This window comes from Dipodomys spectabilis, unplaced genomic scaffold, assembly GCF_019054845.1.
Source record: "Dipodomys spectabilis isolate Male_0828 unplaced genomic scaffold, ASM1905484v1 ptg000043l, whole genome shotgun sequence".
Classification (NCBI taxonomy): domain Eukaryota; kingdom Metazoa; phylum Chordata; class Mammalia; order Rodentia; family Heteromyidae; genus Dipodomys; species Dipodomys spectabilis.
The window spans coordinates 15812415-16100772 of record NW_024870720.1 but is presented as its reverse complement, the minus strand read 5'-3'; the positions used below and the strand labels follow the sequence as shown (position 1 = coordinate 16100772).

Sequence of the window (288358 nt, the reverse complement as noted above, 5' to 3'; positions counted from 1 at the left end):
GTGGCTCAGTGGTAGAGTGCTTGTCTTGCATGCATGAGGCCCTGGGTTCAATTCCTCAGCACCACATAAGCAAAAAGCAAAAAGCCGGAAGTGGCGCTGTGGCTCAAGTGGTAGAGCGCTAGCCTTGAGCTGAAGAGCTGAGGGACAGTGCTCAGGCCCAGAGTTCAGGCCCCACAACTGGACCCCCCCCCAAAAAAAGTTATATATATTAACAGTATAGACTCACATATTAGAAAAGACAAATTATATATAGGCAGTTATATAAGGCAGTTTTTATATACTAACTTTAAGAGCCATCATAAAGATACTTATGCCGAGAGAGGGGGAAAGAGAGAGAGAGAATGTTTTTTATTAATAATTTTTTGTGAAAATACTGTACAGAGGGGTTACAATTACACGAGCAAGGCAATGAGTACATTTCTTATCAAGCATTGTTGCCTCCCCCTTACCATCCCTGCCCTCCCATCTCCCCCCCCCCACCGAGAGAATGTTTTAAATTAAGAATACCAAGACTGAAGTATACCTTTAAAAAGTTTAAAAGTGAGAATCAGCTACACTAATGAGTCAGTTGTTTTGTGGGAATTCTAGGGTTAAATGGAGTTTTTGTCTAATGTTTGATAGACAAATATACCCATAAGCAAATAGATTCATTTGGAGTCCCCCCAGGTCATAGGTTAATTACAATTCTCTCTAAAGGGTAACAAGATGGTGAGGGGGTGGTGTCCGACATCCTCATATCATTGTGATTTCTTAGCACGCTCATGGCAGAGTTGGTCTCTGTGGAACCTGGCCATTGTGTTTTTCTAAAGGACTTTCAGATGGAATATAAAGGATTGTTATACACAACATGTAAGCACAAACTCAATACAGAATACAAACTAACACACGTGATCCAGTCACTCTCAATGATGGGGACCAAGCCTTCAATACATGAGCTGTTTGGGGACCACTTCATATATGACTCTAGCTCATAGTCTTGTGTCTCAGGAACTTGACTTCATCATTCTATTTTTTTAAAAAGCTGTTGTACTTAAGCAAATGACACTTGCCAAATGGTCACTTTAAAATGATCTGTGCTCTACAGCGATACTCACCAGATACTATGTTGGAAATGAACTTTACAATTTGTGTGGGAGGTAAGTTGGATGGGGAGGGGGGTGAAGCAGGAGAAAATGAGGGAGGGGGGTAACACTGTTCAAAAAGAAATGTACTCACCTTGTTTATGTACTGTAACCCCTCTGTACATCATCTTTACAATTAAAAATGCTAAAAAAATACAATAAAAAATAAACTTAAAAAGTCCTAAATTTACTAGGGATGTAACTCAATAATGGAGTAGTTGTCTAAGAAATAATAATCTATGCTTTTTTTCTCAGTATCAGACACAGTCATGTCTGCTCTCCAGCAAGCACTTCATGGTTTCAAATATCTTAAAGCCTATATGGTAAATCAATTCATTGTTTTGTGAGCACTCAGGACCTACAGAGGCGAAGGGTCAGGATGTCTCAGGAGGCTAAGTGAATCACGATTCTCACTGAGCAGGTTACACAGAGCTCATCAGTAAATGCAGTGATTTGCTTTGGCTCAGGGATTTCTCCTATGGACAGGTTATCTGGATGGGCATTCCTGACTTTAGTTCCTCATTTCTATATTTTCATATAGATCACCTCTCACATTGCAACCTTCTTTATGAAGAGATCTTACGGGCTAGATGTGTAGCTCAGTTGTATAGCACTTAGCCAAGGATCCATCAGCCCTGCTTCGCCCCAATACCGCACAAAGAAAGAGATACTAGAAATACTCATATACATTTTTCACTTCTTTGCTTTTAGGCTGGAACCCTGTGAGCCCTCTACCTTTTTTTGTTTTGTTTATAACCTTCACCACCTTCCTTTTGCATATGAGTTGATTTTTTTTTCAATTGTCAGTTCTTTGCTTTTTTCCCCTCAAATTGAGCAATGCTGCCTGCACAGGTGTAGCTGGCTTTTGATTGGCTAAATAAGTCAGCTCCATGCAAGACAGTATTTTGTAAACTTGTATCTTCTATACTAAAATAGCTGTAAAAACCCTTCAGGGGAAAATTAATAACATAGCTCTTTGTTTTGCCATGAGCTCTTGTGAGTCCCAGACATTTCTATTCCCCCCGCACCTTGGTTTGTTCACATTTTCTTTGGGGTGTGCTCTTTCAGATCCCATTGGCAGAGTCCCTTATTAACTGGAGCTGTAATGGTCTTTATGTTTCATTTGGCTTTTACTCATGAGTAATGTCCATGCTATTTATAGTGTGTACTTGCTTTTGTTGTGACTAAAACTTTAAAAAAAATCTTAATTTATAGTTGGTTTGAGCAATTATAGAGTGCATTCACTATGCTTGGCAGCTCTAACCTCAACTGTAATGCTACGGAATACCAATACTAATTTATATTAGATTTTATTCATAACATCAATTTATATTAGGTTTGCTCCATTGATTCAGTCTCAGATGGCTTTGGGCTTCCAGCAATCTACGTTCTTTACCAAAGATGGAGCTTATAGGTGTCCTAGGACTTAAGCACTGTTACCAAATGAAAATGATGGAAGCCTTCCAAAATTCTGACCTCCTCCACCCACCCACCCCCACCCTCGCCCCCCGCCACCACCACATCCCTGGGGAGTTCAGAGTGGCATATAGCAGATGCTGCCCATACTTGATCTAGATACTTTCTCTAACATCTTCAGCACACAGCTGCTAGTATCCACATCCATTTGTCTGAGGGTATTTCTGGAGCTATGTGCTCTGTCCAGACTCAAAGTTTCAGACTAGAATGAAAGAATGAAGAACTTAACATCTCTTATATAGCCTTCCATCAGATAATGGGACTTGATGAATTCATATCCAACAACCATTTCTATGGGATAAGTTTGAGAGCATATCACACCAGTCTCCCAAATTCCCAGCAGCACTGAGCTACAGTTGTCCATGTTCATGTGTGTAATGATAAAAATCTTTTACTGCTTCCTCACCTGCATTCTTGTCTCACTCTTTGCCTCTGATCCGTGCCTCTTGGACCTACCTCACCAACAAATCACTTCCACTTTGAATGCTTATCTGGAGATCCATTCTGGGAACCCAAAGTGAGATCGTGTGAGATCGTGGGGAACAAGAAGAGCCAATAGAACCCATCAATCATATAGCCAGTAGTACCATATGATTGTGCCTAACACAATAGTGCCTAACACATAATAATAACAACTGTCTTCCAAATGTTTTTCAAATAACTATTACTTACAATCTTCCAGTATGAGACATATAAACTATGAGACTTCCATACTGTGTACTTAGTGCTGTAGGGAAGGCTCACGGAGATTGAAATTTCACAGAGGTTAGAGACTCCACTGGGGCTGGAGGAAGGGTTTCAGAGAAAGTTTTATTGATGGGCTGGTTGGTATTAGGCAGGGCAGTTGGAAAAGAACATTTCAAAAAGAAGGACATATACAGAGAGAGAAGGACAGACACACAGACTGACAGATGGAAACACCCAGGAGGGCTTACATGGCAAGGAGAACAACGGGGCTAGAACATGGGTGACTAGGAAGCAATGGCTTGGGTGAGGTGGTGAGGGGTCTCCAGCACAATGTTAAGGAAAGCTGGCTTCATCCTTCAGGTGATAGACAAACATCAGATATTGTTAAACGAAAGAGAAAACGATCACATCTTTGCACTAGAGTACCTTGCTTCTAGCTATATCTGGAATAACTATGAAGTACTTAAAACTATTATTTGAGCTGGGCTTAATGGTGCATGTCTATAATACCAGCCCTCAGAAGGTAGAGCTTGAAGATTGCGAGTTTATGGCTAGTCTGGGTTGTATAGCAAGGCCCTGTCATCAAGGGGGAAAATGACATTCTTCTAGCCCAATTTAGGTAGATGGGAAGTAGAAGGCAGTGGGTATGTATGTGAGCTGCCTTGATTTGAATCTCAGTCCAACTGTTCATTGTGTGACAATAATAATATTTTTTGATTCAGCTACATGTCCAACACTGAAGAGCTTTATAAGTACTAAATCATTAAATCCTTTTTCCTTCAGATTCTTCATCTGTACAATGGAAATAACACTTTTCTATTAAAATATTATTTCATTAAAATATTATTGTGTAACAATATTTTGTTGTTGTTTATGGGGCCTGAACTCTGGGTCTAGTCACTGTCCTTGAGCTCTTCACTTCAAGACTAGTGCTCTACCACTTGAGCCACAGTACCACTTCCAGCTTTTTCTGCTTATGTGGTACTGAGGAATCGAACCCAGGGCCTCAGGCATGCAAGGCAAGCACTCTACCACTGAGCCACCTTCCCAAAAAATAAAAAGGATTTGATATCCTTATCTAGAGATCTGTTCTGGGGAACCCAAACTAAAGACTGTATTCTATCTAAACTAGGATCTTAGAGAGCTGTCCTTTAGAAGAAGTGCTGAAGGAGCAATCAAAGCACTAAGTAGTGTTCTAGGTCTTTGAAGCCTGGGCTCATGTCTACAAATTCTAGCTACTCAGGAAGCTGAGATCTGAAGATCTCAATTGGAAGCCAATCTAGGCATTAAAGTGTGTCTCTCATCTCTAATTGACTAAAAAAAAGGTGGAAATTGTGATGTAACTCAAGTGGTAGAGTACCACCCCGCCTTGAACAAAAAAGCTAAGAGACAGTGCCCAAGCCCTGAGTTCAAGTCCCAGTGATGGTTAACACATGCGCGCGCATGCGTGTGCGCGCACACACACACACACAAAATTTTAATGAGTGCCAAAATCAGGCTTTACAACAACAAATTTTGGCATGACTGCCTCCAAAGAAGTTCTTCTCTACTAATCTATCTGTGAGTCCTCCATTGAACAATCCAGAAGTGGTCCTGCCCAGAAGGAATGTCTACATGGCTTTGTCTGTAAGAGGGCTTCCAAGGTTCTTTCTAGAAGGACTTTACAGACTTACAGTTTTGATTTTGAGTGTCCTGAGCTTCCAATGTCTCAAGAGACAGTGAGGCCTTGCTTACATTGAGAAACAATAAATGCTAGGTCATAAGATTGACAGTAAAGGATCCTTAAAATTTTGAAGTGGGGAAATTGAAGTCGAACTCTTAATAAACTGAAGGGGACAGGTACATGGTATTTTAATCTTCATACTTTGCTCATCCTATTTGCAAAACCTAAAGTTCAACATCTTTTCAAAATAATATAAACATAACATTTTTATTGTTTGCTTGCCTTATAACAGAGAGCAATGAGAGCAAATTCACTTGTGTGCCCACAGCCTGGAACTGGAATGACTATTTTATGATACCTGTTTGATTATTTTTTTATTGTGTTAGGTAAAAGCTGAAGCATCAAGCAATTAAGTATCAACCAAGGAAATGTTAGCAACAGTTATGATCATGAGAGTTTTTAAAAGATGCTTTAGGATGCATCCTTGCTAAAAATACCAGTAATGCCAACATTGCAAGGAAAAAAAATTAAATTCTCACCACCTAGCTTCAAAAATCACCTACCTCTCCATTTTATCCATCTGGGGAGTACTTCTAAATTCTACAAACAATTAGACAGGAGCAGAACCACACGCCTCTAGGAATGAAATACTCATAAAAAAACAAACCTACTTAACAAGAGCTGAGCCCATGAGTTGAGACATAAAAAATACATTCATCTCGTGGCCTTGCTAGCCAGAGCACAACACCTGTGAGCTTTTGGGGGGTACAGAATCTTGGGCACACTTTGAATCAAAATCTGTTTTATCAAGGTCCCTGGTCATTTATTTATTAAGATTTGAAAGGCACTGATAAGGAGATTAAATATATAATTAAAGGCAAGTCTTCAAGCTGAAACACAATCTCTTTAACAGGATAGGAACAATTCTGCATACTGACCAAGCTTTGGAGGTATCCAACTTGATGGACCCCTGTTGCTTTGGAAAGGCTCTTTATGCTCACTTGTCCATATTGATTCTCCAGACGTTGAGTTCTATTGCCTGATTTTAGGGGTCTGAAACTTGCCTCTATCATTTGCATAACCTCTAAGTACCTTAAATTCTCCATGTGTAAGAAGGATAATAATATCCCAAACAACTGTGAGAATTAAATGCATATATTTATAAAGCTCTTAGAACAGTGCTTATGTATTTAAATACTCAAAAAATTCATTATCATCATCATTATCAAGGTAGCCATTACACTTCTTTACCTTCCTTTCTTTTCTTTTTTCAGTTCAGAAATATAAACACGGCCCTCATACCTGCTGGACAAGTGCTTTTCGCTTCAGCTATGCTTTCTCAACCCTTTTTATTTTAGTTTGTTTTTCAGATAAGGCTTTGTTCTTTTTTTCTTTTCTTGCCCGTCGTGGGGCCTGAACTCTGGGTCTGGGCGCTGTCCCTCAGCTCTTCAGCTCATGGCAAGCACTCTACCACTTGAGCCACAGCACCACTTCTGGCTTTTTCTGCTTATGTGGTGATGAGGAATCGAACCCAGGGCCTCATGCATGCAAGACAAGCACTCTACCACTGAGTTACCTTCCTAGCCCCAAGGTCTTCTTCTTTTACGTAGGTTCTTTGGACTACGATCCTCCTACTTCTACCTCCTGCATAGTTTGATTATAGGTGTGAATCATTAAGCCTAGTTTGTTTGTTTGAGATAGGGTGAAACTAACACCCCAACCACCAAGCTGACCTTTAACCATGATTCTTCTATCTTTCCCTCCTGAATAGCTGAGATTACCAGCAAGTGCCACTATAAGCCATTATCTTAAGACCACAAATCCTACTCTAAGGCTACTGGTGCCCAATGGTCTAAAGACAAGGCTGTTCATAGAATCTTGCATGGACAGATTTGTCTCCAATTCCTCTAGTGAGGTCTAAGTCTGGCATTGACCTGCCACTTAGTGGCTTGATGCTCAAGTGCAGTGATTATGGGTTATTAACTTCCAACTGCTCTGTTCCTAGAAGATAGTTGGCCAATTCTTTGAAAACACAATTGTTTTTGTTGGTTTTTTTAAAGTTTTGTACTAGGGGTATGGTTCAAATTCTATAGGGTCTGCTTAGCATGCTTCAGACATTGAGTTCAACCCCCAATACCGTTAAAGAATCAAAAATGATATTCCTTACCTAAGAGTATTGCTCAAGTGGAGAATAGCAATCTGTCTAGCAACAGTGAGGCCCGGAGTCCAATCCCCAGTGCTATCAAAGGAAAAATAATCTTATTTATATGTGCATAATAAAATCTACTCTAAAAACTGTATATATCCTTCTTATGTAAATGGACATCATTGGTGGAATGAATTCTGGCACCTCGCCACTCCCCACCACCCATCTTTATCCCCTAAAAATAGCCAAAAATAGTGAAGCTGAATGAAATGGAAAAAGTCAGAGCCTGATTCATGCTCCCTCTACCACCTGCAAGACACAAATGTTCCACCCAGAAGTGCTATCCTAATAGCTAGGAGATTTGGGTTCTTAACCCTTGTTAAGAGCCTTGTTGCCCTTGTCACTGCTTTTGAAACAGATACTTATTTAGGGGAAACTTTATAAATATATGATCCTGTTCTTTGAGTACTTTCCATTCTATTGAAGGTGACAAAACCACATTCATGTATATAGTGAAAGGCTCTCTCATCAGGTACAGGCCACTGAAATCTTGCACAGGCCAAAGAAAGCTATCTTCATAGGCTCTCTACATGGCTCTTAGAAGGTAAACTGAGTCCTAGGGGCACTGACTGAGGAAAATGATCTTGTATTTCTTGAGGGTCCTGGCTAAATGTCTCTATTTGACTTGTGGTGGCTGAAGTCTGAGTAATTGAGTCACGCCTACATGACTGACTTGCGTGCCATACAGCACTAGATACTGGGATCAGCTTCCCTGAATGGAGCACTTAACACTTACCACCTACAGAACTAAGATGCATTCTCACCCAACTATACAAGGAGAGGACTTCAAGAAGCTTCTACCTGATTCTCCTCTGCTTTGTCCCATGTGCCTTTCCTATCTACTGATTTGAATCTCAATTTTCTCTTTGTAATAGAAACTGAGCTATAGTTGTGAGTATAACCCCTCCTCTGAGTTCTCTGAGTTCTTGCAAATCACCAAATCTCAGGGGGGTCTTAGGGGCTCCCTACGAAATATATAACTGGCAAGCTAAGCTTGGGTCTCCCCATGAGATAGTTTATGTAGGAGGTCACTCCAGAAATAGAAGAGAGAAAGGACATGGTATTATGTTGATCAAGCAGAAGCTTGATTTCTTTCAGGAAGTAAGAATCAGAACTGGCTTCCTGAATGGGACGCAGGACCCTTTACCCACCCACCATCTCCACTATCCTCTTTGTCAAGGATTTCTTCCCCCAAAAGTGCTTTCCTTTAACTTTAGAGCCTTTAGACTCCATGTGCCTCGGTGAGACACTCACTGAAGCAGGAATCAAGGAAGTGTTTGGTAGAGCCTCGGTCAGGTGTTTCAGCTTACAAGTGTGCGAATCTGGTTGCCATTGTCATGGTAGTAGCAAAAGATGGTTGAGATAGTGTGAGGCTGACCATAAAAATATTGTTGTGATCTACCTTTTGTCCCACAAGATCATGTGTGTCCTACACTAAGTCCAATCCAAAGACTTCAACATAGTTCAAGGCAGGCCACCAATCTCAATAATTAAGTCTCCACTGCCTCAAATGGTCCCAAAGCTGTTATTCTATTTAGTCTCTGCCTCCCCTCTCATCTGTCCTAGATTTGCATCACCCTAGCACTGCACCAGGGCCGGCAAACTGCACGTCAGGAACTGAACATCCTGACCATGTGATAAGAATCATATGAAATGAGTTAGGATTTTATTAAAAGTCAAGCTGATCTATTATCTTTCTGTAGGACTCAGGCATGGAAATGATTGCTAGTTGTATAAACAAGACTTATCTTGTTCGTCACCATTACTGAAGGAAATCTGTACACCCCACATGTTTTGAATAAGGGAAAACCAAGGTTTAGAACCGTATTTATAAACAATAGCTCATGATATATTTGAAAACACAATTCAAATATAAGTTATTTTCTGGAGAGTGAAGTAAATATCTTGATTAGTTATATATAGCTATTATATATAGCTACTCGTGCAGTATTTTAGACAATTTTTTTACAAAAATTCTTTGTAATCACATAGACTCTTGTTTATTATAGGTCACTAAAACTCTTAATTTATTTCAGTGATCTAATTACATTAGGAAAACTAAATAAAATATTTAATCTCTGAAGCAATTTGTATTTGAGAAAAATCTCAGGAAAAAGAAACACATTCACTAAATTAGTATCTTAGTAAGAAAGTTAAAACACAGTTTGAGATCAGGTCTATATTTGATTTTCCTCCTTCTAAACAATCAAAACAAATCTATCCAGAGAATTTAGGAGATGTTCATATTATGATGTGAAGATTTACTTGAAAATATTTTGTTAAATAATATAAAGATGAGGGGCTGGGAAGGTGGTAGAGTACTCGCCTTGCGTACTTGAGGCCCTGGATTTGATTCCTCAGCACCACATAAGCAGAAATAAAAAGCTGGAAGTGGCGCTGTGGCTCAAGTGGCGGAGTGCTAGCCTTGAGCTGAAGAGCTGAGGGACAGCGCTCAGACCCAGAGTTTAGGCCCCAAGACCAGATCCCCCAAAACAGATAGATAGATAGATAGATAGATAGATAGATAGATAGATGAGATCAACCTGTATAAGGTTAACTAACGTTGTTATTCTTTTTTAGATCTAGTTTTGTATTTAAAGCTTTGAGGTCATGGATGTTGCAAAGTTTAGAAGTTTTTTGTTACTATATAAATAACACCATACATTTACAATGTACTACATAAAACCCACCCATCTCTTCAGAAGAAAAACCCTGCTAATGAACATATTAAGAATTATCCCTACCTGGGATAAATAGGAGTGCTGAATAGTCTATATTTCTGGTCATGGATGAATTCAAGTCAGGTTAGATTTCACTCCCAAATGTGTTATGACAGTTACATTGAAGCTTTTTTTAATTTCAAGGTTGCACATATTGTTTTACAGGGGCAGTATCTGAAATAGGATTGCTCTCACAAAACGTAGGAAGGTTCTTGAGCTCAGTTGTTCTTCTATGGGTGAATCTGCTGTCACTTTCAAGGAGTAAGCGCAGTCTAGATGATAAACTGATGAAAAACAATTGATTGACCAGCTCAAGTGAAAATGAGGGTGGATGGCTTGTTTTTCAAATTATGATCTCTTGATTTCTTAAAGAGAGACACAAATTTCATTAGTATATGTGCAGCTAAATCTTGCATTGAGCATGACGCATTCATGGGAAGATCCAAACATGAGAAGAAAATTGAGGCTTAGCATGGAGTTTGGATGTATTTCTCCAAGAAAGTGAAGAAAAGTAGTAAATGACTCTCTAGATTTTGGCTATCAATATTTTAAGCTGGCACTGGTGGCTCATGCCTGTAGTCCTAGCTACTCAGGAGGCTGAGATCTGAGGATCACAGTTCAAAACCAGCCTAGGGCTGGGAAGGTGGCTCAGTGGTAGAGCGCTTGCCTTGCGTGCATGAGGCCCTGGGTTTGATTCCTCAGCACCACATAAGCAGAAAAAAAAAAAAGCCAGAAGTGGTGCTATGGCTCAAGTGGTAGCGCGCTAACCTTGAGCTGAAGAGCTGAGGGACAGCGCCCAGGCCCAGAGTTCAGGCCCCACGACCGGATCCGCCCCCCCCCCCCCAAAAAAAACCAGCCCAGACAGGAAAGTCTGTGAGACTTACTATGTCCAATTAACCACCAGAACACTGGAAGTGGCTCTGTGGCTCAAAGTGGAAGAGCACTAGCCTTGAGTAAAAAAACCTCAGGGACAATACCCAATTCCTGAGTTCAAGCCCCATGCCAACAGAAAGGAAGGAAGGAAGGAAGGAAGGAAGGAAGGAAGGAAGGAAGGAAGGAAGGAAGGAAGGAAGGAAGAAAGGAAGAAAGGAAGGAAGGAAGGAGAGAATGAAGGAAAGAAGGAAAGAAGGAAGAAAGGGAGAGAGAGAAAGAGAGAAAAAAGGAAAGTTTTAAATAATTAAATATGCCAAACATTCATTCATGAAGCAAACTTTATAAGCTGTGTTATTTCACTTTTAAGTTATGTGTAGTCCTGTACAAAAGGGGCATTTAAAAGAGCATTCTATGATTTTTTTAAATTTTATTTTATTGTAAAGATATTGTACAGAGGGGTTTCAGTTACATGAGTAAGGTAAATGAGTACATTTCTTGTCAGAGTTCTTCGTTTGGGGAGATCCTGGACTTGGGGACTGTCTAGAGCTATTTACACTTACCATAATCACTTACAATCCAGCTGAGTTTCAGTTAAGAGCAGTTCATGAATCTTGAATTGGATACTAATGTAACTCAGATGCTAAGAGTGTATTCTTTTGGAGGGATGTAAGATTTGAAAGTGAGTCAAAAATCTAAGATTTAACAATTAATAATCAAAAAGTAACACTTCACTTCTACTTGAGAGCTGGAGAAGTAAAATGACTCTCATGAAATCATATCTTCACAAAGTAGAAGACTACAGAATGAACTCATCAATCAAACCATGGGAAGAAAGGGGATATTATCCACTTGATGTCTTTGTAAGTTTTAAATGAGTACTATGTGTGCTTGGAAATGAAAATCTGTGATAGAAAAAAGTGATAAAACAGGGAAAGTAAGCCTTCCCTTCTCTGTCCTAAGAGGATGTTAAGAAATTCTTAGGGATGATGTTTAGAATGAACACCACTATTCTCTGGACTGTCCTCCATCTCAATTAACTGGCCTGAATAATGCCCACATTGTGGTGTTACCACAATGGTAATGATTATCACATGAGGATGATCGTATTTAACAGGGAGGCTAGATCTAATATTAATATAAAAATAGTTTCCAAAGCAAGAAAACCTAGTACACGAGAAGTTTATTTCCCAAGATAATATTCATACAGATGTGCTTTAGGGAAATTGCAGGTATGCATTTCCTAAAGATATTGAAAATAATACTAATGAGTCAATAAGATTTGATTACAACGGGTTTAAGGAATTGGCTGTGGTCCTAGTGTATCAAGATGTTGGGTGGAGGAGGGAGGAACCAGAATACTTGAATGGGAACATGGTGCCTGATGATGATGCTGACATTCCACTGTAGTTAATTCAGAATTTGAAACTGTCCTGGCATGAAAGTGCCATTCTGATGACCTCTTGAAACAAGCACTAGGATTTTTTTTAAAGATTGTTTTTCTCTTAAAAGGAGTATACTGTTTTTAAAGGTACATATAGAGGAGCTGGGAATGTGAGTTAGTGGTAGAGTGCTTGCCTACGGTACATGAAGCCCTGGTTTCAATTCTTCAGTACCACATAAACAGAAAAAGCTGGAAGTGGCACTGTGGCTCAAGTAGTAGAGCACTAGCCTTGAGCAAAAGAAGTTCAGGGACAGTACCCAGGCCCTGAGTTCAAGCCTGGGACAGGCAAAAAAAAAGTTACATATAGAAGTATATGACTTAGATTCAATTATAATATCAAATCAACATAACTGTACAGCCAAATATAGACCCACAGGCTTTTCTTTGTGTCTTTTTTAAGATTTTGTTAATGTGATTCCATTGTGTAGTACAAATAGCTTGTTGACTGCAAAATGAACTGGTCAATTCCCTAAGTTACTTTTGGTCTTTGATTCTATTCAAATCTCATCATGATGAGATTTACTTTTTCTCTAAAAGTTTATCAGATACTGTGAATGGGGAAATCAAGAGGGACTTGGCTATTTATACCTCTGAAGTTATTCTGTGATTGTTTTGGTTAAGGCTTCATTTATATTTGTATTTTCTTCACAAACATCTCAGTTTTTAATGAATAATGGTTGGGGTTGTTTTTTTTTTTTTTTACTGTTATTAAGGAATTGTACAATGGAGTTTCAATTCCATAAGTCGGGCAATGAGTATAATGCTTATTGGACAATGTCATCCTTCCCTTCATTCTCCCACATTTTACCCTTCCATCCCTGCCCATGAGTTGTTTAGAATGATAAACTTTCTAACAAATATTTTACGATCAGAGAAAACCTGGAACTTCTCCTGGGATGTGGGGAAGAAGGAAATTGAACTCAAGGGCCATCTAACCAATGATTAGCTGCCAAATTCCTACCCAGATCCCTTCTAGTAGGGTTATGTGTACTCAGCTGGCTTCTAATGAATGGATTTACTTCACAGACCTGCTCAAACTATAAAGGTATTTGTGTTGGATTTCTATTTAGACCCATATTTGTACTCCAGTATAGTTTGTTCATGGTTAGAAGGATTGCTTCCATTTTTTTCCTTTAACATTTTCAAATTCTCAACTGTTCCTTGAAGATGAAATTACCAGCAGGTGTTTTTTATCAACATTTCATGCAAACTGGCTTACCCTATACATAGGCTTGTTGAAAACAGTGTCCATTTAACACACCTAGACCCTGATTTTTCTATAACTTCATTAACTTTCACATAAATGTCAAATTTTGTCAGAGAAAAAGAAACTATGTTAAATGATGGGAGCTTTGGGACATTTTCCCCCCCAGTTTGGAAAAGTTCACAGCATTCAGAGGATCGGCCCTCCGTCTCTGAGCTGTAATGAGATGCAGTTGATCTGTCAGCAGAGCAGTTTTCCAAGAATGCACACATAGTCACATCAAAGCAAAGTAAACAAGTAGCTGGCCTAAACACTCTTCAAAATGATTTGTGAATAAAATGTAATTTTCCCACTTAATTAAAGACTTGAGAAAAATGCTGAAAGAATGAACTACCCAAGACAATCTCATGTTCTTAAATGTTTGAGACTTTAAAATAAACGGGGCAAGCGACCATCCACGGACCAAAATGAGCTGACTCCGCCTACATCTCATGCTTCATGTAGAAATTCACTTAAAAGTCAACCCTAGACTATATAAACATAAAACTATATTTTTTTAGGAAATGCAAAGGAGGAAAAAAATCTTCAGAATTTAAGCCTAAATAAAAAGGTTTTGAACTGGATTCCAAAAGTGTGATCCATAAAAGAAAAGGTTTGACAAGACCTCATCAAAGTTCAAAAACAAAAATTGTGATGATACTGAGGCTTCAACTCAGGGCCTGTCCCTTAACTTTTTCTCACAAGGATAATGTCCTGCTACTTGAGCCACAGTCCTACTTCTGGCTTTTGGGTAGTTAATTGGAAAGAAGAGTCTCACAGACGTTCCTGCCCAGGCTGGCTTTGGTCCCTGAATTGTATGAGCTTATGGCAGAAAGGGGAAAAGTTGGATTTCCAGAGGAATGAATATTGTGCAAGCAAGATAAAATTATGCACCCACATTTATAAGTAACAAAAGCTGTAGTTTTCAGAGGTCAATAAATATCCCAAGGTCTTCTAGTAAAATCAGGCTGTCCTGCCGAAGCCGATAAAGTGACTAGGAGGTGGCCATATCTCCAGGAATCTCTGCTCTCCAGGTTAGATAATTCCCAACAGCACTTCATGTATTTTTCTTTCCATTATGCATGCATGGACTCTCTTTATCAATGATTGGTTCTCCTTTCTCTCAGATGACTAAAATAGAATAGGAAATAGAACCCAGGAAGATTCTGAGCAATGGTTTGTTTGCAGAGTGAACCTTGAATACTTTTCCCAAAATTGAATTGACTCATTTTGTCTGAAGAGGTCTGTGAGATAGAACAATAATGATTGATAGGCTGCAAAGGCTTAAGAGGTGTAGGCAATGTCTTGACTTTTCTTTTTAGAAAGGATAGAAGGAATGAAGGGTGAGAACCAGGAAGTTCAAGTTGATTTTAACTGGTCAACAATCATTACAAATCTATTGTCAACTATTGAGTCAATATACTTAAGACTCCTTTCTCAGAGAAGGGCCCAAGTGCCTTATCTTGACTTTTCATTTTCCTGTTAGGAGTAAGTACATTCTTGTCTGTTCTTTTTAAGTTGTGTATAAATCTTTTTTGGGGGGCAGGGGGAGGTCCGGTCGTGGGGCCTGAACTCTGGGCCTGGGCACTGTCCCTCAGCTCTTCAGCTCAAGGCTAGCGCTCTACCACTTGAGCCATAGCGCCACTTCCAGCTTTTTTCTTTCTGCTTATGTAATGCTGAGGAATTGAATCCAGGGCCTCATGCATGCAAGGCAAGCGCTCTACCACTGAGCCACCTTCCCAGCCCAAGCTGTGTATAAATCTTTAAATTAAGAGTTGGATTCAGAGGCTGGGAAGGTGGCTCAGTGGTAGAGTGCTTGCTTTGCGTGCATGAGAGACCCTAGGTTCCATACCTTAGCACCACATAAACAGAAAAAGCTGAAAGTGGCGCTGTGGCTCAAGTGGTACAGTGCTCACCTTGAGCTGAAGAGCTGGAGGGCAGCGCCCAGGCACAGAGTTCAAACCCCATGACCGACACACACACACACACACACACACACACACACACAGAGTTGGGATTCAGTAAGACTGAATGTAGCTTACATCAGAAATCACACTAATGGATAAAAATAGAAGTAAAAAAAAGGACCTCAGCTGATTTCTCTTTCTTTTAAGACAAGTCTCTCTATGTAGCCCAGGCTGGCCTCAAACTCTGTTTCTTCTGCCTTATTCTCCTGAGTGCTGGGATTACAGGTGAGTACCACCATGCCCGCTTTTTGTAAGTAGTTTATTGGCGATAAGAGTCTCACAGACTTTCCTTCCTGGGTTGGCTTTGAACTGTGATCCTCAGGTCTCAGCCTCCTGAGTAGCTAGGATTGCAGGTGTGAGTCACTAGTGCCTGGCTAAGAAACCAGTCTTAACAATAAAATAGTGATTTAAAAAAAAAAGTCACTGTGTAGAAACAACAATAATGATTTCTATCTGTTCTTGTATTTTTATAACTATCATTTAATTCTGGGTTCCATTTCTAAAACCTCATAAATGTAGAAGTCTATTTTGTTAACAGCTTTGTCCAGATGTGAATCATAACTATGTCAAGAAAAAAAATCTAATGAATCTTTTATTAGATATGTATTAATATTTTAATTGTAATTTATGGGACAAAGGCAAGAGCCTGTCTTGAACAGATTGGAATTTTTTAATGCCATCTTTCAAATGAGCAATAACATTGCTGCTCTTTGCGCTGGCTTTGCTCTCGGTTCATCTATCATGTGGGCACCTAGCCTTGTGGGCATTGTTGCAAATGGAGAAAGTTACTGACTGCATTTTGTAAAAAGAAGTTCTCTTACTGCATTTCTTGAAAGGAATTTCTATAACAGGGCTGTCTTTGAGGCAAACCCAGGCTGTTTTGAAACCGCATCTCTACCTTCCGTGGCCTGTGTTAACAGGATACAGCAGTGAGAGCCCTGCACAGTGCCTCCTCACCTCAAGACATGGAGAAATGAAACAAGTCCCTCCTGAAAAAAAAAACAACAATGCCAGAATGGCATGCTCTCTCTCACTCTCGCTCTACTTTTTTCTTTTTCCTTCCTCTCTCCCTCTCTCCCTCCCTCCTTCCCTCCTTCCCTCCCTGCCTCCCTCCCTCCCTTCCTTCCTCCCTCCCTTCCTTCTTCCCTCCCTCCCTCCCTCCCTCCCTCCCTCCCTCCCTCCCTCCCTTCCTTCCTTCCTCCCTTATTTTTTGTGTTCTAGTCTTGAATTCAGGGACTCATACTCTTGCTTAGCTTTTTTTATTTGTTCAAGGCTGATTCTCTACCACTTGAACCAACCTCTACTTCTGGCTTTTTGCTGGTTCATTAGAAATGAGTCTCCTTTTTCTTCTTGGGCTGGCTTTGAACCGCAACCCTCTGATCTCAGCCTCCGAAGTAGCTAGGATTAAAGGAGTGAGCCGCTGCTACCCAGCTCTGCTCTGTTCTTGGATCTTCTTACAGATCTCTTCCTTGCCATCAGTCCACGTGGCACTTGCCCCGTGCACTCGAAGGACTTTGCGTAATGTTGCTTAGTCTTTTTGTAAGATGCTTCAAGTAATTAGTGAAAACAAGCGGAGCTTCTCTTCCTTGTGAAGCTACGTTTCTCCTCCATTTCTCACAATGATGTGACTGTCCCTGTGTTATTCTCAGGACTTATTCTGTAACAGAAAATATGAAGCAACATAGATGTGGTGTTATAGTCTTCTAGAGCTTGTTTTTTAAAATTTACTATCTTTTCATCATCTTTCTAAACTTATGTATAATTAATTTGGGGGAATATGGCTTTAAACTCATGATCCCACTGCTCTGCCTTTCAAGTTCTGAATTTTATATAGCTCTTTTATTGTCTTTTGACAAATATTTCTGCCAGGGTGATTTCTGGTATGGTATACTTCATCTGAAAGTTTTTCCAAGTCAAAACTTTGACTTTTGAGGAACCTCCATAGTGCTTTCCAAAGTGGTTGAACAAGTTTACATTCCCACCAACAATGAAGTAAGGTTCCCTTCTGTCCACATCCCCTCCAGGATCTGTTGTTATTAGAGTTCTTGATTTTTGCCATTCTAACTGGAGTGAGGTGGTATCTCAATGTTGTTTTGATTTGCATTTCTTTTATGGCTAGGGAGGTTGAGCATTTCTTCATGTGTCTATTGGCCATCCTTCTTTCTTCTTCAGAGAAGTTTCTCTTTAAGTCTTTAGCCCACTTATTTATTGGGCAGTTATTTCTTTGAGGATTTGTTGTTGGGGGATTTAATTTTTTGAGTTCCAGGTATATTTTAGATATGAGACCCTTGTCTGTTGTATGGCTAGGGAAGATCTTCTCCCAATTTGTGGGCTTTCTATTGATCTTGCTAGCTATGTCCTTTGCCATGCAGAAGCTCTGCAACTTCATGCAATCCCATTTGTCCAACCTTTCTTTGATTTGTTGTGTTTCCGGGTCTCTATTCAGAAAATTTCAGCCTGAGTCTGCATTGACTTCGAGGTCTTTGATCCATTTGGAGTTGATTCTAGTGCAGGGTGATATATAAGGATCTAGCTTTAGTTTTCTATAAGTAGTTAACCAGTTTTGCCAGCACCATTTACTGAAGAGGCTGTCTTTCTTCCATTCTATTGTTTTAGCTCCCTTATCAAAGATTAGATGGCTATAGGTCTGTAGGTTCATTTCTGGGTTTTCAATTCTATCCCATTGGTTCTGAGGTCTGTTCTTATGCCAATACCAAGCTGTTTTGATTACTATGGCTTTATAGTAGAGTTTGAAATTTGGTATTGATATTCCTCCAGCAGTGTTCTTTCTGTTGAGGAGCGTTTTTGCTATTTGGAGTCTTTTATTGTTCCATATGAATTTTTGGATTGCCTCTTCTACTTCACATAGAGCTCCCCTATGACCCAGCAATCCCACTTTTGGGCATTTACCCAAATGTTTACAAACAAGACCACACTAAAGCTACCAGCACAACTATGTTTATTGCAGCATTATTTACCATAGCTAAGATATGGAACCAACCCAGATGCCCCTCAGTAGATGAATGGATCAAGAAAATGTGGTATATATACACAGTGGAATTCTATGCCTCCATCAGAAAGAATGACATTTCCCCATTTGTTAGGAAATGGAAAGGCTTGGAAAAAATTATATTAAGTGAAGTTAGCCAAGCCCAAAGAAACATAGGTCCCATGGTTTCCCTTATTTGCAATATCCAGTATATGTTTGAGTCAAGCAGAAAAGGTCAGATAATGTGATGTTAGGAAAATGAACCCTTAGATATGTATTTTAATTTTTTTTCTTTCATGCATTTGTTTCTAACGCATTTATAAGATTATCTCTTTGTTGCATTGTATGTCCCTCCCCCACCCCTGCTTTCACTATATTTGATGTCAGTATAACTTGTGGAGGAGATGGGGAAAAACAAGTCATTTAAGGATACAGGTAGACCTGTTGCAACAATGAGAAGTACAAGTTGTCATGTCGAAAACAAGCTTTACAATGTTGGTGCGGTGTGGGGGAGGAGAATTAGGTAGGGAGGGGTGGGGGAAGGCTGGGAAGGGATGTGAAGGGTAAACAAAGGAGGAGGCTGCAATGCTTGATAAGAAATGTACACATTATCCTGCCCATGTAATTATAACCCCTCTGTACAGTATGTTCACAAAAAAAATTAAATTAAATTTAAAAAAAACTTTGACTTTTGGAAACAGGAAAGTTGATAGCATCCTAGGTTTTTAGATAAGTGGGGGAAAATAATATGATAGAGAAAATGGATTTCTCATGCCAAAAAAATAGACCCATTTTGCTTGTGCTAAAGAGCAAAGATTACACCGCGCAATCCATCTGTCATTATCATGTGTGACCAGAACTTCTTTTTATTTCACTTGAGCTATAATTCACATAGCATAGCATTCACCCTTCCAAGAAGGTCAATAGTGATTTCTCTACTCACAAGACTAGGCAGCCATCATTGCTGCCTAATTCCAGAACCTTCTGTCCCTTAAAACTATTATCCTCACTTGCTGCCAGTCTCCTGAGCTTCTAGCAACCACTTGTCTCTTTTCTGCCCTGTATAGTCACTTATTCTGGATACTGAAGTGGAATTACACAATATTTGGCCTTTTGGTTCTGCTGGTGGTTCTTCTTTCCTCCTCCTCCTCCTCCTCCTCCTCCTCCTCCTCCTCCTCCTCCTCCTCCTCCTCCTCCTCCTCCTCCTCCTCCTCCTCCTCCTCCTCCTCCTCCTCCTCCTCCTCCTCCTCCTCCTCCTCCTCCTCCTCCTCCTCCTCCTCCTCCTCCTTTTTCTTCTTTTTTGTTTCAGGGCCAGGGCACTATCCCTGAACTCTTTTTCTCAAGGCTAACACTCTACCACTTTCAGCCACAGTTCCACTTCCAGTTTTCTGGTAGCTAATTGGAGTCTCACAGATTATTATGTCTCACAGACTGGGCTGGCCTTGAACAGTGATCCTCAGATTTCAGACTCATGAGTAGCTCAGATTACAGGTTTGAGCCACCAGCACCCAGTGGCTCTGCTTCTTTTACTCATGATTGTGTTCTCGAGGCACATCCGTGCTATACTGTGCCTCATGGCAAATCTATCATGGACCCCACACTTACCTCTCACCTAATCTCCTATTTCTCCTGGGGTCCCCAAATACCTGCTTCCTCAGAAGCCCAAATGGTGTTTCTCAATGCAAACCAGATCATCACACTTCTTAAAACCATCTCTAGGCTTCCTTTTACTTAGGAATAAGTTGGATTCCTTATCATAGCTTCCAAAAGCCATGTATGATCAGGACCCAACCTGTGCTGCTTCTCTGACCTTAACTCCCTCCCTGCATTCCACTCACTCACTCACTGACTCTGTGCTCACTCACTGACTCACTGACTTCCTTCCCCTTGAGTCTTTCTTTCTAGCTTGTTTCTACCTCAGGACTTTGGTGCTTGACAGCCTTCTGTATGCAGCTTTTATTTCTAGGCTCTGTATTTGATTGATTCCTTCTCGTCTTTCAGGCCTCCCACATCACACCTCAGAGAGATACCAACAGTCCTGTCTTGAGAAGCTATCTCTCAACTCCATGTTGCCTAGTATGAGCCATTACTCTGCTATAATTGCTTGATAGCATTAACACTACCCATGGTTAGTATTTACTCATATATTATCTGACTCACCTTGAAAGACTGCCAACTCCATCAATGGAGAGAATTTAACTGAAAGCATCACTTCTTGTAGAGCAATCTTGTAGGTCCTCAAAGTGTACGTGAAGGACTACTAGAACTACCAGAACTCCTAAGTCTTCCAAATCTTGTCTCTGCCCTCAGTACTGAAGCTGGTTCTCTGCCTATTACTAGCTTCCTTGTTGCCAACTACTGCCTGGATGGATTTCTACCTATTACCAACATCTCCATTCTCTTTATGCTCCACTCTTCTACCCTTCTTATACTTACATGATACTCTCCAGGACAAACGAGGAGGTTTTGCTAATCTGCAGTCTCCTACGATACTTGAGCCTTCTTTCTTACAGGTTGTCCACAAAGCAACATTCTGTTGCCAACTGGTAGTCAAGAACACGAGAGACACTCAAGGAGAAGACTCAGCATGATGCTAGGAGTCAGATGCTCGTTCTGGAGCAGAGTACCCAGAAACACTTGAGCCATGCTGGAGCTATGCTGGAAGCAGATGCAGATGCGAACTCAGTCCAGATTGAGATGCTAATAATTAAGTTACCCAGCCTTTGTTGGGAGATTGGGGATTGAGCTTGTTTGGAATGCTGGGACACTCAGCTTCCATCTAGTCATGTGTCCCTGGCCTTTCTCCAGGGAAATAAAGTGTCTATATGCCCCATGCCCCAATCCCTCCAACTACTCTCAATATCCAGTGCCTGAGGTCATTTACAAGCTTTGCACTTCACTTATTCATTTCTTAGGAACAGAGAATCAAAGTGCATCAATCTTTAATTAAATATGTTTTTGCTCATCCATGATCTTGGACCAGATCTTAAAATCTGACCTTTCGCACATGTTTCCTGCATATATACTTGAAAATGATACTTACCATGATTATTATTTTACTTAATCTGTCACAGAGCCCTATCCCAATGTGCCTGGGGCTCCAGCTATTTGTGCATGAGTTTGGGGTCCTTTATCAAATTCTAATTTCCTTTAGGAAAGTCCTACTGTTATTAATTGTATCTTCAAAGGGCGTGTGTTGCTTGTAGTAGAGTGCACATACTGTCTGAACACTGAAACCCCTGATTTTGTTAGCAGAGTAGAATGGCATGATTCTCTTACATGTTCACATCCTTGCAAAGACTGTACAATCTTTCTCTAAATGAAAATTGTTTGACAGATACCTGTGTGTTCCAACAACTATCCTCAGATCTCAACTTCCTGAGTAGCTAGGATTATAGGCATGAGCCACTGGCAACTGGCGCAAATGATACTTTTGCCACTCATTGAACAAAAACTGGGATGGAGGAGACTGGAATTAAAGCAATCCATGTGAGTTCCCAGCTTTGGAAGGGCTGTGGGAAAGGGGGCAAAAAGAAGGACCCAAACCAGACTGTCCCAAAAGTCTGGGATCCCCGAATTTAAATTGACAATGGTGACCCTCCATCTTTTACAATGTAGTTTTCCGATACTTTTAAGAATCATTTTTTCCCACAATACTTTTACATCTCAGAAATGTTATGAATATTAATTGATATAGCATGCATATGATTGACTGTCAGGAAAATGCCCTTTAAGAATGTTATTCTACTTCCTGCCCTTTCCTTGGCGTTTCTGGCCTTTCAAAGGAAGCCAAATAAGGCTGGTTTTCCTTTTTCGTGTGGAAGGAAATTTAGAACTGCCTCAATTGTCCTAGAGGAGGCTGCTTCCAGACGTTTCCTCCAAGGAAGGAATGCAAATCGGGAAAGCGGGGTCCTTCTGGGAATGGGAGCGCAGACTAGGCAGAAGCGCGTGGCTTAGGCGTCTGCTCCTTTGCGCACGGGGCCAGCGCACCTGTACACCTGCTAGAAATGGGCGTGGTCGGCCCAGCTGTCCTCCCATCCTGACCCCTCATTAGCAGTCAGCTGATTTCCCCTCAGTAAATGCCTTTGCACTTGGCAGGGATTTGGAGACCCGGGATCATGGTTCGTTCCCACCCGGGAAAGCTAGAGATTGAGATCAGCGACTTGGCAGAGGGGGTACCCCACACACTGGTGGATGGGGCACTGGCTTCCAGGGAGGGTGGAGAGAGAGGATACCCCGGCAGACGCTAGACGGGTGGTCGCTGCTGCCAGTGTAAATCCGGGGACGCCCTGGTTTGCTTCCCCTTCCTGCTCCCACCCCAGTCCTTGCAAAGCTGGGAGAGGACGAGTGTTCTCCTCCACCCCACAGCGCGTGGGGAGCAGGTCTCGCTGCAGCGGGGTGGGGCCCGCAGAGAGTCGGGGTGACGCGGGGAGGCCGGGGCGGGAGGGGGGCGGCGCGCGGGGGACCACGCCGTCCCAGCCCACGTGTGCGCAAGATTTAAAAGTTGGTGGCGCTCAGGGCGATCGGTTCGGTGGCCAGGGCACCGGGTGGAGCCCAGGGTCCCACGTCCCGAATCCGGAGATGTCCGCAGGCGCGGAGATGCCAGGAGCCGTGAGCCGTCGTCGGGGGCCACCGGCGGGACAGGGGGTGGCCGCCGCGCCCCGCTTCCTGCTCCCGCTGCTGCTGCTGCTGCTCGCCTGCTGCGCGGGCACCTGCCGAGGTAAGAAAGCCCACCACGGTCGAGCCCTGCTGCCCCTCCGCGGCTCCTCCGCCCCGATTCCCCGCGCGCACGCGCCGCGGCCTCCAGGCTGTCACCCGCGATTGCAGGACGCAGGTGGCCCACGCTGGGCAGCCAGCCATGGAGGTGCGGGTGGTCGGTGCTGCACCAGCGCGTGCCCGGTCCCCATGGAGAGCCTCGAGTGTGGGCCAGGCTGAGGGGAGGTTGCACACACCTAGGATTTTCAGCCCATTGGGGAAGGGAAGGGGAATCCAAGTAGAGAAAACTGAAAAGCATCCACCGCCCCACCTTCCCCTCCACCCCCTGTCCTGCGCCAACCCCATTCACTGCAGTCATTGGAAGATGGATGACTGGAGCAAAGCCTTTACCTAAACCTATTTTGAGATCATTGTGGTGTTGAGATTGGACATGATTAGAATATTTGCTCATAATGATTACCCTTTGCTATTCTGACATTATTGTGTGCATATATGTACACATGCACAATGAATGCATAAATGTAGAGACACACATACATTCTTCTGTATGTACCGGTCATTGTGTACCTGGGATTCCCTTTCTCCAAAAGGGAATCTATTATCTATTATTTTCCTGCTCAAGCCTGAACTAGCTCCTGGCATATGGATGTTTTCAGGTATCTGGGTAGCGCAGAAGAATGGACTGGAGGTAGATTTTTGTGAATGGCATTGGTTTTCTCCAGTCCAGTGGCTTTGACTTTATGCCGCTCAGAACACATTTCTCTGGTTTCCTTCTTGGGTTAGAAATAAATAATCTATTTCTATCATGAAATAAATGAGGTAGGAGCATTTGAAAACTATTTTAGAGATAATTTCCTTATTATTATCTTCAACAAACTTTAAAAATGCAGGGAAGCCGGGTGCCCTTGGTTCACGCCTGTAATCCTAGCTACTCAGGAGGCTGAGATCTTGGTTCAAAGCCAGCCCGGGCAGGAAAGTCCGCAAGACTCTTATCTCCAATAAACAACTAAAAAACCGGAAGTGGTGTTGTGGCTCAAGCGGTAGAGCGCTCACCTTGAGTTGAAGAGCTGAGGGACAGTGCCGAAGACCAGAGTTCAAGTGCCACAACCGACCCCCCCCCCCGACCCCCCCCCCAAAAATGCAGGGAAATAAATGAGGATAAAAAGGAAAAGTAAGTTTGACATTGTACTCTCTGTGGTGGAGGTAAACCTGGGGTGCACTCAGGCTCTGTGGGGAATGACCTGACATATTGTCCTGCTCTGATTGTCCTGAGCAGAGAAAAACCCCATCCCAGGAGACAGTGCAGATTCTTTAGGCACCAGATTTGGAAGAAGAGAGGCTTTCTCATTAAATGCAGGTAGAGGAGGAGCCAGTGTGCAAGCTACACTCTGGTAACATGAGGGGTTTCTGAGATTGGCTTAGAGGAAAGAAGTAGGAAAGGCAAGGTCTGGGAGCGGAGTCCGACCTTCTGGGGATGTAGCAGAGTGCAAATGTGGCAAATGAGAAAACATCACCCCGGTTCTCTAAAGGTTCAGTTGCCAGGTAACTTGGGAGGATTCTCATTTGACCCTGAGCTCCAGGGGCTGCCCCAGTGTGAATTCTCTAGGTTGATTCTCTGCTTCCCTGTGCTATTCGGTACTGCAGACCGTTCAATGATTTTCTTTTTCATCAAAACGGTGGGGATTTAAAATCACAACTCCAAAGTCTTACAGAGGTTAGAGCGCAGCCTTCAATCAGAGATGGGTAAATGGAGGCTAGCATTCGTTTCCTAATCTATTGCTTTTGATTGCCCTCATTTCATTGTTTTGAACTCTTTTTCTGAGACGCTGGGGGATTGGGTGCCTGGGGACCTGAGGGGACTTCCTTACTCGATAAGCAAGGCTTTAAATCTATGTAACCAGAATCTAACCAACGACTTATATGTGTATAGCCACTAGGGATGCAGAATGACTCACAAGTAAATATAAATATCCATTCTTTTTTATATATTTTAAGCTTTTTCTTTTACTGGAAAATTTAGGAATGATTGTCTTCATCTGCCTTCTTAGGGAGGCAGGTAATTAGAGAGGTAATGGGAAGTTGTTTTGTTATGTAAAGCCACGCTGCCTCCAGGGCAGTTACATATTACAGATTTGCAATGGTTTTGTAACTGTACAAGGTAACTGTCTTGGGAGGCAGCAGTTTCCTTAAAAAAGATGTCTTAGGGGTTTTTATCTTTTCTTTTCCAAAAAGAGCATATCTGCTGCCAACCAGTCACCCCAAAAATTGCCTCAGTGGTTTTCTTTCTTTTCTTTTGTTTTTTTTTGTCCATTGTGGGGCTTGAACTCTGGGCCTGGGTGCTGTCCCTCAGCTCTTCAGCTCAAGGCTAGCGCTCTACCACTTGAGCCACAGAGCCACTTCTGTCTCAGTGGTTTTCAAGCAGAGATGGTGTGGCCACTCGCAGCCCAGGGCACCTTTGACTGCCTTTTTCAGCTTCATTTCTCTTTCAAATCTGGGCCTTTGCTTTTGTTTATGTGCAAGTATTGTGGCTTGGATTGTGGGCCTCCATCTAGATACTCTAGTTTGCTCATGGTTGGCGTTCTACTGCTTGAACCATACCTCCAGTACAGCCTTTTGCTGGTTATTTTGGAGATGGAGTCTCATACGCTTCTTTTTTTTCCAGACTGGCTTTGAATTGTGATCCTCCAAAGAGCTGCTCTTAATACTGAAAAATGAATTTTATGTCACTAAATCTATGGTGGGGAGACAGAGTGTGACTATATGGTGTGATTTGCCCAAAGATGGCAGTGGTAGAGGATGCATGACATCCATAAGCAAAGCTAAGAGATGATCTACCAAGATCATTCATTTTGCACATGTAACTGGAGGTTTCTAACACCCTAACAAATGCCACAAAGCCAGAAGGAAATAAATGTCAATGAATGCAGCCTTCTTAGCAAAACTGAATTAACAGATCATGCAGTAGCAATGAGAAGGTAAAGGGCCAGCCACAGATTTAGGATAGGGAAACAGTTTATTCAGAGAATATTACCAAGAGAAGAAAATTTCCTCTAAGAGGAACATAGTTTATATATTTGCAGTACACAATCACGTGGTTATGCCTCTGATAAGAAGTGATCAAATGCCCAAGCCTAAATTAAAGAGCACTCAGGCCCCAGCTTATTGGATAATTCTTAATCTTCAGTCAGCTGTAACAGTTTTTCATTCCCTAGCTCTACTCTAAAATGCAAGCGAGGAAGAAAAGAAAATTGGTACCATGTTTAGAAAAATCAGATCTGTTTTACTATGCAGTGCTGAAGTCTATACATCTTGCTCATCAAGTACATGATGCAGAAGATAACCACCTTAGAAAATATAGAAACAGATCTAATTACTACTGTCAGTACTGTATAAAGCATTCATTGTGAAGGGATTTGAGTCTGTCCCTCAAAGTCTGGAATCTTGGCCTCCACTGTATGTAGCAATATAGAGAGATGATGAATCTTAAAGGGGTAAAGTCCAATGAGGAGGTGGTGAGGTCATTTATAGAGCTGACCTTAGAAGGGATTTAGTTGGTTCCCAAAAGAATGAGTTGTTATGAAAAGAATAGGGGTAGTTCCTTCCTAGATTGCTGACCTCTTCTCTAACCAGAGGTAAATCTGATCCATCTAATCTTAGACTTTCAGTTTCCCAAACTTTGGGCTAAATAAATGTCTTTTCTTTGCAAATTACTCAGCCTCCAGTATTTTATTATAGCAACGGGAAAACAGACTAATACCTCAGGGAGGTAAATCACATGAGTCCTACTTAACAAGTAGACAAAGGGTTCAGTCATATGGTCTTAGTGGGTTTTCTCTTAAATTATGGATTCAAAAATTTAGACCCAAAATACCCTGATATGATTTATGTAAATTGGGCAATGTTAGGCATAATGGCAATATCTAAGTGAAGCTTGAGACTTGGAGGAGGCAAATTGCCAATGGTCTTGGTGAAGCTGTGTAGCTGAATACAAAGAAACTGAGCTGGAAGCTTCAACATTCATGATCAGAAGTATAAGAATATAAGGGGGGGCAGGGAAGGTGGCTCAGTGGAAGAGCGCTTGCCTTGCATGTCTGAGGCCATGGGTTCGATTCCTCAGCACCACATAAGCAAAAAGAAAAAAAAGCTGGAAGTGGTACTGTGGCTCAAATGGTAGAGCACTAGCCTTGAGCTGAAGAGCTGAGGGACAGCACTCAGGCCCAGAGTTCAGGCCCACAACTGAACCCCCCTCCTCCGCAAAAAAGAATATAAGTCATGTCAAGCAGAATCTTGCATTGTATGCTCTCCGGTTACTTTATATGAAACTTGAGAAGCCCAGCATTAGCACTTCCTGAAAATGTAATGAAGTCAGAGTGTGACTCATCAGACAAGTGTGCCTTTGGTGCCCAGGTTGAGATATCTGGAACTGAGAAAGGTGAAAGTTCATTTATCCACTTGGACTGTGAATGGGATTTCAGTCAGTTCTGAATTTAAACAACACTCTCTATGTGTGACTTCCATTAATTACTTGTAATAGTACCACAGAAAAGGGGTGGGGGGAGGGACATAGCTAGTAGTAGAGTCCCTGACTAGTATGCATAATGCCCTGGGTTTGAGCCCCAGCACCAAATAATTAAATCAATATCACAGAAAAGGTTGTTAATTATTGTTATTAATACCATTAGAACTTTAATAGTAAAAATGTGTTAGGACTCAAGGCAAGACAAGTACAAAGTGGGTAGAGCTAGGAGAAAATGAAGTTTGTTAGGATTTGGAGTCAACTGGACTTAGTTTGAAATCTGCCTCTGAGGTTGGGTGAATGCCTGCATTCCCAGCACCTAGGAGGCTGAGGCAGGAAGGATCTAAGTTTGAGGTCAGCCTATCTCAAGGGAAAAGAAGTCTTCCTCTACTATTTATCTATTTAAATAGTATTACATCAGGCAAAAGAGTCAAGCTTTCTTCCTTCAGTTTCCTTATCTTAAAGTGAAAATTAATAATAATAATAAGTAGTAATAATTATTAATAGTAATAATTATTAGTAGTAATAATTACATTGGATATTTGTCACCAGAATTAAAGACAATACAATTGGAATGGTTATCATAATGCCTGACAGTCAATGCTTGGAAAATATTAAAAAGTGCTATCTTAACTAACTTTAAACTTCTCTATTTTAAGGTATTATTTTTTATATTTTCCCTCATTTTTTAAAGAGTTTTAAAACATGTTAAAATTAGGGCCTTTTACTACAGGATGCTTTTCTTTAGTAAAGATAACTATATACTTACAATAAGTACAATTTGATTTAAATATTTAAGTGTTTATTTAAATATCAATAAAACCCCAAGATATTATTAATCATTTGTATAGTATGAATTAGAAAATTAACCCTGTGGAGCAAAATAGTGGTTTAGAAAATATAAACTAGGTAAATTTAGAGACTATAAACTAGGTAAACTTTAGAGAATATTAACTAAGGTAAAGCCCTCACATAGAAATCTTTTTAAACAGGCCTTTGCTCAGATAAAACTTACATACAATAAGATTCACCTGTTTATCTATACAGTTGATACTTTAGCGGATTTTTTTTAAGTTGTGCTTCTATAACAGCAAGCTATTTTAGAATTGTCCAGCCCCAAAGGATCTGCCATTTGTGCTCAATCCTCATTCCTACTCTTAGATGCAGGCAGCCACTCAATATAATTGTGGATTTTCCTTTTTTGGACATTTTATATAATGGAATCATACAATATTTCTTTCATCTTTCACACATAGCTTTCTTGATAATACTTCTGAGACTCATCTACATCTATCATAGTGTATATTACTAATTCATTCTTTATATGGCCAAGAAATACTGCATTGTACTAGTTAGATGTATTGTGTTTTGTTTATTTGTTCCCCAATGGAAAGACACTTGGATTGTTTCTACTTTTAGGTTAGTATAAGTAAGGCTATTATAACATTTAAGTAGAATTGTTTACAAAGACCTATAGGTAATGCATTTGTAAGAGTAGTATTTTCATGAAATTATTAAGGTGTACTAGATAGTTATATCTTCATATATGAAGTAACATGATGAAAATTTTAGTTAAATTATGTGAATAGAGATTTACAATAAAAAGTGATAACTAGCATTTGAAAAGAAATTATATATGGATTTTTAATTTTTAAAAGAAATACTGGGGCTGGGAATGTGGCTTAGTGAAAGTCCTTGCTTAACATGCATGAAGCCCTGGGTTCAATTCCTCAGTACCATATAAACAGGAAAAAAGCCAGAAATGACACTGTGTCTCAAGTGATAGAGTACTAGACTTGAGCAAAAGAAGCTCAGGGACAGTGCCCAAGCCCTGAGTTCAAGCCCCAGGACTGGCAAAAATAAAAGAAAATATTAAAAAATTAACATGTGGATATAATTTTACTTTTAGTTGCTCCAATATTACCACAAGGATCACTGCCTGAACAAGAACTACACTTGTGGAATAAGGTAAAGAATTCTTCTCACCCATCATATTGAAATTATTGTGGTAAGATGAAAAAACGTAATTGAACCCTGGGACGATGAATTTACCACCATCCAGACATCATAATATTCTGAACTATTATGTTCATTAAGGTAAAAGAGAGGGAAAGTCAAAAAGAAAGAAAAATCAATAAATGCTAATATAACACAAAAAAATGTAAGGAGAGAGTAATTACAGTAAGTGTAAAACAGTACTACTTAAAAGACAAGGATTCTCAAGATTGGATTTTTGTTGTTGTTAAAGAACCAGAAATACTTACATATATGAGATAAGGTTGGAGATATAATTCCATGGTAGAGTGCTTGTCTAATAAGTGAACTCCAGCAACACACACACACACACACACACACACACACACACACACACACACACACACACAGAGCTACTTCAAACTACAGTAATAAAAAAGCTAAAAGAGGTGAAAAAGGAAATTTACCGATTGAGCAGAAGGTTAATACAGCAGACACTATCAGTGACCTGTCATGGGCCTTTTACATTCACCACCTTGGAAATTTCTAATTGCAAGCCTCTGTGGCTCTGCTTGCCATCCAGAAGTGATCCCACCGCTGAGAGCAGCCCTCAGATGGTGACAGAGGAAGTTGGGGGTAAATATCTTAGGTGCCTTCTTCAAGTAGATGATGCTAAGACACACTCTACCCTGTCTCCCAGAGTCCCCAGGTTGACCCTTTTCCCCAACAGTGGAAATCTCCTAAACAGCATGCCCTTTACTGGATTCCTGTGTCTTCCTTGTTTTGCTTTTGCTTTTCTACCAGGTTCCCAAGGCCCACTTCCTCTTTGTTCTGCTTGCATTCACATCTTTATCTAAAAGTCTATTTCTAAGGGAATCTGACCCAAAACAGACATGTACACACACTTAAGCTTAACCTTCAACAAAAGTAACAATACAACTCAGTAAAGAACAGATTGTTCTGTTTAATGAGGTTAACAGATTATCTCACTGCATAGAGAAAATGAAAACTAATACCTTGTGCAGAGATAACACCTGGACAAAAACAAAATCACAGAGTTAATAGGAGATTATGTATATTTGTGAGCTAGGGTCAATGAAAGACTGCTTAAATGAAGCTTCAAAAATAAGTCATAAGGCCAAAACCCCAATGAACTGAAATACCTTAAGAGGAAAAGTTACATCTAGGCATCAGTGGTTCATGCCTTGTAATCCTTGCTACACAGGAGGATGAGATCCAGGATCAAAGTTTCCAATCTGCCCTGGGAGAAAAGTCTGTAAGACTCCATCTCCAATATAACCAGCAAAAAGCAGGGCTGGAGGTGTGACTTAAATGGTATAACACAAGCGAAACAGAGCAAGCAAAAGGCCATGAGTATAAATCTTAGTTCCACAAAAAAAAAAAAAAAAAGAGGAAAGGTAAAGATTTCTTTCAATGAAAAGCTCTAGGACAAGAGTCTTTTATCAACAATATCTAAAATTGATAAGGGATTGCTTTCCTAAGGTATCTAAGAATCTCCATCAAATTCAAGCCAGGCACTGGTAGCATAAACCTGCAATCTTAGCTACTCAGGAGGCTGAGATCTGAGGAGCCCAGTTTAAAGCCAGCCTTGGCAGCAGTCTATGAGATTCTTATTTCCAATTAACCATCAAAAAGAAAAGAAAAAAGAAGTCAGAAATGTGGCTCAAGTGATAAAGCACTAGCCTCGAAGAAAAAAGCTGAGGGACAGTGCCTAGGCCTTGAGTTCAAGCCCCAGCACTAGCACAAAAAAAAAGGATAGGAATGCAAAAAAAAAAAAAAAGAAGCAAAGAATAAGAAAAAAATTTAGACAGGAGCTCTAACAGCTCCACAATCTTCTAACGAATACTCTCATTCATTAGTAACAATCAAATGAAAATTGAAACAACAACTCTCCACCCATTATACTGACAAGGCCCAGAAATCTAATGATGGCCAATGGTAGCAGGAATATGAGTGATGGAGAACTCCTGTGCATTGCTAGTGAGTGCCAACCGGTAGAACCATCTTCAAAGCAACCTAGACATCCCATGTTCCAATATATTCTCTTCTGGATATAAAGTCCACACATATTCTCTACATGTGGAGGATATAACCACTGTCCACAGGTGTGGATTACAGCTTTGTTTGTACTGAAAAGAGTTGGAGAAAATCTAATTACCACTGTCCATTACTAGGCGGTGAGCAGGCAATGTGTTACTGTACACATTCTAGAGCAGTTAAGAGACAATAGACCAGGTATATATACTCAGCACCATGGATAGATCTCAAAGTATAATGTACAGTTTAAAGAAAAATGCAGATAAAACAGATTTTACAAGAACATATACAAATAAAGAATACACATCCAAAACACACTGGAAGAGTTGCCTATGGAAGAATAGATTGAAATAGAAAATGGAAATATTAAACCTAACAAATAAACAGTAAGTCCAATGATGATAGTATGCTGCAAATTAAAGGAAGCATCCTTTTTTTTAGGCTACCTCCAACAAAATATGCAAAAGAAGAAGCAAGCTAGAAAGTAAGTGCTGGTACTAAACAGCATTTAACAGCATAGAAATCCATTGGCCATTGAAAGGGTCTCTGCCTTTGGAGAATGTCAAAGGACTGGGGTGAAACAGGAAACAGGACGGAGAATCATTGAGGCAACAGACACTGGTGCATAATATTAAAGCATTTATTTTCTCTTGAAATCCTCTGTTTTTAAGAAGAGTCCTTGGAAAAATATTTCAGATGATAATACTAAAAGGGAACTCAAATAGAGTTGTGAAAACATCCATTCTTTCAGAGAAAAAAAAAATTAGCCAAGCACTCATGCCTTAATCCTAGCTCCTTGTGAAATTGAGAAAAGGAGAATTATGGTTTGAGTCTAGCATGGATATAAAAGTCCCAAAGGCTTCTTCTTGGCCAACAGCTGGGCTTCACCAACATCTGTCCTTCCAGCTATGTCAGGAAGCAAAAATATAGGAGCACTGTGATTCAGGCATATGCTCAGGCAAGAAGTGAGATCCAATCTCAAAATTAACCAGTGCAAAAAAAAGGTCTGGAGGTGTGATTCAGTAGTAGAGTACCTGCCTAGCAAGCAGGGGACCCTGGATTCAAACCCCAACGAAAGAGAGAAGGAAAGCGAGACAGAGAATGAAACACATAGAAAAACATAATTTTCTAATGATATGCAGAAACCTTACCACTTCCAAATAAATAGAAGTTCCCTAAAACACTTTAGTGGCACTCAAAACCATTAGAACTATACGTCAAATGAACAAATGCTTTCTCAATCGGAAAGGGTCATGCTGTGTTGCTGGACCTTCCAAAGAAATGAGAACAAAGATTGGGAATTTCACAGTGATCTCCTAAAAAGATTAATTCACCTTTTATAAATTCTGATGCTCTTATTCCAACAGCACGATGACTGAGCTGTCAGCCTAGAAGTTCAAGAGTTATGTTCTTGGCCACAGGCCACTCACATAGATGGGTGGCCTGACTGTGAGTGGGTGACACCCCTACAGCATTCAATGACTTCAGATAAACATTTCAGGAGATACTCCTCAGCCCACAAAAGCATCTAGTTGGAGGTGATGGATGAAACATTGGTACAAAGGACATCTTGTGGCTTTCCCTCTCAACTGATTTCTCTTTTCGTATATTTTTTCACAAATTTGAATCAACTTAAAGAACTTCCATTGAACACATACAACATAGTCTTTTCCTCAAGAAGTGTGTGCTGGGTGGAGGGGGAGTCCTGTATCCATGATTCTGGTTCATCTGGAAGAAGGAGGGAGCAGGGAGGTGAGTTGGCAGGAGGGATGAGAATATACACATATTTCCCAAACATTCGTGACATGCAGATAAGATGGCAAGATCTATGAGGATAAAGAGGAAGGAAAGTTAAGCTCTTGCTTTTCTGCAATATATGAGATCTTTGTTACTCTCAAAATCGAAGAGTTGTGTATTTTAAAACACTGCCAACATGGAAGCAATATGGAGCTGGAGAAATTACCACTGAAAAGCAAAATTAATGTGCAAATATAAATTAAATCAAGTGGATTGATAAGGAATTCTGAGATGTTATAGAAGGGGCCTCTGCAATAGAACACCATAAACAGGCCTTAACCCAAATCACTCCAGAACCACAAGCATCAGAGCCATTTTCCCTAATCCCACCCCTGTCTTCTCTGTATTTGATTCCAGTACCCTGCATCTTGTATATACATTTTTTAATTTGGAGAGGGGAAGGGAAATAAAATAACACAATGCTGAAACAGTGATACAGGCTGACCCATGGTAACAATGGTACAAGACACTAGGTTAAAAAGCGAACTGTACAACGTGTGGGGGGAGGAGTTGGGAAGGTGGGAGGGAAGGAATGGTAGGGGAAAAACAAAGGAGGAGGTAACAATGCTCAATAGGAAATGTACTCATTACCTTCCTCATGTAACTGTAACCCCTCTGTACAGTATCTTTACAATAAATATATTTTTAAAAGCTGCCAAAGAAATGAATGTTATAAACACCTCCAAATACCAGGTTCATTCGTTACTTCCCAGCAGAGTTGGGGGTTTTGTGATTAATATCTGTCTCTGTGTCTCTCTTTATCTGTGTCTCTCAGTTTGTCTCTGTGTCTGCTGCCCACCTTTCTGTCTGCCAGCTTCTGCCTGCTTGCCCCCGCCCCCATATATCTTTGGGTAGCCTAGGCTACACATAATCCTCCTTCCTTAGACTCCCATATCTGAGATTACAAACATCTACCACCCTGGTTCATAAATCTCATACTAGATGAGAAGTATTCTCTTTAGGATAAAGGCTGAGAACAGGTAGTTGCAGACTATAGTTTAAAACACATTTGTTTGAAAAACAGAACTCTTTTCTAGTGCTAGTTTCATGGTAGTAATCTAGTAGGTTACTAACATTGTCTTAACAGTTTTTTCCTGCTTGTAATTATGTTGTTAGGTGACATCAAAGTCATGTCTAGTAAGGAAATGTACAGCAACCTAGGGTTCCTTTTCTTTTTGAGGCTACTTTTTTGTAACTCCTCACATCTGAATAGTACCTGATGTTTGAGGCATTTTATATACTCGAACGATTTCTACCAACTATTTGGGGAGGTCTGCCCCCATTGTTGGGAGTACATCTTGGGCATGTTCCAATTCCATGATTTCTTATAAATGTTTAGAAGCTCCTTTCTTCCAAATCTGGGAATTCCAAGCTGTCAGAGGATTTTGATCACCATTATGTAGGTAACTTACATTGTGACATCTACTCTGTGTTTTTCTCTGTCTTCTGTCTGTTTCCAGGGTGTTAACTGACCCTTTTGTTTCCTATAGGTGGGCGAAGCTTGCTCATCATTTCTGTCCAGTGATTCTCAGCCTCAGGTAATTTTGCTAGAAGGTGTTTTGAAATCATGTAGGCGCTTCCTAATGTTTCCAAGTCTCCATTTCTCCTTTTATGGACCTTTATGGACTCATTGAAATGTCCACTCATCTGCAGTAATAATCAGACTGTGGCTTGTGTTTAAAAACATACCAGGGCTTTTATCTCTAAATAAAAATACCCTCACAGATTGTACACATGTATTTTGGAAACTATGAGATGTTGAGTTAAAATACTAATTTCCAAGTCATATTCAGTGTTAAATTAAAAACACTATATTTAGTGCTGTATGAAGAGGTAATGTCCTGTCCCACAAGTGAACCTGCAACCTATTGACAAACTTGTGAGTCAGGCCTGTGGAACCCAAAACATCCTCATAGTAGAAATATCCAAGTGAATGTGGCTCTAAACCCAGTGCCAAGTATGTTAGCTCCCAAGAACTGACCTGGCCTGAAAGCCTCACCTGGTGGCACTGGGCCTCTTACCACAGCACAGCTGAGCAGCATGCTGATCCCGGAGACATAAGCCAGACTGCCAAACTGCACATGCCCAGTTTCCTCTCCCAAGATCACCCCAGACAGCTCGCTCCCCTTCCCATTGGAGCAGCAGAGTGCGAGGCTGGCCCCAGTCACACAGAGATTCGTGGCCTCACCTGCAAATCTGAGAACTGGCAAGCAGAGTTAGTCTTATCATCTTGATAGTCAGTACCTCCAGGCTCCTGGGCAAGGATGCGTGTGAGTCTGGTACACACTCCCTTCGCAGTGCATCCACGCCCCAGCTGCCATGTGCATAGTCTTTTTAGACCTTGGTTCTGGCTGGTGGAAACGCAGCCCAATGTAGGGCTGTGTTTCATCAGCTTGCTTCGCTCTGGCCCTGCAGGGAGTGAGAGGTATTCACTGGCAAAGCAAAAGCAGAATCCCCTTGACATTTAGGGACAATATTTCAAATTATTTGAGCTGACAGACAAATACCATGTGCTAGATATTAGCATGTAAGTTTTGTATGACATCTTTAAAATTCAAGAATATCTCCAGAATTATTTTCCATATCTGTGGTACCAGCTAGATGGATTTTTAAAGCACTTGATTTTAGAGGGTAGGGTGGAGATGGGAAGGGATAGGAAGGGGAAACAAAGAAGGAGGCAACAACGCTTGATAAGAAATGTTCTCATTACCTTGCCCATGTAATTGTAACCCCTCTGTATGGTATTTTTACAATAGAAGATAAAAAATAAAATAAAATAAAAAATGCTTGATTTTAAACCTACCAAATAAACTAACCCGTAATTGGACTTGAGTTCTGTGTACTTAAGAAGAGCTTGGTAAATTTACAATTCCAGTCTTTTACACGAAATTTAATTTTAAATTTAATACACTTTGATAAATTAAAACATGATTAATTTGTACATGCACTATTTATTATTATTATATATTATTTACTTTCCCAAATAATGCTTCAAATCATTTCTAGCAAGTAGAAAATAAAGGATATTTAAGGCACATAAGTATAAGGTAAAAAACCCTGTGAGTGTACACGCGCACACACACACACACACACACATAACATATTGGAGCTTGACCTAACTAAATACTTCCTTTTATATTTATATTTTGTAATGTTTCTACATGGGCTATAAAAGGAGCTCTCCTGATTTTTTCCCCTAGATATTTATGAACCTAAAGAGCAACAAATGAGAAAGAATGAGTCAGTGTTTACACTTTACTCTTTCTCTCATTCAGCTCCCAATACCATGGGCTAGTAGCTTAGCTCTGAAATAGATCAGTGCATTTATCTAGCAATGGGGAGAAAAGAGCTCCCAACCACGGGCTTGACAGGCAAAACCAATGCAACACAGTAGGAGCCATAAGACTGAGCTTCTAGACCACACTCTCCCAACTAGTAACCTGTATAGTACAAACTAGAGAAATGCTTAAAGCCTTACTTCCTCTCTGCGAGAGAATAACAATCACTCATCCTCCTGTTGGAATGCCAGAATGCTATGTACCTGACACATTTTGTAATGTATTAGACTAGATATACACAAACCATTTCATGTTATCATAGACCCCAACAATTTGCATAGCAGCCACACGACTGAAAAAAACAGAAGCAGACCTGGAAGAGTGTGTGGAGACACTGTGCCATGACTCCAGAAGTGTCACCAACTACAGCCTGATGTGCCCTGCTGTCCAGAGGATGAAAAGATTGATGGTTCTGTACAATCTTTTGACGTAGTTGAGAAATTAGAGTACTAAACAAAACCCAAAAATGCCTGCTTTGGCAACCCAAACCTAAGAACTTTACCTACTTTTTATCCCTCTAAGCACTTCCTGCAGTCATTGTCATCTAATTGTTGATTGGAGAAACTGGAGTTTAGAGAGATTAGGTAGCAAACCCACAATAACACAGCTAATGAAGCGTACAAAATGGAATTATGTTGCTATACAGTTGCAAGCTGCTTTGTGTCTCTGAGCCTTTGTGTGTGTGTGCACGCAAACTTGTGCATGCAAATGCACGTGTGGCAATACTGGGGCTTGAACTCAGAGCCTGGACACTATCTTTTAACTTTTTAGCTCAAGACTTATGCTCTACCACTTGACCCATACCTTTACTTCTGCCATTTTGCTAGTTAATTGTAACTAAGAGTCTCACAGACTTTCCTGCCCAGAGTAGGCTTGGAACTGTGATCCTGTGATCAGCCTGTGGAACTGTAATCAGCCTGAGTAGCTAGGATTATAGGCATGAGCCACCATGACTGGCTTAGTCCATAATTTTAACAATTAAATTAGATTGCCCTTTAATGCCTCAGCTCTTCATTACTTCCAAAATGCATTTATGAAGTCGTCAAATGTTCATGGTACTACTGTGCTAGAGCCTGCGCAATTTAGGTTTGCCTCTGCTTGTCCATTTGTGCTGTTCTTTACCACACCCAGCTGGCTGCTAACCACAAGAAACCCTGCCCTACTTCTGTGCTCAAAGGTTTTGACAAACCTGATTCTGGGGTGTGCAGTCAGCAACCTAGTAGGGTGGTACTCAGATTGAAGTGCACCATGCATGGCTTTTGGTCCTCCAATTCCCATTGTTTTGGAGCAATTGTAGGATTTTTGAATTAGCCAATAATGAGTAATAATCAGTGAGGCTCATAGCTTTGGCATGCATATGTACTTTGCTGCAAGCTGGGAAGCTAATCCCCAGTTGGCACTGCCCTGGTTACTCTTAGTCATAGGGCTTCGTGGTTCCTAGCAAATCCTGAGAACTATGTAACTGGACCACAGTGAAATTCTTTATCAGCGTATGTATGCAGTCTGTAGTTCCTTTTCCCTACCTTACCTCTGGTTATAAGGAAAGATTTACTTTAACAGTCAAATCTTTGTTATGAGAGAACTCAAGAAGCTCCAACAGAGTGGTCCACAGCCAGACTTCCGGGTAGCTTGGAAAATCCTTGCACTCCTGACACCCTAAGTTCCAAGTTCTGTGCAGATACCATGCAAGCTGAAACACAGCCCTGTGTCTTCTTCCCATTAGGCATCTGCTGCACTGAATGAATTTTGCTCTGTGGTGATGCATATTCTACTAAAACTTCAGGTAAGGCTGAAGTAGTGTTTTGCTTGTAATTTTTTTAATGAAAATAAAGACATGTCTAGCCAGTGAGTGGTGGCTCATACTTCTAATCCTAGCTAATCAAGAGGCTGAAAGCTGAGGATCATGGTTCAAAGCCAGCCCGAGCAGGAAAATCCATGAGACTTTTATCTCAAATTAACAACCAAAATGCCAGAAGTGGAGCTATGGTTCAAGTGATAGCGTACCAGGCTTGAGCAAAAAAGCTAAACAACAATGTTTAGGCCCTGTGTTCAAATGCCAGTACCAACACACACCACACACACACACCCAACACACACCACAGACACACACACACACACTCCTTAAAAATGTCTTGAAATTTATCATGGAAGAAAATATGTCCAATTTATGAAGCATGGAAAGAGGATATATTGAGTTTTGATACAAACTAAATATTTCACTTTGCCTAATAGCTGATGATTTAGGTCACAGTAACAAAGTCTATAACCATCTGATTAGTAAATTGTGTCTCTTTCAATTGTGATGGGAGAGATTTGTGGTCATATTGGCTCTGTTTTTCTCCCTGATTCATAGATTCTTTCTAAAGCTGTGAACTACAACTTGTGGTTGGAGGTTAAGACTTGTACTTCATTAAAGAGTAGGACACTAAGAATAGCTCTATGATAGATACTTTCCTAGTATATGAAACCTGGATTTGACCCCTAGCAACACACATGTACATGTATACACGTGCATGTGCACACACACCAAAGAAGCGAACTATTGTCAATATAAGTCTAGGAATTATATTCTTGCTTTCATGTCTTCATTTCTTATTTTATTCTTGGAGAATGTTTTTATGCTAAGTCAGCTGGCAACTTGAATAATCACATGAGTACTATACTTCATTTCCTCTCATGTATCTTATAAGCAAACTTATTGCAATTTGTGGCAATACTGGGGTTTAAACTCAGGACTTCTGCACTTGCTAGACAGATGCTTTTCTGCTGAGCCATGCCTTTAGTCTATTTTAGTACTGGTTAGACAGGGTCTCGATTTTTTCCTGGGCCCATGACTGGACCTGGATTTTCCTATATTATGTGTCTTACCATAGTTTGGATGACAGGCTCTCACCACAGTGCCTAGGTTCTTCTATTGAGAAGTGGTCTTGTGAACTTTTTTACCTCCACTTAACTAGAACAAAGATCTTCCGCTTAGCTAGGATAACAGGTATATGCCATCATGCCCAGCTATTGGTTGAGAAGGAATCTTGTGACCTTTTTGTCTGGGCTGATCTTGAATTACCCTATAAATGATTGGAGACTTGGGTTTTGAATTATGCTTTCATTAGCAATTAATTTAGATTTAATCTGTGACCTTTGATGTACTCTAGCCTTAGTATCTTCCATATACAATAATTTAAAGAAAGAAACATTAGTAGTTTGAAAAGCATAAGTGTTTAGATTCAACTGTATATTTACCTGTTGTTTCTAATGGTGATATTTTCCAAAAAACTTTGGCTTTTAAAAATTGAGTATTTTTCCTAAATAAGGTTAAAGAAATGACAATGGTGTTTTTCTGTCATTAGTACGGTTTAAAAATTTGTACATCTAGCTGGGTGGTGGCTCATTGTGAGAAAGGCCATCTTTTCTACCAAAGTGGGTTGCTTAAAAATTCTTACTTTGGCTTGTTGGCTTGGCTCTTGTTGACTTTTCTGCCAATATAATATCAGCAAGTGAAAGAAAGGAAAAAGGAAGTGCTTTGGGATAAAGAAGGATTTTGAAAATGTAAGGTTTTTGTCTTGGTTGTTCCAAAATGGAAGAAGAATTAAGATATGTCGAGATTGTTCAAGAAAATAGCAGAGGGTGTATATTCTCAGATTGCTTATGTACTATTTAATCTAATCTCAAAGTCTTTTAATAGTCACTTTATAACTTAAGTATTTAAAACTGTATATTGGATACATCTTACTCTCCTCAGATTAGGTAGCCATGAGTAGATTGTGACCTGAGTTCAACCTTTTTGAGCAGAGGGGCAGGGCCTGCTGTATGAGGAATAAAAAGGGAACATCCCGCCTACTTTGTGTACTTGCTTGCCCAATTTTTGGCTGATGGTGTATCCTTCTGCAGAAGCAAACTTTGCCTTGCCCAGTTCCTTTCAAGGTGGTTTCCTTATTCCTACATGACACCCCAACTTCCCAAGCCATTTCTAACATCATGCTTGTAATTCTAGCCACTCGGGTTGCTGAGATCAGAAGTTTGAGAATTCTCCAATATCAAAACAAATGAGAACAAGAAAGAAAAACAAAAGAACAATATAACCTTTGAAAACAGATTTTTCACAGGTAGAAAGGATATAGAAAAGTTCATGAAAGAAAGCAAAAATAACTCATTAATATTATTTGGTGATAATAATTACATTTTTATGTAAATCTACCAGAATTTCCTGTTTCACCACTTTTGTTTTTTGTTTTTTGGTCATGGGCTTGAACTCTGGGCCAGGGCACTGTCTCTCAGCTCTTCAGCTCAAGGCTAGTGCTCTACCACTTGAGCCACAGCACCACTTCCTTTTTTCTGGTGGTTTATTGGAGAGGAGTCTCATGTCTTTTCCTGCGGGGGCTGGCTTTGAACCACGATCCTCAGATCTCAGCTTCCTGAATAGCTAGGATTACAGGTGTGAACCACCAGCACCCAGCTGTTTCATCACTTTTCAACACTGAAATACTTCTAAATTTTTACTCTTCTAAACAATGTTGTAATAAGGATCATTGTTCACTTCTATTTATTTTTATAAGTATTCCATAATTTGTTCACCTATATAGGTAGTCAAATCTCTTCCAGTTTTGGCCATAATATATACCGTATAATATATACTGTAAGTTAAAAGTTTTATGTATAAGTTCTTTCCATTTTAAGCAATAACTATTAACTTAAAATTTTTACATTTTAGGATATGTCATGAGATTGAATATGAAAATTGCTAAAAAAAATTTATCATTTGTATTATCTGTTTATAAATAGTATTTAATTAATTTACCATTTATTTTTAGAGCAATAGATGTTAATCCATATCAGTTTTATATTTTATATGTAGTGTATATATCGTGTGTATACTATTGACATACTGTATACCTATATTTTCAATAGGAACAAGATGAAAAAGATAATACTAAAAGGGTAAGCCAATTTTTATATTTACATTTAAAAGTAGTAAAGCACACAACAAATCTTTTCAAAATAATTGATTTTTTTTGTTTTTTAACAGTTTTTATTTCATTATTCAAAGACACAAAAGTTGGACAATTCAAATGTTGTGGTAAGTTGTAGAACTACTTATTAACTCATTTTATATGCCAGTAACTATCTGTACATTAAATTCATCCATCTATCAAGCTATCTACCTGAGTAGGTACAATTCTAAGTATTTAAAAATATAGAAGTAAATAAAATAATTTTTGGGGGGGGGTCCAGTCGTGGGGCCTGAACTCTGGGCCTGGGCGCTGTCCCTCAGCTCTTCAGCTCAAGGCTAGCGCTCTACCACTTGAGCCACAGCACCACTTCCGGCTTTTTTCTTTTTTCTTATGTGGTGCTGAGGAATCGAACCCAGGGCCTCTGGCATGCAAGGCAAATGCTTTACCACTGAGCTATCATCCCAGACCACCAAATAAAATAATTTTTAAGAAATACTTGTTCTTATGCAGTTCTAAGGGAAAAAGAAAAGTTAAAAAAATGGAAAGGGAAAATATTCCAGGAAATATATTAGTAAAACACATTACTTTTGATGACAATTAGTACAAGGGAAAAATATCCTTATCTAATTGCTTTTCAATAATCATTTTTAAAGATGATTATAAAAAGAAACTAAATGGAACTAGAAATATTATTTTCTATTTCTACAGTCCTTAACTCTTATCAGTAATTAGATGTGAGAATTAATGTAAATATTTATTCTCCAGGGTTAGTGAGAAGCCATTATCTTGAATACAGTTCAATAAAATGCTTGTGGCTTATTGGTAATTTTATGTGTATGGATTTTAAAAAATGCTAAGTTAGGCAGAGTCTTATCTGTCATGGAAGCAAGGCCCAGGGGTTGACTTCCCCACCCCAGTCATGCAAAAGAAAAACAAAAGGAAACTTAATATTTGTATTTTAATTTACAATATTTAGTAAATAGCTGATTTTTTCTAAGTTTGTAATTCACAACCAATTTAGGGAATGTGAGAGAGAGCATATTTTAAACTTGTACACCTGTAGAAAAGTAATTGTAAACTCCATTCTAATTGTTTATCATATGTACCGTTCATATATATGAGGAGTTGAGAATTCAGTTAGATTGGCTCTACACCCAACATGACTTGAGTGCTTGATCAGATAACCATTATCTAGGGCTACAAGTAATACACTTGGTAAGTGAATTCAATATTATTAAGAGTGTTCTGTCCAATTTCTATGCTTGAAAAAAACGTAGCTGTATCAAATGACACCTGTCTCTTGTGATCTTTCATTTTCTTCTGCATAACATCTTTACATGGGGAGAAAATATATCTTATTCTCATTTTCACAATCACAAGACATTGACATTTTTATGTCCCCTCTGCCTCATTCATATTTGTTTTAAATATGTAACTTAGGAAGAAGATGACTAAATGTACATACATGAAATATACTCCTCAAGATAAATTTTGTTGGAAAGGAAAACTGATCTTGACAATCTGGTCATCTGGATCAGATTGTTTTCAGTAAGAGCAGAAACAAGCAGATGGCTTTTTACCGCCCAAAGAGGCAGTGAAGCGCTTTTGCTTGCTGTCAGCTGATGCCTTAGAGCCTGGGCAAATCTTCTTCAGATCATAACAACATTGTAATGTAGGGTACCATGTTCTCGCCAGCTCTTGGCTTACTCACCGCAGGTCTTCTGAGGATCTCACAAAGGGCTGACTTAGATAACGTCTTTAATTTCCTTTTCAGGGGGGAGGGGGTTAAAGAGGGTTGGGGGGAGGAAAAAGGTTGGCAAGTAGAGTGGGTCAAAACCAAGCAAGAAGCAGTGTCCACACCCGAGGCGGAGAAGCCCTTGCGCTCACAGTGTGTGTTTATGTCCTTTCAGTCTTCTGTAGTGCATCCGCTGCTGCAGCTGGTGCCACGACTGCACGAGAGGAGGATGAAAAGATTCAAAGTGGACGTATGTAACCATCTGCATGCCGGCCTTACCACGCTCCATGGGGACAGTCCTTCCCACCCATTCCCAACTGGGCTCGTTGATTACAAACTCTTCAGGATGAGCCTCACTCAGTTTTCCATCCCTGAGACAAAATACTTGGCTCATGGCTTTAGAGGTTTCAATGCATGGCTGCTTGGCCCCATGGCTTTGGGACCTGGGATGAGGCAGGCCCCAAGGCTGGGAGCAAGGCGTGGAGCCAAGCTTAGAGGCAAAGGTTGAGAGGAGAAGGTACTATCTACTTTCCACTAAGGCCCCACTTCCTCCCAATGATACCACAGGCTTCTAACTCTTTGCCTTTAGCACATTGTCTCTGGAGGTCATTTCAAATATAAATTCTAACACACTCGACCAGTGTCAGAGCGTTCCCCATGCAGGTGTTTTTACCCTTGGAAAGGACAGAGTTGTTCTGATCTTTACCTACCCTATTTTCTGTCCCTTTTTGCTCAAGCTCTAACAGTGAGCCCGGAAACCTGTTCTTGATTTAAACAAGGGCGCTGCTGGGTGCCTACACTTTAGATAGGAATAGGATAGAAAATAACGGACAAGTTACTTCGTTTTGTATCCACGTTGGTAAGGAGTTAGGCATGTTTTAGTTGGCACATTTTAGTCTAACTATTAAAATGGTAAGAGTAAAGATATGACATAAAACAATTGTGTCTATTTTTTCCAAAGTTAGCAAAAAAAAATCTACCCTAAATCTAGTATCTATGTATAAGGTAAATATAACTGAGTGAACACAAACTGAATTTTTAATGATCATTTAAGAATTCCAGTACTTCCAATGCTGGAAGTCTAGATAACATTTTAAAGCAGTGCCTTAAGTTTCTGGAAGACATTATCTCTTTTTTTCTTCTATTGGTTACTTATATAAACACAATTATCCAGAGCTTACAGAACAGAAAACAACTCAAAATAATTAATTGAAAGTTTCCCAAGATCAGACTAGTAAGAGATTACAACAGCCTCCTGCCTATTAGTCTATGCAAATGATTTTTCACTGTGAAGTTTCCTTTATAGTCTAATTTTTCTTATTTTATTGTTTTATGTTACATTAAAATGTGGATTCGGGTCAGTTTTTTTCCATTAATTTAAATGCCATATCTTACTCTTCTTAAAGTGCTACCCAAATTCTTCAAATATTAAAAAAATGTATACAGTTTAGGTAAATGTCTCAAAAGTTGTGTGATCACTATTTCCTCCCTAAATTCTTCACACTTTTTAATTAGGCTCCCTTCAATGTCTGTTGCCACCGTTAAAAAAAAAAAAAAAAAAAAAAGGCAATGTAGTAGCCTGACAAACTAGAATTTTCAAAGTGAAAAAAGAAAGTTATCACCAAACTTTCTAGAAATGATATACTTTTTGAATTAACTTCTGTGTTTGCCTGATTTATGAAGAGTATGCAATTTCAACTTAAATATACTATTTCTTATAACACATCAACCATTTTTAGTTTGAATACAATATTCCAGTCTCATTATTTGCACAACTGAAGATAAAAATTCAGTGTGTCCAGTTTAGCACTTTGAATTTCTCTTATGAGTGAAACCATAATAAGTGCTGATTTAGTTGTATATCTTATCAGGTAAAGGGTAAATCCTAAAAGATTTTTATAGCCAAATTTCCTAGGAACCTATGTGAGAGAAACACGAAGAGCTAATTACAGCAGAATATTAGTTATGCTAGACTAAGTCACCTAATTTTAAAATACTTTGAATTCTCAAAGGAATAGATTTTGGAGTCTCTGCATTCAAATATTTTTCTTGAATTTTGTTTAAAAGATATCTTCTACTCAGTCCCTGCAACATTATCTTCTTTTGTTCTCTCTCTCTCAATTCGTTGTTCTCTCTCCCAGTCACTGTGTTGTTCAGAAGACTTTGCAATTTGTTCTTTCATCCCATAGAAAGTCTCTTTTAAAGGCACCTAAACATACAGCTTATATATATGTATCTAAATATATATTTTTTGGTCGGTTGTGGGGCTTGAACTCTAGGCCTAGGCACTGTCCCTCAGCTCTTCAGCTTAAGGCGAGTGCTCTACCACTTGACCACAGCACCACTTCCAGTTTTCTTGCGGTTAATTGGAGATAAGAGTCATGGATTTTCCTACCTGGGCGGGTTTTGAACCATGATCCTCAGATCTCAGCCTCCTGAGCAGCTAGGATTACAAGCATGAGCTTATAGCGCCTGGCCTATCTATATATTTCTAAAGGCTAATTTTTTAATCTTAAGTAATTTTCAGGATTATAATAAAGATGAGAACTACATCCAATATTGAGAATTTGATGTAAATCAAGTACGTAAGAATTTAGTATAGAGCCATTTCTTTAAAATGTGACTGAACTTATAGAATAACTGAAACATGTTATACATGCTATCATCATGACAGATAATTAATGAAATCAGGAAGCTACAATTCAATCTTATAGAATCTTTAAAATGTCTAATATTATTTGAATGAAATCCAAAGTGGCATGTTTTGAAGAAACACTACATATTGTTCCTGTTATGAATAATTTGTTTGCTCCAATATTTTTGGTATTTTAATTTCTACTCTTCTGTATATTTAATTATATTAGAACATGTCTTCTAAGTCTTCAAGCATATATTGCCAAAGCTAGCTTTCAATTTCCATAGACATTCTTATGGAAAAAAAAATTTGGGGGGGGGGGGGTCGGGTCATGGGGCCTGAACTCTGGGCTTGGGCGCTGTCCTTCAGCTTTCAGCTCAAGGCTAGCCCTCTACCACTTGAGCCACAGCACAGCTTCCAACTTTCTTCTTTTTGCTTATGTGGTGCTGAAGAATCAAACCCAGGGCCTCAGGCATGCAAGGCAAGCTCTCTACCACTGAACCACCTTCCCAGCACTCTTATGGAAATTTATGACAATACATTTGTATACAATTGTATGGTATTTTTATTTTATTTTATTTATTTGCTTATTTATTTTTTGTTGGTCATGGGGCTTGTGCTCGGGCCTGGGCACTGTCCCTGTGTTCTTCAGCTCAAGGCAAGGGCTGTACCAATTGAACCACAGCACCACTTCCAGTTTTCTGGTGGTTAATTGGAGATAAGAGTCTCATGGACTTTCCTGCCCAGACTGGCTTTGAACAGTGATCCTCAGATCTCTCCTGAGTAGCTAAGATTACAGGCATGCCACTGGTGCCCAGCTGAACGCAGATTTTAATGTCTGGTTAACAATGATGTGTCTGCTATTTATCTTTTTGTTTTTACACATACACCTAAAAAAATTCCTGAAAAGTTAAGTTTATCATATGATGAAACTTTTAAAATATATTATTCCGATGGTATTTCTAGCTGTCAAAAGTGTCAGGTATGAGTATAGACATCTCTACTGATAAGAGTTATTAAATCAAGTTCTTTGTGTCATTATAATAGTTGAAAGTATTTTTGAGCTTTATGGTGTATTTAAGAAGAATTTGCACTTTAGTCTTATTTCATTTGTAATCCCTTCCTTTCCTCTTCCAGGAAGCATTCCAAAATGTTTTACCAAGTCCAAGGAGAGGATACTTTTTATTCAGGGTATGCATACAATGTATTTTTAATCACAATATCAAAACTGAAAAGTATTTTCACTGTACACTCAGTTAATATATAAGTTAAAATTAACTCCTGACATTTATATATAGGTACATGACATCAGCTGTCATGCTAATATAACAGTTGTTGTAATAGCAACTCTGTTGCTACCATATTCCTTTTAATATCCCAGCATCCCAATTTTTTCTAATTTGCCACTCATGTTTGTAAATACCCTAAACAATACTCACCTACTTGACCATAATTCATTGCATGATATTTTTGTGCAGGAAATAAATGATTCCTTAATTTCCAAAAAAATGACTATATTTTTAATTCAGTAGATGTGAAGAATTTTTATTTTTTACAAATTCTTAAAATTATCAACTACAATAAATGCTATAATAAAAATAACTATAATTATGTCTCTGATTTTCTATATGAGCAAATTATGTATGAAATGTGGCTCTTTTTTCTCTTCCTCTTCCTCCTCTCTTTTTTTTCCCCCAGTACTAGGCTCAAACTCAAGGACTCAGGTTTTCATTCCACTTTCTTTCACACCCTGGTGCTCCACCATTTGAGCCACGATGATGCCATCCCAGCTTTCTAGTGATTAATTGGAGATTGTGGCTCAAAGTTTTTGTTTTGTTTTGGTTTTCTGTACAACCTGGCTTCAGACTATGATCCTCCAAGGCTCTGCCTCCTGATAACTAGAATTTATAGACATGAGCCACTGGCATCCAGCCTTGAAAAGTTTCTTTCTAAAAAGCCATGATTCTGAGATATTTGCATCCATAACACCAGAAACTTACTTCACCTCACAATTTATTTATTACACTTCTAATGGATGAAGGACAATGAACCAATGAATGGGAATAAAATACAAGATTCAAGTCCTAGGAGTTTATACTCCAATGGATGGAATAGATAAGTGAGCAAATGCAAATGTGGACATTCTTTAGTATCCATGAAGATTGTTCTTCTGGTATCTTCAGGGATATCAGAATCTGAGGATGCTCAAGTCCCTTATATAGAATGGTGTAGTGTCTGCATCTAATCTGCTACACCCCCCCACACACACACACACAAATTACAAGAATCATCTCTAGATTCCTTGTAATACTAATATAATGTAGATGCCATATCAACATTTGTTATAATGTGTTGTTTAGGGAATATGACAAGAAAAACAAGTCTGTATATGTCCAATAAAGACACATGCATTCATATATATACACACATATATATACATATATAGTCAGTCGTGGGTCTTGAACTCTGGGCCTGGGTGCTGTCCCTCAGCATTCTGGCTCAAGGCTAGGGCTCTACCACTGTAGCCACAGCACCACTTCCAGTTTTCTGGTGGTTAACTGGAGATAAGAGTCTCATGGACTTTCTTACCCTAGTTGGCTTTGAACCATGATCCTCAGATCTCAGCCTCCTGAGTAGCTAGGATTACAGGTGTGAGCCACGGGCACCTGGCTTCTTCAAAATATTTTGTATTCAGAACCTGTGATCTGTGAATACACAGGGCTGACTGTATGTAATGTGTTACATATCTTCAGTTGGTAGTTGTGGATTTCAAAGGGGAAAAATACTTACGTTGGAAAATAGAGGAAGTACAGGGTTGCCATTAAGGACTGAGTTCTGAAGAATCAAGAAGAATTGGTTAATATGTAGCTGAAAATTTTCAACTTTGCATTAAAGGAATGGAGTAGGGTATAGGATAAGATTTGCGTTCTGGAGAGGAATTCCAGCAGCGAATTAGAGAACAGGTTGGAGGCAGGAACTGATTGATGGCAGGAAGAAGTAATGCTACACCTGAGACTTCAGAAAGTTAATCCTGGTCATGTCAAATTAAATTTGAGAACATTTCTCTTAAACATTCAGTATCCCCTGGGTACTGGTACCTAGCTACTCAGGAGACTGAGATGTAAGGATCACAGTTCAAAGCAATGTGGGGCAGGAAAGTCCCTGAGATCTTTATCTCTAATAAACTACTTAGAAAAATCCAGAACTGTTACTGCAGCTCAAGTGGTACAGCTCTAGCCTTTAGGAAAAGAACCTTAGACAGTGCTCAGGCCTTGAATTCAAGCCCTAGGACTGGCGCTCAAACACACACACGCACACACACACACGCACGCACACTTGATACTAGATAAACAAAATTGAATGCAGTTACAATGCTTGATAAGAAATGTACTCATTATCTTGCCCATGTAATTGTAACCCCTCTGTACAGTATTTTCACAATAAAAAATAAATAAAAATTTAAAAAAATAATTGTAAAAGAAAAAAATTGAATGTAGTATCTAACTTGTGGTCCTCAGTAGCTTAGCTAGACTCAAAAACTTGTTAGGCATGCAAAATTCCAGGCTACATATCAAACTTAATCAGAATCTCCAATTATACGATCCACCAGTGCATTACTGTTCTGTCAAAACCCCACTAGGTAATTTCAATGTATCTTAAAGAATTACTCCTATCATAAAGCTGCTTTCAGTAACTATTGTTTTTCATCCTGTTACATTGTTTTATTTTTAACTTCTTTTTCAGCCCCGCAATGGATGAAGTTAGCCAATTTCATTTTAAATGGTATGTTTTTTAAAAGTTAAATAAATCCATAAGTCAGTATGAAATGGAATGTCTTTCACAAGTCAGCCTGATTTGGAATTTTCTCTTGATTTGAAATATTCAAAAATCATACTGATCATATTTCAAATAGTTGTGTGCATAATGTTGTATGTAAATGCTACAATTACAGGGTAAGAAAGTGCAAAATACCAGTATTTTAAGGCCCTAAAATTTGCTTTTCCCCTAGTATTCCTGACTATACACAACAGTAGTCATCATAATTGATTTTGGAGAGAATGACCTCATCATCATTTATTGTGCCAGTAAGAATACGTCAGAGACGGCACTCCTACTGTGGCAGTCAGTAGCTACGGTGGTCAGCCAGGGCTGAATGTACTTTTGTCTTCCAAATAACTCATAATGGCTGTGATTTAACAAATTTTAGGGAATTAAGAAAATGTGGAAAGATGTGACATGGTTTCTACTTCCAGACTCCTAGAATTTCTATGTCAGTGCTGAACATATAGTAGACATTTAGTAGCCAATAGCTGTTGCAGATAATACATTTAATAATCATGTAGTGCCAGCGGCTATTGACAGGTCCCTTATGCTCAATACATATGTTAATTTCAATATTTTATTAGACTATGAATTTTGAAATCAAACTGAAATGTAGTCTGATTTATAGCATAAAAACAACAATGTCTCTGACTAAAATGTAATACTAAATTCAGATTCTGTCAGGTACTTATTTTTGCAAATATTTCATTCATTTTACTTATCATAGCCTTTTATTTAGCTTAAGAATGTGAAAATTTAATCTTTTTTCAAAGAAACAAAAGCAATATGCACCATCACAAGCCTGAAGAACAAGGCCAAAACCATATTTAGAATAAAGGAAAAGCACTGTAAAATTACCAACACATATGAATTATAAAAAGCAACGGTTTTCACTGCAAACACGCATGTATTATGCGATGCTCATGTTCACCCACCCTCTGCTCCTCACACCTCATTCATGGTTGTTTATAGTCTCCTTTCTGCACTCAGGTCATCTTTTGTTTTTGTTGTGGTTGCTATTTGTAGTTTCTACATATGACAGAAAGCATGTAATATGATACCCAGCTTTCTATGTCTGACTTATTTTACTCAGTATGATATCTTGCAGTACCATCTGTTGTCCTGAAAATGACAAGATTTTACTTTTTTGTAATGGCTAACTACTATCACAATGTGTGTGTGTATGTGTGTGTGTGTGTGTGTGTGTGGTTGCGCGCGTGCCGTATTTTCTTTATTCATTCACCTGTTATGGGAACAAAACTAGGATGATTCTACACCTTCGCTATTCTTCAAAGTGCCATTACAAACATCAGTATGAAGATGTGTTTTTTATATGCTGACTTCACTTCCTAGCATAGAATACACAAAGGAATGGGATAGCTGGATCAGTTGTTAGGTTCATTTTTAGATATTGAGGAACTCCATAGTGACCATGCCAGTTTACATTCTCACCAATATCGTTACATCTTCATCAGCATTTTTTTTGTTTTCTTACTGATAGTCATTCTTGGAGAAAGCCAGAACCTCAATGTCGTTTTTTTTTTAATTGTCTTTAAGTAGTTGTGCAAAGGTGGTGTCATTTAAGAAAGCAGTTTATGAATACAAGGCATTTTGATCAGTGTGACTACCTTCAACATTCTCACTTCCCCATTTGACTCCACCCCTTCCCTACTGTTCTTCATTTTATGGCATATATAATAAATTCTTTGCTGCATTGTCTCTCTAGTCTTCTCTCCCCTTGGCTCCACCCTCCCCACTGCAAGTACCCATTTCCTTGCTTATCTGATTAGACTTGGACTTAATCTTCCTAATAAACTCTCTAATAGACTCTCCATAAAGTCTATTCTACTTCAGTTAATTCATTTGTTACCACTTGCATACCATCCTACATAATTACTTACAGATTTATAGGCACGTTCCATCTACTACAAATGAGGGAAAACGTAACCTTTGTTTCTCTGGGTCTGGCTTACTTCACTTAATACAATTTTATCCAAGTCTTTGCATTTCCTTATGAATGGCAGCCCAGATGCCCCTCAGTTGATGAACGAATCAAGAAATGTGGTATAAATATACAATGGAGTTTTACTTGTCCATTAAAAAGAATGATATCGTACCATCCAATGTAGTTTTGATTTGCATTTCCCTCATGGCTGAAAACATTGAACATTTTTCATGTACTTATTGGCCATTTGTACTCCTTCTTTTGGTAAATGTCTATTCAGGGTCTTTGTCCATTTTTTATTGAATTGTTTTATTTTTATTTTTTAGTTCTTTATGTATTCTGGATATTAATTTTCTGTTAGATGAATATCTGCCTCACTACTGGCACAAAATTTTTAAAAAATAACATTATTTTGTTCATGACATTAATGTGAATACCCCAAAGTGTTTTACTATCAAGCCTCATGTACTCTCCCTCAATGTATTGCTTATGGCTAGCATTCTACCAATTGAGCCAGGCCTCCAGTTCAACATTTTGCTGGTTAATTGGATATACAGTTGTGGACTTTTCTGCCAGGTCTGGCTTCAAACTTGATCCTTCTGGTCTCGGTCTCTTGAGTAGCTATGCTTACAGGTGTGAACCACTGTCACCTGGCTTAGTTTAGCCAATTGAACTAAAAGATATTAAAATGCAGGGGCTGGGAAGGTGGCTCAGTGGTAGAGCGCTTGCCTTGCATGCATGAAGCCCTCAGCACCACATAAGCAAAAAGAAAAAAGCTGGAAGTGGTGCTGTGGCTCAAGTGGTAGAGTGCTAGCCTTGAGCTGAAGAGCTGAGGGATAGTGCCCATGCCCAGAGTTCAGGCCCCATGACTGGATCCTCTCCCAAAAAAATGCAAAATTATATGTGAGCATGTGATCATTGGCCATGATCAGGAAGCTGAATTTTCAAATTATGTCTAGGTAACTCCTGTTTCAGAAGAGGCTTGAGGAATTATATCTAATTTTCCTTGTTTTTTGTTATTGGACACCTTTTTTTTTTTGGTCGGTTGTGGGGCTTGAACTCTAGGCTTGGGTGCTGTCCTTGCGCTCTTCAGCTCAAGGCGAGCGCTCTACCACTTGAGCCACAGCACCACTTCTGCTTTCCTAGTGGTTTATTGGAGATAAGAGTTTCACAGACTTTCCTGCCCGGGCTGGCTTTGAACTGCGGTCCTCAGATCTCAGCCTCCTGAGTAGCTAGGATTATAGGCGTGAGCCACCAGTACCTGGCTTGAACACCTTTCTTTTTCTTTTTTCCAAATTTTTTTTGTGATTAAGTGGTTAAATAATTTCCCAAATTTCACAGTATTGTGGGATAGTGATGCTCAGTTAAAATCACAAACACATTCTAATATTCCTGGAGCAAATTGTCTATCACAGTCTATAACATTTATGAGTTCTATGAGCTTTTCCATACAGTTATTTCTTCCACATTGGGTGGTATGTACATTTCTTTTGTTTTGCATAGCATCAGCTGTTCCCTCTTTCCCACTTGTTCCCTCCCTCCCATCGCTGCCATTGAGTTGATTAGTTCATTTTGGTCAGTGTCCAGTGCAGCTGATGGGTTACACTGTTGTGTGTTTTTCCCTGATTCCCTCTAGTTCTGTGTCCTCTTCCTGGTTCCCCTCCGGTGTACACATATATACCATACATGTGATCAGCAGCATGGGGTTATTTAGTAGTGATTCGACCAGATGAGTGGAAGTCCTTTGTTTCTTAAGTCCTGTTAATTTTGTTGTATCACCTAACATTTTGGATTTAACATCCACTTATCAGGGAGAGCATGTACTGTTTGTCTCTTTGCTCTTGGCTTACCTTGCTCAACATGATTTCTTCTAGCTTCATCCATTTCCCTGCAAATGTCATTATTTTGTCCTTTCTAATGGCTACATAATATTCCATTGTGTATAGATACGCCATTTTTGGATCCATTCATCTGAGTTGTTTCCATATCCTGGCTATTGTGAACAGTGCTGCAATAAACATGGAGGTGCATGTGTCCTTGTATACTGGTTTCTATTGTTCAGGATAGATGCCTAGAAGTGGTATGACTGGGTCATAAGGGAGGTCAATATTTAGCTTTCTGAGGACCTTTCAGACTGCTTTCCAAAGTGGTTGTATAAGTGTACATTCCCACCAGCAGTGTAATAGGGTTCCTCTTTCTCCGCATCCCCTCCAGCATTTGTCGTTGGCTGACTTGAGAATGTGGGACATCCTGACTGGGGTAAGGTGGTATCTCAGGGTTGTCTTTATTTGCATTTCCTTCACAACCAGGGACGGTGAACATTTCCTCATGTGTTTCTTTGCCATTTTTATCTCTTCATCTGAGAAGTTTCTCTTTAGTTCCCTTGCCCATTTAGTAATTGGTTTGTTAGGTTTGGGAGGGATTAGTTTCTTGAGTTCCCTGTATATACTGGATATTAACTCGTTGTCTGATATATTGCTGGTAAATATTTTTCCCAATTAGTTGGTTGTCTTTCTATCTTGGTTGCTATAGCTTTAACTGTGCAGAAGCTTTTTATTTTAAGGTAGTCCCATTTGTCCAGTCTCTCTCCAATTTGTTGTGACCCTGGGACTCTGTTCAGGAAGTTCCTTCCTGTGCCTAAAAGTTCAAGTGTATCTCCTACTCTGTCCTGCAGTAGTTTCAGAAATTCAGGTTTAATGTTAAGGTCTTTAATCCATTTTGAGTTGATGTTGGTGCATAGTGATAGGCTTCTGCATGTGGCCGCACAGTTTTCCCAGCACCAGTGGTTGAAGAGGCTGTGTTTCTTCCATTGTATGTCTTTGGCTCCTTTGTCAAATATCAGCTGACTGTAGGCATGTGGATTTATTTCTGGATCTTCAATTCTATTCCATTGGTCTTCGGGTCTGTTTTTGTGCCAGTACCACGCTGTCTTTGTTATTATGGCTCTATAGCAGAGTTTGAAGTTCGGCATGGATATCCCTCCCATGTTGTCTTTATCCCCTAGAATTGTTTTGGCTATTCTAGGTCTTTTGTTGTTCCATATGAATTTTTGGACTGTTTTCTGTATTTCAGTGATGTACGTCATTGGGATTTTAATAGGAATTGCATTGAATTTGTATATTAATTTCGGAAGTATTACCATTTTTACTATATTAAGTCGGCCTATCCAAGAGCATGGGAGGTCTTTCCATTTCCTAGCGTCTTCTGCAATTTCTTTCTTTAACTTTTTATAGTTTTCATTAAATAGTTCTTTTACATCTTTGGTTAGGTTAATTCCTAAATATTTTATTTTTTGGGAGGTTATTGTGAATGGGGTTGCTCCCTTTATTTCCCTCTCTTCCTGTACGTTATCAGTGTATAGGAAGGCAACTGATTTTTGTGGGTTTATTTTGTATCCTGCTACTTTGCTGAAGTGATTTATGATTTCTAAGAGTTTGGGGATGGAGTTTTTGGGATCGTGAAGGTATACTATCATGTCATCTACAAAAAGGGATAGTTTAACTTCTTCTTTCCCTATGCGGATCCCTTTAATGTCTTTTTCTTACCTTATTGCCCTGGCTAAGGGTTCCAGGACTATATTGAAGAGGAGTGGAGACAGTGGGCATCCTTGCCTTGTTCCTGATTTTAGGAGAATTGGTTGTAGCTTTTCCCCATTAAGTATAATATTGGCTATTGGTCTGTCATAAATGTCTTTTATTGTTTAAAGAAATGTTCCTTCTATTCCTATTTTCTCCAGAGCTTCTAGCATGAATGATTGTTGAATTTTACCAAGGCCTTTTCTGCATCTGTGGAGATAATCATGTGATTCTTGACCTTGGCTCTGTTGATACGTTGGATTACATTTATTGACTTACGTATGTTAAACCATCCTTGCATCTCTGGGATGAAGCCTACCTGGTCATAGTGTATGATTTTTTTTATGTGTTTCTGGATTCTGTTAGCTAGAATTTTGTTAAGGATCTTTGCATCTGTGTTCATCAAGGAAATTGGCCTGTAATTCTCTCTTTTGGTTGGGTCTTTGCCTGGTTTGGGGATGAGTGTGATATTGGCTTCGTAGAATGAGTTTGGGATAGCTCCCTCCTTTTCTGTTTCTCTGAAGAGCTTGAGGAATAAGGGTATTAGTTCTTCTTTAAAGGTCTTATAGAATTCTGTTGTGAATCCATCTGGTCCTGGGCTTTTCTTTGCTGGAAGACTTCTGATTGTTTCCTGTATCTCGTTGTAAGATATTGGTTTATTTAATTGATTGACTTCTTCTTTGCTCAGTTTGGGCAACTTGTATTTTTCTAAAAATGCATCCATTTCTGCCAGGTTTTCTTTCTTTAGAGAATATAATTTTTGAAAGTAGTCCATTAAAATTGTTTGGATATCTTGGGTACTTGTGATTTTTCCCATGGCATCACTAATTTTGTTAACATGGGTTTTCTCTCTTCTTTTCGTTATTAATTTTGCCAATGGTCCATCAATTTTATTTATTTTTTTAAAGAACCAGCTTTTTGTTTTGTTAATTTTCGCTATGATTCTCCTATTCTCTATTTCATTACTCTTCACTCTTAGTTTGGTTATCTGGCTCCGTCTAGTAACTTTAGGCTCCATTTTTTCATGTTTTTCTAGTTGTTTTAATTGCAACATGAGATTATTTACTTGGTTTGTCTCTATTTTCTTGATGTGGGCACTGAGGGAAATAAATTTGCCCCTCAGGACTGCTTTTGCTGTGTCCCACAGTTTCTTTGTGATGTGGATACCTTTCTTGAATTGCCACTTCCTCTACTGTAGAGGTTGGTGCCTAATCAGAGAAGGGTTTCACCTTAAATAGATGAGATTAAGGCTATGTATTAACTAGAGAAAAGTAGATATTATATATAATATGCTTAATATATTATACATATATAATGATTCAATTGCAGATGTGTCAAGAAATAGTAACTGTGACAATTTTGAGATGCTCACAAATCATATGAGCATTGGTATGGCTGAGATTTTAGAAACTACTTTCTTATGATGATACACTGTAAATTTTTGGAAAACAGAAAAATTCCAATTGTGAAAATGTAAAGACCAAATAACAGCTAGGAACTATTTCAGATGCTCATATTATTATACGTTGACAAAGAACATTCAGGAATGTCCATATGTAAATAAAATATACACATATTCACATACAATTTACATGAATCTAATTCACTATTTCTTTCTTTTTTTATAGGATAACAACAATTTTCCACAGGAACAGCACTATGAAATACAAAATGTGCTCATGTTTTGCTTTCTTCTTTAAAATAATCCTTCATAAATTTACTCTGTTTAAAACACCTTTGTTTAATCATTCTCAGTGAGTTAGTTGAGATTGTAAAAGCTTAATGTATTGAAAATAAAAAAGCATCTAAAATACTTTTACTGCTATAAGGATTAATAGTGTTTAATAAAGCTGTAAATAATGATGTACTTATATGCCTGTAGCTTTTGAGTATTACTACATATGATTTTTATTTTACTCAAAATATTAAACTCTTACAGAGTTGAGTGTATAATTCTTTTGTATTATTACAATAGCTCATTCAGTCATTCATTGGAGGATTGCAATCTGAAACATAAACATGAGACACTATCCCAAAATAAATAAGACAAAAAAAGGCTGGAGGAAAAATAAGGACTGGGACTCAATTGGTAAAGCATCTAGTGCAATGACCTGAATTCAAACCCCAGTACTGCAAAAAAAAACAAAACCTGTCCCTCTCCTGCAACATCCGAAAGGTAATCAGTCTTATGCTTTATTAGGAAGAAATTAATCTTACTAATACAGCATCATAAACATACCTAGGGAACTTTTTATATCAAATTCTCGTTTAGTGGATGCAGAACTAACTTCAGATGGAAAATGAGTTTAACATTCCCTCTGACTTTCCTTGTGTTTTCTTAGACACAACTCTTGGTTCCCACCTCCTTTCCTGTGGAGGTTGCTGTCAGATTAGAGAAGGGTGGCACCTTAATGGAATTAGGTGTATGCATGATTTAGGGAAGACTAGATAACAAAACTTTGCCTTTCTATTGTTGACTTATGAACAATAGAAAGTATACGTGTCACTAAAACGTTTCTGAATTTCACTTCTTGTCAACTGAGCAAAAAACATAGGAAAGGGGCAAACAGAAGAGGACAAAAATTGCATTCTTTTTATAGAATTGATTGCCTTAGTAGGATACAGTCTTGGGGGCCCAGAGAATTAATTATATGCACAGTAATTCAACTCACCAGGACTTTTTTTTTTTGGTCAAAATAAGAGTTGAACATTGAGCCAAAGTTCCTTTTTAGGAATTTAGAAATGCACAGGTTGCCTACTTACAGAGGAGAGAAATTGTAGCACGTGGTTACAAAAATATTTGTACTTAAAAATTATCCTCTCATGGAATAGGAGAATCCCTAGGTCTCCTTGGCACAGGCCAAAAGTTTCTTAATAGAGACCCAGAAACACAACAAATCAAAGAAAGGTTGGACAAATGGGATTGCATGAAAGTGCAGAGCTTCTGCATGGCAAAGGACATAACTAGCAAGATCAATTGAAAGCCCACGGATTGGGAGAAGATCTTTATTAGCTATACAACGGAAAGGGTCTCATATCTAAAATATACCTAGAACTCAAAAAATTAAATCCCCCAACAACAAATCCTCAAAGAAACAACTGCCCAATAAATAAGTGGGCTAAAGTCTTAAAGAGAAACTTCTCTGAAGAGGAAAGAAGGATGGCCAACAGACACATGAAGAAATGCTCAACCTCCCTAGCCATAAAAGAAATGCAAATCAAAACAACATTGAGATACCACCTCACCCCAGTTAGAATGGCTATAATCAAGAACTCTAATAACAACAGATGCTGGAGGGGATGTGGACAGAAGGTAACCTTACTGCATTGTTGGTGGGAGTGTAAACTTCTTCAACCACTTTGAAAGTAGTATGGAGGTTTCTCAAAAGACTCCACATAGAGCTCCCCTATGACCCAGCAATCCCACTTTTGGGCATTTACCCAAATGTTCACAAACAAGACCACATTAAAGCTACCAGCACAACTATGTTTATTGCAGCATTATTTACCATAGCTAAGATATGGAACCAACCCAGATGCCCCTCAGTAGATGAGTGGATCAAGAAAATGTGGTATATATACACAATGGAATTCTATGCCTCCATCAGAAAGAATGACATTGCCCCATTTGTTAGGAAATGGAAAGACTTGGAAAAAATTATATTAAGTGAAGTAAGCCAGGCCCAAAGAAACATAGGCCCCATGGTTTCCCTTATTCGCAATAACTAGTATATGTCTGAGTCAAGCAGAACAGGTCAGTTAAGTTGATGTTAGGGAAATGAACCCTAAGACATGTATTCAAATGTTTTTTTTTCTTTCATGTGATTGTTTCTAATACATTTATAAGATTATTTCTTTGTTGCTTTGTTTGTCCCTCCCCCACGGTATAACCCCTGCTTTCACTGTATTTGATGTTGTTATAATTTGTGGAGGGGTAGGGAAAAACAAATCATTTAAATAGGGACATAGGTGGACCCATTGCAACAATGAGACGTACAAGTCGTTATGTAGAAAATGAACTTTACAACTTTGGTGGGGGCGGGGAGGAGGGCTGAGTGAAGGGGTGGGGGGAGGATGGGATGAGAAGGGGAAACAAAGGAGGAGGTTACAATGCTTGATAAGAAATGCACTCATTATCTTGCCCATGTAATTGTAACCCCTCTGTACAGTACTTTCACAATAAAAAATAAATTAAAAAATTATCCTCACAGACACAAACCCAAATGAATATGTTAACTACTAGCAACATAGAATTTGTCTTAAGGACTAATTGAGCACTGTAGATGAAGTTGGCACTGCCGACCACAAGTTTTGAGTTGTGTAATAAAAAACAATTTTTTTGTTTTTGTTTCCTAAATCTTGTTGAGTATATTCTTGGGATTATATAAATGACACCACGTGTTTTCTCCAAGTTCCTAATAAATAGCTCCCTTCTGTTAAACAGCAAGGTTGGCAAGAGTTTAGATTTCCCAACAGAGCCTCCACCTCCTGAGGCCAAGATGATGTCTGCATATATATTCACATCTCACTTGAAAAATCTGATGAAAGCTCTCCATAGTTAACTCTAGAAATGATTTGTCCACTGAGGGTTAGGTATTTCTTAAATCTCTCTAAACACAGGCTATGGGTTTCTGATTAAGAATTCCTTTGAAAGCTTCTCCACTCCAGGAGTTTGTTATTTCCACGAAGACAGGTCCAGCACCAGCCCTACCCAGCCAACAGGAGGGGAGATGCTCCACCAAGATGGTCCAGCAGCTACTGCTTCCGTAGCCAAAGCCACGCCTCTGTGTTGCCTGGCAACAGGAGTCCTCAGCGAAATCCTTGTTCTAATTGCCCTCCCTGCTGGGCGTTGGAAACCGCTGGGCCTGGAGCTGGTTGTCCCCCATTCTTGGGGGGGCGGGGCTTCAGGTCTAGGTCCCCAGTCCCCCGTGAGGGGCTTGTCAGAACATCATGCAGGTGAGGAGTCCACATACATGGAAGGGGCAGCCTACAGTGTTACAGGGGCGAGGGGAGGGGACTAACACTTGTTCTTGGTGAGTTTTGCATGTGTCTCTGGATATTTTGGGGTTATAGCCCTAAGAGAATGTCATTTCTTACATTTTTCAAGACTTCCCGTTTGTCATTGGAGGAAACTTCCTGTGTTTAGAATTGCCTTTCACATCTGAATCCTCGAAAACCTACAGCTATACTATTTCCAACTTGAGAAAGCATAATTTTATTTCAGTGCCCTCTTTCACTGTCTGAGACTCAGAGATGATCCCCTAAAACGTTGAGTGTGACTTAGAAGGGCCAACTCTCCCTGGAGTTCCTCCTTCCTGCCTTAGCACAAAAACTGTTAGATACCCTATTTATTGCTCTCCTGGCTCTAAAGCATCCTCCTTGAGCAGAACCTTTGTCTTGATTCACTTTTCTCTCATTGTCTGTTCTTTTGTTTTAAGCAGAATAAAATTCTCAATTTGTAATTTACAGAAACAGCTTTTGCCCTTCTGCTCTTCCAAATCAAAAGAACTGGGATTTTTTTTTTCATACTTAATTCTCATAGTTGTGTATACCATACAATTTAATAGGATATTTTAAACAAATTATTTACCACTATGGTGGTAATCTTTTCATGTTAATAGACTCCTTGCAAGCATATTTTATACAGTGTATAAAATTCTACAGCTCTGTAGAATTGTCCTGGTTTGCAGCTGCTTGTGAAGAGTTCGGCAGAAATGTAATTGAGAGTGAAGGCAACATCACACTAACCTTTCTTTCTGCCTTGGTTTGTTAATTGACGTACTCAACAGCCTGTTACACAGTTCTTGTATTTTAGATATGACCCTGTCCAAAGAGTTGACAGAGAGGGAATAATGAAATAAAGCTATGGCATGTAAAATACCATGATCATTTGAGGAATGGATTTTTTTTTTTTTTTTGGTCGGTCGTGGGCTCTGAACTCTGGGCCTGGGCGCTGTCCCTCAGTTCTTCAGCTCAAGGCTAGGACTCTACCATTTGAGCCACAGTGCCACTTCCAGCTTTATCTGCTTATGTGATGCTGAGGAATCAAACCTAGGGCCTCATGCATTCAAGGCAAGCACTCTACCACTGAGCCACCTTCCCAGCCCTTGAGGAATGGATTTTTAAGTAAAATTCCATAACTATTATAAAAACAAAGAACAGTAGAATACAGAGTTTTGACTGTACAATTTGTTCCATTGTTCCCAAGGAATATCAAGAAAGAATGTTTAAACAGGAAAAAAGTGACCATAGATAGAATTCAGGGAAGGTTGTCTCACTGCTTAGTGGACAGGAATAAAACCTGACCCCAAAAACTTTTGGCTCAAGACAGCTTTCATAGCATTGTACAACTGACAACTTCCCATTGTTGGAAGGTCTAGCAAACTTCAGACTGAATTGGATATAAATTATATTCTATAGTGCTCCAGTACCTGGAAGAAATAAGCAGAAATCCCTTGTGGAGAAAGATATCTTTATCTCAGATCTTCAGGTATTTCTATCAAGCAAGAGGAATTCAATCAAAAGTAACCCCCAATTACATAAAGAAAACTAGCAGACTTTGCCACAGATTTCTCTCATATAATTAAGTTCTATCTTTCTCCGAAAGCATCAGAGAATAGACAGCAGGCTAGAGAAACATTAGTTGAAAGATGGTCAGTAACTTGTGGGAAAACTATAAATAAAAGACAATGACTATTCTTAAGGCTAACCTTCAGAGAAAGGAAGTTATGGTTAGGACAGCAAATGAAGAGTAGAAATACTACTAGGCTCTTCTAAGACTTACTCCCTGAGTGAGACTCCTGTGAATCTATATAGCTAAACATAGTCCAAAGATCATCAAACCATATTTGTGAATGATGTTTATTTATTTTGCCCTCTGTAGATCAGTGAATTGTCCATGACTTATAAACTTCTTGATATTTGTTAAGTATGTTCTAGATTTATCTTTTATTAAATTTCTCAGTGTGACATCAAGGGCAGATGTGCCCTTGATGACGTGCAGTTATACAAATACACATTAAAGTGCACAGATATGCCAATAGGTTTGCTTTCTCTTTGTGCAGGATCCAAATGAAGATACAGAATGGAATGAGATTCTAAGAGATTTTGGCATTCTTCCTCCAAAAGAAGAACCAAAAGATGAAATTGAAGAAATGGTTTTACGTTTACAAAAAGAAGCAATGGGTATATTTATGTATTTGTGGGGCTGGATGAAGGTGACAATACTATTAAGGTAGCATGTACTATGAAAGAGGCATTCAAAATTATTTAATATAAATCTTACCTCTACCTTCAAAATTAGCCTAAAACGGCTAATTACATGTTGAAATCATATATTAATTAATAAAGGAGCTGAAATATTATGCTTGTAAGTTAGTAAAATTTCTTCTTCCACCATATCTCTCTACCTGTAATTGTCTTTCCTTTTCTTTCTTCTTTTTCTTGAACTCTGGGCCTGGGTGCTGTTGCTCACAGCTCAAGGCTATCACTCTACCACTTGACCCACAGTGCCACTTCTGGCTTTCTGGAGGTTAATTGGAGGTGAGTCTCATGGACTTGCCTGCCCAAGCTGGCTTTGAACCTTGATCCTCAGATCTCAGCCTCTTGAGTGTTAGGATTACAGGCATCAGCCACTGATGCCCAGCCTGTAATTGTCTTAAAAAAAAAACCACATTCTATATAGTGTGTATGATTGGTCAAGATTTCTAGGTACTAATGGGGTCTGATTGATTTTTGCATTCCACCTGTGACCTGTCAGGCCTGTAAACTTTGAGGGAGTAATAAAACCTTAATGTTGTAGTTTCTATAATATGTAAATTATTTTGTGGTTGACTGCTACAGGTTTGTTTTAAAATATTCTGGCTATCATTAAGTATTTTTTTCTTTATACTTTGGAGAGTAAAAATAGTTGTAAACAATTTGACTACAATTTGTGTTGTTTCAGTTAAACCATATGAAAAGATGACACTTTCAGAATTGAAAGAAGCTGAAGATGATTTTGATGAAGAAGATATGAGAGCTATTGAAATATACAGGTACCGTGCTTTGTTACTTATGAATTGCTGAGTAAGAAATTGAGTGGTAATCTTATTAAGGATCTCTTGTAGGTAATGACTTGCTTCTCTTTTTGCTTTTTCACCATTTATGATATAACACAATGTAGGTATTATTGAATTTATCCTTCTTGGATTTTTTGATTCATGTCTTTAATCAACTATGGCAAGTTATCAGGCTATTAGTTCTGAAAATATTCCTTCTTGCCCTCCCCTCTGCTTCTGGGGTTACCATGATAAGTGTGTTTACCTGATTAATAGTATCCCGTAGGTCCTTCAGGCTCTGTTCACTTTTCTTCATTTTCTTTCAGTGTGTATGTGTGTGTGTGTGCATGTGTGTGTGTGTGTGTGTGTGTGTGTGTGTGTGCTGGTACTTGGGCTTGAACTAGGCTTGGCCACTGTCTCTTAGCTTTTTTTTTGATGAAGGCTACCACTTGAGCCACAGCTTCACTTCTAGCTTTTTGGTGATTAACTGGAGATAAGAGTCCATGGATTTTCCTGTTTGGGCTGGCTTTAAACCAAGATCCTATGATCTCAGCCTCCCAAATACAATTAATTTCAGGTGTGAGCCACCAGCACCCAGCTCTTCATTTTTCTTCTGTTATCCCAGACTTAAATATTTGGAAAAATCCTATCTTCAAGTATGCTGATTCTTTCTTTTGTTTGCTCACATCTGTGACATTCCAGAATATTTTCATAGCAGTTTTAAGTTCCAGTAGTATATTTTTACTTGTACCATTTTTTACATAAAATGAGTACTATTTTTATCTCCCACAAATTTTCAGTTTTCTAGATATGAGATTGCTATCTTGAAATTCAATTCCATTCTGACATTAATAAACACATTTAGGGAAGACCCTGAGAGATCACTTCATACCCACTGGAGTAATAATTCAAAAGACAGACAAACATAGTTGTGAGAAGATGGAGAAATTAGAACTCTTGTAATAGCTAGTGAGAACGCAAAATTGTACAGCTTGAACAGACATTCTGGAAGATCCTCAAAATGCAGTTATTATATGATCCAGCAATTCTATTCTTATGTACCCACGAGGTTTAAAAACACAAAGGATGTATAGGAAGTTTCATCGCAACATTATTTACAATAGCAAGAAAGCACAAAGTCCATCTAGGAGTAGAAAGTGAAAAGTAGAAAATGAATAGAATAGTAGAAAGTGAATGTCAATCAACTGATAAATAACTAAAAAATGCCATACATCTTCAGTGGAATATTACTTGGCTATAAAAGGACATGATGTACTATGACTATGTTCTACAATATGGTTGAACTTTGAAAACAAGAAAAGCAACAGTCACTAAAGATGTATTTTTTTTTTTAAGTAGATTCTTGGATACCAAATCCTGGGAGTGATTAATATGCTTTTTAACTTTTACAATTATATTTTCTTTAAGTAATTTCTCAACTTTTTGATCCACATACTACAGTTTTATTTTTCAGGCAATGGCTATGGCCTGAGTACTTCTCATTGAAGATTTCATTATTTTAGAACCCTTTACTTCCGGTTATGTGACTCTGGGATAGAGAGGATTACGCAGGACTTTTTAGGAAGGAGCCATCAAAATGGATGAATCACTTTCATATCTCTTCCTTTGCCTGTAATTTACTCCTATAATCCTCTGCAAAGGAAGTTGGCACATGTGTTCTTCTGTGAGCCTCAGTTAGAGGAAGTTACAATCACACTCTAGGTCCTGACCAAGCTCAGGACTAGATAAACAAAAAGTAATATTAAAGAAAACCCAAGCTGACTGCCGGGGGCTCACGCCTGTAATCCTAGCTACTCAGGAGGCTGAGATCTGAAGCATTGTGGTTCAAAGCCAGCCCAGGCAGGAAAGTCTATGAAATTTTTATCTTCAATTAACCACCAGAAAAAGCAGAAGTGGTACTGTGGCTCAAGTGGTAAAGTGCTCACCTTGAACTGAATTGCTTAGGGACAGCACCCAGGCCCAGAGTTCAAGACCCACAACTGACCAAAAAAAAAAAAGAAAAGAAAAGAAAACTCCCAAACCGAAATTCTTTTCGTGTTGATCATTTGCTATTGATAAGAGCCAGTAGCTCTTATAGCTAAATGACGTAGAAAAATCAATGTAGCCATAAACATATTTACAGTCTATATTTTGTGGTGACTATACTAAATTGACTTCCTTGACCTATGTTCCTCTTCCTCCTGGTGTGGCACAATACTGCTGAAGCTAAAAAGTGGTCCTAGTGGAGCTGTGGGTCAAGTAGTAGCGTACCAACCTTGAGCAGAAATTCAGGACCCTTATCACTTAGACTATATTGAAGCAAGGACCATGTTTTGGATTCTGTTGAACATTCACAGGATATTTAATTTAGCACTGAGTTAAGTGGAGAAAGAAGTAGTAACACAAAGCAACCATGTAGGTGGTATTAGTCTAGAATTTGCTTCATGGTTTTCGAGACATTGTTCTGGCAGAAGTCTTTTATCCTTGGATTGTTGCTAGGGAGATAAGTTTCTAGAATCAACATTTGTTCCTGTGATTTTCTCAGTGTCATAGTAATTTAATACTTGGGCGAACAAGTAGCAGAGCAATTCCAGTTTCTGCATTGCAGCAAATGAAGCCTGGACCGACCAGTTTTGCAATGATGGCTTGGAAGTAATTCCTGGTTGCCCAGCCTAGAGCCTATTCCTGTCTGTCCTATGAATCTGCAAAGCACTTAATTCCCATATTAAGCTCTTTTCTACTTAAAAAATAGCCAGAAGGCTATGTGTTTATGCCACTGAATCTTAACTGTTAGTGATTGTTTGGTAAAAAAAAATAGAGGCTTGTGAACACTGTGTGACTTCCTGCTGGCAAAATGAACCCATGTGTTTATATCTGTCCCCTGCCCAATTCCAATGAAATGACAAAGAGAAATGAGGAGAAGGAGGTGATGGGAGGAGCAAGAGAAAAGTAGTTGATGGTTACACCATTAAGTAGGGCATGTTGTCATCTTTGGAACAAGAATATCTTTAAGTTTCTGAGTGATGGTAACCTAGGGTAACCTAATCAATCAAATTGAGGAAAATTAAGGATAGTAACTGTAAATATGCAGTACAAGGTAGGGAAAAAATACTGAAGGCCCTCAGTTTGAAAACTCTGAGAAAGCCTACCCTGTATTTTTTCTCAGTGTTCTCTTTTAGGCTCTATTTTACGTGAATCAATTGTCACATAAAGAGAGGTGTTTCTAATATGGCATGTTTCCGACACGTAAAACAAGGTCAGAGTGTTTGTTTTGTTTATTGTTTTTGTGCTGGGCCTACGTCTTGAATTCAGGACCTGGGTGCTGTCTATGAGATTCTTTTTCTTTTTTTGGATTTTTTCTTTAATTGTGAAAATACCATACAGAGGAGTTACAATTACATGGGCAAGATAATGAGTACATTTCTTATCAAACATTGTTGTCTCCTTGTTGTTTCCTCTTCCCATCCCTTCCCATACTCCTCTCCTCCCTCCACCTGATCCTCCACCAAAGTTGTTAAGTTCGTTTTTCGACACAACAATTTGTACATCTTATTGTTGCAATGGGTCTACCTGTATCCCTAGTTAAACAATTTGTCTTTTTTTCCCATCCCCTCCACAAATTATACCAACATCAAATACAGTGAAAGTATGGGGAGGGACATACAAAGCAGCATAGAAATCATCTTATAAATATGATGGAAACAATTGCATGAAAGGAAAAAAAACATTTGAATACTTATTGCAAATAAGGGAAACCATGGGACCTATGTTTCTTTGGGCCTGGCTTACTTCACTTAATATAATTTTTTCCAAGTCTTTCCATTTCCTAACAAATGGGGCAATGTCATTCTTTCTGATGGAGGCATAGAATTCCATTGTGTATATATACTACATTTTCTTGATCCATTCATCTACTTAGGGGCATCTGGGTTGGGTCCATATCTTAGCTATGGTAAATAATGCTGCAGTAAACATAGTTGTGCTGGTAGCTTTAATGTAGTCTTGTTTGTGATCATTTGGGTAAAGGCCCAAAAGTGGGATTGCTGAGTCATAGGGGAGCTCTATGTGGAGTCTTTTGAGGAACCTCCATACTGCTTTCCAAAGTGGTTGAAGAAGTATACACTCCCACCAACAATGCAGTAAGGTTCCCTTCTGTCTGCATCCCCTCCAGCATCTGTTGTTATGAGAGTTCTTGATTATAGCTCACAGATTGGGAGAAGATCTTCACTAGCCATACAACAGACAAGAGTCTCATATCTAAAATATACCTAGAACTTAAAAAATTAAATCCCCCCAAAAACAAATCTTCAAAGAAACAAACGCCCAATAAATAAGTGGGCTAAAGACTTAAAGAGAAAGTTCTCTGAAGAGGAAAGAAAGATGGCCAATAGACACATGAAGAAATGCTCAACCTCTCAAGCCATAAAAGAAATGCAAATCAAAACAACCACCTCACCTCAGTTAGAATGGCTATAATCGAGATTCTTTTTCTTAAGGCTAGTGTGCTACCACTTGAACCACAGCTCGCTTCTAGCTTTTTTGGTAGTTTATTAGTGATAAGAGTCTCATGGACTTTCCTGCCCAGGCTGGCTTCAAACTTTAATCCTTAGAACTCAGACTCTTTTTTGGGGGGTTGGGGGGGTCTGGTCGTGGGGCCTGAACTCTGGGCCTGGGCACTGTCCCTCAGCTCTTCAGCTCAAGGCTAGCACTCTACCACTTTAGCCACAGCGCCACTTCTGGCTTTTTTTTTTCTGCTTGTGCGGTGCTGAGGAATCGGACCCAGGGCCTCAAGCATGCAAGGCAAGCGCTCTACCACTGAGCCACCTTCCCAGCCTGAGAACTCAGACTCTTAAGTAGCTAGGATTACAGTCATGAGCCACTAGCACCTGGCAATGTCAGAGGGTTTAAAATATACCCAGGATTTTGTTTTTATTCAACTATGAGTGAGATATGATTGCCATTGCAAACTGTGAGTTTGTTACTCACAGTTCCCAAGAGGAGGAGCTTCATCTTGCCACATACACAGGGCCACACAGGAACTGTTGAGGCATCAGAAGGAATAAGAGGAAATCATGAGTATAAACCTTCATTATGGTAGGACTATGCAAGGTAGAGTAGGCTCTGGGCTACCTAAAGAAGTAGCCCATAGGTTAAAATCACAAAAAAGCATTTCATTGCTCTTTATAGACCTTTTCTTTATAACTTAGAAAGTTTATAACTGTAAGTGCCTACATTAAAAAATCAGAACGAGGAAGTGGCGCTGTGGCTCAAGCAGTAGAATGTTCACCTTGAGCTGAAGAGCACAGGGACAGCGCCCAAGCCCAGAGTTCAAGCCCCACAACTGACCAAAAAAAAAAAAAGAGAATGATCTCAAATAAATAACCTAATAATTCACCCAAGTTCTTACTAAAGAAGAATGAGCCAAACCCAAAAGCAGTAGGTAGAAAGAAATTGAGGTAGAAATTAATTAAATGAACACTAAAAGAAAAAGAAAAATAGTCAATGAAAACAAAAGTCAGCTATTTGAAAAGAAAATGAAATTGACATACCCTTAGCCAAACTAATGAAAAGAAAGACTCAGTAAGATTACAGAGAGACTATTACAGCAAATGCCAATGAAATTCCAATCATTGGGGAATACTTTGGAGACTTATATTCAAATACACTAGAAATTCTAGAATAGATAAATTTCTACATGTATATGACCTATAAAAGTTGAGCCAAGGGCTGGGAAGGTAGTTCAGTGGTAGAGTGCTTGCCTTGCATGCATGAGGCCCTGGGTTTGATTCCTCAGAACCACATAAGTAGAAAAAGCCAGAAGTGGCGCTGTGGCTCAAGTGGTAAAGCGTTCACCTTGAACCGAAGAGCTGAGGGACAGGGCCCAGGCCCAGAGTTCAGGCCCCACAACCAACAAAAAAAAAAAAAATTGAGCCAAGCTGAGCCCAGGTGGCTCACACCTGTAATCCTAGCTACTCAGGAAGCTGAGATAGGATGCAGTTCAAAACCAGCCCAGGCAGGAAAGTCTGTGAGACTCTTATTTCCAATTAACTACCAAAACTGGAAGTGGTACTGTGGCTCAAATGGTAGAGCTCAGGGACAGCACCCAGGCCCAGAGGAAACATTACAACTGAAAATAGCTGAGTAGCCAATAGCTACTCAGGAAGCTGAGATCTGAGTATTGTGGTTCAAAGCCAGCCTGGGCAGAAAAATAGTCCACAGGAGACTCTTATCTCTAATTAACTTCTCAAAAAACAGAAGTGGCCCTGTGGCTCAAGTGGTATAGTGCTTGTCTTGAGCACAAAGAGGCTCAGGGAGAGCGCCTACGCCCTGAGTTCAAGGCTCCCCCCTTCCCCCCCCCCCCAAAAAAGAAAGTTGAGCAAAGAAGATCTAAACTACCTAAAAAGACCTAAACAAAGGAACAAAACTGAAGCAGTAATAGACTTCCAACAGAAAAGCCTAAGACAGGATCATAGATTCACTGATGAACTACTAGACCTTTAAAGAACTAACACAAATCATCCTCACACTTTTCTATAAAAGAGAAAGGAAAACAATGCTACCGAACCATTCTATGAAGCCAGTACTACCCTAATACCAAAATTTGGTGAGGACATAACAACAACAACAAAGTATAGACCTATTTCCTTGATCATCATAGATGTAAAAATTCTTAATAAAATACCTGCAAATAATTCAACAACATATTCAAAGGATTATACACTCTGATCCTGTGATCCAGTTGGTTTCCTTCCAAGGTACAAGACATTTCATCATATGTAAATCAATAAATGCAATACAGAACACAATAGAATAAAGGCCCCAATCACATATTCATCCTGTAGATGCAGGAAATAAAAGTCTTTGACAAAATTCAACTCTGAGATAAAAGCGTAGAAGAAATCAGGAACAGAAATAATGACCTTAACATAATAAAAGCTATATACAATAAAGCTATATCCAACATCATGCTTTTTAATGGGGAAAAACAAATCATTTCCTTTAAAGTTAGGAACAAAAAACAAGGATATTCACTCTCTCCATTCTTATTCTATGTAGTGCTAGAATTCTTAACCTCAGCAACAAGGTAAGATAAAAGGAATGCAAATAGAACAAGAAGAAGTTATCTCTACCTGCAAATATGATCCTGCACTTAAAAGACAATAAAGATTCCACTAAAAACCTCTTAGATCTGATAAATGTGTTCAGCAAAGGAGTAGCATACAAAATCAACATGCAAAACAAAAATCAGTTTTTTCAAAAACAAATAGGCTGAGAAAGAAATCAGGAAAAATCCTATTCATAACAGGCTTAAGCATAAATGTAAAACTTAGGAATAGACCTAAGAAGGCAAAAATCATCTCCAATGTGATTCCTTAAAAAATAAAAATAGGATTGGGAATGTAGCTTAGTGGTAGAGTGCTCACCTAGCATGTATGAAGCCATGGGTTTGATTCCTCAGTACCACATAAACAGAAAAAGCTGGAAGTGGCACTGTGGCTCAAGTGGTAGAGTGCTAGTCTTGAACAAAAGAAGCTCAGGGACAGTGCCCAGACCCTGAGTCCAAGACCCAGTACTGGCCAAAAAAAGAAAACTAAAAATAGAACTATTATATGATTCTGCTATTATACCACTCTTGTTTATATATGTAATGAGTCTAAGTCTGCATATACTAGTGATACTTACATACCTATGTTTATGCAGTGCTATTCATAGTAGCCAAAGTAATCTGCTTCATTAGCTCAACTGATGAATGGATTAAAAAACTTATGTATATGATATATATTCACAATGGAGTATTATTTACCCATAAAGAAAAATGAAGTTGTCATCCAGCAAAAAATGGATGGACCTGGAGATCATTATGTTAAATGAAATAAAGTCAGACTGAGAAAGACAAATGCCACATATTCTCTCACATATGTATGTAGAATCTCCACCTCTTTTTTTTTTTTTTAAGATGACACTGTGTAAAATAGGGAGGAGTCTTTGGGGAAGGGTACCACCAGAAAGGGGAAGGTGAAAGGAGAGGTAATGGGGGGTTATATAAATATTATTAGCATACTTTATATATGCATAAATATAGAATAATGCAACCTCTTTAAATTATTTAGAAGCAGGGAAGGAGGATATTCAAAGACTAATTGATTGGGTGAATTTAAGTTGGTGAATTTGATCAAAGTACATTATGTGCATATATAGAAATATGACAATGAAACTCCTCTGTATGATCAATATACACTATTTAAAAATATTAAAAATAGTAGCAATATAGCAGGTGATCAATAGTTAGTTATTATTACTACATATTCTCTCCTGAGGTTTTAACTGTGCATGATGCTTTGTCAGCCCAATGTCTAAATAACCTAAGTCTTACATAAAAGTCAAAGCAAATTTCTTTTACTTTGCTATACCGATGATACCATAAAGATTACATTTAAAAAGCAAAATGACTTGGTTATCTCATTAATGATTATCTTCTCATTTAAGTTGTTTAATGTATAAGGACATTAGTTATTGTTCCAAACTCTTACTGTATTCTCAATGATCTTATGAAAATAACATTTTTAATGTACCTTTTTTTTTTAATTAGAAAAAAGCGTTTACAGGAATGGAATGCACTTAAGAAAAAACAAAAGTTTGGGGAATTAAGAGAAATTTCTGGAAATCAATATGTGAATGAAGTCACAAATGCAGAAAAAGATTTATGGGTTATAATTCACCTATACCGATCAAGGTAATTACCAGTGTTTAAAAATTTAACGCAATATTTTATTATAAAAGTAATTTGAATACTAAATATGTATATAAGAAATATGGACAAGTAAATGAACGATGAAGGCAACTTTCTGTTCACTGATACAAAGTGTCAGTGAGAAAGCCCGATTCTTCTTATCTTTTTCAAGAAATGGCACGTAATGTCCTAAATTGATATATTAACATAGAATAGTGTAAAGTAGCCTAAAAATAAGAAAGAACATAGTAGGAAAAAATATTAATGTACTAATGTTTTAAACAATCTTTTATGGCTTTAAGGTTCTATTCTACATATAACAGAGTATTTAAGAAAATAGTATGCTATCGTATTATTTATGGGTCATATATAACCAAGTCTATAGTTTTACTTAGTCATTGGCTTTAGATTAAATTAGGTATTTTAAAATATATTCATTTGTCATTTGAAGAGCTTATCACATTAAATTAGAAAAGTAATCACTCTGATAGTTGAGTAAAATCTTTTATTAGGAAAATTTTTTAATTTATAGAAAAATAGAACAGGAAGACAAACATCCTAAATATCCATCTCCATCATGTAGATTCAACAGTAAACATTTTGCACTATGTACTGTCATTGTTTCTGTGTATGGATGTGTTTTTGCATTTTCAGAATGATTTCAAAGTAAATTATACACCAGTATGATAATTAACTACTAAGCATACATACTAAGTACTTCAGTCTACATTTTAAAAACATAGGGACAAAGATTCTTAGGTAAAAGTTTTCTATACCTGTCTGACTGAGAAAAGAGAGATTGATGAACAAAACAAACACAAGTCTATTAATGGGAAGAACTTGGTGAGATGTATGTGGAAGAGATGTGAAAATGGGCTTATGTAGTATCTTACCATTTTTAGACATCTAACATTTTAGACAAGACAAAAGAGAGTGTGCTTTTGGGGCTGGCTAACTATGGAAAAGTAAGTTTATAAGTAAATGAGTGGGACATAAAGGTTGTTTTAGGAAAGTTTCTCTCTCTCTCTCTCTCTCTCCCTCTCTAATACTATTTTTTCTCCTCTGGTATTTCTCTGGGCTGAGTTGAGTGACTTAAAGTCATTCTGCCATTCTTGCTATGGAGATGCAAGGCAGAAAGGTTGTCTTTTGTGTTTGTTCTTAGTTGCTTCCAACCCACAGTAGACCTTGTGTCAGAGTGGCATATTTAGGGATGGTATATTCCCCTTCAAGATGTTCTTCTACCTAACTGCAGTAGCATTTCCTCATCTAACAAAGTTAACAGTAATTCCTAACAATTTCTAATACCTATTCCTCACTCAAGTTTTCCCAAGTATCTCCAGATTTAATAAATACATATATTTTGTTTGTTTGTTGTGGGTAAGGCTTAAACTCAGGGCCTGAGCTCTGTCCCTTAACTTTTTTTGCTCAAAGCTGGTATTCTACCACTTGAGTCAAAGCTCCACTTCCAACTTTTTGGCAATTAATTGGAGATAAGCTTCAGACTTCCTGTACTGCGTAGCTAGGATCACAGATGTGAGCCACTAGCACCAGGCAATAAAATACACATACTTTGAATAGTTAATCAAGGATCAGGCAGTACCTATAGCTATTTAATGTCTCTTTAGGTTCCATTAGTAGGAAATTCCCCTGCACTTTCCCATTCCCCGAACAGTTAATTTTAAAGTGCCAGTTTACTAATTACAATTAGTCAAACATTTCTAGGACTCACTGACCTAGTACAGAAGTAACTGAGAAGTAGACTTTTCCCCCAAATTTATTCAAATTGTCCCTCTGGACAGTTCCTCAGAGCTGCAGACCATGAACAGAAACTATGACAGTAGCCTTGTTGCCACAAGTCCTTGTCATTAATCTCTCTTCAGGTTCTTTGAGAAATTCAGAGCAATTTATTCAAATTTTAGCACTAAGATTTACTAATTCATCAGTTTTGCAGTCAAATTTCATTGAGAACTTCCAGAATGATTTTCTTTTCTTCCTTTTTTGTGCTGACCCTGGGGCTTGAACTCAGGGCCTAAGTCCCTGAGCATTTTTACTCAATGTTAGCATTCTATCACTTATGTCACAGCTCAACTTCTGGCTTTTGTGGTGGCTAATTAGAGACAGGAGTCTCACAGGCTTTCCTGCCTGCACTGGTTTTGCGCCATGACCCTCATTCTGTAGCTATAAGCTTCTGACACCTGGCTAGTTTTTGTTTTTTGTTTTTTTTTTGATGAAGGTAAGAAATAAAATTTGGCATTGGGCGGGATTGTCTTGTTTTAACATGTGCAAATTCCTGGAGTTGATCCTTAGCACCACAAAAAAAAAAAAAAGGAAGAAAATACATCAGATTAGGGTAATCTAATATAGGTCAGATAAAAAAAGAGTACAGCAATAGAAAAACAAAACAAAGAAGAGAACAGATACGAAACAGGGAGATGAAATCAGTATGACTTGATTGATTAACTATTAGATACTGTAGAAGAAAACGTTTAGCCCAAAAACCAACCTAATAAAATATAGGAGAAAGATTAGGTTTTTTTTGGAGGGGTGAAAGAGGAGGAAATTCATCTACTACTGGTAGTTTAGAGTTCTTTGGGGGATGTATCTGCACTAAGAAAAATAGCTGTAAGGGGATTCATATTTGTGGCAGAGAAAACAGAAGGAAATTAGAAAGGTTAAAAGAAAATCAATAGCCAGGCACTGGTTGGTGGCTTGTGCCTAATCCTAGCTTTCCAGGAGGCTGAGATTTGAGGATCGTGGTTCTAAGCTAGCTGGGCAGCAAAGCCCATGAGACTCTTATCTCCAATTAACCACCAAAAACGGGAAGTGGTGCTGTGGCTTAAAGTGGTAGAGCACTAGCCTTGAGCAGAAAAAGCTCAGGGACAGCGCCCAAGCTCTGAGTTCAAGCCCCGGAAAGAAAAAGGAAAAAAGATAAATCAATAGTAAGTCTCACCACAGAGGTCAAACAGGAAGGTCATTTCAAGAATGGAAGTGAGCAAAACATACAGACTGCTAGGTTTATCACCTGGGCTGTGACTAGAGGAAAGAATGGTTATTAGAAAAGGACTCAGTTGTAAGGTATTAAGATTTTGTGAATTGAACAGAGAGAGGGAGGGAGGGGGGAAAGGAGGGAGAGAGGGAGAAAGAGCAAGAGGGGGGGAGGAAGAATGGGGGGAGGGGAGCTGGGAAGGTGGCTCAGTGGTAGAGTGCTTGCCTTGCATGCATGAGGTCCTGGGTTTGATTCCTCAGCACCACATAAGCAGAAAAAGCTGGAAGTGGCTCTGTGGCTCAAGAGCGCTAGCCTTGAGCTGAAGAGCTGAGGGACAACGCCCAGGCCCAGAGTTCAGGCCCCATACCCCACAACCAACAAGAGAAGGCAGGGTGGGGAATCAGAAGAAGAAAACAGAACAAAGAAAGTGCCTTATGAAAGGGAAGAGAATAAGGTACAGGAGGCAGGATTAGCCCTAAAACTATTTGGTAAGGCTGTTATAGATTAGAAGTAAGGGGCTAGTTGAAAAATAGGTATCACAGGAAGAATTGGAAGTTTTGATCACACTTCCAAACAATTTTAACTTTCTTATGAGATAATTCTGTATGAGGACAGCTATGTAGATGTCTGAGTTGAGGAGCGTTGGGTATGAACTCATCATGTTAAGTTAATACATGATGGTAATGAGTAGGGCCTCTTTATTTCAACTAGAAGAGCCAAACATTGTCTGGACCTCAGTTGTTTTTGTATTTCCCCTACCCCCATGACCTACTGACCAGAGTTGAATGTAGTTTGACTATATTAGGTGCCAGACTTTCACAGTAGTTATTTCCTTCTGAGGCCATAGTGGCACTTCCAATAAAAACTCGAGGACTCTACACATAGTTTTAGCTTTGCTAAAATTGACAGTGGAAGATAAGGCTACACTTTTATGAGAAACTAAAGATATATTTTTGTCATAAAGATGTTTTTATCCATTTTATTACATTGAGGTGAATAGTTTGTTCTTAAATATATTATGTGTACTGTTTCTCTTTTCAGCATCCCAATGTGTTTGTTGGTTAACCATCAGCTTAGTCTCCTAGCAAAAAAGTTTCCAGAAACTAAATTTGTTAAAGCCATCGTGAATAGCTGCATTCAACACTACCATGATAACTGCTTACCAACAATTTTTGTTTATAAAAATGGTCAGATAGAAGGCAAATTCATTGGTATTATAGAATGTGGAGGGATAAATCTCAAGCTAGAAGGTAATGATGTTATTTTTGGTTTATTTATAAAAATAGCTGGTATAGCGTATCAAGAAAGTTTATTTCCTTAAACCATAGTGTTTGCCTTGCCTCCAGATCAGTTTCCAGCAATAATACTCTTATCCTAACACCCTTTGCAGAAAACCTTTAATGGTTTCCTGCCTAAAATAAGTTTACAAATTAGTCTTTCAGCCTACGTCTCCAGTTGAACTTCTCAGTGTATTTTAATGCTTGCTGCCAGCCGGCTGCTCTTCAGCCCTACCCCTAGACATACTCATCTGGGCCATTTTATTATTCTCCCATTTTATTTTTCAAACACAGCACAGTACTATTGCTTTTGCTGTTTTCTCAATATATCATTCTACTTTCCTTAGGTTTTTCCCCCTTTTCTTCTTGATATGAAGGTGTAAGCCATTTATTTTCATTTTTTGACAGTAGTGGAGTTTGAACTCAGAGCCTCATGTAGTTAGGCAAGTATTCTACAAATTGAGCCAGGCCTTCACCTAATATTTTAGTTAATGGGGTTTTAAATATATCCTCATTTAGACATTAATTTTTATTCGAGTCACCTATAGATTTATAGTTACCAGTACAGATGAGTAATTTCATGTTTCTTTTTTTCCAAACTTTTTATCCAGTTTAATGATGGGTTATTTATTTCAGAACTTGAGTGGAAGCTAGCTGAAGTTGGAGCAATAGAGACTGATTTAGAAGAAAATCCCAAAAAAGGCATTGCAGATATGATGGTATCTTCAATTAGAAGCACTTCTATTTATGATGATGGTGACAGCTCAAACAGTGATAATGATACCAAATAGAAATATTTAATAAATTGTGTTAAAGTGCACATATGCTGAATACTTTATCTTTCATAATCTATCGTTCATAGAGATCAGAAAGTTCATACATAGATCTATTTTTCATTTTATATTAAAATTATAGTTCTTACAGCACTTCAAAAAATTCCAGGTGTATCAGAAAATTCATTGTCTTTGACAAACTAAAACTTCTGTTTACTCCTTAATACTTTTCTGTGGTGTGTCCTTTTTCTCAAGTTGGACAAAAACACAAATATCACAAGTCCCTATGATGCCTACTCACTTCCAAAGCGATTTTCCAAAGAAAATAATAAAAAAGACTCAAAAAATTTCAGAAATTTCAGCAAACACATTTTAAGTCTATTATTTATGGATCTTCAAGTAAGTTCTTATTTTTATAACCATATACTTTTTCCTTAAAGTCCCTTACTTATTAAAAAAAACAACTTAATAGCATATTACAACTTAATGATTCTGAAAAGTGCTAAAGAAATATCCTTATTCATTATTGCTTTAATTAGCTATATTATTGTCACGAAATTACTAAGTAGTTAATTATAGGATAATTAGAACAGTATGCTATGCAAATTTCTAAATCCTTAAGGCAAGGTGATAAAAAATACATTGTGGGACTAACCTTTGTTTTAATATTCATCACAGAACTTATGAAGAAACACAGTAGGACACTACAGAAGATCTGTAGGATGTTGTATCTTGGGAAAAATAATGAACATGACTTATAGAGGAAAGGTTGGTAAACCCAAAAACACCTTCAGTTCGGAAACATTTTATTCTCCTCCTTGGTGTTTATTGACAATACATAATTGTAATCAGCAATGCTCAATGATATTTGTGAGAGCATCTATACAAGCTTAAATGGCTAATATCAGAAATAAATTGGTGAAAATGGAGGTAATTTAACTAACAGTAAAAAAAGGGCCTTCTATTCCTATTGGCAGGAGGGTGTCTTAATAGATAAAAGTATTGATTATTTTGTCAGCTAAGGTAAAATCATGTCAGAGACCTTAAGATATTGGAGGTAAATTCCTATTTAGGACACAATAGTAGTGGAAACAAAAGAGCTATCTTATCGTAAAGGCACAATGTAATGTTAGTGTCTTCTAATTCACTTAAGTATCAACACAATTTCCCTGCCAGTTGAAACCAATTGTGAGAGATCCCCCTCACACATAATCTTTTTCTTTTAAAAACAGTTGTCATTTTCAAGTTAAATAGGCTAGCTTAAGTGAAAGTATTTTCCCCTTAACTCAGATCTATCAAGGGGCAATTAAGTTTTTATGACTTTAGTATTTGTAAAACATAAAATTATAACATGTCATAACTGACTGGTTGTAATTCCACCTTCACTCTTCAGCAATACACGCATATCCTTCTAGAAAGGACTCAAACTTACCAATACAGGTTACTACTACTTGCATACATATTCTCACTTAAGTAAAATTCCCACTTTATTGAGAATGAACTGTTACTTTATGATTAGAAGTTTATGATTAGGTATTTTGTTGTTGGTCTGAGAAAGTCTCACTTATCTGGCCCAGGCTGGCCTCAAACTTAAGATCCTTCTGTATCAGTCTCCCAGAGTGCTGGGATTATTAGCATGAACTTATCATACCCAGCTAAGAGTTATTAATAGCTGATATTCAACCTACAAAATAGATATTTCCTACATTTTTTAATCTACTGTGCTCTACTGAAACTCCTCTATTTTATAGCATCTTGTTTGTCAGAGTGTGATCCTTGCACCAGACCCATGCTCAGGAAACTTGTTAGAACCATAACTGGCCCTATCATAGAGTTGGAATTTTCATTTTCATGAGATCCTAGGCAATCGGTGTGCACATGAAACTTAGAGATGCACCAGGCAGCAAGTCTGATTGTGTTCCTTAACTCTTCCACTCTAGGTTATTCAATCTATCTAGTATGAAACTCTAATCTCAAGCCAAAAATTCTAGGGATGAACTTATGACTCCAAGAACTCTGAAAATGGAAGGTGCTTTCCTTAGGTTTGTTAGTTCTTTTTTTTCCCCTTGTGGTCAGGGTTTTGCAGTGTAGCTCAGACTAGCTTTGAAGGAGGTTTGTTTTCAACTGGTACTTTTTCTTTCCTTTCTCAGTCCATCCCTTTGGTATTGGAGACTGAGAGGAAGAATAGTAACAAATTTCTTTTAACTGGAGAATCCATATTTAATAAAAGACACAGCCTCCTGCTGCACAGCTCTTTTCTCAGCAGAAGATATGGTCATTCATCCCCCTCTTTCTGCTACACTCCTAGCTCCTCCTTTGAGAAATATATTCAGATGCCCAATTCTTTTATTCTTGGAGAGAATATGAGACAACAAAAAGTATATTAACAGGTCTTGGTAAATAATTAAACACATAATGTGAGAGAGGAAGGAGTCAGAGGTGAACACAGTTCTATCCGGTGACTCAAAGGGCAGTGGAACCAATAAAAGAAGGGCAAAGGTATTTCTCAAAATATGTTCTAGAGCCTGGGAATATGAGAATGGGTCACTTTTCCTCTAGTAAAACTCCATCCTAGGAAAAGTATTCAAACTCTTGGTCGGCTAGAACCTACTTTATCAGTATTAGTAACTTCTCACCTCATCTCTTGCTACCTTACCAGTATCAGAACTCTTAATTGCGGTAACAGGAAACTTCTAATTTAGACAATAAAACAAACACATCCAACTTACTGATTAGTGTAATATTCCAGAGGAATCTACTTCACACTGGTTTGGGGGCATCAAAAAGTGTGTAAACCGAATCTCCATCTTTGAATATGATTATTTTTTCATAGCACTTTATCATTATTCATGCATGCAAAGATGGCTTTCAGACTCAAATTGGAAAAGAGATAATACCCATTTTGGTAAGCGCAGCTTAAGACAGAAGACGGACTCAAATATGAATCGGAAATGGAAACACTCGGAAACGTTCACTAAAATCCCTTCTGCCATATGATGGGGCAATGAACAAATCTTGTTTTCCCACTCGATGGAAACATCCTCAGGGGAACAGTAAGGGTTGGGATTCAGGGGTGCAACCACCATGCCGGGTTAAGCTAGCCTTTTTCTCTGATTACAGCAAGACTTGGAAGGATTTACTGAGGTTAAAGTTGCCTTGGGGGAGAGGATTTTAGAGCCACCTGAGCAAACTGTATTTTTAGAAAATACAAGTTCAAATCAAAACAGAAACCTCTAGGAACTAGGACTACAAGAGATTTCCTTTCCAAGCGTTTAGACGCGCTAACCAGGGCGTCAGGGCAGGTTTGGTACGAGCTCGGGTTCCTCCCCATCGCGCCACCTCCATCTTCCTTGACCGGGTCCCTGGGCTTGTCATTCAAGGCCGTAAGGGAGCGCGCCAAGGAGCGAATGCCCCGGCCTCTCCGCGTCCTCCCCGCGGCCGCGCTGGCCCCCGGTCCTTCGGTACCGGAGGGAAGTACGGCGGGAAGCGGCCCGATCGCGCTCCTCCCGAGACCCGAGGTGCCTCGGCCGGCCGTCCCCGCACGCCGCAACCTCCACCCGGGAGACCAGGGCCAAGTGCTTGCTCCACGCGGGGGAGAAGCGCCCTTTCCGGGCCTCGGGACCCCTGGCCCAGCAGGGAGCTCCTGGGATCCCGGGTGAGGAGCCCAAGTCACCAGAACCCACAGTCTCCGCTCCGCGGCGCGGTCGCACCCTCAGCCCGGCCAGGCCGCGCCTCCTCGGCTTTTCTCCGGGCAGACGCGGGCCGAGGTTTTCCTCGGCAGCCCCGGAGCGCGCGGACGATGGCCCGCGGGCGCGGAGTCTCCCCGGGCGCCCGGGATCCTCTGGCCCGGGTCCGCGCCGCCTAACGGGGCAAGTCGCATGCGCACCGCGGCGCGCCCGGGAAGGCCGTGAGGGGAGGGGCGATCGCCGGGTTCGGCCGGCCGCGGAGCCCGGGGTCACCGACGACGCATGCGCCGGGAGGGAGCGCAATCACGGACTCGGCTGGCGGCGACCGACTCGAAAGTGGAAACCCCGGCCGGCGAGCGCGCGAAGGAAATCTGGCCGCCGCCACGCGCGCGCTCCCGGTGAGCGGCATCGCCCCCCCCCCCCGGGTGGGCCTCGGTCTGACGTCCGCCGGCCGCTGGCCGGGGCGGCGCATGCGCGCTCCCGGCGCCGGTGGAGGGAGGGGGAAGGGCCGGGAGGGGGAGGAGGAGCGGGCGCCGCCGCAGAGAGTATTTTGGGGGTGGGCGGGGGGCGTCACTCGCAGCCCAGGGTGCAGCCGGCGCTGGCGTCGCGCCGGCTCCGGGACGTGGCCGGCCGTGGCCCCGAGTTGCCGCAGCCCGCGTCCCAGGTAGGGGAGGAGGAAGCCGGAGCGGCCGCCAGCCACACGGTGAGGGCGCGGGCGCGGGGGGCGGCGTGTCGCGCCGGGGGCGGCGGCCCGGGGAGAGGGCGCCCGCCCTAGTTGGGCTCGGGCTCGGAGCTGCCCCAGGAGTTGGGTGGAGGCCCGGGGGACCGAAGGGCCCTGCGGGGCAGCTGAGGTTACCTGCGGGGCAGGGGCGGGATTGGGGTGCCACGGCGGGGCCTCGCAGCCGAGGGGCGCCCAGGCGGCACCCGGTGCCAGCGGCGGGATAGCGGGGAGGGGCGGAATCGGTGCCCAGAGGGGCTTTCGCCCGGGACCCGCTAGGCCTTGTGACCCACTTTATTCCTGTCACCGCCCGGGCACGTTTGGAGCGGCGCCCAATGGGGCGCTGGGGCGGCCAGCGCCTCCGGGGAGCCCCGCCCTCCCGGCGCCCGGCCCGCGCGCCGCGCTCCGCCGTCCGAGCGGCGGCCGCCGCCGCCCGCGGGCTGGTTCCGTTAGTGGTCGTGGTTCCGTCTGGCCGCCCGCGCTGCGCTCCGCCCGCGCCCCGGCCTGGCGGCTTGGTCCGGGGCGCAGCGCCGCAGACTTTGCGTTCTGGGGAGTGTTTTTTTTTGGGGGGGGGGGGGGAGGGACTGGTGCAGATGTCAATCCAGTGGAGGACACTCAGCCACCGCCTCGACCTCTGACCCGGCAGATGACAGGTCACCTCAGGTTGTGCTTTCTCGAGATTAGAAACGTGCCACGCGGACTTTCTAGCTGCCGTCTTGAAAATACAGAATCGATGTCTTCCTTTCACAGTGAAAGAAAAGCACAAGAAGCAAAGAAACTTTCACAGTCTTTGTTGATTGGGCTAGTACACGTCGAACCCTGAAATCAAAGTAAAGGTAATTTCATGCCAAGATTCTTCTGATTGTGTGTGTGTGGGGGGGGGGGGGGCTTTCAGGGATTAGAGCAGAAACTGTTCCGAGGTGGACCATCCTGTCCCCCTGTATGGGGGTGGAGGAGATACCTGTTTGGAAATAAAACATTCTTGTAATGAAGAAATTTAATGAGTTACTTTCTTCTGAAAAATACCTTGGGACGCCCCAAAACTTTTTCTTCTTTGAAATCTTGTGGGAAGGAAAGTAATCCATGTGTTCAGTAGCTGACCGAATCAGAATGTCATTCAAGGTTAGCCCGAAGAAGGGACTGAAAATGTGGTAGAACTAATTGTGATGAGCCGTGAAAAAAGAATGAGGAAGCGTTCGTCTGTATCCCCATGGAAAACTTCAAAAATTTGTCATAAAACAAACAAACAAAAAAAAGGCCAGGTGTAGGAGAGTGTGAGAGTAGTGTACATCTTTGTGTTAAGGGGGGGTGTAACAGCATAGAATTTGTGTTTTTTTAACTAATGAAACTTTGGAGAACTAATGAGGAAGCAGTCTGAAGACAAAAGGATGGGAAATGCATATACAATATAAATACATTGTATATATAAAAATTTTGTGACTTTTAGGTTCAAAGAACAGATTAAAGATCTACTCTTAATGTATCTCATAGTTGGTATTTAATTTGTGGTGATTTTTAGTCATTTTCAATGTGACTTAAAAATCTAAGCAGAAAAGCTGAAATGTTGAAGATAAATTTAATGATTATTTACACCTTAATTTTTACAATGTTGAGGTCACAGACAAATTCAGGGTTTTTTTTTTTTTTTAAGATACTATGTATCCCCAGCTGGTTTGGAGCTCAAATCCTCCTGCCTCAGTCTCCCAAGTAGTGGGATTACAGATCTGTAACAAAACACCAGAAATTCAATTTTAAAGATTATTATTTGAGTTGCTAAAATAGTCAATGATACTGTTTACATTTGGCATAATAGCTGGATTATCCTACTTTGATAATATTGTTTGTGTCTCCCTTTATATTATTCAAAAGTTTTACTTGTATACACTTTTGCTTCTTTGACATCCTGCCCTCCCTCCAAAGGTCCACTCACCCCACCAAAGCCCATTACTGTGATGCTTCATTACAGTGATAATAAACTTGGTTGTCTAGGTTAATGTGCTTTGGGGAGTGGAAAGCTTTTCTTTTCCTTAAGTAAATTAGATATATTAATCTGTGTGTGTGTGTGTGTGTGTGTGTGTAGTTTATTTCTTACAAAAAAATAAAAAGGGCAACTATGGCTCACGCTTATAATCCTAGCTACTCAGGAGGCTGAGATTTGAGGATTGCATTTTCAAGCCAGTCTGGGCAGAAAAGTCTGTAAGACTCTTTATCCCCAATTAACCAGCAAGAAGCTGGAAGTAGAGTTGTAACTCACGTGGTAGAATGCTAGCTCTACCAAGTGAGGGTATGAGCCACTGAGTACAAGTGCAAAAGCAAAAGAAGAGTTGCATGCCAGTGATGGCTCACACCTGTAATCCTAGTTACTAAGGAGTCTGAGTTTTGAGGGTCATGATTCAAAGCCAACTGGACAGGAAGTCCGTAAGACTCATATCTCCAATTAAACACCAGAAAGCCAGAAGCAGAGCTGTGGTTCAAGTGGTAAAAGCTAGCCTTGAGTTCAAAAGCTTAGGGACAGCACCCAGGCCCCACAACAGGCACCTCTTCCCCCATGACCCCCCCCCCCAAAAAAAAAAAAAAAGAGAAAAGAAAGGAAAAAAAAAGAAAACAGGCAGTGTTTTCTTGGTTTAAAAAAATCTTTAACATTTTTATGACCATGGTTGTTGTAAATATAATGATTTTTTTAGTTCTGCCAACCTAACCTTTTCATTGAGGTTAAGACTGAAAAGGGATATTCTTTAGGGAGATCATAGGCAAACTCCTGGTGTCTAATACAGTATAATCAGAATAGGTAATAGTGGGTAACAGATAGATGCTGTAGGCATTTTTGTTGATATTACCAGTGTTCTTTATTGTATTCCTTTTTGATATGAGGTGTATAGTAACCACTGTAGTGCAAAATGGTACATAGTTTTTCTTTGAATTCCATGTATGTAGATTTATATAGCCTTTCTAACAAATGGGATTATACTTCAAAATATTACTGTAAATTGTATTTTTATTACAGAAATAAAGTGATGCTCATGGAAAGTAATAGCTATATAGTCTGTATACTAAGGAAAAACCCTCTTTATATGAAAAACCACTACTTCTATCTCACATTTTTTCCCAGAGATAACTACTATTAACACTTGAGTATATCATTCTAGATCTTTGTACATTTACAAATACATATTATTCAGTCTTGAAAACTGAATTGTTCCTTTAGTTTGGAGACAAGTGTATTACCATGTATCCCAGGCTGGCCTCCAGATCTTTCTACCTCCATCAGCTGAGATTATAGTTATATACTACCACACCTGGCTTACTGTTGTGTTCTTCAATGATTGTCTTCCTGCCAGTTTAGTCTCTCTTTATTTCTTACAGGACAGGGAAATGATCTGGAGTATGTCAGAAAGTTTAAAGTGGTATAAACCTTAAGAAATACTTTTTTTTTTCTACTGGGGAGCCAGTTGGTGTGGAGGAATTTATAGTTTGTACAGAGGTTAAACTGATGTGAGATATATCTTATATTTAGATGGATCTCATAATTTTTAAGTAGGACTCTTTGGAGCTAGTTTTAGGGTCTTGTTTGGTTAAGGGCCTTTGATTGACTATATATTGAGCTAACAACAGATAGTGTACATCCATCTGATTCACCCAGGACTGTACTTTTTGTATACTTCCAGAGGATTTGTTGTTTTGTTTTTTCCTCCAGGTTAGTACTGTACCACTTGAGCCACAGTTATACTTCCTGCTCTTTGATAGCTTTCTGGAGTTAAGAGTATAGATTTTCCTGCTCTGGCTGGCTTCAAACCATGATTTTCAGATCTCAGGATCCTGAGTGTGAGCCACTGGCTCTCAGCAAGCAGCAATTTCCAGTCTTAATTCTTTAGAGGTGATAGAGTTTGCAGAAAATTCAAAGTTTTAAGACTGTTTACAATTAGATGAAGTGTATATAAAGATGTAGACTGGAGATGCTCCTCAGTGGAACATCGCTTGCCTATCATGTTCAAAACCCTGTGTTCCAATTCCTATCCAACACTACACACATAAAAGCCTGGAAATTTTTTACATGAATATGTGCATGCATACCTGTATGCAAAGTCTATATCAATAAAAATTTTAAACATTAGGTAACTGCACAACAATCCTTTTTAAAAATGCAGTACTATTGACTGCTGTACAATTGAGGTCAGTAGGTTTGTACTTTGATATGGTTAAAAGTGCATGTGCATTTATAATAATTACAAGATAGGAAATGATAGATTTTTAAAAGAAACATAAAATTGAAGGGGTGAGATTATTTGCAACATTTCATTTTGGTAGTTGTACAGTTTTGAGGAAAAATATGTATTTCAATCTTAAAGAATATAAAAAAATCAGCTGTGTGTGTTTGTGTGTGTGCATATGCATGAAACTCAGGGCTTAGACACTTTTTCAGCTTTTATGTTGAAGGCTAGCACTCTACCACCTGAGCCAGAGCTCCATTTCTGGCTTGTTGGTGTTTAATTGGAGGTAAGACTCTTAGGAACTTCTCTTCCCTGGCCTGCTTCAAACTTCAGTCCTCAGAACTCCTTCTTCAAACTGCATTCCTTAGAACTCAGCCTCCTGAATAGCTAGGATTACAGGCCAGATATATCCATGCCAGCTGGCTACATCTTACTTAGCTTTGGATGTTTAGGAGTTGTAGGTATAATATATGAGATGAATATATATCTTTTCCAAAGAACAAAGCTATTTGCTGTTTTGCTCATTACTGCCTGTAACTTTTAGATTTCAGTATTATTAGAAATCTTAAACTAGGATGTTTAAGTGGGTTTTGTTTTTGGTTCTGTTTATGGCCAACAATTCCACTAGTTGAGCCATTCCTCACATCTAGCACTTTTGTTGATTCATTCATTGCCTGGCCTCAAACAGGAGCTTTGTCTCCTTAGAAGCTAGGATTACAGGCATAAGTCCCCTAACCCCATCAGGTTTAATTTTATCAGTTAACTATTGTCTAGAATCAAGTGTGTCAAGTACAAAGTGTTAGTGTTAAAAAGAAATTATTTCTTCCCCTCATTCTCCAAGTGACATCTTTACTCTCATCTTTCCATCACATTTTTACTTCTGATGCTAAGTCAAATGAAATATTTACTCAGAACATTTTAATAAAACTTCATTGTGGAGAGAAAATTACTCAGTTTAATACTATAGTAAAACTTCAGTTTTTTTTGTATTTACTTCCTTATAGTACTTTATGCAGATGCATAAATAAATTATTTTGTGTAGTTTTTTGACAAACATTACATCAGTGGACATTACATCCTTTCCTTTTCTGAGTCTAAAATCTTGGATTTATTTACCTCTTTTAAGTTTTACAACAATTTAGCAATAGAATAATAGACTAATAATAGTAAAGACTAATAGACTAATAGCATTTTAGATTGGTTTATGTTCATTTGCTTATAGTGCTGTTTTGTGTAGTTTCTATGAGTTAAGTGATAAATTCCTACTTCTCATAAATATAGTTCCAACTCTCCAATTACAACTTCAGTTGTGCATTTCACAAAAAATAATTGTTTATTATGTAAAGTCTTAGAATTCTTTTACTTGTAAAAGATGATTTTATTTTTTAAATTGTTTTTATTTTCATAGTATACTATTTCGGGTATTTTTCCGAAACATTTTTATTTCTACATGAAAAGTTCAAATAACTAGATTTTTAATTCTCTTCATGAATAGTAGCAAATGAAAGCATGGGTTATATTTAGGGGAGGATTGAGGATAATAGTTATTTCTGGTTTTTTTTGGAGACAGATCTCATATAGCTTGGTTTGGCCTTGAACTCACTAAGTAATCAGATCTGGTCTTTTTCTCCCCAGGCCTGGGGCTTGAACTCTGTGCCTGGGCGCTATCCCTGAGCTTCTTTTGCTCAAGTTTAGCACTTTGCCACTTGAGCCACAACGACATTTCTGGATTTTTTGAGTAGTTTATTGGAGAGAAGAGTCTCACAGACTTTCCTGCCTGGGCTGGCTTTGTACCATGATTCTCAGATCTCAGCCTCCTGAGTAGCTAGAACGACAGGCTTGAGCCACCGGTGACTGGCCCAGGTCTTGAGCTCTCATCCCTCCTACCTCCCCTAGTGTTGGGATTATAGTCCAGTCCTAGTCCTTCAGCAACCTGGCTTCAAAGGTTTTGTTTTATGTGTGTTTTAAAGCATAAATGGGAGTTGTACCTGAAATTAGATTTGCTTAGCTAGTGATTTATTATTTACATTAAAATTATTTAATTTTAAGTAGTCAACTTTCTTAATCTCCTTTGGTTGTATAAAAAGCTTTGGAAGCACACAAAAATGCACAAATGAAAAAATTTTAAATATTGGAAGCCCTTATCACCAAGAGAAACCATTGTTATTCTTTTAGAGTACCTTTATCCTAAGTTTTGTTTAGCTATTTTTAAATATCTGTACATTTACAGACATGTGTGGCAGGTTTGTGATCCATTCTCTCTGGTGCAAACTCTTCCTCTAATAGTCCATTGACCTGTGAACTCATCAATGAGAATTCATTGATTAGATTGGAGCCTTCAGGATTCCATCATCCTCCAATAGCACCACCACCTGGGGAGCAAGCCTTTTTAGGATAATTTACATCCAAACCATAACAATGTGAAAAGTTACTTATTGGTAAAATAATAGAAACCCAGAAGTAATTGCATAATATCAGCTTTTGAAATATCTGCTACTCCTTAAAAATAAGTTACAACTTTTATCCTTTTCTGAGATAAAACAGGTGATTTGCAAATGAGTAAAAAGTAGAGTAAGAGTGAGTTATTTCCTGTCAGATTTTCAGTTTAGAGATTATAAACATCAGTTAACTGAGGTAAAGAGAGGCTAACCCTCTAGTTCACAAGATAATCTCCTTCTGTCAGGGGATCTATACACTATTAAATTCAACTTGCTGCCTGATTTTATTAGGCCTAATTTTATTATCATGAATTAAGAATAACATTTAAGCAGGGTGCTAGTGGCTCATGCCTGTAATCCCTAGCTACTCAGGAGGTTGAGATCTGAGGATCACTGTGCAAAGCCAGCCCAGGCAGGAAAGTCCAATTAGCCACCAGAAAACTAGAAGTGGTAAAGTGGTGCCGTGGCTCAAGTGGTAGAACACTTGCCTTGAGCTGAAGAGCTGAGGGGGACAGCACACAGGCCCAGAGCTCAAGCCCTACAACTGGTACAACTGGCACACACACACACACACACACACACACACACACACACACGAATAACATTTACATTGTATGTATATGCATGTAACTGCACAAATATCTGGGCTTGAACTCCAGGCTTCTTGCTCTTGTTCAGCATTTTTGCTCACAGTGGCACTCTTATTCCTTGAGCCTGTGTCTCTTGGATTTGTATGCCTGGGTTGGCTTTGAAGCTCAATCCTCAGATCTCAGTCTCCTGAGTAATTAGGGCTTATAGATGTAAGCCATTGGTGCCTAACTTGTATCTGAATTTTTTTTAATAGCTGAAGACAAAAATCTTAAGTAATACTAATTTGTACCGTGAAAAATGAGTGAAATCTGTATTTTAGTGTTTATGAATAGAACTTTATTAGAATATGGACATTCTTGTTTTTTTATGTATTATATCAACCTACTTTTTAGCTCTGGTGGCAGTTAAGTGGTTGTAGCAAAGACTTCAGGGCCTTGAAATCAAAATCACCTATTGGTAATTTATGGGTAAGTTACCTATTGGTAACTTACTCTGCAGAGTAAGTTAGATGACCCTGGCTCTTTATGATAGGAGTATGTATAGGTTGACTGCTAGAGTGAGATACAGTGGGAATAAATTGGAAGCGTAAGTTGGTGCTAGTTCTTGGTGACTTAGGCTTTTTTCTCTACTAGAAATTATAAATCATATTGTAATTAGACTAACATGTCTCTATTTTAAAATAGGAAATAAGTCAAAATTTGACTCTCGTTATTTTTCTTTAAAATGTATATAGTGATGGGAATGTACAGAAAAATAGAGTACTTTTTAAAAAAGTTTTTGCCAAGTTTTACATTCATCTTAATAGCTTTAAATATTTAAGACACTTGCAAATACCTTTTGTTCAGTGTTTATTTTTCCCCTGATGTATTGAATTTCCTGTTACGGTTATTTTTATTTTTTATGTGAAAGAATTAGTACATTATTTGGAAACCAGTTGATTCAATGGAGCAAAACTAGAGCCTTAAAGATAAAGGTTCACTGTCTTTTCATAGTCTGGATAGACTTAGAAGACAATGTTAAGGAATTCTGCAGACAGGCAATTTAAATGCTATACATTAAATGGTGGAAGACACTTATTTTAGTATCTACTTGACATGTTACTCTAGTTAGTTTATAGTCATCACTCTGAACTGAAATACATCATTTGGAAAATAGAAAACAACAGTAGTTTTGGTGTTTGCTTAGTTGTAAGTTTCCTGAGTGTGTACCATGTTGTGAGGATCCATCACAGATAACGTAGACCTGACACAGAGTTGATGCACAGTAAATGTTTGTTGACTTAAAGAGCATCATCTGTTTTAGTTCCATTGTCTATCATCTATACACAATCACAGTAATCTCAGTTTCTCTAAAGGTTTGTTTATTGGCATTTGGGGTACATTTGCTAATTGGAAGAGAATTTTGGTGTGACAAGTTTCTCTAGATCCATTCTTTACAGATGGGCATCAACTCATTGGCCAAATTCATAAGTTGATTATATATTATTTTCTGAAAGTTTAAGAAACAAGTCACTAACGTAAGACTTAATTCTCTCAAAGAAACATAGAGCTGCTTCATTATAAAACTTCAATATATGTGTATGTACAGACACACTAAAAGACCTACTCATGGATAGGAACATTTATATATTTTCATCTCAGTGTTCTGAGCTTTCTTACCTCTTCCACTGAATCTCATTTTATAATGAAACTTCCTTGTAGTTTCTTCAAAAACTTAACTTTTTAAAAGTGTTATCCCATAGGATATTGTGTAAAAATAAGATCGTATAAAAGGTATTTACAAGCTGTGCTCTGGTGGCTCACACCTGTAATCCTAAGCTACTCAGGAGGCTGAGATCTGAGGATAATGGCTGGAAGTCAGCAGGGGCAGGAAGTTTGTGACTCTTATCTCTAACTAACCACCCAGAAAACTAGAAGTGGTCCTGTGGTTCAAAGTGGTAGAGCACTAGCCTTGAGTGCAAAAGCTTAAGGAAAGCAACAAGGCCCTAAGTTCAAGCCCTCCGACCAACAACAACAACAACAAAAAATAGATTTACAATCTCAAGAAAACTAGAGATTGGAAAAATAATTGGAAATTTAAAACAAAATAATCACAACTATTTATTTATCTTTTTCTAAAGAGATGATTTTCTAATGTTACCAAATTGGGGAAGTTTAGCTTTAGAAAAGTTAAACTACATAAGATATATTAGGCAAAAGATGTATTTTGTGATTTAGCACTGTGTAATTCCTAATGAAATAATAAATCTAGATAATGATTAGTCAGTAACTGTAAAGCTATTAGTTGAAAACTTGTTGGAAGATGGGTAAAATATAAAAGGCCAAAATTCAGTGAGTCTTTTTGATTTATTAAAACTAATACTAAAGTTAACTGAAGATGCTAAAAAGCAAACAGTAGAAGTCAGGACTTGAATACCTTGTGCAGTGGAGAGCTTACCATTTTTTTTCTTTCTGTAACCCAGCTTTAACAGAATGGAGTGCTGAATTATAGCACTATATATTGGGTAAAACAGGAAAAACTCCAAGAACCTCATTTCTAGCCAAAGGAAAGTAAAAGGGCCTTTCATGTCATCTTTTCACTCCCTACTTGCCCTGAGTCAACTTCTAGTTGTAAAGTTTCATCACTGTGGTGGTACAGACACTTAAGACCCTGAGAAGAAAAACATCTCTCTGGTCAAAAGAATTGGGGAAGAAGATCCTGGAAGCTAGAGCAGGATTTGGAAATCACAGAGAGAACAGAGCCCTGATTATGTCTGACTGCACAACGGTCCACCTCATTGAAGCTACACATACTTAGAAGAGACCTAAAGAAACAGTCCAGATTAGAGAACTGAACTGCAATGTAAACCACCATTCTTGAATGATGTCTTCAGAGAATAAACCCAAAGGCACTGAAAATTGAAAACTGAACTTACAGTTGAACCATCATTCTAAGAAGGAAAGACATGGTATAAATTTTTAAAAAAAGCAGATTCTCCAGAGAATGTTAAAATCTACACTGCAGTCACATAACTTTTAATATTCAATATGTCTAGAATATATTTTAAAATGGTTTGCTATACAAAGAAATAGGAAAACTGGCCTTTTAGTCCCCTTCCATTCCTGGGGCTCAAACTCAGGACCTGGCTACTGTCCCTGGGCTTTTTGTGCTCAAGGATAGTGCTTTATCACTTGAGCCATAGCTCCACTTTTGTGGTTAATTGGAAATAAAAATCCTATAGACATTCCTGCCCTTGCTGGCTTTGAACTATGATTCTCAGATCTCAGCTTCCTGAGTAGCTAGGATTACAGATATGAGCCACTGGTGCCTAGCTATGGCCATTTTTAAGAGGGCGGGGGGCGGGGGAGGAGGGGGACAGGAATAACTAGATACTGACTCTGAGATGATCCAGAGTATGGAGTTTTCAAAAATGATCTTAAAATAGCTCGTGCTCCTTAGGTAAAAGTAAATACTTGAATGGAAAAATAGATGTTTGTGAGATTTGCTTCTAACAGTCTAAAATTTTCTTATTAAAAATAAATTAATAAAATAGGTTTTGGAACTAAAAAGTATACAAAATATGAATTTACTGCATGAGCTCAGTAGCAGAATGGAGATGATAGAAAGTTAAGAATTGTTTAACTAGTAAATCAGTACATTCTCATCAAATCTTGTGTCTTCTATATCAAGAAAGACTTTCTCTATTCTACAAAACTTGTTAAGTCCATCTTTTACTCTGTGAAACATAGTAACAGTGTTGTACATTTCTGGCTAGTGAATAAGTGGGGTAACCACATATTTCCTATAATGTGTAATAAGTCATTGTTTTATTTTATTTTGTATCTGTGTCTGTGTTTGCTGGTCCTAGGGCTTGAATTCAGGGCCTGGGTAGTCTCCCTGAGCATTTTTATGCTCAAGGCTAGCACTCTGCTACTTTGAGCTACATACAACTCCACTTCCAGCTCTTTAATTGGAGATAACAGCCTCACTAACTTTCCTGTTCAAGCTGACTTCAAACCATGATCCTTAGATCTCACTCAGCCTTCTGAGCAGCTAGACTACAGACATGAGCCATCATCGCCTAGCTGTAATTCATAGTTTTAAATGAATTACAGAAATAATTATCATCTAAGCAATATACCTATGTGTTTGTTTGTTTTTTTTAATTTTTATTTTTTTGTGAACATACTGTACAGAGGGGTTACAATTCCATGGGCAAGATAATGAGTACATTTCTTATCAAGCATTGCAGCCTCCTCCTTTGTTTACCCTTCACATCCCTTCCCAGCCTTCCCCCCCCCCCCCCCCCGCACCAAAGTTGTAAAGTTCGTTTTCGACATGACAACTTGTACTTCTCATTGTTGCAACAGGTCTACCTGTACCCTTAAACAACTTGTTTTTCCCCATCTCCTCCACAAATTATACCGACACCAAATATAGTGAAAGCAGGGGTTATACTGTGGGGGAGGGACATACAAAGCAACAAAGAAATAATCTTATAAATGCGTTAGAAACAAATGCATGAAAGAAAAAAACATTAAAATATATATCTAAGCGTGTTTGTTTTTATTTGAAAGCTTTGGATGTAATTAGGGCCAGAGAAATAAATGGAAAAGGTCAACAAGTAAATCAGATTGCAAAATCTTAGTAGTTTAAAGGGGATAAATTTTATCTTAAACATAAACTTAGCTATAATGATTATTTTAGTGAAGAAGAACTGCTTTATGGTGGTTATTTTCAGAATAGTCTGTGGTTCGGGATGCTTATTTGAACTAGTGTTCAGATGGTTGTAAACTTGCTTGGCCCACTTGGCTGCACAAAAGCAACTTGGCAGTTTACCCAAGTTTTAATAGGTCAAAACAACTGCCTTTTTAAATGAAGTGATTACACTGCAGAAAGTTAGAGAACTGTTCATGGCCTTGAGAAGAAATCTGTTCTGAGTGACACATTAAGTGTGGCTTTGTTGAGTTTTATAGGTAAAATGTCATATTGGGAATATTAAGCATAGGTTTATAAATATATGCGAGCTCTAGTATTTTTTTATATAGTTTTCCTGTTTTTTTCTTTTTAGAGCCCTAGCTTAGAAATTTACACACATATTGGACTTTTGGGCAAAGTGGGATTTAATTTATAGTGTTTATACATTTGGTTGAAACAAATTATGCAATTTTTATACATGATATGGCAACTAAGTATTTTTCCAGAAGGAAAAATATGTTCTCATTCATTTGAACCTCTGAATAATAAAATTTCCACTTAGAAGATTCCCTATAGAAAGCCTGTTCTGCCATATAACATCAATTATTTTTCAATTTTCTTGAAGAAATATGAAAGAACTAGTAAGTTATGGATATGGTGGTTGAGTCTTTTTAATTGATCAAATTATTCTTTGATGGTTTATCTTTTCTTTAAAAGATTCTATTTTGTTTTACTACAGAGAGACTTTTTGATTCATGGCATGTGGTAGGCAGGATAAGGATCTTTTGGAGAATTTCTGATTTCCAGAACCTGCAAATATGTTAGATGGCATGACAAAGAAGAATTAAGGTTAACAAGAGTAGAAGGGAAGAGGAAGGGGCAGAAGAGATGGCAGCCTGAGAAGATCTGGTTTGAAGATAGACAAGAGAGCCATGAGCTGAGGAATGTAGTCTGCTGTATCTCTAAGAAGCTCAAAAAAGAAGGACACATTCTCTGCCTGAGGTTCCAAAAAAGGAATGCAGCCTGGCAACACCTTAAGTTTGCCTAGTGACGCTGATCATAGAACTGTAAAATAATATACTTATGTTGATTTACTCTATTACCTTCTTGAAAACTTGTTACAGCAACCACAGGAAGCTAATAAATAGTATGTTTGTTTAGTTTTTCACTAACATTGTGGCATTTATATAGTGATTAATTGAATCTTGGTTTGAATAATGATTTTCTGTGAAGATCAATTTAAGTTTATTATGAAGGCATTGGGTGGGATGTGGTAGTACATGCCTATTTTCCCATCCACTCAGGTAGGAGGATCACAGTCTTAGATTGGCCTGGCAAAGCATGAGGCCCTGTCTGAAAAACCAGACTGAAAGCCAAAGGCCTAGGAGAAGAGACTATGGGTCAAGGGTAGTAGAGCATACAGCCAGGAATTCAATCCCCAGTTACCCCACAAAAAGATTTGATATGTTGTTAATATCTAGGACAACAATAAGCAGGCCTCTGTTTACTCAAGACTCTTTGTATTCAACTTCATAAAAATAATGAGACATTGTAGCTGGAAGTAGGAAGTCTTAAGTTTAGGTGATACAGAGTAGACTGCAGATGAGGTTGGAGAAGTAGTCTGAAATAAGATGTTAACTGTCTTAGAAGATGACAAAAATCTTCAGAAATCTTGATTTCCCTTCAACAAGATCTTCATTTTGTATTATGAGTGTCTGTATTTAGTAAATGCTATAAACTGGAATTACTGTAAGTTTTTATTATCAATACTATTGGAGCTATCTTAGGGTCACACTAGCCATCACATTATGCCATGGAATCGCCCTGGAATGACTCATCATTAGGATAAATGTGTGAAGGACTGAGTAGCAAAACAATGAAGCATTCCTCATAGATGAAGTTGAATGATCTGACTATCTTTATATTTGATAGACTATCTTTATATTTGATTTTTTCTGACCATGTTAAATATATTCACATTGTCCTTGGTGCCTTTAGTAAAATAAGAAGTTGACTTCCCAGTGAAGATGAGAAAACGAAGACCTTTTTTTTTTTCTTTTAGGTCCTAGCAAAGATGAGGAGTTTGGGATCTTTATTTTCAAGTACAAACTGGTTATATTGCCAGTTTTTGTTGTTGTTGTTTTTTGCTGGTCCTGGGGCTTGAACTCCGAGCCTGGGTGCTGTCCCTGAGCCTCTCCATTCTCGAGGATAACACTCTACCTTTAAGCCACAGTGCTGCTTCTGGCTTTTTCTGAGTAGTTTATTGGTGATAAGAGTCTCTCAGACTTTTCTGACTGGGCTTGGCTTTGAACTGGGATCCTCAGATCTTAGCCTTCCGAGTAGCTAGGATTACAGGCATGAGCCATTGGTGCCTGGCTGCCAGGTTTTTGTTGGTTTGTTTTCTTAATGTTTGTGTTTTTGTCGTCTTGTATCAAGTGGAATCTAAAACTAGAAGAAAATAGGTGCTGGAAGGGTAGAACCTCTGTTGGGAAGGGAAGGGGGCTTACCCTGAGGATTTGTGGGTGGCCGCGATGAGGAAGAGGAATAGCTGATAAAAGGCTGGTGGTCTGAGGGTCAGTGCTTGGGTTTTAGGGAGGTGAGACAGGAAAAAGACTAAGAAATGACAGGATTGAGGAAGTCTACTTCCTAGAGGTTCTTTTTATCTGAGACAAGGGAAAGAAATAGCCTTGGTTGAAACTGTTGGAGCTAGAGCAGAACTCCTAGATGACTGAGGTGTCTGTCCGTGCAAGTAAGATAAAGAGCAGTGCTGAAGAAATAAGCGATTTCGATGATGCCACACCTGAGTTTCAGAGGACACAGTGAAAGGATTTTTGGAAAGTGAGAAGGAACGGAGCAAGGGTCAGAGCAGTAGTAATACAGAATATACAGAAACAGATCAGGTGAAAAGAGATGACCTGAAAGTCTTGAGTTTTTAATCTGTTCACTGAAATAAAAGGAATACAGAGCACAATAGAATTTATTTGAATGCTCTTCTAGGCAGATTATTATAAATAGTAAGGGAAAAAGGGTTGTGGGAGGCAGATTTACCAAGAGAAGCCAGGGTTTGGTTGTTTCTCTGCTATACAAATGATCACTGCCTTGATGGCTTAAAATTTGTGGGACACTGGTGGCTCATCCCTGTAGTCCTAGCTACTCACAAGGTTGAGGTCTGAAGATTGTGTTTTGAAGCCAGCCAGGGCAGGAAAGTCCCTGAGACTCTTACCTCCAATTAACACCAAAAATTCAGACAGAGAGCTTTATGTAGCTCAAGTGGTAGAACACTAGTCTTGAATAAGAAATCTCTGGGAGAGTGCCGAGGCCCTGAATTCAAGCCTCAGGACCAACACAATAAAAAATCAATCAGTCAGATTCTGCAGCTTAGAAATGCAACATTGGTCTTACTGAGATAAAATCACTTCAAAGCCAGAAATTTTATCTTTTTGATTCTCTCTGTCCCCTGAGCCCAGCTATGAAAAATCCTTAGCTTTTAAGGACTCATATGACTAAGTGGGATCCATCTGGATAATTCAGAAAAGTCTCCCCCATCTCAGGATCTATCTCTTTAATTACATCTGTAAAGTCTCCTTCCCCTCTTTTTTGCCAGATAGTTAATGTACTTACAAATTGCAAGAATTAGGCTATGAATGGTGAAGACATTATTTGATACCTCAGGGTTAATATAGAGGCCAGGTATATATAAGTTGAGAGTTCTGGTACAGATTGTTCAGTATGCATTTCATTCTGGGAATTTAGTTTTCCCTGAATCTTCAGATTTAGGTGAAGTTTATTTGAAGCTGAAGACATTTTCAGGGGGCTCATTCTCATCTCTGATAAGGAGATATGGTGCTGGAGTTATTTTGTTTGTTTGGAGCCAGAAGCTTTACTGGTTCATAAAAGTTCATAAAACTGGGGCTGGGAAAGTGGCTCAGTGGTAGAGTGCTTGCCTTGCATGCATGAGGCCCTGGGTTCAATTCCTCAGCACCACATACGCAAAAAGAAAAAAAGCCAGAAGTGGTGCTGTGGCTCAAGTGGTAGAGCACTAGCCTTGAGCTGAAGAGCTGAGGGACAGCGCCCAGGCCCAGAGTTGAGGCCCCATGACCGGACTCCCCCCCCCCAAAAAAAAAAAAAAGTTCATAAAACTGGAGCCAGGTGCTAGTTGCTCATGCTGTAATCCTAGCTACTTGGGAGGCTGAGATCTGAGGATTGAGGTTCAAAGCCTGAGCAGAAAAGTTTTTGAGACTTTATCGCCAATTAACTACCAGAAGACTGGAAGTGGCACTGTGGTTCAAGTGGTAGAGTGCTCACCTTGAGCTGAAGAACTGAGGGACAGCACCCAGGCCGAGAGTTCAAGCCCCACAACTGACCAAAAAAAAAAAAGAAAGAAAGAAAAGAAAAAGAAAAGTTCATAAAACTGGTTTGAAGTGTTATTGAAAAAGAAAAGTTCATAAAACTGGTTTGAAGTGTTATTCTTTTTTGTTTTGTTTTTGGTCGGTCATAGGGCTTGAACTCTGGGCGTGGGCGTGGTCCTCAGCTCTTCAGCTCAAGGGGAGCACTCTACCACTTGAGCCACAGCGCTGCTTCCAGTTTTCTAGTGGTTTATTGGAGATAAGAAGAGTCTCAGGGACTTTCCTGCCAGGGCTGGCTTTGAACCATGATTCTCAGATCTCAGCCTCCTGAGTAGCTAGGATTACAGGCATGAGCCACAGGCCTCTGGCTGGAAGTGTTATTCTTAATTCTCAGATATCAGTTTCATTTAAGTTGGTATTCTGCTTATAGAATCAAGAGTATGTGCTGTCTTGCCAATATGTTAAATCAGTTGAAGAGGTAAGCTAGTGTAACCATGCAATATTAAATACAGTGAGGAGTTTGGTTTAATTTTACTTTTTCTCATATGTTAAATTGTTAATTTTGAAAGTGTTTGGGCCTTTGCTCCTTAAAAGTGCTCTCTTGGGAATAACTGTCTTTTCAGTTATAATACTCTTAATAATCTGCAGTATGCAATAGGAAGCTAGACTCTTTCATAAATGGGTTTAAATATACTTAAAGGATTATTACTGCTTGGTTTTACATTAATTATATTAGCCAATTAAATTTTGGCACCATTGTTAATTAATGTTGACATTAGTCAACAAAATATATGTGATAGTAAACTTAACAATCTAAATTGCAAAGTAGGTCACTGGGTCAGTAGCTTATTGGGTTAGTTTCCATACTGGAGTGTGAGTTTAGTGACTAGTGTTTCCTAGGCAAGCACTCTGTCATTTGAGCCATGCCCCAGCTAGTTTAATCTTTTTATCTCAAGTTTTCAAGTTAACTTCTCAATAATTAATGTCATTAATTAGATGAAATTGAAAGGATTTTTTTTCCTAAGGACACAGGAAATTAATCTTGTGGCAGGGCGCTGGTGGCTCATGCCTGTAATCCTAGCTACTCAGGAGACTGAGATCTGAGGATCTCGGTTCAAAGCCAGCCTGGGCAGGAGAGACCGTGAGACTCCTATCTCCAATAAACCACCAGAAAACTGGAAGTGGCGCTGTAGCTCAAGTAGTAGAGCAGTAGAGCGCTCGCCTTGAGCTGAAGAGCTGAGGGACAGCGCCCAGGCCCAGAGTTCAAGCCCCACGACCGACAAAAAAAAAAAAAAAAAGTAATCTTGTGTTACTCAATGTTTTATTTCTGGAATAGGTAATATATATTTAACATTACTGCTTTTATATACAAAGAAAGAATGAAAGAGAAAGGGGGGAAGGATGGAGGGAAAAAAGGAAGGAAGGAGGGAAGGCAAAAAGGACTGTAATATGAATAATTAAAAGGAAAAACAACAATTAAATTGTAAAAATAATACATGTTCATGGGAGACATTTTAGAATATGCTAAAGAAAAAGTAAAGTGTGCAATTTGTTCTTCAACTAGTCTTTGAGGTTATAAGGTTACGTTGTTTGAGATCTTAAATTTTTTAAATTTATTTTAGCGTTAGATATTTGAACCCAGGGCCTTACTAGGACCTACCACTGAGTGACATCCCCAATATTTCTTAATTATTTAATATTACTTTATATATTTTTAAGTATTAATGATGAAACAAAATAATAAAACATGAAGCATTTTATGAGTAACAGTTACTTTAAAAGTTTCAGAAGTTTTTAATATAAGAAATACTATGGAGAGTAAAATTCACTTTTTATTATTAAGCACCACTATAATGTAATAAAATTAGAGATTTCAACATGCTAGAATTATATCTGCAATAGATATTTGATAATAGGTAACAGTGATGTTCCTTATTTCTAATGCTGATTATTATTAATCAAATCAATGCCAAATCATATAAAATAATATATAACATTCAAATATTAGATATTTCTCAGTTTCAATTATTCATAATAATTTTAAAGCATGCAAAGCACAGAATTCCTTACCTAAAATTCTGTTTTTTGCTTAAAAGTGTGATTTTCCAGATGTCAAAGTATTTTATACCTTGTTATGATAATGGCTATATTTTTGCAAGACCTTTCAAAAGCATTTTCATCTTGGAAAGTTAGAATACATATTGGATCACATGAGCTCTTTCCTTTTAAGCTTATTTTTAACTGATACTTAGAAATATAAGCATTGTAAAGGTTAACAAGAAATAATGTTTAAATCAGGGCAAATACTTTCTTTTTTTTTGGGGGGGGGGGTGGGTCTGGTTGTGGGGCCTGAACTCTGGGCCCGGGCGCTGTCCCTCAGCTCTTCACCTCAAGGCTAGCGCTCTTCACCTCAAGCCACAGTGCCACTTCCAGCTTTTTTTTTCTGCTTATGTGGTGCTGAGGAATCAAACCCAGGGCCTCATGCATGCAAGGCAAGCGCTCTACCACTGAGCCACCTTCCCAGCCCAGGACAAATACTTTCATATCAGACACATTTCTTAATTTTTACTGTAGATATTTGTTGCTGTGACATTCCCTCCCTGTTTTATTGTAGCATACTCTCTCTCTCTCTCTCTCTCTCTCTCTCTCTCTCTCTCTCTCTCTCTCTCTCTCTACCCCCCCCCCCCCCAGAAAACCACCAGAAAACTGGAAGTGGCACTGTTGTTCAAGTGGTAGAGCGCTTACCTTGAGCTGAAGAACTGAGGAACAGCACCCAGGCCCAGAGTTCAAGCCCCACAACTGAGCTTGAACTTAGGGTTAGAGCCTGAGCGCTGTCCCTGAGCTCTTTTGCTCAAGACTAGTGCTCTACCACTTTTAGACAGTTCCACATCTGATTTTCTGGTGGTTAATTGGAGGTAAGAGTCTCTTGGATTTTGCTACTCAAGCTGGCTTTGAAACATGATCCCCAGATCTCAGCCACCACAGTAGCTAGAATTATACTCATGAGCCACCAGCACCAGGCATTAGCCTATAAATTTTTATCACTTATGTTTTCATTTGTCTCAAAATATTTTCTGGTTTCCCTTTTGATATCTTCCTTGATATTTTAAGAATACATTGTTTAGTTTTTACAGGTTTGCAAATTTCCCAGTTTTCCTCTGTTACTGACTTCTGTTCTCATTCCATTGTGGTCAGAAAAGGTACTTATCATTTCAGTCTTTAATTTGTTGTTTTGTTTTTGTTTTGAGTTAAGATCTCTCTATATAACCCTGAGTCTCAGTCCTGGAAATTGCTATATAACCTAGGCTGATCTGGAACTTGATTCTCTGTTTTACCCTTCCAAGTTTGAGATAACAGGCTTGTGCAACCATGTCTGACATGAAGTTGTTAAAACTTGTTTTGTGAACAAATGTGATCTGTCATAATCATATTCTCTGTATATTTGAAAAAATGTATATTCTGATGCTTTTGGGTTAAATGTTCTATATGTCTGTTAGGTCTGTCTGGTTGGTTTATAATGTTATTTAAGTCTGCTATTTGTTTTGTCCTGGATGACAGGTCCATTATTGAAAGGTAGGAAACTAAAATCTCTGTTTTGTTGCTGTAGGTTCCTAATGAATTGACCCTTTTCTTAATATAAATGTCCTTGTTTCTTAAAATACTTTTTTACTTAAAGTCTATTTTGTCTGATATAGGTATAGCCACTTATGCTGTCTTTTTTTGTTTTCATTTGCATGAAATAACTTTTTCCATCCTTTTGTGTAGTCTTAAATTTAACTGTAGATGACACATACTTGGACCTTGTTTTTAAATCCATGCAGCTACTCTACATCCTTAGACTGGGGAATTTAATCCAATTATATTTAAAGCAGTTAACTACCATAGAAGAAGGGCTCTTTTCTGCCTTGTAGCTCTCTTGTTCCTTCCCTTTCTTGCTGTCTTCCTTTGTATTGGTTGACTTTTTTTTGTAGTTGTTGGTGGTGGTTGTCGGGCTTGAACTCTGGGCCTGGGTGCTGTCCCTGAGCTCTTCAGCTCAAGGTGAGCACTCTACCACTTGAGCCACAGTGCCATTTCCAGTTTTCTGGTGGTTAATTGGAGATAAGAGCCTCACAGACTTTCCTGCCCTGGCTGTCTTTGAACCTTGATCCTCAGATCTCTGTCTCCTGAGTAGCTAAGATTACAGGTGTGAGTCACCGGTGCCCAACCTGATTGACTTTTTTATTTAAGAGTTTTATATTGTGTTTCCATATAATTGTTTCCATGTATAGATTCTTTGTGATTACTTAGTGTCTTTTATGAGACATCTTAGCTAAAACTGTAAGTTGTACTGTTTCCCCTTCATTATTAATGTCACCAATTTCCCCTTCATTATTAATGTCACCAATTACATCCATTTAGTATTGTATATTTGTGAATATATTTTATAATTTTGTGATTTATGACTTTAAAGTCTTTTTCCTTTTTCAGAAATAATTTGTAGGATTTAAGTTTGTTAATATGTTTTATGGCATGGTTATAAATGTTATTAGTTTTAGAATGTTTTATTTAAGACATTTTTCTGATGGAGTCGCTCAAATAGTAGAAACTGCTCAGCAAGTGTAAAGCCCTGAGTTCAAATTCCGGTACTGCTAAAAGAAAGGAAGTAAAACATTTTTCGTGACAGAATTCTGAGTAAGTTGAGAAATATTCTGTGAGTTGAATAAAGCTAACTTTTTTCTTTTGTTTAAACAGAATTCTGATGTTGATGAACAGTCATATAGAAAAGAACGTGAACCTGTAGTATCTGAGAAATCTATTTGAAAGTTTGGAAAAGTGCAAAAGGTAATGATGGATGCCTTTTAAAATTGTAGCATGCTAATAAGAGCATATTTAAAAACTATTATCAATTATTGTACAAAGGAGCTGTCATTTAACAAAGCAGTTCATGAATACAGTATATCTTGATCAATGTCACACCTTTTTTTAAACGGTAGCAGAAATCTAAGGGATTTATTTATTCTGTAGCAAAAGACTAAAAAAGCAGCAGACATAACTGAGAATGGCATGAACATAATGAAATTGAGGAGATTAAGAACCACGGCTACCAGATTTTTATACTCTTCCAGTAAGAGTTGTGAAAGTTTTTTTTCTGTGAACCCAATTGCGTGCAGATTTTCCAAAGAAATATTCAGCCTACAATCGCTGGAGTAAAGTTAATAGAAAATAGCCTTATCACATAGTTTTCAGTGATCTTTTTAGTGCTCCCTTCCTCCCCCAAATCTGAACTTGTGACCAGAGATTACTAGATACTTGAGAAAACCCTCTTATGTGAAAGACAAAGATCAAACCAAAAGACAAGATACCAAGTTAGGGAAAATGGAAGTAAGAGGAATGCATAAAACACAAGGCTGTCAAGAAGAGGTGCTACACTATAAAATATGAGAGACAAACAACTAAAAGAATTAAAGAATAAAATTGCTTTGTTAACTATTAAACACAATGAAAAAGAGAAGGAAAATTAAAGAGAAAATATAAAACAAGAGAGCAAGCGAGCACGGTCTAAGAGCTCTAACATTCAAATAAAACGGATTCCGAGAAGATGGAATTAAGAAAATAAATGGAAAAAACGAAAACAAAGAATAATGATTCAAGAGTATATAGTCAGTCTTTGGGGGGGCGGGGGGCTTCATTGTAATCCTAGCACTTGAAAGGTTAAGGTAGGAGGCATTAGTGTTTGACACCAACCTGTCTGCATAGTGAATATCAAGCAGGCTGGGACTACATGGCAAGACTGTCTCAAAACAAAGCAAAACAAAACAAAAATCAGTTTGTTGTTTACTATAAAAAGGGTGAATCTAAATTTTTTCCCTTTCCAAACACATACGGATATTACACATTTATAGATACATTATCCATAAACTTTATATGCTATGTAGATATAATTATATCTACATAGATATGGATATAGTCTATATATGAATATACTTTATACTATCCTTACTATATATCTATACTATATTCATACTATATATACGTATATAGATAGCTATGCTCTTTGTGTGTGTGTGTGTGCATGTGTGTTCGTATGTATATAGTTATATCCTAGAGGGTTTTGTTTTGAGACAGGCCATCCTCAATTTGGGATCCTTCTGCCTGAAGCAGTTGACAGTTGGGATTTCAAGCCACTCACTATGCCTGTTTTTTGCCCCTTCTCCCTCTCCTCTTGCCAGTTCTTAGTTCTTTTTTGTGGTTTTGCTTTTGTTAGTCTGGGGCTTGAACTCAGAGCATCGGCACTGTTCCTGAGCTCTTTTTAAAAGCTCAAGACTGGTGCTCTACTACTTTGAGCCACAGTTCTACTTCCAGTTTTTGAGCGATTAATTTGTCTCATGGGGGCTTTTCTGCCTGGGTTTGCTTGGAACCTCTAGCCTCAGATCTTCCTGGGTAGCTAGCATTATGGGTGTGAGCCACCAGCCCCCACCTAGTTTCTACTTTTTACTTATTTATTTTTGTCAGTCGTGGGGCCTGAACTCTGGGCTAGCACTCTACCACTTGAGCCACAGTGCCACTTCCAGCTTTTTCTGCTTATGTGGCTCTGAGGAATCAAACCTAGGGCCTCATGCATGCAAGGCATGTAGTCTACCACCAAGCCACCTTCCCAGCCCTCTACTTTTTAATGAACATCCTCATTGTTTACTGGATGACAAATTAAGTTTTGTTCTTACCTCTGAACTCTTAAAGCTGTTCTTTTAAGTTTATACCAAATGGTTGTTTGCTTTGCACTGTTCTTTTTGTTCTAGTGATACATCTAGCCTCTTTGATTACCATAAGTAACCAGAGGGGTGTGATCTTTAAAGTCTGTTCTAACGTTAACATTTTGTAATTAGATATTCTGTCTGCTAATGGTACTCTAGATACTTAAAAGTCACTATGTGTTGATTCTTTTTATTCTTCTGACTCCTGAAATCATTACCTTTTAGGAATTCTTAACCCATTACAATTCTACTTCTGCAGCCATAACCACATAAGCCAGTGTTATTTATTAAGGGCTACATTCCCTTCCTCTTGTGAAGGTACATTTGAGAAATAGTACAAAATCTTTTTATAATACCTTTATTTTTCTCTGATTTGAAGTTATACATTAATTTATTTTCTAAATTTTAAATAAAGAAGATATAAAGTAGACCTTCCCCCTGCCACCATGTGCTTTTTTTTTTTTTTTTCATTTGTGGGGCTTGAACTCTGGGCCTGGGCACTCCCTGAATTCTTCAGCTCTCTACCACTGGAGCCACAGCGCCACTTCTGGCTTTTTCTGTTTATGTGGTGCTGAGGAATCGAACCCAAGGCCTCATGCAGGTAAGGCAAGCGCTCTACCACTGAACCACCTTCTCAGCCCCCTCCCCCTCCATGTGCTTATAATTGGGCTAGAACTTGGGGCCAGAAAGCTATCCCGTTGCTTTTTTTTGCTGAAGGCTAGTGCTATACCGCTTGAGCCACAGCTCCATTTTTGGCTTTTTGTAGCTTATTAGAGATAAGAATTTTTTCTACCTGGGTTGGCTTTGAGCCTTGATCCTCAGACTTCAGCCTCCTCTACAGCTAGGCTTATAGGTCCTTAGTCGCCAGCACCTGGCTCAGCTGGCATTCTTATCACTTGAGCTATACCTCCAGTCCTGGCCTTTTCTGCTGGTTAATTGGACATAAAAGTCTACAGGAGTCGGCTTGGGCCGCTTCAAACCTGAATTCTCAGATCTCAGCCTAGGATAGCAGATATGACTCAGCTTAAAGTTGAACTTCTTATGCCTCAAAACTTTGAGGGTCAGGGCTGGGAAGGTGGCTCAGTGGTAGAGCGCTTGCCTTGAAAGCCTGAGGCCCTGGGTTCGATCCCTCAGCACCACATAAGCAAAAAGAAAAAAAAGCCGGAAGTGATGGTGTAGCTAAAGTGGTAAGAGCACTAGTCTTGAGCTGAAGAGCTGAGGGACAGCGCCCAGGCCCAGAGTTCAAGCCCTACGACCGGACCCAAAACAAAAAACAAAAAAAAACTTTGAGGATGCTTATTTGAATCAAGGTCATTAATTCAGTATTTAACTCATAACTCAGAATATAATGTTGATCAAAACTTCCCTTACCAGGCGCCAGTATCTCATTCTTATAGATCAGGTTATGCAAGATGCTGATACCTGAGGATTTTGGTTCAAAGCTATCTGGGGCAGATACATCCTTGAGACTTGAATCTCCAATTAACCAGCAAAAAGCCAGGAGTGAGCACCAGCCAGGAGCAGAAAAAAACTGAACAAGAGTGTAAGGATGGTAGGAGTTCAGGCCCCAGTACCAGCACGCATGTGTGCGTGCACACACATGCACACATACACACACACAAAACCAACAACAAAAAACCTTGCCTTATACTTTTGAAAGTCTATGTAGAATATGGAAAGGCAAATGTTAAGCTTGTGATTCAATTTGAAAGTAAATTTTCATTACTTAAACATTTAAATCATAGGAGACTATAAAAAAGGCTATTCTTCATTTGTTTACTTTCCCACTCATACTCCCACTTTATACATTAGTAATTAAAACTTTTCATTGTAACTTGCCTTATTTTTCTATATGAAAATTGCTAAACCTCTTGAGTTTCTCATCTATGATACTCCCTCATCTCATGAAAGCCTATGCTATTGTACATTGCTGTTTCTTGGCTGAGAGTCCTACTAGCTTTTATGTCTTCCTGGCCTTGAACTGAAATAATCTTACAAGACAACATAAGGGGATCTCATAAAAGATATAGACCCTGATTCAGTAGGACTGGAATGGAGTCTGAGACTGCCACTTAAGTTCTCAGAAGATGTTGAAGTTGTTAGCCTTTAACAAAAGTCTTAAATCCTGAAGGATTCATTGTTATAAAAAATACTTCCTCTGACTTCCTCCTATAAATCCCATGGGCACACTTAGTTGTTTCTTTCTCCAGTAATCCCATTATACAGTAAATACCTTCATTATACCTCTAATATAATTATGTATTTATCTTCTCTCTCACTGTACTTTTACATTTTATTTTTAAATTTTGAGTGGTACTAGGGAGTACCACTAGTACTGGAGTTTGAACTCAGCCTCATGCTTGACTTACTTGCTTGGATGGCCTTCTAGCCCAGGTCTTTATCCCTGGTTTTTGTTGGTTATTTTAGAGAGGGAGTCTTTGGGCTTTTCTGCCCTAGCTAGCTTTAAACTGTGATCCTCCAGATCTCAGTCTCCTGAGTAGCTAAGATTACAGACAGAAGCTACAAGCATCATTCTGACTGTACTTTTTTTTTTCAATCTGCAGAAACTTTTATTCATGTATGCAGAGAGCCTGTTTTCTGTTGAACCGTTCAACAGAAAATAGTTTAAACAATATTTATCACCAGTTAGGTGCTTGTTTATAGTTATATAGCCAAATAATACAATGAGTAATGAAAGTGTTTTTTAGTATTTTATAGTAAAAAGAAATGAATTATGAGTCTGAATCCTTTCCCTTTAAAAACAAAACTTAACATGTGTCTCACTCAAAGATACTTGCTTGAAAATAATATTTTGGCCTTTATGGTCTATGTAAAACTGTAATAAGATAGTATTTCTCAGATTAACTTTGTAGAACACTAGTAACCATATACTTTTCTTTTCACTCAAGGAGAAGTACAAATGTCTACCACAAGACGAAAACGTTGTATGTTATGTTGTTTACCGTAAGCTGTAGTAAAATGAGCTCAATTGTTGACAGGTATGTTTATAGAGACTTTTAATTATATAAAATTACTTAAAATTCACTATTAAAATGATGATTTATGTCAGATTAACAGGAATTTTATCCATAAATATGATTATTTATGTTTCTGTACTGAACAAACAGGATACAATACATGTAATAGTAAGTAAAATATATTAGCATTTTGGGTGCTGGTATTGGAACTTGAGCTTGGGGCCTGAGTTTTTTTCCCTCTACCACTTTAGGCATAGCTCCACTTCTGCGTTTTTTTGGTGGTTAATTGGAGATAAGAGTCTTAACAGACTTTCTTATGCGAGTCTGGATGACAAGGACTGCAGGCATGAGCTGCCAGTGGTATCTGGCTACATTAGTTTTTTGTTGTTGTTGTGGGGCTTGAACTCAGTACCTGAGTGCTGTCCCTGAGATTTTGTGCTCAAGGCTAGCACTCTACCACCTTGAGACACAGTGCCACTTCCAGTTTTCTGGTGGTTAAATGGAGGTATGAGTCTCATAGACTTTCCTGCCTGGACTGGCTTTGAACCGTGATCCTCAGATCTCAGCCTCCTGAGTTGCTAGGATTACAGGTGTGAGCCTCAGGCACCCTACTAACATTAGCATTTTTAAGAGCCAAAGCAAACATCATATTTCTTATATTTTTAATGGATCTTAAATCTTAATCTCAAAGTGCTTTACTCAAAATTTGTTATGTAACAACTGCAGATATTTTTTGGCACCCTCTAAAGTCTCCTGGTGCTCAGTCCATCCTTTCAACATCTTAGCATTTGTGACTGATAAGTGGTAAATAAATTAGAATCATTGGTTGAATTTTAATTTTTAAATCACTTCTGGGAATAGGATAAATCTCCTTATTGATTCTAAGATTCTTGAGGTTGTTTGTTTGCATTTTAACATCTCTTATGTTTGACAAATACCTAGTTCACTTTAACTAGCATTTTTTCTGTTTTTTTTAATGGACCTATAAAGAATGGTGGCCTTAAAGTCAGTAGTATGCTAAATATGGTAAAATTATAGTAACACTTTTAGAGCACCTACTCTCTGATAATGAGTGGCATATTTTATGTGTTAACTTCATAATTCTATACACTTTTACAAATGTAGATTAGTGAGGATAAACAACTTGTTTAAAATCACATTTCTAGTAAGTGACGAACTGGAATTTTAACCTGTGTTGATTGATTTGTCTGACCATCATACTGCACTGTGTAATTCATGGGTAGAGGATTCTTTGAGTTTTTCAGGTAGAAGTAGTTGTTGACATTTAAAGGCAGCCTTCCTCCTTTTCAATGGACTGAAGAGTGAAGATACTCACTATACAGAATATAAGACTTGAGGAACAAGAAATTCTCTTAAGAGAATTGGGTTTTGCCCTAGTTGCAGATGAACTCTGAGTGGACTTTTCAGAAAGGGTATTTATTTAGTGCCCTAGAGAGATTGGATATGATTTTGGCATTACACTTCTAAATAATTGCCAGTTTCCCTCCTAGTCAGTGTACCATTTAGGGCTGACGTCTGTTCCGTCAAAGAGCAGCAGTATTTTTTTAAGCACTGGGACTTGAAGTGCTTGCTTTGTTGCTCTACCACTTGAGCCATGCCCTCAGCCCTAAAGCTGTAATTATTAATGGATTACTTAGGCCTGTAAATATTATGAAAGGTTTTTTTCACAAATATACAAGCATGTATAGATTCTTCAGTCTATTCATAAAAAGTCCATGAAATAAAGGTACATATGATCTCAATAAGTCCAGAAAGTACATTATAGGCTATAAGTCTTTACGTGCCACAAAAAGATGTGAATAAGGGATTGAATGATAGATTAATGTAAAAAGTCATAAACCATTGGAAACTGAAGAAGCTAGCCACCACTGGTCTTGTCAATGGATTAGTAAATAAATGAAAATAATTAATGGATTATTGTTATATTTATGAGCAATTTGTGCTTTATTTTTTTTATTTTGGGTCCGGTCGTGGGGCCTGAACTCTGGGCCTGGGCACTGTCCCTCAGCTCTTCAGCTCAAGGCTAGCGCTCTACCACTTGAGCCACAGTGCCACTTCCGGCTTTTTTTCTTTTTGCTTATGTGGTGCTGAGGAATCGAACCCAGGGCCTCAGGCATGCAAGGCAAGCGCTCTACCACTGAGCCACCTTCCCAGCCCCCAATTTGTGCTTTATTAAAGTGAATGTCTCAGAAAAAAGTTTAAATTATGCTAATTTCATACTGGATTCAGATGGTTTTTTTTCTGTTTATTAGGTTGGAGCAGTATATTTAAAGTGGTTATATTACATTGTTAGCATATTGTAGAGATAGTATAGTTAAGTAAAAAGACTTTAAAATTCATGTATTGAAAAACTTTTAAGCATGGCTAAAAATAGCTAAACTTTATTAGAAAAAAAGGTTAGAGCTTTAATTTGTACAGTCCCTTAACTTAACAAATCCTAGATATAACCAAGTGGATCCACCTCTCACTGTGGCGTTGATGTTCAGTGATCTGCTTTTCTATATCTTACATATCTTTTTTTTTTTTTTTTGGTCGGTTGTGGGGCTTGAACTCTGGGCTTGGGCACTATCCCTCAGCTCTTCAGCTCAAGGCTAGTGCTCTACGGCTTGAGCCACAGTGCCACTTCCATCTTACATATCTTATATCTGTCTACTTTCTTTTTTTTTTAGAGATGACAGTAGTATTTTTGATGGGTTGGTGGAAGAAGATGACAAGGACAAAGCAAAAAGGTAGCTTAATATGAGATATAAGATAATCATAATATGTAAATAATATATGAGTGTAGTAAATAATATATACATGTATACTTGTAAATAAAATTAATATTTTGCCAAAGCTCTCTGCTTTGAGAATTTAGATATATTAGGAAGTAGAAGAGTTTAGACAGTATATTTGTTTTTTAACAATGAAGTAACATTCTCCTCCTCTAATCATTTGAAAAAGTATGCTTTGCTTTTAACAAAACTTGAACTAGAAAATCCATCTTCAGGGAGCAGGTAATTGTAGATACTATAAAATGGTAGCACTGGAGTTTGAACTTAGGGCCTCTCACTTGCTTGTCAGGTGTTCAGCTACTTGAGTCATGTCCCCAGCTCTCAAGAGCTTTTTGTTTACTGGTTACTCCTTTACATAGAATAGCAGTAATTGTTCATTTAATACATATATTTTGAATGCTTACTGTTGTTAGGTATAATGACTAAGTACTTATGTGGAACATTTGAGCCTACACCCTAATAGAAAGAAGAAGCAAAAACTAATTATAGCTCTCTGTTAGAGCCTAGGATCTAAATATATAAAGAAGAAATAACATTAGATGGATAACTTTCTCTTAGTACTTTTTAATAATGCATACTTACACACACAAAATGTTTCTCTATTTACAATCTTGTAAATTTACAATCATAGGTGGATGTCAAATAAACTTGCAGTGTGAATGTAGTTTCTTACTGGCATTTTTGTAAAAACACATAAGTTAAATGCCTGATAAGCAAAATTTTCTGTACTGGTAAACTGAGATGAAAAACTATTGCCCAAACTAATATTCTATCATTGATAAACCTAGAAGTAAGTTTATTACTATCTATCTGTACGTGTTGACGTATATGCTGTGTCATGTCCAAATTGATGTTGTATTACATTTTTTGTGTAATTCAATGGATTGTTTAAAATTGCTTTCTCCTTTTATCAGAGTATCTAGAAACAAATCTGAAAAGAAACGTAGAGATCAGTTTAATGTTCTCATTAAAGAACTGGGTTCCATGCTTCCTGGTAATGCTAGAAAGATGGACAAATCTACTGTTCTGCAGAAAAGCATTGATTTTTTACGAAAACATAAAGGTAAATTTTTAATTTTGTAAAATGGTTGCTGATTTCTTTTGAAAAGGGCCTATTCCTTAAAGTATGAGATACTGTAGCTACAGACACATAAGATTAGATCCTTCTTCACCTTTTTAAGAGAGAGAATTTATTTTACTGTAAAGGTGATGTGCAACGGGGTTATAGTTACATAAGTAAGGTATTGAGTACATTTCTTGTTGAACCATGTAACCCCTTCCCTCATTTTCTCCCACTTTCCCTCATTCCCCCTCCCCCCCCACCAACCAACTTGGGATTGTCACCCAAGTTGTAAAGTTTGTTTCCAACACAGTGACTGTCTTGTGAGTATCGCAAGTATTCCCCTTCCCTTCCCCAAATCAGATAAATGTATATATAAGACACAGGGTACCAAAATCAAAAACAGTGACAACAGAGGATAAATCAAAGGAAAAAAAAAACATGAAAGAAAAAAGAAATAACTTCACAGAGTACATTAAAAACAAAAACAAAACCCTCTTGTTTCCATATCTGGGAGTTCATTTCAATTAGCATCATTTTATATGGTCATATGTACATAGCTGTTGAGCTACTGTGATCCTCTGTTAGAACTATCCTAGACATATACTAATTATTACAAATGAGGGAAACCATGGGGCCTATGTTTCTTTGGGTCTGGCTTACTTCACTTAATATGATTTTTTTCAAGTCTCTTTATTTCCTTATGAATGGGGCAATGTCGTTCTTTCTTATGGAAGCATAAAATTCCATTGTGTATATATATATACCACATTTTCATGATCCATTCATTACTGAGGGGCATCTGGGTTGATTGCATATCTTAGTTATGGTAAATAATGCTTCAGTGAACATAGTAGTGCTGGTAGCTTTAGTGCGGCCTTGTTTTTGACCATTTGGGTAAATGTCCAGGAGTGTTTGTTACATTCCCTCTTTATCCCCATACTGGAGCCTTGAGCCTTGAGCTCTCACTTGGCCTTTTCATTCACAAGCTAGTGCTCTACCACTTGAGTCATGCCTCCACTTCCAGCGTTTTGCTGGTTATTTGGACATAAGGGTCTTTGTCTGCCTTGGTTGGCTTCAAACCTTGATTTGTAAATGTGTCAGAATTGCTTATTGTGTTTACTATCACCACTGTCATTACATTATATCTCTAAAGATAGTATTCAGTGTTCTTTTTAGATGATACACTGATTGAGATTAATCCCTAATTAGACACTATATGCTCAATGCTATTGGGTTTTTTTGTTGTTTTTTTTGGGGGGTGGTCCGGTCGTGGGGCCTGAACTCTGGGCCTGGGCGCTGTCCCTCAGCTCTTCAGCTCAAGGCTAGCACTCTACCACTTGAGCCACAGTGCCACTTCCGGCTTTTTTCTTTTTTGCTTATGTGGTGCTGAGGAATCGAACCCAGGGCCTCAGGCATGCAAGGCAAATGCTCTACCACTGAGCCACCTTCCCAGCCCTAAATACTATTGTTGAATGAAGTGAAATGAAATGCATATATTTCCCCCTGAAAATACCTGGTTTGGCACTCAGTTTTTCTCCCCCACTCCCCCCCTCAAAAAAATGGGTATATAATTCTCAAAGAAATAAAATTCATACTAAAAGGAAATTCTTAAATATTTATTCTTCTAAATAGACCTGTGTTTAGCAAAACAGATAAGATTTTCTTGTGGATTTTAAGTCTCTTCCTCTAAATGTATATAATTGGTATGAAATCAAAAAAGTAGAATTACATGTTGCAGAATTAGTGGCTATACATTTAATTTACTCTTTATATTCTAGTATAGGCATTTTTTTTTCTTTTTTGGGTCCGGTCATGGGGCCTGAACTCTGGGCCTGGACACTCCCTCAGCTCTTCAGCTCAAGGCTAGTGCTCTACCACTTGAGCCACATTGCTCTACCACTGAGCAACCTTCCCAGCCCACATTTCTTTTTTTTTAATAGGCATTTCCTATATGCCAAATTTGGTATGACAGTATGTTGTATTTATGTATTGATAATAAATAAAGTAATCCATACCTGTCACTATAAAACAAAGTATATTTTGTAGAAAAACAGCCTATGAAATAAATTTTTGTTTGGTTTGGTTATCATAATATGTCTGTATTTTAAAAATGGAAAAGATTTCGTTACCTAAATTATTCAGATTTTACAAACCAGATGCCCTCCAGTGGAAAAATGGAGCAAGAAAATATGGTATATATCCACAATAGAATTCTATGCCTCCATCAGAAAAAATGATATTGTACTATTCGTAAGGAAATGGAAAGGCTTGGAAAAATTAAGTGAAGTAAGCCTGACCCAATGAACATAGGTTGCATGGTTTCCCTCATTTGTTCTAACTAGAATGTGCCTATAAATATACAGGTAAACACATTGGATAGTAAGGACAAAAAAAATATAATGTACACAATACATTATACAGGACTTTAGACATTGGCACAGCAAAACCAAAGGGGGATATTCTTAGGAGAGGATCACAGAAGTTCAATAGCATGTGTATATGATCATATAAAATGATGTTTATGGAAATGAATCCCAAGAAATTGAAACAAAAAATTTTTGGTTTTTCTCTTTTGTTGCTGTTTTTGTTTTCTGTACCTTTTGTGTATAAATTTGTCTGTTTGAAGGAGGGTAAGGAGGAGCACAGAAATGGTGGGACAAAGGGTGAACACGTACAGCAGTGATAATAGATAATGTGTTGAAAATGAACTATACAACTTGGGGTAAAGGGGCCCTTAGGGAAACACTGAGAGAAAACAAGAGAAGAGATGACACTGTTCAAGAAGAAATGTATTCATTCCCTGACTTATGTGTCTGTAATCCCTCTGACCATCACCTTTATAATGAAATGAAAACAATACGGATTTAAAAAATAGTTCCGATTTTATTGTCATTATTAACTTTCTCATAGCTACTATTAGAAGTGTATAGCAAAATAAAATAGTAATAATTATGAAAAACTCTTTGCCATTTAGAACATGTACAGAGCAGATACTAAGCAGAGACATTTCAAATGTCATGTCATTTGATTATAAAAAAGTATTTATAGATTGGGAGGAATCTTTTTGCCTAAAAATAAGCAGGGCTAAGGTCATCTTTGTTAAAAACAGACTGACCTCATTGGCTCCTTTCTTCTAGGCTCATTTCTTATCTTTGGTCTAGATATTGCCAATGAATGATGAGGAAAAAAAGAATTCCTGCAAAACTGTTTGAAATAATCTTGTTTCAATATGCCTATTCTTCTTCCTGTTTGGAAATTGTGTCGAGCAGAAAGTAGTCTCAGGCCCTAAATCTTATCAGAACTCCCTAGTAAAAAGAAAAAGAGAAACTAGTATTACTAGGAGACTACATCGAAGGAGAGAATGTCCCACATAAATACAAATATTTTATCCTTCCAAAACTTGGCTTCCTATTTACATATACAAATAATGTTACTGCCTATCATTCTCATCTATTCATTTATAATGAAGAGAGAAGACAACTTGTGGATTTTTGTACTGTCCCAGTAGTTGGATTATGCCACTAAGATGTTGAATTTTTTTTTCTTTTTACAGAAATAACTGCACAGTCAGATGCTAGTGAAATTCGACAGGACTGGAAACCTACATTCCTTAGTAATGAAGAGTTTACACAGTTAATGTTAGAGGTATGTCCCAATTTAATTTGTGAAAGTTTTGTTTTCCTTAAATCACAATGGTGCTTAGTTTTAGTATAGTTTTTAGCAGTATTGTTAATGTTGAGAAGCCTTATTCAGTGTAACTGTAATCATGTATATGTACAATTAAAATTAGTCAATGTTAAGTATTATGAGCAAGTACCAGTATTGTTGAAAAGTAACAAATTTTTATATTTTCAATATATGTCAACTTTTGAGATACGTTATAAAAGTCAAAATCCTGAGTTTTCCACATGAAACAATGACAAATTCATTATTACAAATAGTAGGATATATTACTGCATGTTAAATATTTCTTTGAAATATGCCGTTTTAGTCCAGTTCAGCTGCTATGCCAAAATATTACAAATTGGGTAGCTTATGAACAATAGAAATTTATTTCTCACAGTTCTGGAGGCTATGAAGTTCAAGATCAAGGCACCAGTGGACTTGATGTTTGGTGAGAGCTCTTGATTCTTAGTTCATAGGTGATCATCTTCTTACTATGACCTAACTTGATAGAAGGGGCAGAAGAGCTCTCAGGAGCCTTTATAAGAACATTAATACCATTTATGGGGAATACCACTTTTTTCACTTAATTACTTCCTAAAGCCCCCACCTTTCAAATACAATTACATTGGGAATTAGATTTCTGAACTTTGCAAATCATTTAGTCTATATCAGTTCCTACTGGATGGTAAATTTTTTTTATTTAATTAAATTCTGTCTTAAAACAACACAAAATTATAATTAAAGATGTATTTTGAAAATAAAAGTAAAATATATATTGAAAAGTGACAGTTCTTTAGGTAGAGACTTTTCAGTGGAAATGAGCAGTATTCTTCATGGCAAAATTACACAATCTGGAACATTTTTGTTTATAATTGCAGAACTTCATATGCAGTGCAGCTAATTGTAAAATTCACAAAAAATCTTGACTCATACCTAGCAATCTTAGTTTTTTGACTTTGTAATAATCTTTTCCTGTATAGAATAGTATGAGTATTATCTGTACATATAGAGTATGCAGAGTTCAGTATCAAATTTCTATGAAAATTTACAATTTGGAAGCAACAGCTAATGGCAACAAAAATAGGTTCTATGAGGGAACAGATGACACTGGATGAAAGGAAATGCACTTATTACCTGACACCTGTAAATGTAACCCCTCTGCACATCACCTCTATAACAACAATAAATTAAAAACAAAACAAGTAAAAGAGCTAAAGTGCTTGCTTGGCTTAAATGGAGGTTCCGGGTTCAATCCTCAATACAGCTTTTCCACCAAAAAGAGAGGAAAAAAAGAAAAGTAGGTTCTAGTTACTCTGGAGTTTCAGGCATGAGGATTAGGAATTGGTGGCTAGCATAAACAAACATAGCAGGGAGATTTGTTTCCAAAAACAAACAAAACCCAATCTCTAAAAAAGTAGATATAGAAGGAATACAAGAAAGCAATTGAGATGAGGAAGTTAAAGATTGTTTAAAAAATGTATTAGAGCCTAATTTGTTTGTTCTTATTGTTTGAGCTTAATTACATATATATATATATATATATATATATATCTCACACACACACACACACAGACTGTGTCTCACGTCTTCAGTATTTCTACTGAGATGTGAAGCAAATATTTTTAAAATAATGATTCATATTATAATTGCTAGATGAAGTCTTTGTATGTTTAGTAGAAATGTTACTATATGGAAACTTGTTGGAATGTAACTATAAACATTTAACGTTTGTACTTTAAAAATGAAAATAAGTATAAAAACTCAGTAGACAACATCTCTTTCTTAAGATAAGGGAATCAAGTAACAAAGGCATTCTTTTTTTTTGGGGGGGGGGGGGGTCATGAGGCTTCAACTCTGGGCCTGAGCACTGTCCCTCAGCTCTTTGGCTCAATGCTAGTGCTCTACCACTTGAGCTATAGTGCCACTTCCATTAAAGGCATTCTTAAATGTATCCAAAGTAAGTGGCTAGGATTCACCTCAGGCAGTCTGTCTTCTGATGCCATGTCTCAGCCACTGTGCATAGTGTTTCTTACCAGACTTCTATAGTAAAAGCTCCTATGGCAGAGGACTTCTAGCTCTGGAACTAGCAATTAGCTCTTGAAATGAGTACATATAACTTACAAACCAAATAATAGTTCCTAATTTTACTGTTTTCCTCTAGAAATAGTTTGACATCCAAAAAATGTCTGTTTAGAGCCAATTGTAGTAATGTTTATAAAAGAGTATAGACAAGCTAATGTTTACAACAGAAAGGAAATGACTCTTATTTTTTATTATATAATAAATACTGTCAATGCAGTTGTTTAGTAAGACCTTCTGTTCATGATAGACTACTTATTTTGTTTTAATGGTATGAAAATTTTATTAGAAACTTAAAAAGTATAACTACTCATTTATGAATAATATTAACATATTTGTCTTATTAATAAACTAAACATAGAAGTGTTATCTTCACATTTTTTCATAAATCAAAGATTCTGATAATTACTAAAGCATATGTTGTATATGCAATAGGTAAGTACCAAAGGAAAAAATAAATGTTCTAGACATGCTGACATTATTTATATCAAAAAGTTATATTAAAACTCTGAAAAAAATAATCCTCATGATTGTCTTCTTGAATTTTAAGTTTATATTTATAAGTATTGTACTTAATATGGATTTTTAATTTTAATATGTATAATAAGTAAATATATTTTAACATGAATATGCCAACATAAAAGATGTGGCATAGCCGGGCGCTGGTGGCTCACGCCTGTAATCCTAGCTACTCAATGAGGCTGAGATCTGAGGATCGCGGTTCAAAGCCAGCCCAGGCAGGAGAGACCTATCTCCAATAAACCACCAGAAAACCAGAAGTGGCGCTGTAGCTCAAATGGTAGAGCGCTCGCCTTGAGCTGAAGAGCTGAAGGACAGCGCCCAGGCCCAGAGTTCAAGCCCCACGACCGACAAAAAAAAAGAAAGATGTGGCATATATTATACCTTGAATCTAGAGGTTTGTTCATATTTTACAAACTTAATTAAGTCTTTCCAAATTTGCTGATTGGATATGAAAAGTTTTGTTTATGTGTGGTTTGTTTTTTATTTTTTGTTTTTTTGTTTTGTTATCATGGGGCTTGAACTCTGGGCTTGGGCACTGTCCCTTAGCTCTTCAGCTCAAGGCTAGCGCTCTATCACTTGAGCCACAGTGCCACTTCCAGTTTTCTGGTAGTTAATTGGTAATAAGAGTCTCAATGAACATTCCTTCGGGCTGGCTTTGAACTGCTATCCTCAGATCTCAGCCTCCTGAATAGCTAGTATTATAGGCATGAGCCACCGGTACCTGGCAAAAAGTTTGGATTCATAACTTGTAACTTGTTTCATAAAATAAAACTGGGTTTGTTTTGGTGACATTTATTTGACTAGAACATAACATAGTTGTGTCAGTGTTGATTGATTGTATTGATCAGACTACACATAAACAGGCTCTTTACCATTTTAGCAGAATTTCGGATCTAGGCTGTAGCTGCTAGTGTTAAGATCTTGATTGGATCATTTAGCTCAACGTTATTTTATGGTGATGCCTAGAGAATTTCAGCCAGCCCATGATGGTCAGATAGCTAGTTATGGAAAAACTGAAATTTATGGAAACACTGAAATTAAAGTCATAAATTTCACCTTTATATTTCACCTCTAAATTTGTGTTGGCTCCAGTCTCTCATAAGCTATCCTTGTCTTTTTTTCTTTTCGGTGAGGAATAGTTCTTCCTATCATTTGAGTAAGGAGTTACTCAGGACAGCTGAGCCTGCTCAGATCGCTGCAGTCATCTCTGAAATCTCCCTGCCAGCTGCCAGCTCTCTCCCATAGTCTTTAAGGAAAGAGATAGTGCTTTGTGTCTCTGCTAAAGAATCCACAAAGAACTTCTGTTGCTTTTCTAGAATTTTCATTGACCATTTCCCAAAACTAATCTCTATTATGTATAGATAAGTAAAAAGATAGAGTTTTAAATTAAACCTTCTCTTTATTAAGTTCACAGTTTGGCTGTGTAATGGAGATGTCCTCTGCCTCATTCCACACCTTATAATCATCCTCTTCAATAGCCCTGTAGTTTTGGTATACCATGTACCTTCATGAGAAATCATGTCCCTCTTCTCAAAAGACTGAGTCTTAATTTTTTTCTTCTATGTCACGACTTTGGCAAAATGTATCGGAGTCTGTTCTGTGCTTGCAAAAGATGAAAGATTAAGTATTAGATCTAGATGTGGGATTAAATTATTAACAGTTTTGATTTCAATTCATTGTCTTCATAGAAGGGAGAGCTAGCAAATGTCCTAATAGCAAGTACTTATCATAGTTGGCTGTTTACTTTTGAAAGTTCAGTGTAGTTTTACTATTCAAGATAGTAATAATAAGATAATTACTGATGGAATAACAATATATTAACACTGGCATTATTATACTAATGAAACCTTTACTAAATCTTTACTAATATATGAGTTGGTTTAAATTACGATATTTCTGTTCTCCCCCTCCATTACCGAAAAGCATGTTTGTTTGAGCTGTTCTAGAAGGTAGGCATCTCCTCAGTGTAAATTTTCTCTCTAATAGTTACATTTCTCCTCCAATAGAAGAGGAGGTGCCTTTTCCTGTAAATTACTTAGAATTAATGAGAGAGATGCTTTCATTCCCAGGTCCATAATTTATACACTACAAGTGCTTCTCCCTTGTGCCCCACATACATTAGAATCTTAGACACAAGGATAACTAACAAGCAGTACCCTTTAAGAGTGCTCTTTAATTTAAAAAGTACCTTCAGTTTACCTACTGGGTCTTCTTTCCTTTAGCTCGCCAATATACTTATTGATCTTTTTGTTTTGTCTTATTTTTTAATGTGTTCCCTTGATATTTGGTCGCTTTCTGTTGCCCTTTCTTCTCAAGTTTATAAATGATTGGGTTATGGTTTTTGGCCATCTGCCCATTCTAAATTAATTGTAGTCTCTTGCCTCCCTACAGACCTCACTATTTTTTTTTAAATCCCCAAAATTCATTTCTCATTTTTTCCTTGTCCGACAGTGAACTTATTATGCATTGTACCACCCCATCTTCTTCCTCGCTGACCTTACTCTGTGCCGTTGACTACTGACAATGTGTTCTGTCTTATTTCTCTAGGTTTTTTCTTCTACTCATCCCCATATATAGGTAATTCTTCCAATGATTCATCTTTGGCATGCTTCTTTCTTCTGAAGGTCTTATTTCTTCAGCTGTCATTTCTGTGCCTAGGATTCTCAAAAACGCTTTGAAAATATAAAGTATAGGATTGTTTTATTATTAAGTCTGTCTCCTGCTCTAAATTACTGCTGAAGAAATTAACATTGCTCAGTGCTTGGCTAATCCTTTCAAATTCTCATCATATTTCTCTGACTCAGTTTTCTGTTTTAAGTCCAATTTAGTAGTTCTGATGGCCTTTCTAGACTACTCATATTGAAGCATACATACCCACTTATTCTAAAATCTTCCGTTGCTTTCCCAGTAATGTATATAAAGTCTTTATATCCCAACTTGGAATTTAAGACTTTCATAATTTGGCCTCACTTACGGGCTTAATTTCTTACTACTCTGTTTACTCTATTTCTCGTGTATCTCCCTACACATCAGAGCTATACTTTTCTGTTAAAATTTCCAAAGTGATGATAATGTTCTCTCCTATGTCTAAGGCATATTACTGGTTGTATGTATATAATAGATATGAGAGCATATTCAAAAAGCCATATAGGACTATAAGTAAAAGCAGAACATTAATTATCTTTAGAAACAAGCTGTCAAGTAGACTGCCAAGGAGTGATTTTCCCCCCTTAGGAGCATTTAAAGATACATAAAAACATATACCAAAATACTATAAAGAAGGAAGCATGGTATTTTGACAGTACTCTGGGTATTTCCATATCAGTTCCTTGACATGTTTCTTATTTCTGTCCTGTGAAACACTTTTTCACTTAACTGACCATTATGTTTAATTTCAGGCTCTTGATGGTTTTTTTTTAGCAATCATGACAGATGGAAGTATAATATATGTATCTGAGAGTGTAACTTCATTACTTGAACAACTGCCAGTAAGTATAAAAATCTAACAATATTCTTATTATTTAATGCCTACTCTAAATATTCCTTAAAACACTAGGAAATGGACCTTGAGAGCAATGCTGAATAATGATTGAGGGGTTGAAGCTCCATGCAGATCTTTGTTTTATCATTGCTGTGTTTTCTCAGATTAGTCATAACTCTAGAACATGTTTACTCACCATTTTAACTTTAGTAGTTCTTCCTTTCTCCATTCTAATGGTAACTTTTCAATGTTTTCTATCAGCTGGAGGAAGGTTTTAAACACTGAAAGTATCCCCCAAATAAACAATTTTTCCTGAGGTACTTATTGCAAAAATAATTTTCTCAAAAGAATGACTTCTAAAAATACTAAAAATTAGTAGACTTGCAATTTTTCTTCAGCATTACTTGAATTGATGATAAAGTATTGGCTATATTTAATTTGTTGTGTAGGAACACTAACATATAAAGAATATGTATATTGTATAATTTTTGAGAAGATGAATTGTATGTTTGCTTTTCTACTATGTATATAGAGCATCCACTTTGTACCGAACACTATGCTATTTGCTCTGCTGCAATTTATCATTTTTATTTTTATTTTTTGTGCCAGTACTGAACTTTGAACTCAGGGCCTGTATGATGTCCCTGAGATTTTCTGCTCAAGGTTAGCACTCTACCACTTGGGTCATAGTTCCACTTCCAGCTTTTTTTTTGTGGGGCTTGAACTCAGGGTCTAGGCATTATCCCTGAGCTCTTTTGCTCAAGACTAGAGCTCTGTCACTTTGAGCCACAGCCCATTTCTGGTTTACTTGTGGTTAATGGAGATAAGAGTCTTACAGACTTTCCTGCCTGGCTGGTTTCGAACCGTGATCCTCAGCCTCTGATCTCAGCCTCCTGAGTAGCTAGGATTTCAGATGTGAGCCACCACTGCCCGGCTTGATAATTTTTTAAATTCATGTATAATTTTACTTAATACATTATCTAAGATGATACTTTGGTATAAATAATGTTTAATTTTTTTCTTAAAAATGCTTGTTTTCTTTGAAAACTTAAGACAATACAAGATAAACTGCTTTGTGAATATTTCTTACAATATTGAAAAAAAAAAGCCTGCACTGGTGGCTGACACCTAAATTCTAGCTACTTAGTAGGTTGAGATCTTAGGATTGAGCTTCAAAGCCAGGAACTGGCTTTGAACCTAAGGGAATTATTTCTAATTAACCAGAAAAAGCTGTAAATTGAGGCATGGCTCAAGTGAATGAGCATCATGTGAATCAAAAACTGAATGAGGGCTCAAGGGTCCAAGTTTAAGCCCCAATATTTACAAAAACAAAGCAAAACAAAAAACCTAAAAAGCAGTACTGACAAAAACAAAACAAAAAAACCTAAAAAGTAGTTACTCTAGCACTTTGTATCTTATAAGAAAAAGCTACACTATACTTAAAAGGACAAACTCTAAAAGGGCAATTTCTTGCTGAAAGATGAGCAGTAAGTTATTTACCATTTTTTGGGGTGGGTCACATAGAAAATAACTGCTTTTCTAGGAGCTTTCTTTTTCAGTGGGTTCAAATAGTGAAAAAATGGTATGCAAAAATATAACTTAAAATTTTGAGTTGTTATATGATAATGAAGGCCAGTTTGGATGGGTAAGTCAGAATTTTTGTCCCTACTGCCTGTAAATGAAGAATTTTACAGTTGTTTAAAGATACATTATTTCCAAAGCTAGGTACAAGTGGCTCACATCTATAATCCTAGCTATATAGGAGGTTGAGATAGAAAGGATCATAGTTTGAGGCTAGCCTAGGCATACACGTGAGACCCTTTTCAACCAATAGCTGAGTGCAATGCCACATACTTATCTGCACACCTGAATGGCAAGGCTGAGTTCAGGAGGATCTCCGTTCCAGGCCAGCCCAGCTCCAGAAAAGTCCACAAGACTCCATCTCAACATCAAGAAGATGGATCATCCCAGCTATTGCAGGATGTCTAAAAATAGACATACTATAGTCTAGGCACATGCCCCAGCAGGAAGCAAGACTCTATCTTAAAAATAATTAGTGCAAGAAAAGGCTGGAGTGTGGCTCAGTGGTAGAGCACCTGCCTAGTAAGCACACAACCATGAAATGGAACCCAGTACTACCCCAAGAAAAGTAATATGCAAAATATATTTTGCTTTCATTTTTATTATTATAATCTTATTTGTAAGCAGTTGTAAAGGGGTTTCAATCCAATGTGTAAGTTTATAAGTACAGTGCAACTTAATGTCACACTTTTATCATTCTCCTCTTTCTAGCTTTCATTTCTTTTTCATGAAAATGATGGGAGAAAAACCGAGATAGCTACTATTTCCTTCTGTTAGAATCTTGAATTGTGTTTGGGTACTAAATGTTATAACATCGTGTCATTAACCTCACGGTAGGTATAGTGGTCAGTGGAAAAGTTGACACTCATCATGAAAGGAAAAGAACTAGAATTTGGTGAAGAACTTAGACAGTAGCCATTCAGGTCCTTTTCTATGAATAGGAAATCCAATAAATTTGTAAATAGAAAAGCAAGGGTGATATAGGCTGAATCATGACTCTCAGTGAAATAGTAAAAGAAATCCCTAATAAGAATAAATAACAGCTGGGCACCGGTGGCTCATGCCTGTAATCCTAGCTACTCAGGAGGCTGAGATCTTAACATCGCTGTTCAAAGCCAACCAAGGCAGCAAAGTCCGTGAGACTCTTATCTCCAGCAAACCACTAGAAAACCGGCAGTGGCGCTGTGGCTCAAGCAGTAGAGCACTCGCCTTGAGCTGAAGAGTGCAAACAAAGTGCCCCAGCCCAGAGTTCAAGCCCCATGACCGACAAAAAAAAAAAGAAAAAAAGAATAAATAACATAAGAAGCTATAATCATTCTTGAAATGAAATTTTAGTTATTATTGGTTTCTATCCAGACTACTCTTTGCATTCCCATCAATGCCTGTATTTTGATACTTCATTGTCAGTGAAAGACAGTTTTCAATCATTTCTATTCATGCTTGAAATTTTATTTCATCATTTCAGTTCACCCTTGGAGTTTTGGTGTCTCTTCAGTCTTCCACAAGAATTGCTAAATTTATATATGTGTTTGTGTGCATGTGTATATGTCTATAAATGTATGTATATAGATATTGGTGTGGCAACCCTTCGAACCAGTGTCAACTTGTGGGCCCAAAATTATTTGCTATACTAATTATTATATGTGAAGGGCTGGTCAGATGTGCTTTAGTTGGAAGGACATAGATGTTAAAATAATAAGTGCCTTTTAATGTGACATGAGTGATATGAGTAATAAGTACTGAAGGAATTTTATTTTTATCATGAATTTTGGTGTTATGAAGGAAATAATTGAATTTTGGTGTGATAAAGCAAATAATTTGAAGGAAATAATTCAATTTTGGTGTTATAAAGAAAATAATTTGAACTGGTCTTTGAAAGATGAGAGATAAAGTTATGTGAAGATGGTAAAAAGTCATTCCACTTTCTAAGGTGCACTTTGAGGGCTAGACAAAAGACAGACAGAAGACTGTGATTGTATGTACGGCTTATATTTGTACAGTGAATAGTACGGCATCCCTTCTCACTTCCTGTCGTGTCCTGTGTCTGTTTCATTCCTGTTATTTTTGTTTCTAACCAGTGGAACTCTTCAAGCAATTTTTTTTGATTGGTCATGGGACTTGTACTCAGAGCCTGGACGCTCCCTAAGGTTTTGCACTCCAAGGCTAGTGCTCTTTACCACTTTAAGCCACTGTGTCACTTCAGTTTTCTTGTGGTTAATTGGAAATAAGAGTCTCACAGACTTTCTTGCCCAGGCTGGCTTAGAACTGTGATCTAAGATCTCACTCAGCCTCCTGCGTAGCTAGGATTATAGATGTGAACCACCAGTGCTGGCTGTTTTTCTTTTGTGTGTGGGGGAGTGGGGGGGGTGGTGGTGGTGGTGATGGATTTTTTTTGTTTTTTGTTTTGGTTTGGTTTGCTTTGGGGTTTTTTTGGTACCAGTCCTGGGGCTTGAACTCAGTCTGGACACTGTCCCTGAGCTTTTATCCTCAAGGGTAACACGCTCTTCCACTTGAGCCACAGCTACAGTTCTGACTTTTTTGGTGGTTAATTGGAGGTCAGAGTCTCAGGGTCTTTCCTGCCTGGGCTAGCTCTGAACCTCAATCCTCAGATCTCAGCCTGCTGAGTAGCTAGGATGGCAGGGGTGAGCCACCCAGTCTTTACAAAATGAAGATGGAACTGGTTTAGTTGAATGCAGTTTGACCTTCACAGCTTCTTTTCACTTCCTTTGTCCTTCTCTCACCCTTGCCTCCACTGCTTTTGAGATTTTAGGATTCCACAGAGCAATTTGGAGATGTAAGGAAAGTCCAGTAGAGTAGACTGGACTGCATAGAGTTGTGAATTTGCTGGAATCTTACTGTCATTGTTACTTAAGGATAGGAATTGCCATTTTCATGTTTAACCTTTTGAGAGAAGGCTTTTTGACAGTGAGATATAGTTTAAATGCCTGGGAAAATTGGATAAAAACAAAAGGACGCGTGGACCATTGAAATGACATCCAAGTCAAATCACCTTATTTAGCATGTCCGTGATTCTTTGAGTCATTTATAGGACAGTTATGTAACAATGATAGGGCTGTGTCTCTGTAGAAAAAAATATTTTAACTCTGAGCCCTTTTATATTTTACAATGTTCAAATTTAGTGTAACTGTGTATCAGTCTTTTGGAGGGAATTCGGGGTCTTGTGTTGACTTAGTGTACACACAACCCCAGCCATCAATCTTGTTTTGTTAAGATGTAGTTTGTAACGTCCCATTTATTGGTTTTCAAAAATAATTGAAAGTTAATCACATGTCTTTTAGTAATGATTATGTACTTTGAAAATAAATGCCTCTTGAATAATGAACTACGAATTTCCTTTCAGTCTGACCTTGTGGATCAGAGTCTATTTAACTTTATCCCCGAGGGGGAGCATTCAGAGGTTTATAAAATGCTCTCTACCCACCTGCTGGAGAGTGACTCATTGACTCCTGAGTACTTAAAATGTAAGTAACCAAAAATTCAAGTGTCATATTTTGTACCATTATCCTTTACTTTTTTAAGTTTATGGAAAACATAGATATTTTAAGATACAGTATTTTTATGCATACTATTAACTAGTTTCATAAAAAGAGCCCAGTGATGTATTTTAAATTTTTAAATAAAATCTCAACTGTATTTTATGAGAGAAAATTTGGTGTTCTTGTTTTCCTTATTGTTAACCCAGCTGTGGAAATGAACTCTGTTCTTTTTAAATTATTATTTTCATTATTATTTTGATTCCAATCCTAAGGCTTGAAAACTCAGGACTTAAGCTCTGTCCCTGAGCTCTTTAGCTCAAGATTAGCACCCTACCACTTGAGTCATAGCTCCACTTCCAGCTTTTTTGCTAACTAATTGGAGATAAGAGTCTCAAGGGTTTTCCTGCCCATGCTGGCTTTGAACCATGATTTCTCAGAGCTCAGGCTGAGTAAGATTATAGATGTGAGCCACTGGCACCCAGCTTAAAATGATTTTTAAAAGAAAAATAGTTAACTTTATAATATAATCTTTGATGGATGTATCTAATGTGGCACATCATAAAAAGTGCTAAGAAGAGTAAAATATAGTCCTAGCCAACAAGAAACAAAATATTATAATGTGTTTAGACATTCCTTTAGATTCATTGTACAGATCAGTTCACCTTAGAAGTTCTTTATATTTCCAAATTCTATATATACTAAGAATTGAGAAATGTGCTGTACATATAAATATATGTTTGTATGTATGTCTTTGATAAGAATGGATAAATAGCTTTTCAGAGTGAGCTGAAAATAGAGGCCAGGAAAATCAAGTTTGTATAACATTGATCAATAGACCACTCAAATCTGATACTTAGAAGGAAGATTTGGGTCATGCTTTGACAGATAATAGGAAAGATTGTTCAAGGTAGAGATGGAAACATTAGCTTGAGAATAAGAAGCAAAATGTGTATTTGAAATTAGAGTGGAAATTGAGAAAAGGGACTGCAGAGAAATGGAACAACAGTGGAAGATACTTATACTAGGTGGGGTCATCTATAGGTATTCTGCTTTTATGGACTAAATAAATGTCATGTAGGATGTCTACTGGAAAAAATAATTGTGAACTTATCCAACTTTTTATCACTTATTTCAGCAAAAAATCAGTTAGAATTCTGTTGTCATATGCTTCGAGGAACAATAGATCCAAAGGAACCATCTACGTATGAATATGTGAGATTCATAGGAAATTTCAAATCTTTAAACAGTGGTGAGTTAAAATCCTTCTTTTACAATGTATTTTAACATCGTATTTTTCTAAGCTTTTAGACATATATATTTAAATATTGATGACAAGTAGATTTTACTGGATTAACTGATACTTATTTCCTTATTGTTTTAGTATCCACTTCAGCACACAATGGTTTTGAAGGAACTATACAACGCACACATAGGCCTTCTTATGAAGAGAGAATTTGTTTTGTAGCTACTGTCAGGTTAGCTACACCTCAGTTCATCAAGGTATGTTTAATTGCTCAGGGAGGACTTCAATACAGAGTGTGAGAATTGTCTTTGTGTAGTGTTTTATTATCTCCAAAATGACTGGAAGTTCCTGCAAACATTGCAGAAGCACTGGCTCCAAGTCATTATATATTCATGACCACAATATTTTTTGCAACAGTTAGGAAAGTACTAACTTGTATAACTTGAGCTTTTAGTTTTTGCAGTTAACCAGTGAAAATGATTAATATTACCAATGCTCTATTTTTATGCAAACTCGTAAGAATCATTTGCATGAATAGTTCAGTATCTACATTAAAAGTAAAGGTCAGCCAGGCAATAGTGTCTCACACCTATAATCCTAATTACTCAGGGGGATGAAATCTGAGGATCATGGTTCACAGCCAGCCGGAGCAGCAAAACCCCTGAGACTCTTATCTCCCATTAACCCCACAAAACTGCAAGTGGAGCTGTGGCTTAAAGCGCTAGTTTCCAGGGAAGGAATTTGGGAACAATACCAAGGCCCTGAGCTCAAGCCCCACCACCAATAACTGAAAAAAAGTAAAGGTCCAGAAAATTAGGTTGTTTTCAAAAGATTGTTTTTGAAATGAACAAATGGCTCTTGCTGTATTTATCTTTTAAGTTTGAAATAGTCCATTTCCTGGTCTCAACAAATACATGGTTAGTAGGAAAATAGAAAAGTCAAATAGTTAAACCAATAGAACTGACAAAAAGCCAGGCTAAGATTTAAAATTTGTGAGATACCAGCTGGGTGCTGGTGACTAACACCTGTAATCCTAGTTACTCAGGAAACTGAGATCTGAGGATTGCAGTTCAAAGCCAGCCTGGGCAGAAAAGTCTGTAAGACTCCTATCTCCAATTAAACACAAAAAAAGCTGGAAGTAGCATGATGGCTCAAGTGATAGAGTTCTAGCTTGGAACACAAAAACTCAGTGATAAGTGCCCAGGCCCTGAATTCAAGCCCCAGAACTGGCACTTAAAATTAAAATTAAAAAATTGTGAGATACTATGGAATAAGACAGAAATACTGTTGTTAGCTGTTAGGAGTTTTCCAGTCTTACTCTACTTATTTTGAATTAGGAAATAATCGCAGTGGCTAACATTTGAGTGCTTATTGCTTTCTATATACTTCATGATTCTGTACATAAGAAAACTGACTCAGGGAAGTTATTGGTCAAAAATATGATCTCTTAACTAATAAGAACTGGGACTTGATTCTAATTCTTTTTCTTTCAAAGCTCCAGCTCTTAATTATTACATTGTATAGCAGAAGGTCATCTTAGGACAGACAAAATGGTGTGTTAAATTGAACGTATTATATCATTTAATGTGATCAGAGTCTAGGGTTCATGTATGGAGAAAAGGAGGGGGAAAGTGAGGTAGTTAGAAATGAAACTTGTTTTTTTTTTTTTTTTCCCTATTGAAGCAATTTCAGAATGAGGAAAGGGACATTACATAATTGAATTTGAGCCTTAGTAATATAATTAAGAGCCTTCAGTAGAAAACAAACTGAAGAACAGAGACTGGTAGGTAAGATGCTGTCCAATGAGGTGAATCAATGATAGGGTCTGTTTAAGCATTGAAGATGAATGCTAGAGTAGATTTTTTTTTTTTTAATACCTAGGAGCTGAGCTGGCATTGGTGGCTCACGTCTGTGATCCTGATTACTCAGGAGGCTGAGATCGGGTTACAGTTCAGAACCAGCCCAGGCAGGAAAGTCTGTAAGGCTTTTATCTCCAAAAAGACTACTCAGAAAAGACTGGGAGTGGCACTGTGGCTTAAGTGGTAGAGTAGCTAGCCTTGCGAACAGAGAGACTCAGAGCCCAGGCTCTGAGTTCAAGCCCCAGGACTGAGGGGAAAAATACCTAGAAGGTAAAATTGAAAGGATTTTGTATTATCCATTGTGATGATGAAGGGTAAAATTGAAGAGTATGTTATGACTATTAGATTTTGAACTCTGCCACTACGCAAGAATGTGGCCATTGATGAGATAGGAAATGACGTAATTAGCTTTGAGGCAATTGGTTCAATTTTTGATATATTGAGTTTGAGATGTTTGGAAACAGGCAGAAACAGGAAAAGGTCCAATTTCAGAGTCTAATTCAAGATTACATATGAGTAATGGGAAATGCGTATAATGAGAAGTACTCTTCCTGAAATTTGCATCTTGATTATCATTTGTTGCTATATTTTAAAATCTTATTTTCAGTTTTTCACAGGATGTGAGATCAAATGCCACAGGACTTTTATATGCTAGGCTAGCCCTTTACTACTGAGTTGTATTCCTAACTTGCTATATTTTTACTACTAGAAAATTGAAGTGTCTAAAACTCATTTAGGTAAAAGTTAATTAATAATAACTTTATGTCTTAATAATATTTAGGATTTTTCTAATGACATGAGAATACTTCTAAATTTTGTTAATTTACTTGTAGGAAATGTGTACTGTTGAAGAACCCAATGAAGAGTTTACATCTAGACATAGTTTAGAATGGAAATTTCTTTTTCTAGATCACAGGTAACTTCATTATTAAATTTCATTTAAAAAATGGCCATATATATATATATATATATATATATATATATATGTTTGTTTGTTTTTTGTCGTGGGGCTTGAACTCTGGGCTTGGGCGCTGTCCTTATGCTCTTCAGCGCAAGGCGAGCTCTCTACCGCTTGAGCCATAGCATCACTTCCGGTTTTCTAGCGGTTTATTGGAGATAAGAGTCTCATGAACTTTCCTGTCCGGCCTGGCTTTGAACCGTGATCCTCAAATCTCAGCCTCCTGAGTAGCTAGGATTACAGGCATGAGCCACCGGCGCCTGGCTTAGCCATATAATTTTTGACATTGATCTTAAAGACAAACTTTTTTAAAAAGGATTTTTAACCCATCTTAAAATAAAGCCCCCCTTTCCCCCATGTGATGTCTAGTTGGAGCTTTTTGATGGAAAAGTAATAATGCTGTTTTATTAGGGCACCACCAATAATAGGATATTTGCCATTTGAAGTTTTGGGGACATCAGGCTACGATTACTATCATGTGGATGACCTAGAAAATCTGGCCAAATGTCACGAGCACTGTAAGTAGATTTTAGTATTTCTAGTGATGATAACTATTTGACATTCTATCAATAGAAATGTTGTTTAATGAAAGGTGGTTTTTAAAAATGGATTTATTATTTTTTGAATGTGTGAAGTAGAAATAAATTTAACTTAAACTATATCTCTGAGTCCTAGTAGATTGGTTAACCATACATGTAAAGCAACATCTTTTAGTTTCCCAAAGTACCACAAGACTCATACTTTTGCTTAATAATTTGATAAAAGTTGTCAGATCTTAAAATGTACAGAATATGCTTTGGGAAATACTGCACTTAACAGTTACTTCAAGGAGTAAAATTTTGATTTTGGATTTGAGTTTAAGGTGAAATTCTTCAATGATACTATACCTGACAATATCTGTGGCAGAAATACTCAGGCTTAATATAAATTTATTGTTACTGCCCTCACTGTATCTAGGCAGGAGGATGTCAACAGTTTGAACCTTTTGAGTATGTGGAACATAATGGTGTATAGAAAGTGTGTAAATCAGGGCTGGGATGTAGCTCAGTGGCAAAGCGCTTACCTAGCAAGTGCAATGTCCTGGGTTCTATCCCCAGTACCAAAAAAGAAAAGTCGAAAAAAATGCAGTTAAAAAAAAAAAGTGTGTAAATCAGCAATAATGGACTGGAAAGTTAAACTAGAAGGAAGTTGGATTAGAAAGACATCCTAATTACTTGAGATCTTATCTTTAAAGAATAGCATTTTCTTGTCAGGTGTGATGTTTCATGCCTGTAAATCTCAGCTCTCAGGAGGCTTGAGGAAGTAGTACAAATCAAGGCCCCAACCAGGCTACCTAGTGAGTGCGATTCAAACCTGGGCTATATAGTTGTCTTGTCTCAAAATGAAAGCAGATTGTTTAAAGACAGTATTTTTTTGCAATTGATGATAGTGTATATGTTTTTTAGAAAGCTAGAAAAATAACTGTATAAACTGTATATGACTTGAATATAAATGATTGCTTTTGGTTAAAAATACACGTTCATATTAAAATTTCTTTCTTTTCTACTTAGTAATGCAATATGGGAAAGGCAAGTCCTGTTATTATAGGTTTCTGACCAAAGGGCAACAGTGGATTTGGCTTCAAACTCATTATTATATCACTTACCACCAGTGGAATTCAAGACCAGAATTTATTGTTTGTACTCACACCGTAGTAAGGTAATAATTCTTGTAGAAAATTTCTGAATCTCAGTAACAACTAATAATGTAATTTTTATGCATGACTTGTTAATTGACAAAGCGATCTCTTTTCAATTTGATATATATTCATTAAATAATTCCTTAAATTTACTTACAGGCATTGTATAGAGACGTATAGATAGTAAGTGGTATATAATGCTCTACATGAGTTTTATTTTTATGTTTTATAACAAATTATATTGTCATTTATATAACAAAGTCAGCCTTGCAAAGGGAACTGGAGTAGATAAACATAGTACTTCTTTTTTATGTACTTTATAGTTTTAAACATTTATACAAAAATGCAAATGACAATGCAAAGTGAATTAAACCAGTACACACTATATATGTGTATGTGTTTATATATATATATATATGTATCATATATATATATATATGTATATATATATATATAATAGCTTTGTGTAGCACATAGAAAATAAGTCCAGAATTAGTGATGAACACGTGAGACCCACAACAAACACTGAATGGTTGCATTTCTGCAGCTTTTTTTTTTTAATTTCATTTTTCTGTCAGTTGTGGAGCTTGAATTCAGGGCCTGGCCAGTCACTAAAGTCTGATTCTTTCCATTTGTAGTTATGCAGAAGTTAGGGCTGAAAGACGACGAGAGCTTGGCATTGAAGAGTCTCTTCCTGAGACAGCTGCTGACAAAGTATGTTTAAAAATGTATTCAATTCTTAACTTTCTTCCTAATGAAGAACAAACTCATGGGAAAGTTATATTTCAAATAGTTCACTTCCTCAGTTGTGATGGGAGATAATTAAACTTTGCTATTTGCTTTCATTTTTAATATTTTAAAATCTCATTTGCTTCTAAAAGAATTGAAGTTCCTGCCATTTAGCAGTAATTAGGGGAGAGACATAGTGGATCTCATATTAAAACTGTCATTATTAAAAAAACTGTCATTATTAATTGACCAAGAAGTATTAGTCCCTGGTTAGATACTTTATATGATTTATGAAAGGTGATTTATTCTGTATGTATATTTTCATAGTCAGTATTACTTTGTATCTTTTCTCCTCTTTATTCAGTTTAAATTTATGGTAAATGATTGTAACAAGGCATATATTTTCTTTTTTTTTCTTTTTTTTTTTTTTGTTGGTCATGGGGCTTGAACTCTAGGCCTAGCCACTGTCCCTGAGCTCTTCAGTTCAAGGCTAACACTCTACCACTTGAGCCACAATGCCACTTCTGGCTTTTTCTATTTATGTGGTACTGAGGAATCAAACCCAGGGCCTCATGCATGCAAGGCAAGTAATCTACCACTGAGCCACCAGTCCATAAGGCATATATTTTCAACTCCTGAGAACCTATCACCCTGTCACATTTCTTGGCATTAACTTAGTGCTGGTTATACTCAGCTGGCAGTTAGGCAGATATGGGAGAGGGAGCTTGCAGCAGTATTCTCAGTGAAATAGCAGCCATTATTGGGAGAGAAGTTTTTAGAGGATTGAGAAAACAGACAAAAGTATTAAATGGTTGTATAAGAGAATATTTATAAAACAGCAAGACTATAACTAAGGTTATACATGTGTCATCCTGTGTACACTATACAAAATCAAAATAATAGAAACTATTGTACTCTTCTGTTCCTGTCATATTACACTGGTAATAAAAATAAATTTATTGATTGAAAAGTAAATGTTCTGAGCAATCAGACAGATTTAAGTGCCCACTTGAGTGTTCTTGGTCATTAATTTGAAGGAGGAACAGTCACCATGTTGTATTTCTTCAGCCCTACTTTACTGTGCAGTACAGGTAAAAAAATTGGTTTAACTAGCATGAAGGACATATGGGAAGTGGAAGTTCAGAAAATAGGATGTTTAACATCAATAGTACGGAGGGTTTTTTCCTTGTTAGTAGCAACTCTTAGATATAGCTATGAATTAGTGACTGAGAACTAGTAGAGTCAAATCTTGAAGGGGGAAAAAACACCAACGAAGAGAGAGTTCATAGTATTGAATAAGAGTTAATATGGAAAATACTGAGCCAGGATCTAAAATTTAGTTCAGGTACTTTCTCTGAAGTGACTACAAGTTCAGTATGTGACTGCAACAAGGGAAGTGCTCCATAGTGTGGTCATTTGAGTTTCAGGACTGAGTTTAGGGAAGGAACACAGGGAATCACTAGTAGGACTGCTCTTCTATCTATAGAACTGTGGTTGAAACTTCGTGGTTTGAGAGAAAACCGTGATCACTGAAAAGACCTACAAGGAAAGTAAAATCCTCCAGTGAAATCTGCACTTTTGTTAGAGCAGGCCGGTAAAGGAATATTCAAAGCTGAGGTGGAAAGATGGAGTAGTTTGTTATATTTATGGATACTGAAGGCAGATAAGAACAGTGGGAAGTAAAGGCAAATTAGAAAAGATAAAGAACAGAGGGTAATTAGGCTGGAGAAGACCACTCAATATGACATTAACAATCCTTTTTTTCCCTTGTAGCTTGAGTATATCTGAAATCATCTTGTTTGTGTGTATGTGTGTATATATTGTTCCTTTTTATGTAGCATCTCTGAAGTAAGAATAGGTTATTTGTTTCTTGTTCAATGCTACACACAGAGAGCCTTTAATGGAATACATGACTCTTCTTGAAGAAGAAAAAGTAGATATACTATTAAACATGCAATATTAGCAGATAAGGTTAGATCTTTTGAAAATAAGTGAGGCCCGAACTTCTACATAAGGCCAGGCAGTCACTTGAGAGAGGGAAACAGGTTTAAGAACAGTGCAAAGGCATTGACTACTTGTGAAGAATAGAAAAGTGAGTCTTCCACAAACACTTAACAATATTGCTGCCTAGAATTGAATGTCCATTTGAATTTGGTCATCACTTTTAAGTTGCAGTTACTTCTGCAGGGATCCTTGAGGTCAAAGAGGTAGAAAATAGAGAAGTATGATTATAGTGGCTTTTGAGTTGGTACTCATAGAGGTGTTGCAGTATTTGTTGATGACAAAGCAGAGGTTGAGTGACTCAGGTAAAGTTAAGGAAAACATAATTGATAATGAATTCTTAGGAGGCTGACATACTAGGATAGGATATTGGATGTTTTATCCACTTACTGAAATTCTAGAGAAAGGTCGGAATTGGAGTATAGAATTTCAGCCATAAAATGTTAAGCTCCAAAGATGCATAAGGTATTTTGTATATAAACTAAAGTGCCATCAGTATTTTGTTTTCCTTTTTTTTTTTGCCAGTCCTGTGGCTTGAGCTCAGGGCCTGAGCCATGTCCCTGAGCTTCTTTTTGCTCAAGGTGAGCACTCTACCACTTGAGCTACAGTGCCACTTCCAGCTTTTTCTTTTTATGTGTACTGAAGAATTGAACCCAGGACTTGATGCATGCTAGGTGAGCACTCTACCACTGAGCCACATTCCCAGCCTTCCTTTTTTCTTTAATATGAAGAGTACTATTTTACCAATTCTAAGGGTATACTTCAGAATCACTAAGTACATTTTCCCTGTGTACAGCTATTACCACCATCTATGCCCAGAACATTTTCATATTTCCAAACAACTTCCTACTCCATTCAACAACTCCACATTTCCCTTTCCCCTCACCTCTTGGCAACTACCATTTTACTTTTATTTCTTTATCTATTTATTTATTTTGAAAATACTGTACATAGGGGTTACAATTACATGGGCAAGATAATGAGTACATTTCTTATCAAGCATTGTTGCCTCCTCCTTTGCTTCCCCTTCCTATCCCTTCCCATCTCCTACCCACCCTCCCCCACCCCCATTTTTTTAATTAGAAAAATTCAGTGTCTTTTTATGACTGGCTTATTTCTGTTGGTATGATTTTTACCATGCCAATGTAGCATATATCAGGATTCCCTTGTATTTTAAGGTCCCTGTAGTGTTTTAATATTTCTTCTGTGTGTGTGCATGTGCACTGTTTTGCCTGTTTATTCATCAGTCAGTGGATATTTAGATTTACCTTTCTGTTTTTTTGCGTAATGCCTCTATACATATGGATATAGAAATGTCTGTCTGAGTCCCTACTTTCTTTTGAGTTTATACTAAGAAATAGAATCCTGATTATATGCAAGTTCTGTATTTGGGGAGGAACTGCCATACTGTCTTCCACAGGGCTATACCATTTTGACATTTCCATCATCAAGCAACAAGAGGTCTAATATCTATACTTACCAATACTGGTTATTTTCTCATTCTAATAAACATGATATAATATCTTATTGTGGTTTTAATTTGCATTTCTCTGGATAGTGAGGTTAGGTTCCTTCTCAAGTGCTTACTGGCTATTTATATGTCTTCTTTAAGACTTTTACTGTTTTAGCGCTTAATAGTTAGGTCTTTGATCCATTTTATTTCACTGTATATGATGTAAGATAGCCCCTCTTTTCCATAAATGAGCCCAAAATTTTTATTTTTTGCACTATAAAAAATAACTTCCATTCCTTTATCTAATATCTTCATGCTCACTTTGCTATAGGTAAAATTTAAATTTTTATTTCACTGAGAACAGGCTTGCTAATTTGAGATCTGTGAACTGAACCACAAAGAAAACCATTATTTTTCTCTGTCCTTTTAGAGCCAAGATTCTGGGTCTGATAATCGCATAAACACAGTTAGTCTCAAGGAAGCACTGGAAAGGTTTGATCACAGCCCAACCCCTTCTGCCTCCTCCCGGAGTTCAAGAAAATCATCTCATACAGCAGTATCAGACCCTTCCTGTGAGTATTGTAGCTTGAAAGTAGACTTCATTAATGAGGGTGCATCTAAATTGCTTGTGTTACAAATATCAGCATTTTTTAAATCAAATACTTCTTCACAGGTTTTTACATTTGAAGCACATATTAATCTTTCCAATGAGTAAAAGACAAATTGCTATAGCAAAGAATTATGATAAAATATGTAGGCAGTAATGTCATTTGTTAACATTTTCATCATCACTCAAAAAAAAAAAGCAGGACAATTTACTCTTCTTTTTTACTATAAAGCCGGTAAGTATTATTCTTTGAAAGTTGTTTTTACTATCTTTAGAAAGACTTGCATAATTATCTTTAAATTACAAGTGTTCCTTCATCGCTGTAGTTTTATATCTATGAATTCCATCAATAGTTGATAGAAAATGTTCCAAAGGAAAAAGGTCACATCTATACTGACCAAATACAAACTGTTTTCTTGTCACTATTTCCTAAACATAATAGTTAAGCAACTATTTATGTACTGTTTATACTATATTAAGTAGCATAAAAAGTCTAGATATAGCTTATTAATGGCAAGATGTGCATAGGATGTATGCAAACAGTGCACCATTTGGGTTTTTTTTCTGGTTGGTCATGGGGCTTGAACTCTGGGCCTGGGCTCTGTCCCTCAGCTCTTCAACTCAAGGCTAGTGCTCTACCACAGCACCACTTCCAGTTTTCTCAATGGTTTATTGGAGATAAGAGTCTCACGGACTTTCCTGCCCAGGCTGGCTTTGATCCGTGATCCTCAGATCTCAGCCTCCTGAGTAGCTAGAATTACAGGCCTGGCTACTGCACGATTTTATATAAGAGACTTCAGCATCCATGGATTTTTGGTGACTATAAGTAGTACTAGAAAAAGTCTTTTGTGGATATTGAGGGAATGACTATAGTAACTATTTTCATATTCAAAGTTTCCTGTTTCAAGTATTTTCTTTGTCCTTAAGAGAAATATTTAACCAGGTATCAGCAGCTAACATCAGTAATATTAGTGACTCAGAAGGCTACAACTTGAAGGTTCAAAGTGTAAAAGCTAGCCAAATAAAGTCTACAAGACTTCATCTCCAATTAATCAGCCAAAGGCCATGCTGGAGGCTTGCCTCAAGTGATAGAACACCACCAGCCAGGAACAAAAATCCTGAGCAAGTACAAGGACCTAAATTGAAGCCTCCAAATGAGCAAAAAATAAATGTTAAAATGAGTCTTATAGTCATAGGCTTCATTTTATTGAATGATTTGAACACTAACAAAAAATTTTGGAAACTAACTCAAAAAATGTTTTATTCACTGAAGTATATTGTAAGATTACTATTTGATAATTGTATTTGTAAGTACTAATGCTGTTACGGTTTGTTAACTAACTTTAGCAACACCAACAAAGATCCCAACAGATACTAGCACTCCTCCCAGACAGCATTTACCAGCTCATGAAAAGATGGCCCAACGAAGATCATCATTTAGTAGTCAGGTAAGCTCTTTAATTTGGAATAAAAATTATTAAAAAGGGAAAATTTTCCTAAATTTTCAGAAATTTATTGATATATTTTCCCCTTTCTGTTTTCTGTGATCTTTCTGAATTTTGCTCTCATACGTGTAAGTCATTAAAATTGTATCAGCCTTTTTCAGTTCTGAAAAGCTGATCACTGAGAGCCATCATATAGCTTATCTTCAGATGCCAGTTAATCCACTCAATACCAGTTCAGTCCAGCCAACTTCTATTGAACACATATGTAGGGTATCTGCTAAGTGCTTAGAAGAAACAAGGTAGTAGAGGAGCTGAGATGCAGCCCATGGTAGAGTATTTGCCTAGCATTCACTAGTTCCTGGGTTTCATTGTCAGTACCGCAAAATAAATAGACAGACAGACAGACAGACAAATTGATAAATAGCTTACTTTTCTAGTGTGTAAAGGGAGTCATACTTGGATACAACTAACCAAAATGTAAATCAAATTAAATTCAGTGGTAAATATACCATGATATTTCTGGTTAAACTATTTATATATAGGAATGAGTATCATCTAACTATTATGATTTATTTTACTTCTAGTCCATAAACTCTCAGTCTGTTGGTCCATCAATAACACAGCCAGTGATGTCTCAACCTGCAAATTTACCAATTCCACAAGGCATGTCCCAGGTATTTTGGTTTTAGATGAGCATTTACAAGTGATAAATTGCTTTTAAGCTAATATGAATGTGTATGTTTATAGATGCAGTTTATTTTATAAATGCAGGTATATTTTCATTTGTTATAATGATTATGGGGTACCATTAGCCCTTAGTGGTGAGTCTATAGGTACTGGTCTTTCAGTAGTCATGATAATCTTGAACATTTTCCATTATCCTCCTTATTAATATGCCATAAATTCTCTTCTCTTACTGAAAAGCACATAGTTATAAAGATACTAAAGATGTAACTATTTATTTTGTTCTTCCAGTGGTAATTGGAAGAAGGGAGTAACTTTGTTTACATATTAATTATATATTAATCACATATTATTGAGTTCCTTATATATAACGTATATCTCAGGAACTGATAGTATTTATAATTTCTATACTGAAAGGCTGTTACATTAAGAGGGAACAACAAATAACTAGAATACCATGTCATATAGCCTATGTACATCATACAACCTATTGTAGCCTATGGAAGTTGAGGAAAAGTTTCTACAAGTTTACCTGGCATGAGTCTCACAGAAAGCCTAAATACAAAAGTTAACAACATTGCCTAACAGCAATTGATTGTTAACAACATTGTTGTGTTTCTCTTGATCATAACTTCTTGAGATGAATAAATCATTCAGTGTCTCAGACACATTAAAAATACTACTGAGTAGTACAAAATGTAAACTTTTTTGCCTGTTTTGTTTAACATTAAATCCTGACTTCTAGCAAAATACTGGGCCTGGATGCTGTCCCTCAGCTCTTTCACTTAAGGCGAGCGCTCTGCCACTTGAGCCACAGCACCACTTCCAGTTTTCTGGTGGTTAATTAGAGATAAGAGTCTCCTGGACTTTCCTGCCTGGGTTGACTTTGAACCTGAGATCCTCAGATCTCAGCCTCCTGCATAGCTAGGATTACAGCTAGGATTACAGCCACCAGCACCCAGCTAGTTTGGATAACTTGTAGTCAGCATTAAGCCCTTAAATCTTATTTATTCTAAAGAGTTGATAAAAGTTTATGTAAATATCTAGAAATACTTTCCTCATAACTTGCTCTTTAATTTCAGGTACTGATTAAGCATTTCTTAACATTTTAAATAATATATATTATGTCATTTATAGTGAAAAAGCTAAACACTTCTTTGTTCTGTGATTTTATTTTCTCTTGTCCTATGTTCTGTTTGTTTTTGCTTTCCTTTTTTTTTTTTTTTTTTGGCGGGGGGGGGGGGGGGGGGTCCGTTCGTGGGGCCTGAACTCTGGGCCTGGGCGCTGTCCCTCAGCTCTTCAGCTCAAGGCTAGCACTCTACCACTTGAGCCACAGCGCCACTTCCGGCTTTTTTCTTTTTGCTTATGTGGTGCTGAGGAATCGAACCCAGGGCCTCAGGCATGCAAGGCAAGCGCTCTACCACTGAGCCAACTTCCCAGCCCTCTGCTTTCCTTTTTTGCATTAGTAGAAATTCTTTTTTTTTTTTTTTCTATCATGGAGCTTGAACTCAGGCCCTTGGTGCTGTTGTTGAGTTTTTTCTATACCACTTTAAGCCACAGTGCCACTTCCAGTTTCCGGTGGTTAATTGGAGATTAGAGTCTCATGAACTTTTCTGACTGGGCTGGCAGATTTCATCCAGATTTCGTCCTCCTGAGTAGCTAGGATTATAGGCGTGAGCCACCAGCATCTGGCTTAGAAATTCTTTAAAATGATGATAACAAATGTTTATCTGTAGTTACAAATAACTTTATAATAAATTATATTTGCATGACATATTTTGACTAATATTCTAGAAACAACATGGGAATATTGAGGTACTAGATTTGTAATTCTTCTCATATGATATGGTCTGGTTTTTGTCAACTTCAAAAGTGAAAACTATTTTTGAAAAAATAGTATTTTATTTCTGTGGTACAAAGAAAAAAGAACTATTATGCATATTAACTTTTTTATTATGCATATACACTTTTTTTGGAGATACTTTTGAAAAGATGTAGAAGCATTTCTCACTTTAAGGTGCAGTTCACTGGACTGTCTTAAGGTAGCTTTCCAATAACATAGAACTCTTCCAGCTCTTAGACTATTATATGTACTGAATATTCATGAAAATAATTAAATGAACCCGTATAAACTTAACAGAGGGGTCATCAAGTGTATCTAAATTATAAGCATGCTACTTATACTCAGGTATAAAACAGAGAAGTAAGGTTAAAAACTCTGAGAGTTGAATAACTCCATTATTATATGCATTCCATTCATTCACAATTGCTTAGTCTTTAAAAACATGTTTTAAATGTGTCTAAGGACATTATCAATTGAAAATATAAGTGACAGCAATAGTTATTTGTCAGATTTGGATAATTTTGGGTAATTCTGGAAGAGTATACTTTAGTATATTCTGGAGAGTATACTAAAGATGACAGTTTGATAAGAATTAACTGAAGGCACAGGCTGGGTAGAGTAGAAATGATGGTTGGAAATAAAGTAACTTAGCCGGCCACCTCGTGCAATTTTAACTACTCAGGAGGCTGAGATCTCGAGGATTAAAACTTGAAACCAGATTGGATAGAAAAGTACAGGAGAATCTTCCAATTAACCAGCAGAAAGCTAAGATGGAGGCATAGCTCAAGTAGTAGAGCTCCAGCTGAGCCAGGCCCTGAGTTCAAACCTCAGTAGTACCCACCAATAAATAGAAATTAAGTAACTTGTTTTACTAAATGGTCAGCCACAGTTTAACTTTTCTAACTGTAGGATGTGCTTATAATCTGTCAAGATGTAGTCAGAAATCAAAAGTGTACGAGAAATTTGTATAGGGATAAAATTAAAAGTTGCTAACCACTATGTAAAAGAAACTAAAGACTATAAGAATAGAAGAGCTGGGTACTAGTGGCCCATACCTGTAATCCTAGCTATTCAGGAGGCTAAGATATGAGTGTTGTGGTTCCAAAAGCCCAGGCAGAAAAGTCCATGAGACTCTTTATGTCCAATAAACCACTCAGAAAAAGCTGAAAGTGGTACTGTGGCTCAAGTGGTAGAGTGCTAGCTTTGAGCTCAAAGAGGCTCAGGGACAGTGCCTAAGCCCCTGAGTTCATGTCCCAGGACCAGCAAAAAAAAAAAAAGAAATGAGAAGAGCACTCAAAGAAGGGACAAGTTTGGAAGATTCTCTCTCATGTTTCTGAATCTCCTATCTCTTGCCACCTGGGATTCATATGTCATTGTGCACAGGTAATGGCTAGCACCATTGGAAAATGGACATCACTAAAGTGCTACAGAGGATGACTGGAGGGAAGGAAGCTACCTGCTAGGGACCTGGCAGACTTTCCTGGGAAAGGATATCACTGAGACTTGCTGAAAAGCTGCCTGCTAAGTATTTAGGAACCTCACTGGAATGCCACTCACTGGCACCTATGACATAGGAAAGGACCAGAATCAGTAAGATAGGTGTCTTCTGTAGCATGTTTCCAGTACATCTGCTGACAGGTCTGACTATGCGTGGCAAAGGGAAAAATACTTTTAAAGTTCAGCTTCACTGTCACAGAGCAGAGAAAGATGGGCAGATTAGGAGCAGAGATGCTATATATTAATAAGATGCATGATATTCTTAACTCATTATGCTCACTTTTCACATTATACATTTATGATGAGCAATTGATTCTAAAATATGGTATGCTTTTTCCACATGTGGTACTTCAGTTTCAGTTTTCAGCTCAATTAGGAGCCATGCAACACCTGAAGGACCAGTTGGAGCAACGAACCAGGATGATTGAGGCAAATATTCATCGGCAGCAAGAAGAACTAAGGAAAATTCAAGAGCAACTTCAAATGGTCCATGGCCAAGGGCTGCAGGTAAATTGTTACTTATGAACACAAAGCATCCTGTTCATATGAACACAAAGCATCCTGTTCATATTTTGCATTCCTACGAAAAGCACTTTTCTTAGTGAAAAGTGAGGTGCCAGAAATACATTCTACTAGTACTGTTCAGTCACTACCCATTGGTTACCCACTCAGTATGATACTGTATACTCAAAGTCTCCAGAGATGCTTGTTCCTAAGATAGCAGCCTCCTTATTTTTCCATGTTTTCCAAATTTTAGGTTGTTCAAATTCATCATATTGAAAGTTATTTTATAGTAGCCTTGAATCTAGACAGTAAAGAATTTATAAGTAAAAGTTAATAAAATGTTCATGTTCATCTTACTTTACCAACTAGGAACTAGGAGACTAGGATTTGGTAAAGGGAAACACTAAGTGGAAACTACTTCTAAATAATATAATGTCTGAAATTACAAATACAGATGATACAAAGCTGCCAGTCCATAGCCCTTTGAGTGTGTTAGATATATTCTAACAATTAAAAGCATGATAAGATTAGGATGAGTGGAAGTTTTATGTTTTATTCAGTAATTATTTATTGCTCAAAATGACTAATATATGTCTATTTAGGGGTACAAATGTAGCCTAGCATACTTGAGGGGTTCATCCCTAGTGTTAAACAAAAAAGAATGAAAAGAACCCAAAAACCTCATTTAAATGTAATCTTTATTTTTAAAGATGTTTTTGCAACAATCAAACCCTGGATTAAATTTTGGTTCTGTTCAACTTTCTTCTGGAAATTCATCTAATGTCCAGCCACTTGCACCTATAAATATGCAAAGCCAGGTTGTTCCTACTAACCAGATTCAAAGTGGAATGAATGCTGGACATATTGGCACAAGTCAGCATATGATTCAACAGCCTTTACAAAGTACATCAACTCAGGTAATGTGATCAAGTACAATGAGCTATTAACATAGCTCTGTTGTGTATCATCTCTTGAAGTCTGATCATTAGAACATGAAATATTGAGTAATCATTAAAATATTAGTTGAAATTTTTTTACCATTAGTGTGAACTATTTTACATTTAAAAATTGTATAATCTGTTTAAGTCTAATAGTGATACCAGGTTCTGGTAACTCAGATTACTTGTATGTGTTAAAAAGCTTTGATTAGCATCCAGTGCCAATGGTTCATGCCTGTAATCCTAGCTACTCAGGAGGCTGAGATCTGAGCATCGAGGTTCAAAGCCAGCCTGGGCAGGAAACAGTGAGATTCTTATCTCCAGTTAAGTACCAAATAAACTGGATGTACTGCTATGGCTCAAGTGATAGAGCACAGGCCTTGAGCACAAAAGCTCAGTGACAGCACCCAGGCCCTGAGTTCAAGTCCCAGGACCATCATACATACAAACAAAAGCTTTGATTTGTAAAGGAGTCTAGCCAGGTATCATGTTACTATACGTAGAATACACTGTGAGTAGAACAGTGACAGTTTAATCAACGTCCCACAAAATCCTGGTGATTAGGATATATTTGTGACTCTATATGGAAAATACAAAAATAAACTAATCATTAGTCAATCACTTTGTGTATTTAACAGAAATTCTGTCTGTATATTTTCTACCATCCCTATTAAAATCATGTTTCTTTTAAAGTCCTAGCTTGCCTTCCTTCTGGCTGGGAATTCAAGCCTAACCATTTCCATTTACTACAAGTCGTTCCTTTGTGATTAGACTTTCTCAGAGTAATTTATCCTGTTTCCCTTTTAATATCAGCTATTGTTAAAATAGTAAATGGCAGATGCATTGTCTCCAAATAACCTTGTTCAGTTAATCTCTCTGTAAAATCTCTTTTATAGCAGAGTCAACAAAACGTACTGAGTGGTCACAGTCAGCCAACATCTCTTCCAAGTCAGACACAGAGTACTCTTACAGCTCCTCTATATAATACTATGGTGATTTCTCAGCCTGCCGCTGGAAGCATGGTCCAGATTCCATCCAGTATGTCACAGAACAGTACCCAGAGTGCCACAGTAACTACATTCACTCAGGACAGACAGATAAGGTACTTGTCTTACTTCTTTTGTCATATTCAAAGTTATGTTAATTAAAATAGTAATATGACAGCTGGGAATTTGTCCTGTAATCTCACTGCTCAGGTAGCTGAGATCTGAGGATTGTGGTTGGAAGCAGCCCAGGCAGAAAAGTTTGAGACTGTTATCTCCAATGAACTTCCAAAAAGTCAGAAGTGGAGCTGTGGTTTAAGTGATAGAGCACTAGTCTTGAGCAAAAAAGCTCAGAGACGTGCCCAGACTCTTTGAGTTAAAGCCCCAGGATGTGCACACATGTACAGACACAAACACATGCACACATGCATATACACACACAAAACAGTAATATGAAAAATTTAGGAGTGGCTGGTAGAATGCTATTCTTGAGCAAAAGAGCCAGGCAAAAGTGCAAAGCCCTGGGGGGGGGGGGGGGGGGGGGGAGGCTGGGAAGGGATGTGAAGGGTAAACAAAGGAGGAGGCTGCAATACTTGGTAAGAAATGTACGCATTATCCTGCCCATGTAATTGTAACCCCTCTGTACAGTATGTTCACAAATAAAATAAAATATAAAAAAAAAAAAAGTGCAAAGCCCTGAGTTCAAGCCCTAGTATGGAGGAGGGTGTATGGAGGAGGGTGCATGTGTGCACATACACATACACACAACCATAAGGCTAGCGATATAGTTCAGTGTTAGAATGCTTGCTTAACATGCTCACCACCCTCAGTACAGTTCCTAACACTGCATTAAGAAACAAAACATCGGGGCTGGGAAGGTGGCTCAGTGGTAGAGTGCTTGACTTGCATGCATGAGGCCCTGGGTTCAATTCCTCAGCACCACATAAGCAGAAAAAGCCGGAAGTAGGGCTGACACTCAAGTGGTAGGGCGTTAGCCTTGAGCTGAAGAGCTGAGGGACAGCGCCCAGGCCCAGAGTTCAGGCCCCACAACTGGACCCCCCCCCCCCAAAAAAAAAAAGAAACAAAACATGATTTTTTTAAAAAAAAACTGATTTTTATAATTTTATTATTTTGTGGTTTGTAGCAGCCATTATTGCTTGCAATAAAAACATACCTGTTTCAAGACATGAAAATTAGAGTAATAAAATAAATTTTTATTTTTAGGCTGCAAGCAAATAAGAACATTCTGTAGTGTTCGTAGTATGATGTGCAAGGCTGTTTCACTGTGCAGCCCCCTCTTGTTAGTGCAGATGGTTGAGAGTATTCATGGTGGTACAGCTTAACTTGCTTGAATTTGTTAAGTTTTCAAAATATATGATTTTTTTCTTTTTCCCTCTTTTTTGGGAGAGGAGGGGTGGTACTGGGGCTTAAACTCAAGGCCTTAAGCTCTCACTTAGCTTTTCTACTCGACTGTCATTCCATCACTTCAGTCACACCTCTACTTCCTCAAAATACATGGATTCATTCTTATTTTTTCTGAAATATTTACAAGTATCTTTGTTCTTTCCCTATGTCTCATACAAGAAAAACACAGGATTTTGGTAATTTCTCATGGGTCTAAATGGTTAAATCAGTGAAGCAGCCACTCTAACTCAAGACCTAGATGTCTGATTTCAAAGTTTACATAGTCACGCATGCTACTCTGAATTCTGTACACTAATGAGAATTCCAAATAGCTGACTTAAATATAAAACTTTTGAAGAAATGCCATCGATGCTGAAAAGCTGCCTTCTAACAACTATAGGATCTCCATATTATGAAATCTCCAATTTTAAATGTTTATAATTTTTACCTTACTTTACGCCCACTATATACTTCTTTTAAGTTTTATTTGTTTTTTATGTAAGTAGTTGTACAAAGAGGTTTCAATCCAACAGGTCAGTTTATGAGTATAATGCATCTTGACCAAACCAACATTACTCTTGCCCATTGTACCCAACCCCATCCAGAACCTCATTACATTGTTTTACTGGCTTTTGTATTGAATGGTATATTTTACTATGTTAATAATTTTCAGAGTATAGAAGCTACAGGATTACATAGGAATTAAAAGCACAAGAAGCTTTTCTTTGTAACTCAGTTAACTTACAAAGTCTGTCTTATGAATGTTCATAATGAAATCTTACAAATGTTATCTATTAAAACTCAGAGAGCTGATTTTTTTGTTTGTTTTTGCTGCTGGGATTTGAACCCAGAACCTGGGTCCATACACATGAACCAGTATGTCCTGTGTACATACTCTACCATTGATCTACACTCCCAGGCAAAAGACTTACTTTATAGTTTGGGGGGAAAGCCATTAAACTGGATTACTGACATGCATTTTGGAAGATGCAATTTAGGGACTATTTGTAAATGGAATTCTGAGAGGACAAATCCTATTTCAGCAAATGTTTGAAGCTTATATATTGATGCTTTTGTAAGTTAGGTCTTTCCCCTGGGAAAAGACTTGTAAAATCAATAGAAAGGTAAATCAGAATTATTGTAGGCTTACAGAAAAGCAGAAGTGAGTATTTTTGTGGATTGAGGCAAACAGGTTGGTCAGGGATAGTTTGGATTAGGAGGTGACCATTGGCCTGAGTCTTATAGTGAGGGGTGGTTTTGGATTTGCATGTGGTGAGGCCTCTAAAGGGGCATTCTCAGCCAAAGAGACCTGTACATGCACAGCCACAGAAGTGTGAGCTGGGCAATGGAGATGATTAGAGAATATGTTTTTCTGTCAGAAATGAATAAAGTATTCTCTGGATAAAGCACGTATCAATGAGTCAATAGGCAATTCAAATATTAATTTTAGGATTACAAAGGAAATAGCATTTAGCACTTATATAACTAAGTACACTCTAAATGCTACTTTTTTTGAGCCTTAAGAGTTTTTTTATTTTGTACTCAAGCATTTGGTCCTAAAGTATATAAAATACAGTATTTTATTTTCAAATGTGACATGAATTCAGAATAAATTAAGGGTATAAAGCTATGACTCAATGTAGAATGCTTGCCTAGCATTCTCCATTCTCTATTCTCCATTGCCTAGCCCAGAGTGGGGATAATCCCCATCACTGCAAAAATGAATCCGTGTAAGTTTATTTTGTCTTATGGAATATATACAATATACAATACATGTACAGAGTTTCTTTTCTTTTCTTTTTTTTTTTTTTTTTTGGTGGTCGTGGAGCTTGAACTCTGGGCTTAGGCGCTGTCCCTCAGCTATTCAGCTCAAGGTGAGCGCTCTATGGCTTGAGCCACATGCCACTTCCGGTTTTCTAGTGGTTTATTGGAGATGAGTCTCATGGATGTTCCTGTCTGGGCTGGCTTTGAACCGTGATCCTCAGATCTCAGCCTCCTGAGTAGCTAGAATTACAGGCGTGAGCCACTGGCGCCCGGCTCAGAGTTTCTTTTTTTGTGTGTGTGATTTGGTGGTACTGGGGTGTGGTACTGAACTTCACACTTGGTATAGGCAAGTATACAACCACTTGAACCACTACTGCATCCTTACATTAATACTGTTATGTTGTTTTACAGATTTTAATACAGTCTTCATCTTGCTACATGATAGGGTCAGATCTGTTTCCTTGCTGTGATGGCCAGTGTTAGAAATGAACATCACCCCATAAAAAAGGCAATTGGAAAGAGATAAGGAAGGGAGGAAATTAGCAAATAATAGTAAACACTATGCTGCATTGATAAACTTGTAAATTAAAATTTTTTGTTTTGTTTTTGCCAGTACTGAGGCTTAGACTCAGGCCACTGCCCCTTAGCTTTTTCACTTAATGCTGGTGCTCTACCACTTGCCACACAGTGCCACTTCCAGCTTTTTAGAGGTTAATTAAAGATAAGTCTCTCAGACTTTCCTCCCTGGGCTGATTTCAAATTGTAATCTTCATCTCAGCCTTCTAAACAAGTAGCTAGAATTACAGACATGAGCCACTGGTCCCAGCAAAGAATATTTGTATCCACTATTAGAATATCACTTTTTATTTATGTTTGTAATACACATTTGATGGATTTTTTTCTATAAATGTAGTTCTTTTGAATTATCTTATGGTAGCCTTAAGGTTTTCTGTGAATTGTGTGCCACATATATCTGACTCCCAAGCACTTAGTCATTTTATGAAAAGAAAAAAGTTTATAGTTTTGACATGATTAAAATTCTCTGTTATGCTGGGTGCTAGTAGCTCACACCTGTAATCCTAGCAAATCTGAAGATCCTGGCTCAAAGCTAGCCCAGGCAGGAAAGTCTATGAGATGCTTACCTCCCAATTAACCACCAGAAAAACAGAAGTGGTGCTGTGGCTCAAGGTAATAGGGTGCTATCCTTGAGCAGAAATCTCAGGGACAGTGCCTAGGCCCTGAGTTCAAGCCGTATGACTGACAAAAGTTCTCTGTGATACATATAACATAAAATTAGATACATTGACCATTGTCAAGTGTACTGTTGGCTGCCTGCCCATTCTGCCTGTCAGTGGAAACTCTGGATGCTTCCATGCCCTCACCTGAAAATAAGTGCTGCTATGAATGTAAGCATGCAAGTATCTGTCTCTGCTTTTCTTTCTTTCGGATTATACACTCAGAAGTTGAATAATTTCCTGTGGTTGGTAATCTTGTTAAAGATTTTGAGGAACTGCCATATAGTTTTTCATGGTGGCTGTATTTTACATCCCCATCAACAGTTCACAAATGTTCTCACTTCTCTGTCAACACTGATGATTGTTTGTTGATGTCTATGGTAGAAAGCCTGATGGGTATATAAAGTGGCTTTTCATTGTGGCTTGATTAGCATTTCCCTAATGACTAGTTATACTGAGTACCTTTGTGTGCATTTATTCGCCATTTCTCTGTCTTTTTGGAGAAATACATATTTATGTTTGACCTTATTTTTTTTTGGGGGGGGCGTCCGGTTGTGGGGACTGAACTCTGGGCCGGGGCACTGTCCCTCAGCTCTTCAGCTCAAGGCTAGCGCTCTACCACTTGAGCTGTGGCGCCACTTCCGGCTTTTTTCTTTTTGCTTATGTGGTGCTGAGGAATCGAACCCAGGGCCTCAGGCATGCAAGGCAAGCGCTCTACCACTGAGTCACCTTCCCAGCCCTGACCTTATTTTTTTAAGTGAGTTGTTCAGTTTTAAGAAATCTAGTTATTATGATAACCAAATATATCACATATGTAACTCTTGTTTAATGAGTTTCATTTTCAGTATACATGTTTTATTTAATGTAGTCCAGTTAACTTTTTTTTTCTTTTTATCACCTTTAGTTTTGATGGTGTCAGTGAAATCATTTCTGAAGTCTGGTGTCATGAAGCTTTATTGTTTCTTACAGGGTTTTGGGTGGCATTTTATTTTTATTTTATTTTTTTTGGGGGGGGGGATCGTGCCTGGGCGCTGTCCCTCAGCTCTTCATCTCAATGAGAGCGCTCTACCACTTGAGCCACAGCACCACTTCCAGTTTTCTGAGTGGTTTATTGGAGATAAGAGTCTCACAGATTTTCCTGCCTGGGCTAGCTTTGAACCTCGATCCTCAGATCTCAGCCTCCTGAGTAGCTAGGATTAGAGGTGTAAGCCATCGGTGCCTAGCTTGTTCCTTACAATTTTTAGCTTTTGTGCTTAGATTTATTTTGAATTTATTTTTGTAAATGGAGGTGTTCTTCATTCTTTTTTTTTTTTTTTTTTTTTTTTTTGGGTCCGGTTGTGGGGCCTGAACTCTGGGCCTGGGCGCTGTCCCTCAGCTCTTCAGCTCAAGGCTAGCGCTCTACCACTTGAGTCACAGCGCCACTTCCAGCTTTTTTCTTTTTACTTATGTGGTGCTGAGGAATCGAACCCAGGGCCTTGAGCATGCAAGGCAAGCGCTCTACCACTGAGCCACCTTCCCAGCCCTGTTCTTCATTCTTCATTTTTTTTTTTTTTGTCAGTCATGGGGCTTGAAATCTGGGCTTGGACGCTGTCCCTGTGCTCTTCAGCTCAAGGCGACTGCTCTACCTCTTGAGCCACAGCCCCACTTCCGGTTTTCTGGTGGTTTATTGGAGACAGGAATTTCACAGGCTTTTCTGCCCAGGCTGGCTTTGAATAGTGATCCTCAGATCTCAGCCTCCTGAGTAACTAGGATTATAGGCATGAGCCACCAATGCCTGGCTTCTTCATTCTTTTGAATATATTTTAAAAAGTGGTTTGTCATATTTGTTTGTGGTCATATATTGATTTTTCTATATATATTCTTTATTGATAACTCAAAAGGAATCTTTAAAAACAAAATATAAACACACTTTTATTTATTTATTTTGTCCATCATGGGGCCTGAACTCTGGGCTAGCACTCTACCACTTGAGCCACAAGCACCACTTCTGGCTTTTTCTGCTTATGTGGTGCTGAGAAATCAAACCCAGGGCCTCATGCATGCAAGGCAAGCACTCTACCACTGAGCCACCTTCCCAGCCCTAAACGTGCTTATAAAATGAAATTGGTACTATCACTGGATATTATCTTAAATGATCACTGCCTTAGCTGTTCTTCTAACTCCTCTTTTTTTTCTTCCCACAGATTTTCTCAAGGTCAGCAACTTGTGACCAAATTAGTGACTGCTCCTGTAGCTTGTGGGGCAGTCATGGTACCTAGTACCATGCTTATGGGTCAGGTAGTGACTGCCTATCCTACTTTCGCCACACAACAGCAGCAGGCACAGGCATTGTCAGTAACACAACAGCAGCAGCAGCAGCAGCAGCAGCAGCAACAGCAACAACAGAGTTCCCAGGAGCAGCAGCTTCCCCCCGTTCAGCAACCATCTCAGGCTCAGCTGACCCAACCACCACAGCAGTTTTTACAGGTAAATTTCCCTATGGAGACGCCATCTCCAGTCCATTTATTTTTTTTTTTTAGAGTAGAATTTGGCAAATGACCTAGAAAATTTGTCCTGGTTAGCTATTTCTTTTACTTGTCTTGTTCAGTATTTGGAAGACTTGGTCCTACCACAATCATACTCAGTTGTATCTGAACTGTTAGAATAGAGCAGGTGGCCTGCTTTCTGCCCACCTCAGGGCTCTTCCTTCAAGCCTTGTTTCTCTTCTTATGCTAGAATTTCTAGAAGGTGAAACTGTCTTTCTTACATATATAGTGAGAAAAAAGAGGGAAAGAATTTTGTTAAACTTCCAAGAAAGAGGGAAAGTCTCATAAGCGTGTTTAAAAAATAGAATGTTAAGGTTAGAGCAAAAATGAAAATAGCATAAAGATTTTGTCCCTATGGACAGTGGACAGTTTGAGTAAATCTTAAGTGGACAGTATTAAGGAACAAAGCATTTGTGTTTTCAGACTTCTAGGTTGCTCCATGGGAATCCTTCAACTCAACTTATCCTCTCTGCTGCATTTCCACTACAACAGAGCTCCTTCCCTCAGTCACATCACCAGCAGCAGCAGCAGCAACAGCAGCAACTTAGTCGGCATAGGACTGACAGCTTGACTGATCCTTCCAAGGTTCAACCACAGTAGCACACAAACTTCCTTCTTCTCTGGCATCAAGGGACGAAGGAGATGGTCCATAAAGAGTTACTCAGATAATCCGAGATTAGGAGGAAGACTTCCAGCTGTTCCATAAGATGTACTATTGAGTGTTCTCATTCCTGGAATTAGTTGGTAAGAAAAATGCTGCCTAGTGCTACAAATGTACATTAAATACCAGCCAGCAGGAGATAATCCTAGAGACATAGCCAATTCTGACAGTGTTTTGGTCACCAGATATTTTTTTTGATGGGGAAAAAAAAAGAGTATATTGCCAAATGTATGAAGCTCAGCTATGAGATTGACCTCTAGTGAACCTGAAAGGCACAAATAATGTTTGTACTTTTAGTGGTCCTGTTCCTGGTATTAAGTGTTACAGAGGACTGCACCACTGCCACGTCAGGGGTTCACTTACAATGATGCCATGAAGGTAGTTCAGTAAGTAGGTCCCCCATTTCTCTCCCTCTTCAAATAATGATAGAACAGTAATTACTTTGAGAATGTTGTGTGGGTTCAAATTCTTTATGTATAGATGCTGTAAAAATATGTATATGTCTGGATGAAGGAGAGAAGCACACATTCTGTATGCTGCATGAAAGCATTATCTCTTCCTTATAGGTATGAGTACATTTCATTAGATTTTTACACCTGATAAAGCCTCCACTTTTCCTTTTGTTTACAGCATTAATAGTGTTCTATTCACTTTTCCAGGGCACAGGTCTTTGTGTTCATACTTTGGCTGTGATGTCACAGTTTGTTTAGTGAGGTATGAAGTGCTGCTGGGAATGGATTTTTTTTTCAGGTTAAATTATTGATACAATAGGATTTTCAAGTTAAAAAAATAGCCCTCATTTCATTATTTTTCAATTATGTTTGAAAATAGGATTTGCACTGCTGTATTTTAGATGGTTGGGAGTTTGATCACATATTTCTATGTATTTCTTAATGGGAAATACATATGTACAAGGTTTTCAACAAGCCTGAAAGTAATTTCAAGAATGTTTCAGTTATATAGGAGTAAATTTTGCACACAAAACATTTTAGGCACTTTTTAACATTCTCAATGGTGGGAATTTTAACTTTTAGGATTTGTTGGAATCTTTTTATTATCCTTCATAATTTCAATGCTTCTTTTAGTCAGAAATGATTCAGGGTTATTTGGGGGGGGAGGGGCTCCATAGTGCCTTGATTTGATTCAGGTGATAGCTCACCATCTTGAATTCATTGTCTGGTTTCAATAGCAGTTTTGAAACCTTAGTACATTTTTAACAGCATGTGATTATCAGTGTCATTATTTTCCATTGATTCCTATAGAGACTGCTGAGTCTCTTAGACTGGGATACAAAAAGTTTAGAGTAAAGAGAATTAACCCATCACTATTACAGTTACTAGTACGCTCCCAAAATTGTTTCCTAAATTAGTATCTTCCTTTAAAGCTAGTCATTACCAGTAAATATTTGCCCCACGTGATAGATATTCCTGTGTGAAGAGGTAGAAATTGGCTCTGCCATCATTATAACACAAATACTGTAACTCACATGCTTTTTAAATATGAACTAAGATTTCATCTGTTAATATCATATTCTAAAGGTAATAAAATCCAACACAAGTTACATACATTTTTAAAAGCACTGCTTAGATTTTATGGTACTAATAATAAAATCTGCAATTATAGAGAATTAAGATTAGCAGAAAATCTTATTAGAATATTAGTGACTGAAAAGCAGGAAAAAACACAAATCAAAAATGACCTTAAGAGAAAATGTGTTAACAGAGGTGAAGTTGCTAAGATTTTGAGTAAAGATGATAATCTAATGGAGAATTTCTAGATAAAAGGCTCAGGGGAATATGCTAAATCAGTTCTTGATCTTTGGCTTTACTGTCATCCTTAAGAAATATCTTCTGTTTTGCTACAAAACAAAAGTATACCTGGGCACAATGAAGTTAAAAGTTAATGTTGAAAATAACCAAAGAAAATTGGTACCTATACTTGTAAAAAAAGAGGTATGCCAAGATGCCACTCAATAATTATTAACATATCATAGAATTCTTCTAATTAAATGGCAATTCAGAAGAGATTTCTGACATTCCATGAACATTGAGTAGCTGTCAGAAAGTATGTGTACTTGAGCTTACACATGGCAGAACTGATTGTCTCCAAATTGCCTTTCTCAACCTTCTGCTATTCCGTATATATCTGAGTTGTGCCTCATTTGTTGGCAATACAGAGTGATAAGGATTTAGCTAACAAAACATGAAGGACTATTAAGGCTTAACCTCTGAATACCATAATTAGAAGAAAGATTGTGACCACTCTGTACTTAACAGAAGCAAAACGTAAGATAAGCCACACGGTAAATTTCTAAACTTTAATTTACTCACATTCTTCTACCCCATCCTCTTCAAGTATTTTCTATATTCACAAATGTTTGGGGAAAAAAAACTAAAGTTTTTCATAGTAATTCCTTTTATTCAGGAATAAGGTGACCTTTTCCTGCTTGAAATTGACACTTGCTAAATTTAAAGGAGCAGTTAGCTGATAACTTCTGCTGTCAGTATGGAGAGTGGTGTTGGAAAAGCTAGTCAGCATCTCTTTACCCTTGGTTCCCTCCTGGCTCTCTTGAACTAGGGTTTGCAAACTACCCCTATCTCCTTCTTATGAGACTTAAGTATTTAGATGAAGATTCAACAGTTTCTCATTCTTCCCTCAATTCTGTAGCCAAAGTTCTTAATTAAAATCCCACATCTAAATCATAAAGTGATAACAAATAGAAACACCTTTCAGGTTCTTACAGATCTTCCCTCTGCTTTTCCCTCACGGGGATTCAGTTCCTAAAAGCATGTCATGCTGGTGGTGCTTACTAGTAAGGAACTGTTAAGGGATGGGGCAGGTGCTGGCTGTTCTGTAGTGTTGCCTTGCTCAGGCTTCTGTGCTATCAGTGTAGCTTAACAAGTAAGTACAAGTGACAAATGCTAGGACTAACAGTTGCTGCTGAAAGTGGTATCAAGCCAGAACCCAGACACCTACAAGTACTCCAGTTTTTTTAGTGCAAAATATGGGAGGAAAAGCAAATGTAGTGGGTTGGTAGTGGGTTTGTTCACCTCCAAATTCCATCCTAAATTCAGGTGGGAAGTTTAAGAGTGCTGTGTGCTCTGCCTTGTCACATGTAGATGTGGCTTAGGAATGTACTAGTGATTAAAGAATGCCAGTGATTATGAAGTTTGTTACAAAACTCAGTGCAGAATAGTGAGCATGTTGTTTGAGTTCTTTACATGTGTACAGTTGTTGGTCACTGCCTTAACGCTGTCTCTTGATTAGGGGTACTGAAACAGTCCAGCTCTATAAAGAGCATTGGGTTGAAGAAAGATGATTGAAGTAGCCTTAGAAAGGGACCCTTAAAAGAGTCTACCTGGATGTTAATTCTTTTCACCTGGAGATTACTGTTTTGAAATTGTTTCTACTACATTGAGGCAAACTTTTAGTGGGATGCAGATAGCATATTACTTTACTATTCTTTTTTTTTTCCTATTTCTTTAGTGAGTGAAAGGTTGTTGAACATTTGTGTAAAACTCAAGCCTACAACTTTTCCAATATATGTGGCTCTGCTCTTAGTGCCACAGGAGTCCATGTTGGAAGGTATAAACACTGGATATTAATATTGCTAAGTGAGTTTAGCCAGGAGTAAGCAGATTGGAACTTTTAATGGTGAAGAATCAGCACAAAAGCACTTGCCATTTTACTAGTGACTGGAGAGACCGTTTATGTTTGTCTGGATTGAGTGAGCATTCTTCTAAAAGGAGTGTCCTGAAGTAGTTGCAAAGGAAAAGAGTTGACTATTTTTATAGCATATTTAATATATTTGTATATAACAATAAGTATAGTAGGAACCCTCCACATGCCTCCCACTTTTCTAATTTCCTTCCCCTTTTGCCATAGCCCTAGTGTAGCCTCATCCGCATGGGTAATGTGCCTATTGTCAGCCTACCAAAAGATAGTGCTGCTGCTTTTTCAGACAGGTGAGATCAGACTCTCATGCCTGGGGATCCTTTATGGGAGGAACAGCACACACTTCAAACAACATACCACAGTCTAAAAGCATCATTTTGAAATGTAATAAGCACTTTATTGCAATTATTCATTTTGATAAAAGTTTATTAGCTTAGGCATTAACTGTTTCTAAAGGATCCCCAAATCATCACTTAGGTGAAATTATGACACATTTCTGAGAAATGTTTAGATCCAGTGAACCATAGGTTTATGGGAGTGATTTCAAGGTAGCCAAATGAACTCTTATTTTGAATGTGGTGGAGTCAAGAGGTTGTAGATGGCTAGTTCCATTTAAACACTATTGTAAACCTAATCTTGCCTATTGTGTGGACACCAAAAGAGACCAATGAGCCTGTTTATTATCAGAGGTCTAGGAAATTGCATCTGTGTGAGTAGATATACAGAGTTAATTTAAAAGTGATTGGTAGTAATATTTTAGAACACAGTAATTGAGTGTCTTAAATGTGCCCTGAAATGTTGGCATGTCATTTCAGCGTTTCCATTTGAATTGCTCTTGTAATATTTTTGCACAAAAAGGACTGAAAAAGACTGTTTTGGGTAAAGAAAAAGTTTAATTTGGTCTTATTTTTAATGTCTCCTGTGAAAACACAGGATCCATTTTGTTCCTGTAGTAATTAATTCAGGATATTTCAAACAGTGTTGAACAATTCATAAGAAATTAAGCAAACTTGGATATTTAAAATTAAAATACTTTATTTCCATGTGACTCTTGTATAGTTTTTTCCCCCCATTGTCATAACACTACATTCCTTGTTTTCTTAAGTAATACTTTGAAGGTTTTGAGTATTTAACATGTGAGCTGCCTGGGTTTTCCCAGGGAAGGTCTTTAGTGAAATGATAGTTTCTGAAGAGACTATTAAGTGAAATCCTATCACCACCAGCAGCAAACATTGAGGTGCTGCATTAGATGACAATCAAAATAGTAAGTATTTATTAAGAAAGAATCTAGAAGGTGGTTAAGATAGTTGCTTTTGAAAGCAGTTCTCTGGGTTTCTTGAATGAAAATTGCTAAATATATTTATTTATATTTTTAAATATCATTGCATCATTTTCTCACCAGTGATTTCAGTGTTTATGATTTAATGTGTGATTTGTCTCGTTTTGCATCATTGTCTTATACTTGGAGAACTGGATATTATCTGAGGCAGTTGCTAGTCCTTTCAATGACTCTCCAAGACAACCTGAATCTATTCAGGGCAGGAGAGCAGTGGAGGGCCCATTCCATTTGCCCTGCACTTCCTCTGCTTTCAACCCAGTTAAGAAAAGATTTAAAAGATAACTCCTTTCCTCAGTGTTTCACATAGCCCCAACCTTTTTCTAGTTTCACTTGCTGCCTTCTCTATTTTATGGGGACTTTTTACATAATTTTCCCAGCACAGCCAAAGGCCAATATGACAGAACCAATGGCACTCATTGCCTGTTTTGCCCATTTGGGGAAATATTAAATGATCAGCATATTCTAATGGCTATCATTATCATATCCATATTAAAGCTCTTAAATAATAGATGGAATATACACACTGAAAATCTCTACAAAAGTTTGCTGTCTTTATATAGTTGTAGTGTTGCTTGGTCTTTTTGAAAACAAAACCTCTATACACAGCACTGTCCAATATAGCCGGGACATACCCCAAGAATCCTTCCGGCTCACTCATTGAAACATAATCCTCCACTTTAGGGCTCCTGAGCTGCTTGAAGCTGTACCTCCCATAGGCAAGGCAAGGCAAGGTTCACTCGGGATCCCTTAAGAGAATGGGTAATTAAAACATTGTCACGAACAGGATGGATTTTATTTTGTACAAATAAAATGTATTAACAGGTTTAAAGATACGCTATTTTCACATGTATGCTTTTAAATCTCTAAGGAAACAAACTGTGACATCACTTTGGGAAATGACATTGAATTGTTTTGTGTCTTTTTGAGTTGACTTGTACTGGTGCAGGTTCACTACTGGTAATGGCTGAGCCATTACCAAGAAGTTAAAATGTAGGAAAAGGTATGCTACCTTCTAATTAATGTATTGTATACTAGACAATCATCTTCAAGCAAAAAAATCATTGTCCAGGAAATGTCCTGTTTATAAAATACATGTCAGCAGGAACAGCTGTAATTTACACCATTCTAATTAGTTTGAAATCTATTTTCCTGTGGTTGTAGGGCCTCAGTTGGCACTTTCAGAGTCACTCTTCTGTAAAGATCAAAGCCCAAAGACAAGTTAATCAGTGTATATTGAAACCAGTTAGTGCAAAAAAAAAAGTTGTATCTTTGTACATTTTTGTTAACATCAGTTGGTAGTTGTAAAAACACACCAAATGCTAATGTTCTGTGTAGTTCTTAGTGTGCTATTCCTGGCATTGCTGTCTTTACTGCTTGGTTCTGGGGTTTTTAATACAAAGTAGATATATCCCCATCATTCTTCCAAATGGATGGCGCTAGAAATGGCTACTGATCTTTCCATAACGTGAATATTTAAATGAAATCCAAACTAATTTGCAAACATGAAAATAGGCATTTTTCAGGTATTGTCTTCTGCCAAAACCCTAAATTGCATTATAAGGATGAGGAATAATGATGATTCATCGGTGCTATATTAGGTTCTCTGATTCATGAGCTGTATTTGGAAATACAATACTGTATAAAATATATGGGTTCTTACCAGCTTGATATTGGCATTTTAATTCGGTATTAGAATTTGGTCACGGCTTGTTTTTAAGCTGTACTGAGAAGAAAGTAAAAGTGTGTTACTAGCCTACCTCCACTCAGGCCTCTTCATGTATGATCATTTTTCCAAGTTTTGATGTGCGTAGCTCTTAAAATCTACATGTTCTATTATAATGTTCTTTCCTATAGTCTTTTGTAATGTGTTCAGAACCTAAAATTATAGCGAAAGAGCCAAGCAGTAGCATTGTGGAATATTTCGGTTGGGGGAGGGGGGGAGACTTGTGGATTTTTTGTTTTTTGGTGGTGTTTTTTTTTAAATGTAAAATAGACCCAGACTTTGTTTTCTTCAACTTAAAAAATAAAAAAATACCTCAGTGCTAGTGCTGTTTTTCAGTATCATCTGCATTTTTCCAGAAGTGATATCTGCTTTATGTGGCATAGAACTTGTAAGAATCACATTTTGAATTTGTAGACTTATTAAATATTTTTAAATCTCTTAACATTTTCCTTTTTTATTCAGTAGCGGGACCTAACTGCATTAGCACTTCTTGCCTTATAACTTAGGTCTGAATTGCCAGATTGTGTAAATAGTTAGGTTCTATGGAAAGACTGCTAATGGTGCCTCAAAAAGCTCTTTAAAGCCAGTGCTGAAATCGGGCTACTTGATCAAGTTCGTGATACTATCAAGCTGTGATACTATTACTACTTCCCACAAGGAATCCTGTTAGTGATAATCTTCTTTTTAAGTGTCTAACCTTAAAAGGCAACCTCTTGAACGTTCATTTTGTTTTTTTTCCCAAGGTTTTGATTGAACTCTCAGGGCTTCTCACTTGCTCAGTTGGTGCTCTCCTGCATCAGCCATGCCTCTAGACCTTTTTCATTGTTACTTTTGGAGATAGCCTCTCAGGACTTTTTTGCCCAAGCTAGTTTTTGAGCTACAATCCTCCGGATCTCAGCTTTGTGAGCTACAATGACAGGCATGAGCTATTGTTGCCTGACTTTTTAAAGTATTTTGTCTTCATTTGTGGGTATCTTTCAAACCTGTAATAATACACTTTTTATGATGGAGAACTTAGTTTCAAAAATCCGATTTTTTTTTTTGTTAGTATGTACTATACACTAACTGGACATTCAAAGGAAGCTCTTCTTTAGTAGTTAGCTGTCCTTCCCACAATTATTTTGTACAACACTTGGTGATTAGCTGGATTCTTTCAGAGTTACTTCAGATGACCAATTTTACTGTAAACCTCTGTAGTAGCTCAGTAAACAGAATTGTTAGAGCTCTTCTTATATTCTACACAGGAACACCTGGATATTTCTGTGGATCTGGCCTTCATATTGCCACTTGGGTGGAGAATAAAGTTACAATATACTGTAGGTGGCAGTGATCGCTGAAATCGCCATGATAAAACAAGGCAGCCTTATTAGCACATTGCACAGCCATAAGCTCTGAAACTGAACTGCCTGTTCTGACTCCCTGTTGTAGTACCAGTCACCTCTGGATAAGGTCCTCCCCAACCTTGCATTGCTATCTAGTTGCTCACAGATCTATGAAGGCAAAGCTGAGTTTTAGAATACTCAGACTTTTGTTGTAGTTATGCCATCAAGATTTTTTACTTCTACTTTGAAAAATTGGTATATAATCACTAATAAGTTAGAAAGCTTATAATCAGCATAACACACAAGGAAAACCAAGTACTGGTAACACCATTTTTATTTACATTGTTTCTATGTTACATTGTTTATTCAATATAGAAAAAATATGAATACATTGATAGTATTCTCTTTTAATTTGGTAATTCCACATTGTCAAATATTGACTGTTTCTATATTGGGTGTCCTACCCAATTTTTAAAAAAGGAAAAATGGACCTAGCAAATAGTTCTTATTGCATCATGTTATTAATAATAGCAACACAGTATTTCTCTTTCTAAACTTAAAGATTTATGATTTAAACTACTGCCTACTGGCTCAGGGAAATGTTTTAAAAAATAGAAATTAATTCCATCTTTGACAGTTTCAAGGTAAGCATCTTAAAATACCTCAATGACTAAGGAGAAATTTTATATTCCTTATAAAGGGGTCAGGCTGAAAGAAAAGTAGCTGACCCCACAATGGTTCTGGAGATACCAAAATACAAATGGGGACCTAATTATTACCATAATTATGTTTGAGAAGAATCCACACTTCAAAGTCAGGTTTCTTTTAAAAATCCATTTTACGAACAGAATCAATGATTATCTCTTTTGGACATAATACTTTCATTAAATGGGTCAAACTCACAAATCAATGATAGAAAATACAGTACTTTCCATTACTTTTAGTTTACACTATGTACAGAAAGACAAGAGTTATCTCAAGCTAAATCCAGACAAATAGCTCATTAAAAACCAGCATCAGGACTTATAAATAGTGCAGAAAATGCAAATGCCAAGAACACGATGCCTCCTATGATTGTCACTGCAAGAGAAGAGAAAAATGGTTTAAGCAAAATGTTATATAAAAAAAATACGAGGAAGTCAAATTGTTCTCCCCATCTAATAATGTGACCTTGGAAAAATAAAATACTTAGCATTCTTGGCTCATTAAGAGTCAGTTCTGTAGCACTGTCTAAAGACAGAACTACTAAATTGAACAGTGTTAGCAACTGTAGTGAACTATACAGCAGCTCAACTTAAAACCCACATACGAAAAAGGGGCATGGGTCAGCAATACTAACAGTAATCATTTCATCTTTAAACTTCATTTAATGGAATCATAACTGGTCTCTACTTCTGATTCCCAGGTTGTTGAGAAGTAGTATTGGGATTTAACTTGTTAGGCAGGGGCTCTACTATTTGAGCCACACTTCAACGTCTTTTTGTCCTGGTCCTTCTATGCTTCCTCTAGTAGCTGGGATGGGAGCATGCCCAGCTTTTTTATTCAGATGGGGTCTCATGAACATTTTGACCAAGTAGGGCAAGAACAACAAATTCTCAATCTCTTCTGTCTCCCAACTGGCCTTAATGTATCACATCCAGCTGATTCCCAGTCCTGACATTTTTAAGGATTCCTCATATTTCTAGTGGTAATTGTTTTACTGGCTTAAAAATAAATGTACTGGGCTGGGAAGGTGGCTCAGTGGTAGAGAGCTTGCCTTGCATGCTCAAGGCCCTGGGTTCGATTCCTCAGCACCACATAAGCAAAAAGAAAAAAGCCGGAAGTGGCGCTGTGGCTCAAGGGGTAGAGCGCTAGCCTTGAGCTGAAGAGATGAGGGACAGCGCCCAGGCCCAGAGTTCAGGTCCCACGACCGGACCCAAAATAAATAAATAAATAAATAAATGTACTAATAAGTCTGGCACCTAGGTCTCAAAATTGTAATTTTAGGTACCAGGAAGCTGAGATCAAAGGATTATGGTTCAACGTCAGTGTAGGCAGTCAAGTTCACAAGACTCCCTAAAATAACCAGCAAAAACCTGGGCCTGGCTTGAGAAGTAAAATGCCAGCTGAGCAAGCATGAAGTCCTGAGTTCAACACTTCCCCATCCATGGCCAAAAATTAAAACAGCTACCATGAGAACAGCAGTCTGCAGTAATGGATAATGCGCAGGAACTTAAGGTGGTAATTTCAAAGACTAGACAGTATACTTTAAAAGAATTTAAACTAACATCCTACTTCTAATCTCCCAGTGACTATAGAAAGTTAGAGCAAAAGACTGCTTTTTAATTAACCAAAAAACCCTTACCAGTTCTGACGGAGATTTTTTGTGCTATCATTCTTCCTCCAATTACTGCCAAACCCGTACACAAACAATGTCCTACTGTTCCCCCAACTGCTACGCCATAGGGGTCCTGGAAGCAAAGGTAAGTAGCTTTACTTTACTAGCTTAAAATCCAAGAGGAAACTAATCAAAGGAAACCACAGATGAAGCACCAAAAAGCCTAAGTAATTCTCAAAATGCCAGGAGTATTGTAGCTTTGCAAAAAAAGGTGTTAATAACTACCTGAAGGAATATATACCAGTGATACACTGTCAGACTAAACCTCCTTTATGGTATAGTATGACCAACTTCCCTAAGAACAGAAGTTCTGCACCTTAAATGCTTTAGTTTAGTTGGAAACAAATTCATCCCATAAACACATGCTGCCATGCAAAAAGGTAGTTCAATTGGGGGGGAATCTGAAGATTTTACAGAAGATAGCCCAGAAGAGACACAGGTTATTTGTTTGGGGTATGGAACATTCTAAGGAGAAAGCAACAGACCAGCAGTAAGAGACTAGGGAACAATAGCATTTCTAGATAACCAGTGAGGCACAAGAGGCAGCTATCAGATAGGAGCAAGGGGCTGGGAGGTGGTGGAGTCGAGTGCAGGAGCAAAACACTTGCCTGTGATAGTACCAGAGTCCTATCCCTGCTCTGGGAGGGAAAAGATGGGCGCCAGGTCATGAAACAAACTATAAACTTGGGAGTTCAGCTTTGTCTTAAGACACTTGGCTATTTTTTCCCATGGGAATGGTAGAAGACATTTATGCTTTAAAAGTCCAGTGGAGCCAGGCGCCAGTGGCTCACGCCACCTAGCTACTCAGGAAGCTGAGATTCTAGGATCAAAGCCAGCCTAGGCAGGAAAAGTCGACAAGACATCTCCAATTAACCACCAGAAAATCACAAGTGGTACTGTGGCTCAAGTAGCAGAGCACTCACCTTGAGCTGAAGAGCTCAGGAACAGTGCCCAGGCCCAAAGTTCAAGCCCCATGACTGACTCCCTCCCCCCTTCCCTTCACCTCTGCAAAAAAAAAAAAAAAAAAAAGTCAGTGGAATAGGAAGGAGTAAGATAGAGGCAGAGTGGCAGCCCTGGTCAAAAAAAAAAAAAAATGATAGCCTGGACTGGAGTAACAAACTACAGGCAAAGGAAAGCAGATGAATTTGACACATAATGGTGACCAATGAAGAAAATCAGGCATGAAACACGAGTTTCTCTTTAATTCTTTGCATGGGCAATGGTAAGATTGTTATGATTAAAACAAAAGGAAGGCTATGAGTACTGACAGCAAGTGAAGGTAAAGCTCAGGTGTCAGTGGAACCAGATGGCCAATAAGCTAAGAGACCTCAGCACAAACACTGAGAATAGAAAAAGGATATGGAAAATACAACCACAAGGAAAGCAACATTCAAGGGATGACAGGGAGAATTATCCAAAGGAGACTCAAGAGGTGGCCAAGCTGTTGGCCTGTAAGAACCACAGCAGATTTCATCACTGGCTGTCATCCGTTCATGTGAAGCACCACCCAACATCTCTGGAAGTAAGAGTGTTGAGCCTAGTCCTACTCTCCTCAGCCTAGCCCTCTGAGACCGAGAAGCAAGGAAGAGTAGCACTGGAGAGTTGAACTGGGGAAAGCTCTCAGTAAAAATGGAGATGGGTGCCCGGTACAGCACTCACAAACTTGGGCTGGGAGAAGGCAAAGATCTCAGCTACAGGATGGGATATGTGGAATACAGCAGGGAGCTGGAAAGGCCTTGTGCTGCCTTGTGCAGTCAGGCTGTGTGGGGGGTAGGCAGTGTATGTGCACAAAGTGAAAATGGCTTCAAGCATCTACTGGCAGCTGGGAGAAGTATGGGAAGAGTAAAACTACACTGCCCCAAATCTATCGTATGTGAGAAAGTCAAAATGCTACTCCAGAAAGTGGCATCCTTCTATTTGAAAATGATACTTGAAATACATTAAATTGAATAAGACAGTTCCTCTAATGTTTTTCAGTTTGTATATTGTATATAATTTGTACATTGACTTTTTTAAGGTTGTATTATTTAGGTGTTTTCTATGCCCCCTTTTTTGCCTTGTACTCAAAATAACTAGGATTCAGAGAAATCCAGTCTGGGAACACTGTGTTGGAAGCAGAGATAAAGCTGAGATAAAGGGCAATGCATGGCTGGCTTATACAGAGGAAAAAGCAAACATTTTTTTAGTGGATGCTATTTCTGGTCTGTGAGAGCTCTTTAACAACCACTGTGGTTCCCAATAGTGGGGAAGGATGGCAGAATGCTGTGTCAGGGACCACCAGAATCCATGCAGTCAGTCATCTCAACTTTCACATGAGAAAATACAGGAGGCACAGTGAAGTGCTTCCCAAGACACGGCCACATAAGAGAGCGGGCTACATGCGGCGCACCTGAGCTCACCCAGCTGCAAGCACTCACAACCTCCTGGTCACCTCCAAGTCCAAAGTCTGACAATGTGAGAAGCAACAGAAGCCGACAGACAGGTCATAGCCATTAGAAGACATTCTAAACCAAAATGTGTTTTACAGGAATAGAATGAAAAAGACCATTCCAAATTATCTAAGTCCTGGCCTCAAATGCTTTAACTGGAGTCTATGTAAGTATGTTGTTGTGTAGCCATTTCCACGTAAATCCTATTTTTAATCTGAAATAGTACCACTTGATATAAAACTAGGTAAGACCATGACTGGTTAAGTAATGGACAGTACTACAGCTTGAATCCTCTCAGTACATCTTGATAAGCCTGTGTCAATAGTAACCGACAACTTACATTAAGACAGTTATTATTCCTCTCAAAAACAATGAAGGTTTATAAATAAAATACATGTCCTTTTGTGAGCAATAGGGATTGAATTCAGGGTCATGTTGGCAAGTGCTCTACCACTTGAGCCATGCCCCCATCCGTGTTATTTTTTGGTTTTGTTTCAGTTATTTTCATGTAGATGCACAATTCTGTCTGGATAGGTCTCAGACTTCAGCCCTCCTCCTATGTCTCCTATATAACTGGAACTGCTTTCCTTAAGTTTTATACAGTCTTTATATATCTTAAAAGTAAACCACCTTTTAAAATTTCTCCATGTCTGGGCTGGGAAGGTAGCTCAGTGATAGAGCACTTGCCTTGCATCCATGAGGCCCTGGGTTTGATTGATTCCTCAGCACCACATAAGCAGAAAAAAAAAAAAAAAAGCCAGAAGTGGCGCCGTGGCTCAAGTGGTAAAGTGCTAGCCTTGAGCTGAAGAGCTGAGGGACACCGCCCGGGCCCGGAGTTCAGGCCCCACAACCGGACCCAAAAAAAAAAAAATTCTCTATGTCATTAAGATGCTGCTGAAGAGTTAGCATTCAAAGAGCTACACAATTTCTACTCAAGTACAGCAACTCAATTATCTCTTTAGTATAGGAATAAACACTAAATTGTCAAGCCGTCCTTTAATAGTATCATACCAATACATTCTCTTTTTGTTTGTTTGAGAGAGGGTATCCCAAGCTGACCTCAAACTTACCATCCTCATATCTTCACTTCCTGAGAGCTATGATTACAGGCATGTAATCATACCCTCAGCTAACAATTGATATTCCTAACAAGCATACCACGTGAAGCAGAAAAAGGAAAAGAAAAGAACTTAGCAAGAGGGGATCAAAAATTTAAAAGCAGGGTACCAGTGGCTCATACCTTTAATCCTACCTACTCAAGAGGCTGAAATCTGAGAATAAAGGTTTGAAGCCAACTCAGGAAAACCCATGAAATACTTTTTTCTGTTTTTTTCTCTTTTGGTTCTGGGGATCCAACCCAGGAAGATGCACTTGCTAGACAAGCACTTTTCCAGTGAGCTACATCCCAGCCCCTGAGATGCTTTTCTCCAATTAAACATCAAAAAGTCGTAAGTCAGAAGTGGAACTATGGCTGAAGAGGCAGAGTATCAGCCTTGAGTGAGAAACCTAATGGACAGTACCCAGGTGCTGAGTTTAAGCAGTACTGGGGAAACAAAAAACAGACCGATTCACTCTGGACACACGAACTGCAAAGTGGGAGCTAATTTGAGAGGTTGGCAAGATGAGCGATGGCTATCCAAGCAAGGTAACATTGTTTGATGGTAATACAAAAGCAGTCTTCTCTCAAACACTCACCTCTCTAGCTGCCAAAACAATTGTAGTGAGTTGAGAGCGATCTCCCCATTCTGCTAAGAATGTTAGTGTAAGAGCTTGAACAAAAATGGGTGAAATGAAATGCAACCACTTTTTCTGAGGTATCGTTGTGCTTGTACCCGTTTCAACATCTGCTGGTCCATTCAAAAGTTTGGTTCGTTGAAACTAAAACAAATGAAAAATGACATTAATGCCAGCAAGACAATCAAAGTGACATAAAAGCATTTATTTTAAAGTGTTTAAATACCTTGGAATATGCTCCAAAAAAAATGTTGCCCCCAAGTTTCTTCATTCCAAACAAAACTACATTTAGTGATTTATTTGCTGCTCTACATGCTATGGAAGTGACATAAATTTTAACATGGCCCCTGCTTTTCAGGAGCTTATAATCAACATAAGGAAGCCAATGCCATGTCTAGTGTTGTCCTCTGCTTCCTTTACCACATTCACACTGACCTAAGTCTATCACAACCAGATTACAGGAACAGACTCTGCTGGGCACTGATGGCTCAGACCTGTAATCCTAGCTACTTAGGTGGAGCCCTGGCTCAAGTGGTATATCACTAGCCTTGAATGAAGGCTCTGAGGTTCAAGCCTCAATACTGGCAAGTGTATGTGCACGCGTACACAAACACATGAAAATTAGCTCCTCTTGTACAGCCTATATGGCCATTGAAAAACTTTTAGGTAGTTTTTACTCCTCATTATGTGTTTTGGGCCCAGATATTCAATAGACTTACTTCTTCATCTTTCTTCTTTAACTCTGCTTGAACTTCTTCCAGTTCCTCTTGACCCTCATCTGGACTCATCTTTAAGCCTTCCCGTAGCATTCGAATGCCAAAAATGGCAAATAATGCAGTTGAAACATAGTATGTATACACCCGGGGGATGACTGTGGTAGCATAGCCAAACAAAACTGCAAAAAAATGCCAGCGGTGTATCTGGTTAACTGGTATGTTTCACAGAAGACCAAAAAAATGGTTTACTTCAAGAAATTATAATTCACTGTCAAAGAAATCTGGTTCATGTTAGAATCTATGTAATAACTGGAAATAATTGTCCACTAAGAAGTAGACAAGCCTTCTTGAAGATGACACACCTTCCACAAGAACTTTTTTTAAGATTTTTATTAGCAATGCATTAATTGTACCTGGAAAAGTTCATTAGGTCATTTCCATATGTGCATACAATGTACTCCAATCAAACTCACCCTCCATCCTCCCTCCCCATTAAAACAACCTGAACAGATTTCTGTTTTATCTTCACACTTGCATACGTCACCACTCTCACCTACAGCTCAAACTACTCCCTCTGACTAAAATATATGCAGGGTAAGTTTATTACTGCTTTCTACATCTGCTGCCCCCTATTGTTAAACAGCAAGGCTGGGAGGTGGGGGGAAGACGGGAAGTGATGGTAGGGGGAAAACAAAGGAGGAGGAAAACAATGCTTGTTAAGAAACGTACTCATTACCTTGCCCATGTAAATTGTAACCCCTCTGTACAATGTATTTACCCTCCATTACTCTTTCCCTCTTCCTCTCCCTACCTTGTCCCCTCATCAAATAGTCCCACAGTTATAATCAAGTTCTGTTAAAAAGACATATGCCAAGTGTGTGTCTTCCAAGTCTGCAAATGAGCTCACTCAGCATGATCCCCAGTTCCATATACTTTCCTGCAAGTGATAATTTCATTTTTCTTTATAGCTGAATATTCCATTGATACACATGTACCATCATTTTCTTTATCCATTTGTTAGTTTTTAATCACGCAGCTGACTCCATCATTTGGCTGCTGTGAACAAAGCAGTAATAAACATGACATGCAGGTCCTCTTTGCTGTGTTTTGACTGGGCATAGGCCCAAGAATGGTACGACAGTTTCTTTAAGGAACCTTCACACTAATTTCCATATTGCATATACTCACAAGAGCCTTCCGTAATTAAGATACTGAACTTCTCTCCAGATACGTTCAACCTCTGTGTTGTACAAGATACAGTAGTTGAGGGAGGCTGGCTCAGATGCCCTCCAAAGATTACCAAGATTTTATAACACAGAAGCAACAATACATAGGTACATAGGTAACATTTCTTCATCACAAATCCTTTCAATATAAACTTCAACCATGAAGAATCATGACAAGATTCTCATGTAACATGATTCAAACTCTGCCCTTTTAAGCTATTTAAAGTCTATTTTATAAAACTGGAAAAAAAATCTCTAATATGCATGCATACACACACTCACTCACTTTAGGCATATATTTTCTAAGTCCAACCACTACAAGGTCAAGAAATAAAGATTCAGATCATGGGTTCTAATACCATACTCCCCTAAAGAGCTCCACGGAAATGACCAATCCCACAATGGGGCACATTAGACAAAGGATGAGCCTATGGTCTCTTGCTCTACTAAAAAGAACAGAACCAGATGATGCTACAAGGACAGAGGAGGCAAAGCAGCCTGAAAAGGCTCCCAAAACAGCTTACTAACTATAAACTGTTGAAGAAGGAAGTAGTCTATACTGACAGTAAATAGACAAGAAAAAAGAGGGGAAGTTCTCTTATTACAGGGCAATGCCAGAGCTCATCTCTGCATACAGACATGAATTAGAAAGTCATCATTTTGCAATCATCAAGAAAAGGTTTTCTTTCTTTCAACTGCAATTCTATTTTTTCTGAATTTCAAAGTGTTGTACAGGGGTTATAAATAAATGTGAATGGATCTCCATAGTATAAATCTTTTAAACAGTTTAACTGAATGAATATTAGGAAATTGAATCAAGATGGGAAGGCCGGGGTAAGTGGGAAGGTTTATGAATGAAAAAGGGAGCAGGAGACAAATACAGCAAGAATATTCAAGGAACCTATGTGATAAAGGAAGCAGCAAATGTGAAATAGGTCTGGGGAGCAGGAAACAGGCAGGATGTGGGAGAAAGATGGGTGACAAACAGGAAGCTCTGGATACCTGGAAGGTTTTGATCATACAAAAATTATGCTAGATTTATGGGGAATAGGTTATCTGAGCCAATACAGATTACAGGTGGTCCACACCTGTAATCCTAACTACTCAGAAGGCTGAGATCTGAGGCTTTCAGATCATGAGACTATCTCCAATTAACCAGCAAAAACCGACAGAAAGTGGGCTCAAGTGGTAGAGAACCAGCCCTCAGAAAAAAGCCAAGCAAGGGTGCCAAGCCCTGAGTTCAAACCCTCCCCTCAAGAAAAGGTATTTGTATTGTCTAAAAGTATCTTCCCAAGGGCTGGGGTATTAAGTATAAAGGAAGACTGTATAAAGGAGAAGGGGACTTTCAAATGAAGTCATTTGTACCTGCCCCTTCAAAAGTAACTACAGGGGGCTGTAAAGGTGGCTCAGTGGTAGAGTGCTTGCTTTGTATATATGAAGCCCTGGGTTTGATTCCTCAGCACCACATAGCAGAAAAAGCCAGAAGTGGTGCTGTGGCTCAAGTGGTAGAGTGCTAGCCTTGAGTTTAAGAGCTGAGTAACAGTGCCTAGGCCCAGAGTTCAGGTCCACCACTGACAAAAAAAAAAAAAGTAAGTAAAGCCACCAGGTGCCAGTGGCTCACGCCTGTAATCCTGGCTACTCTCAGGAGGCTAACATCAGAAATCTAAGGATTACAGTTTGAAGCTAGCCCAAGCAGGCGGCAGGAAAACTCCATGAGGTTGTTACCTTCAATGAACCAAAACATGCTGAAAGTGGAGCTATGGCTCAAGTGGTAGAGTGCTAGCCTTGAGCAAAAAGAGCTCAGGGACAGAGCCCAAGCCAGAGTTCAAGTCCCAGTACTACCACACACACACTCAGTAAAGCTGAGAAGTCGAGGGGAAAAAAAGTTCATAAGCATGGTTACTTGATGTACCTGATACCATGCTTGTCCACCTTCTACCTGGACAGGAACTTGTATCCTTGCCTTCCTTTCAACCACTGTTTGATAGCTCCAAGAGAAGCCAGGTGTTCCTCCTCTTCGCTGGCCTTTACAGTTAATGTTTTAGCCAAGTTTGTTTCCAGACTATAAAACTAAATAAAGCTGACACAACTTAAGAGTTAACTCAAAGGTAAAAATGATTAAAGGCATATACTTCAAAACAGGATATCCTTGATATCCTAACTACCACACATGTTCCAGACAACTTAGCCAGTATAGTTGAGTCCAGACCAACGTAACACATGACTACACAGGGAGTCTTCTACCTGCAAAATCCTCTAGATTCACATGGTTTTGAACATAAAAAACCAATAGTGTTTTAGTACTGTTACCTAATTATGATCATCTGTGGAGGGAAAAGAATTCTGTTGCTCTATACACCTCTCAAGCTCTCTGTATCTACAGTTAACAAAAGTAAGGACTTCAGACCTAGGCCTATATTCCAGGAAGTAGTAGCCAAAGACTGACTTCAACTTACCAGCCATTAGAACATTGTAGATTCCCTAGAATATTTTAGAAACTTGAGTGCCTGAGTGGGGAATACTACTAGGTAGCAGCTAGCTATGAGCAAAGGGATCTTAAAATGGAAGATGGGAAGGTCTCCTAGAGAAAATGTGTAATTAAACTTTACAACCAAGCTAGATGGCACTAAGATTATGGAATGTACAAAATGCATTTCTTGAGTACTATGTCCACCTAAGGATTAATGGGAGACTTCATATCAACCTATGGTAGGTCAACAAATAGATGTGAAACAATGGATTTTTAACTTACTTAGCTAGGCCAGTGAACCATGCCCCAGAAGTCAAATATAATCAAGTTACTCCCTGTTGGGACAGTGAGTCAACCCAGAGGGTTCTGGAGAAGGACTTAACATACTTAAAACTGTGTGGTGGTAAAAATCATTGCTATTCTTCACCTAGAGATGACCTGTTTTCTGTCTATTGAAAGTATATTCCTTTCCTAACTTTCCTATCACACTAAAAGGCACTCTAGAAAGAGACAGAAATCAGCAAGTAACAAAGATACAGGAAGAAAGTTTCTGAAGAAGAAAGTTAGAGAAAAAAAGAAATGGTTTAGAGTGAAAAAGTATTTGGGGGCTGGGAAGGTGGCTCAGTGGTAGAGTGCTTGCCTTGCATGCATGAAGCCCTGGGTTCGATTCCTCAGCACCACATAAGCAAAAAGAAAAAAAAGCTGGAAGTGGCGCTGTGGCTCAAGTGGTAGAGCTAGCCTTGAGCTGAAGAGCTGAGGGACAGCGCCCAGGCCCAGAGTTCAGGCCCCATGACCAACCCTCCTCCCCCCGCAAAAAAAGTATTTTATAAAGTACACTTTATCTTAAAGGATTGTTCCTGACTGGTAAAACAGTAGGACAAAAATACTCTGCCCAGAATTGGTTGTGAAGGGTATAAGTAGATCTCAAGAAGTCTGTGAAATATGGAGCTTAGGAAAGTTAATGTGTTAGTGATTAAGTTGGCTGTAATTTTAAAAGCTACCAAGCCGGGTAACGGTGGCACACATCTGTAATCCTAGCTACTTGAGGCTGAGATCTAAAGATCAGAGTTCTAAGCCAGCCAGGGCAGGGAAGTTTATAAGACTCTTATCTCCAATTAACCACCAGAAAACCAGAAGTAGAGCTGTAGCTCAAAGTGGTAGAACACTAGCCTTGGGCAAAAGAGCTCAGGGATAGTGCCCAAGTCCTGATTTCAAGCACTATGTCTGCCAAAAAAGAAAAAGAAAAGGAAAAAGAAAGAAAAAAAAAAGAGAAAGGTTTTAAAGCCAGGCACCACTGGCTCACACCTATAATTATTGCTTCTCAGGAAGCTAAGATCCGAAGATCATGTTTTTTTTTTTCAAAGATCATGTTTTGAAGTCATCCCTAGCAGAAAAATCAATTAAGACTATTATCTCCAATAAACCACCAAAAAGATGGAAGTAGAGCTGTAGTTCAAGTGGTAGAGCAATAGCCTTGAGCAAAATAACTCAGGGGCAGCATATAGAACCTGAATTCAAGCCCCAGCACTGGCACAAAAAAACAAGAAAACCCTCCAAGTGATAGCTGTCAGAGCCCCACAGCTAGAGGGAGAGAGAAGGTATGGAGAACTGAGGAGCCAGCCAGGCTTCAGAGCAGAGAAGAGGCATATAAACACAACGGTTTTCCATGTCTTCTCAAGCCAGAAGTTTCAGCAATACCTTCTCTGACACACTGCAAACTCATTCCAAATAAGTGATAACCACTGTGTAAAGTTCTCTCCTACTTCTCTAACATTTACTTCTGAAGAGAAAATTACGTTTTGCTTTTTTTTTTTAAGTCAGTCATGGGGCTTGAACTTAGAGCCTGGGTGCTGTCCTTGAGCTCTTCAGCTCAAGGCTAGTGCTCTACCACTTTGAGTGACATTTCCAGTTTTCTGACGGTTAATTGGAGATAGTCTCACGGACTTTCCTGCCTGGGCTGGCTTCGAACCATAATCCTCAGATCTCAGCCTCCTGAGTAGCTGCGATTATAGTACGTTAGGTCCCAAGTTCATGCCTCACACCCCCCCAAAAAAGGTAAAAGACCGCTTCAAGAATTTATGTTCCCTTCGCTGTTTAATAGATTCTGGAACATAAATCAAATCCCATGGTAACTAGTCAAATGATTCAATAACTCAAATGTTCTATACCAGGCCTTTTCTGGTAATTGAGCAAAATCACCAGAGGCAAAGCACACTCACCTGATAAGCAGGTCATCAGCGCCAAGGCAAGCATGGCTCCAGCCATAACAGTCAAGCGGTTATAGCGCATGGCCATGATGGCAGCTATGAAGAATGTCTTGTCACCCAGCTCAGACACGATGATTACTGATATGGCAGCGACAAATGCGTGGATAAAGCCCAGATTGGTTTGGGCTGCTGGATCTTCTTTATTTGTATGAACTGGGGCTGCTGGTGTAAATCCTTTCTGAAATTTAAAAATAAATTTACTTTCTGAAAAAAATGATTATTTAAAATTACTGTATTCTACATGTGAATTACTCAGTTTATTTTATTGCAGCCTTTACATGTATTTTCTATCTTATTTTAAAAACCATGAGTAATGACAGTCACCTTTGAAAATAGGTGCTAAAATTCAGATTTACACAGAATTCTTCAAAACAATTTAGAATATAAATTAGCTATGCTCATACACTAAAATCCTCTTATTTTTTAAATGTCTCATCTAAGATTTAGTCCTTATCTCTCAACCTTTTCCTAGTGTTCTGTGTGGAAGATCCAGCTATGTTTATCAAACATACAAGTAACGTAAGAGACATTTCACTGACATTGTAAAGGACAAAGTAAGATCCAGAAAGCTCTCAAAGGCTAGAACAAGAGTTGCCTGTAGCTAAGAGGAAGTTTAAAACAGCAAGGTATATAGATGGCCCTAAAATGAAGTCTAAAAATACCCTAGAAAGTAATGTGGACTAATAAAAAAAGACAAAGCTGAGTCCAAGATAGACATGTGACAACTCTCGGCGTCAGTAAGCAGTGTGGTGCTTGCCGCTCAGCCTTCTAAGTTCCAGACAGCTCGGGGCCCCAGACTGTAAGAAGACACTGCAGATCCTCTGCCACAGAAAACAATGCTAAAGCCTGGGTTCAGCAAACCATCCATGAGGCCAAACCCAGCCTGTCTTGAGCTGAGAATGTTGTTTACATTTTTGCAGATTATAAAAACAGAGGGAGGAAATCAGGTGAGGAAGATTATACAAGGAAGATCCTATGTATGCTGCATAGGCATGTCTACAAAATCTAGTTATTGTCTGGGCTCATTACTAAAAATGTTTGCTAGCTTGAGTTCTAAGGCAATCATGAGAGACCAGTCAGAAGAAGGGAGAGAACTACTGTGTTCCAGTAAACTGAGAAAGTATGTATCTCACTCTATCCACTGGGTCCTGAGAGAGAGTTAAAAAGGTGTTGACAGGCTTTAGGTTACTTAATATGGAAAAAAAAGATTCCTATCTCAAGTCCCCTGAAGCTAGAATGAGCTGTAAGAGAAGGTGGTTAGCTCACTGCTCAACAACTTAGTTCCAAAGAAAGAAACTAGACAGCACACTATTCTTGAATAGGGTGACTTTCTTGAAAAGGGTGACTATGTCTCAAAGGTGGTACAAGGTGACATTGGGTGACATTTTTCATTACTACAATTGAAGGGGAACTACTGACATCTAATGGGTAGAGGCCAAGATGCTACTAAGCACCCTCCCATGCATGGGACAGTCCCAGACACCAAGAATTATCCTATTAACCCAAGAAAAAACCCTAGGCAAGATCAATCACTTTCATTTTTGGGAGGGGGCTGTCTGGTCGTGAGGCCTGAACTCGGGGCCTGGGCGCTGTCCCTCCTTCAGCTCAAGGCTAGCGCTCTACCACTTGAGCCACAGCACCACTTCCAGCCTTTTTTCTTTCTGCTTATGTGGTGCTGAAGAATCGAACCCAGGGCCTCAGGCATGCAAGGCAAGCGCTCTACCACTGAGCCACCTTCCCAGCCCCAGGATGAATCACTTTCAAAGGTCTCTTCCAAGCCTAACAAATTATCCTTCAGTTTGCTTTTGTTTGTAAGTAGTTGTATAGAGGTTTCAACCTGTGAGTTTGTAGATACAATGCATGTTGATCAATGTCACCCCTTTCTCTTTAATTTTTAACTTTGTCCATCTTTGGAAAGCTAAGAGACAAAAAATAAAATCCTGAGAACATGCTTTATACAATATAAAAACCTGTTACACATATTACTGGACTTTAAAATAACCAAAGTATAGAACAAAAACATTTAAGCATTAGACTTTTAAGTAAATAACAGTGGCTTGAACTCAGTGCTGTTCTGGCCATTTTCAGTCACTGCTAGCACTTTAGCACTTTGAGCCCCAGCATCACTTCTGGTTTTCTGATGGTTAATTGCAGGTAAATGTCTCATGAACTTTCTGCCCCAAATGGCTTTGAACCTTGATCCTTGGATCTCAGCCTTCTGAGTAGCTAGGATTACAGGCATGAATCAAGCTTAGAATTTCTTAAGTTTGGGCTGGGAAGGTGGCTCAGTGGTAGAGCGCTTGCCTTGCATGCCTGAGGCCCTGGGTTCGATTCCTCAGCACCACATAAGCAAAAAGAAAAAAGCCGGAAGTGGCGCTGTGGCTCAAGTGGTAGAGCGCTAGCCTTGAGCTGAAGAGCTGAGGGACAGCACCCAGGCCCAGAGTTCAGGCCCCACGACCGGACCCAAAAAAAAAAAAGGATTTCTTAAGTTCAAGCCCCATGACCAACCAAAAAAAAATAATTCTTGAGCCACCTTTAGTTCAGGTCTGTTGTTGATTAATTGGAGGTAGAGTCTTGAGGACTTTCCCACCTGCGCCAGCTCCAAACCTAGATTCTCAGATCTCTGCATTTTGAGTAACAAGTATTAAGGCAGATGTTTTTAAAATCCAATTAACAGGGTCACTGGGCACGGGGCATTTCCTTGTCTAATCCCCTCCCTAGTGAGGTAGGAATTAATTTCACAGGGTCTTGAATTAAAATTGTCTGGGTTCATATCAAAGCATTACCAATGACTGTATGACCTTGGGCCTGTAAGGTAAGAAAATGTTCTGTGTGACTCAAAGTTCATCTGTAAAGTACTACACCTCACATGACTGTTTTGAGGGTTGAATGAATAAAGTCCTTAGGACATCCTAGCACATATGTTCTTATAGCACCACATAAGACCAACTTATTAATCTCCCTGAAACTAATTACTTCATATCACTTAACTGTTTAAGAAGCAGTATCATTTTATACTTCAACATAAAATTCAACACTTAATTCTGGAAACTATCCCATACTTCCCAAAGCACACATTAATTCCAAAAACAAACCTACTACTCCCTCCTGGGCAAGCTACAGCAGCACTGTTTTAACAGAAAATGCAAACCACCAAAAAACAGCCATGTAAGGCAACTTCACATTTGCTGGTAGTTAATTACTGTTTTATGAAGCAAAAGTAAGTTTAAATTGGGTTAAAAAAAAAATCAACCCAATACACTCAATCACAGTATTTTCTAACATAACTAATAAATTTGGGGGGTTTCTCCCTACCCCTCTCTTCTATATGGTCGTTATGTAGTCCAGACTGGCCTCAAACTTGTGATCCTCCTGAGTCCTGGTGGCATGTGCTACCATCACACCTGACTTTAATGAAGCATGTGAACATGCCTTGTCTACATACTGTTGTCAAACTTGTATCTGCTCATTACACAAAGCTCATGTCTATAGTTTTGGGCTTCCTTCTCTTCCTACCTCATTTTCCCCTGGTTCATCTGGATTCCTCCAGACTGAACTCAAGGAGAACCACTTGAACAAGGCCTATCCTAGTAACTACCCCTTTTAATGATCCTGTTCCCCGCTCCCCCAAATACAATTGTGTGAGTACTGTGGGCAAAGAGTCATGGCAGAAACAAAGTCCAAGAAAGAAATATTCCAGAGTTGCATTTCGTATGTGAAACACATATAAATGTAATGCTATCATTTGCAGTAAAATGAGACAACCAATAGGGAACTGTTAGATGGTAAATCCATTACCATTTAAACTGCAGGGTTAAAAGTCTACAAATGTCCTAGACATACTAACATGAAAAATCATTACAATATTTGAGCTGAAATGTTTTATGTATGCAATCTATAGAGAATAATATGTATGTATGCAATCTAGACAGACTATAGAATATATATATTTACATATATATATTCTTTAGGAGTAAGGGAAACAGAAAAGCAAACTGAAATAGTATGCACATGATTATAAATGCTCATCAAATCTCAACAAAGAGTAAAAATAACAGTTTACAGGGAAGAAACCAGAACAACCAGAATTGGTGTCAATAAACTAAAGAAAAAAAAAATTAGTGCTGGGCACTGGTGTCTCATGCCTCTAATGTGAGGCTGTAATCAAAAGACTGAGATCTGAGGGTCACAGTATGAAGCCAGCCTGGGCAGAAAAGTCCCTGTGTGACTCTCATCTCCAATTAGCCACCCAAAAAATGGATAGTGGAGCTATCGCTCAAAGTGGTACAATGTTAGCCTTGAGCAAGAGCTCAGAGACACACCCAGGCCTGAGTTCAAAAAAATAATATTTAATGGCCTCATCAACCAGTTTCTATAGTAATTATTTAACTCTACCTAAAACTTCAGAGTAATTGTAGATAACTTAAATGACAGTGGCTCTGTTCCAGTTAACCATTCTGAAAACAGAATGAGGAAACCTGTTAAAATGTTTTAAGAAGGATGAGGGAAATGAGGGAGAGTGATACTGGGGTAAGGCTAACCAGGACACATTGTAAACATGTGGTTATGTCATAATAAAACCACCTACATACAACCATTGCATGCTTTATATTTTTTTTAAGTGGGAACCAAAATAGGGTGAAATGAATAGCTTTTTTCCCCCTTTCTCCAAACAGGAGAAATCTGTGAACATGTGTAAGCAGATAGGAAGCAAACACTAAAAAGGAGAAAGTACCAGAGGAACAGAATATGGAATCAGAAGATATGGAAAGATGGTAGCTTTGTTGAAAACAAGAAGGCAGAAAGTATGAGCATAGCAGCAAATATTGAGACTCATAAAGGAGAAAGGTCAGGTGCAGAATGCAATTCCAATTGTGTTTCTCCAGTGTTACATCACAGGAAGTAACAAAATACTAGGGGCTCTCCTCATATAAACACCACTGCCTCAGTAGGTTAATGCCTGAAACAGGAACTGCATCTTTTCTTTCTTTCTTCCTTTTTTTTTTGTCGGTCATGGGGCTTGAACTCTGGGCTTGGGCGCTTTCCCTCAGCTCTTCAGCTCAAGGCGAGCGCGCTACCACTGGAGCCACAGTGCCACTTCCGGTTTTCTGCTGGTTTATTGGAGATAAGAGTCTCACGGTCTCTCCTGCCCGGGCTGGCTTTGAACTGTGATCCTCAGATCTCAGCCTCCTGAATAGCTAGGATTACAGGCATTGAGCCCCCTGCACCCAGCAGAACTGCGTCTTGAAAACAGGATCAGCAACCTGAAACTTAAAAACAAATTTTTTTTAAAAAAAGGTAAAACTCTTCTGAAAATCAGCTTTAATTCCAAAGTAAAAAACTATATATACAAAGTATCCTCATTTAAAAAGTATTCTTTTGTACTTACATGATCCTCAAGAGAAAATAACAGAAAGAAAAGCAATTCTTCTCCAGAGTTCAGTGAGCACAAATGACTGCATCAACAGAAATGCTAAGCAATCTCCAACTACATATGCTGGAACTACAGAAGATGCTTGCTTTGAAACAAAATCTACAGCTTGCTATCAAGACTGATGTCCCTGCATAAAAGCAAAAACCAAATGAGAAGTAGTATTTAAAGATAAAGGAATCAGGAAAATCAGGGCGAGCTCAGGACTAGCTTCTCTCCTACATTACTGATAGGAAGTCAGAAGAAACCTTTTTCAGAAATTACAAAAAGTGTACACAAAAATATACATATAACTGGGAAGGGGAAACAAAGGGGCTACAATGCTTGATAAGAAATGTACTCATTATCTTGCCCATGTAATTGTAACTCCTCTGTACAGTATTTTCACAATAAAAAAAATTAAAATATATATATATACATATAACTTTAAACAATGACTATGGATAAAAGATCAGGTTCAAGCTGGGCACTAGTGGCGTATGCCTATGAGGTGGAGAATCTGGAAGCTTATGGTTCAAAGTCAGTCAAGGGAGAAAAATGTTCAAGACTGGTCTCCAAATGAATCAGCAAATCAATCACCTGGTGGAGGTGCTCAAGCCATGCAGGGTCAAGTGAGCAAAGAAGCAAGCTGGGCAAGCCTGAGGCCACAAGGACAAACCCAATGCCATAAAAAAGGACATCGTTTCAAAGCTGCATAAAAAGTAACCATATAACATTTTACTACAAATTTGTTATATCTTGGTAGAGGATTATCCTATTAATTCTTATTATATCCAATAATGACACCTTTTACAAATTGAGTACCATAACTATAATTTCATTCAGAAGAGGTCATTAGGAGATCTCAGAATCAGGAGGTTGAGCTGAATAGAAGAGGACAGTGACCCAATAAAAATGAAATAATGCAAAAAAAAAAAAAAATGAAATAATGCTTAAAAGATTCTGTGCAAGGTCTTCACACAGTTAATAAGTAAAAGAAAGGTCAAGAAACAGGTAAAAAATAGGAAAACAAGAACCTATATTGGATCAGGTAATAGGATTTTGTGGCTTTAGCAATAGTGCTATGCAGAATAGTTCTTTGGAGTTCCTGAATATTTCGAAATACACTGTAAATTGCTTTTATTAAATCTAACTGATCTTCCCCAACTAAAGGAATTTGTTTTCTACATACATTCTATGCCAAAAGAAGGAAAAAGGAGGGGGAAATAAACCTACAAAACTAAAGTGGGTTGGGAAGGTGGCTCAGTGGTAGAGCGCTTGCCTTGCATGCATGAGACCCTGGGTTCAATTCCTCAGCACCACATAAGCAGAAAAAAAAGCCAGAAGTGGCGCTGTGGCTCAAGTGGTAGAGCACTAGCCATGAACTGAAGGACAGCGTCCAGGCCCAGAGTTCAGGCCCACAACCAGACCAAAAAAAAAAAACAAACAAACTAAAGTAAGGTCATCAGAAACATAAACTCCATAGAAAGGATCCAAGTGATCAATAATACTTTTCTCATGAGTTTGTAAATTCAGGTTATTCATGACTATCAGTTCAGAGTTAACTTAAACTTCCAAACAGCTAATATTATAAACTTCTCTTTAACCTAACTAAAGAAAGGGAAAGAATGTTAAATGTATGTAGATGCCCCGTTTGGATATTTGGCCACTTCACTTTAAAGTGCCCATCATGATACAGATTCATGTTCATAATCTTCTACCCAAATGCCAATCAGCACCAAAAAAACATTCAACCAAGGGAAAGAGGAAGTATGGAGACTGATCAAGGCAGTAAGGTTGATGGGATACATTGTTTGTATATATGGAAATGTCACAATGTACCTCCCTTTGTACAATTAATATATGGAATACTTTGTACAATTAATATATGGAATAATTTTTTGTTGTTGTTGGTTGTGGGACTTGAACTCTGGGCCTGGGCACTGTCCCTCAGCTCTTCAGCTCAAGGCTAGCATTCTACCACTTGAGCCACAGTGCCACTTCCAGCCTTTTCTGCTGATGTGGTACTGAGGAATCGAACTCAGGGCCTCATGCATGCGAGGCAAGCACTCTACCACTGAGCCACCTTCCCAGCCCCTGGGAAGCAAAGCACATCAGGCAAGAAACTTGAAATATTCAACAATGCTGAACCCTTCCATAGATGGCTATCAAACTGTATCCTTTGATCATCTTATATCACTGCAAATAACATATATTGCAGTTTGAAAAACGTGAAAGAAAAAAATCCTTCAACATCTGCAATTAAAGTTTTAAAAAATGAGCCATATAGTTAGGCTAAAATGTAATTAAAACCAGATTATTCTGTTCTGCATCTCTAGTTTGAAAGACATGGATCCTTAATACTATATAAATGTGATAATACTATAGAAATGATTTGTTTCTACCATGACCTTTATTTTGCATGGCTAGATTTTTTTCCCAGCTTCCTAAGAACACAGTAACCATAGGCACTATTAATAGTTCTGTCACTACTTCTATCTTAAAAACTCACACTAAGACTAAAGCTTCATTGAAACCCTTAGGAAGTTACACATTCATAAATCCTATTATTACAGTTATCTAACCCCACATATTACTGCTTTAAAATAAACTTCTGACACTGAGTTAAATGGCAGCAGGCTAAATGATAAACACTAAGAATAAAGTTCATGAGTCAGCATTTCAGTTCAGTTTCTGAAGTGGATGTGTGAAGCAAGGACAGACCAGCAGAAGTGCCAAACGTGGCCATCTGAATAGCAGCATCACTCCTGACCTGTGACTGGGAGAGGCTGGGTAGGCAGAGGTAAAGGACTAGGAGCCTTATCTCCCCATTTCCCTCACAGCAGGAGCCTAGAGCATCTCCCCCTGGAACATGACCACCCATCTCATAAGCCTCTGACTTCTGTTAACACAGGACATTTGTAAACCCTTGTTTAAATGCCTTCTGCCACTGTGTTTTTCAACTTACCATGAGTCAATTTTACAACAACTATCTAATAGATTCAAACTAAAATTACTAAACATTACCCACTAGTGGGTAGAATCACATTTCAGGCAGACATGATAAAAGTCTAGTTTTTCCTAATTTAATCTAGTGGATCTTTAAGCAACATAAGCAAGCAAAGACAAAAGGATGGAAGGAAGGGAGAGAAAAAAAAGAGGAGAAAAGACACTTTTGCAAAAAAACTATTATAGTTTTTGCTCTGAGTTCATTTTACAGCCAATCGTTCCAAAGAGAAATTTAATCAACAACAGAAACTTGGATACTTTATTTCATTCATAGAAATTTAACAAATTTAAGAAATTTAATAAATACCAATGCAAGGTTTTCAAGAAAAAGAGAAAGCTGAAAAAGATATGCCCGTGCTCTTAAGACACTAAAAAAGCGACAGGAGAAGACAAAACAGGTACACAAATCCTAAGAACCCAAAGCAGCAGGTCTAAATGTAACCAAGAGAAAAGCATCAGTAACCTCAACCATTAAAATCCATCAATAATAAGTTATTCACAGTAAAAAAGAGTTCTGGTATGATATAATGAATACTAAGAAGGATAATAACTCAGAAATCTGGACTCTAGTCATCACTTTGCAAATGAAGATTTTTTTTTCATGAACAGGAAACGGCACCTGCTCTACTTGCTTAACTGCTGTGAGGATGAAATCAGCTCACAGAATCTTAACTTCACAATAATTAAGTCTCCTCATAGGTGGCCAGTTATTCTACTTCTTCCGGAGTACTTCCAGTTAAGGAGAATTTCATTATTTCTCAAGATCTGTTACTACATTCTGGACAGCTCTGATACTTAGAAAATTCTCCCTGTGTGAAACCAGTCTCTTGGAACACTCCATCTTCTGGTACTACAGGGAAAAAGGAAAACATGAAGCAACTGGAAAGCCAAAGTAACCATTTCCAATAGTCTGAATAAAGGAAAAGACACTTTTGTCAGAAAAAGAAGTCCCTTTTAACAAGGAATTTTAGGAAAGGCTCCCACAAAGCAGGCATACACTGTTCTTGAAGATGAGAAGAGTTCTGACTCGTGGGGCTCAAGCTAGGAGCTTCATACAAGTCTTTTGTTTGGGAGACCAACAAGAGAGCACATGAAAGAGAGGAAAGAAGTTCAGAAATCTGGGAGTCAGAATTGGAAATGAAGAGAATCCAAGATGGGGGGGGGGGAGGGATTTCAGAACTGCCAAGTGAGTGTGCCTATTAACAACGACTAAGAAGTTTAAAAAAAAAAATCTTCTGAGAGAAGGACAAACGAAATACAGGACTTAGGTATACTTATAAATGCAGTTTTGGCATCGACACTGTCATACTGATTATTCCTCTGCCTTCCAAAGGCCACTTTGTGCAAGCCAAAGCACGTTTTCCAGAAAAGTGAGAATCGCAGTGAACAATCCATATGCATTGTACTTGGCAAAAAAACCACAGGGTGTGCCGGGCTGAGTCTGGATGAGCATTCGGGGGAAGGGGGAGGGAGGTAGGCTGTTTCCACAAAGCAGGGGCCGACGAGATCATTCTCAGGGAATACAAAAGAACTTTCTACGCTGCAATGCTCAAGAAAGAGAGAGAGAAAGAGAAAAAGAAAGAGAGAGAGAGAGAGAGAGAGAGAGAGAGAAAGAAAGAAAGAAAGAAAGAAAGAAAGAAAGAAAGAAAGAAAGAAAGGAAGGAAGGAAGGAAGGAAGGAAGGAAAGAAAGAAGAGAGAAGGAGAAACTTTCTACTTGGGATGAGTATGTCCAGTGGGGCACATCTGGTCCCTGGGACGCTGACCCTGGAGCAGCATCTCGACGCTCCGGGCTCCCGGCGGGGCTCTGCGTCTCCCTTCCCCCATACGGAGCTGGGCGAGGCCAGGCCTCACCGGGAAAAGGGCGCAGGCGGTCGCCTTCCTCCGGCGAGCCTGGGCCGACTCCCCGCCCCCTCCCCCTCTCCGCGTCGCCCCTCCCCCCTGCCCGCGCCCGGACGGAGGGCGGCGCCCCGAGGCTGGTACCGAGGCCTCGCCGGCCGCTGCCCCCGCCCCATCCCCATCCCCGTCGGCTCACCTCAGCCCTGGCGGGCTCGGGGCCCTGCCCGGCCGCGGGCTGGGGCTGCAGCTGCTGGGCGGGCGCCGGGGGCTCCTTGTTCCGGTGGCTGAGGTCTTCATCCGGGCCCGCCCGGACCCCGATCGGGGCCCACAGCAGCGGAAGCAGCAGGAGCAGAAGCAGCCGAGGCGCCGAGGCTCGACCGCTCCCCCGGGCCGCGGCCGCCATCCCGCCCGCCGAGCCCGCCGCGCACCGGCGCTGCAGGAGGAAGTGCGGGAGACTGGAAGCCTCGACCCCCGAGCCACCCAGTCCGTCACGCCTCGCCGCCGCTCAGCTAGCGGCCCACACCATGCGGGAGACCGGGGAGAGAGGCGCGAGGCCGGGGCAGGCCCTCGTCGGCAGCCGGCCGCGAGGGGGACACTCCTCTCCGCGGCGGCCACACGACTCCTCCAACGGCCTCGCCGCAGCCCGTCCCCAACTCCCCCATGCCCCGCCCCCTGGACATCCCCTTCTCCCATTGGCTCTGCGTCGGCCTCGACGTCGTGACGTACGCGAGCAGGTTGAGGTGCGGCTCTCTCGCTCCTCCCATTGGACCCGGCGGGCCCCTTCTATTGGACACCGCGCGCCTGGTAGGTGCGGGGCCCGGTCCTCTCCCCGCATCCTTCCAGATCCCAGCCCGCGACCCCCTTTCTGCTCTGGGCCTCACCGTCCCAGGACTGCAGGGCTATTACTTCTGCTCCTTCCTGAGCCGTGGCCCTAGTGTACGGACTCGCCTCTCCCCACTTTTAGTCTTTATTAGAAGTCAGATGAGTCCCAGCGCCCAGACGTACGTGGCAGTTGCTTGCAGGCGCTGCCACACCCATCTGGATTCGTCCGCCCCGGGGATTCTCTGCTCCCAGACCTGCTGCCGAGAACGTGCTCTAGGTGTCGACTGCTTTTCATTTCTTAAACCTCTGAAGTGTGACTTGGAAACAGCGTGAATAATTCCAACTGTTGTTGTAAGATTCTGTTTTGCCCATAAATACCCCCCCCCCAGACCCAAGGCATCTAACATTTATCCTTGTATGCCTGTAGTTTGGGTTGTCCTGGCTTTGTGCTGTATCTTGAACCGACCCCTTCTGTTGTTGGGCTTTTGAACTTGAGTGTTTAGGACTTTCGCAGGAAAGTCCTAGTGTGGGAAAGATCAGGAAAAAAAAAAAAGGGAAGCGTAGTTGGTTATGCTCTATTTTATCAACAGAAAACCTGAGCGACATAATCTCTAGAAGAGAGAGGAGGGGGGTAAGGAGGGAGGGAGGAAGGGAGAAAATGAACCGAATACTGCCAGGCAGTATTCTAATCACTTTGCATATATTTGCATTTATTAAATATGTGCTCTGAAGCCAGGCGCTGGAGCCTCATGCCAGTAATCCTAGCATCTCAGGTGGCTGAGATCTGAGGATCGCAGTTCAAAGCCAGCTGGGGCAGGAAAGTCAGTGAGGCTCTTATCTCCAATCAACTACTCCGAAAAGGCCTGAAGTGGCACTGTGGATCAAGTGGTAGAGCGCTTGTCTTGAGCACAAAGAAGCTGAAGGACAATGCCAAGGCCCTGAGTTCAAGCCACAGGACCAGCACAAGAAAAAAAAAATCTGTACTTTGTAAATCTAAGGAACTAAATCTACCGGAACATGAAGGTTATCCTTGCTTGTGACAAGGTGGAGAAACCTACTTTATGTTCACTGAATGTGCCATATGATAGAGTTAATGAAGCTGTTATCCATTGTAAAATTGGGCTCCAACCTCCAAAATCTGTCCAGGAAGACCTTCCCAAGTCTTCTCCAACACTTCCCCTCACAGAACTCAAATTTCTTCGTTCTTGCCATAGCTTATACATGATTCAGGCATGGTCTGCAAAGAAGGCTGGAGGGCCAATGGGAGGGACTAAAGGGAGTGGCTCAGTCTAAAAGACAGGAAGAAGGACTCCTGTGACAAAATGCTCTGGGGCCCTAATTCCTGGAAGATGCTTAGCTTGTTTCCTGGGCTCTCTTAAAGGAAGGGCTCCTGGCTGAATTCCAGTCACTTCACCTAGATGAGGCAGAGACTCATGAGCCCATGAGTAAAATGCTGTAAAATGCCTCTGAACATGAAATTATTGAGGGCCGGGGCAGCAAAGGTGTTTAGAAGAAAGGGAAAGTAAATGGAGATACAAAATATAAAGCATTGTCCTTGGAGGCCAAATGGCACAGTGGGATCAGCGTAACATCACAGTCTAGATGACAGTAGGATTTCTCCAACCTTAGTATCACCTTGATCCCAGGGCTCTAAGGCTCTGCAGGGTAGGCTCCTGGTATCAGATTCCAGCATGAATCATCTACCTCCTGGGTCCATGTGCAGTGCTAAATCACAGCATTCACCGCCAGGAGAATTTAGAGTCTATTAGCCTTCTATTCTTCACTGGTAACTAATTCTCTTTTAAAAAATAAAAATAAGAACATACTTGTTTTACTTTTCAGTGCTAGAAAGCAAGCCAAGTGCTTTATACATGCTAGGCAAGTGCTCTACCATTGAGCTATATGTCTAGTCTTTTTAATATCTTTCTCGAAGAACAAAAGAAGCTACCTTCTTGATTTCTACCCAAAAAGCTAGTGAAAGGCTCCCAAATTTCAAAGATGAAAATGTTGGTACTCGTTTATATAGTCTCATTAAAACTTAGTCTTTAACAGGCATCCTTATGACAAGAAACCCTGCTGCATGTTCATTGCATTGTTCTGGTCTACACGTGCTAAACCAAGCACTTTGCACATATAAGCTAAGCATAGCTGCTACCACTGATCTATACTGCCCTAGTCTATTTAAATGAACACCATTTCTACATTATGGCAGCTACTCTATTCACTACTCTAACAAATACAAGAGACAATCAAGTTATAAAGAGAAAAGGTTATTTGAGTCCTAGTTTCAGTGGGCAGTTTCAGATAAAGATCAATTAACCCTGTGGCTTTTGAGCCTGTGGCTAGGCAGCATATCATAGTGAGAGCATGTAGTGTAGTTAGCTGAAGTCAAGGCTGGAAAATGAAAAAGAGAAAAAGGGAAGCACTGGTATTCTACCATCCCCTTTGGGTATGTGCCCCAAATACCCAAAGACCAACCACAGATGACAACCAAGTCTTACCACAGAGGCTTTTAGGGAATACTTAAGGTCCAAAATATATGGCCCCTTCTTACTTCTAGATGTAGGATTGTGCCTGTTACCTTTATGTTCCCAGCATCTGGAAGGTCATTTGGCCTGAGGAGAACAATTGTTATCATTGCAGCAGTAGTACTTTTTTTTTTTTTTATCAAGTGCTTGTTTTGGATCCAAGCAGAGCAGTAGCTATGTTATATGAGTTATTTCATTAGGTAGGAACTAGTCTCCTTTTTATAAAGGAGAAACATAAGTCAAGGAATTTTTTTCCTATCAGCTGGTGAATAGTACAATTGTGTTTGATATCTGCGTGTAGAATTTAATGGTACCATACTGACTGAAAACCCAAACACAGAACCAGTCAACTAACTCATGGTGAATTGTGAAGATGTATTTCTATTACCTGTTAGGAATGCTCTTTCTCAACTCTAGATCTCTGAGAAAAATTATTTCCTGGCCTCTCTTAACCTTGCCACCACTATGATGGAGAAATATAATTGGACAGAATAACCGGACATATTAGACTTACTCCTCACAGAAATGAGTCCACAGGGGAAAGCAGTATCTGCTGACCTGAGATCTACATTGAGCCTAGTGTTCCCTGAAATTGAGTGAGAACAGCTTATGAACCTGGACAGCAGTATTAACCTAGCCCACCTGGCTTAAAAGCAATTTTTTTTGGACTGGGGTTTGAATTTAGCGTTCCATGTTTGGTGGGCAGGTTCTCTACTACTTGAACCATACATTCAACATTTTTACTTTACTTTTTCAGATAGGGTTCTCAGGCCAGTCTCGAACCACTCTGCCCAGCTTGTTAGTTGAGATGAGGGCTCACTAACTCCTTGTCCAGTTGATTTCAAAGCAATATTCTCCTTGTCTCCGCCTCTAGAGGAGCTAGGATTACAGGTGTGCACCATCATGGCAATTCTTACACTTTGTTTTTATCTTTAAGTTTTCAGAAGTAGAGAAGAAACTACTTATTTCCTCAGCTCTCTAAGAGACTTCCCCCAAGCTTCCTAGAATAATTTACAAGGGTGAATTAAAGGGTTTGTTTTGGCTGTTTTTGGATTTTGAATTAAACAGTCCACACAGTAAAAGCTGGTTAGTGAAGACACTGGGCAGGGAAAAATGAGGGAAGAGTGGAAGCAGAAACCAGAAACTACACTGAGTCAGCTGAAGATTAAAATGAAAACAAGCTGAAATGTGACCAGCTGAAACATAAATGAATGAACGATAGCAATGTACAACTTGCTACAAGTTCTCAACTCCCTGGAAAGCACATCAAGAACATGAACTGAAGCACAGCACTGTTCTTACCCATAGACATGCTAAGCTTTTGTTAATGATGGGGATCTGGACCCTTCAAAAGAAGCACAGCTGATAGAAGGGAATTTCCAAACACCTAGCAGAAATGAGGATGGTTCCTTCCTTACAATGATGTTACTCTACAATGTTTTCTTTCCAGAACTAATTTAGAAGATGATCCAGGTACCACAACAGTAACCAAACTTTGTTGTGGGTTGGGGTTTTGTTGTTTTGCTCCTTTTCCTTTTCTTTTTTTTGGGTCGGTTGTGGGGCTTGAACTCTGGGCTTGGGCGCTGTCCCTGAGCTCTTCAGCTCAAGGCGAGCACTCTACCACTTGAGCCACAGCGCCACTTCCGGTTTCCTAGTGGTTTATTGGAGATAAGAGTCTCCCGGACTTTCCTGCCTGGGCTGGCTTTGAACCGAGATCCTTAGATCTCAGCCTCCTGAGTAGCTAGGATTACAGATTTGAGCCACTGACGCCCAGCTTCTTTCTTTCTTTCCTTCTCATAGTCCCTCCCTCCTTCCATTCCTTCCCTCCCTCCCTCCCTCCCTCCTTTCCTTCCTTCCCTCCTCTTCTCTCATGAGGGAGTTCCTACATTAAAGGCCATATAGAACTGTTACTCCATGATAATTCCTAGGTTTCTACCTAGAAAAGCACATTCAAAACAGAATGCTAAGCAGTTTCAGACTTATTCATCCAGCTATGTTCTAGTCATCTTTATCTGGTTCAAACAGAGCTCGAGAAAAACAAGTTTCTGAGTTCCCTTCAAACACTTGTTCTTTTTTCAGGCTTCCAGTCTTCAGCAAATGGGGCCAGCATCTGTTCTGGACTCCTACCATTTCTCAGACCTCCAGCAAGTTTTGTCGTCTTTGCCTCTGCATAGATACTGAGTCTGTTTCGCCGTCTCTACTATTTCCAGTTGAAACAAGGAGAAATGATAGCTTGTAAAATGAGCAGGTCTCATTTCTCAATTAGACCAATTCATTTCTTTGGTCTCCATGCTTCGGCTCCAATCCATCTATAATCTTTTCAGCAGCCATAATGGGCTTTCCAAATTAAAATATGTAAAAGCCTCTACTGACTAAATGCCTTAGAATAAAGTCCTAAGTCCCTATTGCTGAGTGGAAAGTCTATCTAATCCCTGCTTTGCTGTGTGACCTCATCTCTTGACTTTCTCTGTCTCCTGTGCTATTTCCAACCAAGCTTGTTTCTATGCCAGAACCTTTGAACTTGCTTTGTTCCATTCATAGGTCATACCTTGTCCTTCTCCTCCTCTGATTTAATTAAGGGGATATACTTGGTGAGTTGCATTCATAATCCAGTACAGGATTGCACTGGTCAGTTATGATCATGGAGAGTATGAACCCAAGTTTATCACGCATTCCAAATGTTAAGGGGAGAAGCCAGAGATCTGAATTTTTATGTAAAATGTCCCGAGTTCTTTAAAGTTGGAGATTGCACCAAACTAGGATTATATCCACCCAAAATAACATCAAATCCCAATACCTTTATCATAAATTAGAACTGTTTCCTTCTTTAATGAAGGAAGGTGGCTCAGAACAAATCCAGCAGCTCTGCAGAGATAGGGAACCCAGGTTCTATCCAGTTTGGTGCTCTGTCATTCTTAGGGTGTGGCACTTGTCTTCTTGATCCAGTTTTCCTGGAGAACTCTAGCCATCTAAATTCCAGGCAACAGGATGAAAGACAGGCTGGAAGAAGGAGGGAAACAAAGATTCCTCCTATGTTTTTTAAGGGAGGTACCACAAAGCTCATCCAACTTCCAGCTTATTGGCTATATTGAAGCCACATGGCTATAGATGGCTGCAAGGGCAGTTGGGTAATGTAGTCTTTACGTCAAGAGCTTTTACAATGAAAACACAGGAAGGAAAGGCATCGCAGCGGTTAGTACAAATCCCAATCATGGTACTCCAGTGAAACAGATCGAAAAGGATACACACTCCTTGGTCAGACAGCAGGATGGAAACTCAAGGTTTTTATATAATCACAATCTGGAGGTAGAATTCCTTTTTTTTCCCCAGAAAAACAAACAAACAACACACTCAGAATTTTGCTTTCTAGGTATTGATTTGACTTTTTCCATGAAGCCCTCCCACATTTTGGAGGATAGTCTCTTCATGTGAAGCCAGCTAGTTATAGATGACAACACAGCTGCACAATACTTTCAGAACAGCCTCTAGATTAAGGTTGAAGCCAAAACCAGAGCTAGGTTGATATGTAAATTTTGCCATTACAATGATTTAAATTAACAACAAACAAAAGCTGGCATCTACCAGTTTGTAATCTTTCTCTACAGGGCAGAGCAAGGTGTGGCCCCTTTTTAGGCCTGAAATGTGAAAACACACTAACCAACTCTCTATCATAGACATGAGATCACAGAAACATGAAGTCCCATCTTTTTTGGGACTATATATAAATAGATGGTCCAGGCTTGTTTTTGTTTATTTCCTTGTTTGTCTAAACATAGATGGTATGTTATCTGCTGAACAAGATGCTTTTCTCCCTGACCCCTTTCTAAACTCATTAAATTAATTTTTAAAACCCAAACTTCTGTTGTTAGGTAGTGATTTAGAGTCTTAGACGGGAGGGGTGAGAGAAAGAGGTAACCAATTGGAGCCACCCAAAGCCCACGACTCTTCTAGCCTATAATTACCAGCCATTCCATTTACCAAGTCCCACCCCAACAAAGAAATGTGATTTTCACATTCATCACTCACAGTGCTTTGTAACTTATGTTGTCTTTTAAAGTTTACTTTAAAAGAGACGGTCAACTTAGAAAAGGGAGGTATGCTGTATTTGTATTACTGATTTGTATAGATTATGCATATTTTGTTTTTTAAGTATTACAATTGTTTTTCTTAAAATATTTGTGAATTTTTTTCATTCTAATACTGGACATGCTTGCAACTTTTCTGATCTTCTATTTGAAAAATTTTAATACCAGATATGTGAGTAAAATGGCCCATGAAAATGATTGGAACATACATCATATCCCTTAAGAAAACATAATTTCTAGCAAAGTAGAAGCAAAAGAACAAAAACTTCTTTATGTTTCCCTACCCTTTTCTCTTTTCTCTTCCCCTCCCTACCCCTACTTTTCTTTTCCCTTCCCTTTCATGTCATGTATTTTCTTTTCTTTTCTTTTTTTTTGGGGGGTCTGGTCGTGGTGCCTGAACTCTGGGCCTGGGCACTGTCCCTCAGCTCTTCAGCTCAAGGCTAGCGCTCTACCACTTGAGCCACAGCGCCACTTCTGGCTTTTTTTCTTTTTGCTTATGTGGTGCTGAGGAATCAAACCCCGGGCCTCATGCATGCAAGGCAAGCGCTCTACCACTGAGCTACCTTCCCAGCCCGTATTTTCTTTTCTCAATGGAAAACTACAGTAATTTTGGGCAAATGTAAGCTTACAAATAAATTTTGACAACTGTTTGGTTTCTTTTCTCTTTTTTTTTTTTTTAAATATTATCCTGAAATACCTTCAATCACTATGTAGACCAGACTGGCAAGGGACTTGGGGCACTCTTACTTCAATCTTCTGAATGCTAGGATTACAAATGTGTGCTACCACACCAGGGTAGGATTTAGGCTTTATATAGAGGAAACATAAAGAAGATTAATATTTTTCTATTAAGTGCCTTCTAAGAAGGTAAGCTCAAAAGCTTACACATGGGAGAAACATCAAAATCCCCATTTTTCTAAGTGATTTAGTATAATCTATTATTTATAAGTTTACCTAAATCTATTTTGAGCCTCTGTCTCATTTATAATTTCACATAGTAACATATTTAACAATCTTGTATCCTCTAAGTTAATTACACAATTTTGCTCTTTTTAAAAACTTTTTATTCTTCCTAAGTTTTCTCTATCCTAGAATTCCAGAGCAAATTGAACAAGAAACCAGTTATACTTTAGTCCCTTCTCAGAACTACTTTTCAGATTGTCAATGGCCAAGTTTTGTTGCTGTCTTATTCCAAAGGAATTTAACATCCCATTAATTTCATTTGCATTCAATGCATTGCATTCCCTGGAGAGTCTTTACCAGGATGCAGTAATTCAGAGTCAGAGGCACATGATCTCAGGAGGATGGAATATCTGAATGTACCTTGCATACTAATTAGTTTTCCTTATTCATTGAGTACTGACTCATCATCAGGATCAAAAGGCATTTGGAGATAGGGAGAGACCTTAGAACTGGTTGCCAGAGGTTCCTATGGGCCCTTCTATCTACAGATGGAGCATTTCTGGTAACCTGCCTTGCAGTAAATGCAGAGACCTACCTTTAATTTTTATGATTCCAATTCACAGTAAAAGACTTAAGGAAGCTCCCCAAGGCAGTTAATGCTGCTGCTTGGTGGATCAACAGCTCCCTGACTTGTCTACCCAAGAGACAGTGCTTAATAAAAGTTACATGTGAAATGGTAATGCTTATTCTCTACCTTCTCTGCCCCACCATGCTTTCTCTGCAAGGGCAGGCAAAGCCACACTGAATCTCTGGCAGCTTCAGGAAGTTTACAAAAGGGCTCTTTATGGAGTAGGTACAGGAAACCCTTACTGGTAATGTTCCTCTCTTGGTGTGGGCAGAGTTTTGCACCAACTCTGATCAGTTCAGTGTAGTTAAAAAAAGCAATGCCTGTTTCTAGCTCTACAATTGTGCCATGAAAACAGAACAGAATGTTTGCCACCAAATTTACTTAACATCTCCAATAGGTAACAGAGGTTGGCCCTCTTGGTTATATAAGACAAGATTCTTTTTTTTTTTTTTGGGTCCGGTCATGGGGCCTGAACTCTGGGCCTGGGCACTGTCCCTCAGCTCTTCAGCTCAAGGCTAGCGCTCTACCACTTGAGCCACAGCGCCACTTCTGGCTTTTTCTTTTTGCTTATGTGGTGCTGAAGAATCGAACCCAGGGCCTCAGGCATGCAAGGCAAGCGCTCTACCACTGAGCCACCTTCCCAGCCCCTGCTGCTATGTTTAAAAGCAAATTCATGCCTACTACAATTTCAGGTGAAAAAGGAGAAAGGTGAATTAGAAGCACAATCTGACCACAACAATTAAGGAGGGAGGTGTAGAAAGAATACTAATTCATTCTGAGAAAATAAGGTTTATCCTGTTTAATACAAGTATATGTTACATTTTGCACTGAAAATAACTTTCATTTCCAAAGGACAGATTCAAATGTTGAATACAATAGAAGCATAAGCTAAATTCTCTTTAATTTACAAAATTACATGGTTTCCTTAGCATGGGTGTTGTAAAAACCTCAAAAATTGGGCTGGGAGTGTGGCTCAGTGGTAAAGTGCTTGCCTAGCACGCATGAAGCCCTGGGTTTGATTCCTCAGTACCACATAAACAGAAAAAAACCTGAAGCGGCACTATGGCTCAAGTGGTAGAGCACTAGCCTTGAGCCAAAAAAGCTCAGAGACAGTGCTCAGGACCTGAGTTTTAAGCCCCATGACAGGAAAATAATAATAATAATAAAAAGAATAAACCTCAAAAACTTTACACAACATAGACACCAAAAAGGCATGGTCATAGCTAGTAGTAGATGACAGAGTAATAGGCCAAGAAGTCCGGAAGCAAGAAATTTCATGGTGCTGAGAGGTTTTTTTTTACAGGAAGTTTTTTTCTCTGAAGTTTTTTTTCTTTTAAAGCATCAAATATGAAAGTTTTTGAGTAATTAAAATCCCTCTTCAGACCTTAATGTTAATATATTCAATGCATTCCAATATCCCAATTTCCCACAAGTGTTCCATTTCTTTTATGCAACCTGATGAAAAGATGTGGGTGAGATGTTAACAGTTAATAGACTCTTAAATCATTTCTTCTGTGGAAGGACACACGCCTGAAATGGTAAGAATACCCGCTTAGCAAGTGCAAGATCCTAGTCAAACCCCCGTACTCTCAGAAACAGAAGCAAAAATCTCCAACTATATTTCATTTGACTATTTCATTCTATTTCCCATGTCTCAGGATGGTTGCCAGACTCTTGGTAGTTTGAACATCCAACTGGATGATTGCTTATTACATAATGACAATATAACATACATAAATTATGTAAGTAAGCAACTGTCATGTTGCATTGAAACTCCGTGGCACAAACACACACACACACACATCTACACACATCTATATATAAAGAGAACATTTAGAAAGAAAAAATAAATTAAAAAAGGAAAAAATAAACTCACTGAGTAAATGGTATTCAAATTTCTATTTGATCAGTTATGAAGTCTCTATACCTGCCTTTATTTTTATTTTAGCCATCCCTGAGGCTTGAACCCAGGGCCTGGGCCTGGTCCCTGAGCCTCTTTGTGCTTAAGGCTAACACTCTACCACTTGAGCCACAGTCTCCCTTCTGGCTTTTTCTGAGTAGTTTATTGAAGATAAGAGTCTCACAGACTTTTTTTGCCCGGGTTGGCTTCGAACCATGATTCTCAGACCTCAGCTCTAGGAGTAGCTTGGATTACAGATGTGAGCCACCAGGGCCCAGCTCTGCCTTTATTTTTTAAATCAATTTTCAAGTGGTACCTAAAGACAAAAGTTACATATGTTAATAAATGGGGTGTACTCTTTGCATACATCTGTTAGACAAATACAATATTAACTCCCATTGTGGATATAGTTTTCAAATGTGTACACAAAAAAGTAACATTTAATTCAAAATTACATCATTTTCTTTTTGAATTCTACGTAGATTAATATATCTAATTTACCTCAATTACTTCAGTAAGGGTATTTTCATTTTTATCTGAAATGTCATTTAAAATATCAGAAGATAAAAAAAATAAGTAAGCTGCTTTCAGTCTTTATAAGGATAATATATTTCAATTCTGAAACAGTGTAAAGGAATTAGTGATTACTGTCACTGGAGGCAGCAGTAGAATTTAATTAATTCATTTACTAAACATTGCACATCTCCTATGAATCAGACACTCTTCCTGTGCTGGAGTTGCATCTATCACCAAAACAAACACAAAAAAATCCTCCCTACTGGTAGCTTCCATTCCACTGGAGGGCACAGACAATAAAGAGCAAGTTTAAGCGATAAGGTACAATGTGAAGTTTGGTTTTAGAAGACAGTGCATTAGTTAGCTATTGATAAAGACCTCAGAACTAGATAGTTTGGTCACCAAAGGGAAATAAGTATGTGTACATGTGTGTGTGTGTGTGTGTGAGAGAGAGAGAGAGAGAGAGACAGAGACAGAGAGACTGAGAGACAGGCAGAGACAGAGGGGGGGACAGAGGGAGAGACAGAGAAAGGGAGGGAGGAAGAGCAAAGGAAGGAGGTGAGAACAAGAGCGCAAGGGTTGGGGTGCAATTTTGACTTTGAGTAGGAGGTCAACTTACTGAGAAAGTGCCTGTGTTCTGAAGCCTTGGGTGGTCTCTAATAATCCACAACTCTGGTGATTTCTTCTGAAACCCTCTTCCTTGGAGTGTAGGTTTGTATAACAAATACAATATGGCTAAGATAACAGATGTTATTTCCAAGATGATAAGGAGACTAGGTCTTCCTGCTCAGACACTTGTGCTTGCTCATTTTAAGGGAAGCTCCTACTCTGCTGTGAAAAGCTCTAAGGAGAGGCCCATGTGACAAGAAGTGAAGAAGGCCCCCAGACAATGAGGAACTAAAGCCTCGAGTTCAGTAGCCATCAGGAAGAAAATTCTATTAACACCCAGTTGAGTGAGTGTGCAGGCAGGTCCTCCCTCAGTTGAGCTTTGAGATAAGATGGTAGCCCTGGGGAAACCATGACTGCAGAGAATCCTTGAGGCAGACACATCAAGCTCAGTAGCTTTTGTCATCTTGATCCCCAAAGCTAAGAAATCATGTTATTATTAACAGCCGCATTATTAACAGTCTCTGAAATCTGTACCATTTTGTTACCTTGCAGTGGATAAAGCTTTGAAGCAATGAGGCCACATTCACCATAGAGTTTGTCAGTGGAGCATTTGCTAGGCAGAGGTAACAGCCAGTGCAAGGCGCTGAGTAGGAGCATGATTGACATGCAAAGGAACAGAAGGGAGGCCAGTGTGGAGAGCCTGAATAAAGGTGAGTCAGTGGTGATGGGCTGGAGAACAGGGTCTTAGTGATCGATAAAAACTAGTCTTACTCATTGTGAAATCAGAAAATGTTACATCGGGTATGATGATCTCTATGTTTTTGAGAGATCACTATGGCTTGGGAATGAGCTGGGGGAACAAAGTTAGGAAACCAGTTTGGGGTCTGCTGGAGAAAACTAGCCAAGAAATAATGACAGAAAATACAGTGGTGAAACAGGGGCAGATTCTGGACATATTTTGAAGGTAGAGTCCTTGAATAGTCGTGGAATGTCAGAGAAAGAGAAGAGCCAAAGAAGATGCCATGGTTGTTTTGTTTTTTTTTTTGGGGGGGGAGGGCCGGTCGTGGGGTTTGAACTCTGGGCCTGGGTGCTGTCCTTCAGCTCTTCAGCTCAAGGCTAGCGCTCTACCACTTGAGTCACAGTGCCACTTCTGGATTTTTTCTTTTTGCTTATGTGGTGCTGAGGAATCGAACCCAGGGCCTCAGGCATGCAAGGCAAGTGCTCTACCACTGAGCCACCTTCCCAGCCTCAGATTCCACGGTTTTTTATCTGAAGATAAGTGAAAATTTAGAAAACTGTAGGGAGATTAGGTGAGGGTATGAAGAAAATAAGGGATTCACCATTAGTTATGTCAGCTCTGAGATATCTATGATACTACAGGAAAGATGTTAAGTAGGCCATCAGATAGATAGGTCTATCATTTAGGAGTGATGCCTAGGCCGGCTATTAACTTTTGGAATTATCAGCATAAAAATGGTACTGAAGTATTTTTTAATAGTATAGCACTAAGTTCCTTGTAAGTGAAAGTAAAATAGACTCTCCATTAAAAGATTTCCCCAGGATGGGAGTCCAACGAAGTTTGTCAGAGAAGCAGCCTTTATGCTTTAGTAATTATTGAGTCTTAAGACTTGAAATCACCACAGAGAGAGAAAGGGACCCAGAAGGAGGATAGGGTCTCCAACATTTAGCAAATGCATGGGCAGAGAGACTTGGGACAGGACTTCCAGAGAGGTAGGAGGAAACCTCAGAGAGCCTGGTGCTTCAAATCCCCGGAAGTGTATAAAGGTAGGTGTAGTGGCTCAGGGCTGTAATACCAACCAGTCAGGAGATAGAGGCAGAAGTGTGAGTTCAAGACCAGCCTGGGCTACACAGCAAGACCCTGTCTCAACAAACAAAAAGAACCCCCCCCCCAAAAAAAAAACCCAAGCAAAACAAACACCTCCCAAAACAACAAAACAAAGCGAAACAAAAGTCAATCAACAATCAGAAACCAATCAACAATCAAGAAGTGACCTCTGGGTTCAGGAATAGGGTTGTTTTCACTTTTTCAAAGGGAGTTTCTTGGAGTCCTGAGGGCTAAAGAAGTGACTGTGGGTTTAGCAGTGGGAAGCAAAGAGGAAGAACAGCTCTTTCCAGGAGTTTTGCTACCAAGGAAACAGAGTTCCCAAGTAATCTAGTAAAGGAAGCTGTGTAAGGAAGAGATTTGTTTCCTGATACTGACTTCAGAACAGGGAAACACTGACGACCTTCAGAGAAAAGTGGCTGGGGATCGCCCGGAGGTTGGCAAAAGGGAATCCAATCTAGAGTTCAAGTCAAGGGTTCTGCTTCAATACTAACTTCTTTTACCATTTCACGAAAAACTGTTGTCTAGTATAGTCTTCAAGTTATCTTCAGCCTTGTCCTTCAGCTCTTTTATAACTGTAAGTTACAGATGATGGATAGGAATGTAACTGATTTCCCCATAGACACACAACTCTATCTGGGAGAAGGGAGGAAACTGATTTCCTTCACCCATTATACAAGGCACTTCTGCATGAAATTAAGCAAATTCATTCTTGCATGCTTGACTGCCCACGTATACCTTTAAGGTTCTTCTTTGTACTGGTTCTAACATCTTCCTCATTCCTTGATTCATGATAAAATAAATGAAATAAAATCTTTGGCACGTTCCTTTCAAACTTGTGTGAGACACATGATGTTACATTTTTTAAAAAAGTATTTTTTGCCAATCCTAATAAGAAGGCAGGAAGTGTATAAGGACACTGGGGCTCTCAAGTGGTAGAGCGCTTGCCTTGAGCTGAAGAGCTGAGGGACAGCGCTCAGGCCCAGAGTTCAAGCCCCATGACAGACACACACACACAAAAAAAAAGAAAAAAAGAAAGGACATTGGGGCTTAGGCAAGATGGAGGGACCCTGTGAGTGTTTGCTTCTAGAGAATTTACTTTGCTGAGGGCAGAGGTGGGAAATAGTGGGAAGAATGAATGGTAGAGTGAAATTTTGTATGACTACAGCCTTAAAGTCCACTGAGATTAGTGGTCAGGAATTTAAAGCAAGCTAGTAACAGCTTAAAATTTTCAGGAAGCTAAACCACACAGATTTACACACAGAAAGAGAGATGAATTCGTCCAGGGCTGTAGATTGATTAAATGGGCAGACAAAGCAATGTAAGATGTACAGGTCAAGATTGTCCCAAGGACTGGTTATGATATACTTAGAATTTTAACCAGCAGAGGTGAGAATTTCAAGTAATGAAAGGCAATGAAAATGTGATCACTTCCATAGTTGGAATTCCTAGGAGGCTAAAATGTTGGGAGGCTCATACCAGAACAATGAAGTGGAAAGACAGGAGTTGGTAGTCTGAGAGGAAGCAAAACATTATCATCACAAGGGATAAGCAAAATCAGCATTCCATTGTTTGACAGTCACGTACCTGCTAATCACTGAACTCCTTTCTGGGTGGAGCAGGACAGTGGTTTTGCAATGGAGGGTTTTTTCTATCACCTACTTTATCTGTACAGTTTATTTCAATGAGATGGCTGATATAGTCCTGTTTTGTTTCTAAAGTGAATAGAATCTGTAGACTGGCGGGCAGCGTGATGAGGTTTCAGTGGAAGATTGTGTGGGTTGGGCACTGCAGGGGACAGCAGGCTCAGGAAGCAAGGCCCATCCAGCCTGGGCTGCGAGGTGCAGCACTGCCTGACTGTATTCAATGCTCACAAAGATGCGCGCCCTGTTCTCTGTATTCTAGAGTGGTGCCTTTCCTAATCCACAGAAAGATGCTGTGTGGGCTTTGAAGAGAAGGTTATACCTGGAGGCCTGGCCTTGAGGGAGATTTGTCTTCTGTTGAGAAATCCCTGAGGATTGGTGTCCTCCAAGTACTTGAAGTTCTCAGTCTGTTTGAAGAAGAGACTCTATATTTACTTTCTTATTTACATGCACAGTAGCTCTTTCACTAGTTTTTACGTGGCTAATTAAATTTTGCTTCCCTCCAAATAACACCAGGCGTCTTAGATTTCTATTACAGTACAGTGGTCAACTATGTCACTTCTGTCACTTAAGAACCATTGATTGTCATTTTCAGTGTTTCTTGTCCACTTAATAGAATCTTATGTTAGACCGACATTTACAAAAAGTTGGACAATTTTTCCTAATCAAATAAAAAAAGAAGGTACTGTGTAGGAAGTTCATAGGAGTCAAATGATCATATTTGCTTTTGCTTTAAAAAACTATTTTAAGGGGCTGGGAAGATGGCTCAGTGGTAGAGTGCTTGCCTAGCATGCATGAGGCCCTGGGTTCAATTCCTCAGCACCACATAAGCAGAAAAAGTTAGAAGTGGCACTGCGGCTCAAGTGGTAGAGAGTTAGCCTTGAGCAGAAGAGCTGAGGGGCAGCACCCAGGCCAAGAGATCAGGCCCCACGACTGACAAAAAACAAACAGACAAAAACAAAAAACTATTTTAAGGCTTCCTTTATTGTATCAGTCAGTTCATTTTGGGGATACATTACCCATGAATGCTTCTGGACACTCCAGTGCCCTTAGTTGTGCAAATACTTCTAATCTCCTTAAACTAAGCATCCTTTAAGCTTCACTTAAAAATATATACAAAAGCTTTTTTTGTTGGGGTGACAGTCACTTTTCATCCTAGTGACAAAATACCTGAGGAAAAGCAGTTTAAATCAGGAAGTATTTTGGCTCTTGCTTTCAGAGGTGTCAGTCCATGGTAGGCTGGCTCCATTGCTTTTAGGCTGTAGGAAAGCAGAATTATCACGGTGGAAGGGCATGGCAGAGGATAGCTGCTTACCTAGAGGCAGCCAGGTAGCAGAGAAAGGAAGGGGCTCCGAGGCAAGATATACCCTTCAAAGTACATCTTAGTGAGCTTCCGCCAACCACATCCTACCTCCTAGCAGTCCAATGGACAAACTCATTGTTGAAATTAGACTACTCACAATCCTATCACCTCTTAAAACAAACAAACAAACAAAAACATTGGCTGGCAACTAAACTTTTAACATGTGAGCCCTTGGGAACATTTTTAGAGTCTTAATGTTAACAGTAGGAGATTCTAGCGATATCCACTGATTGAATTAAAGCTATACTTCAGAGCACAACTTTGTGATGACAAAATAATCCATGCTCACTGTACGCAGACTGAGTTATGACTTGGAGACTTACCCAAGAACAGGGCTACTCTGAGCATATTCTCTGTGGTCAGTAGTTAATCCAGGAAATTCTGTTCTATAGTAGCTCAGCACCATTTCCCTTAACGTGATGGTAACCAGCATTGAAAAGCTGATATTACACTTTACCAAAAGGAAAGTCAAGAATTTCCACCTCCAAGCTATTTCTGGGTCATCCTTGTAGAGATAATACAAATCTGCCCAGCATTCTCCCTCTAGGCATTTAAAATTTCCCCTGGCATAAAACATAGCATCAATTCTCCCCTTGCTAACACAGTCCTCTTATCAATTATATTCTATCCATTTGCCCCACCCCCATCCAAGGCCATGCTATCGTGTTCTAAATCCTCTGAAGATCTTACTGCACTTCCTCTTCTATTGCCATCTAGACATGAAGTGTTTGAGCAGGGAAGAAAAAGGGGGAGAGAGAGAGAGAGACATAAAGTCATGTGCAAGAGACAGTGTAGGTGTGGATAAGAAACTGAAGCCTTTGCATAGGCCCTGACAGGGTCCTTCATGGAGGATGTTTGTTATTTTACTTCACAGTACAAGGTCCATAGCATCAGCCAGATCCGAAGTTGAGCCTTGGCTTAAATTGCATCCTAAAGCAAAATACAATTTTTTCCCTAAATAATTTAAAATTATGTGTGTCAAGCAAGAACGTTGGTATAATCCTGTAATCCCAGCACTGGGCTCAAACCCTAGATGCTAGGGATCCAACTCTAAGCCTCCATGCATACTACTCAAGTTCTCTACCATGGAGCTACCACCTCAGCCCCAGAAAACTTTAAGCTTTGTGAATGTAGAGTTCTGACAGTTGCTCAATTAAGTTTATTGTTGTTCACATTTTGGCCCCAAATTGTATTCCTCTGTTCTCAGCCTCCTGAGTAGGTAGGATTACAGGCATTATCTGCCAGCACCTGGTTTATAAAAAATATTTTATTTTCTGATAGTATAATTAGGAATATCAAAAGAGAATTTAGTAGAAGAGTTTTTGAAACTTTCTGTTTGGCTGACTTGCATGGAAACAGTTGTGGATAGTTACATAACTGGAGATCTTTATGGAAATACATAAAAGTATAGACTAACTCAAGCATACTTGTTTATCCCTGAAATTACTGGTGCAAAATTATCTACTCATGTTATCTTCAAAGGCAATTCTTTTATTGACATATAACAAATGTTTATTGAGCACCTACTTGATACCTTATCAAGCAGGGCAGCCCATTGTTTTTTAAGCAGCCACCCAGCTGCAGGTGTTCTCATCTTCCCTGGTGTACGAATGAGGGCATGTGAAGGTGTCCTGAGTATTGGTCAGGAGTTGGTGAAGCAGCCTGGAGAAGTCCCATCTATTGTGTATGCATGCTTGACTTTATAAAGTAAGCAGACATAGCACCCCACATCTGCCTGAAGTGGCTGAAGCAACTCTCAAGACTCTTGGAGGATGGTATAACCCCTGTTTTCACTGTATTTGATGTCGGTGCCCTGCATCTTGTATATACACTTCTCTAAAGGGAAAAAAACAAAATGTTAAATAGGGATATAGGTTGACTCATTGTAACAATGAGATGTACAAGACACTATGCTGAAAAACGAACTTTACAATTTAGGAGGGGGGTGGGGGTGGGTGGGGGAGAAATGAGGGGAGGGGGGAGTGTAGTTGTGGAGGTGGGAGGGAAGGGAAGGTAGGGAAAAAACAAAGGAGGAGGTAAAAATACAATGCTTGATAGGAAATTACCTTGCTCATGTAACTGTAACCCCTCTGTATAGTATTTTTACAATAAAAAACGTTTTTTCTTTTAAAGACTCTTGGAGGGATACTGCTTCGTTCACTCTGTGAGAAGTTCTTTGTGGGGGCTGGGAAGGTGGCTCAGGGGTAGAGTGCTTGCCTTGCATGCATGAGGTCCTGGGTTCGATTCCTCAACACCACATAAGCAGAAAAAGCTGGAAGTGGTGCTGTGGCTCAAGTGGTAGAACGCTAGACTTGAGCTGAAGAGCGGAGGGACAGTGCCCAGGCCCAGAGTCCAGGCACCATGACTGGCAAAAAAAAAAAAAAAAAAAGAAGTTCTTTGTGTAAAAGTAGAAAATCCTGCAGGCTTCTGACTTTATGTCTCTAGGAACTTGAACTTGTCTCCTGGCTTGCATTCCTCATGATGGAGGTGATCTTAAAACAAAAATGGCAGGAAAGCTCTCCTGTGCTTTGGGTAGGAGACAAATTGGCTCTTGTAGAATTTGTGGCTGAGGAACGCAGACAGGGCTTGGTTGAAGAAGACATATGTCACCACTAGCCACCAAGTTGTGTTGTGGAAGCCAAAGGTGACAGCCATCGAAATGTAGATCATGAGCTCTGCTAGGTAATTTGGGGAAGAGACGTACTCAAACCAGTCTCCAAAAGGGATCCTGTGGTTGCAGTGAATGACTATGCCTGAAATGGGAAAAGACAGTGTTGTGAGCACTGGGAGTTTTAGAAAAGAAATCTCATGATTTCACTCACCAATCGCTGACAGAAACTTGTACTGAGAAAAGAGTGCTGCCTAGCTGTATGTATACCAGCATCCTGCCTTAGTACACTGTCTACCTGCTATTACTAAAATGGCACATGCCCAGATCTCACCGCCAAGGTTCAGCGGCTACTCCAGAGTCAGGCTGCATGAGTTCAAATCCTAGCTCTTCCTCAACTAGCTGTGACACTTCAGATACAACTGTTTCATCTCATTGTGTCCAAGTGTCCTTATTTGTAAAATGACAAGACTGTGGAAAGATTAGATTATATTCCTCGTATGCGGGTGCTGTGGCATTACACATAAAGCTTTTAGAATAGGGCCTGGCACAAAGTAAGCTTTACAGAAATACTAAATAATAGGATTGCTTCTTCTTTTTTTGGTCAGTCATGGGGCTTGAACTCTGGGCCTGGGCACTCTCCCTGAGCCCTGAGCTCTTCAGCGTAAGGGTAGCATTCTACCACTTGAGCCACAGCGCTACTTCTAGTTTTCTGGTGTTTAGGTAGAGATAAGAGTCTCAGGAACTTTCAGATCTCAGCCTCCTCAGTAGCTGGGATTACAGGTATAAGTCACCAACGCCCTTCAGGATTGCTTCTTTAGTACTATAAACAGTCTAATAGAAATTGTACCCATGGTAAGTTAATACAAATGAACTAGAAAGTCAGGCTATTGCTTTGGCTGGGATGACTCTAACTCGATGGTCACAGGAGCTGTTCCATGTGGAGCACATCCATCTGTGCAGGGTCGCCTCCCATGTGGGAACAGCTCAGAGACAGAGACTAGAAGTTAGGTACCTGGGGAGGAGGCACCATCAGAAGAAGGCCTTCCCTTACAGACAGGAAGAACAAAGCTCAGAGAGGCATCTCGCCAAAGTAGGAATTGGATCTAGAGGAGGTAGGAAGGGAATGAAGGGACCCAGAGAGCTAACTCCTGAGGGCTACCATAGGGGCTCTGAAAGCCTCTCAGCTCACCTGCTTTGTTTCTCCTGAGATTGCCGAGGATGACGTGGCACTTATACTGATGTGCGGAGGACCAGATGAACATCACCATTCCCAGGATGTGAAACCACCGCGCTTGCATCAGGACGTTTTTCCCTATCACATAGACTGTTGAAATAAGTATTAGCCACCTCTGCCAAGTATAGAGGAGTCAAAAAATTGTATTATCCTAAGCAGGGCTCTCGTGGATCACACCTAGAATCCTAGCTATCCATGAGGCTGAGATCTGAGAATCGTGACTTGCAGCCAGCCCAGGTGGGAAAGTCAATGAGACTCTTATCTCCAATTAAGCACTAGAGAAGCTGGAAGTGGAGCTGTGACCCAAGGGCTAGAGTGATAGAATTGAGCACAAAAGCTTAGGGACAGTACCCTGAGTTCAAGCCCCAGTATTGGCGTGGGTGTGTGCACACGTGCGTACACACGTGCACGCTCACGTGCATGCACACACACACATCACAGTATTCTTATGTCATTTCCCTGGACTCAGGGGACCTGCCCCTCAGCCCTAGATGGCTCTGGTAGCCTCAGGCAGAGGCCCATATTAACACATACTCTCAAACTTTCTTCAAATGCTTCAGGCGCAAAGCTTTCGCTCTGCCTCCTATCTGCTCTGCTCTGTGTGGTGAAAGGACTTTGTCTTCTTGCTCATGTTTCCTGTCAGGAAAACATGTTCGAAAGAAACCTCTCCATGAACTGCCCTTCAGAGCCCCTGCTACCAGCAGGATCTGGAATGTGGCAGGTTGGTTTGCGTGGCTCCAGCCAGTGAAGGAAATGAGTGGAGGATTTCTCCCAAATAGAAATCTGAACTGTAAGATGAACAACAAAATAATTCCTTTCTCAATTAGAGGACCTGGTCTGAGAGATCGTTCCAAGAGTAGGAACACTAAAGAACTGTGCCTTTCTTTCTTCTCTGACTACCAGGAAGAAAGGAAGAAGGAAGGTCGTTGAAGGACACGAGCGAGTCACTGGCCCTGCGAAAGTCAATGAAGGCCTCCACCTCATCAGCAGAACACCCTGATCTTGTCAGTCTCAATGGAAGAGGCAAAAGTTGCTCACTGATCTTCAGCAAAATGCAAGGACACTGCTGCTACGAGGGAGCCCTAAAAGTTGATTCAAGTAAGAGGACCAAGAATCATGCCATTCTACATGGGAACGTAAAGTGGGAATGAGTTGAGGATAGCTAATGACAAATGAGAACCTAATAAAGTCCAATGTGTCCATTTTTGTTAAAAAAAAAAAAACAAAAACCACCCAACAACTTGTTCCATGAAACAATCTACTATGCTGTAGTCTTTTAGTGGTAGTAAGACTTGCCATTTACTAAAAGGATTTTTTTTATAGGTTAATAATATGAAAAACACAGTTTTAAACCTGATAGCCTTCAAGAGCAAGTCACGATAGGATTGTAAGTTAAATGAGGATCTTGGAGGTCAAATCTCTACTCTGAGGTCAGAGAGGGATTCCCTGAGGGGTGAGAGAATAAGATGGGATTATAACACAGGAAAGGGGAGGCAGGCAGAAGGATACTATTGACCAAGAGTCTTATCTGGGCTCTGTTACTTTATTGACTTACTCATCAGTTATTTATTGGGTGTCTGTGAAGCCTGGCGCTGCTGTTAGCACAAGGGATGTGGCAGTAAGTTAGGCACGATTACACTTACAGTCTGGTTTACAGCATCAGAAACTCTAAAATCGGTCTGTACTCTAATTTCTGGTACAGACTCTGGTAAAGAGATGCAGTAAAGAGGTCCAGCAGATTCCCAGGCCCATTCTTGAGTGTGTGTTAGTACTGGGGCTTGAACTCAGGGCCTGGGTACTGTCCCTTAGCTCAAAGCTGGTGCTCTACTACTTGAGCCCCACTTCTACTTCTGGCTTTTTGTTGGCTAACTGGAGATATGAACATCAAGATTTGTCTGCCCAGGCTAGCTCAAAAGTCGATCCTCAGGTCTCTGTCTCTGAGGGGCTAGGATTACAGGCTTGTGACTTACAGCACACACTGTGGCCACAAGATACCTCAATATGTTCTTTCCCAACAGGTCAGCAAATCAGCTCTCCCCATGTTGTCCCCAACGACCCAAGGAGTCCTCTTGAAGGACCAGGTGGAACAGAGCGGAATATCCAGAATGCTATTTTGTGGGTGCTTGTGCTGCCTTTCCTCACCTATTTCCATGGGAGTGAAGTAGAGGCCAAGCCAAGGGCAGGGAGAAAGCTCCAGAAGAGAGGAAAATGTTCTTAGAAAGATTCTGGAAAGTTCCTCTGGTGGAGAACCAGGAATGACAGCTCACACTACAATATTGGCTAAACACATGTATGCCACCAACCAGGGAGGAAGACAGCTGGTGAAGTCCAGAGGAATTAGATGGCAACATGGTGGCTGAGTGGCTGGAGACCATAAATAATTCACAAACTGAGGATTGTTCCTAAGTTGTACCTTAAAGTCATCTTTGCCAGGTTGCCAGTGGGTCACACCTGTAATCCTAGCTACTCAGGAGGCTGAGATCTAAGGATCATGGCTCGAAGCCAGCCCGGGCAGGATTGTCTGTGATATTCTTATCTCCAATTAACTACCAGAAAACTGGAAGTGGGGCTGAGGCTTAAAGTGGTGCTAGCTTTGAAAAAAAGAGCTCAGGGACAGCTCCCAGGCCCTGAGTTCAAGCCCTATGACCACCACCACCACCAACAAATCATTTCATAGTCAAAGGAGCTGTATAGCAACAGAGAGAAGGGGGCAGGTGGACATAACTCAGATGAGGGAAGAAGGCCCACTCAGAGTGTGGACATATCTATACCTCAGTCTTGATTCATGAGGATGGACAGGCCACCAACAAGCCTGGAGCCTAGGACTTAGAGAAAATGGTCATGAAGGACAAAGTGCCTGGGCCATAAGGATCCCATGGCATTAAAAACTCATTTCAGGGTGGGGACAGGAGGGAAAAACTGGGAGAGAGCGAGGGGAGGAGTGACAGTGTTCAAAAGCAAGTATATCCTTTCCCTAGACTTACGTGACTATAATCCAACTGTATATCACTTTTCTTTTTGCCAGTCCTGGGGCCTGAACTCAGGGCCTGGGCACTGTCCTTGAGCTTCTTTTGCTCAAGGCTAGCACTCTGCAACTTGAGCCACAGTGTTACTTCCAGCTTTTTCTATTTATGTGGTACTGAGAAATCAAACCCAAGGCTTCATGCATGCTAGGCAAGCACTCTACCACTAAGCCACATTACCAGCCCTGTATATCACTTTTATAATAACAATAAATTTTTTTAAAAAAACCAGCCTTAACACCTCAAAAAGTAAATGTGCTCTTTATCTGACTTATGTAACTGTAACTTCTCTGTACATCACCTTTATAAAAAAAACTTAAAATATTATTAAATAAAAAAATTCATTTCAGGAGCTGAGGCAAGGCTTAAGTGGTCGAGAGCCAGCTGTGAGCTTGAAAACGTGAGGGAGAGTGTGTGGCCCTGCATTCAAGCTCCATTACAGGCATAACAAAACTAAACAAAATAAAACCAAAAATATCCATTTCAATCACCCAGAAAGAAGTAGGTATGGTGTACATGCCCGTAATCTTGCTGCTTAGGAGGTGGCTGCAGGAGGATTATGAGTTTTAAGCCAGTGTGGCACAAGAGATCCTGGCAAGAGACCCTGTCTCAAAAACAAAATGCAAACAAAAGGGCTGGGGGTTTTGCTCAAGTGTACAGTACTTGCCTAGCATGTATAAGACCCTGAGTTCAATGCCTAGCACTTAAAAATGAATCTGGAATGATCATATGCCCAAGTTGTTTTTACAAAAATAACAGTCACAAGTTTTAGATAGCCCCTTTAGACTCTAAAACCAAACCCATTTTGTTTACTTCTTGTAAATACAGGTTTTGCTTTCCACTTGCTGGCTAGAGAGCCAGGAAATGGAAGGCAATCTCAATTTACCAGCTTTGCTGTCCTCTCCCTTTTGTTATAAGAGAACCATCATAAGGACTCATGACAAAACAAACAACAACAAAAAACCCCATCCTGAAATCAGGCTGATTCAGGTGTTGCCCTTTATTATCTTCCCTGATCGCAGGGCTGCTGATTTGTGGGTTTAGGTTTGGAAGTTACTGTGAATATATGCCCTTCGATGTGTTATTCTGTAAAACCTAGAGCCTAAATTCTAGAGCCTAAATTCCCAGAATGCACAGTGGCTGGGCTGCTTTCATTTCTTAATCCCCTAGAGGGCATGAGTGAGCATTTACCTGAAGACCACCCCTCACGAGGCCTGTGATATGGGAGGGACCACTCACCATTCCTGCCATCCATTGGTACTTGGCTCAGCACAGTTAGGCCAACCAAGACATAGTAGACAAGTCCAAAACAGTATTGCGCTACATTAATCACGGCATTGGAGAAGACGCTGACATAGAGGCACTCGAAGAGTCTCCGTGCACTGTGCAGCCACAGGAACAGCAACACCAAGAACGCCGATAGTGCCAGCTCACCCCCTGCATTTCAGAAGGCCACATGTTCAGATCTCTCTTCCAATACTTAGTGTGAAACTAAGTATTACATAGGACTGGAGCCAGAAAAGGGCTCTAGGTGTTACCACGGTAATACATTCTTCCTTTTAGGATGGGACACATGTGGTCAGAGAGTTTGCCTCAAGGTTTACACTGTAAATTAGTGAGAGAGGGACCACAACCATCACCTAATTGCGCTTCATTATAGAGAATCCCAGGTGCCCGTAGGGTCCCCGAGGTCCCTGAGGCACCACAGAGACCTAGATGGAGGCAGGATAACTCATTTCTTTCTATGTTAGGCAATATGAAAAAGAAGCGCTAGAGGTGTGGCTGAAGAGAGGAGCCCTTACCTAGCAAGCAAGCGCTCAGGTCCTGGGTTCAATCCCAGCACCACACACACAAAACAAAACAAAGAAGAAAGGAAAGAAACAAATTATACTTTTAGGGCAACAGTGAGTCTGGAGAAAACTGCTGCACTTCTCATCCCTCCTCCCCAAAGAGGTCCAAAGAAAGAGAGAGAGAGAGAGAGAGAGAGAGAGAGAGAGAGAGTGTGTATTTATGCTGGGGTTCTCACTTGGATTTTTTCTCATCCCTCCTCCCCAAAGAGGTGCAAAGAAAGACTCTGTGTGTGTGTGTGTGTGTGTGTGTGTGTGTGTGTGTGTGTGTGTGTGTGTGTATTTATGCTGGGGCTCTCACTTGGATTTTTTCTTTTGCCATGTTTCAAGCTTTGTTTTTTGTTTGCTCGTTAACTGGAGATGAGTCTCTGGGATTTCTCTTCATGGACTGGCTTTGAACTTCCATCCTTAGCTCTCAGCCTGAGTAGCTAAGATTACAGATGCGAACCCTCCATGCTCAGACAAAAATAGCTATTTTAAAAATAACATAAACCCTACATTTTCCTTCTTCAAGTGAGTCACACATACCATCTCACCTATATAACTAGCACTTAGATCAAATAAAAACCGGACAGTGGTACTTACTAGACACTATGTTCAAAATGAACTATACTACTTGTGGGGGGGGGGCAGGGAAAAACTGGGAAGGAGGAGATGACATTGTCTAAAAAGAATGTACTTGTTACCTGACCTATGTAACTGTAATCTTTCTATACATTACCTTTATAATAGCAATAAAGAATTTTTTTTAAAAAAGGAAACAACCCAACCAGGACCCTTGTAAGTCCTCCCCCATCTACTTCCCTTCCTGAGGGAAAGGCCTCAGTCAGACCTCCGGTAATTTAAATAAATTAAAGCCTGGTTTTTAACTCTGTAGGAATGGGTTAAAACAACCGTGAACTCCCCAAATTAACACTCTGAATGCAAAAAACATTAGCGGATCCCACTGCCTACAAATAAAATGGTGACTTTTTATTGAGGGAAGTTTGACTTGCTGAGGTCTCTCCGTCCCTCCCCTCCCAACAGAACAACACTGCTTTTCTCTTTCTGATTGTCCTCTTGGGTGACAAGCCCCACTGCTGATACAGAAAAGATTGTTCCTAGGGAGCCAGAGGTTTGGCAGCTGGAACAAAGGACAGAGATGAGGACAGAGAACGATTGTTTCAAGTTCTGCCTCTCGCCCTCTGCTTGATCTTAATGGAGACTACTTCATGGCATTTACCTTCAACTCCCTACTGTGACACAGGATCCACTGTATTGCTCAAGTCTGTCTTGAACCCTTGGTTTTGTGCGATCTTCCTACCTCAGCCTCCTGAGTAACTGTAGGCACATGCTACCTCATCTAGATCTAATTTTTTTTTAATTTCATTAAAATTTTTATTGTAAAAGTGATGTACAGAGGGGTTGCAGTTATATAAGACAGGTAATGAGTATATTTCTTTTTGAACAGTGTCACCCCCCTCTCTCATTCCAGTCCAATTCTTCCCTTTTAAAATTGTTCCATATATCCTCTAAATACTACTGATGTGGCTAATTTAAAGTCCATTTTGTAATCTGGACAATAAGTATTTATAAGAAAAAAATTTTTTTTGGTTGGTTGTAGGACTTAAACTCAGGGCCTAGGTTCTTTTGCTGAAGGTTAGCATTCTACTACTTTAAGCCACAGCTCCACTTCCAGTTTTCTGGTAGCTAATTTTAGAGATGAGAATCTCATAGACTTTCCTTCCCTAGGGCTGGCTTTGACCTCAGATCTCAGCCTCCTGAATAGCTAGGATTACAGGTGTGAGCCACCAGCACCTAGCATACAGAAAATTTTTATTCTGTAACCAAAGCCTCATAATATAACAAGACTTTTAAAACATTTTGCCAAAATTATTATTAGTGCCACTTCCAGTTTTCTGGTGGTTTATTGGAGATAAGAGTCTCATGGACTTTCCTGCCCAGGATGGCTTTGAACTGCGATCCTCAGATCTCAGCCTCCTGAGTTGTTAGGATTATAGGTATGAGCCACCGGCGGCCGATTCAAAATTATTTTTTTAAATGAAGTTAATACTTTGACTCCTATGGCACGCTTTTGGCTAGGGCTTGTACAAATGGTAATTGTTTCAACTTGAGGGATCCTGAAAACTTCCCCTCGTGTATCATCAGTACTAAAAATACCAGAGGGAGGAGGGCCTGTCCTGTACATGGTACAGCATTCTGTGGCGTCAGGGGTAGAGTATAACTTGGCTGTGTCATGATTAGTGATGACTTGGGGATATTCCTTGGCTATCCAGCGATGAACCATGCAAACCCTTTGATGCCCTGGGACCCTGGGATGAGGCACCTGAGACGCAAGAAATGTACATAGCTCCCATATAGAGGACAGAGCAGAGAGGAGGAAATGGTGTTGGACGGAGTTAGAGATCCAGCTTACCTTGGAACTGTGCTGCTCCAAGAATTCTCAGCAAAGCATGAAGCCAGTTTGGAAAAGGCACTCCCAGGAACAGAGATTGTATAAGGAACCAAAGCAGGAAGCCATTCCATAGCACGGCGATGACATAGAAGTGAGAAAAGTATCTGCAGGAGGAGGAGTTAAAGACAAACACCAGGGTAAGTAGGATGATTCTTTTCAGTTCTCCTATCCACCCTTTCCAGAGTAGAATTTTGCTTTTTAACACAACCTAAATTCTGCAGTGTTCAGATTTTTTAAAACCTTTCAAATCACGGGACTGCTGAGCTTATAGGGAAAAGAGGTCTGTTCTAGAAGGACCCAGTTCCTTGTGAACTTGCATTGAGAAGCAGCTAACAATCTTTCTTCTTCTAGGGAACAGAATCAGGCCCAATTTCCAAACAAGAGGGCCACAGGACCTTGCAATGAGAATCTAGATGATTCTAACACCATTAAAATCTGTGAAATGTTTTCTAGCCATATTGTTGATCACATTGTTAACCAAGTATAAACTTGAGGCTAGAAAAAACTGAGAAGGACTTAGGCTCTAGTTCTTTTCTGCATTGTGTCGACTTCAGATTCTTGAATTGTAACATGACTAATATTAATAATAGAATTAGGTCTGAACTCCTTATAGTTAGTTCTTAGAACCACTGAATCTATTTTGCAAACTAAATACAAGTAGGTCCACAAAACCAACAGAATGAGCTTGGCAATCCTACCCTAATGTGAAAATGGTGGTGACTTGACAAATAGAATCACCTTTTATAGCACGGAGGGCTTCACTTGTTCTTAATTTTAATTAGCATACAAAGGGGGCTTCCTGTGACTTTCCCACACATGTAAACAATGTATCCTGATCAACCTCACCCCTTCTATTCCTCTCCCCATCCCACTTCCTCTTCTTAAAACAATTTTAAAGGTCTTTATTTTTAGACAGAAAACAAGCTATATCTACAATATTCACCATTATTCACCTTCCCCAGACTGCCCCTCCCCACATTAAGCCTATTTTCTTTTCCTGTCATTTTAGTATGCACAAGAGATTTCACTATGGTGTTTCTGATAAGCATATATTACATTTTGCTCAGGATATGCCTCTCTTAGCTCCTTTAAACCCTTCTAGTCAACAGCTTTCACTGAGGTTCTTCACGTCATCTGCATACACAGCTGCACTATATTTCACCACCATTCACCTCTTCTTGCTTTTCCCACGCCCCTTCTCTGCATCATCCTTCTACACAATGCCACACTCATTGGTTTTGAGGGCCCCTTTCCTGTGCCTAACCTACAGGTGCCCTTCTCTGCAATGCTTGAGTCAAGTGTTTCAGACTTTGGATGGGGGGAAAGGGTTAATGGAATATTTTCATACACATTAATAGATATCTTGGAGATAGGACCAGAGTCTAAATATAGACTCACGCATATTCCATATGAGCCTTATACACATACACGGAAGATCATTTTATGTAGTACCATTTAGTGCACCTATGTTTGAATAAGACCCCAATATATAAAGTCAGGTGTGAAGTTTTTCCATGAGGCATATATTAGCACAATTTGTATTTTGGAATTAAGAACTATTTAATTAGTACTTTTCCTCTTTTCAAATCAATTCAGAAGCTTTCTGACTATACTGGATGATAAGCAATCACCTGGCCTTTCCCGTATCAATATTAAGCCCCTCCTTTTTCTTCCATTTGTGTCAGTTAAAGAGGAACTATGCCAATAGAGGATAAACGTAAGGGAAGGGGCTCCAGATGAATCCAAATGCACTCATAAGAGAACTCACAGCCTCCGGGCCATGCCCAGTCTGACAACTCAGCTGTACTCCTATCATTCAATAGTAACCTGCTCTGTTTTCTTTTCTTTTTTTTGGAAGTTTTTTGTTTTGTCTTTTTTTATTTTGGCCGGTGAAGGGGCCTGAACTCTGGGCCTGGGCACTGTCCCTCACCTCTTCAGCTCAAGGCTAGTGCTCTACCACTTGAGCCACAGCACCACTTCTGGCTTTTTCTGCTTATGTGGCGCTGAAGAATTGAACCCAGGGCCTCATGCATGCAAGGCAGGCACTCTACCACTGAGCCACCTTCCCAGCTCACCTGCTCTGTTTTCTTACCTGCTGCTAGTCAACTTTGTCACTATCCTGCAGCACCACACACACACAGATAAACTATAATTCCACACATCAGCTCCAAAGCTATTTGAAGAAAGCCACCCTCTTCTCCAAGCCCACGAGCCTAGTTTTCTCCAGTTGATGCATCAGAGTCAGTTGCCAACCCTGGCTCCTAGTCTTTAGCTGTACTTCAGATTGTTCTTAAGCCTCACAGCTCAGAACTAAGCGCACAGGGCAGAGCTGGACGGGACTGCCCCGCACTGCAGGACCCATGGGACGGGGGAGGTAGCTGGATTCTAAAGAGCAACTTCAGGCCACCAGCGTTACCTTCTTCATTTTCTGGAAAATATTTATAGTGTACTCAGAGTGTACTGGGTCCTACGTAGGGAGCAAACAGACCAGGTTGCTGCCTTAGTGGAATTTACCTTTCACAGGAGTCAGGTGGTCAACATCTAGTATAATGGACAGAGAGGGTCCCTGGGGGCTACTGTGGATAGGTGGTGAAGGTTGTCTTTCTGGGAGTGAAGTTGGCTGGAATGAGTAATCCTCGCTGACTTCTGGGGGAAGCACTTTCTAGGCAGAAGATGTAACTGTAAAGGTACTGAGGTGAGTGCATGCTGAGTGTGTTCAGGAGAAACAAAGGCTTGACCAAGAACAAGAGGGGCAGAGGATTCATGGTGTGTATGTCTGTAATGCTAGGTTTGTAATGGAGATCTACTTAGGCAGAGGAGTGACATGATGTCATAACTAATGTTTGAAATGCCTTCTGGCTAATGGAAAAGTCTTGGACAGTGGTGGTGGCCTGACAATGCCATGGGTCAACATGGTAACTGAAATTTTATTATTATTAATAGGATCTTATTTGTAGCACAGGCTGGCCTTAAACTTGTAATCCTCCTGCCTCAGCCTCCTGAATGCTGAGTTATAGGTATGTACCCTCAGGCTAGGCTACCATGGTAAATTTTTATGTCACATATATCTTAACATGATAAAAAGAAAACATTTTAAAAAGAGCAATGCTTATTCATTTTATTCTTAAATTTAAATAATCAGCCATTAGTCACATAGAGAATAATCTAGTTGTTGCACAGGGGCTGCAGACTGGTGCTTAGGAGAAGAAAAAAAGATTACAACTATAAAGTTCATTATCGTCATGAGGCAGGTGAGAAAACTAAGGCTCAGAGAGGATCACCCCACAGGGGTAGCTCTTGGCTCCAGACTGAGCCCAGATGACTCTGGTGTTCTAACCATTCTGATCATCTTTATTCACGAAACCCAGCTTGCCTCAACCTGTTTTCTCACCTCCATTACAGAAGCAATTGAAATCAAGCTTAAATCAAGTAAATGGTGCTCAAGTGTCTTTTATATGAGTTGCTCAGCCACACCTTGCTGTGCCCAACTTGTGCCAGGATGCTTTGATTGGAGGATACATTGGCTGTTTTCCTATTCTATTCTTGCATTTTGTTTTTCTTTCTGAATTTCTCTATATGACACATTTTCTTCTTAGAAGTTGGTGTTGTTGTGTGTATACTCGTATTGAGGCTTACACTCCGGGTCTCTCCACTACTTAAACAACATCGCCAGTTCCAACTTTTTTGCTGGTTGTAAGATAGGGATCTTCTATTAGCCTACCCAGGCTGGCTATGAATCTAGACTCTCAGATCTCAGCCTCCTGAGGAACTAGGATACGTGTGAGTCAGTGGCCCAATTCATTTTCGATTCTTGCCTGTTTTTAAAAATCCAACTCAAGGCTGGGTGCCAGTGGCTCATGACAGTAATTCTAGCTACTTATGAGGCTGAGATCTGGAGGATCTCAGTTTGAAGCCACCATAGGCAGAAATATTACAGAAACCCCACCTCCAAAACAAATAGCAAAATGTCGGGCTGAAGATGTGGCTCAAGTTTTAGAGACTCCAGTCCAGTCCAGTGGTATACAAGGCTGAGTTCAAACCCTAGCATTCCCTCCACCACCCGCCCACCCCCCCTCCCCTCCCATGCAAAAAAAAAAAAGATCCAACTCAAGCCACAAAATATAGATGGAACATCTCCATTGCTTTCTGTTTGCAACATGATCCTTTTCCCTCCTTCGACACTTGACTTCCATGTAGCAGCATTTCCCAAGCCTCTGGGAGCAGGGACAAGCTAATCCTTAAGGTGGCAAAGAGCTCTATGTGGACACTCCTTGATTAATAAGCACTTTTGTGGTTACTTTGAACCATGACTGCTGTAGGGCCTGGAGATATGAGAGTAAGTGCATGACAAGATAACCACCCCTACCGTTGCAGATCTCCACCCCTCTCCTCCCCACCCCCCCCCCCCCCCCCCACACACACAGTGTAAATCTTACAAATAGGGCAAAAGTCAGCTAATTGCTACTGGGGAAAAAAAGCAGGGGAGAGTGAAAAAGGGATGCTGGAGATGACCATTTTAAACAAGGCGAATAAGGAGGGCCTCACTGTGGAGGTAATATCTGAGTAGTGACAATAAGTGATGACAAAAGCCACATGGCCAAGTAGATGGAAACCTTTTCAGATAGACAGAACAGTGCACAGACCTTGAGGCTGGACAAAGGACTGACAGAGAGGTCCATAAACTGGTATAGAGCTAGTATGGGTAAATGACAGAAGACAAAGCTAGTCGGGTGGTAGAGATGGGACTGCATAGGGTCTGGGACTTTAGTGTGAGTGGCTGGAACTCCTTTGTGATTTGGAGCCCAGGAGACAGGATTTGACTTAATATGTACATATATATATATATCTGCTGAACGCTGGAACTGATCCTAGGCCCTAATTGGGGAAGCTGTAGGGTTAACTAATGTTAATGTTTGTTGAGTTCTACTCAGGTGCCTGACCCTGTGCTAAATAACTAGTGGTTCCATTACACAACTACTCTAATTCACACTAGTACCACTAATACAGCAGCTTCTTGTCTAGTCCTTGCCACATTAGAGCCATCATCCTGGTGAAACTTGAGTAAGATGATACAGTGCTTCATCCTCCACTACAACCTTTCATTACTTTCCACCTACTCAGAACAAAACCTAACCTCCATCCATGCCTATAAAGCCCTGCTGTGGGCTTTCTCCTCATCCCTCCTCTCCTTTCTAGGTCTCCCTATCACCTTTCTATACTCCTACGTAATGATCAAATCACACTGCTGGATCTCCTCTAAAGCATTCATCCCAGTGAAATTATACTGCGTTGTTTACAAGGGTTGTCTCTGTCTATATAGGTTCAAAAGAGCCTAGAATACTTGTAGACCAATAGCAGGTATCAGTAAATGTTGGTTCTCAGTGAATGAAGGAGAGAAGAGGTACATCATTCAAAGTTGATTCTAAGAATAAGGACTGAAGTTAATATACAACCTCTTCTTGTCATTCAAAACTTACTGATGGAAGGGCCTAATGATCCTCAGACCTGGAGCTCTTATTCCAGATAACTCAGGACAGATGCAAATGCAGTCTGACAAAGGCTGTACACCCTTCTCAAAATAAATGTAAAGCCGTAAGGATTATAAAGGAAAACAACATTGACAGATAGGTCATAACAATAAAGAATCAAATATGTAATATGTGAGTATGTGCATTTCTTTTGTATCAAATAACCAGAGTTAGTGGTGCTACTACAATGTTATCATGGTGATGAGAAACTGTTTTGTAGTATCTTCAGTACTTTTAATGTATATTAAAAACTATCACAGCCAGGAGTTGGTGGCTCATGCCTATAATCCTAGCTACTCCAATGGCTAAGATCTGAGGCTCTAGGTTCAAAGCCAGCCCAGGCAGGAAAGTCCATGAGACTCTTATTTCCAATCACCACACAATTAACTAACACACACACATACATACATTAAAATATGTCAAAGTTTTAGCAAGCCCTGCTACTTTTACTGTGGTCTGCTGACTACATTTATAATTAAGGGAATATTAACTTTCATCTAGAAATTAGTAAAAATAATATGACTTCCCCTCCTTTTTGCTTCCTGTTTGTTTACTCTGCATCCTATCTGTAGACCCCAATCCACTCAAGACATGATGGACTCCAGTGGAGAAAGCCTGGGAAACCCTGTTTCCACAGCTTAACTTACAGTATTCCTTTTTGGAACCATTTTGAAACTTAAGCAACAGTAGCGTTTCCATCTACTATGGGAGTCCAGAGCATTGTCACTCTATTCCAGTGCACCCATCTGTTCAGACTGTTTGAGAAATCCAAAGTCTAGGAATCAAAAGAAAAGCAACTGTCATCTTAAAATAAAAAATCTATTGGACAGACAGGTAATGCAAACTAACATTCCAGGAGCTCACTTAAGGTTTTATTCTTGCCTCCTTATATGCAGAAACTCAATTAACAACTAGCTCCAGTTTGTAAGTGTAGAAATCATAGGCTTATTTTCAAATGTCAGAGATACTATGGAAAACTATTTAAATAGAAGCATATAGATTAAGATTACTCAACAGTTTCAAATTGGATGAACTAAGCTATTACTAAGGGCCAGCACGGGGGCAGGAGTCTGTTCTCATTTGATCTCTCATAAGACTCAGTTTTGTGGGTTGCAAGACCTTCTCCAGATGCACACTAAGGGTTCAGAGTTTGGGATTTTACTGGCATTTGCACCATGAAGTTATATACTTCTAGGCAAGAATCTGCACACCTGTGAATGGGACATCTAAGACATAACTTTTATTGGGTCTGTCAATTAAATGAAAACTGGACACGAAGCCCTCCCCTCCCCCCTTTGTGCTCTTTCATTTTACAATCACCTTGGGCTTCAGGGAAAACAAGACTCATCCATAAGCATTTTGTGACAAACAACAACAACAACAAACCCTGCCCCTTAGACAAACAATGCCTTCTTATCATCTTGAAGAGACTAGCTAAAAGCTCCAGAGAGACCATGTTCCATTGTTCCTGCTTCCTCAGAGGTAACAATTCCTGCACAAAGAAAGACTAAGCTAATGGCCAACCAGGTCACACTGGTGGCTTGGGACTGTTTTCGCTGTGCCTGCATTTCTTACTCCCTGTCCCCAATTCTCCCTATTTATCCTGAAGTCTGGTACCTTGAAGGAATTCTGAAGTGCTATCTTCCTATTGCTGCCACACAATAAACCTCCTTTCTTTGTCCTTTACCTCCCTTTCTTTGGGAAGGTGAGTGGCTGGACTTCATGTGGGACTCCTGGAGTTTGGGCCTGTGTTCTCAAAACCTAGTTTTTCAATGATGATGACTGTTCTGCTGTGAGGACTAAATGAGGAAAGGCACACTCTCCAAGTAGTAGTGTGGTCAGGATATACAAGGCAGTGCCTGCCCAGCTGGCGGTGGTTACTCATAAGAAATTCTAACAGTACTGAGAAACTGCTTTTGGTTAAAAAAAGTATTGACTCTTTACTTAGGCCCATGAACACAACTAAAAGCAGGATGAAAGCTTCTCAACCTTCTCTCCTTTCTGCCTGGGTTTCCTGAAGTCACCCGGAAGGAGCCAGGAGAGGACTGATGGACACCTTTATTAGGGATGGAAACTACCCCTATGCGGGACAGATCACTCACACACAACATGACCTTTCTTAGTATAACTCAGATTGCTTTGGGTGATGACAGATGTCAATTTCTCTAGAACCCCTGACAAGGATCAACAAGACCCCACTTTGCCTATTTAATTATGCAGACCTCTCTACCCCCACCATCCTAATTCCTTTTTTTTTCTTTTATTTCTTCGTTAGTCATGGGGTTTGAACTTGGGGCATGGGCACTTTCGTGCAAGGCTTGCACTCTACTACTTTGAGCCACAGCACCACTTTTGGTTTTCTGGGGGTTAACTGGAGATAAGAGTCTCATGGATTTTCCTGCCATGGCTGGCTTTGAACCGTGATCCTCAGATCTCAATCTTCTGAGTAGCTAGGATTACAGGTGTGAGCCAGCACCTGGCTCAATTCTTCCTCTTTTTAAAACTAAACTACTAGCCTGCTCCTGGAAAATAGGATGAAGTGCTTTGCTTCCTTTTACTATATGTCCAAGTCATGTTATAAACTCCCTTTCTCTGAGGCTTGAACTCTCTACCACTTAAGCAACATCTCCAGTTCCAGCTTTTTTTTTTGCTGGTTATAAAGAAGAGTCTCCAGATTTGTCTGCCCAGGTGGCAGGTCTCTTAGATTCTCAGCCTCCTGAGCAGCTAGGATAATAGGCATGTCTGCGGCCCAGTTCATTTTCTATTCTTGCTTGTTTTTAAAGATCCAAACTCAATGCTGGGTACCAGTGGATCATAACTGTAATTCTAGCTATTTAGGGGGTTGAAATCTAGAGGATTTTGGTTTGAGGCCAGCATGGGCAGAAAAGTTAAGAGAAACGCTACCTTCAAGATAAATAGCAAAATAGATAGTACTCTTCACCACGAATCCTCTCAGTTTTATTTGGTATGTTGCGGCAAGAGGAAAGACCGGATCTGACTGTGGAACCCCTGGAGTTAGGCCTCTGGCCTAGAATTCCCAGTTACAAAAGCAGTAAAATCTCTCCGTGCTCCCTGGCCACCAACTCCTCATTTTCTTCTGATTATAGAAATGAGTTGTCCCAGTCTCTATCAGTGTCATGAAGATCGGAAAACTGCAGAGAAGTAGAAGGAAGCTACAAACTCTCACTTCCTCCCAACTCCAATTATCCTTGACTGTTTTTAGATGCAGGGGCACAGAATTTAAAGGGCAAGTAATATATATATATATATTCAGTCGTGGGGTTTGAACTCTGGGCCTGGGCACTGTCCTTGAGCTCTTCAGCTCAAAGCCAGCCTGCTCTACCACTTGAGCCATAGCACCACTTCCTGTTTTCTGGTAGTTTATGGGAGGTAAGAGTCTCCTGGACTTTCCTGTCAGGCTTTGAACCTCGATCCTCCGATCTCAGCCTCCTGAGTAACTAGGATTATAGGCGTGAGCCACTGGTGCCTGGCCATGAGTAATATTTTTTGAGATAAATAAGTGCCTTTCATTGTTGGCCTGGATTTGTTGTACCTTTTCCAGGACTGAAAGATGTTTTTAATATAGGAAAAATACAGAAATGAGAACAACTCTCATACCACTTAGCATCATAGGAGGCTCTAATCTAGAACTGTGAAGGAAGAAAAAGGCAAAAGTTATTTCATAATATAGTTGAAATGAGAAGACGTACAAAGAGTTCAATTGTTATAGTAATGAATAAGTGAAAGATTCCAAGTGTCCTTCTTACCTCTTATGAAATGACAGATTTGAGCACTAACAGCTGGAGAAATAGGTAAGTGCAGAGGAGGCTTTGAAGTCTGCCCTTAAATCCAGGGACTCTGTCATCTTTTTCAAAAGTGAGGAAATAAATTGTTATAAAGCAGAAAAGGATATATTGAAACCAAACCAGGTGAAAACAGGACAGCAATTTTTATTCCTGGCTTTTTTGTTGTGTTTCTTAGACACAGAAGATATGGCAGAGAACCTGTGCACTTCTTTCTGGGTGTTGGCTCTGAGTGACTTAGCTTGCCCTTCTTACGAGTTGCCACCTGGTAGATCTTTCTCCACAGACAGGAGTTTAGCATCACCTGTGTTTCAGAAGCCAGAGATACTTAAGCCTGTGTCATCAGCATCCCTGGGTTGCCAGGGGTGCTTTAGATGTTTTAGTCCATCAGAAACTCTGCCATCGTTCAGGGTCAAAGCTCATCCAACAGAAATCCCGTGGTGCCATTCAACGTTTAATCCTTTCACCTCATTCACTCAAAGTCCTTCCTACGAGCTAACTGAGGGCGCGCGCGAAGAGGGAGAGAGCGGGAAGCCATGGCGCTCTCCCTCCCGTTTCCCACAGGGGTTGGCTGACCCCTGAACTCCAAGTGGAGAATAAGACAAAAATAGGAAGGGCATTGTATGAATTCTACTTAAGCCTCGACGATCAATGCTTTCATTCAACTTGATGAGAGAACAAAGTCAAAAGGAGCTGCAGGCGGCGGCAGCTGCGGGCAGGGACATCAGGGCTGCGCCCGGGGAGGTGGCATCCACCGGGTCCTCCCGTGTCCTCGCGGCCGGGGATCGGGGGTGGGGACAGCGGGGGGGGGGGGCGGATCTGCCTTCACTTCTACGAATTCCGAGGCCCCGGGGCGGGGGCCACACCGGGGACCGGCCAGAGAACCCGACACAAAGGCTGGGCGCTGGGCGCCCCACGAGCAGGCCTAACGGGACGAGCGGCCATTTCCCCGGGAGGACTCCCCCCCTGCCCCCGCCCCCGGCGCCCGCGAGTTCACGGTCCCGCGCCCGTCACAGCGGCGGCGGGCACCGGGCCCGGCGTCCCCGGGCGCCCCGCAGCGGAAGCGGGGGGAAGCCGGGGCCTGGCCGGGCGGAGCCGGGGACCACCGGGGACAGCCCGGGACCGCGGGGCCGCGCAGCACGGGCCCGTCTCTGCCGCCCCCTGCCGGCGGCCGGCGAGCACGACGCCCCGGCAACCGCGGTTACCTTTTGGGGACGTCAAAGGCGCGGCAGGCGGCCGGGCGCGGCACTCCGCCCAGCTTGGTCTTCCCGTAGCGGATCAGATCCTGGAAGAACGCGTAGCCCGGGAACAGGCCGGGCGGCACGAGCTGCAAGAGCAGGGCCAGCAGGAAGGCGGCGGCCAGCGCTAGCCACAGCGCGCGCAGCGGGCTCAGGGCCAGGAGCTCGGCGCCCGTCCAGGGAGCCATGGCCCGCTCCCGCAAACCCACGCGGCCTAACCCGCCGCTCTTAGAGAGGGCCCCGGGCGCGCCGGCCTGAGGAGGGCGGGGCGCCGGTGACGCCACGCGTGAAACCACGCCCCCCTCGGCACGCCCCGGACACACCCCCTCGCTCCGGCGCGCGCGGTCCCCTGATTGGACCCAGAGATTGCCCGGGTGGAACTGGATTGCGACTTCCACACTCGCAAGCGAGACCGCGTGCTGGCAAGTGCCCGTCTTGGCTTCGTGTCCAACGGAAAAATGGTAACACCCTGACCAGTTGCATGTTGGCGGACCGGGCCTTGTGGTGCACTGACGTGTTAGAGTGCCACTCGGCCATTGGCATGACAATCCTGAGCGCGGAACCCACGCGGAGCCGCCTATGGCAACTGAAACGGCGCAGGAAGTGAAAGAAAGGCGACCTAAAAGACATCAGGTTGCAATCTGTCAGGATAGGGGTACTTGGCTAACCACGCGCGAGAATGAACAGTGTCTCAGCATGTTCAGCATGTGTATCTTTGTGTGAACGTGTAAAGCACACGTTGCACGTAAAATAGCTGTCGTTGCGAAAGCTCAGCTGTTTCTTTGCACATTTGCCTCCACATCGTGATGATGCTATTTCTTGACATCGCTTTTCAACAATACTGAGTTTTCTACTATAGGAAAAAAAAAAGTATGCTCAACTCTTTGAAAAAGGGCTTTCTAATGTTAGCTTCATCAAAGATTATTGTAGGTTTATCGTCTGCACTGTTGAGGACCTTCAGGACGGGTTTATAAGATCAGTGTTGTCTATTTGGAGCTCACATTCTTGCAGTGTGTGTGTGTGTGTGTGTGTGTGTGTGTGTGTGTGTGCTGTGGTTGAACTCAGGACCCCACACTCTCACTTGGTTTTTTTTTCTCTTACAGCTGGTGCTCTACCACTCAAGCCACAGCTTCACTTTCAGCTTTATGGTAGTTAATTGGAGGTAAAGAGTTTTATGGACTTTTCAGCTTTGAACTTCCAATCTTCAGATCTCAGCCTCCTTAGTAGCTAGGATTGCAGGTAGAAGCCAAGACAATGCTTTTGAGAAGCTTTGTTGTTTCTTTTTTCCCAGCCCAAATATATGTCCCATAATAACTTCAGGTTTTTTTTACACCCCCCCCCCCAAAACCAATCATGATCTCGAGCAGTCTCAGAGCTAGAAATAATACCAAGCCCCTGCATTGACCACCCCCTGGACCACTAATCAATTTAAAGAATGCATTTTTAATAAATCTTATTTCTAAAAGCAATCTCTGATTCTTCCCTCTCTTCACTCCAATTTACTCATGTCTTTCTCTAGAAACTGGTATCAACATTCTTCAAAATTCATTGCTTAAAAATGTTTCAAGTTTTTTGGAACTCAAAAAATTAAACCACCCAACAACAAATCCTCAAAGAAACAACTGCCCAATAAGTAAGTGGGCGAAAGACTTAAAGAGAAGCTTCTCTGAAGAAGAAAGAAGGATGGCCAATAGACACATGAAGAAATGTTCAACATCCCTAGCCATAAAAGAAATGCAAATCAAAACAACATTGAGATATCACCTCACTCCAGTTAGAACAGCAAAAATCAAGAACTCTAACAACAACAGATGCTGGAGGGGATGTGGACAGAAAGGAACCTTACTTCATTGTTGGTGGGAATGTAAACTTGTTCAACCACTTTGGAAAGCAGTATGGAGGTTCCTCAAAAGACTCCACATAGAGCTCCCCAATGACCCAGCAATCCCACTTTTGGGCATTTACCCAAATGATCACAAACAAGGCCACACTAAAGCTACCAGCACAACTATGTTTATTGCAGCATTATTTACCATAGCTAAGATATGGAACCAACCCAGATGCCCCTCAGTAGGTGAATGGATCAAGAAGATGTGGTATATATACACAATGGAATTCTATGCCTCCATCAGAAAGAATGACATTTCCCCATTTGTTAGGAAATGGAAAGGCTTGGAAAAAATTATATTAAGTGAAGTAAGCCAGGCCCAAAGAAACATAGGTCCCATGGTTTCCCTTATTTGCAATATCTAGTATAGGTATGAGTCAAGCGGAAAAAGTCAGAGAATGTGATGTTAGGAAAACGAACCCTCAAATATGTATTTTAATGTTTTTGTTTCTTTCATGCATGTGTTTCTAACGCACTTATAAGATTATTTCTTTGTTGCTTTGTATGTCCCTCCCCCACAGTGTAACCCCCCACTTTCACTATATTTGATGTCAGTATAACATGTGGAGGAGACGGGGACAAACAAGTCGTTTAAGGATTCAGGTGGACCTGTTGCAACAATGAGAAGTACAAAATGTCATGTCAAAACCAGCTTTACAATGTCGGTGGGGGGGGGGGAAGGGGGGGTATGATTGGGTGGGGGGGAGGGGGGAGGCTGGGAAGGGAGGTGAAGGGTAAACAAAGGAGGAGGCTGCAATGCTTGGTAAGAAATGTATGCATTATCCTGCCCATGTAATTGTAACCCCTCTGTACAGTATGTTCTCAAATAAAATAAAATTAAAAAAAAATGTTTCAAGTTTTATCTTCCATATACTACATCAAATCTCCCTCCAAATTCTGTTGGTTTTACCTCAAATATGTTTAGAATTTGATATAATTTTATCATCTCCTGCCCCAATGTCCTAGTCTAAGCCGTCCTACCACCTGATGAGATTACAACAATCTTTGAATTTGTTTTCCTTCCTGCCTTGGTGCTTAAGGTGTATTTTCAAAACAGTGGTTAAGTAATTCCTTCTAATGGTGAAGATTTAACAGATGAGTCTCTTGATTGGTTATTGCTCAACCTCTAAGCAAGTGCTTGCCTTGGGGCCTTTCTGCTTCTCCCAGTGGACCTAGCTGCTCTTTCTCATAGGTCTACCTGATTCCCTCCCTTGCTTCTTCTGAGTCTCTGCTCAAAATGTACGTTAAAAGAGAAGACCCTAAAAATCCTTCAACATATAAATGTAAGGCAATGTCTGTGATGCCAAGGCTTTGGAAATCATAGGAAGAATTGACACCTGGGATTGCATCAATTAAAAAGCCTTGCAGCAAAAGGGACAATTCCCAGAGTGGAGGGACGGCCTACTGAAACACTTGGTAGCTATTCATCTGATGGGATTAATGTTCAGAATATATGAAGAGCTCAACATATTAAACACCAAAAGAACAAACAATACAGTCAGTAAAAGGGCAAATGAACGCAGCAGACACTTCTCAAAAGGAAGTACATAAAGACATGCTCAACATCAGGGAAGCACAAATTAGTAAGACATTAAGATTATTCTCGTTAGAATGGCCACTATCAGGAAAACAACAGCAAGTTCTGGCAAGTACATACAGAAGAAAGAAAATCTTGCACATTGTTGGTGGGAATGTAAATTAGTCAGAATGGAAAACTGTATAGAGGTTCCCCCCATAAACTAAAAATAAAAATAAACCACCATAGATGATTCAGAACCACTATTCCTGGAATCAAAGTCAATATACAATAGAGTTAGCTGCACACTCATAGTGAAGCACTATTCACAATAGCAAGTGCCCATTAATCAGCTGCCCATTAATGGATATGGATAAAAATGTGATATATATATGTATATACACAATGGAGTATTATTTAGCCATAAAGAAAAATATTTTAAGAAAATGGATTGCATTAGAGAGCAATATGTTAAGTAAAAGACTCAGAAAGACAAACATTCCATGTTTTATCTCATATGCAGAGTCTAGATTTTAAAAAAAGACAAAGTAGCAGAAAGATTATTTGGGAAGGGGAAGGAGACAAACAGGAGCAGATAGGTTAGACAAGAGATGAAAACAGGGTAATCAATATGTACTTAAATAGAATTGTCATAATTAAACCAATTACTTTGTGCAATAAATATCTGCCAATAAAAAAGCAAAAAGATATTATAAAACCATACCCCATATTTTTGCATTTCTTCTTACTTCTCACATAATCTCCCACATTCTGACCCATCTCCCATGTAATCTATAATTATGTGTTTATTGTTTGTCTTTTTGCTAGACCAGATAGTTCAGGAGAATAGACTGGGCTATTTTATTCCCTGGTATATTTCTAGTGCCTGACACATAGGTTCCCCATAAATATTAATGAATGACTCATTCAATAGAAATTCCAGCCATCAATAGAGGAATCATTGTAAGGCAGTAAATGTTCATTCCAAATTATTGACATACACATGAATATTTTGGTCTATTGTTTTTATGATTCCCATTGCAATAATTATATGATAGATAGTAGTTTATTATTGTACACAACAAGCAGTATTGAAGTCCCATTATTTCACTGAGGTTAATGGTAAAACATGCCATTCGTAATGGATAAAACATGAGGAAATGGAACAATTAAAAGGAAGAGTGTGGGAGGTGAACTTTCCTTCCTATATGACTTACATCATTTAAAGAAGTCATTTCATTAATATGCTTCCTGTTCTCCATATTACATTCAATGCATAGAACACAGAAATTCATTTCCTAAGTTGCATCCACATTTTCCATTTGACATGCAGAAGGTAATTATTTTTGGAGAGAAAACATGGGTCATGTACACTGCCACACGAAATTGATTAGGCTTAATTAGTGTCTTAGAAAAATATTGACAAAAAGCTATGAAAATATTTTCAGCCATTTTTGTTCCTTGGAATTATCTGACAGTATTATGGTGTGTTAAACAAAATCTTGTCATTTTATGTCATATGTTATGTTTTCCTAACCAAGGCTAGATAATCTATGTTGTTGGAATTTTTCCTTAACAATGTGTTTAGTTACAAGAGGAATTTGGCATAAAAGCACCACTAACTTTAGTTGTAGTATTTTCTTGAATGTCTTTACATTGTTAGCAGACACCATGAAAAAGGGGATACTCCCTCAGATATAGAACTTAATCAGCAGAAAGAATCTTTTCATCCAACCAATATTTCTACAATGTGCTAAACCCATCCTGAGCATCTGGATGTTCGAAGGATGGGTAGATGGTTCCAGAAGGAGCACTGCAACAAAACTGCAGTTCATTTTCTTTCAAATATTATTTTACTGACTCAGTGACTGGAGAGGCGGGGCGGGGGTGGGGGGGGGGAGGAGGGCATTACTGAGTCTAAACATTGGGCTTGTTCTTTGTAGTACAGCTTAGGCATCCCAGGCTCATTCCAAGAGTAGTTACTAACATGCTCAAATGCTGAAGAATTACTCAGTTACAAATATCCCTTAGGACATCCTATGCACTTACATGTTTCCATAATGTCTGTCTGTCTTTGTTTCTTTGTTGCCTGCCTACCTGCCTGCCTGCCTACCGGCTTCCCTGCCTTCCTTCCTCCCTTTCTTTCTTTTCCTTTCTTCCTTCTTTTCTTTCCTTCTTTCTTTCTTTCTTTCTTTCTTTCTTTCTTTCTTTCTTTCTTTCTTTCTTTCTTTCTTTCTTTCTTTCTTTCTTTCTTTCTTTCTTTCTTCTTTTCTTCCTTTGTTCCTTCCTTTCTTCCTTTTCTTTCTCTCTCCTTTCTGTTCCATTCTTGTGTGTGTGTGTGTGTGTGTGTGTGTGTGTGCACATGTGTGCTGTTACTGGTGCTGGGCTTGGGCACTCTACATAGCTTTTTCACTCAAGGCTGGCACTTTACCATTTGAGCCACAGTTCTACTTCTGGCTTTTTAGTTAATTGGAGATAAGAGTCTCACAGACTTTTCTGCCCAGGCTTTGAACCTTAATCCTCAGATCTCCACCTCCCACGTGGCTAGGATTACAGGTGTGAGCCACTGGTGCCCAGCTTTTTAAAAATTTATTTTCTTTTCAGGGAAGTAGATCTCCCATTTGAATTTTTTTCCAATGGCAAAAGCATCTTGCGCATGAGGGAGTGGGTGGTGGAGGTTTCCCTACTTTCCAGAACATCTTGGAATCAGTTTTCAGATAACCAGAGAAAGGAGGTTTGGATTACATTAGCCAGTCTCATACTTAAAATATGTACATATCATGTGGGGATTTTGCTAAAATGTGAATTGTGACTCAGTAGGCTAGGGGTGAGATCATCTGGGATTCTACACTTCTTGCCAGCTCCCAGGAAATGAATGCTCCATGCTACTGTCTCTGGCCTGTATTCTGAGCAATGGAATGACAATGACATTGGATAATGCTGCTGGATAACAGAAAGATAATGTGAGCCACCTATGAAATTTTCAACTTGTAGTAACACCATGAAAAGGTGAAATAACTACAGTAAAATTATCAAATTAAACTCATGTAGAATAATTGAAAATATATTTACATGTCATCAATATAAACACCATGAATATTTTGCATTCTTCTCTCCATTTTAAATCTTCTACATCTAATGTGTATTTATACTCACATCTCAGTTTGGATCAGCCACATGTCAAGTACTTGACAGCCCTGTGTGTGCTACCCTTTAGTACCACGCAGGGCTGGACCATCTCTGCTATCATATGTGAATACTGAGGTTCTCCAGATTCATATATACATTATGGCTTGAATAGACTTCTGCCTCCAGATGGCGCTAATGTTCTGTGTTTTGTTCTTGAAAATAACTGGCTAGATGGATGGGACTAATTTATTTATACATTTATTCCCATCTTCAATCATTCATTTCAAAATTTTGTTTTTTCATAATCCCTTAATGCTAGGTAAATTATATTCCTTGTAATCTTATTCAATAGCTAAAACCTAATAAAATTACTATTAGTTATGCTAAAGTAAATGATAGGAGGGATACTTAAAGTCATTGTTATCTGTTTGTACCGAGGACATGTAAGATTCATCTTTAATTATATAATCTTTTTTGGGGGGAGGGGGGAGGATTGGGGGGGGTGGGAGGCTGGGAAGAGATGTGAAGGGTAAACAAAGGAGGAGGCTACAATGCTTGATAAGAAATGTACGCATTATCCTGCCCATGTAATTGTAACCCCTCTGTACAGTATGTTCACAAAAAAAATAAAGTTAAATTAAAAAAAATTATATAATCTTTTATAGAGAGTTTCATGACCAGCTACTTAAAGAGCAACAGAGGAAATAGGAAATATATTGATGAGCATGTACTGGATTTTAATAACTTTGTGGCACTGTTTATGAGAAGGAAATATTTTTTGACTTTTTACTTATAAATATATACATAAATTTATAAATAAATATGTGCTGATAATGGAGCTTGAATTTAGGATCTCATACTCTAGCTTGGATTTTTTAATTTAAGGCTAGCACTATACCACATGCCATGTCTCCACTGGTTAATTGGAGATAAGAATCTCACAGACTTTTCTGCCTTGGCTGACTTTGAACTGTGATTCTCAGATCTCAGCCTCTTAAGTAGCTAGGATTATTGGTGCAAGACTCTGGTGCCCAGCTGACTTTTTATCTAATACAAGATGAGTGGGTCTTTGCATCGGTGATTTACATGTTGCGTTTTCTGGAAGTGAGGAACATAAAAATTAACCTCAACTTCAGCTCTGTGATTTTATGTATGTTCCAGCCATAGAATGTCCAAGAGATTACATTTTTTTCCGTAGAAGAATAATTTTTAATACCGAGACTGAATTCTTAAAAAGTATGTCCGATGCTCAAATTTTCAAAAGCCTTATCCAATTTCTTCTGAGACATTAGGAGTGTTGTGAGCAGGTAGTTTACATGAGTTAACTTGCCCCCACAGTAAAGCAATGAGGTGTAGATATTTTCATTATCTCTGCATTTAAGCAAAGGAAATGGATGCTCTAGAGATCAACTCACTTCTCTTGGACACATCCATTAGGAAGGAGGGAGAGTGTGAATTTACACCCAGCTGTTTGACCTGAAAGTTTATTCTCTTATCTACTGTGTACACGGAGGAAGCACTCTGTCATTTAAGTTAAATTTGGCAATCTCCAAAATGGTGAACAAAAACTGGAGCCTGTGATGTCCACATCTCTAGTGTGCAGCCGGAGGGAACGCTGTCTTTCACTGTGGTAGCCATGACTTGCTTCACAAGGCCCAAGGATTCAGCCAGTTAGGCACTGCCAGTCAATTCTCATTTGATTAATGACTCTCTAAATCAAGGCACTTAAACTCTATGTCCATCTATCTATAAAACAGAAGGAGCAGGAAATCTCTCTCATGCTTGTATAGACTGAATTCATGACCAGGTTTCATGACAACTCACTTTACGAATATAAATTCATTACATATTTAAGTATGCATTCCTGTACACTACCAGTATAAAGTTTTCACTATATATTGGCACGCATGGATGTCTAACAGTTTTAATGCTCCTTTTTTTGGCATGTATATTAGACGGATGCCTATTAGATAAGTGTGTGTGTGTGTGTGTGTGTATCTGGGAAAGAGAGAGAAAGAGAGAAAACTGAACTCAAATCCTCAAATCCTTCTTTTCCCACTCATCGGCTCTGTTACCTTGGTCACCATATGGAATGTTCCTTGGGAGATAAGTTTTTTCAAGTGAAAAATCAAGTTTGCTGTACATTTTTCCCCTTAAAGATATGCCAAGAATATTAAATGAGATGAGACATACAAAATCTCTAGGATGTATGTAGCCTGCACATAGTTTATACTTTATACCATAGTGAGACCTTAATAAGAAATACCATTACCATACCTGCTTTAGTTGTCAAGAGGATTCTAATCATCTAGTGATATATGTAGCTGTAAAGCTGATGGTCCTCCCTAAACAGACTCTGCCCCATTAACACTGTCATTCTGAGTTTCTCCATGAATTTGGGCCAAATGCATGACAATTCTGCACCAAACCACTTTATTGCTTTGGGAGTGAAAGCCAGCCTTGTTAGCAATCTCATTGAAAAAGAGCTTATAAAAACTTTGTAGTATTTGAATCCTTAGTTTATGCAAGTTGCTTGGATAAAAAAAAATCTATCTTTCCTTTCCATCTTTGATACAAAGGATGTCTAATGACTTCAGCATATTATTGGGTTAAGAGACGGCGGAAATTTGACTCTGGGAATGTGATTTTTATGGGTCATGATTTGGATGCATTGCTTAAGGTCCACAGGTGGTAAAATACGTTGTTTCAAAAAATGTCAGCATTTCCTGATAGAAAAATGGTTTTCTGCTTCTTTTTTTAAAAAAGTTTTTAGGCACTTTATTTATTTTTTTTTAATTTTTTATTGTAAAGAGGTTTTCTGCTTCTTTTTCTCTCTTCTCCTCTCTTTCCTTAGCTGTGTGTGATAGCATCTGAGAACATACAGTTTTTAATTTTTTTTACAAAGTTCTTGAAAAACAGTCCAAGTGATTTTTCTGTATCAAATTGTATTTGCTCTTGGCCAGAGATGAAGCCACAGAGACCAAGAGATCACAACCTTCACACAACAGAAGGAGGAAATCTATTGGGATAGATTCACAGGTAGAACTTTATCTCAGAGTGTTCTTACAAAATCTAGAGGATCTCAAATCTAGAGTGTAACAGTTTCTCACTGTTGAGTTTGGAGAAGGAGAAGAAAGTTGGAGTAGGATAACTTTATTAGGGAGAAAGACAAGGCATGATTTTTACCCCTCACCTATCTCCTCCCTTTCCTTCTTCCTTTTGTTCCAATATTGGGTCTTGAACTCAGAGCCTAAGTCTGTCCCTTAGCTTTATTTTGTTGGTTTCGAGCTCAGTGCCTGGGCACTGTCCCTGAGCCTCAAGACTAGCGCTCTACCACTTGAGCCACAATGTCATTTCTGGATTTTGAGTGGTAATGGTCGATAAGAGACTTGGAGACTTCTCTTCCCAGGTTGGCTTCGAACCACGATCCTCAGATTTCAGCCTCCTGAATAGCTAAGATTATAGATGTGAGCCACCAGAGCCCAGTTCCCTTACCTTTTGTGCTCAAGGCTGGAGCTGTATTACATGAGAGACAGCTTTACATCTGGCTTTTTGGTGGTTAACTGGAAATAGGTGTCTTACAGACTTTCCTGCCTGTGGGAGGGGTTAACTTTGAACAATGATCCTTAGATCTCAGCCTCATGAGTAACTCAGATTATAGACATAAGCCACTGGTACCCAACTTTCTGATAGAAATATCTTAACCCAGCTGCTAGGGTGATTTAGTCATGATGGTTTTGCATTATGCACGAAGTTGAGCTGAGAGAGGCCTTTCTCACCCTGACACTTGCTGTCATTTCTATGGAGTGGGCACACAGCAGCTTGTGACCTGTGAAAAACTGGCAGTGAGACTGGGGAACTAGGACCCTCATCTTTCTGCCCCCTACCCACACTACTTGCTCATATCTTTGAATGACCAGTGGTAGGGGAAAGCCCAGGGAGCCTGGAAGTAGATCAGGTTTTGTAACCCCATTGCAGGAAGCTGATTGCATTCTCGCTTGACTCTGAGGTGACCCTGGCAAGTCCCTTGGCTTCTCAGCCTTAATTTCCTCCTCTGGAAATACGAATATTATCTGCCTTGATAACCTAACAAAGTTGTTGTGAATATCACATGAGGTAATGGAAAAGAAAACACTTAGTAGTTTGCTGAAGGCAGCAAATGTACAGTCATATGATAACAAGAGCCTAGTGTACATTAGTGCAATCATGATGGAAATCAGTATGGTGGTTCTTCAAGGAACTAAAAACAGAAAGTCCATAGGATCCCGCTATACCATTCCTCAGTACAGATCCAAAGGAGTGTAAGCCTGCAAACAATAGAGATACCTGCACAACCCCATTTACAGCAACACTATATTAGCCAAGACGTGGAACCAACCTAGATGCCCAACAAATAATGACCAGAGAAAGAAAATGCAGCACATAAATACAATGGAGTATTATTCAGCAATGAAGAATCATTCAGTAATGTCATTTGCAGAAAAATAGGTGGAACTGGAGATCATTGTTAAGCAAGATAAGCCAAGCAAGCTCAGAAAGACAAGTATCATGTATTTATGATCATATGTGGAATTTAGATAAAAAAATAAAAAAACAACATGACATGATTGTAAAGGGGAACCAACATATGGGAAAGGATGAAAAGAGATAGTGATGGAAGTGGATCATATAGAAGTACATCATATATTATAGATGCACATAATAATATGTATATGAAATATAATATATAAATATATCATATTATATTATATAACATAATATTAAAATATATGAAATATAATTGTATTAATATGCATGTTATTAAATGTATATTAATATATGTATATATATATATAAAACACAATGAAGCCCACTAAAATCTGTTCAAAAGAAAGTGTGAGGAGAGAGGATGGTCAAGCAAGAGTAATTGCAGATGGGGTGTGTTTGATCAAAGTTCATTATATTTATGTTGTAAATATCACAATATTCCTTTGTGCAACTATATGCTAGTAATTTTTTTTTTTGGTGTTGGTACTGGGGCTTGAACTCAGGGCCCAGATGCTGTCCCTTAGCTTTTTTGTTCAAGGCTGGCTGGTGCTCTCACTTGAGCCACAGCTCCACTTTGCTTTTGATGGTTAACTGGAGATAAGAGTCTCACAGACTTTCTTTCCAATGCTAGCTTTGAACTGCAGTCTTTCATGTCCTAGTCTTCTGAGTAGCTAGGATGATAGGCCTGGGTCACCAGCGCTCAGTTGCTGGTAAAATGTTTTATTTTTTTTTTTTAATTTTTTTTTGGGAGGTCTGGTCGTGGGGCCTGAACTCTGAGCCTGGGCTCTGTCCCTCAGCTCTTCAGCTCAAAGCTAGCGCTCTATCACTTGAGCCACAGCACCACTTCCGGCTTTTTTCTTATGTGGTGCTGAGGAATCAAAACCAGGGCGTCATGCATGCAAGGCAAGCGCTCTCCCACTGAACCACCTTCCCAGCCCGTAAAATGTTTTTAAAAGAACTTTCTGCATAGTTTTTCACTATTGGATGGAAAGAATATTGGATCAAATATTCTGCATCATTGTGAAAATTGCTTGCTGCTGGTTGCTCCTTGTTTCCTTTTCTGCTTTGCAGTTTACTTAATAAGATTCTAAACGTTAAACAGTGATTGAAATGGTTTGCTTCAGAGCAAATGCTTTCCTGCTGTTGTATAGAATGTGATTTCTGAAATCCTAGCTTTCTGAGCTCAGTTTGGGGTTCCTGGAAGTGTTTTTTTTTTTTTTAAATTAAATGAAAGTTACTGTAGTAAGAACATTTAACATAAGACCTGCCCTGTTAGCATACTTTTAAATATAAACTACAGTATTAATGATAAGCACAGTTAGTTGCAAGTAGATTACTAGAACTTATTTATATGTAACTTCTAGGAATCTGGCTGTTTTAAACAGTCATATTCTCATGGAAGAAATTCTTGCCCTTCTGTGACTAGCTGATGTCACTTACCATATTTTAAAAATAGTTATTTCCCAACACAAATTAATATTTCTTTCTTTTTTTCCCCATCCCTGGGGCTTGAACTCAAGACCTGGGCACTGTCCCTGAGCTTTTCCTCAAGACTAGCACTCTACCACTTGAGTCACAGCACTGCTTTTGGATTTTTGTTGTTTATGTGGTACTGAGGATGCTTCATGCATGCTGGGCAAGCACTCTACCAGTAAGATATATTCCCAGCCTCATGAATTGATATTTCAAGTGCACCATATTGATGGATTACTTGGCTTGGAGCTGTGGTTTCTTGGCTGATTTGTACTCAAGCAGTGCCATAAGAGTGGAGTTTGGTTGCATGAGTTAGGAGCTGGCTTCAGGTCCGCTGGTGAAGGTTCTTGTTTTGTGAATCATTTTGGCAGTGTCATCTAGGGAGGACTAAACATTCTAGTTCCAAGTCATTTGTGCTGGGATTCTAGCCTCCCAAAGGAAGCTCCAAGTTGTAGGTGAGGGGTTGGCATGGTAGGACAAGGGTTATTGGCTGCCTCCAGGTCAACCCTGGCAGTGGCCATGGAAGGGCTTCCTTACAGTACAGGTGGGTATAAAAGGAGGCAACACATACAGCAGAGAAGCGAGGAAAGAATTTGAAAGGGATGAGGAGGATAAGGTACTCAGTGTATTGAAGTTCAATGTCAATGACGGGCTGTCTGCCCAAGGAAGGCTACTTAAACCTTTACTTAAGTATGGTTGGGCTGTAGCATGTAAGCCATGTCATAGACCCTGCTCTTTTTTCTTTAGTTTATTTTTCAGATAGGATCTTGTGCTTTTGCTCAGCTGACCTTGGACCGTGATCCAAGGTCATGATAGTGAGTTACAGAAGTGAACCACAGCTCCTAGGCCCTCTTTACTTTCTACACCTTATTTTTATTTCTTGTTGGGAAATGGAAAATGTAAGGATTAAAATAACATTTTAGAAGCATTTTATAAATTATGTGATGCTATATAATTATCATTCTATCTTTTGGAAGAGCTCGGATCTTTAAAGAAATGTCAATAGTAGCAGTTTCCCTTATAAGTAGATATTCATTCAAAACTATACAGGGAGTTGTCATAGATAAATAGTGGTATATTTAACATACAGGGATTCAAGGACATGAACACAATAATAACTGCATTATAAAGTTATGTGTGCCTTACTATGTACTGTATGTAAGGACAAAATATGCTCCTTTCAGACACATCTACAAAAAGTTCACTAATGGACTGGAAATGGAGAAGGAATGCATCCCCAAAGAAAAATAAGGGCTGTTGTCACAAGAAAAGGAAGTGGATATTGAGTGGCAAGATAAAGAAAGCTGAATCAAAACCACAAATCCACAAATGTCTAGTATATCGGCTTTGTGAACAGATAGTTTGACAATGCTTCTACTGATATAATGGCAGAGGAAAAGAGTTGCTGTGTGGTGAGGAAGGTTGCAGTGGGGGAAGGAGTCTGGTGAGGAGCTTCCGAGAGAGATTTGGAAGAGGGCTAGTGGGAATTTAAGGGCTGTGTTCTGTGTGAGGCGATCCTTCCATGGGACTCCATGAATATTCAATACATCTGGAAAGATTAACAGTGTACTTCCTTGGACCAATCAGCTTTCTTATTGAAATGGTGAAGGGTTAGAATTTGTGATTTGACCAAAATAGAGTCAGCTTTTATAAGGAAGCTGAGAGAGAGATGTGGGTTCCATGTAAATGAAGCCTAAGACCCTGTTTTCAAAGAGATAGGAGTGCTCCCCTGAGATAAACAATATGAAGATGCTTTGTGGAGGGATCAGCCCCTGGCGCCATCCTCATGCTATTGTTTGGACTCTCCTCATGAATTTATATTCATGGAGGTCTACTAGCTTCCTGTGTGTTGCCTCCAGACCCTGCGGATCAGCAGGAAATCTGTTCACAATGTTGATACATTGCTGAAGCCCATCTTCCTATCAAGGAATCTTCAGAGCACATCCCAGCAGATGCTAAGACATCTTGGCAAATGATGCCTCCAGTTGTGGTTTATCATAGAGATAATAATAATGCTAGGGGTATAATGGTACTTCCACAGGTCAGTCACACTTTGACTTCTTATATTACCTTTCATACAGGGCCCTTTTGTCTTAGATACATCACAGGCATGGTTCTATCTACTAACCTGAACTTGTTTGAAAAATGTGCATATGTGTCTGTGATGTACCTGTCATGTTTTCCCACAAAGAGGGTCTGGGACCCTCAGCAAATTCTCACAGTGATCATGACCCCCCCCCCCACCCAAAGGTAAGTACTACTGACTCAGTGTTTTGAGTAATAAAGTTTTATTGAAAGATGAGTGAGAGTTCAAATCCTTCTCTGTTGTCAGCTCACTTACACTGGCTCCTCTTTGAAGCTCAGCTGGGACACTGATCCATTCACTGTAGGCAAAAGCAAAACATATCTGAATGATGGTACTTGTTTTTTTAAAAAGAAAAAAAAGCTTAGAGCCAAGTGCCAGTTATAGGTTCACACCTGTAATCCTAGCTACTCAAGAGGCTGAGGTCCAAAGGATCAAATTTTGAAGCTAGCCTGGGCAGAATAGTCTGTGACGTTCTATCTTCAATTAACCAGCAAAAAACTAGTCTAGTGGTATGGCTCAGGAGGTAGAGCATCAGCTGAGTAAATGTGAAACACTGAGTTCAAATACCAGTACCAACACAGACACAAAAAAGCTTATCTTTTGTATATTTTCTTAATCTTTTAAAATATTTTTATTCCTTTTTGGATTTTTAAAATTATCTTTAAGTAGTTATACAAACGAATTGCCATTTAGTAAAGCAGCTTGCTAATACATCTTGATCAATGTGTATATATGTTTTGACAATCATATGACTTTTAGAAAATTACCCAAAAATTTTATGAAAAAAATTTGGCATCCTAGACAGGGGTCAGATCCACTAAGTTATTGTTCTGTGATGTTTAGAAAACATTTCTTCATCTCTCTAAGTCTGTCTTCTCATTAAAATAGTAAATTATAAATTTATAACATTTGAGGATTAAGTGAGAAAATGTATAATAAGCGCTTAGTCTAGTGCCTCGCATTTGGCAAATGCTTAATATAGGATAGCATTTCACCAAGACTATTGTTTTCTAATTTCATTTGCGTTTTACATTGAGATTATATTGTTTACAGTTTCATGTTCCAGTGTTTTTTCTTTTTTTCTTTCTTTTTTTTTTGGGGGGGGGGGTGTGGTCGTGGGGCCTGAACTCTGGGCCTGAGCGCTGTCCCTCAGCTCTTCAGCTCAAGGCTAGCGCTCTACCACTTGAGCCACAGCACCACTTCCGGCTTTTTTTCTTTTTGCTTATGTGGTACTGAGGAATCGAACCCAGGGCCTCAGGCATGCGAGGCAAGCGCTCTACCACTGAGCCACCTTCCCAGCCCCCAGTGTTTTTTTCTTTTCATTTAATAATTCTCTATATTACATACTCTTTATAAATAATAATTCTAGTGTATCAAACACAGGGAGCATCTTCAGTGTACTTGAAAATCTCATAATTATTGGAAATTGAGGGTGTTTTTTTTAAAATTTAATTTTATTGTCAAGGTGATGTACAGAGGTGTTACATTTCTTGTCTAACATTGTTTCCCCCCCGAGCCTTGCTTTTCTCCCACTATGTTGCCATAAACAACTTTGGATTTGTTGGTATCTCAACAGCCAAATCAGATTATTCCACTAACATATTTTAGGAAACTATGCTTTTGGGACCCATTTGTTTATATAAAGCAATGGAGATTTTTTTTTGCAGTGGATATTTGTGAGGGCTCAAAACAACAGGAAGGAAAAAAAAAAGTGGGAGTGTCCAGAAAAAGAAGAGAGATTGCTTTAGTCATATAAGGATATGAACTTGCCAGCTAAAACAGATATATCCCTCAAATATAATGAATCAAATAAATTAATTTATCCTTTATTTCTCAGGTAACAGTTCTAGTGTAACTGTCCTAGATTATTACAGTGGTTTTGGGGACCCAAATCTGTCCACCTTTAGCAAGCTATTTACACTTAATTTGCTAGAAAATGACCATAAGGCCACACCCAACTGCAAAGGACACTGGGAGGTGTAGTTTCCATTTTGGATAGACATTCTTATATCTAGAAAAGCATCAAAGGCTCATTACTATGGCAGGGGAGGAGAGCATAGATTGAAGAACAGTTAGCTGGCTCTGCCACAGAGGCTTTTACTATTATAAATAAACCTGGGAAGATTCAAAGTGGTGGAGTATGAGATCAAGAAGAGGAGGATTAAGAAGAGTGCTAGCAGAGCAACATGTGTATCTGGTGAGTAAACTACATGCACACTGTGTATCTCTGCTTATTTAGATTTAATTTCTGTCCTAAAGTAATACTTGGCCACCATTCATCTGCTCTTTCATGTCCATTCCTTGGTACCATTTTCTACCCACAATATTCTTTTGTTTTAATGATGTCTGTTTTCATTCAACAAGCATTCAGAAAGTACTGGGGAGACCAGATTACAGCTCCTTCCATCGAGGGTTGGTAGGATTAAAGTACTATGGCTAAGATAGGCATATAGATCATGGAATAACGTTAGTAATTCATATTCAGATAGAAGTCTGTACAGGGTGTCTTATGGGGGTTCCAGTCAAGGAAGTCTTCAAAGTAGAAGAAATGAGGAGTGGTCTAGAAAGATTTCATAGGAAAGGAGTACTAGACTGAATCTTGAAGAGTGAGCAGATGCTTCTGCCCTTCCAGATGTGGTGAGAAGGACAAACAGAATTAAAGGTGGCACATTATCTCTCTGTGTGAATCATAGCATAATAGCAGGTCAATTTAAATCGAGTTAGATTTGAAAAGCAAGTTTATTGGATCCCATAACTGAAAAGTATGAAGGTGTGAGAGATGCAGACTCAGCTTCAGGATTAGATAATTTAGATATTCAGTGGATACTGTCAGGCTCTGGTTTCCTGTCTTATCCTAGCCTTTTCTTTTCTGGCGGGGTTATTTTCAGTAGGATTTTCCTGTGGGATGACACAAATACTCAAGTTTGATACAGTCTCTGAGACAGCTAAGAACATAGTTATAATAACTTCCAGAACAGGCATTATTAAGAGAATTGCTAGGAATGGATGGAGCAAGAGACGAGATGAAATTGGGCTTAATCTGGTGGAATTTCTAGAGTGTCGCTGAAGGGCTTTGGTCAGAAATAACATGGTTTTGTTTTGATGTATTATTGTCAACAGTGAGTATTTAGTTTATATTAGGGTTCACTCTTGGTATTATATGTTCTACACTGTTTAGGAAATGGATAATACTAGTGTCTACTAGTACAGTGTCTTATAGAATAGTTTCATGGTACTAAAAATCTCCAGTATCCACCTGCTTATCTGTCCTTCCCTCCAAACTGTTGGCAACCATTAGTTTTTTTAAACTTCCTTCCTAGTTTTGCTTTTCTACAATGTTTTGTTTTTATTTTTATTTATTTATTTATTTTTTTGGTCCGGTCGTGGGGCCTGAACTCTGGGCCTGGGCGCTGTCCCTCAGCTCTTCAGCTCAAGGCTAGCACTCTACCACTTGAGCCACAGCGCCACTTCCGATTTTTTTCTTATGTGGTGCTGAGGAATTGAACCCAGGGCCTCAAGCATGCAAGGCAAGCGCTCTACCACTGAGCCACTTTCCCAGCCCCTTTCTACAGTGTTATAGTGGAATGTTAGATATAGATATTGTAAGGGGCTTTCTCAGATTGACTTCCACTTGATCAATATGCCTCTAGAGTTCTTTCAGATCTTCTCATGGCTCCAGAGTTCATTTCTGTTTTTATTGCTCAATAATATTCCATTATATAGATGTACCACAGTGTGTTTATCCATTCACCTAGTAAAGGACATTATGGTTGCTTCCACATATTGACAACTTTGAATAAAGCTGATATAAATATTTACACACAGGGTTTTGTATGCACATAAGCTTTCAACTCATTTGGGTAAATACCAAAAGGTAGAATTTCTGGATCAAATATGGTCCTTGGCATGCCCTTTCTTTTTTTCTTCAGAGCTCCTTCTCATTTATTCATTGACTTGATTTTTCATAGGAGCTCTCAGAGATAAGTGAGGTATATTCTCACTGTACGGAAGCAAGCCCAAGGCTCTAGGAATGTGAATAAACACTCAAGTTCATGTGGCTGTGGACCTAGGCTCTCAATCCCCTCTGCCTCCTCCCATGGTCCAAACCTCACAATAAAGCCAGAATGTAGCAAGAATAACTTCCTAGATCTCAGGCCAAACCCTTCTAACAATAAGGCCAGACCATTCTCAGTAAAATGGGGATGTAGTAAGGTTCTTTCAGTGTCTTCCTGGACCCACACCCAGAGTCTGTCTTCCAGACATCCTCTGGCTTGTTCCCGGGGATCAAAAGCATCTTTGCTTTCACCATGGAAATTGCCCAGTGCCTGGCTAGATAATTCAATGAAGTCATTCCAGTAATTGTTATTATAAATGACTCAGCGTGTGCCACCACTCCAAGATAAAAATGTACATTTCATTGTAGCTTTTGATGTATTATCTCAAAAAAATGTGTGGGAATTTTTAACATCTGGAAATGTTTCTCAAACAGTGCCTCACACGTAGCTTAGATTCAATGTCCTGCCCACAGGTAAGGATGCCTGTTCTTTCATTTCATGCCAAGATGCAGAGGTTAGCTTATCTCTGTGGAGAGAGAATACTGGACCAATGGATGAAAGTCTAGCTACACTTTTTTTCTAGAAGCTTCCCTTTAATGTTTCTAGCGGTAATATTTATTATCTCTTCAAGTTAACTACCCTCAGTGAAATACTCATGTTATTGTGCCAATGGTGGTATGATAAAAGGGTAGTCTCTTCTCTTTACCCTCCAATAAAAAGTCAACCTGAATTCAAAGTGCACTAGTTATGCAAATGCAGGTGCATGACAAATTTCTTCCAACCAGATTTCTTTCTTTTGTAGAAACTCTATAGCTGCCACTAAGGAAAACTTCTTCTAAGTGCTTAGACACGAGGTCAAACTTTTTTGTTTTGTTGGGTTCCAGGACTGTGACTTGAACTCATGGCTTGGACACTGTCCTTTAGCCCACGGATGATGCGCTATTATTTGATCCACAGCCATATGTCTGCCTTTTTGATAGTTAAACAAAGATAAGAATCTCATGGAGTTTCCTGCTCAGGTTGACTTCAAACCTGATCTGCAGATCTCAGCCTCCTGAGTAGCTAGGATTACAGGCATGAGCTATCAGATCCTGGCTGAAACAAACACTCTTAAGCATGGAACTTAACATTATTCCCAAAACATAGAAGGAGCAATGTTTTGGCTATCACAATGGATGGCTGAGCCCCATAAGCATACTCTATTTTTATACCAAAATGACTCAGTCCCTTCCTTTTGCCTCTGAGATCTGAATAGTGGACTGGCAGAACCTCGAGTATCCCTGACCTCAAGCCTTGGAAAACCTTTGAAATGTTACAGTAAATGAAAGTCCTGCTTTCCTGAAAGCGGTTCTTGTCTTTGAACAAACGAGAGTGTATCTGACTCACTGTTCACCTCTTTCTGGGAGCACAGAGAAACGATTGCTTCATCTGCATTGATGCTGAGAAGGGAAGGTATAACTCAGAGCCACCCCTATAAAGGAATAATTCTTGGAGGCAGGAAATGGTGGTTATTTGTAAAGGAGTCTTGAATCTGGATGAGATTTTTGCAGTCCATCTAGTGGGAGCATTTGCATGAAAGCCGGTACAATACTTAAAATGGATTATGTGAAACCATCACTTAGCTCCCTTACCCCTAGAACAAAGGCCATCACCTTAGCAAGATGCTGAGACCTTTTATGATCCATCCTTCTAGCCATTCCCTTGCTCCTTCAGTCCTGGGTACCTACTGCTCGAAGAGAGTTTGGCTTTGCAGTGTGGCAGTTGCTTACCATTCTATTATGGAGTAAGCTATATACACTCTACTAAACAGCTAGCTTGAACAAATGTCTTAATAAGACAAAAGCCCAAATACTAATTACGTGAAGAATCAGATCTAGTATTAACTGGTCTCTCCTTCAGGGGAGCACATTGTGCCATGACTAATCTTCTGTTTTGTCCCTGGTTTTGTATCATCTCAGAGCCTTGACTGTGTGCCACAGTCCCCTGAGCTCTGTGCTTATGTACATCCACTTTGAGTAACTCTCCTTTGATCAGGCTTTTAGTAGCAATGTCTGGGCCTTCTTTTTCTTTCTGAAAAAAGTTACACAATGGCCACAATCTAAAGACAATCTTTGTTTTGTTAAACCAGTCTCTGCGGTTTCTAACTTGCTATTGTAAAGCCTGTGCATTGCTGGACCCTGAAGAAGCTTGGGCTTCTTCAACCTGCTTCCTCTTCCTGGGGTCTTCTTTCTGTGAACTCTTCCTTAGCTTCATGTGGAAGTAGTGGAACATGTATGTAGTCAAAACCATCACCACTTCTACCATCAGTATTAGTGCTCAGTGGCACTTAGTAGTTCCAGCTACTGTCCAAAGTACTCCATCCATGTAGCTCATTTGGTAGTCATTAGTAGTTCCATCACTGTGCTAAGTACTCCATCCATGTAGTTCACTTGGGTAGTCACTTAGTAGTTCAGTAACTGTGTTAAGTACTCTATGCATCAGAGCTTGGAACTACCTAAGAAGCAGGTGTCATAAGCATAATATTCTTTTGCTGATGAAGAACCCGAGCCACAGAAAGATCGATTTGCTCAGTCATGTAGCTAACTCAAAATGTGTACAGTCTGGCTCTAGTTCATGTCCACCTGGGAACAGTTCCCATGGGACAATTTCCCCTCTGTGCACTGCACCAGTAAATATCCTCATCCTTCCTGTTCCTCTCCCCTCCCCCGGGCTCTAGCAGCCAGAGAGGTTTTTTTTTAAATATCGGCTCATCTTCATTTGAACCTTGTAGACATTTTTGAAAGCAAGATGTTTTTCCTTTTGTACAGGCTTTTTCATTTCTTTGGTCTGCCATTCATACTGGCTGGCAGTAAGCTTTTGACCCTGTGCTGAGCGATCCTAGAGGATGGGGCATGTTCCCAGTAATGAGAGGATTGTGTGGTAGGATGGAGGGGTGCAGCATGTTGGGGAGTAGTGCAGAGAGAAACGTCTAAGACCTTTTGGCCTAACCTTGTGGAATGATGTGGTCTTCATGCTTTCCATTGCCATCACTCTTGCTCCGTAAAGTAAGAACCCAGTTACTTTTTATTTAAATCGTATTAATTAATTGTTGTTATTAAGGAGTTGCACAAAGGGGTTACAATTCCATAAACCAGGCAACGAATGCAATGCTTTTTGGACAATGTCACCACTTACTGCCTTTGCTTTTCTCCATTTCCCCCATCCCGTCCCTGCCCCTAAGCTAGATAATATTTTTTACATAGTGTATATTGATTATCATGACTGCATTTGTTCACCCTTCTGCCATTTGTTCCTGTGTCCCCTTTTGCCCACCACCCCACCAAAAGACAACAACAACAACAACAACAACAACAATAGCACCCCCACTTTTGGTAAGGAGTATTTTAGGTGTTCAGAGGAGTTATGCTTTTGGGTTCCTCCACCTAAGTGTATCCTCTTTTAGACTGCTTGTTTGTGTATAAATGCATAGAACCCTGTATAAGTTGTCATGTCCAGTTAGTTGTTTTTGATCTAGCTTCCACATATGAGAGAAAACATGCACCATTTGTGTCTCTTAGCTTAATATGATTAGTTCTAGGTCCATCTGTTTCCTTGCAAACAGCATAATATTATTCCTTCTAATGAATGTATAAAATTCCCTTGTGTTTAGGTAGCACATTTTTTGGATCCACTCATCTATTGTAGATCATCTGAGCTATTTCCATCACTTGGCTATTGTGAATAGTGCAGTAATGAACATGGATGTGCAAGTGTCCTTAGGGTCTCTTGGCTTGTGATGTTCTGGGTAGATGCCCAGGAATGAAATGACTGGGTCGTAGGGAAGAAGAACTCACGCATTTTTACATCAGCTTCATGGGCCAGCAATGGTAGGAAATATTATCTACAGCCACTCAACAGTGAAGCAGGTTCACATATCCATGTCCTGTTTTTACAGAATAACCTGTTTTTCTCCTAGTGAGCAAGCAGACAATGAATAAATACACATCCTCTATGTTTATAATTTCCATGTTTCTTTGGTAGTTTCCCCAGAAAACCAGTCATGAAAATGAACTTGGAGTCACAGTTAACTGCTTGGCTGATACCACTTTTTCCTTATCACTGACAAATTCTAGCAGGTTGTATCTGTGATTGTGATGAATGACTTCAGAGAGGCTGAACCAATAACTGGATCCCATGGTCTGTATATTGTCAGCTCTTACACTAGTCTGCATTATTGGAGTCAACTGTTCTATGCAGCTGTGAGAAAGCCATCTTGTTCCTTAGGACTTAGTCCTAAGGATGGGGAGAATTGACCATTCTTGAAGTAGAGAAAATAGGGAAAGAAAGATTGCTCTGGAACTTCCAATGACATAACTCCTTGTGTGTGGTATCTACCTGTACTTTTCCCCTCATCCTTTACCAGCCTCATTATTTCCATTACAAGGGTATATTATTCTTATATAAAATGGCCAGTAAAAATAAGTTCTGCTTTAGTTTAAGCTTAAGCCTCCAAAATGGAATGAAGAACAAATGATAACACTTGCTTGGTAATAAGAGAGGGCAACACCATCGAATTGTAAATCACCTTCACGTTTCTTTCCTTCTACTGTAGCTGGCTCTTTTAGTTAAATGAAAATTCTTCATGTTCATTTGAATTCAACAAAACTTGGTGCTCTGTCTGCTTTGGGCTCCTATCCGATTTGGTGACCCAAATGGTCACACACGGTACCTGCCCTCAGAAGCCCTCAGAAGAACTGGAGAATGTGTAGATGAGAAATGAAAAATTGCTGTTTCCTCTCAGTTACTTTCTGGAGACAGATATGGATGCCCCCATACCCAAAGGGCAAGACTTCAGGCACCTGCCTCTGTAGCAGTATTCAACGGTGCTGGCCCATGATGTCTGCTGTCCCCTGCTCTTAGAGATTGGGTTCCATTCCATACCCTCTGAACCACGACAGTGATGCTAATTCCTGCTTCTTCTCCCCAGCCTTAACGCTCATATATTTGATCCATTGTTTTCTCCAGTTTTACACTGAGTGAAAAGCCACAGGTGTGGTGGCACATACTGTAATCTCAGCTACTCAGGAAGTAGAGATTGAAAAGATCACTGTTAGTGGCCAAATAATAGTGAAAGCCCCTTTCCATCAATAAACTGCCTATGATGGTGCATATTTGTCATTCTAACTACTGGGAGGCACAATTAGGAGGATTACAGTCCAAGGCTAGCCCTAGGAAACAATGTGAGACCCTATCTGAAAAGTAACTAAAACAAGAAAGGGCTGGGGACATGGCTCAAGTATAGAACACCTTCTGAACCAGCATGAGACCTTGAGTTCAAATCTCAGTATTGAAAATATATATGGGAAAGCCTCTCTATCTGCCTAGCTAATCTTGTTATATATGGGCCACAAAGCAATTACCTACTGAGTTCCCCTAATCTTATAGACAAGTTTCAAATAGCAAATTGTGAAATTTAAAATTATAAATAGATAAAGCAAACAAACCAAAACCCATGCATGTTTTAGATGGTAACTCTTCTTACTTTAGAACTCCCACTAGACTATAAATCTTCAGGTTAGGGAATAGCCTGTCTTGCTTATTTTCCTATCGTGAGTACCCAGTACAGAGTTTGACACAGAGCAGGCCTCATTCTGTTTTGATGAGTGCAGTTGGCTGACTACTAGATTCAGGCCCACAGCCCTGTGAACTTGGCCAAGGTCCAGCTGAGTGGCAGATACCATGCTGTACTCTAAATTATCCCCTCCTGTGATACTGGCCAACTGTCCTTGGAACATATATGTGTGACTTGGCCATCTCTTACCTCTGGATGAGTTCATCTCCCAGGAGGCTTCTTGGGCCTTCATGCAAGTAGAACCTTGGCAGACCCCTTGTTACCCTCCAGACCTACCTAAGTCCTGGAATGATGTCCTGGACTCCAGCCAGGGACAGCTGCAAAGTCAAATGCAAGGACAAGAACGATGAGGGGGAGGATTGTCTCTTCTGACTGGGATAATCAAGGAAGCCATCAAACAGGTGCTCGGAGCAGGAGAAATTCGGTAAGAGCACAGTCACAGAGCCCCGAGAGGAATGGGGCTTATGGGAGTGATCAGAAAGCCCACTGTGGAAAACAATACGGGGAGATGATGGAATAAAGATGGAGGACATTCATGGATTGTTATTCTTGTGGCCAGGAGAAGTAACTCTGAGTTGGGGGATTTTTAAGGTGTCACTGTGAAGAATGGCTTGAGGGGAGAATTGGAGATTGTGTGGGAAGCTCCACCCATCATCCAAAGAAGAAGGCTGAGCATGGCATCAGGCCAAGCACTGGTACTGCAGAGTCCCCTTCACTGGGAAGTACTTGGCTTTTGTTTATTTACCTTTGTATCCAAACTCCATGTCATCAGGCCCAGAATAAGTGGTCAGCAATCAGGTGGTGACTGACTGAGAAAACAAAGCTGAGATAGAGGAACAGGAACTCGTAATCAGGGTCTGAGCATGTACGAGGTGAGCGTGAGGGTGGGGGTGAAGATGGTTGGGGTACTCCTGTAGGAGTACCAGAGGGAGCAGAAGCAGGTGGCATTTGAAAGATAATGATAACTTCCAGTGAGGCCTCGCTCTGTGCCAGACTTGCTTCCAATGATTCACATGCCATCATTTATTTTTTCCCCATGATAACCTTATGCAGTGGGTACTATTGTTATTTGGCAGATGAGGACATTTGTTGAAACTCTCTAATGTCACACCGCTAACAAGGGGTACAGATAGAAGTAGAACCTTTGCCTCTTGGCTTAGTCTTGGAGATTCCCGTGATTCATAGTGAACTGACAGAAGCATAGGAAGCCAACCCCCAGGCTGCCTTTGGTGTCACTGTCGGCTCTGGAAATGTTTTAACCAGGGCTCCCCAGAAGAATAGAACAAAAATATAATAAATACAGACAATCTCCAATTCACTGTGGGTTTACATCCCAATCGATCTATTGTGAGTCAGAAATGCAATTGATACACTTCATCTTCTGACCACCATCACAGTTTAACCACACAGATAGCTGGAGAGTAGTTGTTGCTTATCCTGATGAATATGTGGGTATCTGGTATCTGGGGACTGTGGCTCACTGGCTCAGTGCTCAGCATCACAAAGGAAAATCGTGCTACAAATTGCTAGTTCACTAAAATATCAGCATTCAAAACGGAAGGTTTGGTTTCTATTGAACAGGTAGCACTTTGGTCCTTCTCAAAAATTATGATTCAGATCATTCTAAGTTGAGACATGTGAGAGTACATACATATATATCTATATATGACAGCTTTATGTATATGCTCTATATGAGAAAACATATATAAATAGATGTATATGTATTATATATATATGAGAGAGATAAATGAGATTTATTTTAAGGAGTTAGCTCATATGATTGTAGAGGCTGACAAGCCTCACATCTGATGTGTGGGCTAGCAGGCTAGAGACTTAGGAAGAATATCAATTTGGTCTGTAGGCAGAATTCTTCTCCCTTTTTAGGGAAGCCAATCTTTTTCTATGAAGGCTTTTAACTGATGGATGAGGTTCACCTATATTATAGAGATCCATCTGTTTTATTCAAAGTTCAATGACTTAAACATTATTCTTGCCTAAAAATAGTTTGACAGAGGCTTTTTTATTTGACATTTAGGTACAATGACTTAGATTATATGATCACTTAAAGTTAAATAACCACTATCCCTGGACTCAGGAAACAGGAGATGTGGAAGAACTGAGCCTGAACTACTGGAATCCCTTGAAGAAGCAACCCTGAGGATCCCATAAGTAATTGGTAAATTTCAGGTTTTAGAGTTGGATTATCAACTCTAATTGTCTATAGATAAGTATATCTAGTAATGATTTGGCTCTGCCTCATTTGGTGGGAGAACACATGAATTAATAATAGTTTCTGGGTGTATCTAATATTTTCTAGGAACATAGAATGAAATGAATTGGGTTGGAAGCATCTACATTCATGAAGCTAGTCCCCATTTTGTTATGTTAGGAAAAGGAAAGAATATATATATATATAATATATATATATATATATAGAGAGAGAGAGAGAGAGAGAGAAAGATTGGGAAGGAGGGAAGGAGTTAGGGAGGGAGGGAAAGAGAGAGTTTTGTCAGTCTTTTTTTTTTTGTCAGTCTTGAGGCTTGAACTCAGACCCTGGGTGCTGTTCCTGAACTTCTTTTGTTCAAGGCTAGCACTCTATCACTTTGAGTCACAGCTCAACTTCCAGCTTTTATGAGGGCCTCATGGACTTTCCTGCTCAGGCCAGTTCTGAACCTTGATTTTCAGATCTCAGCCTCTTTAGTAACTAGGATTATAGGCATGAGCTACTGGTGACCAGCAAGAAAGATATTTTGATATGACTGGTGAATTCCTGTCCTACTAGGAGCATGTGAATTTTCTGCCTTCTAGACAACAGGGAGTAGTAACACCTTACGCTGCCTGGCTGGCCCTGTATTACAGTTCCCACCCAGCTCAATCTTCCCATCAAGTTACTGTCTTCTTTCTGAATCCATACGCTCATATTCCCTTGTGCTTTCTGTGTGAGGATTTTGGATATGGCTTCAGTCATACTGCCTCCCCTGATCTATCCTAGCTTCCCTGCTAGGTTAGATTTTTTTTTTTGGCAAATCTTCGCTTCCAAACTACTCAGAAACTACCACAAGTATTGCTATTTATTTTTGAGGTTCAAGTAAACATCTATACTATTTAGAAAGGGATCATTTAAGTTCTGGTTAGTTAAGAAATGGAAACATTTGAAACTGAGCTTAATTTAGGCTCCTGGAACTCCTTTTTGAGAGTATAATTTTTTATCTGTATAAAAGAATATTTTAAAAAAAAGTATATTTAGGTTTCACAGGAAATTTTATAAACACGAGTCCATTGTATCCAGCTCTTACGATGCTATTCAAAATAAGTTGTTTTTTGAGTGTAATCAGTAAACTTTTAAAAGGGTATATTAGCTTAAATTACTCAGTGGTCAAACTGGGAATCAAAACCTTGTCTTCAGATTCCCCGACCAGACCAGGGCACCCTGGTGGGGTGTAGGGGGTCTTGCTGACATCCTGGGAGTTCTGCTGAGTAGGAATATTGACTTTGGAGTTATGAGTTCAATTCTCTACTCTTCCCCTTACCATCTTCTGGGACTCAGATATGTGTTATGATTGATGTCTCTGGGCCTCATTTTCATCATTCGTCAAATGTATATCCACAAGGGTTAGTGGTAAGCATTAAGCAAAATGATTTTAAGTTTCTGATGCAGGGCATCCATGAAATGTCCTTCTGCCTCTACTCAGTAATCATGCATGAGCTTCTCTGACAGAGGACAAAGGAAGCATTGTCATGCTGGAGCACTCAGGAAAGAACAGGTGGCTGGGAAGGTGGCTCAGTGGTAGAGTGCTTGCCTTGCATGCATGAAGCCCTGGGTTCGATTCCTCAGTACCACATAAGCAGAAAAAGCTGGAAGTGGCACTGTGGCTCAAGTACTAGAGAGGCTAGCCTTGAGCTGAAGAGCTGAGGGACAGAGCCCAGGCCCAGAGTTCAGGCCCCATGACAGGACCCTCCCTCCCCCAAAGAAAATGTAAAGGAACAATGACCATTAATTCCTTTGCACAATGTGATGGATCCTTAAGACACTGTATGACATTTATGAAAAAGCTTGGGTTACATGTATTACAGTAACATTTCAGACTAAACACCAACAATGCTTTTTTAAACTTTTGGTGATGGGACTGGTGCTGGGTTTAAACTCAGAGCCTTGACTCATTAGGCAAGTACTCTACTATGGAAATCATTACTTTAAAAACGACTAAAAAAATTGTGGTGGCCATGATGGTTCACCTCATGGTCCCAGCTACTTTGGAGGCAAAGGTCAGAAGGGTCATGATCCAGACAAACCTGGGCAAAAACAGAATAATTCTCTGTTAACAACAACAATAAAACTTGAAAGTCATAAAGGGCTGGAGGTACGGTTTAAGTGGCCAAATGCAAGCTTAAGACCCAGAGTTTAAACCCCAGACCTTAGAAAAAGCCTCGTCAAAAGCCTTGTATCACTCAGTCCCAATGCTCATCCTTGCTACCAGAAGTAATATTGGTTTCTTGTTTTCTTTTTTTCTCTCCTTCTTCCTTCTTGATGGGACCCAAAGAAGGAACTTATATAATTCGCTGTTTACTTCATTATTGAATGCGGGATAGAGTGATAAATAAATGTTTAAAAGTGATACATAAAAGTTTAGTGGTTGTCTAAGAATTTCAGCACGTAGAGTGTAAGGCATGCAGAGACGAGGTGTTTTCTGGTGGCTTTACTTACAGATGTGGACAGAAGGGCTGTCTGGGAACTCCTTTTTCATCAGTATGGCTTCTTGGCTGGCTTTCTTTGCTTTCATATGTATCTTCAGGGAACTGTTGCAAGAGTGGAGGCCAAGGCTAAATTTGAGAGACTTTATTCTGAAATAGAAATACTTACTCTAGTTATTTTAATTCTTCTCAGAAGTGTTGAATTTCTTTGAAGAATGTTCTGATTTTGGCCTGGGTTAGATGCCTATCTCTAGATACTTTATTTGTGAAAGCAAAGGAGAAAAGTGTGTGTGTGTGTCTACTTGTTATGTATACAGATCTTTAGTTATACATATTGTTACTGCTGTTTCTTTTTTTTATTGTCGGTCGTGGGGCTTGAACTCTGGGCCTGGGCGCTGTCCCTCAGCTCTTCACCTCAAGGCGAGCGCTCTACCACTTGAGCTACAGCGCCACTTCCGGTTTTCTGGTGTTTCATTGGAGATCGGAGTCTCACAGTCTTTCCTGCCAGGGCTGGCTTTGAACCGCGATCCTCAGATCTCAGCCTCCTGAGTAGTTAGGATTACAGGCGTGAGCCACCAGTGCCCGGCAGTTACTGCTGTTTCTTACTTCACAGCCCTAATACCTGCCATTTTTGATTCTAGAGTCTCCTTGGTATTTTGCTATTAAAAACCAGTTCTATCTAGAGTCATGACTCCTTTTTCTCTTTCACCAACTCTAGACTTTCATGTTTTCATCTTCCAGAAATGTTTGGAGCTCTCTTGAGTAGGCACAATCACTGGTATGCTACATGATTATCAAGAATTCATATAGTTTTATGTTTTTTTTTTCTACCCTATTGTCTCAGTTCAGGGAGGAGAGGAAATAAATGTTCTCAGCCCATTAATTTGAGCTAAAAGTTTCCTTGCTATTTTATTGGAATTTACTTAGTTTTCTATATTTATTGAATATATATTATATACCAGGCACTAGACACTAAGGCAGTAGAGATACAAAATTGAATCATACCTAGTTTCTTTAAAAAAAATAAATTCTAGTATTGGGAAGGTGGCTTAGTGGTAGAGTGCTTGCCTAGCATACATGAAGCTCTGGGTTTGATTGCTCAGTACCACATATACAGAAAAAGCCAGAAGCGGCACTGTGGCTTAAATGGTAGAGCACTAACCTTGAGCAAAAGAAACTTAGGGAAGCCAGGTGCTGGTGGCTCACACCTGTAATCCTAGCTACTCTGAAGGCTGAGATCTGAGGATCACAGTTCAAAGCCAGCCTGGCCAGGAAAGTCCATGAGACTCCAATAAACCCTAGAAAACTCGAAGTGGCACTGTGGCTCAAGAGGTAGAGTGCTAGCCTTGAGCTGAAGAGCTGAGGGAGGGCACCCAGGCCCAGAGTTCAAGCCCCACAACCAACAACAATAAAATAAAATAAAATAAATTCTATCTTTATCTTTTGTTAGAATATATTAAAGGTATGATGTGAAGGCCCTGATTGTTATATATCCACACATGAATGTAAATATACTCTGATCATATCCACCTCCTTTTAAATACCCTAAAAGGAGAAAGTTATTTGACAAATAATTGTGCTTCAGTATTAGGAGTAATACAATTAGAGCACTTATGAGAGGATCAGAGAAGAAATTACAATTAATTTTATTGTCCATGGAAAGAGCGGGGGGGGGGGGGGGAGCGGGAGGAGGTTGGAGAATAGCCAAGTGTCTCAGTCCATACTTATGCTCGCAGATCATATCTATCTGAAGATAAAGTAGTGTCACATTAGCAGGAAACCTGCTCCTCCCCCACCGTGGATATTACACTGGGATACAGGTAGCTTTGGAGAGATCATCTCAGAAAGCATATGAGGAGAAGCAAAGGGAGGATGTGACAGGAAAGGAAGGATGCTCAGTAAGGTCACATCATTGAGCTGGTTGCCTCCATGGACAACTGGAGCTCAGTCCCACTAGGTATGTTCTAAAGAACTCTGCAGAAGATAACTCAGAATTCTTCTATGGGCAGGCAGCCAGGATATTTATCTACTAATTTGCATATCCTCTTGGCTGACAGTTGCTTTTAGGAGTATTAACTTTCCTCTTCAGGGCTGGGTCTTCATGCCTGCTCTGTGGCCCTCCTTGCTTTTAGAGAAAATCATTGGAGCAGAAAAGCTGGAGTTGCAACAGCGCCCCCATTAGTTTTAGTTTTATAGTCTGCAGGTTCACTTGCTTGCTACCATCTGTGGTTCAAAAATATTAGATAGGAAATCTCTGAAATAAACAATTCATAAAATGCATGCTTTTCTGAGTAGTCAGATGAAATATTCCATCAGCCTGCTTCATCCTACCTGGGGCAGGAGTCATCTCTTCGACCAGCGTATCCACACTGCCCTTGCTACCTGCGCAGCACCTGCCACGGTATCTTCGCTCCTGTGTCCAAGGAGCCCTCATTTTACTGAGCAGTTCTCCCAGACTGGAAGAGTAGTGTGCTGGCAATTCAGACATGCTGAAGAGAAGCCCTGGAATGCTTCTTCTCTTTTTCTTTCTCTTTCTTTTTTTTTGGGGGGGGGGGTCCGGTCGTGGGGCCTGAACTCTGGGCCTGGGCGCTGTCCCTCAGCTCTTCAGCTCAAGGCTAGCGCTCTACCACTTGAGCCATAGCGCCACTTCCGGCTTTTTTCTTTTTGCTTATGTGGTGCTGAGGAATCGAACCCAGGGCCTCGAGCATGCAAGGCAAGCGCTCTACCGCTGAGCCACCTTCCCAGCCCTCTTTCTCCTTCTTTTTTGTGATGCTGGCAGTCAAATCCAGAGCCTTGCCCATGCTGGGAAATCCTCTATCACTGAGGTATATCCCTAGCCACTTAAAATGCTATAAGTGAAAAAGTGAAAGTTGATCTTAAGTATGCATGTGTATGACAGTACATATAGAGTTTGATACTATCTAGAGTTTCAAGCATCCACCAGGGGATCTTGGAATAGATTCCTTATAGACAGGGGACACTGGGTGGAAAGCTACTGTAACTTGTGAGGAGCTTGAGTTGGAATCTGGCACTGCACCCAAAGCTGCCCACCATAGCTGTGCTGAAAATCAGGGAGAGAAGGGGCATTGGAACTATTTACTGAGACCTCAATCTTCCCACAATTTCTGATAATGTTTGGGAGGGCCTCATAAGATTGTAAACATGGGCCTATAGCTCTATACCACAGCATCGGGGACTAAAACATTTGGGACCTTGAGCCCTGCCTGTGGTGCCATTGGACCAGTGTGGTTCTTCAGTTTGACGCCCATCTCTCCAACGGAAACCATTGAGGTAGGGAGGATTCCCTTTATCTAACTGTGCAATATGCACTCAGGCTTTGATCCTAAAAGCACTGAGGCATCGAGAGTCTTGGGCACTTTTGTTAAGTTCTACATATCTGGAAGAGGAACATCTCGTGACTTCGCACTCTATTCAATTGCATCAGTTCTTGTGTTTTGTCAGAGAAAGCACAGAATTGAAGAAATGAGAAAGAAGATGGGTGGATTTTGTTGTGTGGCAATCAGGAGTTTAGGCCTATACGGAAGGGATTGTTTCTTTTTTCAAGGTTTAGGCAGGAAGGGAAAGAAGTCAGGAGAAGGAATTTGCATGCTAAGGGGCTTCATTTCATAATATTTCATCCTGTTTAATTTCTATCACATTTATAAAGTAAATGTTATTATTTTTGAGGCAAATCAAAGAAAGAAATGTTCAGAGAGAATAGATCATTCCTCCAATATCACAGAGGTAGTCAAAACAGAGAAGGGAGTTGAACTCATATGTACTCAGTTCTGAAGTTTGGTTGTTTTCCTTTTCTTCTCCTAAAGAAGAAGGAAACAAACCAAGAGTTATGTTACTTAATTGAAGGTGAGCATTTAAAGGGCAGGTTGAACCAGAAACTTGGCATTCTGAACTGTCCAAGCAGTAACTAAAATTAATTCTACAGGTGTAAGCAACTGTTCATGTGGAAAAGGCCCTCGGGATTTAGCTGGCTACAAGTCTAGTGAGCCATTGGGTGGCTGAGGCTGCTAAGAAGGGAAAGCATTCATTTACAGAGCTATGGGGAGATCATAGGAGGTACCTGACCTTCTGTGATTTTTTTTTTTTCCTCTCAGAATTCATCTGGAGCTCCATATATTGGCCACCACATTTTAATGGATGGATATTACACGATTTTTAAGTCAGTGTGTTTGCTGAAAGGACCAACAGGAAGTTGAGTGGTTTAAAAATTCCACTGGTTGAGTGATGTGGTAGACAGGAGATTTTAAGCAAAAGGAAGAGAACACTAAAAGAGCCATGGTGACTATTTTCAGATATTTAATGTGAAAATGAGGGTTTATATCCTCTAGACTTGGAATTTAATTTTTTATCAAGGCTTATTACATGTCAGGCACTCTGCCAAGGACAAATGTGTGATCTTATGGGTTAAGAGCATAAGGAAGACATGAATGGCAAGCTGAAATGTTCATCATGTGTCATCACTGACAATAGAACTCTCATAAGTTAGATCTATGAAACAAAATAAAGATTGTCAAAGACAAAGATAAACTATTCTAAAATATTCTGCAAACAGATAACAAATCACATACAAAGGAACATGAATCTTATTGAAATCAGAATCACAAACTAAGCAAACAAAGTGACATCACTTTACAATGGTGAAACTAACCAATAATGTAACCTTTGATGATTATAAGTATTGGTTAGATAGTTCGAAATGTTCCATGCTTTGCCTGAGTTGATATGGGGGTCATCAAGTGACTGCTATTTTCAGAAGAGAGTTCACCATTAGTTTTTCATTAATAGAATATGGAGTTATCATGGGAAGTGATAGCAATGCACTGTGGTCTCATCAGGAACAACCCCCCACCCAGGCTGCTGGTTGGTTTGTGTTAGTGCAACCATTCTGAAGAGCAATCTGGCATTTTTTAGGGAAATGGAAAAGAGGGCCCATTCCTGAGACTCCCAATCCCATTCTTAGTTCTGTGCCCCAGGGATACTCTTGTATAGATAATGACAAAGGAGAATATTTCTGCAGAATTATTTATGGTGTCAGAGTTTTGAGGGAATGCTGTAGCCATCTTGCCTAGAATACTAGACAGTAGTCACAGTGTGTGACAATCTAGTCATGGTTGAACACAGATTGACCTTAAAAATATGCTGAAAAAGAAAATAAATTGAAGGCATGAAATTATGAAAGGATATATAAGCATTAGAATGGGGGGCAGGAAAGAGAAGAGGGGATATGAAGGAACAAACAACAAAATCATCGAATAATGTTCTAACTGTTCTATATCCAGTGATATGCGATGAATCAAAAAGGTTTATGAATGTTTTAATTAGCCAGAAAAATAGAATTTGTGAAATATTATTTCGTTGGTCTACATAATAGCTGATGTGTTGATATGCCTAATGATTTATCTTTTAAAATTGTATATTCATTTGAGCACTTAACATTTTATTGAGCACCTATTGGTGCATTTCCAGGACTCTAGGCATGGGGAATATAAATGAAGGGCAGAGCCATAGGATAAACACTTGGAAGAAAGATTACTGGGTCAGATGATCACAATATTTAAGTTTTTATAAATTATATTTTAATGTTTTCGGTTGTACAAAGGAGTTACCATTCAAATAAGTCAGTTTATGAATATAATGCATAACGATTGATGTCATCTTTTTCAATGTTCTCCCCCATCCCTTCCAACCCCACCCCTCCTCTCCATTTTCTTAATTGTGTAGGATCTGTGTTGAATTGTATGACTGTATTCTCCTCTTTCCTCTCTTCGTTTGTCTACTCGCCTCCTTTGACCTCACCTTTCAGGTACTAGTTTCCTGACACTCATTTTGTTGGACTATGAGTTAGTCTTTCCAAGGAATTGTGTACACCATTTGAATTCTCCTGTCAAAGGACCATATTTTGGTTAATAGATTTGTATACACTCACATACAACCCTGATGTGTTTACTTACACATTTACAAATTTAGAATGTTTAACAAGTATTTCCAAATTGTCTTCCAAAATCCTGTACTCATTGGTATTTTTTTTTTACTAGATGTTTAGTTTATATTTTATTATAATTTTTATTTTGTCGGTGCAGGCATGAGCCACTGGCACCTGGCACAGTGGGTTTTTCAAATTATTTATTTATTTATTTATTTTTTTGTTGGTCGTGGGGCTTGAACTCTGGGCCTGGTGCTGTCCCTCAGCTCTTTAGCTCAAAGCTAGTGCCCTACCACTTGAGCCACAACGCCACTTCTGGCTTTTTTCTGCTTATGTGGTGCTGAGGAATCAAACCCAAGGCCTTAAGCATGGGAGGCAAGCACTCTACCACTGAGCCACCTTCCCAGCCCCAGTTTTTTTTTTAAAGGCTTTTTTTGTGGTAGTCCTAGGGCTTGAACTAAGGGCCTGGATGGTATCCCTGAGCATTTTTTTTCCCTCAAGATTAGTACTCTACCACTTGAGTCACAACTCCATTTCTGGCTTTTTGGTAGTGTATTGAAGATAAGAGTCTAATGGATTTTCCTACCCCAGGTTGGCTTCAAACCTTGATCCTCAGATCTCAGCCTCCTGAGTAGCTAGGATTACAGGTGTATACTACCAGTGTCCAGCCTTTTTTGTTTTTTTAAAGAACTGATGAACCCAGATTGACACCATAGCCACCCAAAGTCTGTAGTTTCACAGGAGTTCTGTCTCAGTACTGCGGGTTCTAAGGATCTGGAGGAATGTGTACCCACCATTATAGAAGCATATAGATCTTTTTCATTCCCCTAAAAGTCCTTGGTGTGCCAGCACATCTTCCTAACTCCTACCCGATCTTTGTAAGTCCTCCACTGATCATTTAAAAATGCCATACTGGAATCAGACTGAACAAAGCCTGTTCAGACTGGTCCTTAGTAATATGCATTTAGGCATCTTCCATCTTTTCAAGACTTAAGAGTTCTTTTTTTTTTAATCAATGAATAATATTCCATTATTTAGTGGTATTACAGTTTCCTTTATCTACTTAGGTCCAACTTGTTTCCAAATTCTGACAAGTATAAGTAAAACTACTTTACATTTCCATACTCAGAAGAACTTCTGGGTGAGAAGGTAAGAACATTTAAAATTTTAATAGATGTTGCCAAAACAGTCTTCATAAGTCTGTATTAGCCTGGCCCTCATAGGAGACACGAGGATCTGAGGATCACAGTTTGAAGCCAGCCCGGTAAGGATAGTCTACGAGACTCTTATCTCCACTTCACCAGGAAGAAACAACTACACACACACAAACACACACACACACACACACACACACACACACACACACACACAAACAAAACCCAACAACAACACACAAAACAAACCCCCAGAACCTGGAAGTGGAGTTCCAAGGGTAAAGTGCAAGTCTTGAGCACAAAAACTCAGGACAGGCATTTAAAAAAAGAAAAGAAAAAGGTTGTATTAATTGTTTGTTGTTGTTGTTTATTTAGGCGGCATTTTGTTGTATTGGAAGGGTTTCCCCCTCCCCCCCAATTATTTGTTTCTCTAACTGTGGATAAAAGTATTGGAAGAGAGAAAAGAAATATTTAGAGAAAACAGCATTAGTCATACAATTTGTGGGAGCTGGGAGGAGGGATGCAAGATCACAGCAAATTCCACTCTGTGTCAGAGTCAGATGCTCCCCAGTCGGCATCTCCCAGCCTAGCTGCTTCTGAGCTGGGCATCATTGCCCTGTCCGGGGTTATTTGGCAGTGGGCAGATATCAAGCACCTGTGCCTGGCAAGGGGAGAGGAAAACCATCTTTTAGTTATTACTTGCCCATTGTTATCCTGTAGCTGGGATGCATCATTGGCCACCAGGGCCAGCACCCCTACTAGGCTGCAGCTGGGCTTTCCATCCAATCGCCCCCGCCCTGTGTGGCCAGCTCTGGAGCTCCACCCAGGACCCTGGGCAGAAACAGGATGCTGCGTTTCCCAGCCCAGGGAGTGGCCTTCGCTTATCTGCTCTGTTCAGTAAGGCAGGCAGCAGGCCTGTTCTCAGTGACCTTCCTTCCTTGGCCTGTTTGAAAATCATGACCCTCTTCTCTCTTATGGAGTAAACTGAGGAGCTTGCACTCAGGGGTTAGAACCATGAAATGTGTGTGTGTTTTTCCAGTTACTGATTTCTTTAGCGTTCAGCTGAATTCCTGTTTCTCACTCTGTAATGTCTTTTGTCAGATTCCATACCTTTCTGCTCCCTTTTAGTTATATATATATATATATATATATATATATATATATACATATATATATATATATATATATATATATGTAAAATCAATCTCAGACTCAGTTAAAGTATGATCTCCTTCCTCTTCTAGTGTAGGGGGCTTGGTACATCTGGGGCTGGAACATGGGAAATCAGCCTACAGTCTTCCTCCAATCTAGCATCTAGGGGTAGAGCAGTTCTCAGACAGCAAGACCCAGGTTGGAGGAATGGAAAAGAAACAATCTGCCTTGAGACATACATCTCCTCTTTTTCTGTGCCTGCCAGTGTGTGTCTTTATTTTATTTTTAAATTATCTATAAGTTCTAGTACAAAGGGAATTCAGTTCAACACCTAGTTGGTTAATCAAGGTTACTCTTGATCAAGGTCACTCCTTCCATTATTCTCCTCCATTCCTCTCAACCCCACCCACCCCTCAACTTACCTGGCTCCATTTTCGTACATGTACACTGAACATTATCACTCCATTCACTCACCCTTCTCTTCGTTCATTGGCCCCTCTCCCCTTGATCTCCCTGCTCCTCAACACATTTCAGCTTCTTGGTATTCATTTCCTTTTAAACTGATAGTTGTTCAAAAGTGCTATATCATTGGAATCCTCTCCTACATACACCATACATTCGTTAATATGTTTGGGTATATATTCATATGACACTGTATGTGTTTACATATAGATGCATTTATAATTTAGATCTAACTCCTACATATGAGAGAAAGCATATATCATTTGCCTCTCTGAGCCTGATTTACTTCACTTAACATGATTTTTCTAGGTTCTATCCATTTCCCTGCAAATTACATAATCCTATTTTGTTTTTTTGGGGTCCCATCATGGGGCCTAAACTCTGGGCCTGGGCGCTGTCCCTCAGCTCTTCAGCTCAGGGCTAGCACTCTACCACTTGAGCCACAGCGCCACTTCTGGCTTTTTTTTTTCTGCTTATGTGGTGCTGAGGAATTGAACCCAGGTCCTCATGCATGCAAGGCAAGCGCTCTACCACTGAGCCACCTTTCCAGCCTGACATAATTCTATTTTTTAATGGCTGGTGAGTATAAGAGGATGGTGGTTTTTTTTTAATGTGTGTGTGTATGTGTGTGTGTGTGTGTGTGTGTGTGTGTGTGTGTTGGTCTTGGGGCTTGAACTCAGGTCCTTGATGTTGCTCCTGAGTTTTTGTGCTTAAGGCTAGTGTTTTACCACTTGAACCACAGCCTTACTTCTGACTTTTTGGTAGTAAATTGGAGATAAATGTCTCAGGGATTTTCCTGCCCAAGGTCACTTTGAACCTTGATCCTCAGATATGGCCTCCTGAATATTTAGAATTACAGGTGTGAGCCACCTATGTGTGGCTTGATAGTGTGTTTCTTGATGGGTAATAATCTTGTCTTCTTATATGGAACAATTCTTAGGTGGGAACTGTTCTTCACATTTCATTATATTCAGCACATTTCCCCCTTTACTCTTAACATAAAGTTCCCATAGTACCCTTCAGTCTCAGTATACAGTACATTTAGGGTCCTCAGCTAGGCATTTATAAAAAGTCCTGTTCCATCTTGGCTGAATAGGAGGGTTGTGTGTGTGTGTGTGTGTGTGTGTGTGTGTGTGTGTTTGTGTGTGTGTGTGTGTGTGTGTGTGAACTTGTGAAGCCTCAACACTTGCCCTGATATTAGAAATAGGAATTAGAAAATAGGACTATGTTCTGACAATTCATTGAGGAGGAAAGGAAGGCTCTCCATTACAGCCTAAGAGTTCATACTGTTCTCACTTGGCTGTTGGTTTCTCTTTTGACTTATCATGACTCCTTTTTTTTTTTTGGTCGGTTGTGGGGCTTGAACTTGGGGCTTGGGTGCTATTCCTCAGTTCAGCTCAAGGCGAGCGCGCTCTACCGCTTGAGCCACAGCGCCACTTCCCCTTGACTTATCATGATGGAGGAACTTAACTTGGTGGAACAGCATAGAGGAAAAGTGGGTGGAGAGAGGAGATTGATAGAAAGGAAGACTTCAGCTAGGGAGAGACAGGGGGTTTGCTTAACTTTGTTTGGAGTTGGTTTCAAACCTTCATCCTCAGATCTCAGTGTGGAATCCTGGGAGCTTTCTGCAGGAGAGTGTGGATCCATTTCTTCACACTGTTTGGGGGAAGAGGAAACAAGATTTGCAAGTAAAACCTGCCCATCTATCTATACATTTATCTGCCCACCCTTTCAATAAATATGACCCTGTAGCTACTGAGAAAGGTAGGGCGCCATGAAAATATCTTTAGTATCCCCACTTCCTTTCCTACCTTACATGGTTTGCCTGCCAAGATGTTTTGTTTTTCCAGAAAAGTTCAGAATCATACATTTCTAGACATTGGACCTTTCTGGGAAAAGATCCCAATAAAAAAGAAAGAGAGCCAGGTGCCGGTGGCTCACACCTGTAAAACTAGCTACTCAGGAGTCTGAGATCTTAGGATCATGGTTTATAAAGCCAGCCCAGCAGGAAAGTCTGTGAGACTCTTATCTCCAATTAACTACCAGAAAACTGGAAGTGGCTCTGTGGCTCAAGCCGTAGAGTGCTCGCCTTGAGCTGAAGAGCTCAGGGACAGTGCCCAAGCACCATGACTGACAAAAGAAAGAAAAGAAAGAAAGAGAGGAGGAATGAGAAAGAAAGGAAAGAGGAGAAAGAAAAGGAGAGAGCAATAGAAGAAGATGGGGGAAGAAGAGGAGGAGGAAGAGGAGAAGAAATGTTCTTGGTGAGTTTTGAAGGGCTGAGGAATATTATCACTATTTTGTGTAGGCCAGATTACTTGGACATCATGTAGGTATTCTGCCCAGTGAAGCCCAACTTTTCTTTTGGTCCAACTACTATTTAACTTTAAATGCATGAGAGACTCCAAGCAATAATGTCTGTCTGAGCTCACACAACCTGCAGAATCATGAGAGAGAAAAACAAATTGGAATAAAATTCTGGGTAACTTTTTACCTAGAACTGGAACAAGAGGCTAGACATCTAGGCTATTGCTGACCAGTAGGGCTTTGCAATTGGAATCCAGAACTTGCTAGCTTCTTGGCAGCTCCCTCCCCTCTGTGTATTTTAGTTCCTCATCTTTGCGATGGGCACAATCCTAGTCCATTCCTCCTAGGATATCTGTGAGAATTAAATGTGATTTGCTGAAAGGGCTTAGCCTTGGGTCTAGCATTTACTAAACCCAGATCAAACGTTAGCTTATGATGATAATTATTGCTGTTAGTAGTGAAGTCTGCCCTGAAATACAATAAATTATTCACATTTTTCTTCATTTCTGTTCTATACTATTTCCTACCACTTCTAACCTGCCATGACCTCTGAGGTGAAGCCAGGAAAATCTGCCTTGTTCTAGTCTTCCACAGGCTTTTATTTAGGCAGATTTTCTGAGTTGACTTGGTTAGTTTTTGGGGCTGTTGAAGGAACATGAATCTTCTATTCATCTGTTTATATGTATTGTTCAAATGCCCTATCTCCTTTGCTTTTCCTTCATTCTCCAGGGAAATCCTTTTCCTTACTTGAAGGGCAGAGGGAATTGAACAGGAAATTGGCATCTTCGTAATGACAAGAATAGGGTCACTGGGATGAAAATGAAACCTGACACTTAAATTGTCCTCTGTGGTTTTTTTAATGACTTGTTGTGGCTCAGAGTATTGTGATGTTTCTCATAAAAGGAAAACAAATGTATACTGGGATTTGTTGAATTGCCAGGAAGAAAGGAAGCTTTCCAGAATAGCAAACGTTTTCCTCTGGCTTCAGGACTCCTGTGATGTTGGGGATAGTGAACAGGAGCAGGAGGCTCACCAGTACCACCAAGATTGCCAACTCCTCCCACACTCATAGTTTAGATTCCAAACTTCACCAACAAAATCTTATTAACGTCTTAGCACTCTGAGCAGTGCCCTAACATCTAACCAGATTTCTTTATTCGTGGCTTTTCTTTGCAGTCAGTGAGGACTTGTTCTAGGAGAGACAATGAAGTTGTGGGTGACATATTATTATGATCATCAATTATCCTCATGTAGTTGTAGAAAGCGGTTTTAATTCTTATGTTGGAAATTTTTAGGCATACTAGAAACTTGTGTGTGAGGTAGACAAAGAAAACTCTTGCATGTTTTCTTACTGCTTTTTTGTTGAGGAAGAGAATTGGTACTGAAATACTTCATTGAAGTCTCTGATTTGTACCTGAAAGAAATCTAAGACACAGAAGTCCTTCAGTAAATTTTAAAATCTGAGATCTTAACATCTAAGGATAAGAGCATACCCTAAGTTACTTTTTTTGCTGTTGTTGTTGGTGGTGGGGCTTGAAATCTGGGCCTGGGTGCTGTCCTCAGATCTTCAGCTCAAGGCTAGTGGTCTACCACTTGAACTACAGCACCACTTCTGGTTTTCTGGTGGTTTTTATTGGACATAAGAGTCTCACAGACTTTCCTGCCCAGGCTGCTTTGAACTGTGAACCTCAGATCTCAGCCTCCTTAATAGCTAAGATTACAGGCGTGAGCCATCAGCACCCGGCACTCTAAATTACTTTATGGCAAGAAGAATCCTGTTTCATACAGGGGACTCCGTTATTAAACATCAAGCTTGAAATGGCTGTCACATCTGACACACACACACACACACACACACACACCATTACTTGATAATGGATTGAAAGACTGATGCCTATTTTTCGGTTGCTCAAAACATTTTTGGCTTCTTCTATCAGTTAAGTGAATTTCCACCAAGAGTTTTGCTTTGGCCTGTAATTTTGACTTCTTCCTTCCTTTTTCTTTCTACATTTTGGGGACAAGTCTACTCTTCTTGGCTTATGGCTTACCTCCATGTCTGTGAAAAAAGAGTCAGAATATTTATATCTCTTAAGATCCTAGTTCATGGAAAATCACCTATCCTTGTATTTCTTTGTCTAGCATGGATTGGTGTTTTTGAATTTCATAGGAATCTGTGATGGAAAATGTACTGATTTTTGATAATTTGATATTGGATTTAATAAAAGATTTGTGTTTCAGTCACTGTAATTAGGCCTTCCTGATTTGGAAAAAAAAAATATGAGTCACTGAGAAATAATTCTTATCAATTCTAAGAGAAATCACTTGCTCACGGTGTTTGTACACTTGTAGTTAAATTGATTTCTGTATTAGAAACAAGGCCCTTGGGAATGATGAAAGACTGAAGATGATGGGTTTCTCCTACCACTCCATTTATGTTAAATTTAGAAGGGAGACTTCCCATCTGAGTCCAGAGACTCAGGCCTAGTATGGCCTAGCCTGTGACATGTGAAATTGTCTGTCTGTGGAATGTGTGGGGGGAAAACCCTGTGTGACATAGCAAGACCCCATCTCAAAAAGAGAAAGAAGCCGGGCACCGGTGGCTCACGCCTGTAATCCTAGCTACTCAGGAGGCTGAGATCTGAGGATCACGGTTCAAAGCCAGCCCAGGCAGGAAAGTCTGTGAGACTCTTATCTCCAATAAACCACTAGAAAACTGGAAGTGGTGCTGTGGCTTAAGTGGTAGAGCGCTCGCCTTGAGCCGAAGAGCTGAGGGACAGTGCCCAAGCCCATGACCAACCAAAAAAAAAAAAAGAGAGAGATAAAGAAGAGAGTGAAGAGAAGGAGGGAAGAGAAGGAGTAGGAGGAGGGGAAGGAAGAAAGGAAAGAGAAGGAAAAGAGAGGGAGAACAAGAAGGAGAGGAAGGAGGAGACAGAGGAGGAGAGAGCAACAGAAGATGGAGGAACAGGAAGAGGAAATGTTCTCAATAAATGTTGAAGGGTTGGGGAACATCATCACTATTTTGTGTACCTATTTCATCTTTGTCAAGCTTGAGGGATTTTGATAAGAACCATGGAAACAACTGTTTAGTTTCAAGTTCACAAATTTGATTTTCTTCCCACCATGGATAGCTGACAAGGGAAATTGTTTTATGTCAACTAAATTCACACTAAATTAAGATAGAAATAAAAATTCGAGTGAGTGGACTCAATAATGAGACACATATCAGGCCTAACAAATGAATAAGAGCAACATTGACATCGATTGCTGTAATTCATTATTAACATCATTACAATGACTACGACAGCGACTATTAATGACAAACAGTGATCAGCTGACTACAGTCAGGTCTGTGCATTTTGAACAGCGCTGAAGGCATACAAATGCTTTTCCAGTACTACATTGCAACCTTCAGGTTTATTATTTTTCTGCTTTGTAAAAGCTGTGCATATCATTGTAGAAAACAAAAAATAAAGACAAAACAAAAGAACATAATAATAGTGAACTTACTTATAATCCTATGCCTCTAAGCTATTCTTGTTAGCATCTTGTATTCCCCCAGATCTATTTACTAAATGTACATAAAGTATTTTAAATACAAAATGCTGTGTCTATTCTTTTGATACTTTGTCTTTCTGCTCAGCAATATAACAGAAATGAATATGCACACAAAATGATGCTTATAATTTTAGGCCTTTTTTATTTTCTGGTCTTAAGCTTGAACTCCTTCCTGGCCTGGGCACTGTCCTTGAGCTTCTTTTGCTCAAGGCTAGTGCCATATCACTTGAGCTATAGCTCCACTTTGATTTCTTTTTTTTTTTTTTTTTGGTAATTTATTGGAGATTAGAGTCTCACGGACTTTCCTGCCTGGGCTGGCTTCTAAACCGCAATTCTCAACCTCAATCTTCTGAGTGGCTAGGATTATAGGTATGAGCCACCTGTACCTGGCTACCTTAATTTTTTTGACAGCCCAAATCCCAGTGACCTAAGGACTTCCCCTGGTCCATACTCTTAAAGATCCTCTCTCTCTTATGATAGTTCTTGGGTTTGAACATAAGTCCTCACAATTGCTAGGCAGGCATTGTATGTACCATGCCTCTAGCTCTTTTTGCTTTAGTCATTTTCAGATAGGATCTTTTACTTTTTGCCTGGGACTGGCCTTGAAATGCAATTATCCTATATACACCTCTTGTGTAACTGGAATTACAGCTACAACCCCCCCTGTTTGTTTCTTTTTTTTCTTTTTTTTTTGGGGGGGGGTCCGGACATGGGGCCTGAACTCTGGGCCTGGGTGCTATCCCTCAGCTCTTCAGCTCAAAGCTAGCGCTCTACCCCTTGAGCCACAGCACCACTTCCGGCTTTTTTCTTTTTGCTTATGTGGTGCTGAGGAATCGAACCCAGGGCCTCATGTATGCAAGGCAGGCACGCTACCACTGAGCCACCTTCCCAGCTCCTCCCCCTGTTTGTTTCTTGAGATGAAGGCTTACTAATGTTTTGCCTAGAGTTGGCCTTGAACTGTGATCTTGATCTGCTTCCTGAGTATATGGGATTATAGGTAGGTGTCACCCACATCCAACCCAATCCTAGCACCGCTTAACCTCTTCACGGTACTGAAGATAAAGCTTCAACACATGAGTGCTCGAGGAATACATGCTGACCATACCTAAACCATAGCCATTTATTTAAAAGAAAACCTACGCCATTACTGGATGCTTAATTTTATATGTTGACTTGGCTATTTTGTTTTCTAAAATCACATATATTCATAGTCAACACACTACATGCATAGACGATGTATCATTCTTTTTTTTGGGGGTGGGGTCCGGTGGTGGGGCCTGAACTCTGGGCCTGGGCGCTGTCCCTCAGCTCTTCAGCTCAAGGCTAGCGCTCTACCACTTGAGCCCCAACGCCACTTCCGGCTTTTTTCTTTTTGCTTATGTGGTGCTGAGGAATCGAACCCAGGGCCTCAGGCATTCAAGCCAAGAGCTCTACCACTGTGCCACCTTCCCAGCCCAACGATGTATCATTCTAACAGTACGCATATCATTGCCTTCAGTGACACTCAGCGCTTGTCCCATCAGTACACTCCCACAGGAATCCTAACAAGAATGCCTGAGGAAAGAGGTTCTGATTGTTTTTCCATGATGATGGCCAAAACTTGGTCGTCAAGATTCCTCACAGCTCTGAAGTGAGTTAGGAGGACATTTGGAAGCAATTTTCTGTCACAGCAGCTAGCACCATGTGGACCTCGAAGTCCTGCTTATTGGATGATTAAGCGATTGTCTTGTTCTTTGGCATCTGAAGATATTGTGAGAATATTTTCATGTTCCTTTTAGTCCTGCGCTAGTAACTCCCTCATGTTCTGAGCATCTGCAGTCTCCCCAGCTGGAAAATGAGCATAACAGGTTGTTGTAACAGAGTTTTTGATCGTTGTTATTTGGGAGACCTTCTCACATCAGCTCTTCATGGCAAGTTGATGTGGGACTACAAAACAGGCCCAGAGTTTAAAGGCTAAATTCCCGTGCCATACTGATGAGGAACAAGAGAGCCATTCATGAAGAGAAGCTGAAAAAATTAAATGCACCATGTCACTGTCCAGTGACTCGGGTGGCCTTTAATCACATATGCAAACGTTGCCAGAAAATATGTACCATGCCCAATGAACCAGTTCTAAAACACAACTAGATTCAGAAGGCAAGAACCATGAAATGTATATCACCCTTGTTATTGCTGAAAAATGCACACTTGCACCTCCACACCTGACACACACATGCATGTGAACACCCACATGTACACAAATACACACATGTGCACGTGTGCCCAGACATGTGCACATGGCACACACACAATGAATAAGCACACATTTCAAAGAGAAATACAATCTTACTTCAGGTTGTAAAGAAGCTCTCCATTCCTCTATAACAGAATGACACACTAATGATGTGTCCCAATAATCTTGGATATGAATCTGACAGACCAATAAACAGGGTTCTAACATTTATAAGAATACATTTTGATTTGATTTTCAAGCTGACCATCTGGGGAAAGAAATAAGTTCTCTAATTTTTCCTGGACCCAAATGAGAAATTAACTGGGCCTCTTAGAAGTCATCCTTGTCTGCATCTTTCTCTTTGGAGACTCTAATTTGTTTCTCTTTGTCTTTTCATCTCACCACAGTGGTCTCCCCAGGGGCCATGGATGCTGATGGAGAAAGACCAAAGGAACCTGTGTCACTTCATCTGAATGTCATAACAAAAGTCAGGCTTAGTGTGCCACTGAAGGATTGACTTTCCAGCAGGAACTGGGTTGTTTTGGAAACTTTGCTAATGACATTGCTATTATGTGTCAAGAGCGATTAGGTTGATAGATCAATCCCATTTGCATTGAATGTAATCCCTGCCAGCAGGAGTCAGAGGCTCAGCAGAACAGAAGCTGTGTGGCCTGGATGGTTGGCCACAGTTTCTCATCTTGACAAGATACGTATGATTTCCATGAAATTTTTCTATCTGGCCTTGAACCCATAAAGCTAATTTTTATTTTTTCATTTTGCAAGGTCAGAATTTATAGAATAACAATCAATTCACAAGCTGCCTCACATTTGTTGGCATTAATTTGTCAAAGGATACCTACCGGTTTTGTTCAAGAGTTCTGAGCTCTGCATTTGTTTTTGTTTTTCCCCCAATCTTCTTTAAGCTAACGATTTTAAAGAAGTCTTAAAAGATTTTAAACTATTTCTCATTCTGAGATGATTCATATATTTTGAAAAATTTCTAGGATACATTTGCGAAGAACAAATGACACACAAAAAAAAGCGCCAGGCGGCCAATGTCACCTATATCATGATTCTTCTGACTTGTACTTTTAAATTATGTTCTGCTCACCACAGGAGGCCAAGAAATAATGTCTGAACACTAATGGGGGAAACACATGCGGGAGTAAGCAGTGAGTAGTCGTGGTGTTGTAAATCACGGCAGAAGTATGTTTGTACAGATATCATTGGAATACAATCGTATGTGCTTGACCTTTTTATGCTTTCATGGCTGTGTTTTGACTGAGACAAAGAAGATGCTGGTTTGCACTGAGATGCTTATATTTGAAAAACGTGACTTTTACCATCTCCTAACACTTTTTGAAGGTCAAGAGGATAGATAAACAACTTCCTCTGCCTGCCGTAGACATCTGACACACGCCTGCCCAGAAAGTGTGTGCTGAAAAGATAAACACATCGATTTGTATCCACTTGCACAACTGTGCTTTTGGCATCTGAACTTGACCCTTAGCAATTAATATTGAAACCAGGCTTGATGGTAATGAATAAAACTTCAAGCCCAGTTGGGCAGCATTGAAATAACTAGGAATCCCCAGAGGATGGCTTTCTGCAAAGGTTTTGGGGTTAACCTTGATTTCTATAATCCTGGCTCAATGTCTTATCTTGGTTATTTCCTTCTGGGAACCCTCTCATCTTGATTCCTGTCCAGTTTCAGATCCCTTAGGAACTCCTGCTTGACTAATGTGGAACATGAATTGTTTTGTATAGGTTGATTAACTTATGTATGAAGTCTTTGGCAAATTAGACTTCATTTTGACTTCTTGAGGATGCTTCCATCTTGAAGATTCTGTGACCCTCTGGCTATAAATAAAGAGTGACCAGTGACTCTTGTCAAAACGCATCAGGCAGAACTGTGTACTAGCTTTCAAGTGAAATAATCTGTCAGTCGATTATCTTTATACTTATAAATACTACTGATGACTCAAAGCTTTCAAAAAGTTGGATAATGGATTCTTTTACTGAAGACTTAAAAATAGAGGGAAGGAAAGAGGTAAGATCTGGTAATGCTCATTTATTTATACTGAAGCTAAGAAGACATTCAGTAAACAGTGAATCAAGCAAAAGAGTCTTTTTTTGTTGTTGTTGTTGGTTGTGGGGCTTGAACTCAGGGCCTGGGCACTGTCCCTCAGCTCTTCAGCTCAAGGCTAGCACTCTACCACTTGAACCACAACATTACTTCCGGCTTTTTCTGTTTATGTAGTGCTGAGGAATCGAAACCAGGGCGTCATGCATGCAAGGCAAGTACTCTACCACTGAGCCACCTTTCCAGCCCTGTGATTCTTTTTTTTTAAGTCCATGAAACCATTAGCAACTTTCTAGGGGAAAAATAAAACCTGTCTAAATAATGTGGACAGTCTTTTTTGTTAAAGAAATACTCAAATATCTTTGTTCAGTCTGCTTGGAATTTTTCTTCTTTTTCTATCTCAAGAATTTTTCCTAGAACCAAGTTTTTGTCCTTACTATATTAGCCTCAGGCCTGTGTATTTAAATCTCTCTCAATTTTTGAATAATTTGGTCACGAGAACCTCTGAGATAAGTATATTGTCTTTACTACTGTTTTTATATCAGCTGAAATTTCTAGAAAACTTGACTACTCCATTTTTCTCTCAATGTCAGATATGGCCTCCGAGGTAGTCATTTCAGTCCTGAACCTTGGCCAACCACTGCAGGTATCCTGGCGTGATGTTTGCACTCTGCTTTGACCATATTGTAGGGTGAGCACTTTACAAGATCACAGAGGGTCCTCTATCTCCTGATTAGCATTTGGAGAATCTCTGCAACCCCGGATGGAGCCGTAGGTGGAGAGCAGGCTGCTGGTCAAATGAAGAGAGGCACTCTGTGGCTGATAAGCAAGAGGAGTGATAAATCACACACAGCCCTTCAGCCCCAGGAAATCACAGAGTAACTCTATCTCCAACTCGCTCAACATCTGATCAACTTTTACTTTTTTACAGCATCAGCTGGGGGCAACTAGAAGGGAGAAGAATCTGTGCATGGTCTGCATTGGATAGCTGTCAGTTGGTTTACGGATAATGTTCAGGTCATGGAGTATTTTTCTGACGTACTTAAGACGGAAACAGAGCAGCTGGAAACGTTAAGTTCAGAAGACTTCTAGCCATAGGAGTCACCCATCTATAGGATAATAGTGCTTTGTTAAGAAAGAGAAAAATAGGATTTCAGAAACACTTTAGGTTTTAAATCTGTATAAAGCACTAAACCCACATTGTTGTTTTTTTGAAACTTAAAAACAGACGCCATGTTGCCATGGTAAGATAGTAATAATGCTCCATGGATGAATGTCAGAGCTCCTCATTGGTCAATTTCCAGTGATATTCAGCTGATGTGCATTGGTTGACTTTCTGGGTCATGATGGTGTGGAACATCCCTATCCATCATCACATACCTGACACATCAGGGCCATTAAGTAATATGTGTAAACAAAACTAGAAATCCATCTTGGGAGTCTTATATCTGGCTAGTTTCATTGATACCTGCCTTGAGCTAGTTTGCTATGACCTGTCAACAACCTGTGACGATTCTAATGCTGTGATCTGGTTGGATGTGTACAGTTTATGGAATTAAGCTCGATTGAGCAATGACTTTTGTCTACCATGATTTAAATGTTATGCTAAGGACAGTGAGGAATTAGAAAAAAGCTGTAGGGGGTTCTTGTTTTAAAGGAGTTATGTATTTATTTGCTTGGCTGGTACTGGGGTCCAAACTTAGGGCCTTATGCTCTGGCTCAGCTCTTTTGCTTTAGGTTGGTTCTCTCCCACTTGAACCATGCCCTCAGTTGAGCATTTTGCTGGCTAATTGGAGATAAGAGTCTCTCACAGGCTTTTCTACCCAGACTGGCTTTGAATCTTGATCCTCACATCTCAGACTCCTGATAAACTGTCATTATAGGTACCTTGAAGGAGTTTTTAATCCAGTTAGGGAAACTAGAAGACTTTTTAACGTATTTAATGGAGTCTGAATAATGTAGTATTAAACTATCTATTCCTGACTGTATGATTACTCTCATTGTCTGGTTTTATTTAACCTCAAAAGTTCATGATAGTACTGGACATTGATGAAAATGAACTAAGCATCTCAAGGGCAGTGATTGGAGGGAGAGAGGGAATGAGAAGGAAAGAGGGAACAGCTTACACTAAGCAAAAAGAAAGAAATGTATATACCACCTGATGTGGAAGAAATAATTGTATTGTCAAAGTTTATAGAATTCACAAACTTTCTAGACTATAATGATGACAATTTGCCTTGTGAAGGTTAAATGTGTTTGTGACTTTACGTATCACTATCCCACAATACTGTGAAATTTGTGAAATTTATGTAATCACTTACTCTCAATAAAAATTATTTTAAAAAGTTCATGATAGTAAGTAGAATCCCATAGTATTACTGGGGGAATAAGAGTGCTCAGAAATTGTTGATACCTTTTAGTTCAACTGCTGTGTGTGTGAGTGTGTGTGTGTGTGTGTGTGTGTGTGTGTGTTTTGATGAGGATACTAAGAGATTTAGTTGCCCAAGACCACAAATGACAGTCATTGTTTCCCTAGGGTTTTGTTTCCAAAGTATGCTAAAACCCCAGGCTCTCACCCTGTATAAATGAGGCCTCTGCTTTGTGTTAGCTTCCCCTGCACAAGGTCTAAGACACATGCAACTTTTACTGAGTATTATTTCCTTACCAAATATGTTCAAGTTAGTTCCCACAGTGTGCCGGCATCCTCTTTTTCTCTTAAAACAATGACAAAAATGAGCCTGTAGGGTTATGCCTGTAATCTGGGAAAGTGTAAGAAATGAAGGACTTCAATGATGTCATTTGGTAATTAACGTTTCTTGAGCTCAGTGTCAGAGCCTTCGGCTCTCCGAATGAACCACCTCCCTCAATGTCATGACCACCCGTGGGAAAGAGAGGCTGAGGTCCCAAAAGGCTGAGGAATTTGTTTGAGGTCTCAGAGATGGCCAAGTCACACTGTGTAACCTCATAAAGTCAGGTTGTGAGAACCTGTGCCCTTCACTGCGGCTCTCCATCATATGTGTACATTCAGTGCCTGAGCCCTGGATGCTGGCACAGTGCGCATGCTACACACACACACACACACACACACTCTCTCTCTCTCTCTCTCTCTCTCTCTCTCTCTCTCTCTCTCTCTCTCTATCTCTCTCTCACCTGAGCCACAGAACCATGATCCACATACTCTTCCCTTCAAACATTCAAACATTCTCAACAGGGAGTTTAAGCCTAGGAGTCATAATCTTCCTGCTCTTACATTTGCCTTGGGTATTCCTACTATTTTTGCATTACTTAATGACTATTTTCTCTAAGGAGTTGTACCAAGGGGATTTTAATTTGACAAGTCAGTTTATGAGTACAGTGCATCTTGATCAGTGTCATCCCTTCCATCATTCTCCTTCCTTCGATCCCAGCCCCACCCAAGATCCCTACTTCCAGTTTCACATATATACTTTGAAGATTATGATTATACTCGCCCATCCTTCTTCCCTTCATTTATTTTCTTCCTTTTTCAAACCAGGCAGATGTAGTGAAAGTTAGGGAACTTTTGCTATCTCATAAAACTGGTGATTTGGTCAAAAAATAATTTTTGTTACCCTCCTCCATTCTCCCCTTCCCCACCCACCCCCTTTATTTTTTTAAGTAAAAGAAATGGAGGATAGGGAAAATCATCTCCAGGAGTTCAGAACAGCTTACTCTCTGGTTCTTTTAGACCAGTCTGCCTTGAAGGAAGAGCCATTTGTGCCCAGCTTTAGATTTGCTTAGATCCCTGGAATTCAGCTTAGGAAATGGTTGGTGAAAAACAGGCAGGTAGAGCTGGGCCCAGCCTCTCAGGGCGGGATGCTGGCCTCTGCCAGGAAGTGGGCTGCTGTGCTGAGGAAACAGGCCTTGTTTTTGTTTGTTTTCTCAGAAAGTGCTGATGAATAAATGAAGGGCTGCATTAAGGGCCTCTGAAGGCAGGCTGAGAAAAGAGATTGGGGGTTTATCAGTCTTTTAGCCTGGTTTCCTTTGGAAAGAATGCTTATGAACATGGCCGGGCTCTGCAAGGTTGTGTGTCCACCCCTCCCTGGCGCCTCTCTTCTCCGGCCACGCCTTGATGCCTTTGAATGTCTCCAGATGAAGGCAGCCATTTTTGGTAAGTGGGTAGAAGGCAGGGGTCATGGGTTTTTGGTTGTTTTTTTTTTTTTTAAACAAAAGTAAATGGATTGACGATAAAGCCAATTTCTGCACTGTAAACAACCCCCTTCTTGTTTTTTTATGTGCATAGTTGATAGTACTAAATTAATTTGGGGCTACTTTAAAGAGATCCCTAGAAAACTGGGGAATACAAGAGGAGGCTTATTGGGAAGAATATTCCTATCTCTGAGTCTAAGAGATAGGACGGATTAAATTCGGAAAGTTAAAAAGAACATTGCCTATAGCCTTGAATAAATCTGCCACTTGGGAAACAAAAATTCTTAGACAACAAAGATTAGAAAGCCCAAGCTTTGAATGTTGACAGGACCGACAATGATTAAGACACATGATATTCCTAAACTGCTATGCTGAGTGGCATCTCCATTACACAACTACTTAAAGATAATAATTTCTTTTAAGGCTAAGATATGGAGGATCAAGGTTTGAAACCTACCTAGGTAGAAAAATCCATGAGGCGTCATCTCCAACTAACCAGCAAAATGCTGGACTGGAGGCATGGCTCAAGCGGTAGAACACCAACCATGAGCAAGCAAGCCAAGTGAAAGCATAAAGCTCTGAGTTCAAGGTCCTCCAGTACTGGTAAGACAAAAACAAGAAAGAACAAAAAACCATGAGACTTGACTTCATCTTGGAGAAAAGCATAGAACAAAGACACAAATGACCAAATAGATGAAAATAAGGAAATGATCTAGAGCTAGAGCAACCAATACCACTGCTCTTAAGTCATACCAGCTTTTAGGGGTGTCCTGTCTTCTTGGGAGTATTAGACCCACCTACCCCAAACATGATAGGTGTAAAGGCACGTTAGGCAAAACAACTTGCTGAAACTCAAGTTTGATCAGTGTGGCAATGTTGAGATTCCAAATACGTCACAGATGATAGCCACCAAAACCAGTGAAATAACAATATGGACTGGGAAGGGATGGGAAGGGGAAACAAAGGAGGAGGCTATGATGCTTGATAAGAAATGCACTCACTATCTTGCCCATGTAATTGTAACCCCTCTGTACAGTATTTTCACAATAAAAAATAAATTAAAAAAATAACAATATGGAGAGCAGAATAGATTTGATCCAACACTTAGGCTTTTCTACCTGTTTTATAAATTTATATATTTCTTACAATGAATGCATACACATGACAATAAGAAAATAGGTGTTTTTTTTTAAAAAGATATTTGATTATGTTGGAAGGAGATGAAAGATTTAATGTGAAAATCTATTCTGAAATAAAGACTAGCATAAGCTTTGCTCTTTCTTGCTCTAGTGCATTTTTATTGTCTTTAAGAAGTTGTACAAAGGAGCTGACATTTAACAAAGCAGTTTATGAGTACAGTGTGTCTTGATCAATGTCACTCCTTTAAACATTCTCACCCATCCCTTCCAACCCACTCCTTCCCAGGCCCTGGGTGCTGCCCCTGAGCTCTCTGCACCCCAACACTTGAGCCACAGCTCCATTTATCTCTCTGTCTCTCTGTCTCTCTGACTGTCTGCCTCTCTCTCTTTTTTTGGGTCTAGTCATGGGGCCTGAACTCTGGGCGCTATCCCTCAGTTCTTCAGCTCAAGGCTAGCACTCTACCACTTGAGCCACAGCACCACTTCCGGCTTTTTTTTCTGCTTCTGTGGTGCTGAGGAATCGAACCCAAAGCCTCATGCATGCAAGGCAAGCGCTCTACCACTGAGCCACCTTCCCAGCCCCTCTCTGTCTCTCTGTCTCTGTCTCTCTCTTTTTTCTTTCTCTCTCTGTGATTAATTGGAGATAAGAATCTCAGGGACTTTCCTGGTCAAGCTGGCATTGAACCTCAATCCTTGGATCTCAGCCTCTTGAGTAGCTAGAATTATAGATGTGAGCCACAGGCATCTGGCTCAAGAAAATGTCAATAAGATCCAAAGAAGCAAGTATTTGAGAGCTGAGCCATTGATCATTGGATGCAAAAGATGAAAGGCTTCATTCAGAGGCACTCAGTAAAGACAGAGGACTGTGCACATTGGAGAAGCCAGTTGGTATGTTCCTAGAGAGCTACTAATTTCTGGGTGGAATGTTTCTATTGGGTGGTGAGTGTGTGGGAGTTACCTTCTTAAACCCTGAGCCTCAGTTTCTCCACATGAAGGCAGCGAACATGACTGGACTTTGGACCTAGACCACTGGAGTGGACCTCCAGTTTTGTGAGTGAACCAGGTTTTCCCCTTTCTCTATCTCCCAGTTTCTCATCTGTAAAGCTGAGATGTTACAGCCGGCCTCAGAAAATTGGAAGGCACAAGCCAGTTAATACGACTCAACTCAGAACAAGGTGACAGGGTTCTGGGAGGACAGAGAAAACGCTGAATGAATCTGTTACTAATCAACAGCACACTTAGCTCAGACAGAGTTTTCTTTAGAGGGTGTCCTGATTCACTTTTTCTGTTTATCAAATACACTGGGTGATGACACATCCTTTAAGACTAAAAAGGTCGGTGATTCCTGGATGTAACACGCCTGAAAAATAAAAAGCTTTGTTTATTATTCAATGTCATGTGTGACTTTGAAGAGCTCCTGTAATCAGTGGGCTAAGTGTCCTAGGATTTCAACGTGACCTACCCACAAAAAAATAATACCACGTATGGCTTATCAAAACACCATCCAGGAAGGCTTCAGATCAAAGGTACTATTTAAATAAGAAGCTTTATTATGTTTATTTTGATATTACTCAGACGCTCCCACATAACAAGAAGAAAATATGATTTTAGTGAAGAATATCTTGATTTTGTTTTGATAGGCACTCACTGCAGAAAGGGAGGAATAGGGTCTGTGTTGTGAAGAGTAAAATCATAACCCTGACTTGTAAATATGAGGAATTAGTTTGGAAATGTTCAAACTTAGCATCTTTTAAGCTTAAAGAGATCAAAATGGATAATGCGACATATCATAAAAATTTGTTTTGTTTTGTTTTTTTTTGCTGGTCTTGGGCCTGAACTCTGGGTCTGGGTGCGGTGCCTCAGCTCTTCAGCTCAAGGCTGGTGCTCTACCACTTGAACCACTGTACCACTTCCAGCTTTTTCTGCTTATGTGGTGCTGAGGTATCGAACCCAGGGCCTCATGCATGCGAGGCAAGCACTCTACCACTGAGCCACCTTCCCAGCCCTCTCCTAAAAATTTGAAGCTGAAAGCCTTGTGAGAAGTCATTTAGTCCACAATTTCTGCTTCACAGATAGGGAAACTGAGGTTCAGAGAGATGGCTGATGGGGAATTAAACAAAAACTCAGGGAGGCCTGAGGCCCAGTTTTGACTGTCTAGTGTGTATAGATTGCCTTGAATAACCGTGGGCTGCACATTCAAGTATTCTACTAACTATGCATCAGAAAAGTTCGAGGAAAGGGCTCCATGGTCCTGAATATATACCTATATACATATGCATATACATAGATATGTACTTTTTTCTTTGCAGTATTGGGGCTGGAACTCAGAGCCTTTCACTTGCCAGGCTGGTATGCGACCACTTGAGCCACCCCTCCAGTGCCCTCTTCCATTCTCTTTTAAGAGATGCTCTCACTATGTACCCTATGTTGACCTTGAACTTGAAATTATTCTGCTTCAGCCTCCTGGATGTTAGGATTACAGGTGCACACTACTATACTAAGATTGTGAATCCTTTTTCTGGTTATTGTTTGCTAAATAATATAGTCTAGCAACTATTTATGTAGCACTTCTGTTACATTAGGTGTTATAAGCAATGAAAACATGTATGTGTGGTATTGGAATCTGATCCCATGGCCTTGCTAGGCAAGTGTTCTACTACTTGAACATGTCTCTGGCCCTTTTTGCTGAAATCCTTTTTGAGACTGGATCTTGTGCTTTTTGCCCTGACTGGCTTCAGACTGTGATCCTCTTACTGCTTGTGTTGTAGAGATTATAGATGGGAACTGCCAGGCTCAGCTTTTAAGATGGAGTCTCACTAACTTTTTGTCCAGGCTGGCCTCAAACTATTATCCTCTTGATCTCTGCCTCCTGAGTAGCTGGGATTATAGTCACTGCACTTAGCCCTGTGTGTGGGAGTTTGCATGCAAAATAGATTCTAAATGCTCATTTCAATCAAATGCTCCTAGAGATAGGAAGCATTTCTGTGGTGGGTGTGGCCATGTGGTGAATTTTGACAGCAACCTCCCTCCCCCCCAACTGGGTGATTACTGTCGGGCAGTACTGGCTGGCCTCTTAGGAGATTTCCCCCTCCTAACACAGTCTTTCAATTTGAAGACTGAAGTTCAAAGCCAGCCTGAGCAGGAAAGTTCCTGAGACTCTTATCTCCAATTAAGCACTCCAAAAGCCAAAGTAGAGCTATAGCTCTAATAGTAGAGTGCCAGCATTGAGTGAAAAAGCCCTGAGTTCAAGCTCCAGAACTGGTACACACACACACACACACACACACACACACACACACACACACAGAACATATTCAGAGGTTTTGCACAGATGAAATTTTATTTTGGAAGACATTATGCAAAGGTCACCCCTGGGAAGGATTTTAACTGGGCGAGAATCCACCTGGGAAAGGACACGTTAGCCTCTCTAGGGCATTTTGCTAGACCCAGGTACAACATAGTCACGTATTACTTGAAATTTCTATACGTCTATGATCAGACACAAATTGCAACAACATATTGTTCGTTTGAAATTCATCTTAGGAGCCTCCTAAGGGAGTCGTGGCTGCCATCAAAATGTAAGTTTTCAGAAGGAGTAGCAGGGTAGCTGCCTTGAACCTTCTGAAGAGCTTGTTCCATACATGTCCCAAGACTCACGTCTCCTTCCTTTAGGCCCTGAAATCTGGAACCCTTTGCCAGGAAGCCATTTATTTGTCTTCACTGCTGGTGGGAGTGCAAAGTGACAAAACAATGTTATCAGAGGCCACATTCACATTTGAGGTAGCGGCAGGGAGGCCCCCCCACTGGTCCCCCATTTATTCACCCCAGTAAGATCTGTGCCCACATAAACATCTAAAAAATATATGTTGTCACAGTCTGGGTTGAACCAAGAAGAAAACCTCATATATTCTTACACTGGCTTCCTGAGTACCCATTCATATTTAAAGACATGTATTTACTGCTGGTGACTTTGTCCTAGCTCTGGCCTGCTGGCCTTGTTACCAACCCTGGAAGGTGTCTTGTCTGGTCTCTTTCTGCCTCAGGATCTTGCTATCAGCTGTTCCCTTTGGGTCCAAACTTTCTCACTCCCACACCTTCTGAAGGTGATTACCCGCCCCTCCCCCACAGAGGTCTCTGACTAAGGGCCCCTGTTGTCTTTTCCCGGTAGCACAATCCTAACTTGATTCATAATTGTTGTTTTATCTAATTATATATTTGTACTTCTCAACCTCTACCTAGAAAATAGGGCTCGTGAAAGCTGAGATTTCATATTCACTGTCAGATCCTTAGTACTAAGAGAAGAAGCCAGCACAGTGCGGGCTCAATTCATACCTGGCAGAATGAATGAATGAATGAATGAATGAATGATTAAGTGAGTGAACTCTTTAGTTTTCCTTCATTTCAGTGTCATTTCCAGAGGCAAGGCTCTCTCGGCCTCTCTGACTAGGTTCTCCCCGTCTATTAAAGGTATCACAGGCTTTGCTTTTACGGTGTTTATCACAGTTATAATTTCACATGTAATTTGTATGGCTCTTTGATTGATTCTGTTTCCTTGCCTTCCTTTCTGTGAAAGTAGGAAAGTCCTTGTAGGACAAATGAATGCATCCAGGTGTGCAGCGGATATTCTCTGGCTCTGCAGTGGTGAAGGGTAAGCAGAATGTGGCAGGGGTGCAGACCCTAGAAACAAGACTAACGTTCAATGCTGGGCCTGGGTTACACCGAGTGGCTGGCCAGGGGTGGGGATCAGGTCGAATCCTAGTAATTAGGGCTAGGATCCAAGATCACAATCTGATTTGAGGCTGGGTGAATGAGTCTTAAGTCACTGCCCTAAATCGCTTCCTTTCCACCTGCGCACTCGGGTAAAGACCCTAGAAGCAGCTGTGCTTGCAGCTCTGAGGCTCAGGCGCTTCCTCCAAGTTCCACCTCCCATTCTTTCATTTGAACCGTATTGTTTTGGTCTGGTTTCCCTGGTTCCTTCCTGTTTCCTTGAACCTGGATTTTCCCTCTGCGCATTCCTTTGGGTTGCTGACTGGCTTGCCTGGCTAGTCTCATGCCATGTTATACTTTTAATGATATTCTTTGTACCCATCGGCAGGTTCTTTTGTACCTGCTCTCTGTACCTAGCCTAGGTCTTGGTGATTCTAGCTTGCTGGAAGCAATAACCAGTGTCCAGTGGCCTGGCCCCCTGCCTACCTGGAGGAGCAGACTCTGAACAATGAGTTCTCTTGGGTAGAGCTCCTGGAGCCCCTTTCCAGTAGAAGCAGGATTGAATCTAGGATGAGGGAAGATAGGATACAGAACATGATCCTCTTGTGTCCATGACAGGCTTCAATCACGGATTACAGCTCCTTTCCTGCTGAGTCCAGCCCATAGCTCCTGTCACACTGCTTCAAGTTAGCAGTATCTATTGCTGGAGCAGTACTGAGGGTGTGTGTGTGTGTGTGTGTGTGTGTGTGTGTGTGTGTGTGTGTGTGTGTGCAGGATTGGGAAGAAAAATACCAAAGGCCCTAGCTATGGACAAAATGAGGTTAGCAGAGGTTCAGAATGACAGATTTTGTACTATGAATATGTTTGGCAAGTTTAGTTTCTTAGTATTAAGTATGATCAAGCCTGAGTATTGAAATATTAAGATACTTATGAAGGTAATTAATAAGGAAGACCTCACTTAAAATGAGCCTTGGGGGGAAAGAGGGAGGACATATGTTGCTAATTATCTAGTTATTCCAACAGTCCCTGTGCAATCTTTAGCCAGAACAAAAATGAGGTGTTTATGAGATGACCTATTAAAGTTTTAAGTGGGCTTCATTCACAGTGAAATCTTAAACGTCTGAAGAGTTTCTTGTTGGCTGGAGTCACGTGGGAAGAGAGCTCTGGGTGCAGCCGGGGGAGGAGGAATCAGGTTGCTAGCCCTGGCCTTGCTAAAGAGCCACAAGACTGCTAGTTTCCTGCTCATGTGTGGATATGGATAAAGGAGTGTCTTTTCAGACTCTACCTGCAATTGGATTGGCGTGAGTTGCTTAATGGCGTAAATTAAACACTTGAAAATGCAGCTTGGTTTCTTTTGTATTAAGTTTCATACTTGAAGCCAGAGCTCCAACTCATTCATTTTACCTCTAATCCTGCTCCCTGACTTAAGCAGACATCTGCTGTTTGGTGATCTCAGCATCCGTTCCCCGTTCTCTTGGTAACAGCTTAGGACTTTCTCTGAGGAAAATCTTCTCTTGGCTCTCAGCTGGTGTCAGGGGAGCCTTATGACCTTGGATTAGCTGATCAGGGCTATCACATTTCTTGGTTATGGATGGTAGTTCAAGGAGAGGCACATGACACCTCCCCCTGCCCCCAGATAGAACACATAGGGCTTAATTATTTTCTCCCTCTTGGTCGTCTTCTTTGGCCTTGACCCTTTCCTCTTCTTCTTCCTCATTGTCACACTCTTCCTCACTATCTTCCTCCTTCTGTTTTTAAATGTTGGAAAGTATCTGTATTTCTGCTTGGGTTGTTAAAAATGGTTGGATGTAGCCAGGCACTGGTAGCTCAAGCCTGAGATCCTAATCCTAGCTACTCTGGAGGTTGAGATCTGAGGATTGCGGTTCAAAGCTAGCCTGGGCAGCAATGTCTGTGAGATTCTTATTTCCAATCAACCACCAGAAAACTGAAAGTGGCTCTGTTGCTCAAAGTGGTAGAGCGCTAACCTTGTGCAAAAGAATTCAGGGACAGAGACCAGGCCCCAAGTTCAAGCCCAAAGACAGACCAAAAAAAAAAAAATTAAAAAAAATCATTGGATATAAGTCTGGAGTTGTTGACGGCCTCATGGTGTTATTAGAAGAGCCTAACTTACAATGAAGTGCAAATAAAGGAAAGAAGGCTGAAATTTCATGTGCTGCTAGGTTTAAAAAATTCCAGGTGATCCAGCTCTATGTTGTTACTCATGGACTTGTACCACATGAACGCCCACATTCTCTCTTTTGCTAAAGCCACTTTGAACAGGCTGCTGTCACCTACAATGGAAGGAGTCCTGAAAGAGAGCATTTACCTTTCCTGCTTCAACTGATGAGTAAGAAGAATGGAATCCTGTGAGTTGTTTAAGCATGGACATTACCTGTTGTATTGTCATTAGGCTAGTATTTGAACCTTACACAGTGCTCAGTAAATATTTGGTGAGACCCATTAACCAGTCTGTTTTCAAAATCACCTTTTGCCTCATTATGGTAGTAAGTGCCATTTAATTTTGGTTATGTGGGAGATCAAACACAGGGTCTGTAAATAGGAGGCAATGTTCTACCATCAAGCTATAACCAGGTCTAGTAGTAAATGCCTCTATACACATTTTACAAGAGGGTATAATTATAACTCATTAATTTGCCCTTCAGAAACAAGCATAGTTAACCTTAGTGTATGATATAGGTTTTGATCATATATTACATATATTTAAAAAATGATATATTTCATAAAAGAATCTTTGCTCAGTAATGTTTTAATTAATTTTAATGAATCAAGTTTGAAATCACTACACATGTTTTCAGTGATTTCATGATTGGCTTATCATTATATTAATGGAAAAATCAACATTTTAATATTTTAAATATTATTTTGTAGTGCTAGAGGTTGACTTCAGGGCCTTGTACTTCAGAGACAAATTCTATTTCTTGAGCTAAATCCACAGACCTTTTGTTTTTAGTATTCTTGTTTGTTTCTTTCAGATAGGGCCTCATACTAACTTTGCCTGGGCTCAATTCAGACTTCAAATCTCCTACCTCTGCCTACAAATTAGCTGGGATTACAAGTATGATCTACGGTATCAGGTCCTAAGAAAAGTCAATATTTTTAAATGACCACATAATACTATATTTTGTTACATGATGAAGCAAAATTATTTAATTAGTTTCTATTATAGACTCTGAGCTATTTCCAGAAACATATAGAAACTCAATATTTAATTTATTTACTAATTAATTCCTCAAGCATAATTTTCTAGAATTGGAATGACAGACAAAGGGTCTGAGTAGTTCTAGAACATATTGCTGCATGGCTTTGTAACCTTGCTATCTGAGAATTAACTAGTAAAAAATAAATCTTTGCAAAATTAATAGGAACATCAAAAAATCATGTCCTTTGATTTTCTGTCTTGGTGAGATCGAAGGTTTTAGATAAAATAACATCTTCATTTCATCATCTGTTCTTCGGCACATTCATTAGACTTTACTGTTTTGGAGATCCTTCTCTGGCTCATGGCTTCTAGACTTGCTGTTTTCACGGGTACCTGGCCCTTGAGAAAGGGCCATGTCAGTCAGCCTTTCAGAAAACCAATCATTGTCCCCTTTCCATTTTGTTCCTCAATCTATAAAAAGAAATTGGATCCCATTGCCATGTATAGGATGCTTATATGGTAGCATGCTCATGTAGGATGCTCATATTGGTAGCTCTACAGGATAGACATAAAAGTCTCCACTTATCCTGGACCATCCCTTCCAGTAGTGACGTTATTGGCTATCTATTCTGCTGTTCAAAGCAGCATCCTCTTTCACCTCTTTCATTACACAAATATTCCAAATGAGCTGTCTTCTTCCCTCTCTTTCAGAGCCTAATCTATTCCCTGCCTTCTCGCCTGGAAAGTAACTAGCCAATCAGCACCATTGCACCTTGTATCCCATTATTATCCACCAACCTGCAATGACTCCATGTTGCTTCTTTGTTTCTGTACTTGAGCATTTTCACCACTTGGTCCCAGCTGACTCTTCGGTTCCACGTTTGACTGGCTTCCATCATTTCTGAATCATACTCATTAGCCATGCTATACTGCACTCCAAAGTCTTTGTTCACAGTGTTTCTTCTCCGAATGCTCTCCATCTTCATCTTCGCTTGTCAAGACTCTTGAAGACACAGTCCACATGCCTTCCCTGGATGAAGCTAGCTTCACTCCCCCAGCCCAGAAGTTCTTTCTTTTACATCAAACACTGATTTACATAAATCTTAGAGAGCTTGTCTTCCCTTGTCTCTTATGCTTATTTTTGTAGATAATTTTTTCCCTTAATGAGTGGGAGAATACTAAGCAAAACATTTAATAATGTTGGAAGGTCTTGAGGGAAAGATCAGACAAAATACTTGAGAAGCCTGTGTTTTTTTTCTCGTCACACTACACATATATCTTGTCCCTGATGCTTCCTGGCTTGCTTGTCAGCATCCATCTCAACTTAACAACCTGATTGTTTCTATAGCTTTGATTGGCCCTGATTTAAATCCTGAAATTTGCACAGAGTTTTATGAAATGCAGTTCAGGATTCTCACTTGGTTTTTCTACTGTGTTTGGGAAGAAGAGAAGCAGGGGGTAAACACAGCCTGGAGAGCTTCCCCAAAGGGGCAGAGATTAGTCAGGTTAAGGGTCTTCCTTTTTGTGGACCCATGAGGATCTGTTTTCAAGGACTAGTTGGAGGAAGCAGAGGTGATCAGTCCCCCACAACCAGGGAGCTGGGGCTGTTTTTACAAGCACTTGTTTCTTGTGAATTTCTCATTCTGTAATCTAGAACTGGAACTACCCTTTCTCTTTTACTTGCCCTTTGGTTCAGTGGGCAAATGGACCAAGCTTCTAATTATGATACTAAATAGGTAGGCATCTTCCTGCAATTGAGATCTCACTTGGCATTGTCTCTTTAGAAGTCTTCTCTCATAGCATGCCAACTTCAGGATGGCTAATATGAAGGCTTTTCAACACATCACAGAATGTTGACACAAGAAGGAAGATAAAAGCTACCTTCCCCTCAATCCTCTTAGTGGTTCTCCAGGATTCTCACCATTAAGGTGTGATGCCTGGTAGAAAACACACCTCTTTCTCTCATGACTTTGAATACATTTGGCTCTACAAGGAATGGCTTTGCTTAAGCTGGAATCCATGTTCTTTGGCGATTTAGGAATGATGACCCCCTGATAAGGGTCACCAGAAATGTGCTCAGGAGCCAAGCACACAGCCTCCATGTGGAAAATTCTGGAGCCCATCATTCCTTACAGAGCCTGTCTTCTGGTCTTTACTCCCTATTGTCCATCCATTCTGGTTTTTTGAATGGAAGCCACTACCTTCCCAGCCATTTCAGTTCTGCCCAGCTCTGGCATGTACCAGTGTTTCTGTGTAGGTTGCCTTGGTACCTGTCTCTGGGATTCTTGCCCTTTCATGGAAAACTAAGCATCTTGGTCTCAGAGTCATTGTTGACTGGGCTTTGGGCCCAGGCAAAGGGCTGGAGCACTTGATTACAAAACACCACCCATGTGCTGGCCACTGAAGAAACTGGGTCAAGGGTAACAATGGTGCAAGGTGGAGAAAAAAAAGAGAGGAAAGCAGGTTCCTTTCACGAATTATTTGAGGAGTCCCTTGTTGAGGAGGAGCCATCCATAATCCTACCACAGCAAGCCTTTCCTTTATTGAGGACAAAATAGACATCACTACTTAAGCTATCCACTCTGTTAGCTGCTGTCTGGGTCCTGAAGGAGCTCAGGCAAGTTTTCCAACTCGGAACTTCTGAGTACATCACTGCGTTATGGAGCTGAGGATGGTTTCACTGAGCCCCCTTCCCTCAGGAAGCCTCTGACATCCCTGGAAATAACCAGCCCACGATAGAAGTGCACAGCAAGTGCTTCCTAGCAGTATGAGAAGGAATGGTAGTTCTGTTTGGGAATCCTTGAGGCGGTGTTTTAGGAGGTAAGGATTGATTCGTGTGAGGGTGAGTTGATTGCAGGCGATGCATGGGGAGAAGAACCATGGAGAGATTAGAAGAGGAAATTGAAGATTTAAGATGCCTGGCACAGCTCAGTGGTTAACAGCCGGGAATGTGATTGTATGGATAGATGACTCAAGGTATTGAGATAGGAAACGTTATTGGAATATTACACCAGAGATGCTGAAATAGAACTCTTCAGTCAAGAGAGAGACAATGATGTTTCTGAGGAGTTGTTTCCATGGAACAAAGTTTTTCCCAACACTGGTGTGTGAAAGGTTGGGCAAAGTGAAGATCTGTGTATGTAGGGGGAGAGGGGAAAGTGGAAAAGCTAAGTAAGAAGCTTATCCAGACAAGATGTAGAGAGAGGCTCACTAGGATGAGGCACGCAAGTCTAGTTTATCAAACTTTGAGCATCTGTACTCTTTTTCCTGATGAATTTTGGCAGAGTCTAATTTCAGTGTAATCCGTTTTCTACTCTTTTCACATGTGTGACTAGGAAGATTTACTGTGTGGAGGCAGAGGCAGGAGGCAGAGCAATAAATGCGCCAGCTTCAGAAGAAAAAACCCCCCAAAACACCACAGCATAGACCTCATCTATCCAATTCTTTCTTTTAAGTTAGAAAAGATCAATTTCCAGAAACACCTGAAGAATAAGGGTTGATTCAGTTTCCTTCTCCCTTCCTTTCCCTTTCCTTTGTCTCTTCCCTCCACTCCTCTCCCGTCCCCTCTCCTCTTCTCCATTCCCTTCTCTTCTTTGACAGGGTCTTCTATGTATGTAGACTTGAACTCAAGATCCTCTTCCGTCCGCCTCCTGAACACTGGGATTATAGATGTTTATCATTGTACTTAGGTAGTTTTTTTAAAGGACATAAAGAAGGCAGAATTCCTGGATTCTAATGACAATGAGACACTCACAAAATGAGGAGAGTTTGGGAGAGCTGCCTACAGATTCATGGAAGGAAGGAAAAAGACCTAACAAATTACAGTTAAGTTTGAGGAACCAGGCAGAGTCTCATAATAAAACAACCAAGACACCAAGCACTACTCATGAGAAGGGATTGAGATATTAACATGCTCTGGGAGAGGTTTTATTTTTTGTTTTTGTTTTTCATTCATTGTGATGATTCTTCTAGCTCTAATTTGATGATGGCTTTTACAACTCAGAGGATGCCAGAGGCAGGGAAACAGTTTGGGTATTTTCAGAGGTCCTGGGTAAGAATTGAATATGAACTTTCTTCAGTGAGGTAAAGGTAACCTATGCAATTACATTCAAATATTTTTAGTGTATACATTGTGAAGGGCTGTGATAAAATACAAAGATGAAGGAGAAATGCTTTTCTCCTGCAAGTGGAGGAACACAGGCTCTGATTCCACATCTGTATCTCATTACCCTACTGCTCATGAGATCAAGATCGTGAGGGTCAAATGAAATAATAGTAGAGAATTATTTTATTTGTCTTCCTTTTCTCTATGTTGTAAGAGCCTTGGCCGATTGCTGTGTCAAGTTTATTTCTTTTACTTGGAATATAAATGGTGGTAATTACAGATATGGAAAGCACCCAGCCTGTAGTCCCTGGTACTCAATAAACTATGAATTTTAAGTTAAAATGAAAATACTTAAATTAATTATTTAGTCTCAGTTTTAATTTTTTTCCCTTCTGTGTCAGTGTCAGAACTTTACCTCTTTCTCTCAAGATCCATGCTACTGTTTCTTTTCCTTTCTCCTTCATTGGTCCCTCTTTCTCCTTTCTGCTAATGCCTTCTCTTTCCCTTCCCCTTCCTAAATTGGACTTGGCAGCTCATGCTTATAATTCCAGTTGCTTGGAAGGCAAAGACAGGAGGATCATGATTTGAGGCCAGTCCAGGGAAATAAGTTTAGAGAGACTCTCTCTTAAGAACAACCCTGGCATGGTGGCACATACTTGTAATCCCAGGTAGAGATAGAAAGTTTGTATTTCAGGCCAGCCTAGGTAAAAGTTCAAGCCCTATCTCAAACATAGCTAAAGCAAAAGGACTTGGGGTATGGCTTAAATGGTAGCATGCTTGACAAGCAGAAATCACTGAGTTCAAAAC

The 288358-nt window shown here is 39.6% G+C and overlaps 4 protein-coding genes across 10 annotated transcripts; 2 read left to right on the top strand and 2 right to left on the bottom strand.

Annotated features, from left to right (window-relative positions):
- Positions 1-60363: 60363 nt before the first annotated feature.
- Positions 60364-77297, top strand: Pdcl2 (phosducin like 2). The gene is made up of 6 exons (XM_042678365.1): positions 60364-60402; positions 62511-62631; positions 63392-63482; positions 72076-72219; positions 76244-76452; positions 77116-77297. The coding sequence occupies exons 1-6, from the start codon at positions 60397-60399 to the stop codon at positions 77268-77270; spliced, it is 726 nt and encodes a 241-aa protein (XP_042534299.1). The 5' UTR covers positions 60364-60396; the 3' UTR covers positions 77271-77297.
- Positions 77298-81214: 3917 nt separating this feature from the next.
- On the top strand, positions 81215-155060 carry Clock (clock circadian regulator). Of its 6 annotated transcripts, XM_042678300.1 has the most exons (24): positions 81514-81641; positions 82407-82492; positions 102648-102737; positions 107557-107646; positions 110316-110375; positions 111335-111483; positions 115037-115128; positions 121149-121238; positions 126174-126294; positions 127445-127558; positions 127691-127809; positions 130245-130327; positions 130781-130887; positions 131920-132067; positions 132686-132761; positions 136661-136802; positions 138185-138285; positions 138867-138956; positions 142661-142813; positions 143521-143727; positions 144645-144850; positions 151318-151328; positions 151448-151600; positions 152083-152165. In XM_042678300.1, exons 4-24 carry the CDS (start codon positions 107600-107602, stop codon positions 152088-152090), a joined length of 2277 nt encoding a protein of 758 aa, XP_042534234.1. In that variant the 5' UTR covers positions 81514-81641; positions 82407-82492; positions 102648-102737; positions 107557-107599; the 3' UTR covers positions 152091-152165. The 6 variants fall into 6 exon arrangements, with proteins under 6 accessions (XP_042534230.1, XP_042534234.1, XP_042534232.1 ...); XM_042678296.1 differs by lacking the exon at positions 81514-81641 and adding an exon at positions 81215-81336 and having other exon boundaries at positions 151318-151600; positions 152083-155060; XM_042678298.1 differs by having other exon boundaries at positions 143599-143727; positions 151318-151600; positions 152083-155060.
- A 5635-nt stretch (positions 155061-160695) lies between these two features.
- Tmem165 (transmembrane protein 165) lies at positions 160696-184493 on the bottom strand. The gene is made up of 6 exons (XM_042678301.1): positions 184051-184493; positions 173551-173776; positions 167639-167814; positions 166881-167063; positions 162724-162829; positions 160696-161459 (listed from the first exon to the last, which is right to left on the bottom strand). Exons 1-6 carry the CDS (start codon positions 184255-184257, stop codon positions 161383-161385), a joined length of 975 nt encoding a protein of 324 aa, XP_042534235.1. The 5' UTR covers positions 184258-184493; the 3' UTR covers positions 160696-161382.
- Positions 184494-203025: 18532 nt separating this feature from the next.
- Positions 203026-222667, bottom strand: Srd5a3 (steroid 5 alpha-reductase 3). 2 transcript variants are annotated; one of them, XM_042678467.1, is made up of 5 exons: positions 222401-222667; positions 211826-211968; positions 208802-208999; positions 204495-204629; positions 203026-203447 (listed from the first exon to the last, which is right to left on the bottom strand). In XM_042678467.1, exons 1-5 carry the CDS (start codon positions 222619-222621, stop codon positions 203188-203190), a joined length of 957 nt encoding a protein of 318 aa, XP_042534401.1. In that variant the 5' UTR covers positions 222622-222667; the 3' UTR covers positions 203026-203187. The 2 variants fall into 2 exon arrangements, with proteins under 2 accessions (XP_042534401.1, XP_042534400.1); XM_042678466.1 differs by having other exon boundaries at positions 203027-203447; positions 208754-208999.
- Positions 222668-288358: the final 65691 nt, after the last annotated feature.

Bases quoted from the DNA above. Each gene is read 5' to 3' on its own strand.
- Clock (XM_042678296.1), top strand. From the start codon at position 107,600: ATGTTGTTTACCGTAAGCTGTAGTAAAATGAGCTCAATTGTTGACAG. The intron at 121,239-126,173 runs GTAAGTATAAAA...ATTTCCTTTCAG, and splicing joins CATTACTTGAACAACTGCCA to TCTGACCTTGTGGATCAGAG. The intron at 127,559-127,690 runs GTGAGTTAAAAT...TTATTGTTTTAG, and splicing joins TTTCAAATCTTTAAACAGTG to TATCCACTTCAGCACACAAT.
- Tmem165 (XM_042678301.1), bottom strand. From the start codon at position 184,257: ATGGCGGCCGCGGCCCGGGGGAGCGGTCGAGCCTCGGCGCCTCGGCTG. The intron at 173,777-184,050 runs GTGAGCCGACGG...TTTAAATTTCAG, and splicing joins CCGAGCCCGCCAGGGCTGAG to AAAGGATTTACACCAGCAGC. The intron at 167,815-173,550 runs GTGAGTGTGCTT...ATTTTTTTGCAG, and splicing joins GCTGATGACCTGCTTATCAG to TTTTGTTTGGCTATGCTACC.
- Srd5a3 (XM_042678466.1), bottom strand. From the start codon at position 222,621: ATGGCTCCCTGGACGGGCGCCGAGCTCCTGGCCCTGAGCCCGCTGCGC. The intron at 211,969-222,400 runs GTAACCGCGGTT...CTCCTCCTGCAG, and splicing joins GCCTTTGACGTCCCCAAAAG to ATACTTTTCTCACTTCTATG. The intron at 209,000-211,825 runs GTAAGCTGGATC...TCTGAAATGCAG, and splicing joins TGGAGCAGCACAGTTCCAAG to GGGGTGAGCTGGCACTATCG.
- Pdcl2 (XM_042678365.1), top strand. The intron at 62,632-63,391 runs GTATATTTATGT...GTGTTGTTTCAG, and splicing joins TTTACAAAAAGAAGCAATGG to TTAAACCATATGAAAAGATG. The intron at 63,483-72,075 runs GTACCGTGCTTT...TTTTTTAATTAG, and splicing joins AGAGCTATTGAAATATACAG to AAAAAAGCGTTTACAGGAAT.